We start from the raw sequence: 267,146 nt of genomic DNA on the forward strand, positions 1-267,146 counted from the left end.
AATGAGAATTGATTCTTTTTTTACCATCAATTCAAGTTCCTATAAAGTTATACCATATTTAATGTGATGGTATTTTAGAAAAATAGCAATCTAAATTTACTTTTCCAACAAAGTTAACTACTTTTTCTTAAACTGTGTGAAAAAAGAAACAGGACTATCAAAGTGGGACGGAGGGAGTACTACATATTGGCTAGGAGATCAATATAATCAGGACATCAAGTCCATGTATCAAAAGAAAAAGAAAAAAGGGAAAATCGTTCAAAACGTCCATCATATTTTATAAAATAATTTTTTTCGTGTCTCATTTTTTAAAGTGTAATTTTACGTCTCTTAAAAGTTCACATTGGTCAAATTTGATCCCTACCTAAATTTTCGACTAATTTTTGGTCGAAATTTTATTATGTGGATTGTATGTAATCATTTTTTAGGGACAAAATTATCAAATCAAAACTTATATAATCTAATCTATAGTTCTTTATATTTCACAAAATGAATTATTTCGTCCCTCATATTTCACAAAATGAGTTTTTTCATCCCTCATTGACCATTTGTGCGAATAGTTATTTTCAAATCCATGTATATATCTATTTGATTTCACTTGAACAGTATGAATAGCATGTAATATATCTCTATTTGATTTCAACTAAATAGACTAATTGTAGTTGTACACATATTATTTAATAGATATATACATTGGTTTAAATCTAACAATTTTGTTTTAAACATATATATATATATATATATATATATGTATATTTGATTTCACTATGTGAATCTATTTAATATTTGTAACATTTTCTTTTTTGGTAATAATTCATTTACTGAGTTGTGTAGTAAGGCTATCTAAATGAACAGTACGTTCAGACGAAATTAAATAGAGATATATTACATACTATTCATATTGTTTAGGTGAAATCAAATAAATATATATAAGTTAAAAAAGTTATTTGTACACATGATCAATAAAGGATAAAAAAATTTTATTTTGTAAAATATGAGAGATGACAAAATTCATTTTGTAAAAATGTGAGGAACAAAAAAATTCATTTTATAAAATGTGAGAGAAAAAAATTCATTTTGTAAAATGTGAAGGACTATAGATTGAATTATGTAAAATTTGATTTAACAATTTTGCCCTTAAAAAATGATTATGTGCAAGGCACGTGGTCGATTCCAAAAAAAAAAAAAACTAGTCGGAAACCTAAATAATGACCAAATTTGACCAATGTGAATTTGTAAGAGATGTAAAAGTACATTTTTAAAAATGAGGAATGAAAAAAATCATTTTACAAAATATGAGAGATGTTTTGAACGATTTTTCCAAACAAAAATAATTCAAAACATCCTTACATTTCGTCAAATGAATTTTTCACTCTTCACTTTAAAAATAGTAATTTTACATCCCTTACATTCCATTTTAGATTTTCAACTATTTTTTTTTCTTTTGAATCTACTACGTTACTTATACATAGTTTTTTTTTTTGGAGAAAATTGTTAGATTTCATTTTTAATTAAGTAAATGAACCGATCTAGTCGAATCTTAGCTGAACTATATTTGTTTTTCCCTAAAAAAAAATGAGATTTTATACAATCCATATTCATTTTTGCTCCTTAAAATGTTGGATCTAATCTTTTATGTACATAAAGATGATTGTATATGGGTCACGTTATGATTTCAAACTAAAAAATCAATACATATTTTTTTAAAGTCTTGGGTGTATTTTTTGAAGTATAAATCTAATGCCCGTGACACTTTTATAAATTTTAAGACTTTTATTGAGTGACAAAGTAGCTGTCAGAATAAAATTTTGAGAACAGACAGGGGTCGGGAAATATTTGGTTTATGATGATTTTCTTGAAAAAAATGGGATACAACATCAATTGATTATTAAATACACTCCATAAACAAAATGGGGTGGCAGAGAAGAAGAATATGACAATTATGAATCTAGCGAGGTATATGTTGAAGTTGAAAAATATGTCAAAATCTTTTTGGGTAGAAGTAGAAGCAGTTCCTTGTGCAATTTATTTTTTAAACAGGTGTCCCACTAAAAGTATTCTTGAAAAAACTCTTGAAAAAATTTGGAGTCGTAGAAGGCCATTTGTTGAACCTATAAGAATTTTTGGGATATAAAAGAGTTGAAAGCCTCCACACAGGGCGGATTTAAAGGGGGCACTGGGGGCATGGGCCCGCTACTCCTTTAAATTCCTATAATACTTCTATAATTTTGACATAATTTTAAAAGTGTCCCCCAGAATTTTTTTTAGAAAAATCATGAAAGAATAGGTCACAAAATTTATATCATTCACCCTACTCCTCTGATCGCCATATCAATCATATTAGCCATTTCTTTTGGTCCCCACTCTCAAGTTCCATTTACACTCCCTAAGATTCATTTACTCCTTTGGTCCCCCATTTCTCTTCACAACAGATGGCCCCTCTTCTTCCATATCCAACTAACAACTCTTTTTATTTATCACTTCATTCAATTATCATTAATCATTTACTTCCTTTGTTCCCACTCCCCAACATACGAGAGCCCATTTTTCTTCCACAACCAAAACTTGTTACTCTTTCTTGATCACTTCATCCGATTTAGAGATTGACCAGAATCAATTGATATTCTGGAACTTGGGTCCACCACTGATTTGCAGTTCTTTTCACCAACTTTAAGAGGCCATCAAAATCAGGTTCTAAACAATTATTTCTTATTATTATTATTTAAATTTGTTTGCAAATATATTTCTAGAGTATGAGACTATTACTGTTTTAAAGAAATTTGAAAATTGATTAGTTAATGTAATAACTAATAAATGGGTTATTTGATAAATGTTCTACCATGTGAAATGGTGAATTTATGGATTTATAATTTATTATTTATTTTCCTTGATTAGTTTCTTATATTGGAGTTAATGTAATGACGAAATAGAATGGAAGACACTTGGATGAATGATTGTTTAGTTACTTATGTTGAGAAAAATATACTTCATGAAATTGAAAATGAGAAAGTTGTAAACCGTTATCAAAATATGAAAACTCATCGTGAACAATTGTAAATAGTTTAGTTTGTTTTTGAAATAAAATTATTATTACATTAATAATTTTGAGTTTACCTTTATGTTTTTCATGGAATATACATATCATTTGTACTTGTTGGTAATTTTTTTTTACTTAAAAATTAGAAAAAGAGTAGATAAAAAATTTTAATATTATTTTTACCCCCACTAAGATTTTTTTCTAACTCCGCCACTGCCTCCACATTATTATTTTTTGTCTGTATGTAAACAAAAAGACTGCAGCCTCATTTGATTAATAGTTGAAGAAATTTCTTTGCCTTTATATCATTTTTTTACTGTTCCTGTGAATTTATGTATGTTTATTTGTTTGGATCCATTAGTCACATTATGATTTCAGCTTAAAAAATTGTGAAAAGCTTAGATTGAGACTAAATTTTGTTAATTTGGATTTATGAGAAACGTAAAATTGATATTGTAAAAGTGAAAGATGAAAAAATTTATTTGATAAAATGTGAGAATCATTTGATAAAAATTGTTTTTGACACATGGGATATGTTCACAGTTAGCTAGCTACCTCATATCTTTTTTTTTTTTTTTGATAATAGCTACCTCATATCTTTGTTCATATGAATCAAATTCTGAATTGAATACAATACCGCAGATGTCACATCACACATGGAACCCAAAAAAGTACAAGCCTTTGGAATAATTTTCGGTGATTTGGAGGGCCTAGGGCCCATTACACAGTAACTAAATGGGGGTTGACGTTGTAAAGGTTTAACATGTTTTCACTTTTGCCCTTTGTTACCGTATAGTAGCAGTATAAGATAATTCCTTCAACTTTTCTCCACGGCCCTTTACGCTTTAGGACGGCCTCATCCATACAGATCATATCCTTCCCAATTTACCAGTTCATTGACCATTACTCAACCCTCAAAAGAAAAATAAATAAATTCAGAAGTCACATTGCACCTGGCCCTACCACGAACCCCACACATCCCACTTGTACGAACACGATTGGCCTTCTTTTTAGATCTAAATTGGCTCACCCCTAAGTTTTGTCAAACGACGTCATCCCTTAGACGCCCAACAGAATAAAAAGACTCTCCTGATTCCGTCAGATTCTCCCGCAAGAAGTGGTCAAGAGCAGAAGAGCCAGGCCTCTCCACGACTCCCAAAACCTTTTCCTCTTCGAAATCTCTTCCTCCCCTTCCTTCCTTCATTCCTCTTTTCCCATCTGCATCGTACATGCACTAATGTGTAATAAACAAAAGTAAAAGAAGAATTCATTCTTGAAATAACAGGAAGAAGAATGGTAGGAAGAACGGGCTCGTTTAGGCAGAGTTTTGCTGAGAAAAGAGAAAGGGAGAGGCTTTTATCATCACATAGGTCAGGAGATTTTTCGGAGCTGCCTCGATTCTCACGTTCTTGGGATGATGAGGCTGAGGAACGGTTTGGTTGTGGATGTTGTTCGTCAATGAAAGACAAGTTCCTGGAGTTATGGAAAAAATTGATGAGTGTGGCTATCAGGGCATGGGACACGGGAAAAGCCGACCCCAGAGTGGTTGTATTCTCTGCAAAGATGGGATTGGCTATGATGCTTATATCTTTGTTGATTTTCTTGAAGCAGCCAGCTGCCATGAAAGATCTTACCAGATACTCTGTTTGGGCTATTTTAACCGTTGTTGTTGTCTTTGAGTTCAGTATAGGTACGAATGCTTTTCAGACATTCTCTGTTCAGTTTTTTTTTTAAATCTTTATTTTTTAAAAATTTCTTTGAATTTTTGTGGGGTTTTTCTGGGATTTTTTTTTTTTTTTTTTTTTTTATGTTTAGACTATGTTTGTTGCCATGGTTGCTACAGAGATACCTAGAGAAGTGTCGGTGGGGAAGGCCTTAATTTTCAGTGTTCTGTGAGGTTTATTATCATGGTTGTGAGGACTTCAGTGGAAGGTGTGAAAGATATCTTTTCAGATGATGAAGTTTGACAGCAGCGAGGAGTTTGGAATCTGTAGGCTCTTAAAATATGGTGGAAATCAGCCAAGAGTGTAATTTTAGTGATCATTTTGAATTCATGGCCTAAAGAATTCCAGCAATTTATTGTTGTCTAAGTTGTGGGGGAAGAAGTAAGAAACACTTGCGTTCAAATTATATTTTGATTTAGAAAGTCTCGAGGCATTTAGGCATGTATAAGTTGCTATAATATGGAGTAACAGTTACTTATCATTCTCTAGTATCCGTAAGCTAAGCAAATCCAAGAGTTAAGAGTGCGCGGTGGTGACAGTCTGGTTTAGAGTTGGTTGAGTTACTTCATTTTATGTGCTCTTGAGGAACCGCCACGCTAATTCTGAATAGCATCTAACAATATAAATTCCACCTTGTCATGAATCTTGGTATTCTACATCATAAAATTTTTCCTTTCTCAGCCTTTTCGATCTCCTGATTGTTGGGTTGATGAATTTTCTTTGTTTTCCTTTTATTGCAGGAGCCACTCTGAGCAAAGGATTTAATCGTGGATTAGGGACACTGTCAGCAGGAGGGCTGGCCCTTGCAATGGGAGAATTGTCCAAACTGGCCGGAGAATGGGAAGAAGTTACTGTAATCTTTGGGATATTAATCACAGGTCTGATATTCGGGTCAGTGTTCCAACCTAGTGTAACGTTGCTTTCCTTTTGGTTTATAACTGAACTGATTATGATGTTCTTGTTGTGTTTAGGTTTTTGCATCACCTATGCAAAGTTCTATCCCACAATGAAGCCCTATGAATATGGATTTCGAGTATTCCTGATAACATATTGTTTTGTAATGGTGTCTGGGTATCGGACGAAAAATTTCATAGATACAGCAGTCACCCGGTTTGTGCTCATTGCTTTAGGTGCCAGTGTTTCTTTGGCAGTGAATATATGTATTCATCCCATCTGGGCTGGTGAGGATCTTCACAATTTGGTTGCCAAAAATTTCACTAGTGTTGCTAATTCCTTGGAAGGTTAGCTGATTTTGCAAATTACATCCATTACTTCTTCAGGTTTTGTTATGTATTCTGTATGACTGCATGCTAAGGTTGCTTTGCAAAACATCCTTTTAGGTTGCATCAGTGGATACCTTAACTGCGTTGAATATGAAAGGGTCCCTTCAAAAATTCTTACTTACCAAGCATCGGATGATCCAGTGTACAGTGGATACAGATCAGCCATGGAATCCACGAGCCAGGAGGATGCTCTGGCAAGCTTTCTTTTTGTTGACCTACATGGGTTGATTACCTGCAAGATAAATTAGTTTATTTTTCTGACTTAAAAATGTTATGGTTTTAGGTGAGTTTTGCCGTCTGGGAGCCACCTCATGGTCGTTACAAAATGTTCAACTATCCATGGCGAAACTATGTGAAAGTCAGTGGTGCTTTAAGGCATTGTGCATTCATGGTCATGGCATTACATGGATGTGTACTTTCAGAGATACAGGTAATGTTATGCTTACATATCTTCAGCGCTGTTCTAATTTATGCATGTGTTGGATGATTTTTTCTAGTGTAACACAAGTGGCTTTGATGATTTCTATAGTAATTTCACTTGCCTCCAACAAAAAGATATTTCAGACGTTCTGTCATAGACAGATTTTGACCAAAAAGTAAACCTCATCTAATGCCCCCCTCGCTATCAAGTTTTCTTTTATCTTCTAAATCAAGTGCCAAACATTATGCTTTCTGGCAGTCTGATTTGAACTGACATAATTTCTATATTTGCGTGGGTGAAATATATCAGAGAAACATGTGTAACCTTTAATCACCCCAAGTTATATTATGACCGTGGTAAGCAATCATAATTGTCTGACCATATTGTGTCACTTTTCCGTTACATTAGTTGATAAATTTACAATCTTTTTTAATGCTAAAGAGTGCACAACTTAAGATTTTATTGTCTTGTTTCTAGGCTCCTGCCGAAAGAAGACAGGTGTTTCGCAATGAACTCCAGAGGGTTAGTACAGCCAGTGCAAAAGTGTTGCGGGAGCTTGGCCAGAAGGTGAAAAATATGGAGAAACTGGGTTCACATGATATGCTGTATGAGGTGCATGAGGCTGCGGAAGAGTTGCAGAAAAAGGTCGATCGAAAATCTTACCTCCTTGTCAATTCAGAAAGCTGGGAAATCGGAAAACCTGAGGGAATAAAGGTTCCACAGGAATCTCTGGATATGACTGATGATGGAAACTATTTAAATGGAAATAATAACTTCCATGAAACAGCTATTGACATAAGAGCACTTCATCTCTCGAAAAGTTGGGATGACAGGAATTTTAACGCAAATGTTAACTTCAACCCTCCTGCAGCAGTTACATCAGAGAATGAAACTGAGAAACAGAAGTCACGGCCTATAGCTGTGTTGCCTGAAGCAAATCAAATACCTGAAAATGATGAATCAAAGACGTACGAAAGTGCCAGTGCCTTGTCTTTAGCAACATTTGCGTCTCTTCTCATTGAATTCGTAGCTAGGCTTCAAAATCTTGTTGACTCATTTGAAGAGTTAAGCGAGAAAGCAAAGTTCAGGGAGCCTGTCAACTCGTCAGAAGCAGCAGCTGAAGAAGTGGGCTTATGGACCAGATTATGCAGATGTTTGTAGCGCTCAAACAGAGATGCAATGAATTGAACTGCGACTATTACAGTCAATAACAAATCATAGTAAACACCACCATATAGCAACATTTGAGTAGAGGCTAGCATCCTTTGAAAACAACAATATGTTGATGCCTTATATAGAGTAGTTGGTAGAATTTCATAGTGCCTACCATTGTGGTGAAATGGAACTGACCAACCGGGAACTGGATCTTGGTTTGAAGAAATGTGGTAGCACTGAAGGAAATTTGTCTAGTAAAAAGCTTCATTTTGAATCCTTTTACCTTCGTTCTTCTTTAGCTTTTCTTTTCAGAAGCTCCATTCTAAGTTCTCACAATGAAATATGGTCCGAGTTATTTGCTTTGTGGAATATTAGCCCTACATTTACAAAAGCAAATCCTACGAGTCCTTGCTTGCAGAACTATGCTTAAAGAACTGATCAGTTTATTTGAGAGGGAAAGTGGGCACAAATGATTTAATCTTCATCCTGCTTTGGTTAATGGCTCAAAATTTTCTATGCTAAAATTAGGAGAATGTGGAAGGAGATTATTATGTCTTAAAAGATGCATAAACTCAATTGTGGATGCCAAGAAAAAATGACCAGCCACAAAGAATGTATTCATAAGAACGATCGCAACTGCACGTCAGTGTATTTGTCTTCCTTGCTCAACCTTGTTTTCGATTGTGATTTTTTGGGGGAAAAATTTTACGTTTTTGTGAATATATTTTTTAATTACCTTTTTATTTCATATACGTCAAATCGTTATATTACATTTTTCTAAAAAAAATTTTTAAAAATAATAATCCAAACGGAGCGAAAAAATAGCAATTCTAAAAAACGTTACAATACATCATTTCACCTTAGGGCAGAAATGATGAGCTTTTGTGATGTCAAATGGCTATGGAAGGAGATGTAGTCACACCTCACGGACAAGCTATTTTTGTAGTCTTGTGTTTTTGATAATAACCAGTTAATTTTGATATGTGACAATTTGAGACAAAAGGCTCTTTGATTGATGCAAATGTAGGATATATTTGACTTACAAGACAAATGGTAGATTTTTTTTTTTCCCAAACGATAACAGAAGACAACTTGTAGATTATTGACCGTCTAAAACAATTGACATGCGAAGCTTTCTGTGCTGTTTGGATACAAGACTTTCCGGAAACAACTGACATTTCCCATGTTGTATGGATTGGAATTTTGTTTTCTTTTACGACAAAGAATGAACAAGTCATTTATGCTCGAAAGTCAAAAATATAATGGGGATAGCGGAAACAGTCTAAGGACTATTAAAAAGTGCACTGGAAAACATTTTATTAAAGAAGACCATTTATTCAAATAAAAAATACTTTTTACTTTCAAGAAATTTCATGGTAAGTTTTCAAGTCTTCTTGTGTTGAAGACCAAAGGAATAAAGTTGACTCGAATTTTCAAGTGCAGCCTGTTCTGAACTCTGATCTCATGCTTTTATTGTTACTTTTTTTTTATTCACTTTTTAATATTTTAAAGCTAAAAATAAGTTAAATTCAGATGCTGCTAAATAACTGCCTTTTGAATTTTAACTTACAATTTTTTGCAAAAAAATCGGAAAAATATGAAGACAGGTTAATTAATATAAAATTACTATTAATCAAATTATTAACGGATTGAATTTTTTTTTTTTTTTTTTGGGATAGCAACAGAGTCTCCTTTTCAAACAAAAACAAAGAAAAGGAAAGGAAAAACCGCGAAATACCTGACAGAGGCAAACACGCCCTAAGCACTTCTCAGTAAAATTCTTCATTTCTTCAGCCCCAATTGTGTTCCAGAAAAGTTCAAAACTCACAAAAATTAGAAAATTTTGAGCCTTCAAATTTCAATTTTGACTTTTCACGTTTCCCATAAACCCTAATTCATTTCTTCCAAAGTCGAAACTTTGATCTAATCTCGTTAACAATTTGTGCATTTCCAACACAGAAGTGGAATTGGAATTGGAATCAGAATTACCATGGCGATGATCGACGAGCCATTGTATCCAATTGCGGTATTAATCGACGAATTGAAGAACGAAGACATTCAGCTCCGGTTAAACTCGATCCGCCGACTCTCGACGATTGCGCGTGCCCTCGGAGAGGAGAGGACGCGGAAAGAGTTGATTCCGTTTCTCAGCGAGAATAATGACGATGACGACGAGGTGTTGCTGGCCATGGCGGAAGAATTAGGAGTTTTTGTACCCTACGTTGGCGGTGTGGAGCATGCTAATGTGTTGCTTCCGCCTCTGGAAGGGCTTTGTAGCGTTGAAGAGACATGTGTCAGGGATAAAGCTGTGGAATCTTTGTGTCGAATTGGATCTCAAATGAGGGAAGCTGATTTGCTCGAGTTTTTTATTCCTCTCGTGAAGGTAAGCTCCGATCAAGTATCTCTTTTTTATCAAAAGAGGAAAAAAAAAAAGGATAGATTTGGATTCTTCCTATTTGTTGCTCGCGAAATTTGAGCTAGGAGGAATTGTGCTTGGAAAAGTTAATGTTAGCACCATAAGATTTAAAAAGCTGCAAATTTGGTTGATAGGCATAGATTCTGAATGTGATTTGGCTGGGTAAATGTGATTTGTTGTTTGACAGATTAATATGATGCACTGCAAATTGAAGGTAGGAAATAGAAAGTGAGGTGTATAGTATCAGCTGATTTTGCAAGCATCACGGCTTAATTTGGACTCATTTGAGTGTTAATGAAATACATATTTCTTTGATATGTGCATTAAAATGTTCCGTTGTCCTTCAGTTTAGTATTTTGGTTGGTTTGCAAGTGCTAGTTAATGAGCATTTATTTCCTACATGCATGAAAAGTTGCCATGTATCTGGTAATTTAATGCATTTAGCATCTGGAGATGGTGCATACAAAATCTTTAACACATGACCGGTTTACAATTATAACTTGGACAGATATCAGCAATGGCGTTTTAGATCATGTTATTCGTGTGCTGGGGGAGACATAGAAGAGATTATATTAGATTTATTCTCAGGTTCATAGAGAGATGTTGGAGTGAGCGTTACTTGGAGTGTTTGAAATGTGAAGTACTGCATTCGAGATTCTTCTCACTTGTATAAGTTCGGGATGTTATGTACGGATACATTACCATTTCTTTGCTGCATAGAATGTACACTTGATGGATCATGTTTAACATAGCTTCGAATGAACGAAACTGATATAGTGCCACTTGAACTGTTTTAACTTGACTCATTTACATTTTCTAACTAGAATTGAAGTTAAAATTTACTTCAATGAACGTTATGCTATATTGGGTATTTATCTTTGGGTGTAAGCTGATATGAAAGCTATTGCACTGTCCTCTGCCCACTGCCCACTGATAAGCATGGATAGTAGGTGCTGAAATGTGTTTATTTAGTATTTGAATATGAATAATGGTTTCTTGGCTACCAATTAGTCATGGTTATCTCTCCCTCAATATTAGAAGTTACTTAATAAAATTGGATGATGATACTGATAGGTTTATTTGAGTAGGCAATCTACTTCAGATTGTGTAGTTCTGTGGATGGATATCGGTTATAATACTTTCATATTTTGCTTACCGTTAGACTGTGTGATGACAAACTGGGTAATCGATAATATAGTTTTACTTACGAGGAAAAAAATTAACTAAAGCATAGATTCTGGAAAATTTAGTTATTTTGGAGCTTCTGATGACCAAAAAATGCAAACTGAGGTAATCTCATGGTTTGATGTGTTAAAGCATTTGCTTCCTTGAAACTTGGTGCAGAGTGAACAGTAGTCTGTTCTTATCCTCTTAGTGCCTGCTGAGTTTTCAGAGACTTGCAGTTGTGGATGTCGTGAACGTTGGATGGCACACCTGTTTTCTGCATGTGTCATGTGAAATTGTTCGGCATTTTGCTTTTACACGTTTTTGTTGCCATGTAGCATCCGCTAAATAAAGCTTATTTGAGTTTTCCTTTTAGTTTTACCACACAGTATGTAGCTTCTCTGTTGCTTGAATTTCTTTATTTTTATTTTCTTTGTTATACTTTTACCATGTAGTCATATTAACTTATATGTATGAAAAATTTGAGCATATGTAATCAAAATGATATATGATATACCTTTGCTGATATAATTCCGCATATAGAGACTAGCTGCAGGTGAGTGGTTTACAGCTCGAGTTTCTTCTTGTGGATTGTTCCATATTGCTTATCCCTCAGCCTCAGAGACATTGAGAAATGAATTAAGGACTATATACAGTCAGTTGTGTCAAGATGACATGCCCATGGTGAGGAGAGCAGCTGCAACAAATCTAGGAAAGTTTGCTGCTACCGTTGAACCAGCTCATTTGAAGACTGACATAATGTCAATGTTTGAGGATCTGACTCAAGATGGTATTTTTTTATCTACAACTTTTCTATCAGATAGATGCTAATTTGATTGTGACACACTTGCCATTTAACAATAAAATTTGTTTCTTTGGTTTAGTTGTATGTGCCGCTTTTCCTTCTCTCTTTTCTTTGCTCTTATCGTTATTTGAAGTATGACATACTCTTAAGGAAAAAATAACTGCCCATCAAATCCTATGCCGGTGTAACATGCTTCAGTAATCTGACTTTGATTTTTATCTTAACAAAAAGTTTATACAGTTGGAGCCATGTTTGACTTTGTATTTGAAAGTGACCGCCAATAGTTGATATTTGGACGTAAATACAATGAGTACCCTATGTCTGGCCCTTTTCAATGTTTACCATTAGTTTGGAGGTCTAATGGATCAATGAATTTGTTGGCTAATATACTGATATACTCTTAAGGTAATGCAGTCATTGTGCCTGTGGTTGCTTATTGGACCATTCTCGCTATGAATAAAATATCAGTGTAAACAAATAAATCTGTTCTTTACCGAATATTACCCAGCTAAGAAGGTCATTTTTTCTATTTCAGATCAAGATTCTGTGCGATTATTGGCTGTTGAAGATTGTGCAGCTCTTGGGAAGCACCTGGAGCCTCAAGATTGTGTGGCACATATTCTTCCGGTTATAGTTAATTTCTCACAGGTAGGTCCAGTTTTAAATATATATTATACAAAAAGCCTTTGCTAGTCTAAGCTTGCTTATAGTGTTTTATTAGGTCCTTACCTTATGGATGTTTATCCATACTATTTTAGTTTTTGGGTGGCTTTGAAATGTGTTATTTACTTTCAGTGAAATTTGACAAGTTTCTAAAGTTATTCACTTTTGCCTTAAGTTGGTACTAAGTATATCAATTCCTGGTTACTGTTTTTATTGCTAATGAAATTTTGTTCATTTTCTTTCCTACTCATCTTTGGTGGTAATAGTTGTTTTTAATGTGATTGGATCTTTGTAGTAGCATTTTTTATAGTATCACAACCTATTATTGGATTTGTTCTAATTGATTTTCTAGCTACTTCAATAACAGGACAAGTCTTGGCGAGTTCGTTACATGGTTGCCAACCAACTCTATGAGCTCTGCGAAGCAGTGGGGCCAGAGGCCACAAGGTAGAAGTTGCTTACATTAGCCATTATACAAATCGTTAAAACATTGTTGCTGTATTCTCTATCTTGCAGTTAAGTGATATGGTTTTTTTATTCTTGCTCATCTGTGATCTCTGTTATTGTTAAGAACGGATTTGGTTCCTGCATATGTTCGGTTACTTCGTGACAATGAGGCTGAAGTTCGCATAGCTGCTGCTGGAAAAGTAACAAAATTCTGCCGAATATTAAGCCCTGAGCTTGCAGTTCAGCATGTCTTACCCTGTGTGAAGGTATAGAAGTTACTGGAATTCTAATTTTGCTTTCCCTCCATTTCTGTGCTGCTGTTAAATTTTTTGGCTGGACTATGTAGCTTTTTATAGCAATTTATTTCTGTATCTAAAGACTGGAGAATGAGCAATTAACTTTTTCTTTTGTTTGCAGGAATTATCTTCGGACTCATCCCAGCATGTTCGTTCTGCTTTGGCCTCAGTCATAATGGGAATGGCTCCTGTTTTAGGAAAGGTAGAATTTGTTTTCGCTCTAAAATGTTTGCATCGTTTTGGTTTCCTGTGTTGCTATTGTTAGCTTGAAAGTTCCAATTTTTTAGGGCTAATCCAAAACGTTTGCATGTTTATGTGTTTGGTAATTTATATTCTTATCACATGATTAATAAATTTATTTACAATACATTATTGCCTTTCTGGGATGAAAATTTGTTAAGAGTTTCTGATTTCCAGTGCAACTTTTAAAATCATCTTGATCAGTTCATATCAATTAATACTTTCAGTTTCAATTATTGTTGTTTAAACGACTCTATTCAAGTCTTATTTTATCCTTGTGTGTAACTATTTTAACGAAAATGGTGATTCCTGGAAGTCATCGATGCTTATTTAGTTGGCTTCTCACAACGAGTTTGTCAAGGGACTCTCTTTGCTTATCAAGATATGACCATATGTGATACTAGTTGAGCCTCATAGATCCTTAAAGTTCCATTTTAGCGCTGTGGACAATCAAACTGTTTACGTACCTTGTCGGTTTATCTTCCTGAGCACTCAAGGATTGTGGAAAAGTATCTAATCCTGCCAGTGTTTCTAGTTTTTGTTTATCCTGTATCTCCTGTGGATAGCTTGTTCATAATATGCACTAGATGTTCGACAATCCACAAATTTGTTTGTAATGATTACTGTTACAATTTTCTTCAAGTAAACTTTTTGACTGTATTTAATTTCTCTTCGCACTTACCCTTCAATATGTGTCTTCTCTCTTTTGATTGTTTCAGGATGCAACTATAGAGCAGCTTCTGCCTATATTTCTTTCACTTCTGAAGGATGAGTTCCCTGATGTTCGACTAAACATTATTAGCAAGCTTGATCAAGTGAACCAGGTCTAGTTGCTTGCTTACAATTATTATCTGTTTATATCTTTTGCTGCAAGTCCTTCCCAAGTTTCGCGTTTCTAGTTCTTGTCCTTGACGAGTTCAATTTCAATTAGAAGTGCATATTGCCTAATGATGCAGGTTATTGGAATAGATCTGCTTTCCCAGTCCCTCCTACCAGCTATTGTTGAGCTTGCCGAAGATAGACATTGGAGAGTTCGACTTGCAATTATCGAGTACATACCTTTATTGGCTAGTCAGTTGGGTGTTGGCTTTTTTGATGATAAGCTTGGTGCACTGTGCATGCAATGGTTGAAAGACAAGGTGTGTAGAGTTCTTTTTTGCCAGTGAGAATGTTAATGGGAAGAGTTGCTGGTGTAAAGATCTATAGCTTTGAGTATTTCTTGCATTTGTATTGTTCTTTGTCAATGTTTCTGAAAATTTTGAGTACTTTGTGAGGACCCTTCCTGTCGTATTTTGCCATCCCTGGATCAAATAAAGGGTTAGTTTAGCTATTGCTATAGACAGTTATCTTCTTGTTTGCCAACTTTTATTTTATTTTTGACAACGGATTGGGGACTCCTAGGTACATTTACAGTGTGGGAAGTGATGTATACTAAAGAAAATGTGACTTCAGAGTAAAATTTTTCTTGTTAGTAGAAGTGACAACTACTCTGCAATCTGCTACGGCACATTTACCCTACATGGTAGGATTGCACATTTAGTTTCTATAGTTGGCTTATTAGAAGCCTGTAGAATCTTGAATTATTTTGTCACTTAATGCAACTTCAAAGGCATCATTTAGGCACATTAGTGCAAGCACTACCTTTTCTATTATAACCAACAGAGATAGGCTGCCTATTTCCTGCTTCAGGGTTAGTTGATTGTTCAGCACAGTACATAATTTTAGCTCTTTACATTAGGTGATGCTATATGAGCATTAGTTCTGGATTTGCAATGATTCTGTCCATAGGTTTTCCTAAGCTTCCCCTGCATGAACCTCAAAAACTCTACAACCTGGGCTGTAAATTAAAAGTGGCATTTGGATCTTCTCTGTTCATGTAGTGTATGGGAGGCTTATTGTTGTGAAGTTCTCACTCATTAATGATTTGCTGTTAATACTTCATAGGTTTTCTCAATTCGAGATGCAGCAGCAACTAATGTGAAGCGCCTTGCTGAAGAATTTGGTCCAGAATGGGCAATGCAGCACATTATTCCACAGGTTGCTTTTATGATATTTTTGCATATTCATTTCTTGATGAAGTTGCACAGAGCTTGATATCTTGTATATTTCGAAAGGAGGCAAAAGCTGCTAGTAAGCTCGTTGTCTCTCTGTGTGCGCGTTCACGTGTGTGTGTGTGTGTGCTTTTTTTTTTTTCTGGAAACTATGCACAGTTTAAGCACAACATATTCAGGGTACATCTTTGTGCGATAGAGCATCTGAATAGATATGAAGCCTAGTTATTTGAGTATTCACTATCTGCTGTTATTTATGAAAGCTTTTTCCTGTTTCTTCTTTTTTTTTTGGTGGACTTTCCCACAAGTATTACTTATTAACTTGGCTGTTTTGGATCAGGTTTTGGATATGATTAATGACCCACATTACCTTTACCGAATGACCATTCTTCATGCCATTTCGCTTCTTGCTCCTGTAATGGGTTCTGAAGTTACATGCTCTAAGCTCCTACCTGTGATTGTGGAAACAGCAAAGGACAGGTCAGTTTTCAAATTATCATTCTTGGTTAGGGACAGTACGCACTTTCCTGTCAATCTTCTCAGAAGTGATCACATATCAGGGTTCCAAATATCAAGTTCAATGTTGCAAAGGTGTTGCAGTCTCTTGTTCCAATAGTTGATCAGCCGGTACGTAGTTTTTCTTCTTCTGTAGTTAATTTAAGTGATTCCAGAACGTTCAGTGGCCTTCTTGCTATGAAATTTTGAGTATATTACTTTGTTTATTGTATATCCAAAGGAAAGCGCTTTGGAAAGAGACGTCTTGATGATGTTGTTATGCTGAAATTGGGGTTTCCTGTAATGCTTTGGAAAGTTTGAGAGTCTTCATTTGTCTGCTTTTCCGTTCATAGAGCAGCTTTTTGTATCACTAATACTAATTCTTTTGCTATCTTTGCACTGAACCGAGGCTTGAATTTGCCAAATTCAGACAGGAAACATCACATTAATGCTTGTTGCACTTGGTGACTCCCATCTAATTGTGAATGCTTAAACGCAGGTTGTAGAGAAGACAATCCGACCATGTCTGGTTGAGTTAAGTGAAGACCCAGATGTTGACGTGAGGTATTTCGCCAACCAAGGACTACAGGCAATCGAACAGGTTATGATGTCGAGTTAAAGCAACATGGCCAGGTTCCATTTTTTGTCACCCTAGTGCTGTGATTAGTTTGTTAGATATGGGATTGTATTTGAATTTCAAGATTTAGCGGGTTTCTTTTTTATTTTTATAGGCAGCAGTTTCCAAATAGTCTGTTGTGGTTTGATGTAATCTTTTTGTTTTTCCTTTCCTTGGATCTTGAATCTCTCCTCTTTAGCTACTTTTGATGATTTTGTCACATATGAGTTTTGTGGTGGAGGATATACCGATCACTTATTAAATGATATAGACGGAGTTAATTTTGCAGCCTAGTGTGTGAAGTGCGTATGTGATTTTTGAGGGGGGCAAATCCTGGGGTAATAGTCGGTGGGGTTTTATGCAATTAACCCGAAGTGCTATACATCCCCCATCCCCGTCGGAAAAGAGAGATCGGGTGTTATTATTAGTGAAATTCGGTCAGGAGAATTTTTCTTTTAGTGGGAACTATTAGACCTCCTCTTAGCTCCTAGTGTGTTATTTTTAGTATGGCAGAAGCAAGAAATTAGACATTAATTGCGACTGTTGTTGGATTGACAGCCTTCATTTCTAACTTCCTTGAACACGGTTTAGGAGCTACGGGTGCGAGATTTGGAGTTATAAATATTTTATGAGTTCATGAGTTTATTCGGTTGGGCGATTGGGTTTAAGTTCGAGCAAATCGAGGAGGTTGGACTTAGAGCTTGAATTCTAAAATCTTGTGAATTAAGGGTTTGAAAGCTAACTTGAATTTGAATTTGAATTTAAAAATTTAGAATAATTTAATTATATTTCTTTGTTTTTTAAAATTCATACATGATTTAGAATAAATTTATTAATTATATTTCTTTGTTTTAGAATATAGACAGTACTAATTTTATTTATATTTGTCTTTTTGAGAAAAATACAAGATATATATATATATATACCCCTACATTTAATAATATCTAATGTATTTATACATTTGTCTATATTTAGAATTAACTTGAGCTCAAAAGCTTGAATCTCAAAACCACACATTGTCGTTCAGGAAACTAATAATTGTAAATTCGTACTTGAAGAAAAAGAAGAATGAATTGTTTGTGCGCTCGATTATATAACCATCTACTTTGTCCCTATCGACAAAGGAAGGGACAAAGTTTTTCTGCCTTTGTATCGGAGAGAAATTGCAATGTGCATAAAAAGTTGGAATACTTAATTCAACCCCATTTTCTCTGTTGAAGGCACATAGGCAAAAGTTTTCCATCCAAGGCACATTTTAGTTTCTAAAATTTGAAAATACCGGTTTCCTAATTTAATTTAGACATATATAGATTCTTTGAATGTTTTAGAGAGATAATTTTGTTCAAACTCTCCAAATTTGAAATACCTAGCTTTCTTACGTAAATCATATTTGTTTGAGATAGTAGATTTGAACTAGTTTTAAATTGATTAAACACAACTTGAGAACATATTGTATCAAATAATTTGGTTCCATCTTTTGATAAAAACATCCTCGGACCATGATTTTGAGTTTCACGATTCCAGTCAAATTTACTGCACAGGCAAAAAAAAATTTGATTGCTCGAGGTTCTTCTTCACCAATAACGAAGGCGCAGGTTAGCTGATAAAATTCATCCACAACAAGAGGTTCCACTCTTGTAGGTGGAGATGGAAGAAACCCTAGTTCTTAAACAGAAATTTCATCATCTCTCCTAGTGAACTTAGAAGTGTGTATGAATATAAAACACATGGCGTGATACTATTAAATCATTGTAGCACGTTTTGTGATGTAATGTATAAATTACTGTAGCATTTTTTATGATGTGATATATATCAGATAAAAAGATGGCTCGAATTATAAAAAAGTGAATTGAAAAAAATGTTTATGATACAAACAAAAAATTCTTTTGAAAACACACACACAGAATATATATATATATATATATATTAAAATATGAGTAAAAGTTTCCATATTTTACCTTACAGAGGCAATCTCTATTTCATGCTATCCAGGATGCCCACCACCTCTCTTGCGCTGATACATTACACCCTGGTGAGGTTAACGTTAACACCTAAACATTCTCCTACCTCCTCATATAAGACTGACTACACATTGCTCAACAACATTGCATACAAACAAATTAAGGGAATGGGATGCTGCTATACAGTGGTAAAGATTCAGCAAAAATTGACAAAAAGAGTCATGATTATTAAACACAAGCTCCATGCTCAGACACCTGCTCTCTACATATCTCTGCAAAAGAAAAAGGAAAATCAAAATCTACTTGAGACAACAATGCAAAAAATTTTGAAAGGAAACAATAGAAATGAACTAGGGATCATACCTCAAGAAAATGGTAGTCTTTCAAATCTTTTTGGCCTGGAACAATCTGACTTTATCCACCCAATTTTCTGATTCACATTGTCATATACAAACAATTGACCGCGTAAGGAGATATCTGCATAGACCAAGAAAGAATTTCATTTGTTGACAGAATAAAGGGATAAGAGACAACAAACAAGAAAATTGAATGATTTTAAGCAGAGAATAAAGAGCCCTTTACTAACTAACTCAGACTTTCAATTGCCTTACTAGGAGTCCTACCCCCATTCCAACTGAAAACAAAAATAGACAGATATGCCAGCTTAGAACAAAAGGCTTTAGTATTTGACATCGCCCCTTACTAACTAACTCAGACTTTCAATTGCCTTACTAGAAGTCCTCCCTGCATTACAACTGAAAACAAAAATAGACAGATATGCCAACTTAGACAAACAGGCTTTAGTATTTGACATTCTGTAGGTTCCAGTTTCAATGACTGTGGTCGTAGGTCATTCAGTCATTGTAACAAATAAATCAAACCAATATTAGAAACCAAAGCCATCCTTTTTCCTGTCCAAGAATTATCCCCAGTTTCTATTCTTCAAATCTAGCTTCAGGCTAACCTCAGTTGTAGAGAACAAAATTACCATAAGAGCTTATGTACGAATGAAACTTACCTCCAAGTATTAGAGAAGATCCATGCTGTACCTCACTTCCATCAAGAATACCCAAGCATATGTTACCTTTGTTCTACAACGGAAATTTGCTTATATTTCATTAAATGTCATCTAGAGAGAAAACAGGACAACAAAATTTGATTTGAAGCCCTTACATTTATGACCAAGTAACCTTCTGGAGGAATCTGAAGTTTTGTGGATTTAATCCACCACTTGCTTCGAAAATGAAGGCCTAGAGGTTTGACAATATGTCTTATATCTGCCACAGAGCTGTAAGAAAAGATTAACAAAGAGTATGTAGCATCTTCGTGAATGTGAATCATCCTACAGGTACCCCTAATATGCCCAATAAACCACACGTTTCCCTATTAGTCATGTCCACAGCTGAAAAATGTATTGGTCTTCTTATGTACATACGAATTCCACAGGAACTTTTTAATCATGCTCATGCTAGTTTAAACAAACGGACATCTAAACCAAGAATATTATCCAAATGTGATTATATACACTTTCTTCACTTTTGATGAAAAGTAAAGAAATGACAAATAGCATACAAAAACTTGTAACATAGTAACATGCAGATTGCAGCATTCTGTGCCTGAAGTAAGACCAAATCCTTTTCTATTGCTATTTGTATTTATCCTACATGCAGGAGAAAAGCAGATATAGTAGATCAGCTATAAAGGCTGAAAATACTTCATCACTACCCATACCCTAGCCCCATGCTTCAGTTCAAGCTTCAATGGGTTCCATCTAGTTATATTTCTAGTTTTCCATCTTTACACCAGTGCAATTTCTAAATATTTTACCTATTTGAGTCTATCCATTAAGCCATAAATGTCAACAGTGGTAAGCAATAGAAGAAAATTTGGGATGGATGACCCCTTCTCTTGCTGTCAATGAGGAAGAGCTAAATTGATAGGTGGCATCCATTTTGCTTGCCATCTTCACCACAGTAAAAATTCTTCACAACAATAAATTCCATTTTCAAATAATACCTCTGATAAGGAATCCATGATAAATTCAGCCCAGAACAATTACTTTTCTGCTACCATACCTTACTGGGAACTTAATGTGCCAACAAACGGGTAATGTATTATCTGATGCATCCTGGATGAGGCTTTCACCAAAAGTACCTTCAAGCTACAATAAAGAAATTTGTTACAAAACAGCTATAGTAACATGCAGAGAGCAAGCTTACATGAATCAATTTTCATGCAACTTACTTCGGCAACTAATTCATTGTATGCTCGTTTTGGGAAGTATGTATACGAACTACCACTGTCAAAAAGTACAACTTCATCATTGATACCACCTGAGCTAAGCCCTTTGCCTCCATAGGTAATTTTTGTCAGTGCTGTGTGATAAGAAGTTCTGAACATGAAAAGGCAAGTATTAGGATAGAATAAAAAAATGCCTCTTAAGAATTATGAAGAATCAAGAAGCTGAAATGTAAAAATAATCATTACAAAACTCTAAGGGCACTTAAGAGGTAATTTGTCAAACCAATGTTATGTTTATGTCAACCCATGTTTCCATTATCCCAGGTTAACGGGATTTACCTTTGTGATTCCTCTTCTTCCATCTATCAACAATCACGTTCCCCATTGTCATTGACAAACAATGTGTTTTCTCTTCATTTGTTATCTTGCTTAATGTTCTGCTTCTTTTAGTTTCACAATTGATAAACCAAAAACGGGAGAAAATATATCAGAAAAAGTCCTAATGTACATCCAGTGACATGGTGAGATCGAGAGATATGAAACATGTGGTTGCAAAGACCTGATTGCATATATGACTCAAAGTTTTAACTTTCTCATGTTCAATCAATCAGAAAGCATTCATTTGTCAAAGACAATGTAACTTTGCGAACAATCGAGAGTTCAACTGAGATCATACTGCAAATTTTTTGTTCATTATTATGCTTTTAATGGACTCTTTACTTCGCCTCTCCTTTTCCTCTTCTCACTGATACAACTAGACCTGCTATTGCTCAAACCCCTAAACCCTAATTGTAAATTCCTGTGCATCTATAATGGTGACCAATCCTAGCAACTATGTCTTGAGTCCAAAATCAAGACCCAAAAAATATAACCAAAATAAATATATAAATAAAATGATTGGTACTTCTGAGATCTTATACTTACATAAAAGGGATATTAAGCATTGGCACCCATGCTATCTGCTGGTATGGCACAAAGTCATTGCCCAGGAACATATATCCACCACCACCAGCTTCAGCAGCAAGGCAATGTGCTACTACATTTCTTACATTACCCTGGTTAGCCAACTGGGAAGGAAGGCTGATTTTCCCCCTGCTAAGTCCTATGATTCCATCTGTCTTTATGAGTGAGTTCAGAAGCAAGCCTTGCTGATCATAAGCACAGCTGAGAAACATAATACAAATACACCATTATAAAATAAGTACATAAGTTTAAAAGTCAAAGAGTGATGCGAGAAAAATTTTACCCAAACACAAAATTTGAGCTGACAATGGATCCATTTGAATTCCTCATGTGAAACTTATCCCTGGCAAGAACACCTATAGAGGAGCTATGATCAGCATATTCTATTTCATAATCACATTGATGACAAGTTGCACAGTTGGTTCGTTGATTGATTTGAACTTCAGCACAGTATGAGTCATCTGAACGGATGATTGTGTTTGCTGCGGGCTTGTAAAATGGATGTGCTCCCTGGAAAAATCATCATAATCACCATCCTATGAATTTAGTCCCAAGTTTTGACAAAAATCAGATTTTCCACCGCCCTCAGGAGGTTACTGATTTGAAACTAAGATGCTATTGAACTGCAACTTCAATTCCCCCCCTCCCCCCCGCCCCACACCAATGCCACAAAAACATCCCCTGATGAAAGATGCAAAGACGCTAAGAAAATTATCTCAACCAAATTAAGCAGTATATTGAGCATCACCTTTGCACAACTGGTACATGGAGCATCACACTGAATCCACGTCAGGTCACTGCCTGTATCCATATCTAGAAAATAGGGCCTTGGGGGAGTCCCCACAAGTACATATGTGTAGTATAACCTGTACAAATAAACCTAAGTCACTGACATCTGACACACAAACTTGCCAAGCACATGGGGTTATAAACAAAGTACTGAGATATCTTCCGACAGCGGGAGAAGCCACATGCACATTAACAATATTGAACTCATAGCAGTCATCCTAAAAATTCAGCAACTCACTTAGTTACTTAAACATCAATTATCATTCCCCTATATTTACTAAAGAACTTTATCCTATTAAATAATCAAGTATTGTCAGTTGCAATTGTTCAGGACAATAGGAAAAGGTAAGTAACTATTCATGTGCAGAAAGAGTGCAACAATGTGGAGAATTTCACCAACGTGTTTATCTGCTAAAACTAATAACTCAGATCCCAGAATCCAAGAGCTTCTCTTGACAGTATAATTGCTTTTATATGCATATGCCACAGGGGCTGCAATGATAAGACTAAGGCCTTCACCCAGACAAAAAAAAAACGACAAAAGTTATTTATGGACAAACATGTCCTAGTAGACTAATGGCACTCAACACATTAAAAGCACATGTAAGCATAAGAAGCTAGTTTCAAATTGAGAATAAAATCTATCTTAAACTCCACGCTTTACTAGTAACACCAATTGCATTTAACAAATACACACACCTCCTTGACTCCTTGAGCAAGGTATACAATAATATCATTCAACATGTAAATCTTCGGGGAACCTATAAAAGGAGGAAAAAAACTAATTCTTGGGGAGTTATTTACAAACAATAAGTACCTTAAATTGACTTGTGGTAATGTTTTCTTTATTGGCTTGCATCCATTATGACAACTTGCCTCAATCAAATCTCTTAATTCTAGTAAGCATCAATACCAACGAAAGTTAATCTAAGGTGGTCAACCAGCTCCCCTTCCATAATTCTCGAGTCACTGACAAGGTAGCCTAGCCAACTGTATGTTTGATCTCCAATCTCTAATTTGTCTAACGTAAATGTCCTTCAACTATGTGACCAGATAAGCAAGACAGACTTAAGGACCTTAACACCAAAAACTTCATAATAACAAAATCAGAAATCACCTTAAAGAGCATCAGATGTGCGTACACATTATGCACTCGATAAGATAATCTCATACAAAATAGAATGAAGAAGGAACATATCTAGTGGAATTAAGCTTTCAGTAGAAAAAGAATGTTACCCATCCGGATAAATGTTGCCCTTGAGAGGCAAAACAGCAGTCGAATCAATCTTAGACTCAGCAATCATAGATTTTAGAGACTTTCTTTGACTCAAACCATCACTCAATCTTATTTTACCAATCTTGGAATTCGATCCAACAAATCTCCCAAGCTTAATCTCAAATTCTCCCTGCAAACTACCACCAATTCCCCCCTTAGGAAACAAAGGGAATATAATAGTGTTTGACTTCTGATCGTCATCTATTTCACGTAATTCGTAAAGGGTCTCTTGAGAGAAAGAAACCCAATAAGATAAAGCAATCAAAGACATAAATACAAGCCCAAAAAGTGGTATTGGAATATAAAAGAGAAATCTTTTCAATGAAAAAGGTATCTGAGCATGAGTGCTCTGGCTGTCCTCTTGTGATTGTGAAGGCTGTGATGGCGGCTCTATTTGGTTTTGGTGGTGGTTCGATGGTGGTTGAAATTGTGATTCATCAGTCAGTGTAAAAGCAGTTATAGTTTTGCCTAAAGATGGATTATCTGCAGGAGGTAGTGTGATTATAACAATCCCTTTCAGTCGTGGAGACTCCTCGGTCTCTTCCATACTTTTTTCCTGTGTTTTTTTGGAAGAAGAAGTATATTAGGACTTGTAGGAGAGTGAAAACTGCAGAGAAGATGATAGGATGAAGAAGACCGAGGGAAGGAAGAGGCTTCTGGCTATGAATCTACTCTTCCATATCCCCGAAGGCCGAAGCGTGACGAGGACTCTAAGTAAAGTCTTCTGCTTTCTTTAGTAATGTGCAGAGTAACTTGACAGTCTTTTTCTAAACTAATACCAGTAGTGTTCCAGTCAACTGGGATAATGGTTTACCAAGTCAAAACTTGCAGAGTCGGTAATGATACAGGGAAGGGTGTCTTCATGGTTTTGTACTTTTTAGAATTTGGCTTTATTAGCAATGTCATATATTAGTAGCTTTGATGAGGTTCGTTTATACATGTAATTTTAGCGTGTATTTGGATTGTAATTTTTTTTTGAAAATATTACATGTTTTGTGAATATATTTAACAATTACTATTTATCTTATATATATCAAATCGTTATAAAAATTTTTTTATAAAAAATATAGAAAAATGCAATCTAAACAAAACCATTAATTTATGTTAGATTAAAAATATTTGAAAAATACGGTGATGAAAAACATAAATAATTTTTTTTGTGGAAAATTTCAATCCAAACAAGACTGTACGTATTTCTCCCAAATGGTTATTTATTAATTATGTCTAACCTATTAAAAAAAAAAGAGAGAAGCCTATTGTTCTAAAGGCCTATTGTGGAGGTAAATATTTCTCCGAAATATTTATTTATCAATCAAAATGTTCTCTAGTTTCCTTTGTACCGTTAAGGACCATCAGCTAGTTGTTTGTCAAGATCAAATAACGAATACAACTTTTTTCGAGGGGCAAAATCGAACATTGGCCTGCATTACAGGCGCACCAGAGAAATATTCCTACGCTCAAATGGTTAAAGGACGAAAGAGGGTCCACTGCACCGAAAACGTGTTGAAGGTTCGTCAGCTACCTTAAACTCGTGGCTGCTGCGACGCTTTCTACGAATCTCCATCGATAGCTATGTCATGAAATTCTTGTTTGCAGGTCTGAGCAAAATTTTGCAAATCATTTCAATCTAAAATAGTAATATGAACGCAATAATCAGTTCAATCTCGCAAAATTTTGCAGCATAATATTCTAAATCCATCCAAAAAAAGAGAAAAAGTATTGCCGTTGAACTTGAAATGCATCTGAACTTATCACGGCATGCATAAACCCAGATCTGCTCTAAAATAACCGAAAAAAGAAAAAAACCCCAAGTTCTCCCTCATTTCCAATTGAGGGAGAGAGAAATCAGGGAGGCATTGTTAGTTTGAAATTAGGATTGAAGAAATGGCGAATCGGATCTTCGAGTACTTCGTGGTATGCGGAATTGGGCCTGAGATTCGGACTTTGGATGGAGAAAGAGGTTACCACGGGAGCGAGTTCATTTATTTGCCCTCGCTTCTCGATCAGTATCCTCCCACCGATCACACTCTCTATCCCCCTCCTCCCCCTCAGCTCCCAACTGTAAGTTTATCCATTCCCAAAATTCTTCCCGAAATTCTGCTTATTTGATTAATTTTTGGTGCAATTTTTTTCTTTTAAATATGCGCATTTGAGTGCTGTTCAAATACTTTTAAAGCATTATTACTAAATAATCAAATTGAGCAAGACAATGTAACATCGGCCATATGAATGGCGTGACATTGTAAATCTACATGGTAAGTGTGTCTGCGAAGTAAAACAAGTTTAAGAACTGGTTCATCCAGTTTAGATTCATTGTTCATGCCTTGGTTGGTAAAGTGCGCATCTTGTGTTGGAGGCGCATGAGGTGAGGTGACTTGGATGATGAGGTGCTAGTTGTGCAGCTTTTTGAAGTCTGCATAGTTGGTTATTTAAAGTTTCGTTCTTTTTGGGAAGTTCTGTTCTGGGATTCTGTCTCGTAGGACTTGGCAAATGCTTCAAGGGAGAATTTTAGTTATAGGTTTGGGTTGTTTTTTATCTACGTATTTTAAATAGATCCCAGGACTTCAGATAAGTATCTGAAAGACATAATGTGGATGTATAGACTTGGCTACACGCGAAGATTAGTAGGAGTGCCTGGAAAAACTGACAACAAATATGGGTGGATTTGAAGAAATAGCCTGTGAATGAATTCAGAGAATTGTAAATTATTGGTGACATGTATAAAAAAAATTTTAGTATCTCGAAAGAAGCATAGACAGTCTTTATTGGCTTAAGACAATATTGTGGAAACTTAGTTGAAGGAATAAGAGAGTCGATTTCTTATGATGGGAAGTTTCAATTGCAGTAATCAGAAAGTTAATGTCACCTTCTGTTGTAATTTTGAAAAAGGAGAGTGTGCAAAGAAAAAGACATGATTATGAACAGCCCTGTTGCTGAGTTTTGTTCTCATGATAGCCATGTGTTTAAGAAAATGCTTAATTTGGGCCATCACTGCTGAAAAGTTTTAAAACTTGTATACATCTAAGATGGAAAAAATATTTGGAGGAAAAAAGCTTGTGCATAACAATTAATAATGAATGTTGGTATGATTTATTAACATGTAACAACAGATCCCGAAAAGACAAGTTTAAATGTTAATGATAAGTCACTCATTCTATGCGTATTTGTATGTTTACAATGAATTTCAGTTTGAATAAGTTGTTATTGTCTGAGGCACGCATTTTTTTCCTTGACCTGTCATAATTTTTTGGTTGGTATTAGTAATTAACATGGTTTATTTGAGTTGGGATTGCATAAGAAAAGCTATGAGGCTTGCAAACAAATGCAAAGGATGAATAGAGTATTCAGAGTTTTACGTAGTGCCTGGCCTCAATGCAATGTAGATCGGGGTATTACCTGAGCCCCAAAAGGCTTGGCAGCTAAATATGCTTTGTGTTTTTCGCAACCTCTTGAGATGTAGCTTACATGAAGTATTATGTTAGCATTAAAAAATTGTAGTATTCAAAGATAAAATTGGAAGAAATTCCTTCTTAGCTACTTTAAGTATGAGAAATTGGATAACTGGGGTCAAATTGGTTTTTGGGCAATTATATTGAAGAGAGGTATCTATTGCAGAAAGTTGACTTTATCTTGAAAAGTGAAATGGAGGAATATATGCTTTTTATGCGAATTTCTGCTATTATAACTAACCAAATACAACTTTTGTGAAAATTTAAACTTCTGAGTACTGGTAATATGATTTTCATTCGTGAAACGTGAAAAGTTTGGAGATCATGTCAGTCAAAGCTATTAATTTTGTTTCCGTTGAATGGTAAATCCTTTTCAATTGGAATTTCATTTTTGATAAGACGTTTAGTCCTACTGTGATGTGAACAAGGACACTGAGGAAATGATGAGGAAGTTTGAACCATTAATTCCAAGTTATTATATTCAAAATTAGATATATTCCGCATTTGGATAAAATGATTCTGTTGCATGGCAGTGCGTTTTACCTGCTGGTGTTCAATTCCATGCATCTGGCTTTGATTCTAAAGATCCTTCAACCTTTCCGCGGAACTATCCTATTGTTTTAACTGGTAAGAAGTCTCATTCATGCCATGAGTGTTCTCCCCTACAAAAGATGAAAGGGCTGGTTTTTCACCACATTTTCACCATTTTTTTTTAAATACAATTTGTGATAATTCTTCAAGTACTAAAGTTGTTCACTATCTTTTATCTTGGATGTGATTGTTCTTGCAGAGGGAGATGGGTCTAAAATTTATGTTAGTTGCATTGCTTTCCGGGATCCTGTTTGCGAGGATATTGTTGAAGCTTATCGCGTTGCTGCAAATTCTTTTGCTGATAAATGCATCTGCCTTGTTTCTCGTTCACCTAGTTTTCATATACTACGAGATGCATTGGAGGAAATTTTTTTGCTTTGTTTCTCTTCTTCTGGAAGTAGGTATGATGCAATCATGTACTTTTTCTTGATATTTTTGCAGTTAGGATACAAAGATGTTGCTTGAATGATGAATTTAGGATCATTTGTACATAGTGCCTATTTGTGTCAATAATGTACTTTTCTGCCTTGAAAAGGTAAGGTTGATGGGCTGCTCCTGAATTTGAGGGCATTGAATGACCATTTACCTTAGCATTGATCTTAGTTTTCTGTATTTAACTAAGAAAGGCCTGTATGTTTGCATCAAAGAAATGGCCCTCCTCCCTTTGCAAGGGTTTCTCAATGACATTACTACTTAGGCAATTTTGTTGCCTCTCTGCTTCTTTTCCCCTTTCCCAAGCCCCCCTCCCACCCGGCAATGTTTTTACATGAATTTGCTTTTTCAGAGAAAATGAAAAAGCACTTTCCAATTATTACTAAAGGAAAAGTTTATCTTGAAGATCTACTGTCAAATATCAAGAGTGAGGAAAAAGTTCCAAATGTGGTTTGGTGTGCATGTTTGTTCTTCTCGTGTCAGTCAGTGTGCCCCAGCTCATTGACAAGGAAATACACTTTTTTCCTTTTGGTTCTCTCAAATGCATAGAATGATGTTGCAATTAAAAAGGAAATGTTGTTTAGGATGGTCAATGATGTCGAATATGTGCACAAACATTCATTCCTAAAGTTAATGGCTTATTCTTTATTTAGGCATTGAAAGCCCTGGTCTCATTGTCTGAGGCGCTTAATACCAAAGCTTAAGAATAGTAGTAGTATAATGTGGCAGAAGTTAAGAGATAAAGCAATAACTATAGCATTGTCTCTAGAATATCATGACATCAGTTATATTTTTGTCAATAAACACGTTTCTTTAACCTTACTAAAAATTACTGCAGTACTATGACTTTTGTTTCGGGTAGCATTTCTAAATTCACAAGTCTAGTCATTCTTAGTGGATGGTCATGAGCTTTGAAGCGAAAAGTGTGAAGTACAAGGAAGCTTGGGGATCAACTTCGAGCTCTATAACATAGAAATTCTAGCCACAGGCTGTATTTTTCAGTCATGACCCATTTTCCACTAACTGCAGAAGTGTTATTCAATAAAAGAGCAATGTTGTTGTCTAGAGTTGATAAAACCTCTCGACGATCTGATTTAATTGCATCATGTATATTTACAAGTTTGTTGGTTGTATTCCAGTAAAAATAACCGATAAATATTATTGTTTTGGTTCTTTCCTTCTCGTGATAATAGTCTATGATTCCATTCCTTTCCAATAAAGGAGGATCGTTTCCCTTTTATTTCTTCTAATGCATTTAATGAGCTGAATTCTGCAACAATTTCAGCAAGCCATTATGGGATGTTATAGCATATCTGGTCTCCAGTGTACCTTTGCCTACTCCTGGAAAGGATCGAGTTCTGTTTGCAATTGAGGATAGCCTCCTTGCAGTTGAGGTTCCACCAAAGGATGGGCTTCCTCATGCTGATGTATGTGTTAGTCTGTTGTTCAACTTTAGTTTCCGGCTACTTTTGCTTGTTTTTTTATTTAGAATTTTAAAGTTGTCATGTTTTTGATAATCACAGCCTGTTGCTTGATGCCAGATATCATTTCAACCCTTGATCCAGTGTCTTGATGTTGACAATTTTATCAAATTATTTACAGCTGTGTTGCTTGAGAGGAGGATTTTACTTCGATCAAACAAGTAATTCTTTGTGATTTAGTTGTTGGAATTAGTTCAGTTGATAACTAATGGACTGAATATAGTCAAGTCTTTATTCTTCATCATTTAGTGGGATTTTAATTGCCATCGTCCTCATTCCCCTCCCCGCCAGTGCGCTAAAAAATTGAAAATTTGAATGAACATTTCTAAGTTATATCCTTTCACTTTACTGATGCAGGTATTCTCTTCTAACTCTGGTTTCGGAGGCTATATGCCATCTTATTTATCCATTTCGTTGGCAGGTAATTTTTGCAAAAAGCAACATAGTTTCACTCATTAGAGAAATCAATTGTAGGCCTAAGATACAAATTGCACAATTTGAATTGCTCATTCCATCCTTTTGATTTCCTGACCGACTAACATTAAATTGTTTTGCTGTTTCTTTTTTGTGCTGAAGCATGTCTACATTCCATTGCTTTTCTTCAGTGGAGTCGATTATATTGATGCTCCTACGCCGTATATGATGGGTCTTCATTCTGGTGTTGATACTTTTGGGCTAACAATGGATGGCGTAAGTTCTATACTTGAATTGTTAACAATAAGAATTTTAAACTACTCTCCGTCCTTGTTCTCCTTTTTATCTTTACCATTTGTTGCAACTGTTAATGGGTCTGTGAATAGGTGGATCTAGAGAAGGGTAAGTTTTGGAAGTGGCTAATCTTTTTTAGTGCATGCTTTTGGAGGATCTGAAAAGCTATTCTTTCTTTCACCTGATTTTTTACTTTGTGTTTTAATTAGGCTTGCTGTTCTCATCTACTTCCAGAAATTTGAAGTTTTTTAACTCTGATCTTTTTCACATTTTGATGTCGTAGGTAGTTGTTGTAGACCTTGAGCACAATTGCATTACCACATCTGAGGATATTCCTCCCATACCAGAGCCAGAATATAGCTCTTTGCGGGGGGACATAACGAAATTGTTGCATCCGAATGTTGTTGGCATAGACCAAATGAAGGCCACTCTAAGTAACTGCAAGGAGGAGTTTCTTAGAGGTAGTAGCAAGCCATGGGGAGAAGATCATGACCTTCAACTGAGGTGATTTTTGAAAGCCAACTGCAAGCTTTTATGAAATACGAATTGATTTCCTGGGGCTGACAGTTTTTTTTTTTTTTTTTTAATGTTTTAGCCTTGGTATTTTGGTTGCTGTACTTTTCCTTCTCTTTTTTGCATCTTCAGATCTAGTTCTTTTATGATCTTCGATTGCAACTTGCTGTTTGAAATCTTTTTCTTTTCCTGATATTTTCTTGATAATTAATGATCCAATTTATGGTAGTAAAACAACGATTGATCCAGCATTAGGGTTTAGGTTGTTTCAATCTGAACTAATGAGCAATTGAGTTTAAGGACTCAGAAGGTGTATGTTCAATGGGTTGTGGTTCTTATCCATCACTTTATCCTTTTTATTGAGTTTTCTTGCATAAGCATTTCTTTGTGAATGTTGTGCTTATTTATTTACTCAATTTCCAAATCTCTGCTCACATCCATATTGTGTAGCAAACTGTTCTGTGGATATGTTTCAAAATAAATTGGTCTCTTTTCTTATTTGCAGGATTATATTTCTAAAGTTCTTCGCATCAATATTAGGTGGCTACCGCAACTTTATAGTATGAAACTTTTACCTTGTGTAGGTACTTGATTTAGATTTACATTTAGCATTGTGACTAATAACCTTTTGCTGCACCCTTCTTAATCAGGAAAGTACCACAACTCTTGTCTTCAACACTCAGGCTTTCTTGAAGAAGCGTTCCCGGTCAACAAACCAGCCGCCAGATCCGATGGTAATCCAGAACGTTCTTGACTTTCAATAAGATAATTTTAGTGGTTGTGGTCTATTTGGAATCCTATATCTTTGCAAATTTGCTCTGTTATAAAGTCAGGTTTTTCAGCTTCAATTGAGAGAAACAGTACGCACTTTGCAGAATCATGAGAGAGTTTTGCTTGTTAAAGTGAACTCAACTCGTTTATGGACTAAAATGTTTTTCTATTGGTTTGTTTAACAGATCTCCCAATTTTTAGATTCTCAAGGGTTCTTAGATTATCTGGGGAGAGGCATAGGGTTTGAAGAAAGCAATATTAATTTGCTTGATAAGTTACAAGATGCAATTGGGAGGGGTCAAAGTCCTCTCTCAATCCTTCCATCTATTATGGGAGAGCCTGAGATTGTAACTATATCTGACTATCGTGCAGGATCATCAGGTATTTTTTTGTGTAATTAATTACTGGGATCTTACCACTGCGTTATGAGTTTGAAAATACCAAAAGAGTAATTCATGCTGGATATATTATTTGAAACTCTGGTTATCAGGCTCGGATGCCAAATACTGTTATGATAGATTCCCTTCAAACATCTTAAGCGAAGAAGAGGAAGTAAAGAGAAAACAGATTCTAGCTACTGCAAGTGGGGCCCTTGAGTACTCTGGAAAGCATGCTCCTGGGTAGTTTCATCTGACAAATTAATGTTATTTACTGATATTAACATGATTGTGCAGATGCTTTTTTATTTCATTATTTTGTTTTCCTTCTTTTTTCAGCTCACCTTCAATCTTTGCTGGTCAAGATTCTAAGGCTGAAAGTCTCAGTCCAAGGGAGAGGGCAGTAAGTGTTCTAAACTGATGCTTCCGGTTCATAAGTGACAAGGCTATCCCTTGTCTTAAAGATACCAAAAATATTCTGTCTTACAGGCTGAAAGAGAGCGCATGGTTTTGGACATCAAAGTCAAGTTGCAGGTAAACTGGTTTTCTTTTTATAACCTTTATTCTACCAGAATTTTCACTTTGTAGCACCTTTTGGCTGTACCATGTGATTATAGCCTTTTTTCCGAAGACATTTGGAAAAAGGAATTCTGAATTAAATAATAATAATCCCGTTTCCTTTCCCTTTTCTGGAACAGTAGATTCTGGTGGAAAGAATTTCCCAAGGAAACTGTTAGTTCTTGATTTTTCGAACTTAGTACAAGATGGAATTTACATTCTGGAATAAATAAGTTTTGGTTACCTTTTCTGTTCATTGGTGTTCTGATGGAAATTGAATATTAGCAAAGTAACAAGTTCCTTGAAAATGAAAATCTCTGTTAAATTTTGAAAATTTTAATAAAACAAAAATGCTTGTCTCGGTTGGCAAGAATTGCCTTAAAGAGGACATTCAAGTAATTTCACAATACAGTGCTGTTCAACTCTTTTTCCTTTATTTGAGCTGGTATATATTTCTATTACTGGTTTTTCTTGATGCATGGTTTCCATTTGTATTTTCTTTCTACATCAGGTCAAAATTCATCCTTTTGGTTTTATTTAAAAATGTTCGTAGTTAGAAGTTATCGGGTTTAAGTAATCCTGCTTTGTTAGCAATAGTTCTGGAACAAATTGAGCTATTCTGCCTGCAGTTACCAGCTTCTTTAACTAGTTGCAGTGCTTTCATGTTTTTATTTATGTTTGTCAGTGCTTTCATGTTTTTATTTATATTTATGTTTTTATTTATTTATGTTTTTATTTAACTAGTTGCACATGTTACTTTACCATGTTTGTCAATCAGATGTGCACTAGAAATCAGTTAATGCAAAAAGATAGAAGCTGTTAGCTTTTAAAGTTGTTTCATGGATTTAACATGATTGTAAAATATGTATACGTATGTGGTTATTTGTTTCAATTATCTTTCCAGGCATGAGTTCAGGAAACGCCAAAGAAATGGGAATGGTTTAACATTTTCTTTAGAAAGGGTTGTTACTCTTACATATGCAAACTATTTCTCATGGCCTCATTGATGAATAGGATATAGTTTTACTGAAGATCAGGGTAATTGTATTTTTGCTATACAGAAGTTTCTTCTTTTGTTAAAAAGTCTTTAGCTGAACATGTTTGGCTTTTTTAGCCTAAAAGTTCTGTAGTGGTCTTATTTCAAACTTTAACCTGGAAAATTTTCTTTGCAACTAGGGGTTATGGCTACGTCTTCTCAAACTGGGAAGCACTGATGATCCACTTTCATCATTTGAATATGGAACAATCCTTGGTATGTTTTTAAGCATTTATATTTTTTTTGGGGGAGGGGTGGATTTGTCAGATATCATTTTCTTTGTTCGTGTAGTTTTAAATGTATGAAAGCCATCTTTGATTTTTCTGGTTTATCTTTATAATCCTCTCAGCTTTGATCGAGTCGGATGCTGAGGGCATTGGTGGTAGTGGCTTTGTTGAATGTATAAGGGAGCACATTCACTCGGTTTGTGGTGCAACTAGGAGAGATTGATTGAATGGTATTCTGCAAGTCTCGTGGAACTCACTTTTATCTGGTTTTTGCGCAGGGGTGGACCTGTCAATTGACTGAGGAGCAGTTTATTGCCGTGAAGGAACTGGTGTGTTTAGCTTCATGCTATTGATCTGATAGCCAAGAGCTTAGTGAGAAATAATGTCTTAGCGGTTATGATTTGATTTACTTACCAAAACACTTGGTTAATTAAGAGTTATTGCTGCTTTTATATACTTCCCAAGTTCAGACTTCAGAGATGTCTTTTATCTTTCAAAGTTTTGATTCTCTACTCCCCTTTCATTTTGAGTGTTTTTGAACTTCAAAATTTATTATGATTAGGGGTAGAGCCCATCAGTCCTTTTCTTTAGTGCAATTAATGATTCAGAACTCTCATCAACCATGATAACTAGAGGACTATTTTCTAGAGCTCCCCAAATTACAGAAAACTCTTATAGGGCAAAGCTTTCATGAGAAGACTAACAAATTATAGGTCAACGTGGCATCTTTGGATAAGATTTCTTACCGTGAGTTATTTTGCAAAATTTCAGCTCAAAACAGCAATTACTCGTGCTACTTCTCGGAATGACATGGCTACCATCAGAGATGCCCTTGAAGTTTCAGCTGAAATATACAAGAAGGATGTGAACAATGTTTCGGACTATGTCCAGCGACATCTTCGTTCTCTTCCTGTGTGGGACGATTTACGGTAAGTATGACACCGTCTCACATTCTTTTTTAATAGGGTTAGTGTAAAAGCTAGGTAAGTACACTTTAATATATGAGATCGTGTATATTTGTCATGTAGCCTTTTTTTCCATCCTATATGATTATGACTTGTAAGTGCATTGTCTATCGTTCGTAGGCATGTTTCCACTTACACATACACGTTGATAATATTTTTTTTAAAACGAAGGAATGACTGTTTGTTTATGCATTCTTTAATTTTCATCAATTGTTGGAAAAAGACCAAGGATTTCCAGGCAAATTGGCTTGCAAATCCAAATACATAACAAACATATGTGAGATGCCTTGGCATGATCTGTGGAGATCTGATTCTATGATATGTTAGAGTAGGTTGATTTGCTGATGTATATACACATATAAATTCCATGGTCATTAATTTTATTCCTGTGACCTCATTCTTGTTGCAGCTTTAAAACTCAGGAAAAGTGATGTAACTTTGTCCAAAGCTAATACCACTCTCAGACAAAATGAACCATTACTATCCAAGTTTTACAGTTCTTTTAGTCAATTGTTCTGCCAAATTTTAACTTTCTCTTTGTGGTTATATTTCAGTTTCTGGGAAGGGTATTTTGACTATCTGTTGGACCGCTTCTCCAGCAAGTAAGAAGTCTTGCCAATACCTCCCTCCCCCCCCCTTCTCTCTCTCTCTCTCTGTTGTAGGTTTGCATTAATGATAGTGCGTATAGCTGCTTCATTGTGGTCATTCTATCTGCTTCTTGTGTTGTTGGTTCTCATGGGCTACCGGAAACACTTTACATGTGCTTTAATGTTTTAATGTGTTTTCCTTTTACACTTTCTCATGAAATGCTTCCTTTTGATGCACTTGGCAGCTCACTCCATGCATGTGACATTGTGGTGTGTTTTTTATTTGCTTCTGGCATTTTTTAGAATGTTACTACCCAGACAATTTTGGTTGAGCCTACACCAGATGGTCCAGCTGCCTTTTCTTTTCGTCTAATCTTGTCATTCTACATGCTTGTGCTTCTTCTGGGTTGACAAGTATTGCAGTATAACGTCTCAATCTCCTAGATATAATGCTGTAACTATGTTATTACTCATCAATATAATAAATATTACTAACAACTCGAAATCTCTGGGTTGCAAATTAATTTGATACCTATTGGAAAATCAATCTTGATCACCTGTGTAACGCTTGCCTGTAATGTTTTAATTGCCTTTCCCCAGCAGATCTGCGAAAAGGAGAAAAGATCAAAATTTGATACCAGTTAGCATTATTAATGGGCTATTATATTACCGAATGGTTAATTAAATAAGCTTTTTCTGTTAACTTGAGCTTTTAGATGAGTTGTTACTTAAGTGTGTGGGTTGTTTTCCTCCCAAGTTCGACCTTCTGCTCATTATCATGTCCTCATTGCTGCTTCATATAAAACTTCAAGTTCTGAAACTCTATCCTTTGTATCACTGAATGTTTAACCTCATTAATTACTTGAGAGTTGCAAGTCTCTTTTTAGGTCGCTTTTTGAAAGAGGATTAGTTATAAAAAGTTCTAATTTTAAATTTCTAATATTGATTTGTCAGATCTGCGAATTATGCAACCCTGGTGACAACTCAGCTAATCGTTATGGCTACACACATGGTACCTTTTTTGCTTTACCTCATTTTTTAATTCATACCTACCTGAAGCCCAAAAAATGACATCAAAAAGGAAAAAAAGGGAAAAACTAAGAAAAGAAAATCTTTTGTGCAAAATGCTTGAGCTCCAAGTCATCTTCTCTTATCGTTGAAGGCTGGGCTAGGACTTGCTGACACTGATGCTTGGTCTTTGATTGAAACAATTGCCGGGAAGAACAACATCGGTTATAAACACATGGTGAGTTATGCTTACTCTCTCTCTCTTTGATTCCTATTTTTAGCATGTTTTCAATTTTTGCATCTTTAAGATCTTTCTGGATCTTTATGTCCTTCCGAATCTTTCTTGTAAAATTGATAATTGTTTGACTGCTAAATTTGTTCCTTTTTCTCATTTCACCAGATAAAACTTAGGGGATTTCTGGCTCATATTCGGCAAATATGTATTGGTTATTGGGGAATCTATTCTAGCAAGTCCCAGGCAGTGCCATTGTATGGATTGGCTTCTCCACGCCCTGATGCTGCTAGTGAAGTTGAGCAACCAGCTGAGGCATCTGGTGTTGGACGAAGCTGGGTCCAAAGCATGTTTAGCAGGGACACCACATTGAGAGCCAACTCGTTTAGCCGTGTTCGCAAGTGGACTTCTGATACTGGTAATATAGGTCTATAGATCTCTTTGGCAATACCTTCCAAGTTTGCTGTTTCATGATTATATTATTCATATGTGAATGTAGGAGTAAGTGAGAATGGTAAGCAAGAACCATCTGCTGCTGGGCAAAAGAAAATACAGACTAGTGTTCGCACTCTTAGAGGTCATACAGGAGTGGTCACTGCTTTGCATTGTGTAACAAGTAGAGAAGTATGGGACCTAATTGGTGACCGTGAAGATGCAGGTTTCTTTATCAGTGGTAGCACAGACTGCACGGTGATGATCACATGGCTTCCTTTTTAAGATATTTTGGATGAGCATCATTAACATTGGTTAACATTTTTAACTTCAAATTTCTTTGGTATCTTTTCTGCCAGTTTGTGGGGAGGGGGAAGGGATGGGGGAGGGGGAAGGGATGGGGGAGGGGGGGGCCAGTGGTGGGTGGCAGAAGTGGGGTACTGGTGGTGGGTGATGGGGGAAGTGGTAATTTGGGCGTTTTGGACAAACACCAATTGTTCATAAGACTTCTACACTAAGCTAAAGTTTTAGACAGACCCCCTAAAAACTTGTTTGCCAAGCATGCCCTTGAGTCTATGTTCTGTGAGGTCTCATGGCCTTGGACAAATATCATATGCTACTACTTAGTACTTGCATGTTAAGCTGGAATTGTTGATCCTCTTAAGTTTTAGCCATAGATTGGATATTTGGAGAAAGATTAAGGATTGGGCCTGGATCTTGGATGAAGTAGAAAAAATGAGTGGGCGAATATATATGTATATTTGTGTGTATATATCTACACACACACACACACATATCTAAAGTCTCCTTTGGATAAGATGTTATGTGTGCAATCTTACTCCGGCAGTTTGAGTTCCATGTAATCAATAGTATTCCTCTTTTTCAAATGATGCAGATTAAGATCTGGGATCCAAGTCTTCGTGGTTCTGAACTTAGAGCAACTTTAAAGGGGCATACTAGGTATTTTATATGACATTATATTTCTTCCCAAAAAGCTCTCTTTTGTTAACTGATGTTTTTGATCTCCTGTAATGCTGATGGTCTACATTGTAGTTAATTGCTTGTTTCTTTGCCAGTGCCACTTCATGGCTAACATTTGATATGTTTGCTTTCTGTTTGTGCAGAACAGTTAGGGCAATAAATTCTGATAGAGGAAAGGTTGTATCTGGATCTGATGATCAGACTGTTCTTGTATGGGATAAGCAGACTACTCAGCTTCTTGAAGAGCTAAAGGGCCATGATGCACAGGTTCGGTTAGAGCATTGTATCTCAGCTTCTATGTCTTGCATCTTTAGCCAGTTTTGTGTTTGTAGTTCCAAGTTCCAACTGTGAGGAATTCAACCAATGTCCAGGAGAAACAACTACTTCTCTGTGCTTGTGAACGTTTGTAAAGATTTTTTTTTTGTTGGGGGGGGGGGACCGTACAACTAAACATTGGGTGTGGAAAACAGTTGGCTCTTATAATTCTGGAACTCAATTCAACTAAGGCTCTAGCTGTTGAATGTTGTAGTAGATTAGTAAATTAACCATGAGAAGAATCTTTTTCTTTCACATGAAGTTTCAGTTAAAGAGTGTGTGCTGACGGCCAAGGGAGCCAAGCAGATTAAGGTGGTAAAGAAATAATAATTTGCCTTTATAGTAGGTGACATAGTGATATTATGTGCGGATTGTAGGGAGTTACTATTTGACAGGGATGCCAATCGTGCTGGTGTACAAAACGAAGTGTTAGAATCTGGAAGACTAACAACATAAATGTGAACTCTGGTTGACATCATGAGTATGGCTTGTTACTACAATTCTTTTTTCTTGATACCTGCAATTCAAAAGAAAACAAAGTTTTTGATTTTTTAGGTTTGCCTCTGACAAATTGAACTGGGAAAAGAAAGATAGACTCTGATTTATTGTTTCAGCTTTTACATTTTCATGTAAATTTGGAGTTGAACATTGGACTTCTGCCTTATCTGATGTAAATTTAAGTATCAGCATTTGTGCCTGGTTGAATTTATTAGTTATTTGTGCATGGGAACAGAAACTCTCACCAACCTTGTAGTGCTAGGTGCTTCATGGTTGGGGTTTACCTGGATCTTGAGAATTATGGTGCCAACATAAACCTAGACATAATTCAAATGTAAAACAGGAACAAATTTTGTTCGATACTTTGTTTTAGTGAAAGGCGATTGTATTGTGATATCTTCGGGAAAACTAGTGTAGCTAAATATTAATTACAATTTTGTTTAGCTTTTGGATAATTCAGTAAATGCGACTGAAAATGTGCTGTATCAAATGATATTTATTGGAGTATATACCTTGCCTATTTACCCTGCTTCAAAAATTCACTCTTCTTAGGATTGTGAACCTCCTTTCCTGAGTTATAAACATTCCGTATGTTATTCCCTTTTCATTGGATGTTTTTCAAGCTTACACCCCTTGTCCATTTCTTGCTGGCAGGTCAGCTATGTGCGAATGCTGTCAGGTGAACGTGTCCTTACTGCTGCCCATGATGGGACTGTAAAAATGTGGGATGTAAGAACAGATACCTGTGTTGCTACAGTGGGTCGTTGCTCTAGTGCTGTTCTTTGTGTTGAATATGATGACTCTACTGGGATCTTAGCTGCCGGTGGCAGAGATTCGTATGTCTTTGATGGATTTTGAGTTTGGTATAGTTGTATGCCTTTGAAATGGACCTTATTCTGTGTTTTTTCTTTGGCATTGAAGGGTCACAAATATTTGGGACATACGAGCCGGAAGGCAGATGCACAAGCTTTTAGGGCACACAAGTTGGATTAGGTGGGTAATGGTTTCAAATTCTTTCATACTCCTTGGTGTATATGGCTATGAAGGTACTGTCAACAGGAGGCTTAATGTACAGGTCAATTAGAATGGTTGGAGATGCTGTAATTACTGGGAGTGATGATTGGACAGCACGGATGTGGTCTGTTTCTCGAGGAACATGTGATGCTGTTCTAGCTTGCCATGGAGGTCCAATCCTCTGTGTAGAGTATTCAATCTCAGATAAAGGCATAATAACAGGTTTGAAATCATCCTTCTTGGTGTTTGTTTTTCTTTACTTTACCATTCTATTACATTCTGAAATGCCTAAATTTTCAGGCTCAACTGATGGACTGCTGCGCTTCTGGGAAAATGATAATGGTGAGAATAAAAATCTTTCAGCTTAAATTCGAAAGAAACCCTTCTTTCAGAAGCATTTAACACTTTTCTATGACAAACTTACCCTCCATGTCCTCCCCGTTGGACTTGTGAAAATAATCTAACGAATAGCTTACTTGTTTGTTAATCATGCAAGTGAATTTCCTTTACTTAATCTCTTTAGGTATACTTGTGTACAATTTTGTAAGATAAAATTACATACATTGGACAGTTGAGACTTGATGATCACATAAACTGTGTACTTTTGGCACGAGAAACAGCATGAGCATTTTTCTACTGTTTAAGTTTCCAATAATACTTTATAAGACAAACAGGATTCATCTTGTGTGACAGGGAATCACTTCTAAGACCTTTTGCAGATTCTGAATATTGGGTAATTAGCTAAGTTTGAAATACCGAAAGGTTTTCCCCATCCCTGGATCTTTAAGGTCTGGCATAAGACAAATATGACAGTGGGCAATCAGCCCCTGATATTCATGCTCAGATCCATGCAATACTTTCACTATAAAATTGGTTTTATATTCTGTGTTTTTTCTTTTGCCATTAAATCTTTTTTTTTTTTTTTTTACATGAACTCAATTTATGTGGTTTAATCTATAATTTGGCTGTATGTTTTTGCATACACACAATTTGAATTTCATTTGGAGATGGTACAGAATATCTAATATAAATTTTTATAATTTTGACTCTAATGAATGTGCATATTTCCCCTTCGATTGTCCAGAATGTTGCTGCTTGTTCTTGTATATTAGGACTAATACCAATAGCACTAGTGGTGTTACTTATGACTGTGTGGAAAAATTTCTCATTTCCATAGGCATGCATTGCATTCTGGAGGTGCCTTTTTCAGATGTTTTGTTATATGGTCATGTTGGTTGGATTATGTTGGGAGGGGGACTGTTCTCTGAGGGTGTATTTTGGGCAGACACGTACACATTTTTAATTCTCCCATCGTTGAACACCTATCTAAAACTATTTTGCCTGATCATACTTTTTAGGTGGTCTTAAATGTACAAAGAATGTTACTGTCCATACTTCTTCAATATTGTCTATAAATGCTGGGGAACACTGGCTTGGAGTGGGGGCAGCTGATAATTCAATGTCACTCTTTCATCGGCCTCAAGAGAGACTTGGTGGTTTCTCTAGCACAGGTGCAAAGATAGCTGGGTGGCAGCTTTACAGAACCCCACAGAAAACGGTTGCAATGGTTTGTTCTTAATCTCAAAAGTAGCTTTTCTTCCTTTTTTTTTTTTCAAATATTGCCTAAGGTGTCGGAGCTTCTTTATGGTTGTTTTTTCTTCTTTGTGGTCATTCGTGATCAGAGAATCTCTTTTCATGTTTTCAGGTAAGATGTGTTTCTTCAGATCTTGAAAGGAAAAGGATTTGTAGTGGTGGGCGAAATGGGTTGCTTAGGTTGTGGGATGCTACCATCAACATATAAAAGCTTAGTATTTGCCTCTGATTCTTCTGTGTTGTAAGTTCGATGTGCATAAAATTTTGTACAAAGGAACTAGATCACATTCAACTAATAGATTGATTTGTTGATGTTAGATAGTAGTTGTGCGTGACTCACTCAATTTGGATAATGATTGACTTTGTATTGCACTATAATGCAAACATATTTTGCTTATGCGCCAGTAGGAGAGCTCGTTATTATTGGTTTAGTGCACAATTTGTACTGGGTATGGATGTGGTAAGTTGGTAGCCGTCATAAGCATGGATCTTTTTTTGTTGTGAGTGGATCCTCAGAGACTTCAAAAGATTTCATGCTGTAAACTACTAAAACAAAAAATCCAGTTGAATACATAAACATCAACTCTATATTGACGCCCTTGCTGCTGTTGATTAATGGATCACATGGGATAGTTTGAAGCCCTTGCTGCTGTTTGATTATTCCCAGTTTGACTGACTGACTCACTACTTTGTTATTATCTATTTTTCATTCAAAAACCTCACTGCATATGGCCAATTCCACAATTGAGTAATTCTAAGCCAGCTCCTTGCATCACCACTCGAAACTAAACGTCAGAGCTTTTATTGCTATGATAAGATGTTGCAATACGAAATGCATAATGGGTTTTTGCACCAGAAGCCGGTTTCTCTGAACTCACAGAATATGCATTCTAACCAGAATGGGAATCCGTTACCAGCATTGATGGCAATGTAGTGTTGTTAGTGTCACTAAAATATATAGTGCTGGACCTTTTTGGTTGAGTTCATGGTCCGTCATACAAAGTAGGAGAACCTTATGGTTTATCTTTCTCTTTTGTGTGCATAAGTTTAAGGCTGCTTCCTGGTGGGTGCATAATATGAACAGATCAATTTTGATGACTAATCATGCGCAGACTGATCACTAATCACTTGTACAGTTGGCTTTGTTCGAAACAAGTAGACCTATTTCTTTTAATTTTTTTTCCCAATTAATTGTTAATTTCTATGGGTTGTCGATGAATGACAGACTTCAAATCAAATAGAAAAGGATTTGACTTAGAAGACTTCGGCCATGGTTGATTCCATCCAAAGCTCAGCCCTACTAATCTACACCATCATTCGATCCAATTGACTAACCAACAACGACTATGAAGCTGGAAATCTGTAGACCGCATCATTGATTATGCTGGCAAGTTTTATTATATAGTCAATGACCAACTATTGGACTATCACCTATAAGAAATTCTACAATTGAGAGAGAGTTATTTGAATTTTACTTCCTTGCAAGCTCAGCCATATTTGTTTAAAATGGTCTCTAGACACAATCTTCAAAATCCTAAATCTTCAAAATCCATTCTTTTAAGAAAGTAGGCTTGTTTTACATTTATCGTAAAAGCCAGAAGCAAGTAGTACATTCATTTTGCTTCGTCCCATAATGGCACCTTATAAGCAATACAACTGGCATAAAGAAATTGAGATAAAGAAATCAATATTTCACACAAAAGACAAAAGAAAAGGGAAAAAAGAAGAAGGAGAAGAAGAAGAAATTATTCATTGTATCCTTTGAAATCTGAGACTTGAAAACTTGATTTAGCCCATCATGGTCTGCTTCGCTGGAGGCGTCATAGCTGCTTGCTGCGCCATCTGCTGACTTTTTGCCACATTTCCTAGCCAGCCTAACAAGTGCGTTAACCAAGTTAATTAATTTATATGTTTAAGTATTCGTCTCAACTTGCTAAAAGAATTTAATTTGTATGTACTTAAAAACAGTTAATTCATTTCATAAGGTTGCATATTCTTGCTTGCCTGCATATGACTTGATTGAGTATCGTTCAAGTACCCAAATGGTTAAAAATTGAGATTTCCAGAAAACCATGTTGGACATATAGTAAATAACTAATCTAAACTAGACAAATGCAAAGACCTTGAGGCGTGAAGATACAATCCTTATTGAATAGGTATATAGGTAGTTAACCATTTAATAGGTGTGCCTGTCAAATGTAACTGTCATTAACCACTCTAATTAATTATCTAAAATAAATATTTTAGACAATTAATGAACACCCTACCCTAATCAGAAAGCCTCAAGGTCTAAGGTGTTCTCTTTCAACGTGGGACAATCAACTTCATCTTTCTCGTTACAAGCTATTACCAACAAACCAGAGTCTATAACTTGATTTTAGGCCATTGAAAGATTGAAACTTTTGATGTTGATGACTTACCAATAGAAGGATCAAGATTTCTTTCTTTAAGCTCCCTGTATTCTTGACAAAGGGCACACCATTCACAAAAGCAGTGAATCATCCAGTCAGGTGCGGGTGCTTCCATTAGCCCATATCGATTCCTGAGCTTTGTTCTGTAGGTGCATGACAATAAGCATGGCATGGCTATGAAGCAGGCAATCAAGCCGTATAGCATTCCACTGGTACCACAAGCTGAAAATGATGTACCCAACATACATGAATATATTTTACGAGACATCTGTCTAAAGGATAAAAATTTACTACACCAATATAATACACACTTGAGGGCTTATATGCATGTGACACATACAATACTTTGACTTCAAAATCAAACTTCATATACATTGTGTTGTACATCCAACCAGCCAGTGTATATAGTGTTGGTGTTGGTGGAGGAAAAATTACTCCATATTTAAATCGATCCACGAAATAATTCAACGTAGCATTATTACTAAGCTATGAATGTGGAGAGTATATACACAGATGAAAATTGGTATACTCACAGGTTTGGCCAGAGTCGACAATCTCAGCTATTTGCCCGAATGTCACGCAAGGAAAGCAGGCTGTTATAAGAGCTGAAAGGCAAATATTTCACTCATTAGTTCCTTCTCTTCAACATCAGTTTCATGATTTTTGAGACATGCACTCTTGAACAAATTAAGTACTGCTTGGAAAAAGAAAAGAATAGCATAAATACGCGTCTTGAAACAATATGAATTAAAGAAATGCCAAGATGGTCCATCTTCATGCATGTTTTCAATATTATGGATTTTTTTTCTTCTAATTTTATACTTTTTGAAAGAGGTAATATCAACTAGAGAAGGGTTAATGGTTGAAGTTACCATTTCTGTTCTCCTTAGCAATATGATATATATTCCAAAAAGGACTCGACTTACTTAAAAAAAGAAAGAAATCCATAAGATTGGATTAATTTCAAATTTAACAACCTGTCCATTTCCTAGCTTTTACACATTTAACATATGAATTTTAATTCACCTGTAACATTAAAAAAAAAAAAGCAATTTTGGCTCAACCAATATTGAAGATTTTATGCCACTCTACTTCAAATGCCCGGGGAAAGGGAGAAAGAGATTAAATACCATTTGTTGGATCATCCATGCACGCGAACAAGGCTGTCTTCCAAGGCTGAGTAGGAAGAACTTGAGCCACTGGAAAGCCAGTCATAGGGGTATTATTGATGACCTGAGCATGGGGATGAACTAATGGAGAATTCGGCATCGCCTGATATATTGGAACCTGTCCACCTACACCCATTGCTGGCTGAGAAAAGGTTGCAGCTTGTGGAAATTGCGCCATGTTTGGTTGTTGAAATGCACTCTGTTGCGGAGGAAATGCCTGTGGCTTACCTTGAGGTGGAGGAAAAGCTTGCGGTTGTTGACCCTGAGATGGAGGAAATGCTTGCGGTTGATGACCTTGAGCTGGTGGAAATGCTTGTGGCTGATGATCTTGAGGTGGAGGAAAGGCCTGCGGTTGATGACCCTGAGACGGAGGAAATGCTTCTGGTTGATGATCTTGAGATGGAGGGAAGGCTTGAGGTTTGCCTTGAGGTGGAGGAAAGGCTTGGGTTTGATCTTGAGTTGGAGGAAATGCTTGTGGTTGATGACCAGTTGGAGATGACCTCATTTGGGTGTTTTGCGGTGGGAATGCCATTGGTCCTCTTGATGGCGTTGGATGGGATTGTGCATGTTGGTTTTGCTGGCCGGCAATTTCTTCTTTCTGGGGTTGCTCATGTTCATAATTTTCCTGATGAATTTCATCATTGGATGTTTCAAATGGAGGAGGTGCATCATCAATGGTTTCAGGACTCTGAGTTGCAGGCTGAAAATGATATTCTTGAGGCTGTTGGGGTTGTCCTCCTCGCTGAGAAGGGCCTGAATTTACATCTGGACGTCCCATAATTAGCTCTACGGACGCTCTCTTTCCTTAGGCAGAGAAAGAGGTTTTAAAGGTGGTGGAGAAGCTTGAAGTATAGCTTGATTAGTAGATATTCTTGCTAGTTCTTGATAGCTAATGCTAAGTCGCTCCAGTAAAGGACCTAGTGTGAATGTTGAATTGTTGCTAGTCTGTCATAAATTAAGAAGAATTAAAGCAATATATTCTTTTCTGCACTATTGCTTTGGCAACGGGAAGAAATTACAATCATGGTTCAAACTCTCGGCCGAAACCGAGATTGACTTGGCAGAATCGTCGCCAAAACGGACCCTCCGATGTAGATTTTCTTTTGCTGATTTTTTAATTTTTTTTATTTAGCATATTTTTTAATATTATTCACAAATTTTAGAATATTACATGCTTCAAAATTTACATCTCACTGAGATCGAGACCGATATGTTGAGAACGATGTAGAGCCGTCCGAGTTGCGACCGCAACTTTGAACAATAATTACAATGGAGGAAAAGAAGTTGGTGGGAAGGGGAATTATCTTTTGATTTTTAAATTAGAGTTATTTGTTGTTACTTAAAAGTCAACTAATTAACAAGTGGCTAATAGAAATGGAGCTGGACGAGCTCTTATAGTACAAGGGCTTAACAAGTTGCCAGCCCGTCGTCTACTTAAATGATGATTAATATGTCGTGTGAACTAGTTGTATATTTTTTGTGGATAATCTCAGAGTAGACTTGCTTATTGATGACTAATAGTTGCATTTTATCGGTGTAGTTGCCGATCAAGGGACGACTTTGACTGACTTAAAATTAACGTACAAGAAGGGTTGACGTTGACTTGGGCCGGGGTTGATTCCATTCCATTCCATTCCATTCCCATGTGCCAAACACGTTTTTAAGTTCTAACTTCTTCTTGACTTTTGGTACTATTGTTACTGTGTATCCCATGAGTAGAGCAAGCATTTTCTTTGGTCCAATCATCATATGGTTGGCCAAGAGAACGAAAAGAAGATACAGAAATGAATTTGGAGTTAATCAAGCGAAAAGATATTAACGATCCTTCATACCTGATTTTTAAAAATGAGTTTCGTAACGAGGGATGCTTATGAATGTACTTAAATCATACCTAATTTATCATATGCGTATATATATATATTTACAATTATTACTCGATCTTATATTTATATGCTTTCTATAGTTGATTTTACATTTTCAAAAAATTAAAACTTGAAAAACATTTTAACGAGCCTTCAGCGTATGCCTTTTTGGACAAATCCTTTCAAAAATTATGAATCAATCGTTCCTGGTTCTGATTTGGTGCCCAGCAGTTATTCTGGGCATTCCTTCAAAAGAATATCTGGGCATTCCTAAAATTCTGTCGCAAGGCCCAAAGACAAAGTACGTTGTACCAACACGGATCCTCAGTCAGTTCCAATTTTCCAGTACCACTTCTATATCTATGTAAGTGTCCTGTTTATTTAATTTATCATGTGTTATTTATATAAATTTTTTTTACCATTACGTGATAAGTGAGATTGACACTGAATTTCACATCGAGTAGTGCCGTAGAGGATCCCAACTGCGTTGCACCTGCTGCTTTGCCAACGGTTACTTTTGACTTTTGAGGTAAGCTGTGAAGATAGCGTCTTTTTATCTGGCAAAGAAAGTGGCTACAATCAAGGGATCGTCTTCGCTATATTTTCACTCGCTCCATCCAATCATGAATCATCCATGTTCTTCCACGCAGCTTCCAGCTTAGTGACAACCCTTACCTCTTCAGTTCTTCTGCCTCGTTTCATGCTCCTGTATATCGCGCAGAAGCAACCGAAAGACTTTTTTTTTTTTTTTTTTTTTTTTGTATCACCCTCTTTTTTATTGGAACTTGGGATGCAGTTTAGTTCTTTCTTTTTTATTTTTTGGCAACCAAACCAAAAATGAAGTTCCTATGCTCTGTAATCTTTCTGTATCTATACAAGATGTAGCAAGTTATAAAAAATTAATCAAAATATTTTTCCTTAAATTCTTTAATTGGTTGCCAAGTAAAAACCTATATATACCCAGGTGCATTTTCATTCCATGGTTCTGTTATGATAGATTCTTGCATGTTTCTTTCACTTACTTTTACTCACCGAAATCTGGTGTAAGGTTCAATCAGGGCCTACATGTATAGACGACTCAAAGACTACTATTGCTCTTGCAACTTCAAATTGTGGAGAGAAGAAATTTTGCAAGCACCCTGAATCATGAACTTTCAGGACTGAAAAACTAGTAGTGTTATTTAGCCGGAAAAAACTAAATGTATCTAATTCTCAGGCTTCCTTTATCATTTATATCTTGGTAATGGTGCAAATTTGTATAATCTCTTTGGCCGATTGACCCCAAAAATGTTCCATTGACCAAGAAAATATGTTACCCATTTATGTTCATTGGACTTGTTCAAACTCAACTTGGTTATGGTAGACAACCAATATCATCCATGCAAATTGATTAGTGAACTCCACAATGATATGGAAGAATAAAATGACAGGACAATCAATCTCTCTTACTTTAGAAACAAAAAAAAAAAGAAAGATCATCTCTCAAGCACGATCTACCATTCTTAATTGTATTTGCATATCACATGAACCTCCACCAGTCCAAGATTAACGTTCTAATCAGTTCAAAACGTTGATGTTTGAGCTTAGCTGCTGTTTATATAAGAGCCTTCTCTTACTTGCCCTTGTGATCAACACTCGTAATTAATGTCCCTTCATATTTTTGGTTAAGGGCTCTTTTAACCTTCGTCTCAACTCAGCCTAATTCTCTATAGTTCCCTTGGGAATCAAACAAGTGCGAGAAATGTCTGCGAATAACATTGAGAGCAATGGAAAATCCGCCGTGAACATGGGGCAGCAACCAGCGCAGGCAGCTCCGGTGGCTGCTGTATTTAGTGCAGCCGGGCCGTGGTCAACTGGTTTATGTGGTTGCTTTGAAGAGACCTCCAATTGTAAGCACAATCATCAATATTCCCTCGAAGATACAAGTTCTAAACCTACAATACAATATATTTGTGAGCTTCAAATGTTGTTTAACCGTTGTATGATTTGTTCGTAGGCTGCGTGACCTGTTGCTGTCCCTGCATCACTTTCGGTAGGAATGTCGAAATAATTGACCAGGGAACCACATGTAAGTTCTTGAACATCCCTAGAGTTTATTTATCATCTCACTTTTTTGTAAAAATCAATGAGATTGAAAGATTTAACTATGAGTAAATCTTATATACACTGAAAATGTATACACTATAACCGTTGAATCCATGACATGTGTGTAAAAGTTGGAGTTTAAATTCAAATTTTGTATATTTGTTACTCATCCAGTGCCGACAGTGTATACACTGACACTATCAGTATAAGAAAGATTAGTTCTTTTAACTGTTAACAACACATTATTCAGAGGTATTAATTTCTGGATGTAATTTAGCCATATATAGGATAGGGTAACATTTCCCGATTGTACTATTATTGATCAGTTTTCTGATCTCTATTTTTACTTACGACGTGCCCGTGGGGGCTTAATGACGGGCAGCCTGTGCTCAAGCTGGGATCATATACTACTGCCTGGCGCATGTTGGGTGCGCATCATGTTACTCATGCACCTATCGTTCCAAACTAAGGGCTTACTTCAATCTCTCCGAAGACCCTTGTAACGATTGCCTTGTTCACTGCTTCTGCCTCCCTTGTGCTGTCTGCCAAGAGTATAGAGAGCTCAAGAATCGCGGCCTCGACCCCTCCCACGGTATACAACCCATACCTCATCATCCTTACCACACTATCTAGTCTCTGATATTATAGACTGAATTAACAATTGAATTATACATTCTTCAGATTAAAGTCCAACCTGTATATATGATCAAGATTGTCTTTCGTTCGATCATAACACTCCTATAGCTGTTTTTTTTTTCTTTCTTGGTTTAAATCCTTCGATATTTTGTGGCTGGATTATGTTCCGACTAATTTAGAATCGAGCACTATCCTACATTTTTTCAGGAATGAATCTCCCGACATTATTTTTTTTCATATAAAAGTATACGGAGCGATTTCTTTATGTAATTTAGTACTTATATGTTGTTGATTAACAAATATGAAGGATGGATAGCAAATGTTGAGAGATGGAACCAACTGGCGGTCAGGACAACTGCGCCCCCAACTTTTGAAGCCGGGATGTATCGTTAGCCAGCTTTCAGGCCTTCGAGCACGGGATCCTTCTGCTTTTTAATTTGAATATTACTAGTATGATTAATGTACCATCAAGGATTCTAGCAATTGCATTAACACGATTGCTTTCTCGTTCATTACTAGTTTGTGTTTTGACTGTGCTTTGATTGTATTTATATCCATTTGTTTATCAAGAAAAAGAAGAAAAAAAAAATATTATATTGAAGTATGTTCGCTTTAATTAGTATCAACAAATCTCAGTCCAAATTCTTTTGCTTGCATGATCTTTAGTTTACTCACTTTGAGTAAGGAATACCCTAAAGATTATGGCTTTGTTGTCTAAATTTTCTTGAAATTCATCTCACTTTAGTTCTTAAACTTCAACTCTGTACACTACTTTACTAAGCATATATAAAATCCATCACATGCATTTTAATCTTAAAATTTGAGGATATCTTGATTAGTGTAAATGGGATTATGAAATTATATTTGAAAATAAAAATTGTGACAGCCCCACCTTCCCCTAAGGCGAACCAAAGAGGTTAGCGGACTGTCTGCCCAACTCTCGCCAGGACTAACGGTGCAGTTTAGAGCGATCTATTTCGTTCTGGAACTTATAAACGCGCGTAAACAAGGCAAAAGGGCAAAATAACCCAAAATAAAAAAAAATGAAATTCGGAGTCGGTCATGAATAGTAACCAACCCGTCAGAACGCAACCAAATAACGAACAAACATTCACATCTTGAACTTTAGCAAATACAATCCAAAGTGACATACAAAAGTTGTCAAAAGTGAATATATACACGGTTTGCCAAATTGAAAGTGAAAACGGCCCTAAAGATACATTTAGGGTTTCACTTCATATACCATACAAAAAAAATATACATCTAGTTCATTCGGCAACCATCTATCAAGATTCATTCCAAAAAGAGTCATATTCCTGTAAGGAAAACAAAAGAAACGGTGTGAGCTAATTGCCCAGTGAGATACTATCACTTACGCAACCATGTGCACATAAGCATCAAACTTTCATTCAATATAGTAAAATAAGCAAAGGCACACGTCAAATATGGTGATAAAATGATACAGATGGCTCTCAAGAGCACTTTTCCTCATTTGCATTTCTTGATCGGACGTCATTGACTCTCCGTCAATGTTCAAAAATAACCAACCATAGACCCCACTTTACTTCCATTCCTTCCACCTAACATTCTCCAACCGGGCCCGAAATCCAAACACTTGCATTGTGGTATTACTCGAGTAAACCGGAATCGAGAGTCTCTCATACTACAAGATTCCATATAACATTACCCCAAGGCACATTAATTGGCACGACCAATCCCTCGCCGGCTCGATTCAATCAATTACCAATGGGGTTGAGCTCAAGGATAACAATTGTAGTCGTTGGAGACTCGTCCAAACGACACCAAGTCATGTATTTCATTTCATATAACATTTCATATAACATTCCAATAACTTTCCAACAACATGCGAAACAATAAGTGAAAGTGATAAAGTACACTCTCACTTCAATCAATTAACATTCAACATCTCAAGTTCAAGTATCAAAGTCATATAATAACACACAAGTGAGTAGTATACTGACCAAACTCGCAAATGTGGTTTCATGCACTTCCGTCAAAAGAACGTTGTGCACCACGGTCACGTCCTAAAACATGCAAACAAATACAATGAGACTCGATAATGAGTCATAAACCAAGGCCAAACATGACCACAATAGGGTTCCATAAGCATATACAAACATTAAAGGAAACCAGAAATTTTGGAAATGTAACTAGCTTTGGCCCTGAAAAAAAAAACAGTTTTTGTTCTCATTTTGCGGTAATGGCACCAATTTCACTACGATTATCGGATGAGGTTGCAAGACCCACCATTTCGAAGCTAAAAGACAGGGCTACAACATCACAGAAGGTCACTCAACCCAGTTTTGAGTGCAAACAGGTCAAAAATGCAAGATACTACATCAAAAACGTAAAACAGATTCACCAAAACGCATTCTAGCGGAAACATCATAACTCAGGCTCTACAAGTCCAAATCCAGAAATTCCAAAACCAGCTGAAAGCTAAGAAATAGGGCTAAATTTCATCAGAAGGCCTCAACAACCAATTCGGAAGCAATTCCAGCCAAAACAACCAATTACAGGCGCAATTCTTACATTCGGGTAAAACCAGAACAGCAATAGTAATGTCGACTTTTCTCATTCTACACTACTCCGATTGACCTGAAATTTTGTAGGCACCTCTAAAATGTCATTCCCTACAACTTTCATGTCTTAAGCCAAGGCCAATTCGGCCTCTAACTAGGCGCTAAAAATTCAGGCAGAATTGAAGGGTATGAAACCCTAGTCTTCCAAATTTCCCTCCAAACCAAAAAGTGCTTGCAATTAACAATCATTTACACCTACTAGCCTCATTTTAGGCCATTGTCAATCATCATACAAGGCCACACCATCAAATTCATATATAAACAGAAAAATCACCAATAAATAGAAAACTTCTCCACTTCATCCAAAATCAAGAAATAAACCACAAAATTCAACATTTTAACTACCACTAAGCACAAATTAAGCTTCATTAGGTGAAGGAGAAGGTTCATTCACTACTCACCTAGTAAAACAAGAGAGGGAGAGTTGCTTGTCACCTTAGCTTCCCCAAACACTTCACCAAACAACTCACTAACACCTAATGAAGAGGTTTTATGGAGTAGAAACAAGTTTAAGTGATTGTTTTGGAGGATTTGAGCTAGATGGAAGCTAAAAACTTGAAGAGTTTTCTTGTTTTTGGAGCTTGAAGAGGTTGGCCAGGGAAGAGAAGAAAATGGTGAATTTTTGGTATTTTTTTTGATTTATTTGGTCAAATAGTAAAAAGGTGAATAGTTGTGGACAACTCAATCCAATCACATGGTGACACTTGTCACCTCATTTAAAGCATCTCTATCCTTTTGTTCCCTCTCACATCAATCACATCTCAACCTCTACTTATCTCTTAACACCCGATAAATTTCACCCAGTATCCGGAACTTAACCTAATTGGTCGAATTTTTCCGAACTTTTCGCACTAGCGGGTCCTACGTCCAATATATATCTTTAATTTTTCCAAAACTATCCAATACTAGAAAAATCATCTAAAAACTATATTTACTCATAAAATTCACCGAGAAAATTTTTCCTAAGCCAGAAAATGCAGAAAACATGCCATTAAGAGGGAAAACCCTAGGAAAAATATTAGGAAGAATTTACGGGTTCTCACAAAAATAGTAGATGATGCCATATTACGTATTTTAATCATACACAAAAAAACTGAAAATAAATTTACAATTTACATTTTGGTTCATCATTACGCTATTAACGTTGAGTCTTTTCGTGCCTATTCAAATGCAAAATCTAACAACTAAACTGGATTAAAAAAAAAATGAAGGCGACAAAATTTAAATATTAAACGAGATGAGAAATTCTTTAGCTAAATGAGAAAAATTGGGTGGAAAAAACATTTTCCCATTTAGACCCATCTGTTTTTGGCTAAACCCCAATGCATTTCCATTTCATTTAAGCCAGCTAGTGCAACTCAATCAATTGGGCAACAATGTGAAAATGCAGAAATACAAAGGCAACATTACATAAGTTTTAGAAAGCGAAAAGAAATCAAGAAAGTTGTCATCAAGATGGAGAAATGCAAAGACACTATTTTTCAAAGGCTGAGAAAGAGGGAAGCAAGGAGTCTGACGGTGAATAAAGATACATTGCCTGCCTTTGATCAATTTTAAGGCAAAAAAGAACAAAAATCCTTCACCCCCCTCATCAATTGATATTGGATTCTCAAAGGCCTTTTTAATTCTACTAATTAAACTCATGGGGGGATTTAAACCTTATATCTCAATGCTTAAACCACAACGATGAAGGACTCAAAGTGAAAGCAAATTAGAATATGAACATTTTTTTTATTGAGGAAAAAAATTATTGCAAAAGTATTTATAATTCACAAAAAAGCAAAAAAAAAAAAAAAAGTTGGATAAATTGGAACCGGAGCAACAGGAAGCCCATCCACCTTGTGGTTGGCCCAATCTCGCTTTCCCCGCCACGAAGGTCCAGTTCCTCTCTTGCCGGTTAGCAAAGAAGAAGATTAATTCTGAAGAAACAAAACTCACCATCTCATTTATATCATCAAAACTCGAGATCTTAATAACCAGAGCAATCAAACAGATTTCTGCTCTTCAAACTAAATCTGCTTAATTCTTCTTCAAATATTTACTCTCTCCAATTGAAGACTCAAAATTTCACGCAAAATCCTTATATTATACACTGAAAAAGGGGAAAAAAAAAAATCATCCCTGGAAAATCTAATTATACAGAGAGAGTCAGATATTAATTGGAGCAAACAGCTTAGCTTTGAGGCCGATCAGCAATGGAAACCACGCAAGGTGGAACGGAGAGAGAGAAATCCAACTCGGCTTCTTCGGCTCCCGTTCCTGCTGTCGCCAGCTTCTGGAAAGGTACAACATTCTAATGCAGGAGTACTTTATAATCCTCTTTTCTTAGCAGCTCTTGTTTTTAGTTAAATGCAATTACTTGTATGGTTGATTTAATCAGAATTTTGGGATATCATTTTTTTAGTGAATTTTGTTATCATTCACTGAGTTTTAAGATTTATGTGAGAGTTCGAGAACAGATTGGTAATGTTAGTTAAATCCTGTAGTTTTTCTTATTAGTATAAGTTCTATTCAAACCTGGGGGATTTTTCAGTTAGAGATTTAACTCCTAGGTATAAGTTTGAAATGATTGAGTATCATTGGAAATTGGACAAGTTAGCGGAGGCGAATCAAGCTAGTATCAACAGTGCCTTGATAAAGGAGCAAGCGTGTGCTGCATTATTAGCTAGTATTTGGTTTGAGCCGTGTGTAAGTTTTGTGTTTTGTGTTTCTGGATCTAGTTCAGTGAGCAAAGTATGTGGCATGTGTCTGCTATGTTGGGTAATATCTCTCCGCATTATTAGTTTCAGAAGCTGATGAAGTGTCGCCAGGAGGAACTTAGTAATGGGTTAGTCTTTTATGCCCTAAGAGTGTGAAAATTTGTGTTAAATCTCCTGTTAAATGTGACATACATGTATACCATCCCATGTAAAATAATCTTTACATTTTTGGTGTATGAAAGATTTGTGCTTTAACTTAGTTTTGCTCTAATTAGTAGGAATTTAATTAGAGAATATGGAAATATTTGCAAGAATTTTGTTAAACATGCCTAGCCACTTTTTTTTACCTTACAACCTAATGAGGTAGTATTGGACAATATGTTCTGCTTCATTGGTGTTGCTATTTTCTTGCCTCACCTGATATGTCATATTTTGCTATTTCAGACACTCCATGGTTAATGTATGAATGAAAAAAATGTTTCTAGTTCCTTGCATGTGAAATGGCAGAGTTAAAAAGATTTGGATGTTTGTATTTGAATTTGAAGTAAAGATTCACTTTTATGGATCTGTATTGGCTGGGTTGGTTGGAAAAACTATACACTTATAAATCATTTAATCATGCAGATTTTGATCTGGAGAAAGAACGAGCCATTCTGGATGAACAAGGGCTTAGGATTGCTGAGAATCAGGAGAACAGTCAGAAAAATCGTCGAAAGCTTGCTGAGAGTACTAGAGGTATTATACTTGCCAGGTCACTATTGTAGTCCCTGATGTTCAGTTTTAACTTATGTGAATGGTAGGAGCATCCTTTCTCCTATTGCTTGATCGGTGTAAATTGTTGGTGCTGCTAATATATCTTTTTTGATGACCTTTTCTGAAATTCTCTTCATATACTGTTGACAGACTTCAAGAAAGCTTCAAATGAAGAAAAGTTGAGTTTGTTTAACTCTTTACTCAAGGGATATCAAGAAGAAGTTGATAATCTTACCAAGAGGGCGAAATTTGGAGAAAATTCATTTCTTAACATTTATCAGAAGCTTTATGAAGCACCAGATCCTTATCCAGTTCTTGCTTCAATAGCAGTAAGTACAAGTTGTCTGTTCACTTTTCCTTGTTTGTCTTTTTCCTTGAGATTTTGTGAAGTATCATTCTGCTTTCCCATGTAGCTGAAGTCCATTTGTCTTTGAAGTTGAGTGCAGAAGATACTTAATCGTCTCTCAACATGGAAAAGAACGTAGAATTTGAAATTAAAATCAGTTTGTCAAATTTGTCTGCCTTGCGGATAATGAGAGACGGAATAACGATCTCATGATTATGTTGCATAAAATTCATGCTTCATATCTTATTATTTTTCTTACTTCGCTGGCTTCCCTATGACAGAGTCATAGATAAGCCGCCAAAATAACAGTTGGATTTACAGTGCAAGAAATTTAACTCCCGATAACTACTACACCTTTTCAACAGCTGTTATGGAAATCATATGGACATCGTAGAGTGCATGAAATACCTGAATATCCTCACAGAAGGCTTCGTGAAAGATGTGATTTTTGAAAGCTTTCTTTGCTGCAAGATTAGTAACTTTTGAACACTTATCCAATCAATATGGAAGTTTACTAGTAAAAGGACTAAAATTAGCTTCCTAATTAACTTCTAGAAGTTGGGATACAAGCTTTGTACACCAAAGCTCCGCTGCATACTTTAACAAAGTTAAGCTGTTCTTCCTTTTAGCTAATTAGAATCATGTACCATGAAAGTTCTATTTCATCTCAATGTATGTTATTTGTATTATAAGCACCAGGAAACAAAAGCTACTGCATACTATATCCTTCATAGAATTGATGAGGTCTTTGCATGACTGGAACCGATGGAACTGATGAGCTTGTGTCATAACCTAGCAGTCTTAAAAGACTCATTTCCTAATGGATTAGTGATTGTTGTGATCATTCTGCAGGAGAAAGACTCAAAGCTGTCTGAACTAGAATCTGAGAACCGAAAGATGAAGGTTGAGCTTGAGGAATTCCGCACAGAGGCAACTCATCTGAAAAACCAACAGGCAACCATACGAAGACTTGAAGAGCGGACCCGCCAGTTAGAACAACAGGTTGGAATCTTTTTATATAATGTGGCATATGTTCCATTTTATGCTTTTTGCAGCAAAACGTGCATTGGTCTGTTTTAGGTTTTTTATTATTGAGCAATTGGTATTGTAAATTGAGGTTGACAAATCAGACTCTTCCTCCTCTTTTTGCAATTTACTTTTATGTTCCTTTCTTCAGTCCATCTTTTGACTTCTTTCTGTGGACTTTCTACTTTTTGTGATACGATCTAGGATTGCTCTAAGTCGATATAATTATGGGTGGAAAATCCTATTATACTTAGTTGTTCATACAGTGGTAGTTTTTTCTTCTTGTCACAAATATCTAGTAAGCAATTGAAGTGTCTGGAGGAGAGCTTTCTAGAGTAAACCAGTTCAATTTCTACTTGTGATACTTTTTGACTGCGTCCAGGATTTTCTTTTATCTTTCACAGCATTCAATATCTCCCTGTACGGTTAGCTTCCATATTTATTTTAATCTACAGTAAAGTCCTTTTTCATTATTCCTGTGATCAAGACTTGATACATAAGCTCCTGACTAATAGAGGATCTATGCTAGTGGATAATATGGCAGGTTTTTACACTTCATCACGGGGTGTATAGTCTAGTTTAATTTGGCTTTTGTGTGTGTGTGTGTGTGTGTTTTTTTGGTACCTAATATAGATGTTTTTGTTCTGATCATCTTTTTCTGCTGTAAATTTAGATGGAAGAAAAAGTAAAAGAAATCGTGGAGATTAAGCAACGTAGTTTGGCAGAAGAGAATCAAAAAACTATGGAGGTTTTGAAGGAAAGGTATTATCATCCTATAGAATCGCAAGCAGCTAGTGTATTAATGCAGTTGCTGATGTTAGTTTTTATGTCATGTCAAGGGAGTGTATTCCCCCCCCCCCCCAACCAAAAAAACAAAAAAAAAAAAGTTATTACTGCTTTATCCCTTGATGCAGGGAGCGGATGTTGCAAGATCAATTACGCCAAGCCCAAGACAGTGTCTCTACCATGCAAAAGTTGCATGAACTTGCACAGAGCCAGTTGTTTGAAGTTCGTGCACAATCAGGTTTTACTGGCCTGTCACAATTCATTAATCAAATGTAACAGAATGAGAGATGAAAGTTGGAAGATTGTTTTGGAAAATCCGTGAATATACTGTACCTAATGTTGAAGATTGTCCATTTCAGAGGAAGAGAGAGCAGCAAAACAATCAGAAGTCAATCTCTTGATGGACGAAGTTGAACGTGCACAATCACGGCTTCTTAGTCTTGAGAGGGAGAAGGTGTGTGACAGGATCCCCTCTTTGTTTTGAAAAAGATAAGACATCCTTTTATGTTAGTTTCAGCCACTAATATGGCATGTGTGTTTGGTTGGAGATTGTTCTTTTATCAAAATTTGGGTCAGTCTGGGCTTGTTTGAAGATTGACCACAGTTATCATCAGTTATTCATTTTCTGTTCATAGTAGGGGAATGGTGTAAAATGTTTTGTGATGCCATATTACACCATATATCATTATAGTAATTGAACCCACATTTATCCCATATAAATTCCCTGAAGAACAGTAGAAAATCAATAACATGACCGAGGATCCTCATGAATGTATCCAGAGTTACTTGCTGTGGTTACCATACTTGGTCCTTCATATTTGACACTGTTATAGCTGTTTCCTTACCACTCATCTTCCAGTTCGTTAGGAAGTTATCTTAGTCAGAGAGCTGATATGGTCTTGAAAGGGGTTTACTCAGCTGGCATTACATATTCTCAGCTTTGTAGTCATCTGACGGAATTCTTATGTTCCTGCAATTTAAATTGGTCAGTTTACATTCTCTTATACTGGAATTTGCTGCAGGGATTGTTACAGTCACAGTTACAAACATCAAATGAAGATAATGAGCAGAAGAAAAGGTGAATAGTTTTCCTTAAAGTATCTTTCTTTTGTTTTTTTGAGAATTATGTAATTCTTTTTATGTTATTAATGCGGGCCTTCCAATGATGTATAACTACTGTGTCAGAGAACTGGAATTGTTCTTCCTTTCTATTTTTTGATTTGAAGATTATCTGAGTACAGAAAAACAGACATAAATTATTTTGCTAATCAGGGAAGATTTGTTAGGTTTCAATACTGTCTCATCCTTGTTGTACTTACAGAGATTTATGTGCAAGTTGGATTATAACAAAAGCTTCCATTTATCAAAGTCACAGAATGCATACTGATTATTTTTTTTGTTAAAGAGGTGATTGCCAGAGAAATGTGGAAATGGAGCAAAAGTGTTGTTAAGAATATAAGCTTGAATTATGCCACGATGCATAATTTTGTAGGTGTAAAACTTGATGTTAGTTAGGCCATAGTCAGACTGGAACGCACTGGTTGAGTAAGGACTTTAAAGTACCTATCAGTTGTGAAAATATTTAACATTCTCTTATTTTTGAAGTGCTTGGTGAAGATATATTGCTTCCCTACTGAATCCATACCTCTATGTTGTTGAGTAAACAATTGTTCCACTAAGACCTGGTCTAATATCGTCTTTTGCCTCTTTGCAGTGACAGCCTGGACGTCCATAGCATGCTTGAGAATTCTCTTAGTGCCAAGGAAAAGATAATCTCTGAATTAAATATGGAACTTCACAACCTTGAAACCACGTTAGCAAATGAGCGAGAGCAGCACATAAATGAAATGAAGAGATTGAATACTAAGCTTAATGAGAAGGTATGCCTGTTTTTCTTGACCCATCCCATCCCTGGGGCTATCCAATAATGTTTCCTTATGTGGTCTTGTTCCTGACTGAAATTTTGAAGTTTTTGATGATATACAGGACTGCAATTGTCAAGTAACCAAATAAGTTACAGATAGTTCCTTAATTTGAGGTCTAGTAGCTGATGTAATATTTGCTTCCATGAATTCTTTAAGAGATAAAAGAGGACATGATTTCTGCATCCTCCTTTGGCTTGATTATAACTAATTGGTCTAGAAAAGGATTAACTCTGTTAATGATGAATTTGAGTGTGCTCTAATGCATGGAAGAAATATATTTCTTGTACTTATGGAAGATTTGGAAGGGTACTATAACTTTCCCTTGGAAAAATATGATGAGAAATTTTATAATGCTAGTTCTATGACATACTATAAGTACACTTTTGCTTTTGGCAAGAATTTTCCTTTTAGAAGGGATGGGAGGTTGGAAGCTGGAAAGCCCCTAGGGAATGAGGCGTGGCAAGCAAGATTTGATCCCCTTCTTAAGATGGGGGAATCAAATCCATACCCTTTGGGTTATACCTAGTTCTTTGTTGGCCAGACTTATTATCAACTATGGGAACAAATATAATAGAAGTGGTTGGAGTTTTTTTTCTTTCTTTCTTTTTTTTTTCAAATTTTTAATGAGGATTGGTTTTCTTTTCATGTTTTTTGAGCTGGAAGTTGAAGAAATTGTATCACCGTCCTCTGTGAGAAACTGAGATCCAAGATTCAATAATTTAGCCTGGTCTTAATAGAATTCAAGGTTGTCATACACAATCTTAGATCTGTCCTTATTGCTATATATGCTCTTATCCCCGCACAGATTATTGTTCCTTGTCTTTAACTGTTTCATTTCCTTCTAAATAGTTTCTAATTGGTTCTGTGCCATAAAAGTTTTAGACTTAGGCCTTGTTGACCTATATTTGTCAAAATTTTCAAATTGGAGTCCTGTGATAGTTCTTCTATTTTTTCTGCACTCTAACCACCTTAGTGTTATAATTATGTTGGTATTAATTTTTGTATATCTTCCTTGCCTTCATACATCTTTTCTCTTTTGAACCTAAGGAAACTATTTTGGAGGAGATGAAAAAGGAGCTTCAGGCAAGGCCAACAGAAAAGTTAGTTGATGACTTGCGGAAAAAGGTCAAAATCTTGCAGGTACCTCACTCACTCTTACAACTCTATGTCATCCCTTCAGGAACATTTTCAATTGAAAGACAGGCAGGAAAGGATAGGGTAGAGAACTCTTAAAATAGAAGGAAGGAATACGAGTAAATTGAGCATGACATAGTCGACGTGCTTTGATTTTCTCGTCTTGCTCCACTGCTTCATGTAAGCAATTGAAATTTGGATAATAAGGCATTGACCCTATCAAAGACTGGACATTTTTGTCAACGTCAGTATGAATGATTTTCAGATTTTCCTTTAACTTGCTTCCAAAAAGTTCTAATTTGGAAATGATGATTAATAACTTGTTTTCAGAAAAATGAAATGACTGTTAGATCTGAGTGCAGCATGTTGTGTTAGTTTTTATGGCGTTTGACATCACTTGGAAGATTTAAAGGCATCAATGGTCCAACTATGTTCTCTGACTCTCTCCATCAGTTTCTTTGTCCATCTTAGCTCTCATGATTACAACTGAGGTTGTTGCTTGATAAATTCTTTCATTCATTTATCAACAATTTCATTTTAAATTTAAGGCTGTGGGCTATAATTCTATTGAGGCTGAAGATTGGGAAGTAGCTACCACTGGAGAAGAGATGAGCAAACTCGAGTCGCTTCTGCTTGACAAGAACCGGAAAATGGAGCACGAACTTACTCAGTTGAAGGTATGAAGTTCCAAAATGGATGATATTGAAATTTTTAATGGTCCCAGTATCTTTTTAATTGCTAAACATCATTGTGATCTATATGTGCTTGCACTTGAACAAAAGAAAACTTATCAGAGAATGACTTCTATCTTTTACCTATTAACTGTCAGGTCAAGCTTTCAGAAAAGACATCTTTGTTGGAAGCAGCTGAAGCCGAGAGAGAAGAATTAACTGCAAAGGTCAATGAACAACAACGGCTAATACAGAAATTAGAGGATGATATACTAAAGGTTAGGGCAAATTTTTACTGAAATAAGTGAATATTGATGGTATGGTTAATATAAACAGGACTTTACGTGCTGTCGTATGTTGTATCAGAAGCCTCTTGTTTTTGGCATAAAATCATGGTTTTTTTTGTGTACTAAGCAGAATCTCACAAAATTTAAACTTGTTTGGTTGGTTTGCATATTGGGGAATAAAATACCATGACTTTGACATTTTTAATCACGTCCTATCTAAATTTTATTTCTCTTACATATAATGCAGGGTTATGGTTCAAAAGATACAAAAGGAACTTTATTTGAAGATTGGGATCTATCGGAATCTGGAGGGTCACAACCATCTGAGGTTATATTTATACCTCTTTTATCAATTTCTCCGTTAATTTTCATCCCTGCAAAATAAAATAGAAAGTATTACTGAGGGAAAGTATGTTGTGCAATTCTCTAAACTGCGCAGTATAGATGGATTATAAGTACATTTTTCCTGCTTCCTGTATGAAGTTCTCGCTAATAAAGCTAGTTCAAAATAGTCTTTTCTACAGGTGCAGTGAGTTTGGCATTTATTTGATTCATCTGGCATGCATTAATACTTGTTAAACTTTTAAAAATGGCTAAGTGGCTAGCATTAAGCCTATCCCTGACAATTTGTAAAATTGCATGAAGTACATCAGTGCCAGCAGTGGCTAGTCAACCTGCAATTTATCTGAATGGTTCCAATTATTGGTCCCACTTCCTCAGGGAAAAAGTAAATATCATCTCTTCAGATTCTTTGGCAGAACAAACTCAACTGATACACCCAGATGTTGATTGTTTTATTCTTTGTTAATTTAACAATTTATTCATCTCAACCGTTCTGCTTCTGGGCGTTTGAATATGACAATTTTCAGTAATTTAACTCTGTCTAACAGAACACGGAACAAAGACATGTTTCCTCAGATCAAGATCAAAGTTCGATGCTTAAGGTGATCTGCAATCAACGAGACCGTTTCCGGGCACGCTTGAGAGAGACTGAAGAGGTTGCTTAGTTGCTTCTCTTTGTATTTCAACTCCTATATTTTACCACCTTTATCTTTTAGCAAGCAGTGTAATTTGTTCACGTTTGCATATCCTCTGGTCTCCTAAACTTTTGACATTTGCAGGAAATAAGACAGCTGAAGGAGAAGATAGGGATGCTAAATGCTGAACTTGAGAAAACAAAAGCAGATAATGTTAAACTCTATGGGAAAATTCGTTATGTTCAGGATTATAATTCTGAAAAAGTAATTTCAAGAGGATCAAAGAAGGTGCTTTATTGCAACTCGTCTATCTATATACCTTGCTTCTAGTCTTATAAAAAAAAATCTAAAATAACATGAAATTCGCAGTATGCCGAGGATTTAGAAAGTGGTTTCAGCTCTGATGTGGAATCGAAGTATAAGAAGATATATGAAGACGATATAAATCCTTTTGCAGCATTCTCAAAGAAGGTTTTTTGACTTCTCTCTTTTCCTTGGTTCATAGATATATATATATATGTATGTATATACCGTCTTATCTATTTGCAATGGAGGATAATGTTGTGTTTGGAGCTTAGCTTTGATTTCCTTTCAAGTCTAGAATCAAAGAGGGAAAAGGTCTTCTTTTTGTGTTTTGTTCAGCAGTTCTATAGCAGGATTTCGTCTTTAGAAGTTGGGTTCGTAAACAGTGTCACTTTTAACTTGCTTATGTCCTGTTTTGCAGTTGTGATATTTATATTTATATTTTATTTCTGAAACTTCGTCAAACTATTCAACCGTACATCTTCACAGAAAAAAATGTGTCAATATGGCCTTTCGCAATGTGTTAATTCTATTCTCCTAATTTGCTTCTGTTTTCCTTGTCACAAATCATTTACCTAGTTTCTTTTCTTCTCTTCTCTCTGTTGTTTCCTTTTAAAGGAAAGAGATCAAAGGTACAAGGAACTGGGCTTAAGGGATAAAATTACTCTTAGCAGTGGACGGTTTCTTCTCGGTAACAAGTATGCTTCGATGGTCCTTTTCTGTTTTTTAAATGTAAATAAAATATGCTAAATGCTCTAAAATGGTCCCTTGCATTTAGAAATTTCAGGTGCAATGCAAATCCTTTCCAGTTCAGTTGCTGTATATTTTGGCCTTTGATTATCTTATTTGCATCTAACCATAGATCTTGCTTAATGTAATTGTTGGACCACTGGCAGGCCAGGGGATGGTGCTCCTCGCTTTTAGGTCCAGGGTTTGAATCTTGGGCCTGGTAGTTGGGGGTTGGGAGGGTGTGGAGAGGGGTTGAAAAAAAGAAAGAAAGAAGTAATTGTTTATATTCACAACTTCTTTGGGTCAAATCAGCACATTGGCAAATGCAGCTAAAAGTTCCTTGGCGTTGATGGAGGCTTAGACTAAAATATTTTCTCGGCAATGAATATTGCATTTGAGTCTAGGACTTTTTACTACAACCTAAAGTCTATGTCCAAAGAGGCTCTGTTACTGTATCGTGTCTGTGACCGCCTAAAGCCAGCCTGACCATTTTGAATAGCTGGCTATAATAAGTACATAACCCGAGTAATGGTTACTGCTAATTGTTTCATAAACAGGCTATTTTCTTTCTGATTTACCTTCTCTTTTTTGGGTGCTAGGCTAGCACATACAAATCCTTCATCCTCTAGTCAACCATTTTAATTATTCACACTGATAATGCTAAAGGGCAACAATTGAATGCCTTGCAGATATGCTCGAACCTTTGCATTCTTCTATACAATAGGATTGCACGTTTTAGTCTTCACTTGTCTGTATAGGATGTCAGCATATAGCCACCTGAGGTAATTGTTCTCCATCCGGTTCTGATTTCTTTCTCCTTTGCTGAATATCATTATTCTTCATAATCCCGATGGTTGGTTATTAACTGTCCGTCGTCTCCTATGTTTATGCAGCAATGGTCCTGAGGAATCACTGCTTGGAGATAAAAACATAAATCTGCCTCACGCTTTATAGTCCTTTTTGATACTTGTTCTCGATTCTCTTATTGCCTGTTGGATGGTTCTTTTTGTTAAAAAAATTCAATTGTAGACATAGAAAGCTGGTTGATGTAAGTATTTTTAAACGGTGTAAATAGGGATACCGAGACGGCACTTTTATTCTCCCGCATTGGGTAAGAGTACATTTTCCCCTTTCCAGTCCCAGGTCTTTCATTTTGCTCCATTGAGTGATTAGCTTAAAGTTCATCATGGAGATACAGTGTGTATGATGAGTCCATCAAGAACTAATAACACTCATGTCGAGTGCTTAGGAACAAACACCCAGAATTTAATGGTCACAAAGTCGATGAGGTTTAAAAAAAAAAAAAAACCCTTAAACAAGCGATTAATATCCTAAATACATTTTACTTCATTCGACCACTTTCACTTGATCTGTTTATTAACTTAATGAAATTTGCGTACCGTAAAATTTTCTCATTTATCTGCGAGCATAGAGGGCATCACAAAATTCCATGTTCTCATGCGTGTGCATTAGAATCCAATGTAATGGCACAAAATAAAATCTTTATCGCAGTAATAGGACACTTAATGTCAAGAAACATACGCATGAAACCGGAGATCAAACAAAAAGCAGTCAATTGTTAGTCTAAATGTGTGTGAAATGCACAATTGATCTAGGAAGTAGTACAAGAGAAACAGCCAAGCCAACACATTCAGTTGATTACCATGGTTACAGATTTCCCGTAGCAAGAGCATTACAAACTGAACTTTACAAGATTTATTTACCAGAACTCGTATTTATATCGACCGAAATTGGAGTGAAGACCGCGACATTAAGGACTCAAAAAGGTGTAAAATGGTTTATGCTGGAATAAAGAGGAGAGAGCAGCTCAAATTTAAGCACTAAAGACAGGTCCTCGAATGGAAATTTGGGACTTGAAGCGTAACCATCCTTACTAGAAGATTAGCTAACTTTCGAGCCTCATCACAACGAAGTCGTTGTAGTATAGTGGTGAGTATACCCGCCTGTCACGCGGGTGACCCGGGTTCGATCCCCGGCAACGGCGTTATCTTTTATCTTTTAATTTTTTTTGCTTTATTGGATTTGTGCCAAAACGGCGTCGTGATGCTTAATTTGAGTTTGAGGTCAAGCAATCCATAATTCTTCTGTACAAAATGTTCTGGTAACAGCAGCAAAGGCTGTCCTCTGCCTTCCTCCGCTTAGCCGGTGGCGGCGTTGGCAGCGCTTCCATTCGCCCAAGAGATTGCCATTTTCAGCTTACTTTTCATAAATAATTAGAAAATTTCCTAAACCAAATTTGGCCCCAGTTTTGTTTATGCCTGCTTAGTTAAACTTTGTGATAATGAGAGTATCTGCTGCATTTTCTACCACCTCCGCAGCCGCCGCTCTCCGCCTCCTCTTCTCCTCTTGTGACCACCCTAAAACCCTTATCCCATTTTATTCTTGGACAAGGCATCCTTCTACTCTTACCCAATTTACCCCAAGATTAAGAATGGTGCATAATACTCATAATAATGACCTATCCCCTTCCTCAGTCTCCGCCGCAGCCTCTTTTTCCTCTTCTGCAGCAGCGTCAGCGTCAGCCGCGGCGCCTACTGATAAGCCGAAAACTCAGACCTGGCTTATCGTAGGGCTCGGTAACCCGGGGAAGCGGTACAATGGGACCCGCCATAACGTCCGTACTTTCTCCTCCCTTCTTCTTCATAGTCGTTTAAAGTAATTTTATTGGAAAATCTTGATTAATAAAAGTTTTTTTATTGATAGGTGGGTTTTGAGATGGTGGATTATATTGCTCAAGCAGAGGGCATTTCAATGGGTAGTATTTCCTTCAAGGCCCTGTTTGGAAAAGGTTTATTTTTTTTTGTTCTTTTACTTTTGCTACTGTTGACGCTTGAATCTTGAGGTAGATGTTGAATGGACATTTTGTTGAGGTTAAAAAAAAGGAAAGATTTAAACTTTGTTGATTTCTGGGACATTTTTTCCCCTTTTTTGGGTAATGGATAATTGTTGAAGTTGTATTGAATTTCCATTGTAGGTCAAATTGCAAACGTGCCTGTGATGCTAGCTAAACCACAGACTTTCATGAATGCAAGTGGTGAGTCTGTAAGTTTGTTTCCTCTGCTCTCACAATTTTTCTTTGCTATGCACTGCATGATGCTAACTAATGTCTGTAGCAATGGTTAACTTGTTTCTTGTTCCTCGACTCTGTAATAGGTTGGGGCAATTGCTTCGTATTATAGGATCCCATTGGCGCAAGTCCTAGTGGTAATTATGTGTATTTTGATTAAAAGCCAATTAATAACTTTCTTTCAATCTGCTTTAAAAAAAAAAGAGAAAAAAAAAAGTTCCTTCCAATCTTGGTTGGCTTAAGAGCCTAAAGATTTTATGCTTTGTAGATTTTTGATGATATGGATCTTCCATTTGCAAAGCTGCGGTTACTGCCAAAGGGTGGTCATGGAGGGCATAACGGGTACATACCAGTCGGAACATTAGCTTTTGTATTGCTTCCATTCAACATCTACTGGTTTTTATCCCATTGCGTCTTCCCCCTGCTGTAAAGTTAAATTATGATTTAACAATGGCAAAATTGATATAATTATACTGTTTAAGCAAGTGCATAGACATATATGTAGGCAGATATCTAAATTACCAATTCAGGGAAATTTAGTGAGTTAAAACTCTTAGTAGACCAATAAATGCAATCATGCATCTAAGCAAAAGGATCTGATGTTGACTTAGAAATGCTTGTCACTGCTAAAGATTTTAGTTATGTTGTGGATTGGAGATTAGCTCTGATAATTGTTTCTTGAAAGACGGAGAGCAGATAACTTTCTGCAATGTGACAAAGCTCTCTTGGTTCTCTGCCAATTTTTTTTTTTTTATTTGTAAGCAACATTAGATGATTAATGCTGAACAAAATCTGTCTTCTTTATATGGATATTAAGCCCTTCTTGTGCTTTTATAAGGAAGACAGACTAAAAGAATTTGGGTTATGATGACATAATGTCACTCATAATCCATTAAGGTTTATGTAAGTTTTCTGTAAAAGCTTTAAAAATTATGTACTTCGTGTCTTTGGCTAACTGAAGATCTCAATTCACTAGTGGTCTGCCAATGGTTGCCAAGAGCAAGGGCCATCTAAAAATGACACCTTCGTTTCTCAAGCATATCGACAAGTTTTGTCTCAAAAGAATATATTTTTCTGGTTTTGCAAAGGAAGATTGATGTCATTTTCTTTTCAGGATGAAGAATATTATTAATCACTTTAAAGGTAGCCGGGACTTTCCTCGTCTAAGGATTGGTACATCCTGAACTCATTTTGCTTTCTTGTGAAAGTGTCTCTTCAGGTCCTTGTCATTTACCAATTTCATGAAATACATGTAGGCATTGGCCGGCCCCCCGGGAAAATGGATCCCATGAATTTCGTTATGCGCCCATTCACCAAACAAGAACGTGAAGAGGTAATATTCAAGTTTAATACACTGTTGAACGTCATATAATCAAGGGATAATGGTTAATCAAAAGAAGGGAGTTATAGTGAAGATTATGTAAGAGGTTAACAATTGCTTGTTCCCTTTCTCCAGTTGAATTTTACGTTTCAGACTGGCTTAGAAGCAGTGCGAATTCTTTTGCTCGAGGGAATCAATAGAAGTGCTACTTTTGTTAATAGTGCCAAGTCATTGGAACAGCTTCAGTAACTAGCTGGTTTCCTACGTTCTTTTTTGAAGTGGTAACAACGTCATGCAAGTTTGCAAGTGGAGGAAGCTCTGGAAAGTGCAGAAATCCAGCTAGTATGGAACTTTGTTGGAGAACTATAATAGAAGGCTATTCGAGACCCAAAGGCGATTTCTTGTTCTTTTCCCTTTAATATCATTCTTACATCTTAATTCCTTGAGGGAGTATGTATACGTTGGTTAAATGACAATTGATCTTACAGCTATCTTACTTTTTGGTCTCATTGATGTAGTTTAGCTTCTGTTGGTTCTAAATGATTCAGGAATTCCCGCCTTCTGACTTAGCAGCAAACCCTCAAAGTTGAAATTCAGCAAAAAATTGTTTGGACAAATAATAATTAACTTAGCCCCTAACTTACACTAAAAGAGACCTCCTACTTACACTTAAAAAAAAAAGGGAAAGAAAAAGCCTTAACCACTAACCAAATTTAGAAAGCAAACTGTATGTCTAAAATATTATATGGATTGGCCTTTTTTTAAAAACTAGTTTTTCAAATACAATGCTACAATAATACACAATAATTTAAAAAATATCTTATTCATACAATATATCAAATATTTCAAAAAATTTTTACTATAAAAATTTTTCATATACACTATTACAGTAAAATTTTTTAAAGTACTCTTCAAAAACAACTAATCCAAACGGAGCGATAGGTTTTTCTAAGAGATGCTCAATAAATGCTCGTTAATATACTTAAATTTTATCCAATCCATCATTTATATACACACCGTTGATTGTTACCTTCCTTATATTTATGTACTTTTTAAATTAATTTTACATTTTCAAAAATCTAAAACATGAAGTACATTTTATAGCGTAGCGTGTCCAATGAACACCTATTAGACAGACCAAACATTCCATTAGATAAACTAAAATTTTATTAGCGATATTAAGAATATTCGCTGATGTAGACTTACTTTTAAAATCGCCCTGATAAACTAATATAATTTCATTGTGAAATATTAAGAAATTAAACCATAACCATATACTCCCCTCTGTCCCACTTTGATAGTTTTAATTTTTTTCACACAATTTAGTTAACTTTATGGAAATAGTAAATCTAGCCTACTATTTTTTTAATATACCCTCACATTAATATTAGTAGTATAACCAACCATTATATCTTTACATTAATTACAATAACAATATTGATGAAAAGTTACACCATTCAAGGCAATGAATCAGTGCAATTAATGAATAAGATAGGTTATATCACTAATAATAAAATACATCAAATAATGGTAAAAGGAAAAAAAAAGGCCTTGGAAAAAGAGAATTTGAAAAGTTAAACTTGTATTACCTTACAAAAAATTCATTGAACTCGGCCATCTTGGACTCTTCAAATTGGAATTGTTTCATATTTTAACCAATCATCATTTTGGTTTTATTTATCGATCCGAGAGCGGAGGGATGGTAGAAGCAGCCATCTTTGGACACTTCGAAGTGCAACAATGCATAAACGTATTATCAAAAAAAAAAAAAACAATGCATAAACGTCATCCCACATCGAAACACATAGCAGAAGGCAGGGCTTGCGTGAGATATTAAGTAAGCGGGGTGGCAACGTTGAAACATACTTACCTGGACGGGGTCAATGGGCGATCAACAAGGCCCATGGCCTAGGTTGGTGACCTCCATTGCACTCGGGAGGGGTGCCCGCCTAAGGTCAGCCCAAGTTGGTTGAGCCTACGTCATAATTTGTGATAGTGGGGGCCTGCGTTCGCGCGGCCCCTGCCCAATATTAGTCTCTCAAATCTTTTTTTTTTTTTTTTCTTGTTGGTTTTAGAGACTTGGTCTGTCAAATCTTATTATACAATTAGTACGTCTTTGGCCTAGTGCCTCTAGTATTTTATTATTTGAAATCCCTAATTAAATTAGCTGTGTGTCAGGCTCTAATACCTTCAAATGTTATTTAAGCAAATTAAAAGAAAGCAGCTTGTGTTAGTTTGGGAGGTTAACAATTGAAATACTTCCTCTAATTTGATTCCAGTATCTGGTTTTCTATTAACAAAATTATGAATTTTATGTCAATTTTCTTTTAACCCTGACCTTAAACAAATGATGAGAATAAAGTATGAGCATGCAACATAATGGGCAGCTTCACAGATATAAAATCCAAGGTCAGTTCTTCTGTCACTGTAAACGAGTCGAGTCGAACTGAATTCAAGATTTAACTCGAGCAGTTCAATTCGTTTGCAATCCCAATCTTGCTTCTAATTCAATTAAATACTAGTAGTACATCTCAAGGTCATTTGGCACCATAGAGTAATAAAAGCTGCCTGCCTTGTCCATATGATTTCACCGGGGCAAAACAATATCAAACAATGATAAATGATCAAGAACCCATACGACATCATCTTAATCGAAGAAAATGACACCTGGACTGAAAAATATATGGTTGAAATACATACTACAATACTCAATATGTCCAGCACAGTATTCAAGTATGTGCTCTCATGGGTTGGCATCACCAAAAGGAAAGCAGCATTCAGGTACCAATTTGTGCTCATCTGAAGCAAGTCTAGAGTACAAACCTCTGTTGCGAGGCATCATATTTCCATTTGAAAGTAATCCTGGAAGTCCTGCAGCGAGAACTTGAGGCTTGATCCTTTGAATTTTCAACTGCTTCAGATGTGCCCACCTCGCAACGGATTAGCTGGTTTTCTGGATCTGCGTTACTGCTAAGTCCCTCCAGCTTTTCCAATGCCAACTGAGGTAAGACAATGACCAAAACGGGTACATTTTGGATAAAATTCCTAGACAGTCAACCAGTAGTGTATAAAATCTTTAAGATAAGAAAACCTGACCTTGCTCAGTTTGTCATGAATTATCATTCCCTGAACAAGAATTAACATCTATGTTAAGAAGAATACTTTGGAAAGAACGAGAAGTCTGGCAATTATAGACCCCAAAAAAAAAAAATGAATGTACTAAATAATGGACAGAAAACCAGACCTCAATTTGCAGCTCATCGGTAATCTTGTTCTGCACAAGAATCAAAACAGAAATGTAAGCATGGAGAAGAGAGAAGAGGGGAGCCTATAATTCCAACATTTTAACGTTTAGAGAAAATCAAACAAAAAAAAAAAAATGCAGTTTGTTATCTCCAATTCATTTCAGAGATCCATTTCAGAGAAAGAATAGTTATATATGAAGGGGAGAAACAGAAAGATATCCAAAGAACCGTAACTAAGTGGTTAGAAAAGAAATGTAGTACCTGATGCTCAGGATAGACGATCAGCTTCAAATCTTCCCAATGCTTCAGCTTCTTAACAAAAGCCTTCAATGTCAAAAGCCACTCAACAGAGTGTGCTCCAAACACAAAGCTGAAGTGAACTTGGAGATGATGTGAGGCACTGATTGGAAGAAAAGGCTCGTCACAATTAACGCATTCCAATAACTCCAAGTTTGGAGCATCTATTTGAGCAAATGACAGGTTACTGCAGTCTTTAAAGACCAGCCTCTTAAGAGTCTGGCTCGAAATCTTGAACTTCCCATAGCTCATGCAGTCATGTAATTCTAATGTCTCAATGAACGGAAGCTGAGATAATACGGTTGATAAGACATCGATGCATGCGCTACTCTTTCCATTAAATATCACTTCCTTCAAGGCTGGATTACAAGTTGCCCAATCAATACTTTTAGGCCAGCCACTTTGGGGTGCACCAAAATAGAATTTCTGCAGATTAGCCGCATCCATTCTGATAATGTCAACAATAGCACAGTTCACACACTCAAAATACTCCAGTCGAGGTAAATTTGGGATAGAGAGGAGCTTGTCTATTTTGCAGGACCACATTTTCACACACTCAATCACGGGACATCCGCAGAGAAACCTTTCAAATAAAGATCTACCCACAAAACAAGAGTCACGGAAAGAAAGCCTCTGTAGCTGGGGAAGTTTAATCTCCAAACTACTCTCAAAAGCACAATAACTCAAGCTCAACACTTTTAAACAGCTAGCAAGTACAAGAAATTGAGGAACACTGTAATAAGACTGAGCAGAGCGACCGCTACTGCCATTATAAGAAGACCGAGCAGAGAGACCTCTAATGCGATTATAATGAGACCAAGCAGAGTGAGCACTAGTGCGATTTAAAGTGTCAACGCAAAGAAGAAGATCTTTAATTTTCTTCTTCAATACAAGAGAAATCCATCCATCTAGTCTTGGAGCCAACAGATTTATATCAGGGAAGTCTATATGTAGATCAACTCTGAGTACATTAGACTCCATTTCGAGGCATTCTCGAACGGATTCTTCTATCATAAACAGGAAATCGAGATGTTCGCGTTCAACTTGTTGACTAAACCTTTCATCAGGAAGACCATGTCCGAATAAATCTTCCGAATCCGACTTTTCGTAAGTAAAATGCAAGGTAATGTAGGAATAAATGGCGGAGATGCAATACCAAGCCTTGGACAGGATAGAGCTGCGAGCAACATCTCGAGCAGATAGAAACGAGCAAATATGATGGATCATCGATTCAGGCAACCGGGAGAAGTTGCCAAGGCTCACATCATCCAGAGTTGTTCTTGTTTGCACCTCGTTTCCTATCAAAAACCACCAAAAATGATATATACATTTTTCAACAATTAATACTAGGTCCAAGAAATAGGGTCACGTTTTAAGATTTCACAAGGTTCCTAGCGAGTACCTGATTCCATGATGGACAGATATCAATAGAAACTTCAGCCACTCAAACCTCCTGCATCAGTAAGAATAACTTTAAGATATAATTATAAGTGAAAAAAAATATGAATTAATTTTATACACATTAACAGTATATATACTATCCCGTTTCAATGTATGCTGTATATGCAAAACTTAGATTTTAAATTGAAATTAAGATTAGTTATCATGCATCAACGCCTGATAGTGTCAATGTATATATATAAAAAAAAAAAAAAAAACAGTTCAACAAATAGATACTAATAAAAAAGTGATTTAACATTTAATATGGAGAGAAAATTTCATATAGGAAAAAAAAAATAGTGCCTTATCAATAAATCGTGTAAACTATAAATTAATATTGTGCAAGCATGTTATTTCATTTCATGCGTTCCGTCCAATATATGTTTCGGAAGTTAATAAAAAGTTATTTGATTACATCCTTTAGTTATTTTGACTGAAAAAAGAAAAGAAATTTAAAAAACAAAAATTAATTCTGTCCTTCATTTTGCGACAAACACCAAGGCCTCCGTTAACGGTTATTTGGAAAAAAAAAAAAAACCGGTTCCGCGAGGGCAAAGCTGGCATATTAACAAGTTTAAACCAACGACTTTCTTTCCCGCGAGTTTTCTTAGGAACGACAAACTAAAATTGTCAACGACTTTCATTCCCGCGTTTTCTTAGGAACGGCAAAATAAATTAGTATTGTTTTTTTCTATATAGAAGGATTTCTTCTTCTCCAGTGATACTCCCAGTTCCCAAACTGACACAACAACTCCTATTGGAGCATTTAGAGATCATAGCATAATGACAAGAAAAAAAAAAAATTGGAGGAAAAAAAAAATTAAAGACATGGAAAGAGCAAAATTTGGCTTTGGCATGTGGTTGAAGAATGAATGAGAGGAAGTGTTTATCAAAATCATGATCCTAGGAGAAAAGGGTTGGGGTTTTTGAGGCAGGGGGTTGTTCTTTTTGTGGGGCAGGAACAATTAATCTTAAATCAAACTTGAACATAAAAAACAGATGCAGAAATATAGAAAAAGAACACAAGAAAAGAAAAAGAACACAAGAAACTACTACTTGTAACAATTTGAAACAGATTTAGAGTAATTCTAACACATGCAAGTTCGCCAATTATGAAACTTGCAGTTTGTTGGATCAAAGGAATTTAAAGAAATAATCCAAGAATTTTGTGATCCAAATTACACAAATATGTTGGAAATATCAATTCTAATGCTATAAACTTAAGATTGAATCGAACCATACATTAAATTACATGCATGTTGAAGCTTCTATGATCAGCTTCTCTCAAATGCTTCTATGATCAATTCTAATGCAAGTTCCCATTGGAATTGTTTATGGATTAATTTCTGTAATTAAAAACAAGTTTTCCAATCCGAATCAAGATGATCAACATATAGTTAGCTGCAAACTATGTTATGACCTTAGGTTGCATTTGGTCATGCATTAATTTCTGTAATAAAAGCCAAAAGTTTTCTAAATCCAGATGAAGAAGAGAATACCTGCAAGAACTGATGTGGTGACCAGAGGAAGCGGTGGATGGCCCAAGAGAGGAGGTGTGAATTGTCTTTCTGATCAGATGGGAGAAATTAGAGGAGGAGAGAATATGCAGTGAGAGTGAAAGCTTTAGAAATATACTTGAAAGTTTACAAATTACATTCTGAATTTGATTGATTGATCACGACAACTTTTTATTTCTTTGGCAAAAATCTGAGAGGGGTGAAGAGCAGCAGAAATTGAAGAAAAATTGTGCTCACTTTTTCTTTGTATTTCAGGGTGTAAAAGGTTGATGGCTTTGGACTTTTCTTTCACCATGCAGTAATGCACAGCCAACTTTGTTTAAAGTCCTATCTAGAAACTTTAACGGTTACTTGCTGCAAATATTTTTTTGAGTCCTGATTTCTAGTTTTCTTCTTTTGTTTCCCTTTTCTTTTTTTGGTCACCTATTCTTTTTCCTTATAAATTAGAAATGGCTTGTGCACAAAAAAATTTCTTGGTCCACTAATATATATATATATATATATATATATTTTACATTTTCACGTAAATTGCTTCTTTAGAAGAAAGCCATGCCCAAAGAACTAAAAAGGTCATTGTGTAGATGTTTGTGTGATTTGTGAGTGCTTTTATCTGGTGGTGTTTGATGGTTACTCTAGTCAGATTATGCTGAGAGTCAAATTAGTTTCATGAAGATAAAGGAAAAGCAAACTCTTGAAAAAGACAATTTAACCATTGAAACTATCTGTATCCAATTTAATCTGCGTATATCGATATACCCTCTTTAGAACTATATAATTTGTATCCAATCTAATCTGTGTATATCGATATACCCTCTTTAACCATTGAAACCATTTGTATTTCAATCCAATCTGTGTATATCTATATAGTTTCTCCTCTTTTCAAGTGATACCATTATTTGGCTCTTAGTTTTTTGTTATTTCCATGGTACCCTCACTTCTCATATCCAAGTTCATATGTTTTAATTGGGATAATAATTACTAAAATGAAGCTGTCCTCTTCTAAAGTTCGTTGCACCATATTATAAGACAAAAATGAAAAAGGAGAAAGAAAAAAGGCCATTGCAATGAGACATCTTAAGACACTTAAAGATAGATTTCAAAAAATCCTATGATCCCTTTTGGGTATCATTTCTTTAGTTTGTATCTCTCATTAAATAAAATAATTTAAATATTAAATATTTAACCATGCTTAATTTAATGGTCTATAACACTTTTGTCATCATCCAACGGGAAATTTCACTTGTGAGTGTGATACCCAAAAGACACCGTAGAATCTCCATAAAATTGCAACTCATTTATATTTATTGATTATTAATTTGATTTTTTTTATTCAAAACGTAACAATACTTGTTACTAGCTAGGAGTTAGGACCTTGGAAAAAAAAAAAAAAAAAGCTAGGAGTTAGGACCCACAATAAAGAATAGAATGACAAAAGCAGTGACAAGGCATTATCCCACATCGGAACACACAAGAGACGGCAAACCTTGTAACGCATACTTAAATATTTATGGAAGCTACTTGGAAACATACTTACCTGGACGGGGTCAATGGGCGATCAAGAAGGCCCATAGCCTAGGTTGGTGACCTCCATTGCACTTGGGAGGGGTGCCCGCCTAAGGTCAGCCCAAGTTGGTTGAGCCTACGTCATAATTTGTTATAGTGGGGGCCTACGTTCGCGCGGCCCCTGTCCAATTCTTAATTCTAAAACATTTTCTTGTAACTGTGTGGGGGCTTTGAGGCTCTTAATTGCCGGATGCTCCCTCCTAAAATATCCTTCTATTAAATGGAGTATGACTAATACATTAAATAGAGTGATTAATTAGCTTTACAATAAATGAATTACATTAAATGGAGTATAACTACTTAGCATTACAATAAATAAATTAGGTTATATTCAATAATAACCGACAGTAAATAAGGGCATCCTCGAGAAATTACAAATTAACTACATATATATTCATAATTGGAAAGTGGACTACAATTTAAGATAGATGAAGAAGGAAAACAAGTTTATAAAACAAGTCTGGGGCATTTTAGAGAAATTACAAATTAAATATGTCAACATTTTTCAATTGAAGATTGGATTATAATTTGAGATGGTTGTAAAAAAAAAAAAATTTTCTGTCAAAATGGCACGGAGGGAGTATAAATATCAATTTCTTGTTGGAAGAAATTATGCGAGTTTCAATGTCGGACTCGGAGAGCACACATAGAAGGCAGCTTTAACAAGAAAAAACCAATGTCAATATTCTATTTTGTCATCATCAATTATTCAATCAAGTAACAATCTATATGCCATAACTTATTCACTATGATTTCATCAAGGCAATGATATATTAAATAAAAAAAATCAAAATATGCTGGTAATGTAAAGACCTTTGTTTCTTTGCATGGTAGAGTTAAAGTTTAGGAATAATCAAATCCCCTTCTGATGCTTACTGGAGATCCCAAAGAAATACCGGGGAATGCATGTGGTACCTTTTTAACACTCGGATCACGTAATGATGAGACAGAACATGGTAAAGGTTTGAAATCCATCGGTCCTTAATACAAACTACAAGAAACGCAGGTCCCATTCAAATTGAATAGCTACAAATGTAGAAATAATCACGCCCATGATATCCATCCCTAATAAAGGTCTCAGCGGCTCTGGTGGATTCTCAAATCTTTCATTTAAGTTATGAAGGAATTGGTGGATGGAATCACGACTAAGATGAAGAAGGCACTGTTCTTAAATGAAGTGGATATGCATCGTAGTCCATCATTTGGTCCAGTTCCAGCCTTCCAAGTTCCAATTCAATTAGTAGGCAATCAGGCATCCAGCATTAATCAATCCAACTCCAAAATAAAATAGGATCAAAAGGCATTCGAACTCAGAATTAACTTAATTCATACTTACCTCTAAAACATGTCAATCGATTGAATCTTATCCAGATCCAACGCATTTGGATAGGATCTGGATTTAATTTTTCAAACTTAGAGCTCACCCAAAGTCAAATTCTATTTATAGGTAAGAAAGTCATGGATTTGGATTGGGTCTAATATTATGTGATTTAGATCTAAATCAGATTTTACCTAGAGCCATACACACACACACACACATATATATATATAATAATAATAATAATAATCAAATATCTTATGGCTATTGGATCGAATATAGGAAGAATTCATAACTATTAGATTAAATAATATGCTCTTAATCTAAGAAAACACCATCTAATCTCACCTATCTATTGCGCGCCTCTCGCCTTTGACTCCCACTCTATCTCATTTCAACTTATTGAATGTTAATTTTATTATTTAAAGATGGCATTTATGTTATTTTTGAACTGTATATATTTTTAAAATATTTTTGCTTTAGTTCTTTACTGTATGTTTAGAAAAATACCTACAGATACCCATTAGATACCTAAACCCATGAGGATTTGGGTTCCAATTTATTTTTCAAACCTATAAGGATTTCAAAATTTGGGTTTGAGTGTAACTAAATTTAATATGTTTGGATTTGGATCAAAGGGATCCAATCCAAGTCCTACCTATTGACATGTCTATCCCCCTCCTTGTGTTTGAACTGACATAATGGCATAATATCTTGAACTTTTTTGACTAATTTTCTGACCTTTGATTACGTAAAAGTGGCCAATATTTTGTGAACGAAGACCCGATTTAGCCAGGCTCGTCTACTCCGGCAAATTGAATATCCATTGAAAATCAATAGCATATGATAGCAAAAGGGAAATCAACTGGAAAGCAAGTCGATGGAAAGGGATACAAGTTTACAATAGCCAGCCATGCAAGTTGCCACCCAAGCAAATGACGAGAATGGTTCCAAAATGATCAAGAATCCATGTAACATCTCATCATAACACAAGAAAACGACTCCTAAACCGAAAACCACATGGTATGGTTGCATCAGAACTTTCACCTATTGTGGTAGCTATGGACTGCGGTCTTGTTTTGAATAAGCTAAATAGAGATCAAAATATACAGTGTAATCCTCGAGAAACAGACATTGTGATGTAGGCCAGAGCCAGTGTCTGTTACATTCTTGTTCGGTCTATTAAGCTATAGTGATTATCCAATCAACAATTACTTTTTGTGTCGATGGAACATGCATGAAAAAGTTGCAGAAAAGAATCAGTAACATGGGAAGTCGCCATCGCTTATACAAGGGAGACAGAATCCACATATTTTCTTCCCTTCAATCCTCAGTTTTCAGTAGCGTCCAAAGTTTCTTCACGTGATCGTTAGAAATTTGTTCCAAGGATTGATGAGAGCAGCGTTACCTGTTACGTACGTTTGAAAGTTCTAAGCTTACACTTTTTTTTTGGAAGAACTTTGATGATTTAGTCTTTATTACACCCACAGTTCATGTTTTAGGGTAATTAATGTATACATGAGATCGATTCACTAGTGTACAATTTATCAGTATATCAAAAATTAGTACAATTATCATTTGCACAAAATTGTAGCTATCACAAATCTTCCACAGTTTAAAACCCTTAATTTTTTGAAATAATTAAACACACATCGACACTAAATATTGTGCATTGTCGTGCTGACATTCCCTTGCTAATTTGATAAAAATAAGGACTCGATCTGAGCTCTTTAACGTTTTGAATATCACTCTTAATCTGTTATAATATAAATGTACAATTCATATAAATAATAGAATCCAAGTTATTTGAGATTCTAGTTTTATCAGTATTAAATCCTAATTGCATTTTAATTCCGATCGAGAAACAGCTATATATAGCCTTAGCATTGATCCGGGCTGACACCAATTAGTTTCTTGGCCAAATCATAACTGATGCGCGTCTCTTGCTGCTGTATATTACCAATGATGGAAATTGAGTCTGAAGGAGCGAAAGCGAAGCAGAACTTGCCCCTGGAATCAACTGGGATTAGGCAATTTTTCGGCTTCAATGACCACGTTTTCCCACCAGAAAAATGAAACGACACAGTTGGAACCTCCACTTCATCAGGGATGGAGGACAAATCATAACATGTATCAAACAGAGAATAACCACTCGTGGGATGTAGGTTCTTAGCATGCTTAGCAAAAGTGTCACGCAGGGACTCGTATGCCCGAGTCACTAGTCGAGTCACTACTGTTCCCGAGTCAACCATAACTCCCCCGGTTCCGTCACTTCCAACCTGAAAAACTGAGGGTTGAATCGGCAATTTTTCTCCTGCAACACTAATTCCCACGAGATCTACATAAAAGTATATATCGAATTTCGGGTTATAAACCATTGGAATAATGATTGAGCCACTAGGTGGAACTGAGTTGAACTCGAGAGTTGAAGATGAATGGGAGTCCATGTCCACGAGACAATACGAAAATGACGTCGCTTTAATTTGTGAAGGAAATGACAGCGATCCAACTCCTAACCCGATTAAACCGGCTGATCCAGAAAATAACCCCTCATTATCATGCCCGCATCCGACAGCAACATTGCTAACTGAACCGGACCTCCCAAATGTCACCGTTTCCGTGCCAAAGTCCCCGGACGTAAATGACCCATCCCCATAGGACACGTAATAATGACACGCGTCATCAGTGCAACCGTTGATTTTAAGGGAATTACACTGCCGGGAAGAGCATGATAGGGTATTAAAAGTGGATGATCCGGACGGGTTAAAAATCGGGTCGGACTGTTGGTAACAAGAGTCACAAGGCTGGCACTGGAGCCAGCTAACGTCGCTTCCAGTATCTATTGACATGAAGAATTCTTTAACGGGTCGGCCCAGCCCGACCCTGGCTAAGTACTCAAAGGTTCCCTGGCTTTCCCCTGAGGTTACTGGGGATTGCAGGTCCTCGGGTTGGATGAGCCTTTGATGAACGGTTTGAGAAATAGGGAGTTGAAGCTTGTAGTTGATGGACTTGACTCGAGCTGAGTCGTAGGCTAGTCGGGATACTGTGAGTGCAGAATAGTTTTGGTGGTGGGGTTTCACCACAGAAATGCGTGGATGGAGAGAAACTGAGAACACGGATGAATTAGCAGCGGAGGCGGCGGCGGTAATGGTGGGGGACGGAGGAGTCGCTTTTGAGAAGAGTTGAAGAGTTTTATGAATGGAGGCAGCCACGTTAAGGACTTGAAAGTGTTGGTTTTCTTCTTGTTCTTGAGGAAGCGAATAAACAAGAGACGAGTGGCAGATGGAGAAGAGGATTAAAATGAAGAAGAGGAAGAAGAACAAGGCATTGAAAGTGGAGGGTGTTTTAGTTGGAGCCATTTGGGGGGGGGGGTAGTTTTCTGGTTTCCTTGGGACAGAATGCACAGGAGGGAAGCAATGAGAAATGGACTTGCTTTATAGGCAACTAGACATGCATGTATGATAATTCACAATATGCAAGTAAAGCACAAGAATAGTAAGGCACTGGCCTCTGGAACAAAACAAATTATTGCATGGCTCCTGTAAAATTTCTATCCTGATAGCGGTAGTAGTAAAATTCTTGTATGATATGTCAAAATATCCTTTATAAACAGACATAAGCGACAGATGCAAAAGATTCACATGCAGCAGACATCCAACCTAAAAGTAACCTGATTAGGGGCAATCAGGGACCAAAGTTGGTGGGGTACAAAGCAAAATTTGGAATGGTGCCTCATCTAAGGTCTAGACAAAACCTAAATGAATTACAGCCCATGCCACAACTTGTGTGTTATTAGGCGCCAACTTAGAGCTGATTGTGAAGGTCCAACTACTTGAGTTGATGGTGCCGTAGCACAATAACTGTTAGGATGGACAAAATATATGACAAGTATTTGTACTTATGGAGCAAAGCATGCCTTACTGCAGCTAATCCCCAAAATGTTAAACCTGTTTCTTTCTTTTCAGCCATCAATACCAACACATACCACTTTGAAATGAAGAATTGTATGTGCTTATATCTAAATAGTTGATACAAGTCAAATATGAAACATCAAAAAAAAAAAAAAATAGTATGTACCAATCCAGAAAACTTAAATACACAAGTTAAAGATGAAACATCAAAACAAGCTGAAAAATGAAGTTCAATCCCAGAAATTCTAAGCCAAAGTTTTGGACTACAGTATAAACCTTTGTTGGGAAGCATCATACTTCCACAAGAATGTTATTTTAGAAGCCTTGCTGCCAGGACTCGAGCGTTTCACATTAAAGACTTCTGCGCCTGGATCCGGTGGATAGTCAACTGCTTCAGAAGTATCCAGTTCGCAACTGATTAGCCTCTGGTCTTTGCCCGGACTATTGCTAAGTTCCCTGGCCTTTTCTAGTACAAACTGACATACAGGTAAGAAAATGATCAGCAAAGGAAGGTTAGTACACAGGTCGAGCTAATCCGAGTAAATATGCGACGCAATGAAACAAAATTTTTTTTTAATGTGTACAAAAGTTATTTAATTTGCATGCTACAAATCATACGTCCACATGATTGCAGTTTGAATGCATCGATAAAGAGGGCATCACTAATCTAAATTTATATATTAAAAGGTAAGAACAGCTTACCTTACTCAGTCTGTCATGAATAGCCATGTCCTGCACAAGAATAATTCCATTAGGTTAGGAAGTATAGTTTGAAACGAAAAATTAACGAGGAGATTATATATTCAAAAGAATATTTAATGAACTAGATGATGGATAGAAGACCAAACCTTGATTGGCAGCTCATCCGTAATCTTCATCTGCAAAAGAATTGAAACTCAGAAACCCATGCATAGAGAAGAGAGAAAAGGGAGGGGGGTACATAATTTCAAGATTTTTACGTCCATTGTCGAATGGCATCACATATAACTCTCAAATCAAGTAAAGCAACAAAAACATATTCACGGAACCTTAGATAAGTTGTTAAGAAAGAAGTGCAGTACCTGATGTTCAGGATAGGCGATCAGTTTCAAATCTTCCCAATGCTCTAACGTCCTGTGAAAATACTTCAATCGCAAAAGCCACTCAATTGAATGTCCTCTAAAGAACAAACTAAAGTTAATCTGAAGTTTGTTCGAGGCATTGCAAGGAAGAAAAGGTTTATCGCAGTTGCTGAATTCAAGCAACTCTAACTTTGGAGCATCAAGTTGAGTAGCTGACATGTGACTGCAATCTCTAAAGATCAATCTCTTGAGATTTTGGTTTGAGATCTTGAAACCCGCATAACTTTTGCAGCCACGTATATCCAATGTTTCAAGAAAGAGAAGCTGAGATATTGGTGTCTCTAACATATCTATGTCAGCGGCACCATTCGCATATATCTTCAACTCCTTCAGTGCTGTAGCACAAGCTGTCCAGTCAATGGTCAATGGCCAAAGTTCTTTGACTTCTTTCAATGTCGCAAATGAGAAAGTACGAAGCTTAGCTGCATTGATTTGAATAATGTCAACCATATCACAGAACAAACACTCAAAATCCTTCAATTCAGGTAAGTTCGGGACAGAGAGAAGTTTGTCCATCCAACTGCAGTATGATATCTTCACATACTCAACCAGTGGGCATCCAAGGAGAAACCTTTCCAATAGAGACTTATCATCAAAGCAGGAATGACATAATGAAAGGCTCTGCAGTTGGGGAAGTTTGATGTCCAAACAAGTTGCAAATCTACAACCACTCAGGCCCAAAATTTTTAGCCACCTAGCTTCAACAACAAATTGAGGTATAGCATAATGGAGCCTTTGACGATTTGAAAAAGCGTTAACGCGATGACCAACATCTTTACCACTGGTGAAGCAGTCAATGCGAAGAACAAGCTCTGGCACAGTCCTCATCATTGCATAATCAATCCATAGATCCAATCTTGGAGCCAGTGAGCCCATCTTAGGGAAGTCAATATACAATTGGAATCTCTGTATATTTAAGTTTTCTATAAAGCGCCGTCTGATGAATTTTCCTGCCATTGACAGGAAATGGCCTTTTCTGCTGCCACTGCCAGTACAGTCAAACGTTGGACAAGGAACCTCTGCACCACGTTCTTGAACCCATCCTACTCCTTTTTCTTCTTGTTCTTCGACCTGGTCCGACGTAGTGCAGATAAAATGGTAGACAACAAATGAATAAAGGGTCCAAATACGATACCAGGACTTGGACAGGATGGAGGTGCAGGCAACATCTCGGGTGGGTAAAAACGAATAGATGTGATGAATGATCGAATCAGACAGCCGGGAGAAGTGATTAAGGTTCGCATCCTTCCGAGTAGTCTTAGGTTGCACCTCGTTTCCTGTCAATGACCAACAAAATGAAATTAATGATATTTCATTAGTAGTCCATGTCAAAGGGTACTGATTGAAGAACTTAGTGAATTCGTAAAGACTACCTGGTTCCATGATAGACAAATATCAAAAGAAACCTTAGTAATACTTCCTGCATTAGTAAGAATTACGTTAGAATAAGATCTTCAAAATTCAAGTTTAGACATCTCTTTTTTTTTCTTCAAACAAAAAAAGCAAAATTGAAATTAAAGCGAGAAAAGTGTTCTAAAAAAAAAAAATTATCCACATCTAGTCGGAATAGTAGTGTAGAATGGCGGCGCAATCACGACTTGGATGATCATGTAAACTTCAAAAGTATCTATACTATATATTATATATAAAGGGAGAGCATTGAATTTGCAGTGGAATTTTTTTTTTGTTTGGGTCACTTTTTAGATTTTTAACTTTTTACAATCATTGAATTATAACTTTACCATCTAATCACATATTACCAACCAATGTAATCACTAATTTTCACCCATAACCATTTGCAAATATGTAACCACCAAATTAATTAAAATTTCATTCAAAAAATTTTTAAAAGGTCAAAGTTTTTTTTTTTTGTTCATGAAAATTTTATACTAAATTCTTTCATATAAAAAATGATTGTTCCTAAATTACATACTTCGGGTGGGCCCTTATCACTAGTCATTTTTCAAGAAAGTAAACTAATTTTTTACAATTATTCATGATCATTCAAAAATGAGAAAAACTGCATCATTAGATGTCAATCTATACCGCTGTTCATTTGTTGAGTTTGTTAATTGTTCGTTACCCCTTCCCATCTAATCAAAATTCATCTATTTGGGAATTCTAGTGATAGAGAACAAATTCAAGTTCCTTTCGTTAGTTTGGCAGTGAAAAGAAAAGAAGAAGTTACTCGATTTTCCCTTTATTTTGTTGCATCATATTCCAATAGTTCCGCAAGGGCAAAGTTGGGAAATTCGCAAGTTTAAACTAACGATCTTTTTTCCCGCATTTTTCAAAGGCTCGACAAAAATAAACAAATAAATTATTTATTCTCTGATGACAAAGGATCTTTAGAAATCCCTCCATTTCTCCTCTTCAATTCTTCTGCAGTGAAACTCCCAAAACAACGACAACATTTAGACCAGGGCAGGTACAGTTACGGATTACAGCATGATGACAGGGGAAAAAATGGAGGAGGCAAAAAAATGGAACAAGTCAAACTTGGCTTAAAAAAAAAGTGTTTGAATAATGAAACAGGAGTCTTAATTTAGCAAAACCATGATCCTCTGCCAGGATGATCAACATAACAGATGAAGATAAATAGATTCTATAAGAAATCATGTGCAGAAACAATCACAAACAGATGAAGATAAATAGATCCTATGAAAAAAATCATGCGCAGAAATGTATTTCAAGCAGTGGGAATTGGATTTCAATCAAAATCCAATTAGGATTTTGTCATAGAAGTCTGTAATCCCTAAACAATCAAGATCAATTCCTAAAAATCAATTCTAATCTTACCACATGGGGATGGCATGCAGGCAACCTAAGTACAATCGAGGTGGAATCTCAAAAATCAAGAAATTCAACTGCTTCATTTCAATAAAACTGAGACATTTGCTCCAATTCAATGTCAGACTGGGTATTTTTTTTTTCTTTGTGATTAATCTCTTTCCTTAAGAAAAATTTCCATGTAGAAGAGGATGAATACCTGCAAACTTATGACCAGCGAGCGGCTGCGGGGGGTTGGGCTCAGGGAGATGTGAATTGTTTGGGAATGGGAGAAAGAGTAAATGGTGCATGAGTGGATCCCTTAAATACACTTGGAAGTCAAGACCAAATTTAATTACTCATGCTATTTTCATTTTTTTTCTCTAACATGAAATAAGTTAACAGTGGACGAAATTGATGAAAAATAGTTCTAACTCGTGATTTGTATTCAGAGATCCCGCAAAAATGCCAGCATAGGCTCACAAATGTGTTACAGTGTGAAAATTTTGAAGTCCTATTTTCAGACTTTAAACGGCTACTTCCCGACAAATTGTTTTTTTTTTTTTAAATAACGAGTCATATTAGATCACTTGATAGTCAAAAATTCTTTATCCGTTTAATGAATTTTTTTTATTTTGACATTTGGCCTTGTCACTTTCATGTAAATTGCTTGTTGACTGTAAGCAATGATTAAAACTCTTAATTATGTTTGAATTCTAAATTGTAATCCTGGCTTTTCATTTTTTTTTCTTCAAAAGAAAAAAAAATGCATAAGTTTTTTTTTTTTTTTTTGGGCATAAGCTATCTTTTGTTCACTTGTAAATGAGAGGGTTACAATGTTACATGATGAATATTGCTTTTGGGGCCTTTTTGGATTTGAGGTTTTGGGTGACAATCTTTGACCCTCCATTGAGCTTGCCATGCTGTCTTTATTGGAGGCCAACAACAATCAGATTTTGATGAGTAACATCTATTCTTTTTCACCATATTACACTTGCCCACCATTTTCCCATTTTTTATTTTAAAACAGAGATGGATTTTTGGCATAAATTTTTCTTGGGTGTTTTCTCCATGCACATACGTTGTAGATTAAAAAAAAAATGCTTGTGGTTAGTTGAGGGGAGCTGAAAATTTGACGAGTGGGACTATCAGAGGCCGTTTGGATTGCTATTTTTGGGAGTTTTGTTAAAAAAATATACTATAGTGATTAGAAAATACGTGAGGTAAAAATGTGATTAGAAAATATGTTCATGAAAAACGTAAAATTTTTCTGGAGAAAAATGCCTTTTACAGGCTGTTCCCTTTCCCTTGGAGTTCTGAACCTGCCTTCAAATGTAATGGTGGCCTCCTTTTGGTTCATACTTTGTCTCTCATTTTCTTTTGTCAAAATTGCTGAACAGCTTAGAGTTCTAGAGAAATTTATTCCAACTGGAAGAAAATTACTTGGGTTTTGACGAAAAGGACAATGGAAGGTAACAAAAAATCTACAAGCTTGTATATGCTGCATCCCAGGTTTATTTCGACAAAACGCAGGTTGAGTTACATTCGACTGTTCTTCCTAGGTTTATGCAATTAAGCCGAATAATCATTTTCTCTACATTATTTTGCATTAAGCTGAAGCTGTAATAGCATAATAGTCAGCAGGCACTCACAAGTTCATGAGTATCCTGGTTAGACTTTGAAAGTTTAAAGTTATATTTCGAAACGTTAACGGCTACTATCAAATTGATTTTTCTTGCTCTTTTCGAGTTTTTTAAAAAAAAGTTTTACTTTTTTGGTTAATAACTAAAAATTCTTGACCCGTTCAATGAATTTTTATGTTTTTGCCTTTTCAATTTCATGTAAATTGCATGCTGAATTGAAGGAATGCTCAGAGGATCTAATAGTGTTTGAATCCCTAATTCTTATTCTAGTTTCAGTTTTTCTCAAAGTTCATAATAATTATATCCCTTGTTTTTGTGTGACGGTATATACGTGTGGAGAAAGAGTGTTTATTTTTTGCGGCTTTTGTTGTTGCTGAAACTCTAATTTCAACTTAATATGATTTGTCTATTAATGCTCCTCCTGAGTGCATAACATGAACACATAATGTCTAAAAAGATCCAACAACACACTAATTATATAATTGCAAGTGCCTTTATCTGGTGGCATTGGATTTAGAATTGAATTTTTGTTGGACGTTACTTAGTTTTTTGCGGAATTAATTAGCGTCGTTGTTAGTCTAATTTTCATGCAAACACGTTCAAATCCTGTTAGAGTTGGATTCAACGTTCAAAAGGACAGCGAAGCAATTGAAATCATATCTAAAAAGAAAAGTGCATCACAAGGACAGCAATGCATGGATTTAGATTCAAAGAACGATCTGACTTCATCATGCTATGGCTAAGAGTTACTAGCGCCATTTGTTCCTTAGTTTCCCACATAAAATCTGAAAGCTGAAGTATGAATTCATTAAATTATTGAATTGTTAAATATTAAATTTAATATATTTGAGTGCATATTACATTCAGTGATAAGTGAATAACCTATCACTTAATTTTGAAAACAAATTTTGCCTAAAAAATTCAATGTCATTTAATTAATTCAGATGTTTAATTTGTTATTATCAAACGGTTTGAATATGTTAAGATCTGAATCCATGAAATTTAAGTGCTAAATTGGATTATCAAATAGGAACTGCCTAGAGATTATAACTGAAGTCATTCCCATTTTACTATAAACAGGAATGGTTACCACCAATCTTATAAGCGCTTCCAAGTAAGGGTGCAAACAAGTCGAATTGAATCGAGTCGAGCCTCCAATTAATTTTATAAAACTCAAATTCGAGCTCGACGAGTTCAAAATATCAAACTTGAGCTCGAGCTTAAAAAATATATAAAATAATAATTTTTTTATTTTTTAAAAAAATAATTATTTTATTTTTAAAAATAAATAAAATAATAATTTTTTAACAAATAATAAAATATTAGAAATATATATGTAATTTTACTATTAAAATAAAAAATAAAAAATATATATATAATCGAGTTCGCGAGCCAACGAGCTTAATATTTTTGAACTCGAGCTCGAGTTTGAGTCAACGTACTCGAGCCTCTCGCGAGCGAATTGACCGAGTTTAAGTTGAACTCGTATTAGAGCCACTCACAATCGGTTCGCGAGCGACTCGATTCACGAACAGCCCTACTTCCAAGCACCTAAAGATAGTCCCTCTTTAATCATCATCAGTCATCAAGTTATCAGTAGTACAATTCTATAGATTAATCTTTTACAAAAGAAAAAAGAAAAGTTAAATCATCAGTGTATTGCAGAACATACATTTAATAGTACAACACACCAATGCAGTAAATCATGCGATACTACTCGAGCCTATAATGTCACGCTGTGTTTGTAGACATTATACTTCCAGTTTAATATAACTGTGGCAATCTCGAAACGAGCAGTTGAGTGTGCTTGTATGAAGTATTCTGTGGCAGGATCACTTGGATGCTTTGCATCTTTAGACAAAATCACCTCAAAACCAACTAATTTGTGGAGCAAAGTTGAGTCTTTTCTAAGATCCTTCATCTTCTGTGACAATATCTGAGATGCACGTAAGGCAAATACATTACCAAACTGAAGCAAAAGCAATTGGCAAATTTGCATATAAGCAACACCAAAGGGTAATGCAAGCTGACGTACCTCAATCACTTTGGTGCTACAGTACATGGCAAATAACGATTTAGGGCACACTGACGGAAACAATTCATCCACAAGATCTTTGTAGCTCTTCGATGATATGCATATACATTTCGGACGCATTAAATGGCAGAGAGAAGAAAAGCGGATCTCACTCAGTTTTTCGTGAATAATCATGTTCTGCAGAAGCATTAAGAGTTAAACATGTCAAGAATAAATAAGAGAAACAATCCAGAAAAAATGCATAAATTGGATAACAAATAGGGTATCATATGCATCAAAAAATAAGCTCCGCCTCGATTTTCACTGCATATTCCAGATTAATTTATTCAATTGCCTTCTTACACAAATAGGAAGGCCAATTAACACATACAAGATACCAATTTGTTTGTTTTACATGAGTTTCTCTTATTAGGAATATGAAACCTACGAGCTTCATAAAATTTAATGGACGGTAGGTTAAGTTCCCATTTTCCATTTTTTCTGTATTTCGATGAAATTCTCCAACGAATTTCTCAATAATTCTGCAGTTGAACGCACTTGTAACGCTGCCTAACATAATTCTGAAGGAGTATTAATTGTTTCCAGGAGTCAGCCTACTGATGCAAGATGACCACAATGGTCCCTACTTAAAAATTGCCTTTAAGGAACTAAGCATCAAGTTGAAAAATCGAGATCAAAGACAATAAACTAGGAATAATTTAATGTTTCAAAAAGGACACATTTGTCTGAAGTTCAAGTCTAAGAATGTTAAAGGTGAATAACATACTTTTCTCATCTGTACAGATGGATTCAAGGCAATTAGAAAGTACATAGCAGTATGTATTCATCTTTTTTCTTTTGCATCCCAGAGAGACTCAAATACTACCAAACTGGTATAACATATCTGTTATGCAGAGATCCATGCAGGAACATGTGACTGGAGGTATCTGATCTCCAGAAACCTATGAAAATAAGCTCCAAAAATGAAAATGCAATATGCCCTTAAAAGCATAGCTGTGCACATGCACTTCTTCATTCTCAAGAAGTCAATAGCATTCTAAGGAAAGAAGAGGATAAAACTACTAAAGATCACAAAAGCTGAATAGGAATAGAAAAGAGTGTACCTTAGAACGATGATAGACGATAAACTTGAGATCCTGAAAAAATCTTAACTTCGACAAAAATTGATTCAGTTTAACCACCCAATCAACCGTTTTTCCACTAAGGGAAAATCTTAAGTGTATCTTGATATCATCTGAGGCTTTGATGGGAATAAAAGGATTGTCACAGTTGCAGCATTCAAAACACTCTAAATTTGGAGTGTCAATTTCAGCACCTGAAAAGTGACGACAATCTCTAAAGGCCAGTCTCTTAAGCCTTTGGCTTGAAATTCTGATACTCCCCAACCCATGGCAACTTCGAAACTCTAAGACTTCAAGGGCCTGGATTTGAAATGTCAGCGCCTGGTGCCAAAAGTTAGCTGTGTCACCTGCCCCACTGAGTTTCAACTCCTTCAGTGCTTTGCAAGTAGCCAGGTTAATACTTCTGGGCCAGTTTCCCAAGGATGGTGCAAACGAAAAAGTATGAAGATCAGACACATCCATCTGAACATTATCAATCCCATCACAGTACAGGAACTCAAAATACTTCAAGTGAGATAAACTTGAAACTGAGAGAAGTGTGTCCATCCATTTACAAAATGACACTTTCACATACTCTATCACGGGACACCCAGAGAGAATTTGGTGAAATAAAAACTTGTCAGTGAAACAAGAATGAGATAAAGAAAGCTTCTGTAGATGTGGAAGTTTGATATCCAATCCACTCTCAAATCTACAGCCACATAAGCTTAAAACTTTTAGCGAGCTAGCAAGCAAAACCGATTGCGGAACGCTATAAAAATATCTATCTGAGCCCGACAAACTATCAATACAAACAGCAAGTTCTGGAGCAGTCCTGTCTACTGCTATACCAATCCATTGGTCCATATTAGGCGTCAACAACTCCATATCAGGGAAGTCAATATACAATTGAAATCTTTGTATGCAAAAATCTAGTTGCAAGCGCCGACAGATGGAATTTCCAGCAAGAATCAAGAAATCATGTTTTCGCTTTTTTATATGCACGTCACAAAGAAATTGCTGTCGTTCTGTGACTGAATTATCATAGAAAAAGTGGAATACAAGATAAGGATAAGTGGACCAGGTGCGATTCCAAGTCTTTGACAATATTGCAGTAGAGGTAACATCTCTGGCACGCAGATAAGATAAAATGTGATGAATCACGGAATCAGGCAACCGTGAGATGAAGTCCAAAGGGGCAATCTCCAAACCAGATCTCTCCTGCTCACGTTCCTCTATTATTAACCAACAAAAGCGTACATTGACCAGTTAGAACTCAAATTTCATCATTCACTCATTTACAAACTAATTCCAACTCAAATATGCTGGATAATTAAAACAGAACTAATTAGAACTCAAACGTTCATCATTCATTCATAATTATACACTAATATGAACTGAAACGTGCTGGATTATCAAAGTTATGCGCTAATTTTAAACTCAAACAGTTCCTTATTTATTGACGATCATACACAAATTCGAACTCCAACGTGCTGATTCACTACAATTATATGCTAATCAAAATCAAAAGTCTTCATCCATTCATGATTATAAAGTAATCAGACTAAATGGTGTAGGATTATAACAATTAAGCAAATGAAGCATTTACAGAAAGAAAGTTCACAAAGAGTACCTGATTCCATGAAGGGCAACCCGGCAAAGACCTTGAATCCCGAAGGCGAAACTGATTATATCAGTAAATGTTATAAAGTTAGCGAGGAAATCAATTTAAATTAAGCAGGCCATAAGAAGATTGCAAATTCCAGCTGACTTTGCGAATTAAAATGTTGAGCAGAAAATAAAGCATGATCAAAAGGATAACCAAAAGTACCTGAAAATAATTAATAGCCTCTGTAATTTAGCCCCAATTCCCGGAACATGTAGACGACGGCAGCGAGAGAATAGAGACGCTAGATAGCGTGAAGCTGTGAATATACGCAGTTAAGTGGCAGGCTGCTAGTTTCTTTCATTAGTTTTCCTTAACAAAATATTTTTGGCTCTGTTTGGATTGACTATTTTGAGAATATTTTTGAAATATTTTACTACAACCGTGTATCTAAAAAATTGTTACGATAAATTTTTTTTGTAATGTTTTTGAGGGAGTTTGAAATATATTCTAAGATACCTTTTAAAATTAAAATATTTTTAAGATGCCTTTTAAAAATTAATACTATCACTCACAACTACCAATACCACCTCCACCCACCATCGCCACCACCCACTCCTTTCTCCTTTCTTTTCTCTTTCCCTCTTCCCCCTTCCCTCCCTCCCTCAATCTAGCCGTGACCAAAGGCTGCGATCTGGTCGCAGCCAGAAAGTTGTGACCTTCTAACAGCGACTAGATTGCAGCCTCTAGTCGCAACCTATGTTTTCAGAAATCGAACCGGGTATTGACTCGATCAAATTCAGGGGTCAGGGGTCAATGGGTTCAATCGGGTTCAATAGGCGTTGAACCGGATGACGTCATAAATAAAAATTATTTAAAAATTAAATATTATATGTAAAATACCTAATAACATGTTAATATTAATAAAGGTATATTCATATATATTTGATGTTTTAAATATATTTAATAAGAAAATACAAAAAAATTAGAACAATCAAGTAACAAATTATATTATTTAATGAGCATTAACAAGTTTAGAATTAGAATTATGGACTTTAATTGAAAAATAATACCAAACTTTAAGAAAATATTGATAAAGTATGAAATATTTGAAATATTTTAATAATTTTTAACAATCTAGGGATCAAAACATAATGTTGAAAAAGTTTTATTTTTTTTTTAAATGTTAATTGAACCAAAAAATCCGGTTTTTTCCCGGTCAAACCCGATTTTTTACCGGATTTTTACTTACCCGATTTTTAAGCATAACTTGGACAGGACACTTGACCGGTTCCCGGTTCGATCGATCGAACCGGCCAGTCCGGTCCGAGTTTTAAAACACATGCACTCGCAACCAGACGCCTTGATCTGGTCTCGAGAAATTGAGGAAGGAAGAAATGGGAGGGGTGGCGGGAAAGGAGAGGGGAAGAGGAAGTGGGAAGGGAGAAGGGGTGGAGGAACAGGGAGAGAGAGAAGAAAGGAGGAGGGAGGGAATAAGGGTAGTGGTGGTGGGCAGGGATGGTGGCGGTAGTGGGCAGAGATGGTGGCGGTGGTGGGTAGTGGTGATGGGTGGAAAATGTTATATAATTTATTTTTTAAAATTTTTTGTGTATATTTTTGAGTTATTTTTTATATATTATATGGATGAAATGTTTTTGAATTATTTTTATTTGTCTATTATTCTGGCATTATATTTAATAACCTCTTTTGAAAAATAGATTTTTGGATTTTTAGTAGAAAAAATATACTATATTAATTTGATGTATGTGAGATAAAAATAAGTATTTGAAAAATATGATCATGAAAAATATAAAAAAAAATTCTGCAAAAAAACTTCAAGGAATTTCTGTAAAAAAAAAAATCCAAAATCCTAATTTTTTTGACTTTTGTTTTTAGAAAAGGAAAAAGTGAAATGAGTTGTACGAAAGCCAAAAAGCAATTAAATTGATAACTTCTTTTCATATGAATATATGATGTTAAGTATTTTATTTACTCACAAAAACTATAATTTTGGTTTAAGAAAAGCAATACCTAATAAAATTGTAAAATGAGAACGGTAACAAAGATTATAGGGCCTGTTTGGAAGTCTAGTTTTTTAGCAAGTTTGTATTATACTAAATTTTTAACAACTTTTGCTACAGGAACCCCAAAAACTTATCAAAATTTTTAACCTACACACTTAAAATATCTAAAACAAAAAAAAAAATCCCTTCCCCTTTTCTTCTTCTTCCTCCCCCACCACCACCTCCATCGCCGGCCACCACCTCCGCCGTCGGTTCCGGCGCCGATCACCTCTTCTGGTGCCGGTCTTCTTTTTTTTTTTTTCCTTTTTCCCTCTCCCCCTCTTCCTCCCCTGCCATCCTCCCCTCTATCTTTTTTTTTCTCCCTGCGTCTCCCCTACTCCTCCCCCACCACCCTTCCTCTTCCCCTCTGGACGATCTGGTCGCGAGACCAGATCGCACCGGGGGAGGGGTGAGGGTGGCGGGGGAAGGGGCGAAGAGGGGGAGAAGGAAACTTGCCTAAAAAAAAAATCATTTCGCTGCTTCATCTGCCGGCAAGAGCAAGGAGAGGAGAGGGAGAGGGAAAATGTGAAAAAAGAAAGAAATCAGGCATAGTGAGAAGCGGGAAGGGGCAGAGGGGGTGGCGCGGGGAGGGGAGGAAAGGGATGGTGGGCAGAGGGGGTGGCGAGGGAGGGAGTGGGAGGGGTGATGGGCCAAGGGGAGTGGCGGGCAGAGGGGGAAGGAAAGGGATGGTAGGCAGAGGGCAGTAGTGGGGGCAAGGGGAGGAAAAGGGTGGCAGGGGAGGGAGAGGGAGGGGGGAGAGGAGAAAAAAAAAGTTTGTATGTGTTTGCAGAGGCAGTTTTGGAAGAGGGACCAGGAGAGGGGGAAGGGAGGAAGGAAAGAAAGAAAGAAAAAGAAAAAAGAAAAAGAAAGAAAGAAAAAGGAAAAGATTTCAAAAAAAAATTTTCATCTTACAAAAGTTTTTTTACAACTTCTCTAGTGATCTACAATAAAGTTTTGTATAAACACCCAAAAAACTCACCTTCCAAACAGACCCATAGTCTAAAGTACTCGTTTGATAGACTAGAGCAATTTGGCGTTTCATTGGTACGCTTCAAATTAGGGATGTCAACGGGGCGGGGTTGGGCCGGAGGACCCCTCTCCCATCCCCCGCCCCACTGCCTACAAACTCCCCCCGTCCCCACCCCATCCCCCGTCCCACGCTCCCCCCGTCCCGTCCTGTTTCCCCCGCGGGGCTAATAAAAATTTGTTATATAATTTTATTATGATTAAATTTTAGCAAATAATCAAGTACTAAAATATCAACACATCATCAAATTATTATTCATTGTAATTTTACAATTGAAACTTATAAAAACAATCAAACAAAAATTATTTGAATACAATCCAACATGATGAAATAAATATAACTAAAGTAATCAAGTTTTCACTTTTGGCACAAATACAATCACTAAATCATTATTGTACTTGTGCTTTTTTTAAGAAAAAAATGTTATTGTATTAAGTGTAATTAGGGATTTAGTATAAATGTATTAGTAAATTTAGTATAACCAATTAATAATTCGTATTAGTACACATATATAATTATTAGTATAATTAATAATATCAATTATATTATATATACTAATAGACATCATATAATACATATAACTAATAATATTATTATCATAAGTTTGTAACTAATTAAATTATATATTATATATAATTATATACATATATTTTATATATTTATTTTTTTAAAGCGGGTGGCGGGGTGGGGGATGGGGCGGGGATACACTCCCCCGCCCCGTTTCTAAGCGGGGGGGGGAGGGGAAATTCTCCCCACCGGCCCACCCCCCTTCCCAACCCCCTCCCCATTAGCCCCCATGGGGCGGGTGCCCGTAACCCACCCTCATTGCCATCCCTACTTCAAATGCACACTATCAAGCAGGTATCCGGACGCTTGGCTATGCAACTTGAACAATCATCACATGTAGAGCTGACTTTATTCTAGTATTTTATATGAAAATATGTACTCAATTAGCTTGAAGTGAATTAAATCATGATTGTCAGCATTTTAAACTTTTGATTGTGAAGGCCTTAATTGTTTGACAACTCCCATGATTATTTTGGCTAAACTACTCAAGTCGCCTCGTTATACTTTAAAAAAAAATCTCAATTCAATCTTTAACACTAAGAAGTGACTTGATTTAATCCCTTGGAAATAACTCATGTCATTTTTATATTGAATTAGTAGACAAAAGATTTAATCGTGCATTTCCAATATAACGGGGTCTATGTGTTATACTAACGATATATTGTTGTCATCGTCAGATCAGACTATGTGCTAAGTTTTTGAATTCCAATTCTTTCAGCCAAGGTGATGTCCAAACAACAAAAAATTCTTAAAGGCTTGACAGTGGCCATCAGCCTTTAAGACTTGGTGGGGTGGAAAACAAGGGTTCAAACCTTACCTTTCACGAATTGTCAGATTAAAATGTGAATTTGCTTCAAAAAATCTAGGCAGGTGCGTAGTGTACTTGTTTGGTCTGATGGTGGTTCAACGTGAATTTACTTCAAAATATTCAGGCGGGTGCGTAGTGCACCCATTTGGTCCGATAATAGTTCAGTTCCCTCCGAATTACCCCTGGATCTCCTTAGATCCACCCCTTCCCAAGTGTAGGATAGATTAGGATATACTACAGTTGTTGTCTCCAGAAAAAAAAAATAAAATATCTTAAAAGACATCTAATAAAGAGATTACCAAGTACCCATGTTATTGTTTAAACAATATTAGAAGTATGTTTTCATAAACAGCATTTTATTTGGGTTGAAATCAAATCAACACATATATGCTTTTTAACATTGATTTGGTCTGAAACCAAACATCTTGTTGGCAAGGTCGTAAGTAACCTGAAACCCCTGCTGCTGCGTGTTGCCGATTATTGAGACACTTTGAGAAGTGGTCTTAAAAGCCAAACAGAACGTGCCGCCGGAACCAGCACGAAACAGGTAATTTTGAGGTTTCAGCGGCAACGTCTTGCCTCCGAAGAACTGAAACGATATCATTGGGAAGCCATCTCTGGTGGGCATAGAGGATAGATCATAACAAGTGTCGAGATCACCGACCGCACCGGCGGGAGGCAAGTTTTTAGCGTACTTAACAAAGGTGTCTCGGACCGAGTTATATACCTGAGCTGGCAACGCCGATATGGTGGTACCCGAGTCAACGATGATCCCCCCACGCCTATCTTCTCCTATTTGATAATCCGATGCAGGAATGGGCATTTGTTCTCCATTAATAGTGATCCCCGTGAGTTCCACGTAGTAATAAATCTCAGATTTTAGGTTCATAATCAAAGGAATGAGGATTGAGTCACCGGGTGGAGCTGAGTTAAACTCAAGAGTTGAGGACGAGCTGGAGTCCAAATCCACGAGGTAGTAGGAGAAAGACTTCGCTTGAATTTGAGAAGGAATGCCTACTGCAGTGCCCCCAAGGCCAAGTATGCCAGCTGCCTTGCCAAATCGGCCTTGATTCTCATGCCCGCACCCGATAGCCACTTTCTGGACCGAACCCGAACTCCCGAACGACACCGTTTCAGTGGCAAATTCTCCAATACTGGCGGAATTATCCCAGTACAACGCTTCATAGATGCAAGCTTTGTTTCGGCCGCACTTGTAATTCGGGCTCAAGGAGGTGCACTGCTGCGATGTGCAGGATAAAGGGCTGTAAGATGAGGATCCGGTGGGTCGAAGATTGGATCGGGTTGGGCGTAGCATGAATCGCAGGGTAGGTGTGGTGGGCTCCAGGAGCACATCGGTCAGGTCCACACACACGTCGGTCCGGCCCAAGAGCTCGGACAGGAGGAGCTGGGCTAGGGCGCCATGTCGGCTCACAGGTCCATACGAGCGCCGCCCCTCAAGCTGATGGGCCTGATGGGCCGCGAGGTCCGCGCCTTCAAGACCATGTCATGGAGCCCTAGGAGCCGTTTTCCTCCCCTGTAAGGACTCCTTGTCCTACCAGGAAACTACCACCTTGCGTTCTATAAATACCATGCCAAGAAGAAACATAAGGTACGCTATTCATAGTGCAATCTCTACTCTTTTTACTTACGAGCTCGTTCTGACTTGATCGTCGGAGTTGCTCCAGGGGACTTAGCCCCACAGCTCGTTCACGTGCAGGTCAGACGTCCAAACAGCTCGTCCTGCCGAACCCAGCTCAGTTCGGATCTTCACTTCGGCAGTCGCATCAATTGGCGCCGTCTGTGGGAAACGTTTTCTTCTCTTTTTTCGCGAACAACATGCCGAAGACTAGGTCTCAGAGGAATGTGGATGGTACTGAGGGGGGCGCTCAGGGCGGCCCCCAACCAGTTCACCAGGAAGCCAACACAGGGGAGGCAAGGGTCGAGCTCTCGCAGATCTCGCCGGAACAACTGGTGCAGTCGGTGGCCGCGAACTTGCCTACCTTTGAGGCTATTGTGACGTACCTGAAGGGACAATCTGGACAATCCGGTGCGGTGAAGGGACAATCTGGAGTCCCTCCCAGTGCGGAGCGTCGGGTGCGAAAAACGGGCAGAACAGGGAGTTCGGAATCTCGATCTGGAAGCCCCAGGTCGAAGAGGGCGCGGAGGGAGATTACACGCGAGCAGGTCCAGGTGCCAGAGCCCTCTCACAAGAATTCCCGAACTAGCCATCCGGAGCCCGTTCTGAGGCCTTCTCGGATGGAGATCCCTCACAGGAAGGAGGATTACCAGGTCCAGGATGAACTGGACCTCCTGCTGGATCCGGAGGCGGATAGGTACACTGCCTCTCCCTTCATACCTGATATCGAGGATTACCCTCTGCCTGCCAAGTTCAAAATACCATCCATGAAGTCCTACGACGCGACCACTGATCCGGAGGATCACTTGTTCGCGTTCCTGACTCAGATGCGCCTTCAGACAGCTGCTGATGCGGTCAGGTGCAAGACCTTTCCGATGTTCTTGGAAGGAAAGGCCCGACAATGGTTTCAGGGCCTGCCTCCTAGGTCAGTTCGGTCGTTCAGCCAGCTCGCGCGGCTGTTCGCGGCCCAGTTCGTTTCCTCCCGCGCTTATTCCAAAACCACGGCTCATCTGATGACTGTTCATCAGGGGCCCGAGGAGTCATTGCGTGAGTATATGGTACGGTTTAACAACGAATCCCTTCAGGTGCGGGACCGAGATGACAAGGTGGTGATGGCTGCCTTCGTCAACGGGTTGCGCAAGCAGAAGTTGTATACGGAATTCGTAGAAAGACCTCCCAAGTCCGTCCGGGAGATGCTAGATCGAGCCCACGAGAAGGCGAACGCCGAGGAGGCCAACCGTCTGAAGGGCGCCCAGGAAAGGTTGCGGGATGACAAGCGGAGGAAGGGTGCCGACCCGGGAGAGTCACGGCCAGGTCAGGACCGAAAGGGCGTATCCGAGCGCTTACCTCGGAGCCGACCTTGGGAGAAGGAAAAGTCCTGGACTTCGCTCACCGCGCCCAGGGCTCGGGTTCTGGCCGTGATGGAACAGCAAGGGATTTCTCGTCCTCCTCGGCCGCTGGGGGGCGACAAGACCCAGCGAGATCAAGGTTTGTATTGTGCTTACCACAGTTATGTCGGACACGATACTGAGGACTGTCGACACCTTAAGAAGGAGATCGAAAAACTGATACGAAGAGGTCATCTCGGACAGTTCGTCCGTGACGGGCGAACGGACCAGAAGCCGGGAGGGTACAAGCGAGATCGGACGGCCAGTTCGCACGACCGACCTCGAGGTCCTAGTGATCGTACTCCGGAGCAGGGGGTTCAGAACCTAGCTGGAGTAATCAACACTATTGCAGGGGGACCTGCTGGAGGAGATAGCCACACGGCTCGACAAAATAACCGACCTCCCCCTAGCGGAGAAAGCTCGAGCAAACGTTTGAAGATGTACGAGAAAATCATCTACGGGCCAGAGGACGCGGTACCCTTAGCCTATAATAATCATGAGGCGATCGTGGTAGAAGTTATCACGTGCAACTATAAGGTAAAGAAGGTGTACATCGATAATGGGAGTGCCATCGATGTGCTGTATTACAAAACCTTCAAGGAATTGCAGCTAGAAGACAAGCAGCTCATCCCAGTTCGGACCCCCTTGATAGGTTTTGCAGGGCCGCCGGTTAGACCAGAGGGAATGATAACCCTCATGGTCACGGTAGGGGAGTCACCGAAGTGCCGAACTATCCCGGTGAATTTCGCGGTAGTGAAGGAGCCGTCTTCTTACAATATGATACTAGGGCGATCAACCCTCAACGCTCTCCGAGCTGTCTGCTCGACCCTACACCTTAGCATGAAATTCCCGACGCCTGAGGGGGTGGCCGAGGTGTTGGGGGACCCGGAGGTAGCTCGAGCCTGTTACATTGCAACCCTCAAAGGTAAAGAGAAACTGGTGGCCCAAATGACCTGTCTGGAGCCCTGGGAGCCTGCTGAAAAGGAGGAAAGGTTGGAGACGGATGAGAGTCTGATCGAATTGTCGATCTACCCCGAGCGAACTGATCGCGTGGTAAAAACCGGAGCTGGTCTGAGCGAGCTGACACGGAGAGCTCTGGAGTCTTTGCTGGAGGAATATGCCGAGATTTTCGCATGGAGTGCTGACGACATGCCCGGAGTCCCTCCCGAGCTGACAGTTCACAAGTTGCACGTTGACCCAAACATCCGGCTAGTGAAGCAAAAGAAGAGGAACTTCGCTCCTGAGCGCAACGAGGTCGTCAAGGAAGAGGTAGGAAAGTTGTTGGAGGCCAAAATTGTGAAGGAGATCTACTATCCGACCTGGCTGGCCAACCCTGTGCTGATCAAAAAGGAGGACAGGGCCTGGAGGATGTGCGTAGATTTCACCGACCTGAACAAGGCCTGTCCGAAGGATTGTTACCCCCTCCCTCGCATCGACCAGCTAGTCGACTCGACCACTGGATACGAGATCTTCTGCTTTCTGGATGCCTTCAAGGGGTATCACCAGATAGCTCTGGACGAGGCCGACCAGGAGAAGACTGCCTTCATCACCGAATACGGTACGTATTGTTATATCACTATGCCATTTGGATTAAAAAATGCAGGCGCGACCTATCAACGGCTGGTCAACAAGCTGTTTAAAAACCAGATCGGCCGAAATATGGAGGTGTACGTAGATGACATGCTGGTGAAAAGCCGAACTCAGGAGCAGTTCATCAACGACCTAAGAGAAATCTTTGACGTCCTGCGGAGCTCGCGGATGCGGCTGAACCCCAAGAAGTGCACCTTCGGGGTTAGGTCGGGCAAGTTCCTGGGGTACATGATATCCAAGGACGGGGTAAGAGCTAATCCCGACAAGGTGAAAGCTATCATGGACATGGCTCCTCCCCGAAACGTAAAAGAGGTCCAGCGGCTAGCTGGCAGGATGGCGGCCCTGAACAGGTTCCTGTCGAAGTCAGCCGTTCGGGGTTCCCCCTTCTTCAGGGCCCTGCGAAGAGGTCCCCAGTTCGAATGGACTCCCGAGTGCCAGCGCGCGTTTGACGAACTCAAAACCCACATCGCACGCTTGCCAGCTTTGACTTCTCCCGCACAAGGAGAAGTCTTATTCATCTATCTAGCAGTTGGGGAGGAGGCGATCAGTGCGGTACTAGTTCGGGAAGAAGGTAAAATCCAAAAACCCATATACTATGTCAGTCGAGCTTTGCAGGGGGCGGAGCAAAGGTACACCTCAATTGAGCGGTATATTCTAGCATTGGTGCACGCGACCCGGAAGCTCAGGTCGTACTTGCAAACTCACCCCGTGCTGGTCATGACCGACCAACCTCTCAAGCAAATTCTCTCAAAGCCTGAGGCATCAGGAAGAATGGTAAGGTGGGCCGTGGAGCTGTCTGCATACGATCTCAGCTACCAACCCCGCACGGCCATTAAGGCTCAAGCATTGGCGGAGTTCATAGCCGAAGGAATCTCCTTTGGGCAAGAGCAGTTGCAAGCCGAGCTAACCAGCGGCGCAGTCAAGGCTGTGCAGGCCAGAGGAACTGTCGAGGTCGCGCAGGCCGCCGAGACCAAGTCGACCCAAGACGTAGCTGAGGCCAAGCAGGTCGGAGAAGCTGCCGAGGTCGTGAAAGGCACTCAGACTTCCATGGCTGAACAGACCATAGGCGCAGTCGAGGCCAAGCAGGCCGAGGGACCCACCGGGGTCGGACAGGCCGCAAAGGAAGCCAAGGCCGAACAGGTTAAAGAGGCTGTTGAGGCTGAACAGGCCACAAAGGAAGCCAAGGCCGAACAGGTCAAAGAGGCTGTCGAGGCTGAACAGGCCACGGGCCAGGCCGATCAGACCATCCCGACCTGGACACTGTTCGTGGATGGATCTTCAAGCAAGGACGGATGCGGAGCGGGACTTTTCCTGACCAGCCCCTTGGGGGATGAGTTGGCCTACGCCCTGAGATTCGATTTCAGAGCCTCCAACAATGAGTCCGAATATGAGACTCTGATCGCGGGGATGATGATAGCCCGGAAGCTGGGGGCTGAGTCAATAGAAGTCTACAGCGACTCACAGCTGATAGTCAACCAGGTCGGGGGAAGTTACGAAGTTAAAGAGGAGCCCTTGAGGAGGTACGTTGCCAAAGTACGGGAGCTGGAAGCTCAGTTCAAATTTTTCACGCTCAAGCAGGTGCCGCGAAGCCAAAATAAGAGGGCGGATGCACTGTCCAAACTAGCCTCCACCTCGGTCGGCACGTTGAACAAAGAGGTCTTGGTTGAGGTCGTTCGAAGTCGGGCGTATGACCAGGTAGATGCGGCGGTCATCCAAGTAATAAGCTCGTGGATGGATCCCATCGTGCGATACCTAGCTAATGGGGAGCTCCCTCCAAACCGGGTGGAGGCACGTAGGGTCCTCCTCAAGTCGCAGGTGTACGAGCTCTCGAATGGGGTGCTCTACAAGAAATCCTACTTACGTCCGTGGCTGCGGTGCATTACTCCAGAGGAGGGAAACTACATCCTGCGTGAGCTGCATGAGGGAATCTGCGGAAACCACGTCGGTCCAAGAGTTTTGGCCAAGAAAGGAATGCTGTTTGGGTATTACTGGCCTACCATCTTCGTGGACTCCGCCGAACTGGTAGCTCGGTGTAGGTCCTGCCAGCTGCATGCGCCGATCCATCACGCCCCGACTCAAGAGATGATCCCTCTCCAGAGTCCTTGGCCTTTCTTTCAATGGGGAATTGACCTGCTGGGCCTTTTTCCCCGAGCTCCTGGGGGTTACGAGCACGTGGTGGTAGCGGTAGATTACTTCACCAAGTGGGTGGAGGCCGAGCCACTTACCACCGTTAGCAGCAGGTCGATACAGAAGTTCCTTTGGAAAAACATCGTCTGCCGATTTGGTATACCCCGTGCCCTGGTATCGGACAACGGGCGCCAGTTCGCTGACAGCGCCCTCCAAGGTTGGTGCTCGGAGCTCGGAATCCGTCAGCACTTCACCTCGGTAGGTCACCCTCAAGCCAACTGGCAGGTCGAAAATGTCAACAGGACCATCCTGCACGGTTTGAAGACACGGATGGAGTTCGCCCGAACTGGGTGGCTGGACGAGCTGCCTACCATACTGTGGGCTTACCGAACTACGCCCCGAACCGCTACCCAGGAGACTCCCTTTGCTCTAACCTATGGAGTAGAGGCGGTGATTCCTGCGGAGATAGGTGTCCCTTCGGGCAGGGTTCAGAACTTCATAGCTCGGGACAATGAGGATGAACTGCGCCTTAACCTGGATCTGCTGGAGGGAAGAAGAGAGGAGGCGGCCATACGCATGGCTAAGTACAAAGGGCAGATCGCGCGGCACTACAATGCCTGGGTGAGGCCTCTCTCCTTCAAGCCGGGAGACCTAGTCTTGCGGAAAAATAGCGTGAGCCGACTTCAGGGCACGGGCAAGCTGGGCCCGAATTGGGAGGGTCCCTATGTGGTGAAAGAAGCAGACCGAGCTGGATATTGCAGGTTAGCTCACCTCAGCGGGGAAGAGGTCCCGCGTACCTGGCATAACTCCAATTTGAGGATCTTCCGGTAGGAAGACAGCTCGCGCATTACCAGTTCATTCCAAGGTCGAGATCTTTCGTTATTATTTGATGTACTTGGCTAATAAGTTACTTTGTCTTAGAAAGTAAGCTCCTTTAGGTCGACATAGGGCCGAACTGATGTACTCTGCGATGATCTTTGCAAATAAGACTAAGTATGAAACAAAGGAATGGCTTCTTCATTTCATTAAATAAACTTTACAAGAAGGTGCCCGGCTCATACAAAAGGAATTAAATAAAGACGGAGCTGAGCTCATACAAAACGAGCTGTCTACTGACAGTTCGGGTTCCAGGACCCTACTCTAGTTCTCGCCCTCTTCCTCCTCTTGCTCAGACTCGGGGGTGGTCACTGGCAGTAGAGGGTCAGCAACCAGGTCGGCCAGCCTCCGCCCATGCGTGTAGCCCTCCACCAGGCGATCGAGCTGTTCCACGGCCAGAGGATTGTAGCTGGGGAACTTGCTCAAGTCAAACCCAGGCAGACCCAGCCTTTGCACTTCATCCAGGGCTTGAGAATACCCGTGATGCAGGACGGGAGTATTCAGGATGGCCAGGTCGCCCCTAAAATCCTCCGACCTGAGGAAGGCCCGCACGCCCTCTTGGGCTCCCTCAGTCCTAGCCGCCTCGACCTGGGTAGACAGCTCGGCGCTTCTCTTCTGCTCCTCGTTCAGCTGAGAGGTCAGATCGGAGTTCTTCTTTAGCTCCAGTTCGAAGTTGGAATGGGCTTGGGCGAGCTGCTTCCTCAGACCTTCAGCTTCGGCCACAGCTGCTTCGTTTTGGCTGAGCAGTCTCTCGTTGGCCGCCCTCGTCTCGCTCATCAGGGGGAGGAGGCTCTCGTAGCGCTTGGCCAGTTCGGCCCCAACCAAGTGCACCTGGGCTGCGCCTGTATAGTAGTAGTCGAGAAGGTCGGATGCCTCCATGGCCTTAACCAAGCTGAGGTCCCTTGGAAGGATGGCCCCATGAGCAAGCTCCCTGGCCACCTCGGGGAATTGAGCTCGGTCGTTTAGGGAGAGCTTCCACTGGGGACAGAAGTGCATGGGATGTTGGTGCGTGATCAGCCGCGTTTGCGGGTCGAACAGCAAGGTGGAGCTCTGGCGCTGCCACAAGTTGGGAGGAGCGTCAGCACGGGCTTGCTCCTCGGCGGTATTCACGCCGTAGTGGCCGCCTTGACCAGGTTCGGGCGTCGACTCCTGAACTGGGGAGGAGGTCGCCTCTACTCTAGCCCTCTTTGCAGTTGTCTTCTTCTTCTTCTTCTTCCCCGCATCGACAGCCTTGGCGGATTGAGCAGGAGCCGGCTGGGGCGTCGGACCTGGTGCCGAACTGGTTGGAAGGGCTGAGGAAGGCTGGGTGGTGGCGCCTGGATTGCTGGCTCCTCCGATGGTTAGGAGAGAAGAAAACCTCTTCACTGCAGGAAAACCGGACCAGAAGGTCAGGAGATGCATAAATAAAAAAAGAAGAAGAAGAAAGAACAGGAAGGCCAGGTCGTTTACAGGAGGTCAGCTCGTCTGGTGAGAGCGGCCTATTCTCTGGCGAGGGATCTGAGGGGTTAGCTCGGATCAACCCCGCCGCCCAAAGCAGGGCACTGCTGAACTCTTTCACCTCCAGCTTTTCGTCTGAGCTGAGTAGGCGGCTGAGCTCGGCTACAGGACCGGGTCTGGAAGTGGATCCGAAACCTGAGTCTCCGCCCTCCAGGTCAGAGGGGGAAAGCCCAGGTTCTTTACAAAGAAGAAGTAACGCTTCCAGTCTTTGATAGAGGAAGGTGCCCCCGTGAACAGCTCGCGGGTGGGGGTTTTCGCTCCACTTCGGCGGGCAAAATAGAATCACCCAGGCACCTTCCCGCTAACCTTCATCTGGAAGAAGGCTTGGAACAGGTCATGAGAGAAAGGGATTTCCAGTGCTCGGCAGAGAATGAAAAAGCCTATGATGGAGCGAACTCCATTGGGGATGACCTGAGTTATACGGATACCCCAGAAGGTGAGAATGAAGAAGAAGAAGTTGGGAATAGGCAGGCGAAGACCAGCCATCAGCTGGTCCCTGTAAATCGCCACGAAGCCGGGGGGAGGTCGCCAGGCGACCTCCCCTGGTTGGGCAGCCCTAGGTTCGAACTGGGATGGAATTTCATATTTCTCGGCCAGCCCGTCAACATCTTTCTGTCCCAGGGCTGGGGGAATAGTGTCGACCTCTCCAAAGTCGCCACTAGGTCCTCCCGAGGTCCCTACGGCCATCTGAGTTGGAGCCGCCTGTTCTGCAGCCCCAACCAGAGGCTGGGCAGTTTGTTCGGCTGGGCTCATTATTTGGACGGGGGATTGGATGGGAGGAGACGTGGACACTGACCCAGAGAAAGTGGAAGGAGAAGAGCTTAAAGGGTCGGGAGAGGGGCTATCTAGGAGTATGGGGCTAGCTGCTCTGTGCCTAGGGGCCGAACTGGTGACGTCAGAACTATCAGAGCTATAAGAAGACATAAAAAGGAAAAGGAAACTTACTGATGGAAGGAGATCGGATGAAAAGCTGATCTAGGGAGGGCGCGAACTGGCTCTGGGCTCCTAAGGAAGGTCGACCCGATGTGTTCTGAAAGAAAAAAGTGTGGAGTAGCGAGCTAAGGGTGAAAGGAGCGAACTGATAGAGTGAAGAAGGAGGAGTGAAAATGACGCCCAGGAGTCCTATTTATAGGCAATTTTACGGGGCGGGAAACTGAAGAGACGTGCATTTATTTGAGCCGATTATGGGGAACCGTTCCTGACCGTTGCAGCTGGCAGGCGTGATGATCGAGATGATGGACGCGAACCGACGCGGCGGTTGCGTGCTCCACTTACGGACGAGGGCCCCACACCGAGCTGCCACGACGCACGATCGAGATGATTGACATGAACCGACGCGACGGTTGCGTGCGCTACTTACAGGCGTGGACCCCACACTGAACCGACACGATGCCAAGAAGACGGCTAGACTCACGCGCACGTTCGATGACTCTAGACTAAAGGGGGGGCTAGTGTGGTGGGCTCCAGGAGCACATCGGTCAGGTCCACACACACGTCGGTCCGGCCCAAGAGCTCGGACAGGAGGAGCTGGACTAGGGCGCCATGTCGGCTCACAGGTCCATACGAGCGCCGCCCCTCAAGCTGATGGGCCTGATGGGCCGCGAGGTCCGCGCCTTCAAGACCATGTCATGGAGCCCTAGGAGCCGTTTTCCTCCCCTGTAGGGACTCCTTGTCCTACCAGGAAACTACCACCTTGCGTTCTATAAATACCAGGCCAAGAAGAAACATAAGGTACGCTATTCATAGTGCAATCTCTACTCTTTTTACTTACGAGCTCGTTCTGACTTGATCGTCGGAGTTGCTCCAGGGGACTTAGCCCCACAGCTCGTTCACGTGCAGGTCAGACGTCCAAACAGCTCGTCCTGCCGAACCCAGCTCAGTTCGGATCTTCACTTCGGCAGTCGCATCAAAGGTGTCTCGGACCTGGTGTCTCGGATCTTCACTTCGGATCTTCACTTCGGCTCAGCTCAGTTTTTAGCGTACTTAACAAAGGTGTCTCGGACCGAGTTATATACCTGAGCTGGCAACGCCGATATGGTGGTACCCGAGTCAACGATGATCCCCCCACGCCTATCTTCTCCTATTTGATAATCCGATGCAGGAATGGGCATTTGTTCTCCATTAATAGTGATCCCCGTGAGTTCCACGTAGTAATAAATCTCAGATTTTAGGTTCATAATCAAAGGAATGAGGATTGAGTCACCGGGTGGAGCTGAGTTAAACTCAAGAGTTGAGGACGAGCTGGAGTCCAAATCCACGAGGTAGTAGGAGAAAGACTTCGCTTGAATTTGAGAAGGAATGCCTACTGCAGTGCCCCCAAGGCCAAGTATGCCAGCTGCCTTGCCAAATCGGCCTTGATTCTCATGCCCGCACCCGATAGCCACTTTCTGGACCGAACCCGAACTCCCGAACGACACCGTTTCAGTGGCAAATTCTCCAATACTGACGGAATTATCCCAGTACAACGCTTCATAGATGCAAGCTTTGTTTCGGCCGCACTTGTAATTCGGGCTCAAGGAGGTGCACTGCTGCGATGTGCAGGATAAAGGGCTGTAAGATGAGGATCCGGTGGGTCGAAGATTGGATTGGGTTGGGCGTAGCATGAATCGCAGGGTAGGCATTGGAGCCAGTTGATTTGGCTACCCGTATCCGCTATCAGGTAGTATTCTTTCACGGGTTGGCCCACTCCGACGCGAGCTACGTACCCTCCGCCAGATGGAGTCAGCGGAGCTTCGAGGTCCTCCGGTTGGACTTGGATGTCGGGTTTGACGTCATGAGGGCGGTTGAAGGCGGAGAGAGCCCGCTCAATGTTGGAGTTGATGAGCTCGGCTCGGGCACGGTCACTTGCGAGCCGGGAGAGTACGAGGTCGGAGTAGCTGTCGTATGGCGGCTTTATGACGGATGAATGAGGATGCAGGGAGAGGGACAAAACGGAGGAGGTGGAGGTGGGCTGAGTTTCTTCTGTTGACAAGAGTCGAAGTCTCTTGAAAACTGAAGCAGACACCACTTGAGGTGAAAAAGGACTGAGGGTGAAGGAGAAGAAGAAGAAGATGATGATGAAGATGTTAATGGAAGGAAATGGGCTTGGAGCTTTTCGAGCCATGTAAATGTTTGTGGTTTTTGCCGCAGCAGACAACAAACAAAGAAGACAAGTGATGAGAAGTTTGGGAGATGAGCATGGGTTTATTATATACACGTACGTCGATCTGCATGCAGGGCATCAGTAGCGTATTACTATTATTTATTAAAGGTACATATCACAAAGGTCCAGGGGCGGATTTAAAGGGGGGCACTGGGGGCACGGTCCCCCACTGCCCCCTTAAATTCCTATAATACTCTTATAATTTTGACATAATTTTAGTGGTGTCTCTAGAATTTTTTTTAAAAAAAATATAAAAGAATGGGTCATAAATTTTATATCATTCACTTTCCTCCTTTAAGGACCAAATACCAATTATATCAGTAATTACTTTTGGTCCCCACTCCCCAAGTTCCCTTTACTCCTGTGGTCCCCTATTTCACTTCACAACCCACGACTCCTCTTCTTCTGCACCCAACTAACTACTCTTTCTTTTTATTACTTCATCCAATCATCATTAATCATTTACTTCCTTTGTCCCCCACTCTCCAATTTTTCTTTGCTCTTCTGGCTCTTAGTTGTCCCCACTGAAAATGGTCTCTCCCATCAAATAGTCCAATCCTGGTTTTCCTGTCATGAAAATGGTGTTGTTGACTTCTTCACGCAGTCACGCAGTGTTCCATTAAAGGAGTAAGCTTTTTGAAAACCAGGACCTGCTTTCTTCAGTTCAACTGCAAGAAACCAGTCCTTGAAGCTGACTTCTTTCCAATTAAATAACGTGATACGGGGCACAAAGGAAGTAAAGGGACCTAGTCCGCCACTGATTTGCAACTCTTTTCACCAATTTTGGGAGACCATCAAAATTAGGTTCTAAACAATTACTTCTTGTTATTATTTTAAATTTGTTTGCAAATATATTTCTAGAGCATGAGACTATTACTATTTTAGAGAAATTTGAAAATTGATTAGTTAATGTAATAACTAATAAATGGGTTATTTGATAAATATTTTAACTTGTGAAATGGTGATTTTATAGATTTATAATTTATAATTTATTTTCCTTGATTAGTTTCTTATTTGGAGTTAATGTAATGATGAATAGAGGGCCATTTGACATATATTTTAACTTTTAAATTATTCTTGTATGGATCCTTTTGTCTAATTAAATTGATTAGGTTCATATATTGTGATTAATGATTTGATATAGTAATAAATAAATAAGTTGTGATTTGATATAGTAATGATATGTTGTGATTAATGATTTAATAAATAACTTTAACTTGTAAAATAGTTCTTGGATAGATTATTAGATTTTATTGTACATTTAATATTTTAATTGGATTAGTATCTTATATATTGATTTTGATTTCTTTAGCTATGGAGAGATATTTCAAGAGGAAATCAATGGAAAAAGAGTCATCTAATAAAGAAGAAGCCAAGGATAATGAAAGTGCAAAAAATGACAATAAAAGAAGTTACTTGGAAATTAACTTAGATGAATTACCTGCGGATCCAGCCCAAAGAAAAAAAATTGGGGATTATCATCCAAACCTTCAAGATGAAATTCGGAGATATTGCTTACAAAAGGGACCATGTCAACCTCATGAGCATGTTTTTCCACAAAGAAAGATAGGAAAAAAGATGCGTCGATTTGTTCGGGGCTGGTTTGATGATTACAAGAATTGGTTAGAATATAGTATTGAAAAAGATGCCGCTTATTGCTTATGTTGTTATCTATATAGACCAGATGTGGGTGAACAATCTGGTGGTGATAGTTTCATTAAGGAAGGATTCACAAATTGGAAAAAAAAAGGATAGATTTGATGTTCATGTTGGTGGTCCTAATAGTGCACACAATCTGAGTTGGAGTAAATGTCAAAGTTTATTAAATCAAAATCAGCATATCGAAGTGGCATTTTTTAAGCAATCACAGAAAATGAAGGCTGAGTATCGGACTCGTTTATTAGCCTCAATAGATTGTGCTAGATTTCTCCTACATCAAGGTTTGGCTTTTCGTGGTCATGATGAATCTGATACCTCTGAAAATCAGGGAAATTTTCTTGAACTTTTGCACTTCCTTACGGGTCATAATGATGATATAAAGAAGGTTGTTCTTGAAAATGCCCCTAAAAATCTCAAACTCATTGCTCCAGATATTCAAAAGGATATTTCAAATGTTTTGGCGAGTGAGACTACAATCATTATTGTAAATGACATTGGACATGGATTGTTTGCTATTTTATGTGATGAATCTCGTGATGCATCAACAAAGGAGTAATTAGCAGTTGTTATCCGTTACATGGATTCACATGGATATGTGATTGAGCGTTTTCTTGGTATTCTACATGTAAGAGATACTACTGCTCTTTCACTTAAGAAAGCAATTGATGATTTATTTTCAAAGCATGGTTTGAGCATATCACAAATCCGTGGTCAAGGTTATGATGGTGCTAGTAACATGCGAGGTGAATATAATGGTTTAAAAACTTTGATCATGAAGGAAAATGGTTCTGCATATTATATTCATTGTTTTGCACATCAGCTGCAATTCTCACTTGTAAGGGTTGCAAAGAAACATGTCCAAGTCTCTTCTATGTATAATACATTGTCTACCTTAGTGCATGTTCTTGAAGGTTCATCTAAAAGACAAGAAATTCTTAGAGAACAACGCCTTAAGAAAGTCGTTGATGATCTAATGACTGGAGATCTTGTGAGTGGTCGGGGCTTAAATCAAGAAACTAGCCTTCAAAGAGCTTGTGATACACGTTGGGGTTCACATTTTGGCTCGTTATTAAAGTTGGTTCTTATGTATGATTCTGTAATAGATGTTCTTTTGATAATTGAAAATGATGGCCTGGTGGAGCAAAGAGGTCAAGCATATGCACTTCTTAATTCTTTGCAATCTTTTGAATTTGCATTTATTTTACACTTGATGAAGAAAATCATGGGAATAACGAATGTACTATCTGAAGCATTACAAAGGAAGGATCAAGATATTGTGAATGCTATGGGTCTGGTCAAAGTTTCTAAGCAACAGTTACAAGCTACTAGGGAAGATGGATGGGATTTTTTACTTGATGAAGTTTGTTTGTTTTGTGAAAAACATGAGATCATCATTCCGAAAATGGATGAAATGTTCATTACTAGTGGGAGATCTCAAAGAAAAGTTCAGTAAATTGCAAACCTTCACCACTATCGAGTTGAGCTATTTTGTGCTGTCATAGATTTACAACTCCAAGAACTCAACAATCGTTTCAATGAAATCAATATGGAGTTGCTTTTGTGTATGGCATGCTTGAACCCAAGTGATTCCTTTGCAGCATTTAATAAGAAAAAGTTGATTCGTCTTGCAGAACATTATCCTTGTGAGTTTTCTAAGTTGGATATTCTTGCACTTGACACTGAATTGGATACTTATATTAATGACTTGAAATCAGCTAAGGAATTTCTCGATTTAAGAAAAATCCCTGATCTAGCTCAAAGGTTGGTGGAGACTAAGAGAGATATTGTGTATCCATTAGTTTATATGCTCTTAAAGTTGGCTTTGATTTTGCCTGTTGCTACAGCTACAGTAGAAAGAGCTTTTTCAGCTATGAATATAGTGAAGAATCGGTTACGAAATAGAATGGGAGACACTTGCATAAATGATTGTTTAGTTACTTATATTGAGAAAAATATACTTCGTGAAGTTGAAAATGAGAAAGTTGTAAATCGTTATCAAAATATGAAAACTCGTCGTGAACAATTGTAAATAGTTTAGTTTGTTTTTGAAATAAAATTATTATTACATTAATAATTTTGAGTTTGTCTTTTTATGTTTTTCATGGAATATACATATCATTTGTACTTGTTAGTGAATTTATTTATTTTTTGCTCAAAAAATTAAAAAAAAAAGAGTAGATAAAAAATTTTAGTGTTATTTTTGCTCCCACTGAGATTTTTTTCTGGCTCCGGCACTGCAAAGGTCCATATCATTTAATTTCCATAGAAAAGTAAAAGTTTGGTACCTTAACATACACAATTAATCACCAGTCCTTCAAATCAAGATATGTACAATGTGTAAGTGAGAATGTACAACTGATATTCCTAGTCTACTCTACGAGTATCGTTACCGTATGAAAGAAAAGGAAAGAACGAGAAGATTTTAACAACCTTTAGTAGGCTTTTTTTTTTAATCGACATTTTGAGTTCTGGGAGGGAAGACTTTTTAGAGTCTTGCAGGAGTCCGTCTAAAGGGTATTTGGAAAATTCGACTGTCTAATAATCGAATACAATGGTGGTTCTTTCTTTCCTTTTTTTTCCTTTTTTTTTTTTTGAATATTTGGTACATAGAGGTTCCAACTTTTACAAGGAGAAAGAAAAATAGGAGAGTTTAAGGGTCAAGACCTTACGGTCAGTCACCTAAAAGCATCCGTGCCAATTGAGTTGAGTTTTGGGAACAAAATTTTGGCCTTTCCATTATAGCAGGATACAACTAAATGCCCGGATTAATTAACTCAATTTCCATAAATTTAAAAAAAAAGAGTAAGAAATTGGTACCTCTGATCAATTCCAAGGGTAGATATATAATATAATTATTAGTCCTTCAAATGGAGACGAGTGTCAGTAGACTTAAAAGGAGTCCATGATATTGATAGTTGGTCTTTTGGTCACAATAATTATTTCGAGATGTTTGATTCTTACTACCCGCCACCACTACTACCCGCCACCACCACCCACTCCTTCCTCCTTTCTCTTCCCCCTCTCTCTTCCCTTTCCCTCCCCCCGCCCCCCTTAATCTGGCCGCAACCAAAGGCTGCGATCTGGTCGCGGCCAGAAAGTCTGGTAGCGACTAGATTGCGGCCTCTAGTCACAACTAGAGACCTTGATCTGGTCTTTGGCAGATTGAGGGAGGAAGAAAATGGAGGGGGGGTATTGGTGGTAGGCGGGGATGGTGGTGGGTGGTGGGTGGTGGTGGCGGGTAGTAGTGGTGATACGTGGAAAATGTTATATAATTCAATTTAAAAAAATTTTTTGTGTGTATTTGTGAATTATTTTTTATATATTGTATGGATATGATGTTTTTGAGTTGTTTTTATTTGTGTATTATTCTAACATTGTATTTGAAAATTTTATTTTTGAAAAATAGATTTTTGGATTTTTTGGTAGAAAAATATACTATATCAATTTGATGTATGTGAGATAAAAATAAGTGTTTGAAAATATGATCATGAAAAATATAAAAAAAATTCTGCAGAAAAACTTCAAGGAATTTCTCGAGAAAAAGAAATCCAAAATCCTAATTTTTTTTTCCTTTTGTTTTTAGAAAAGGAAAAAGTGCAAGCCAAAAAGCAATAAAATGGATAACTTCTTTTCATATGAATATATGATGTTAAGTACTTTATTTACTCATAAAACCCATATTTTGGTTTAAGAAAAGCAATACCTAATGAAATTGTAAAATGAGAACGGTAACAAAGATTATAGTCTAAAGTACTCGTTTGATAGGCTAGTGCAATTTGGCGTTTCACTTGTACGCTTCAAATGCACATTATCAATCAGGCATCCGGACGCTTGGCTATGCAACTTGAACAATCATCACATGTAGAACTGACTTTATTCTAGTATTTTATAGGAAAATATGTACTCAATTAGCCTGAAGTGAATTAAATCATGATTGTCAGCATTTTAAACTTTTGATGGTGAAGGCCTTAATTGCTTGACAACTCCCATGATTATTATGGCTAAACTACTCAAGTTGCCTCGTTATACTTCCAAAAAAAAAAAAAATCTCAATTCAATCTTAACACTAAGAAGTGACTTGATTTAATCCCTTGGAAATAACTCATGTCATTTTTATGTTGAATTAGTAGCCAAAAGATTTAATCGTGTATTTTCAATAGAACGGGGTGTATGTGTTATATCAACGATATATTGTTGATGATCAGACTATATGAATTCCAATTCTTTCAGCAAAGGTGATATCCAAACAACAAAATTTCTTCAAAGACATCTAATAAAGAGATTACCAAGCACCCATGTTATTGTTTAAGCAATATTAGTATGTTTTCATAAACAGCATTTTATTTGGGTTGAAATCAAATCAACACCTATATGCATTTCATAAACAGCATTTTATGAGGGATGAATGAGGATGTAGGGAGAGGGACAAAACGGAGGAGGTGGAGGTGGGCTGAGTTTCTTCTGTTGAGAAGAGTCGAAGTCTCTTGAAAACCGAAGCAGATACCGCTTGAGATGAAAAAGGACTGAGGGTGAAGAAGAGGAAGGAGAGGATGATGAAGATGTTAACGGAAGGAAATGGGCTTGGAGCTGTTCGAGCCATGTAAATGTTTGTGGTTTTTGCCGCAGCAGACAACAAACAAAGAAGAGAAGTGCTGAGAAGTTTGGGAGATGAGCATGGGTTTATTATATACACGTACGTCGATCTGCAAGCAGGGCATCAGTAGCGTGTTACTATTATTTATTAAAGGTCCATATCAAAAAAAAAAAAAATTTTTTGATAACAAAGGTCCATATCAATTTAATTTCCATAGAAAAGTAAAAGTTTGGTACCTTAACATACAAGAAGGAGAGTACATACACAATTAATCACCAGTCCTTCAAATCAAAGATATGTACAATGTGTAAGTGAGAATGTACAACTGATATTCCTAGTCTACGAGCAGGGGCGGAGCCAGAAAAAATTCTTAGTGGGGCAAAGCAACACTAAAATTTTTTACCTACTATTTTTCTAGTTTTTTAAACAAAAAAAAAATTCACCAACAAGTACAAATGATGCATATATTCCATGAAAAACATAAAAAGACAAATTCAAAATTATTAATGTAATAATAATTTTATTTCAAAAATAAATTAAACTATTTACAATTGCTCACTGCGAGTTTTTATATTTTGATAACTAATTTGGTTGTGGAAGTAAGAATGGCTCTCGGTTGTGGAGGGAAAATGGGGGACTAGTGGAGGGAAGGGAAATTGGAAAGTGGGGACAAAGGAAGTGAATGATATGATTGGATGAATTGATCAAGAGAAAGAGTAACTAGCTGCTTGGTTGTGGAAGGTAGTGGCTCTCGGTTGTGGGGGGAAAATGGGGGACCAGATGAGGGAAGGGAAATTGAGGGATAGGGTCCAAAGAAAGTGAATGATATGATTGGTACTTGCTAGTTAAAATGAAAATGATTTTTTTTAGCTTATTTCAAATGAAATTTGTGCCCCAGGTATCATTTTAGAATTTTAGTTTATGAACTAATTTAAAAAAATCACGTAATTCTTTCATATTCTTCTAAAAAAAAAACTGTAGGGGTACATTTAAAATTATATTAAAATTGTACAAGTATTATAGGAATTTAAGAGAGACAGTGGGGTCCCGTTGCCCCCAGTGCCCCCATCAAATTGGAATTTACGGTGGAAACAAGGTAGATGCGCCGACGGCAGCTGGTGTTTCATTTTCATGATGCAGACTGGGGAAATTTTGGAGCATTATGCATCCATGCCATTAGATATATAGTGGGCTTGATGTTATACAATGCAAATTTTCTTAAAAAAAAAACTTTAAATCAAAATAAATCTTGACCTATCAATTATTGATTTAAGCTATCAAAACATTGGCATGTAACATGCAAATAATCGTTGCTCATAGGGCATCATTCCTTTCCGTCTCACACGCAGATTAGTCCATTGGTGGTTCTTTCTTTCCTTTTTTTTTTTTTTTTTTGAATATTTGGTACATAGAGGTTCCAACTTTTACAAGGAGAAGGAAAAATAGGAGAGTTTAAGGGTCAAGACCTTACGGTCAGTCACCTAAAAGCATCCGTGCCAATTGAGTTGAGTTTTGGGAACAAAATTTTGGCCTTTCCATTATAGCAGGATACAACTAAATGCCCGGATTAATTAACTCAATTTCCATAAATTTAAAAAAAAAGAGTAAGAAATTGGTACCTCTGATCAATTCCAAGGGTAGATATATAATATAATTATTAGTCCTTCAAATGGAGACGAGTGTCAGTAGACTTAAAAGGAGTCCATGATATTGATAGTTGGTCTTTTGGTCACAATAATTATTTCGAGATGTTTGATTCTTCGTAATGTGGAATAACTTTCCTCCAGACATTCTAAAGAAACATGATGGAACAAGTTGCTGTTTGTGAGGTCGTATTAATCCTGGTGGGAACCTCTCTTGCGCAAGGATTTTTGGGTAATGAATTGATCTTTCCACAAAAACAAGTATTTTTATGTTTTCCTTCATTTGTGTTCAATTCAATTCTCTATAATATATATTAATAGTACTATTTATCTAGAGGGGGCACCTTCATGAATGGACTATCTCTAGAGGTTCTCCTTCACATTTGACGCGCAGATTACGCCATTAGGCAATTCGGGCGACTGAGCGGTCAACACAAGGCGACATCAAAACAGTTGCGCATTTGGCCCACCAGTACTATGCAACCAATCAAACTACTCCGGTCTTGATTTATTTTCTTCAGTTTCCATTTCATCTACTTCTCCACTGAACCTCTAGAGAAAGCTCAGTCGTTAACTTTGCTTGTCTGTTCAAACGTCTAACATCAAAATTAGAATTTAAATCAAAACCTTAAAGTGGGAACAAAGTGCCATCTTTTAAAAACAAAAAAAAAACTAATACATCGAAACGTAAAATTGATATAATAGATGGGAGAAATTTCTTCGAAACTCCAAAATGTGATTCTCGAGTAGATTAATGCAAGTCTTATAAATTGATTACATTTTCAATCAATTCAATTTCAGGGTAAACATGCAACATGCCCAAGTATAGCTCTGCCCTGGTTTTCACGGTACAACCACTTTTTCGTTCTCAAAGAAGTCATTAGCATACTAAAGAAAGAAAAGGACCTAAAAGGAAAAAGAAAAGGATCTAATTATACTAAGAATCACAAAAGTTAGTTTGGTTGAGAAAAGGAAGTAGTACTTTAGAACAAACAAAGGTAGACGATGAGATCCTCAAAATATCATAACTATGAAAACATTTAGTATATATTTATATATATGAAGAACAACATTTATTTGGGTTGAAATCAACTATATATACATATAAATATATATATATATATATATATATATATTCTAGTAGTAGCACTAGAGGGAGGGAGTGCTCTAACATTTATTGGCAAGGTCGTAAGTGACCCGCATCCCTTGCTGCTGTATATTCCCAAGAAGAAATCCAAAATCCTAATTTTTTTTTCCTTTTGTTTTTAGAAAAGGAAAAATGAAAGCCAAAAAGCAATAAAATGGATAACTTCTTTTCATATGAATATATGGTGTTAAGTACTTTATTTACTCATAAAACCCATATTTTGGTTTAAAAAGAAAAGCAATACCTAATGAAATTGTAAAATGAGAACGGTAACAAAGATTATAGTCTAAAGTACTCGTTTGATAGGCTAGTGTAATTTGCCGTTTCACTTGTACGCTTCAAATGCACATTATCAATCAGGTATCAGGACGCTTGGCTATGCAACTTGAACAATCATCACATGTAGAACTGACTTTATTCTAGTATCCTATAGGAAAATATGTACTCAATTAGCCTGAAGTGAATTAAATCATGATTGTCAGCATTTTAAACTTTTGATTGCGAAGGCCTTAATTGCTTGACAACGCCCATGATTACTATGGCTAAACTACTCAGGTTGCCTCTTTTTATACTTCCAAAAAAAAAAAATTTATCTCAATTCAATCTTTAACACTAAGAAGTGACTTGATTTAATCCCTTGGAAATAACTCATGTCATTTTTATGTTGAATGAGTAGCCAAAAGATTGAATCGTGTATTTCCAATAGAACGGGGTGTATGTGTTATATCAACGATATATTGTTGATGATCAGACTATATGAATTCCAATTCTTTCAGCAAAGGTGATATCCAAACAACAAAATTTCTTCAAAGACATATAATAAAGAGATTACCAAGTACCCATGTTATTGTTTAAGCAATAAACAGCATTTTATTTGGGTTGAAATCAATTCAACACCTATATGCTTTTTAACATTTATTTGGGCTGAAACCATACATCTTGTTGGCAAGGTCGTAAGTAACCCGAAACCCCTGCTGCTGCGTGTTGCCAATTACTGAGCGAGGTTGAGAAGTGGTCTGGAAAGCCAAACAGAACGTGCCGTCGGAATCAGCACGAAACAGGTAATTTTGAGGTTTCAGCGGCAGCGTCTTGCCCCCGGAGAACTGAAACGACATCATTGGGAAGCCATCTCTGGTAGGCGTAGAGGATAGATCATAACAAGTGTCGAGACCACCGATCCCAGCGGCGGGAGGCAACTTTTTAGCGTACTTAACAAAGGTGTCGCGGACCGAGTTATATACCTGAGCTGGCAACGCTGTGATGGTGGTACCCAAGTCGACGATGATTCCCCCACGCCCATCTTCGCCTATTTGATAAGCCGATGCAGGAATGGGCACTTGTTCTCCATTAATGGTGATCCCCGTGAGTTCCACGTAGTAATAAATCTCAGATTTTGGGTTCATAATCAAAGGAACGAGGATTGAGTCACCAGGTGGAGCTGAGTTAAACTCGAGAGTCGAGGACGACCTGGAGTCCAAATCCACGAGGCAGTAGGAGAAAGACTTCGCCTGAATTTGAGAAGGAAAGCCTACTGCAGTGCCCCCAAGGCCGAGTATGCCAGCTGCCTTGCCAAATTGGCCTTGATTCGCGTGCCCGCACCCGATAGCCACTTTCTGAACCGAACCCGAACTCCCGAACGACACCGTTTCAGTGGCAAATTCTCCAATACTGATGGAATTATCCCCGTACAACGCTCCGTAGATGCAAGTGTTGTTTCGGCCGCACTGGTAATTCTGGCGGCTCAAGGCGGTGCACTGCTGCGATGTGCAGGATAAAGGGCTGTAAGACGAGGATCCGGATGGGTCGAATATCGGGTCGGTTTGGGCGTAGCACTGACCGCAGGGCAGGCATTGGAGCCAGTTGATTTGGCTGCCCGTATCCGCTATCAGGTAGTATTCTTTCACGGGTTGGCCCACTCCGACCCGAGCCACGTACCCTCCGCCAGACGGAGTCAGCGGAGCTTCGAGGTCCTCCGGTTGGACTTGGACGTCGGGTTTGACGTCATGAGGGCGGTTGAAAGCGGAGAGAGCCCGCTCAATGTTGGAGTTGATGAGCTTGGCTCGGGCCCGGTCACCTGCGAGCCGGGAGAGTACGAGGTCGGAGTAGCTGTCGTATGGCGGCTTTATGACGGATGAATGAGGATGCAGGGAGAGGGACAAAACGGAGGAGGTGGGCTGAGTTACTTCTGTTGAGAAGAGTCGAAGTCTCTTGAAAACTGAAGCAGATACCGCTTGAGGTGAAAAAGGACTGAGGGTGAAGGAGAAGAAGAAGAAGAGGATGTTAATGGAAGGAAATGGGCTTTGAGCTTTTCGAGCCATGTTTGTGGTTTTGGAGCAGAAGAGAAGATGGAAGAGAAGTGATGAGAAGTTTGGAACGAGCAAGGGTTTATATACACGTACGTCGATCTGCACGTAGGGCATGTGGTTAATTAAGACAAGGCTGCATTCACATTTTATTTATTTATTTTTTTGTTGAGGATAAGTTCAAATTGAATTACGGTAGAAAACGATGATCAGACACAACCAGACGCTTCTTCCCTGAAGAAATGAAGAGAAAATTAAAGTAGTAGCAGTTGCTTAACGATAGTACGTAGTAATTCAGATGCTTCGTATATATGGAGAAGCAGTCTGAAAAAATGGCCCCTCACAAATATCACCATATTAACCATCCTCTTTTAACTTTTTAAGAGCGAAGACTTAGAGGAGCGTAGACATGATAGTTGGTCCTTCTGGTGGGCATTGGTCACAATAATTATCTTAATTATGGCATTGAATATGATGGAAAATTGGAATTGCAGTGGCTAGGGAACAAGAAGGCTTTGAAGGTAGATGGACGAACGGCAACAGACAACTCAGTTTGATCTTTGATGAAGAGCAAATATATATTGGCTCGGCTGCAGGGTTATACCTAATTAGAAATAATTAGGGTTAATATAAAAAAAAAAAAAACCCACAGAAAATTGCTATCTGCCAATCACACTGATTACTGTGACTTCCTTGTTTCCGATAGTCATGCCTTCGTTATCTATAGTTAAATGGTGGGTGCTATGGATTAATATATATATATATATATATATGCAAGTAATAATTTTTCGTAAAGAAATGTTTAAGGGTTTTACGTAAAAACCCTTAAAAAAAAAAAGAAATCTTCAAAGGTTTTACATGCAAATTCTTTCCCCAAGAGTTGTGGAACACAAGGAATTACGTGGCTCTCTAAACTCACCACTTGGGATCCTCGGTGACATGTTTTTTATGCCAACCCAATGTCACCAATAGTGTTACGCCAAGTGTCTTGTTATTAATTACACTTTAATTTTCTAATAATTCAACTTGGCTTGATTTAACACAAATATAAATAATAACAAGACACTTGGCGCAATACTATTGGTGGCATTGAATTGGCATAGAAAACATGTCACCGATGATCCCAAGTGTAAACTCACACGGTCCGCAATTTTACCTGCATGGTCCAGGTCCATCTCTAAGAAGAAGAGACAGTACAATTGTAATTTTTTTTTTTGTATAATATAATGAATGCGATGGCCCTTTCTTTGAACAGAGAAAAATTCTGCAAATACCGTAGACGTTCATCTTGACATATAAGCCATACTTGAAATCAAAGTAATATCCCATGCATCAGAGCTTACTAGCTAGTATTATTGATTTGAACAATAAAATCAAGGGAGTGGAGTGTAAAATTCAGATAATCGTTTTTCATGCCATGCAGATTAGGCCATTAGGCGAGTAAGCGGTCAACGGTAATCAAAACAGTTGCACATTTACAATTTAGTCCACTCGTCAACCAATCAGACCATTTCTTCTTCTTCTCCATTTGATTTAACCTAGAGAAAGTCTAGTCGTCATTCGTTAATGCTCTTTCTAGTTTAAATGTCTTAACAGGATTGAATTAAAACATAAAATGAAACGAAATTCTCCCTTTTGCTTTTCTTTTCTTCTCTTCTTTTTTTTTTTTTAAAATTTGGGGATAATTTCATTCAATGAAAATTGCACTAATAGCAGTAAATAACATCAAAATGTGCAAGGAATGCAACAGACAGAAGGAATTTTCTTCTATTTCGAAGAATTAAGACAATCCAAATTGTGATTCTCAAATAGACTAATGCAAGTTTCATAAACTGATTAGAATTTTGAATTATTAGCTCTATTTGCTAGTAAGAAAAAAAAACACCTAGACCAAAGCAATAGAAGAGAAAGAACGAAAGGCCAACTAGAAAATTACTATCAAGTTAAAGTTGTAAATTTCCGTTGATATTATCAAATATTATCAAGTTTCATTAAACTAAGGTTGTACACTTCCGTTATTTCTATTGGCCGATTATCAAAGTGGCGATGTCAAAGACAATATCAATCAGGCTGTCGGTCTAACTTATTTCATTTAACGATTTGTTTTATGTGTTGAATCATTCTGCAAGCAAAGCCAATGGCGACTAGTCGATCAATCAGACATCCAAAGAAGTTAACCTTCTTTGCAAGCTGATGCGACTGCCAAGAACCAGATCCGAACTGAGCTGTATCGAGCCGAGCTGATCAGGCGCAAGCGACCTAGAAGTGGAAACCGAGCTAATGCACCTACAAAGAAAGATCAAGTGCGGGACTGGTGTCCCCGGAATAACTCCGACGGCCAAGTTAGTCAAGCTTGTCCACGGAGTAATAGTAGAGAATACTTGTGTATGCGTACCTTGTATTGTCCCTAGGCATGGTTTATATAGGGCAGAGTGGGTTGTAGTTTCCTTGTGGAAGTCAGAATCCCCGTAGGGTTCGGAGTCTTCTTAGGGTTTCGTGCGGCGGCTCCTACAAGTTCGGAGGCGGCGGCCCATAGGCCCATCTCAGGGATCGACAAGTAAGGCCGAGCTAGCATCCACATGCCGAGCTAGCGCCTGCGAGTCGTGAGGTCTCCACCGTCGACCTGACGCGCACAACCTGCTGAGCTGACACGTGTCACGTGCAGATTTGCCCCACTACACTAGCCCCCTTGAGTCTAGAGTCACTGATGAGTCACGTGGGTCTGGACCAAACTTCGAAGCGTCACGTCGGCTTCGTGCGGGACCCACGATCCCACGATCACGTACCTCCTCCGAAAAACTGCCACGTCCGCCGTCGTAACCGTCACTTCAAGGGTCACGTCCGTCATGATGGAGGTTTGTCAGCTCAAGCGTCTTCCAAGGTAACCGCCCCCTTGCAATAAGTTCGAATTTCTTTCTCAGGACTCTTCGGCTTCCCGCCCAGGGAGCCTATAAATAGGCCCCACCAAACGTCACTTTCAAGCCTCCCCTCTCATTTTCTCTTCTCCTCCAGTCTTCTTCAGCTCGCTCCGCATTCCGTGAGGTCGTCCGAGAGTAGGATTACCTTCTAAGCACATCCCAGCTCTTCTCCTTTATCCACCAGTAAGTCCTCCTTTTCCTTTTATGTCGTCTTCCTCCACACACTCAGACCTTACCAGCTCAGCACCTAGGCGTAGGATTACCCGACCTGCACTCATAGAAATACCTTCCTCCAGCTCCTCTTCTTCCAGCTCGTCTGATTCTGAATACCTTCCTCCCCCTGCCCCACCTCTTGCTATAGCCATGGACCAACCTGGCCCATCTGCTCAGCCCGGGGCTGGAGCTGCTGTCCCAGGGATTCCTCTGGAGGTAGTTCCAGCTCGCTCTAGGGCAGGACCCCCTAGGGGGCCAGACATCGACTTTGGAGAAGTCGAAATTATTCCCCCCCTTCTCGACCAGGGAGACGTAGATGAGCTAGTGGAGAGGTATGACATCCTTCCCCAGTTCGAGGCTAGGGCAGCCCGGCCAGGGGAGTATGCTTGCCTACCTCCCCCTGGGTTTGTAGCTATCTACAGGGATCAGCTCGTGGCTGGTCTTCGCCTTCCCATTCCCTACTTTCTTTATGACATCCTAACCTTCTGGGGCATTTGAATCACCCAGGTCGTTCCCAACGCCATTCGGTCCATCCTCGGCTTCTTTATTTTGTGTCGAGCTCTTGAAATCCCTTATTCTCTGGACCTATTTAGGTCTTTCTTTCAGATGAAGGTAAGCGGCCCAGTTCATGGTTGGTTCTACTTCGCTCGCAGGAGCGGAGGGGAACTCCCTACCCGCGAGCTGTTCACTCATATGCCTTCTTCCATCAAGGGCTGGAAAGCCCAGTTCTTTTTTGTGAAGAATACTGGGTTTCCTCCCCTAACTTGGAGGGAGGATACCCAGGTGACCGATCCAATCCCTTCTCCCCTGCCCGAGGCCGAGCTAGACCGCTTGGTCAGCTCGGAAGCTCAACTGAAGGTGAAGGAATTTAACAATGCCCAACTCTGGTCGGCGGGGCTAATCCGAGCAGAGGTGAACGACCCTGCCCCCGATCTCCGACCTATCACCCCCGAGGAGCTGACAGCTTGTAATTTTCTCGACTTCCTCCTTTTCATGAGTCCACACCATCCTAACTGACTAAGTGTTTCTGTCCTGCAGTGAAGAGGTTTTCCCAGCTGCTGAACATTGGCGGAATTGGTAGCGCGAGCACGCCAACTCCTGCGCCTTCCACAGCGCCGAGCAGCACGGTGCCTCCACCTCCACCTGTGTCCACTCCCCAAATTGCCGCTCAGTCTTCACTGGGGGAGGGATCAAAGAAGAAAAGAAAGAAGTCCACGGCCAAGAAGGCCAGGACAGAGGCGGCTTCCCCCCAGTCCCAGGAGGAGCCCTCTACTGCCATTGCCTCTCATTACGGGGTGAGCTCCGCCGAGCAGCAGGCCTCGTCACAATCTCCCCCTGCTATGTGGCGTATGAGGAATGTAATTCCCATGAAGCCCCCTACCGAACTGGGCTCACACCCACACCCCCTCCATTTCTGCCCGAAGTGGGGGCTGTCGGTGAACGACCGAGCTCAGTTCCCTGAAGTGGCGAAGGAGCTCGTCAAGGGCGCTGTACTCCCCCGCGATCACCACTTCATCCAACTTGCCACCAATGCTGAGCTGCTAGAGCACTTCTACCTCAGCACCACCCAGGTAGCTTCTTAACTAGCACTTTCTTTGGCACCCTTTCGAGTTTTGCTGCCTACTTATCCTGTAACTAATATGCAGCTCAATGTTACGGGGGCCGAGCTGGCTCAGCGATATGAGAACATGGGGGTCAACCTGTCCCAGGTTGACGCTGCCAAAGAGAAGCTGTCCAGCCAGCTCGAGGCTGCAGAGACCGAGCTGGAGACCCTAAAGAAGCAACTTGCAGATGCCAACTCCTCCTGCGAACTGGAAAAGAAGAAAGCGGCCGAACTGGCTGCGACTTTGGAGGCAGAGCAGAAAAAATCTGCCGAGCTGGTGGAGGCGGCAAGGGAAGAGGGGCGTCAGCAGGGCGTCCAGGAGTTCAAGAAATCTGAACGCGGACGACCTCACGGAATGCGGAGCGAGCTGGAGAAGACTGGAGGAGAAGAGAAAATGAGAGGGGAGGCTTGAAAGTGACGTTTGGTGGGGCCTATTTATAGGCTCCCTGGGCGGGAAGCCGAAGAGTCCTGAGGAAGAAATTCAAACTTATTGCAAGGGGGCGGTTACCTTGGAAGACGCTTGAGCTGACAAACCTCCATCATAAAGGACGTGACCCTTGAAATGACAGTTACGAAGGCGGACGTGGCAGTTTTTCGGAGGAGGTACGTGATCGTGGGATCGTGGGTCCCGCACGAAGCCGACGTGATGCTTCGAAGTTTGGTCTAAACCCACGTGACTCATCAGTGACTCTAGACTCAAGGGGGCTAGTGTGGTGGGGCAAATCTGCACGTGACACGTGTCAGCTCGGCAGGTTGTGCGCGTCAGGTCGACGGTGGAGACCTCACGACTCGTAGGCGCTAGCTCGGCATGTGGATGCCAGCTCGGCCTTACCTGTCGATCCCTGAGATGGGCCTATGGGCCGCCGCCTCCGAACTTGTAGGACCCGCCGCACGAAACCCTAAGAAGACTCCGAACCCTACGGGGATTCTGACTTCCACAAGGAAACTACAACCCACTCTACCCTATATAAACCATGCCTAGGGACAATACAAGGTACGCATACACAAGTATTCTCTACTATTACTCTGTGGACAAGCCTGACTAACTTGACCGTCGGAGTTATCCCAGGGACGCCAGTCCCGCCCCTGACCTTTCCTCGCAGGTACATCAGCTCGGCTCCCTCTCTCAGGCTAGCTGCGCCTGACCAGCTCGGTTCGCTACAGCCCAGCTCGGATCTGGTTTTGGCAGTCACATCACAAGCATTTTTGTGGAAAATGAAACAGCGAATGGAATGGAATGGTTGTACAATTCCCTCCTTGCCAAGTAATTGATTTCCTGATAGTTCCCCCAAAACGATGTCGACTATCAACGAAGTACATCATATATACCGTGTTTACTAATCGAAAGAACGATTATTTTTCTTATCTAATGTATATCTGATCATGTATAGATGCATGACTCATGTACGTTTTAAATTTTATATCTATAACATGTATTTAAATTCGTTAATATATACGTACGCTGTCAGTGTACAAAATATATTTATTAAAACAAAATTTTTATAAATTTCTCAAGTTCATTATCATGTTTTCATGACTAAGTTAACCGATGAAAAAAGGCACTCAATTGACGGAACTTTTAATAAGAAAAGCACTATGAACATGTAAGGCAGAAATCAACGATATGGATATTAAAGCATTGAAATGGAGGAATCTTCATCGATCATATCAGAAACCGAATTATATTAGACTAACTTTGTACCGGTGTTACTTGACATTCCGACGAGTGGAGATGGAAAATAATGTGAACGTCCAGCCAAATAATTTGGTGGGGATAACAAACTGATGCGATGTCCAAACCTGGCAAAAAGCATTGGACCTCTATTGTCCTTGTCGCCCCAACAATTTCAAAATTGAGTTTTGTCTGTTACAAATTAGTTTACACGATTCTTATTACATTTAGTGTAAATTTATCCCATAATCGCTTGTCCTAGGTTACTAAAGACTTATTCTTGATTGATTACTTTAGCTATATATTTATGGATTCTGACGTTAGATAATCAATTTTTTTGATATTTTTGTTTATTTTAATTATACAAATTTTTTATTTTTAATATTAAAAAACTAAATTTCATAATCAATCAAAAAAATAAATTTTACTAATATTCTCATTATTCTCTATAGTCTTTTTTTTTTAAATCTTAATCTGATTTTGTAAAATCTGAAACCAAGCAGTATTAGTATGAATTTACTAATATTTTGGTTCCAATTTCTTCGGATGTCCTCTCGAAGGAAGGGACAGTATTTTGGTTCAAATCAAATATATTCTCGTACTAGCAATAAGAGACGGTGCTCATGGTCTTAACATTGATTCGGACTAAAACCAATCAACTTATTGGTAAGGTCGTAAGTGACCCGCATCCCTTGCTGCTGTCTGTTCCCAATTATTGACACCCGTTCCGAAGACACCCGTTCCGAACTGCCGGTGAAAGCCAAACAGTGCTTGCCACTGGTATCAACACGAATCAAATAATTTGCAGGCCTCAGCGACAGTGTTTTGCCCCCATGGAATTCAAACGACATCGTTGGATAGCCATCTGTGGGTTCAGATGATAGATCATAGCAAGTGTCAAGTTTAACTGGACCATAGTCGAACCCGCTCGCGGGAGGCAAGGCTCGAGCGTACTTAACAAACGTATCGCGGACCGAGTTATAGACCTGAGTTGGGAACTCAGTTATCGCGGTGCCCGAGTCAACTAAGATTCCCCCGCGTCCATCTTCGCCTATTTGGTAATCTGATGCCGGGATGGATACTTTTTCTCCATTAATAGTGACCCCCGTGAGTTCCACGTAATAATAAGCCTCAATTCTTGGGTTAATTATCAAGGGAACGAGGACTGAGTCACCAGGTGGAGCTGAGTTAAATTCAAGACTCGAGGACGAGTTCGAGTCCATATCCACAAGGCAGTAGGAGAACGACGTCGCTCTAATTTGAGACGGGAAGCCTACAGGAGTGCCCCCAAGACCAAGTATCCCAGCTGCCCCGCCAAACCCGCCCTGGTTCGTATGCCCGCACCCGATGGCTACTTTGTCAACAGAGCCCGAACTTCCAAACGACACCGTTTCGGTGGCGAATTCGCCCATGCTACTGAAGTTATCTCCGTACGACGCTTTATACGTACACGGGTCAGCTTTGCAATTTTGGTTTTTTTCCAGGGAGGTACACTCCTGCGATGCACAGGATAAAGGACTAAAAGATGAAGACCCGGATGGGTCAAAGATCGGGTCGGATTGTTCGTAGCATGGATCGCAGGGCAGGCATTGGAGCCAGGTGATTTGGCTACCCGTATCCGCTATCAGGTGGAATTCTTTCACGGGTTGGCCCACTCCGATCCGAGCTAAGTACCCTCCCTCAGAATGAGTCAGTGGAGTTTTGAGGTCCTCCGGCTGGACTTGTACGTCCGGTTTAACAGCATGACGGCGGTTGAAGGTGGAGACAGCCCGTTCGATGTTGGAGTTGATGAGCTTGGCTCGGGCTCGGTCACTCGCGAGTCGGGAGAGTACCAGGTCAGAGTAGTTGTCGTATGGCAGCTTTATGATGGAGGAATGAGGATGTAGGGAGAGTGACAAGACGGAGGAGGTTGAGCTAGGCTGAGCTTCTTCTGTTGAGAAGAGTTGAAGCCTCTTAAAAGCTGAAGCAGAGACAACTTGAGGTGAAAAAGGACTGAGGGTGAAGGAGAAGAAGAAGAAGAAGAGGATGATGAAGATGTTAATGGAAGGAAATGGCCTTTGAGCTTTTCGAGCCATGTACATGTTTGTGGTTTTGGTGATGAGAAGTTTGGGAGATGAAGTTGCGTCCACATTGTTTTGGTTTAGGATACAACTAACGGATCCGGATAAGTTCAAATGTTCGATCACAGTAGAAAACTTTGGTCTTTCTTTATTATATATTTTTTGTTTCCAGTATGACTCTGTTCTACCCCAATTTTATTTTTTATTGTATTATTATTATTTTTTTCACAAAAATTATATTTTAATTCTTTTTTATTTCTCACGTTCAAATAACCACTGACACATACAAATGTTTTTCAAGATAGATGGGCCAAATGAGACTGAACTACCATCATAGAATAGCCCAATTAAGTTGGGAAAATCTAACGGGAATTGAACTGCCATCAGATTAGACGGGTATACCATGCAGTCGTATGAATTTAGAACAAATCTCATATAAAGACACGTTGATGGGAGATAAGATTTGAAACCTTAACCTCCCATCGCACGATTAATGTGATGGCCAACTCAATATGACTGCAGGGTCACTGTGACTTCTTTTTCCTGTAATCACGGCTTTGTTATCTAAAGTTAAATATGATTGCTAATAATTTTTCGTAAAGCATTCTTTAAGGGCTTTACATGCAAATTCTTTCCCTAAAGAGGTGCGGGCACAAGGATGTGGCTCTTTAAGCTCACAAGTTCAGCCATTTGGACCAGGTCCATATAAAAAGTTTCCTGTGCAATATTCGAGAGGCTTTTGTATAACATAACCAAAGTTTTCCTTTTATATGTAAGGAATTTAGAATTTCTTTTTTTTTTCCTTTTATATACAAGCTCTGGCTGTTTATAGAGTTTTTGACCAAAGATTGTTATTCATAAAAGTTTTGAAATTAAAAAAATTTTGAGAAAAAGAAACGAAAAAAATGCTGTTTGTAGAGTTGTAATCTTCGTGGGAACGCCTTGGCCTAGGATCATTTGTTTCTCTTATTAGGAATATGAAACTTATGAGATTCATAAAATTTAATGGACGGTAGGTTAGGTTCCCATTTTCCGCTTTTTTCTGTATTTTGATGAAATTCTCCAGCAAAGTTCTCAATAATTCTGCAGTTGAACACACTTGTAACGCTGCCTAACATAATTCTGCAGGAGTATTAATTGTTTCCAGGAGTCAGCCTACTGATGCAAGATGACCACAATGGTCCCTATTTAAAAATTGCCTTCAAGGAACTAAGCATCAAGTTGAAAAATCGAGATCAAAGACAATAAAATAGGAATAATCTAATGTTTCAAAAAGACACATTTCTCTGAAGTTCAAGTCTAAGAAAGTAAAAGGTGAATAACATACTTTTCTCATCTGTACAGATGGATTCAAGGCAATTAGAAAGTACATAGCAGTATGCATTCATCCTTTTTCTTTTGCATCCAAGAGAGACTCAAATACTACCAAACTGGTATAACATATCTGTTATGCAGAGATCCATGCAGGAACATGTGACTGGAGGTATCTGATCCCCAGAAACCTATGAAAATAGGCTCCAAAAATGAAAATGCAATATGCGCTTAAAAGCATAGCTGTGCACATGCACTTCTTCATTCTCAAGAAGTCAATAGCATTCTAAGGAAAGAAGAGGATAAAACTACTAAAGATCACCAAAGCTGAATAGGAATAGAAAAGAGTGTACCTTAGAATGATGATAGACGATAAACTTGAGATCCTGAAAAAATCTTAACTCGACAAAAATTGATTCGGTTTAACCACCCAATCAACCGTTTTTCCACTAAGGGAAAATCTTAAGTGTATCTTGATATCATCAGAGGCTTTGATGGGAATGAAAGGATTGTCACAGTTGCAGCATTAAAAAAACTCTAAATTTGGAGTGTCAATTTCAGCACCTGAAAAGTGCGACAATCTCTAAAGGCCAGTCTCTGAAGCCTTTGGCTTGAAATTCTGATACTCCCCAACCCATGGCAACTTCGAAACTCTAAGGCTTCAAGGGCCTGGATTTGAAATGTCAGCGCCTGGTGCCCAAAGTTAGTTGTGTCACCTGCCCCACTGAGTTTCAACTCCTTCAGTGCTTTGCAAGTAGCCAGGTTAACACTTCTGGGCCAGTTTCCCAAGGATGGTGCAAACGAAAAAGTATGAAGATCAGACACATCTATCTGAACAGTATCAATCCCATCACAGTACAGGAACTCAAAATACTTCAAGTGAGATAAACTTGAAACTGAGAGAAGTGTGTCCATCCATTTACAAAATGACACTTTCACATACTCTATCACGGGGCACCCAGAGAGAATTTGGTGAAATAAAAACTTGTCGGTGAAACAAGAATGAGATAAAGAAAACTTCTGTAGATGTGGAAGTTTGATATCCAATCCACTCTCAAATCTACAACCACATAAGCTTAAAACTTTTAGCGAGCTAGCGAGCAAAACCGATTGCGGAACGCTAAAAATGTCTATCTGAGCCCGACAAACTATCAATGCAAACAGCAAGTTCTGGAGCAGTCCTGTCTACTGCTATACCAATCCATTGGTCCATATTAGGCATCAACAACTCCATATCAGGGAAGTCAATATACAATTGAAATCTTTGTACGCAAAAATCTAGTTGCAAGCGCCGACAAATGGAATTTCCAGCAAGAATCAAGAAATCATGTTTTCGCTTTTTTATATGCAAGTCACCAAGAACTTGCTCTTGTTCTGTGACTGAATTATCATAGAAAAAGTGGAATACAAGATAAGGATAAGTGGACCAGGTGCGATTCCAAGTCTTTGACAATATTGCAGTAGAGGTAACATCTCTGGCACGCAGATAAGATAAAATGTGATGAATCACGGAATCAGGCAACCGCGAGATGAAGTCCAAAGGGGCAATCTCCAAACCAGATCTCTCCTGCTCACATTCCTCTATTATTAACCAACAAAAGCGTTCATTGACCAGTTAGAACTCAAATTTCATCTGTCACTCATTTACGAACTAATTCCAACTCCAATATGCTTGATAATCAAAACAGAACCAATTAGAACTCAAACGTTCATTATTCATTCATAATTATACACTAATATGAACTGAAACGTGCTGGATTATCAAAGTTATGCGCTAATTTGAAACTCAAACAGTTCCTTATTTATTGACGACCATACACAAATTCGAACTCCAACGTGCTGATTCACTACAATTATATGCTAATCAAAATCAAAAGTCTTCATCCATTCATGATTATAAAGTAATCAGACTAAATGGTGCAGGATTATTACAATTAAGCAACTGAAGCATTTATAGAAAGAAAGTTTACAAAGAGTACCTGATTCCATGAAGGGCAAGCCGGCAAAGACTTTGAATCCCGAAGGCGAACCTGATTATATCAGTAAATGTTATAAAGTTAGCGAGGAAATCTATTTAAATTAAGCAAGCCATAAGAAGATTGCAAATTCCAGCTGACTTTGTGAATTATAATGTTGAGCAGAAAATAAAGCATGATCATAAGGATGACCAAAAGTACCTGAAAATAATTAATAGCCTCTGTAATTTAGCCCCAATTCCCGGAACATGTAGACGACGGGAGCGACGGTCAATTAAGATTAGCCACATATTGTGGCAAGTACGAGGGAGGAAGGGGTAAGGGGTAAGGGGAGATGGTCAACTAAGACCAGCCACATATTGTGACAAGTATGAGGGAGGCAGGGGTAGAACCCCTGACCTCCAACATCACCAAAGAGGGTGATGACTACTGGACCAAATGGCCAGTGGCGAGAATAGAGATACTACATAGCATGAAACTGTGAATACACGTAGTTGGGTAGTAGACTACTAGTTTCTTTCATTAGTTTTCCTTGACAAAATATTTTTGGCTCCGTTTGAATTAATTACTTTTTTTTTATATTTTTAAAACATTTTACTGCAACAGTGTATATGAAAAATTTTGATTGTAAATTTTTTTGTGATATTTTTGAATAAATTTTTAAAATATATTTTGGAGTACCTTTTAAAATTAAAATATTTTTAAAGTACTTCTTAAAAATTAATACTATCACCCACAACCACAAATAACCACCAACACCACCTCCACCACCCACTCCTTCCTCCTTTCTCTTCCCCCTCTCTCTTCCCTTTCCCTGCCCCCACCCCCCTTAATCTGGCAGCAACCAAAGGCTGCGATCTGGTCGCGGCCAGAAAGTCTAGTATCGACTAGATTGCGGCCTCTAGTCACAACTAGAGACCTTGATCTGGTCTTTGGCAGATTGAGGGAGGAAGAAATGAGAGGGGGGTATTGGTGGTAGGCGGGGATGGTGGTGGGTGGTGGTGGCGAGTAGTGGTGGTGATAGGTGGAAAATGTTATATAATTCAATTTTAAAAATTTTTTTGTGTATATTTGTGAATTATTTTTTATATATTGTATGGATGAGATGTTTTTGAGTTGTTTTTATTTGTGTATTATTCTAGCATTGTATTTGAAAATTTTGTTTTTGAAAAATAGATTTTTGGATTTTTTAGTAGAAAAATATACTATATCAATTTGATGTATGTGAGATAAAAATAAGTGTTTGAAAAATATGATCATAAAAAATATTAAAAAAAATTTCTGCAGAAAAACTTCAAGGAATTTCTAGAGAAAAAGAAATCCAAAATCCTAATTTTTTTCCTTTTGTTTTTAGAAAAGGAAAAAGTGCAAGCCAAAAAGCAATAAAATGGATAACTTCTTTTCATATGAATATATGATGTTAAGTACTTTATGTACTCATAAAACCCATATTTTGGTTTAAGAAAAGCAATACCTAATGAAATTGTAAAATGAGAACGGTAACAAAGATTATAGTCTAAAGTACTCGTTTGATAGGCTAGTGCAATTTGGCGTTTCACTTGTACGCTTCAAATGCACATCATCAATCAGGTATCCGGACGCTTGGCTATGCAACTTGAACAATCATCACATGTAGAACTGAGGGGGCGCTTGGTTCAAATTTAGGAATTGGAATTGTAATTGGAATCATAGACTCTGGTTTTGAAATTAAAACTTTTCATTCCAATATCTTGCTTGGTTCACACATTGGAATTAGCATTATTCCAATTCCTGACGCTTGGTTTGATGAGTGTTTCGGAATTAAATGCAATTAAATTCCAAATTTACCCCTGATATAACAATTCTTCTAAAACAAAAGAATTACACATACGACAAATTAACATTTTCATAATTGTAACTACAATAGTTATTAACTTTTTAATAAAACATAAGAAAATCATAAATAATAAAAAAATTAATACCATAAAATAAATATAGTAGCTGCATTAACAAGGAGTAAATTTCCAAAAAAAAAGAGTTTTTAAACAATCACCCAAAAGGTGACGATTTTTGAGTCTCTTTCCAAAGGGCGAAAAATGCATCCAAGGAATGTGTTCTTCCAAATATGTTTTGGAAATTTGTTTAAATATGAAAAATTGGTTAAATAGCCCATAAGATACCAGCTCTTTATAGGAAACTGGCAGGTTTTGTACCAGTTTTATGGGAAAAATTGATTAAATAGTGCCCAAAGAAAAACTAGTATGTTTTGTATTTAACATAAATTAAATATGTGAAAGATAAAAAAAAAAAATTGCCCATAAGATACCAGCTCTTTAAGGGAAACTGGCAGATTTTGTAGTATGTTTTGTACCAACTCTTTATGGAAAACATACCAACTCTTTATGGAAAAAATTGATTAAATAGCGCCCAAAGGAAAACTAGTATGCTTTGTATTTAACATAAATTAAATATGTGAAAGTTAAAAAAAAAAAGAAATTACTCATAAGATACCAGCTCTTTATGGGAAATTAGCAGGTTTTGTATTTAATACGCTATTTAACCAATTTTTTTTTATTTAAACAAATTTACGAAAATTAAAATAACGTATTTGAAAGTTGTATTTTTATTTGGAAGAACGCATTTCTTGAATGTGTTTTTCATCCTTTGGGAAGAGACTCAAAAATTGCCAGCCTTTAGGAAGTTAGTTTAAAAACTCTTTCTTTTTGGAAATTTACTCCATTAACAAGTCGTTTGTGGTTCCTACATTAGATAATGATATGAAATAGATCACTCCTTACATATATGAACAAAAGAAGGAGACTCAAATCACAAAAGCTAACCATACCAAATACAAATCAATTGTCTAATCCAGTCGAGAGTGCCACTCAATGTCCACAATCTCCAAAAGACTAATCATATAACCATCTAACAATCATCATATCAAAAAGAAATTGCCATCAAATCATCACTTTCCAGCTAACAATAATTTTACTTCAGCGAGTAGATGGAGGATAAAGGAGGTTAATTACATATTATCGTTTCATTTCTGCAGGAAGATTGTAGAACACATGAAGCTTGGAAATCTGCTCCGAAAGTATGTCGGCTGCATTCATTACATCTCCACTCGGTAAAGCAAGTTTCATTAACTCAGCAACAACTTGATCTCTTCTATCGGAGACCAATTGCTCACGTTTATCCTCATTTGACATGGCTGCTGCCATAGTTGTGAAATTAGCTTGAATTCTCTCCACGAAATCTCCAAATTTGCTGGTGAGAAGTTGCAATGATGCATCAAGATCACCCCTTGTTGTTGATGCAGATTTCATTTTTTTTGACACATTTGCAATGGGAAGGGATTGTTTCTTTTGTTTCTTGGAATTTCTTGTGCTTGTTGAGTTTGGTTGAGTTGATTGCTCCATGGAATTTACTTCATCTTCTTCTACCTTATCATTATCCGAGTTTGACATAACATCAAGCCCTTCATCTCCTTCCTCCAAATTTTGGACATCTTCCATATCTTGGACAGCTTGTGCAAAATCTTCAGCAACATTTCCAGTGGCTCTGTCTCTTCCATATACAATTTCAAGATCTCCTAAATATGGAAATTTGACATCCCAAAGGCCCTTTGCATCCTTATGAGTCTAGAGATAGAATAGAAAGATAAATGATAATCTTAATAAAATGTTGAAAAAGAACATATCAGAATGTAAAAAGTAATCAATTTCTTACCTTGCACCAATCATCATACCACTGTTTTTCACAAGAAATCTTTTTCTCAGCATCATTCCAACTACAACCACTTTCTTTGCACATTTCAACAATTGCATGGAACCTATTTTTCAGTCACTTAACTTTTGATTCAATATGTGGGCTGACTTGTTTGGTAAAAGTAGGTTGCTTACGCAAGATAATTTTAAGTAATTTGCTCATATAATTATTTTTAAATCCTCCATCTGATTTTCACATTGGATCACAAGCCAACTCTTGCAATGATTCTATGAGCACTTTTACCTCTTCACCAGTCCAAAAACATTTATTTTCCCTCTTCCACGTACAATTTCATCATTCTCCATCCTATCATTTAGAAGTCAACCCATATATATCAATTAATTTTGATACACAATAGCATATAACTGAAATTTATAATATAACAAAACACATAAAAGAACATACAATTAAAAGTCAATCCAAATTTAAAAGAACATACATCAAGTGTCAATCTAATTCACAAATCCACTACAAGAGTACATCAAATGTCAATCCAAATTTAATGAGTCTAAGAGCTAAACATCCATTCATAGCTAAATACTAAGTCCAGCCCTCCAATTGTCAAACATTTCATGCGCTAAATTATTTCTAAAATTTGCCCATTGATCACTTGGCAAAATGGTGGATATGTACTCTACTTCTTCATCACTGTCTTCATCTTCACTTTCATTTTCTTCACTTTGTAGTAATTCTTGTGGATCAAAAGTCATGAACTTCCTTATCAAGTTGTGCAGCAGACAACATGCCATAATTATTCGCACTTGTGTTTGAATTGGAAAAAATGAAGGGGATGCTAGAATCTTCCACCTTCCTTTTAGCAATCCAAAACATCTTTTTATGATATTTCTAGCTTTAGAATGTTTCATGTGAAATATTCCTCTAGTCTTTGTGGTCGATAACCATTGAATTTATTAAGGTGATATCTTTGCCCTCGATAAGGGGCAAGAAATCCATCAGCATTACAATATCCAGCATCCACCAAGTAATAACAACCTTCAGAATTCAATCATGTACAAATTAATACTAGACTACCTTATTTTCGAAAAAAAATTGATTGAATGGTATTGAATACTGCAATATATGTTTACCTTGTGGGACTCTAAGACCATTTGGTCTAGAGATAGCATTTCGAAGCACACGACCATCATGTGCCGAATCTTCCCAACCAGGCAAGACATAGATAAATTGCATATTAGGAGAACAAATCCCTAATACATTCGTTGCAATACTTCCTTTTCTCGTTTGGTATCTTGATTTTTGTTCGGTGGGTGGTGTCACATCTATTAATGTCCCATTTAAGGCACCTAAACAATTCTATTTTAACAAAAATAAAAAATATAAATGAGTTAAAATGTCTATATTGGATAGTTTAGATGAAAACATACATTTTATTAAATGATTGTATTTTAATGTTTGAATTACCTTAAAACATTTCCATCTCTCATCTGTGCAATCTTCGGTAATAGGCTCAGGCTTCTTAAGTAATATAGTATGCAATTTCAAAACTGCTAGGAGGCAAAGATTAAATTGACGACTCACCGTTTCTCTACTTCTCTAAAATAAACCACAAATTGTTCTACTTTTCTTGTGGTGAGCCAAAACATATACAAACATGGCAACAATTTCTTCTATTGACATGTTTCTTGTAGCTTTCAAACCTCCAGTGTCTCTAATCATTTCACATAATATCCCAAATGTTCGTCTATCCATACGAAGTTCGCTAATACAATAAGCATCACTCTCCCTAGTCAAATTGAATAAGTGTTGCATGCGCTCAGTGACTTTTTCTTCTTTTGATTTTATTTGGCGTCTTCTACTTTTGAGATGAATGAATATTAACTGGTACCACATCATAAACAGTGCAATAACAACCATTATCATTCCTGATAAAATCTGGCTTTGCCCTCGATATTTTCTGCGTCTTCTGTTTTCAATAGGCAAATGTGGCATCTTTGTCTACATAACAATATGACAACCAAACGTAAGTATTCACCAAACTAGATTACGGCATCAAAATCTTCAAATGCATTAAACATCAATTGATCTTATTAAAAGGGCCTAGACATGCATCATACATCCGTAAACACAATGATGTATAGATATAAATAAGCATAAACAAACGAAATTGATGGTTGAAACTTGAAATCCTAATGTACGAATAACTATGAAACTGAAAGCTATTCAAGCAGACAATTTTACAAACAGGTACAGGGCATGTAGAAACCCACCCAAACTATACCAGTATTCACGGATCAAATAACCAAAAGATCAAGAATTGATTGACCTCCATTGAATGCATAATCCAAGAAAACACATTAAAAAAATAAAAATGACAAATCTAGTGACATTAACATTTATCTCACCAAAAAAAAGAACAAAATAATGTATTTGTTGAAGTAGGTGAATTAAAATACATGTATTACAACAAAATACATGGATTAAAAACATGTATTATTCTTACCAATAATCGTGTATTTGTTGCGGAAATAATTTCTTATTGGATTTTGTGACAAAAGAATATGAATTCATGGAAGGAAGACTTTTTTGCAAAACTGACAGATTGTGTAGCGTGAGTGGAATAAAAGTGAGAAGGTGATGGGTCCAGAGCATAGCATTTTGGTCCAGTTAGTGTTATTGTATCAGATTCCCTTCTTTTCTTCTTTATTTTCAGTTACCCAGTGAGTAGCCTGAAAAAAACAGAGAAGAAGAAAGAGAAAAGCTTGCATACGAAAAGAAAATTGAAGAGGCAAGGGAATTTGTAATCCACTGACCTGGGATCAAGGAATTCACCCTAGTAGAAGACTCTTCAACTCTAGAATTCGTTGTCCAAGGAGAGTCGAAAGCCACTGATCATTATGGTTGTCCAATCGGTGAAGTAGAAGCGGTAGAAAATCTGATGAAGAAGAAGAACAGAAGGTGCGGAGTGTAATGAAAAAAAAAAGAGGGTAGGTTCGTCATAAATGTTTTTGCTCGGGAATGAGTTGGGGGTTTTGTCCAAAACCTCCCAATTTACTCAGGAATGGTGAAAGTCCGATTTTTTAGAAATGATTCCAGAAATTGCATTCCAATAGACTTAACCCAAGTAACAAATAAGGGGTTCATTCCATTATTTGATTCCCAAACCTTTTAACCAAGCAGCCCCTGACTTTATTCTAGTATTTTATAGGAAAATATGTACTCAATTAGCCTGAAGTGAATTAAATCATGATTGTCAGCATTTTAAACTTTTGATGGTGAAGGCCTTAATTGCTTGACAACTCCCATGATTATTATGGCTAAACTACTCAAGTTGCCTCGTTATACTTCAAAAAAAAAATTCTCAATTCAACCTTTAACACTAAGAAGTGACTTGATTTAATCCCTTGGAAATAACTCATGTCATTTTTATGTTGAATTAGTAGCCAAAAGATTTAATCGTGTATTTGCAATATAACGGGGTCTATGTGTTATATTAACGATATATTGTTGATGATGAGACTATATGAATTCCAATTCTTTCAGCAAAGGTGATATCCAAACAACAAAATTTCTTCAAAGACATCTAATAAAGAGATTACCAAGTACCCATGTTATTGTTTAAGCAATATTAGTATGTTTTCATAAACAGCATTTTATTTGGGTTGAAATCAAATCAACACCTATATGCATTTCATAAACAGCATTTTATGAGGGATGAATGAGGATGTAGGGAGAGGGACAAAACGGAGGAGGTGGAGGTGGGCTGAGTTTCTTCTGTTGAGAAGAGTCGAAGTCTCTTGAAAACCGAAGCAGATACCGCTTGAGATGAAAAAGGACTGAGGGTGAAGAAGAGGAAGAAGAGGATGATGAAGATGTTAACGGAAGGAAATGGGCTTGCAGCTTTTCGAGCCATGTAAATGTTTGTGGTTTTTGCCGCAGCAGACAACAAACAAAGAAGAGAAGTGATGAGAAGTTTGGGAGATGAGCATGGGTTTATTATATACACGTACGTTGATCTGCACGCAGGGCATCAGTAGCGTGTTACTATTATTTATTGAAGGTCCATATCAAAAAAAAAATTTTGATAACAAAGGTCCATATCAATTTAATTTCCATAGAAAAGTAAAAGTTTGGTACCTTAACATACAAGAAAGAGAGTACATACACAATTAATCGCCAGTCCTTCAAATCAAGATATGTACAATGTGTAAGTGAGAATGTACAACTGATATTCCTAGTCTACGAGCAGGGGCGGAGCCAGAAAAAATTCTTAGTAGGGGCAAAGCAACACTAAAATTTTTTACCTACTCTTTTTCTAGTTTTTTAAGCAAAAAAAAAAAAAATCACCAACAAGTACAAATGATACATATATTCCATGAAAAATATAAAAAGACAAATTCAAAATTATTAATGTAATAATAATTTTATTTCAAAAATAAATTACACTATTTACAATTGCTCACTGCGAGTTTTTATATTTTGATAACTAATTTGGTTATAGAAGTAAGAATGGCTCTCGGTTGTGGAGGGAAAATAGGGGACCAGTGGAAGGAAGGGAAATTGGGAAGTGGGGACAAAGGAAGTGAATGATATGATTGGATGAATTGATCAAGAGAAAGAGTAGCTAGCTGCTTGGTTGTGGAAGGTAGTGGCTCTCGGTTGTGGGGAGAAAATGGGGGACCAGATGAGGGAAGGGAAATTGGGGAGTAGGGCCCAAAGAAAGTGAATGATATTATTGGTACTTGCTAATTAAAATGAAAAGGCTTTTTTTAGCTTATTTCAAATGGAATTTGTGCCCCACGTATCTTTTTAGAATTTTAGTTTATGAAGTAATTTAAAAAATCACGTAATTCTTTCACATTCTTTCTAAAAAAACTCTGGGGGCACATTTAAAATTATATTAAAATTGTACAAATATTATAAGAATTTAAGGGGGGCAGTGGGGGCCCGTTGCTCCCAGTGCCCCCACCTTAAGGCTTCCTTTAGATGGAGAGAAAAGGATAGAAAAGAAAGTGACTAGAGAGACAGCCGTACCATTTCCTTCATTTGGGAGTTTTAACATGGACAGGAGAGAAGGGAAACAAACGGATAGGACCCCCTCCAATTGGTGAAAATTTTTCCGCCCAAAAGTGGGAAGAAAAGGACGGAAACTTGTTGGGCGGCAAAAGGTATTTTTAATATGACATTTTTTGTCCTTTAAAAGCTGATACAAAAATTTATTATTCCCAATATATCCTAAAGTTCATTAGTAAAACCACCAATTCATCTTTTTCTCAGCTCTTACTTTCAATACTTCCAACGAGATTCACCTGACTTTCTTCCGTTCAACACCCACAATTCAATAACAGGTATTTTTTTGACTCAATCTCTTCTTTCTTTCTTTCTTTGCTCAATCTTCTTTAGAAAATTATGGAAAAAGCATTTTTTGTGTAGATTGTTATTGTTTATATTCTAAATTTTTTTGTTCATTTTCTGTCATAAAATTCTTGTCTGCGGGAAATCTTGATCTTTATATTATTGATTTGTGATTATATCTTGCATTGTTATGGTACATGTAAGTTTCAGTGGTGATACATGAATATGAAATTTAAATGCATACATTTTGTTTGTTTATTTGCCCGTGTAAGCTTCAAAGTGTAAAATGATCAACACAGAGTCCATAAACAATATGTTAGCCTTTTTTATTGTAATAATGCATGTTTCTTTGAAATGATTACAAAGATAGTAATACTAGAAGTATTGTTTTGAATGGAGGCTGATGTACAAAAACAAAATTAGAGATCTCCTTATTCATCATCCCCAAGAGGTTTCATGCTTGTCCCTGCTCAAGTTACGATCCTGGGTATATAATAAGCCTTAAATTACCTTAAAAACAGTCCAACGTAAGGATTGGTAATAGCAGAGTTTAAAACTGTCGAAGCTTCTGCAAGTCTGGCCATGTAAACTTTGTCTTTAGATAGGTACAAAAATTCGGAATTCAATTATCTCAAACCCACAGAGTTCGACAAACTTGACACATTCTTTAAATTTTCATACATTGCTCTGTTATTACAAATAAATTAATCAAGTATACAATATAGTAGGTAAAAAAAAAACTTTGAATCCTACATTATTAGTAGATACTCACGGTGCAAAAAAAAAAAGTTTCACAAGAATTGAGGGCTATAATAGTCATACAAATTATGTACGTGCAAAATCCCAAGGGAACATACATCTTCAAAGGCACCACATTGCTTTTCTTGATATTGGTTCTTGACATGCAGCCAAACCAGAGTCTATGACATGCAGCCAAACCATACTCAACCAATTTATAGTGGTGAAATACAATCACAAATTGTGCTTGCTTGTTGTATATTACATAATTTTCTCATGGAGTTTGATCCTGACTTGGAGTACATTAATGAAGTGGATGAGGAATTGGCACGTCAATCTCCATCGGAGGAAGAAAGTGGTGATATAAGTGCTGAAAAAGATCATGCTCAAGGAGAGAGTTTAAGGAATGAAATAGCAATGCAAATGTTTTGAAGATGATTCCAATTACCCACTGGTCATTTCATGTTTTGAAAATATGTAGATCATTGGGTGTATTTTTGTTTAGAAATTGATAGAATTGCTTTGTATCAGGAGTAAATGCTCATGTGAATTCGGAAATCTGAATGCAACAGGAAACCTAGTTGCATTCCATGTAAACCTGGTTTATGTATATTTTGAGTTCACTTGGTTGCATGGCATTTTATTTACTTGGGTTGCATTCCACGTATATCTTGTTTATGTATTTTATGGTACCATGCACCTCCTTGCTTAATTATTTGTTGTTTTCACCAATCTTTGCTTTAGAAAGCAAACAGACTGGCTAACATATATATGGCTGAAACCTGAGTTTATCACTAATGTTTCAGCTTAGCAAGTGGTAAACCTGAGTTTCAACTTAGCAAACTAAAGCTAAAAATAATAGACAGTTGAGCAGCTGTTAAAGCTAAATAAGATCTCATCAGGATGGCACTCTACTTTTACATCACTGCTTCCTTCTTCTTCAGCCTGCAGTCTTTTCTTGTTAAGAATTATTACTCTTTGGGTTCAAGGATATTTCCCAAAGAAATTAAAGGTTTTAGATTTATTGTGTGTGAGTAGGTTTATGTAAAAATCGCCGCATTTCAGCTTCCAATTCATTCTTACAACAATGTGAGTACAAGATTTGGGTGAAACTTGAACCAATAGAGGTAATTACCGTGAATTAGAGTGGAGGATACATTTATGAGGGAGTCTCCAACGGACAGCTGAAAAGTGAAGGAGAGGTAAACGGATTAAATGATTCAAAGTAAAATGCTCATAAATAGCAAATAGTTTGTTCATCTAATGGAAGAAACTCGTAAAGAGCTGGTATGTTATGAACAATTTTTTTTTTTTACTTTCAAATACTTCATTTATATTAAATACAAAACATGCTAGTTTTTCTTTCGTAAAAATATTTGTGTAACGGCTTTTGAATTTTGTTTGCAAATATTTATGTATTTAACATAAATTAAATGATTCAGAATAAAATGCCCATAAAAACTTGGGTACTCCGTTCTTATAATGGAGGAAAGCCATAAAGAACTAGTATTTTATTGAAAAACGAGTTTATTTTTAGTTTATCCGATAAATAAATTTGTTAGTAATATTTTTTACATTAAAAACGGGTTTATTTCTAGTCTTGGTTAGTAATCGTCAGTCTTATTCATCAAAATGGTATTGGAATGATTTTTCTTTTAAAAAAAAAGATCAAATGATGAAAACTTTCAATATTAAATGCCAGACGTCATGCTTGTCAGTGCATTAACTATCAACAAATAAAATTTTATAAACATTAGGATGGATCAAGTGGTGAAGAAGTGAAGATTGAGATAATCTAATAATTAGTAGTAAACTTGAGTTTCAGCTTAGCAAAAACACTAGCTGAAACATGTACAATGGCATTTCCGGTCAATATCAAAATCATATGTCAAGAATACCTAAAAGATACTACAACGACTTGAGGCGATTTACATGCATGCAAGAGAATCGAAGTCCAGTAAGAAATTTGTTGTATTATTCACCTTGTGGGAATGCATATGCAATTGTTTTAGAAATTTGTTTTGTCCAAATATTCTATTTATGGGAACAAGAAAGCTAATTTTTGGACTTTGATTTACAAATAGAAAGGGCAAATATGTAAAGTTGTATTCTCATAAAATCCTTTCTTTCCATATCTCTCCAACTCTCAAATAAGAGAAAGATATTTCTTTTCTTTTTTTTCATTAAGCTCCCAAACGAAATATGCATCTTTTCCCTTCTCTTCCTTTCTTTCCTAAGCTATCTTTTCTTTTCTTTTCTCTTCCTTCATAAACTCCCAAACTAAGCCTAAATCCGCCCCGGTCCACGAGTGTCGTTACCGTATGAAAGAAAGGGAAAGAACGAGAAGATTTTAACAAACTTTAGTAGGCTTTTAATCGAAATTTTGAGTTCTGGGAGGGAAGACTTTTTAGAGTCTTGCAGGCATCCGCTGCATCGCGATAGTTGGCCTTTCTGATACAGGCATATCAAAAAGGAATCAAATTGGAATTTACGGTGGAAACAAGGTAGATGCGCCAACGGCAGCTGGTGTTTCATTTTCATGATGCAAACTGGGGAAATGTTGGAGCATTATGCATCCATGCCATTAGATATATAGTGGGCTTGATGTTATACAATGCAAATTTTCTTAAAAAAAAACTTTAAATCAAAATAAATCTTGACCTATCAATTATTGATTTAAGCTATCAAAACATTGGCATGTAACATGCAAATAAGCGTTGCTCATAGGGCATCATTCCTTTCCGTCTCACACGCAGATTAGTCCATTGGTGGTTCTTTCTTTCCTTTTTTTTTTTTTTTTTTTGAATATTTGGTACATAGAGGCTCCAACTTTTACAAGGAGAAGGAAAAATAGGAGAGTTTAAGGGTCAAGACCTTACGGTCAGTCACCTAAAAGCATCCGTGCCAATTGAGTTGAGTTTTGGGAACAAAATTTTGGCCTTTCCATTATAGCAGGATACAACTAAATGCCCGGATTAATTAACTCAATTTCCATAAATTTAAAAAAAAAGAGTAAGAAATTGGTACCTCTGATCAATTCCAAGGGTAGATATATAATATAATTATTAGTCCTTCAAATGGAGACGAGTGTCAGTAGACTTAAAAGGAGTCCATGATATTGATAGTTGGTCTTTTGGTCACAATAATTATTTCGAGATGTTTGATTCTTCGTAATGTGGAATAACTTTCCTCCAGACATTCTAAAGAAACATGATGGAACAAGTTGCTGTTTGTGAGGTCGTATTAATCCTGGTGGGAACGTCTCTTGCGCAAGGATTTTTGGGTAATGAATTGATCTTTCAAGAAAAACGCTACTATTTACAAAAACAAGTATTTTTATGTTTTTCTTCATTTGTGTTCAATTCAATTCTCTATAATGTATATTAATAGTACTATTTATCTAGAGGGAGCACCTTCATGAATGGACTATCTCTAGAGGTTCTCCTTCACATTTGACGCGCAGATTACGCCATTAGGCAATTCGGGCGGCTGAGCGGTCAACACAAGGCAACATCAAAACGTAAAACAGATGTAATAGATGGGAGAAATTTCTTTGAAACTCCAAAATGTGATTGTCGAGTAGATTAATGCGAGTCTTATGAATTGATTACATTTTCAATCAATTCAATCTCCGGATAAACATGCATGCTATGCCCAAATATAGCTCTGTCCTGGTTTTCACGGTACAAGCACTTCTTCATTCTCAAAGAAGTTATTAGCATACTAAAGAAAGAAAAGGACCTAAAAGGAAAAAAAGAAGAAGAAAAGGATCTAATTATACTAAGAATCACAAAAGTTAGGGGGTGCTTGGTTCATGCTCCGGAATTGAAATTGGATACGGAATGAAATATAAAAAAATCAGTATGGGTATAAGCTCCTGATATCATTGAAATAACTACTGCTTGGTACAATTTTTAGTGGAATAGGTATCAAAATTATTATTGCATTTTTGCCCTATCTTTTTCTTTGTTGGCTTGCAAACAGATATAAGGAACTTTTTTTTTTCAAGAAAATATGCGATATCCAATATTAAAGAACAACATATAGTAGAATTTGTAGATTCACATACCAATTGAGGTTCAATGACAAATTAGAACAGCCAAAATTGTTCAAAATACAAAGCAAATAACAACTTGGGATCCGTTTATCTCTAACGGCAGCTTGCTTAACAAAATCCACTAGCAAGGAGGCAACGACCTTTTCCTTCAACAATACTTATTAATGAATCCAATCTCCTTAGCATTGCTGCAAAAGCATTGTCTGCAGCACATCAGGCCATACTTTCTGATAATACCATAAGAGTTTCCACACACACGGCAGGTGCGAGAGCCACAGCCGTGGTTCTTAGGATGAGAATTCCAGATGTTGGAGTGTCCCATCTCGATATCGTCTTCCTCTCTATCAAGCTTTCAGCGGCTGCTAATTTCTGCCAAAGCCAACCCTAATTACTGAAGGCGGAGGAGGCAGATTTAAGGAACTTTGTGTGGGGTGGCACCAGACTCAAGCCGGTGGGGTTTCTTTCTCAAGTTGAAGTTGAATCCCTTGAGATTGCGGCTGTAAATTCGGACACTGATTTAAACTCAGGGGTGAGGTTGTGCAGGAGGAGGAGATGAGTGGTGGGAGTTGATGGAGGAAGACTAGAGGGAGGATGACTGAACGAGGATGAAGGGGTAAGTGGATAAAAAAAATGTTTTATTAAATTTATCTTGGAATCAAATATAGAAATTAACAAAACCCACCAATTTACTCGGGAATGGAGAGTTGACAACTTTTTAGAATTCATTCCAAAATCTTCAATCTCATACCTATTATCCAAGCACTTAAAATGGACATCATTCCAAATTCCAAATCCCATACCCTCAAACCAAGCACCCTTTAGTTTGGTTGAGAAAAGAAAGTAGTACTTTAGAACAAAGGTAGACGATGAGATCCTCGAAATAACATAATTATGAAAACATTTACTATATATATATATATATATGAAGAACAACATTTATTTGGGTTGAAATCAACTATATATACATACATATATATATATATATACATATATATATATATATATATATTCTAGTAGTAGCACTAGAGGGAGGGAGTGCTCTAACATTGATTCGGACTAAAACCAATCATCTTATTGGCAAGGTCGTAAGTGACCCGCATCCCTTGCTGCTGTATATTCCCAAGTAGTGACGCGCCTTCCGAAGTGCTGGCAAAAGCCAAACAGTGCTTGCCACTGGTATCAACACGAAACAAGTAATTTGCAGGCCTCAACGGCAGCGTTTTGCCCCCAGAGAAATCAAGCGACATCGTTGGATAGCCGTCTGTGGGGTTTGAGGATAGATCATAGCAAGCGTCCAATTTAAATATGCCTTCAGCGTACCCGCTCGTGGGAGGCAAGGCTTGAGCGTACTTAACAAACGTATCACGGACCGAGTTATAAACCTCATCTGGCAACAGAGTTATGGTGGTGCCCGAGTCAACTACAATTCCCCCGCGTCCGTCTTGGCCTATTTGGTAAGCTGATGCCGGAATGGGTACTTGTTCTCCATTAATGGTAATCCCCGTGAGCTCCACGTAGTAAAAAATCCCACTTGGATTAAAAATCAAAGGAACGAGGACTGAGTCACCAGGTGGAGCTGAGTTAAACTCAAGGGTCGAGGACTTGCCCGAGTCCATATCCACAAGACAGTAGGAGAAGGACGTGGCTTGAATTTTAGAAGGAAAGCTTACAGGAGTGCCCCCAAGACCAAGTATCCCAGACGCCCCCACGCTTTGATTTGTATGGGCGCACCCGATGGCTACTTTGTCAACCGAACCTGAACTTCCAAACGACACCGTTTCAGTGGCGAATTCTCCCACGACGCTGGATCCCTCTAAGTAGCCCGCTCTAAACATACACGGGTCAGCAGTGCAATTTCGGTTTTCGCCCAGGGAGGCACATTCCTGGGATGCGCAGGATAAAAGACTATAAGATGAAGACCCAGATGGGTCAAAGACCGAACCGGACACGCTAGAACATCCATCGCAGGGTAGGCATTGGAGCCAGTTGATTTGGCTACCCGTATCCGCTACCAGGAGGAATTCTTTTACTGGTTGGCCCACTCCGACCTGAGCTAAGTACGCTCCTCCAAATGGAGTCAGCGTAGTTTCCAGGTCCTCCGGTTGGACTTGGGCGTCCGGTTTAACGTCATGAGGGCGGTTGAAGGTGGAGAGAGCCCGCTCAATTTTGGAGTTGATGAGCTTGGCTCGGGCTCGGTCACTCGCCAGTCGGGAGCGTACGAGGTCGGAGTAGTTGTTGTTTGGCGGCTTTATGATGGATGAATAAGGATGTAGGGAGAGGGACAAAACGGAGGAGGTCGAGGTGGGCTGAGCTTTTTCTGTTGAGAAGAGCTGAAGTCTTTTGAAAACTGAAGCAGAGACTGCTTGAGGTGAAAAGGGACTGAGGGGGAAGAAGAAGAAGAAGAGGATGATGAAGATGTTAATGGAAGGAAATGGCCTTTGAGCTTCTCGAGCCATGTTTGTGGGTTTGGAGCAGAAGAGAAGTGATGAGAAGTTTGGAACGAGCAAGGGTTTATATACACGTCGATCTGCATGGAGGGCATGTGGTTAATTAATTTAAGACATGGCTGCATTCACATTTTACAAAGGGTACATATACATTTACTAGTCCTTCAAACGAAGACATGTTCGGAGAATGTAGAATAACTGATATTCCTTGTTACGAGACAAGAGTCTAGAAGAAGAATGAAGAGACCTTTTTTTTTTCAAAAAAAAAATTCTTTGAAGCTTAATAAGGAATTTTTATTCATGTTAAATCCGCGAGAACAGCATCAGACACCAACAGACCCTTCTTCCCTGAAGAAATGAAGAGAAAATTAAACAAGTAATAATGGTGGGTGCTATGGGTTAATATATGCAAGTAATAATTTTTCGTAAAGAAATCATCAAGGGTTTTACGTTAAAAAAAAATCTTCAAAGGTTTTACATGCAACGGATCTTCTGTCCCACACTCTATACCACTTTCTATCTTACTTTGTATTATATTGTCATTTCTCTTACATAAACATCATGTTTTAGTTCTTTTTTATTTTCTTAAAATCCAATAACTATTAATTGAGTAATACACAAAATTTAACAAACTCAAAAAATCAAAATGCATAAAAAAAATGAGATTTTTATGAATTTTTTGCTGTATTTTTTAATTTTCTATTATATATTGCTTTTTTGAACTGTTATATTTATTTTTATTCAATTAATAGCTATTGAATTTTAAAGAAACAAAAAAAAACTAAAATATGATGTTTATGTAGGAGAAATAGTAATATAATAAAAAGTGAGATAGAAAGTGACAAAGATTACCAGACAGAAGATCTGTTGCGGATTTTACATGCAAATTCTTTCCCCAAGAGTTGTGGAACACAAGGAATTATGTGGCTCTCTAAACTCACACGGTCCACAATTTTACCTGCGTGGTCCGGGTCCATCTCTAAGAAGAAGAGACAGTACAATTGGAATTTTTTTTGTATAATGAATGCGATGGCACTTTCTTTGAACAGAGAAAAATCCTGCAAAGAGGCCAATCACCAAATACCGTAGACGTTCATCTTGACACATAAACCATACTTGAAATCAAAGTTGAAAATTCAGATAATCGTGTTTCATGCAGAAACTCCCTTTCGGTATCGCATGCATATTAGGCGACTAATTAGCTGTCAACGGTACGCAACATCAAAACAGCTGATGTGGGACAGAAGATCCGTTACGTACACAACATCAAAACAGCTGCACTTTTACCATTCGTCAACCAATCAGACCATTTCGTCTTCTTGTCCATTTGATTTAACCTAGAGAAACTCTAGTCGTCATTCGTTAATGCTCTTTCTAGTTGTTTAAATAAAGAAGAAACTTTAAATTTTTGGTACACAAAAAAAAAAAGAACAAATGGCCTTAATTTGAACTCATTTATCAAAAACTTTAATTGTCTAGTCGCCAAATCTGTAAATGTATAATTGCTTCTACATATTTGTCCCTAGCCTAAACTTTTTAGAACTTTAAAAACAAATTGTATTGTACACTGAAACAGTTACATGTCCTAAATTAGAGTTGCCAATGAAAGATGGCCAACATTCTAGTTTTCATAGGATATTACACTTTTCTATGGTTTTCAATTAATGAGAACCACGAGCCCAACATTATGGAATAGGGGTTGTATCAAGGCACCGCACCAGAGGGCTCATTGCAATTGGATAGAATATTCTGATGCAGACTCGTTCGACCAGTCTGCAGGTAAAGCCTATTGACTCAGTGGCGACTAGTCGATCAATCAGACAAACCAAAGAAGTTAACCTTCTTTGATACCCATTAATCAGAGCCCACAAAGACCAGGACTTTTTTCTTGCCAATTTTCGGTAAGGCAAAAACAAAGCATTAAAGCTGGAAACAAAAAAAGAAAATTTCCCCTTTTATAGTTTTATTAGGTCAAGCCAGGAGCAGGACTAGAAGAAAGAAAATGTGTTTCTTCCATTAATTCTTCGCAACGTAATTCTTCCTTTTATGTGTACACTAATTCTTCACCAGATCGGCAGACCTTACGAGTTCCAGCTCGATCGTGCAACGAGCGCAACTGATAAATCATTACAGCGAAAACGGAGAGGATTTGTCTTGTACGTATACCTCAATTGACATGACCGAATATGTGTGGGAAAAGCTAGCTCAAGGATTAATCCAGCAAAAACAATCAAGACTCAACATAACTTACTATCAAATTAAAATGAAGACAGCAGGGCTGAATCCAATCGGCCTTGTATTATTTTGCAAGCATTCATGTGGAAAATGAAACAGCCAATGGAATGGAATGGTCGTACAACTCCCTCCTTGCCAGAACTTTATTCATTCTATATCTATCGACGAAATACATCATATATACCCTGTTTACTAATCGAAAGAACGATTATTTTTCCTATCTAATGTGTATCTGATCATGTATAGACGCATGACTCATGTACGTTTTAAATTTTATATCTATAACATGTATTTAAATTCGTTAATATATGCATACGCTGTCAGTGTACAAAATATATTTATTAAAACAAAATCTTTTAATTTATAAATTTCTCAAGTTCATTATCATGTTTTCATGACTAAGTTAACCGATGAAAAAAGGCACTCAATTGACGGAACTTTTCAACATAAGTAGATAACGTCCCAACAGAATTCAGCCAAAACTTTCGTCGTCCTCTCACGTGCCCGGCGTGTGGATTAGAAGCATTCAGTCCTTCGCGCCTTGCGCGTTAGCTTCCCACCTGGCCTCGTTGCCAGTGTCCCATGTGCTTCTGCTGCATTCTCTCTTCCCGCTGCCTTCTCTCTGCAGCTTCTCTCTCTCTCTTTCTTCTGTCATTCTTTTTCCTCTTTTCTCTTTCTCTTCTTCTTTCCACAACAATGTTGCTCTGTCCTCTCAATTTCTCTCTCCTTTCCTCTAGGGTTACGTACATCCTCATACTTTGTCCATTCGCTCCTCCTCCTCCTCCGTCGACACACTGTCTCCCTCTCCTCTATCGGCTCCTTTTCTACCCAGCATCAGAGGTCCGCTTTCTTCCACTGGCCCTGGGATTCCCCTTTCGCCTCCTTCTGCTTCAAGTTCAGCCTCGCTGTTCCCTTTTTTTTTTTTAATACCATTTCTCCTCCACCGCCACACCTTCTTCCTCTCATTTATCTCTCAGCCTTTGGGAGGCCTTTCAATTCCATAGCAAGATCCTCGCCATCATCGGCATCTCTCACTGCCTTTCCTCCCTAGATCTCCAAACCCTCCGGACCCAGACCCTCGCCCTTTATAGGCTCGGCTCCTCCAGATCTCCAGACCATCCTTGCTTGGAGGAAACAGAGAAAGAGAACAATTAAAGCATCTTCCTTTTCCCTTTTTCCTAACCCTAAGCTGACCCGCCTTTCATCCCCGCCGCTCTTCTCACACTTCCTCTCCCTTTCCTGCCCTTTCTTCTCCCTATCCCATCTTACTACGTATAGTTTACTTCTTTATTCACCGGCACCCGAATTCGAGTATAATCCTCCTTTGCCGTCCAAAACAACCTGTGGGAAGTTGGATAAAGGTTTGCCTTTTTTTTTTCCTCAATCGGTTTTTCATACTCTGTTGTCTTATCTTACGAGGTAATGGGTCTGGATTTGAAGCAGGTGCATCAACGATTGTAAGATTTTTCTTGGTTGGGTCTTGTCATCAGATGCGTAAAAGGAGAGATGGGGTTTAGTAGCTGTTTCAGTGCATTTGGTTCTTGCAAGGGACAAATAAAGCACATGTGCCATGAGGTAAGAACCAAGAATATTTCAATTTTTAGTTTAGGCTTGAATGGAGGTTTTTCTCAATTATTGCTAAATTTGAGCATGGTGATAATTTTGTTGATTGGATTTAACAGTTTACGAATAAGTAATTGAACCTGAATTTATGTTTCCCGATTTCCAATTTTCAACTCTAGATATTCCCTAGGCAATCACAACCTTCAAGCTTCTCATCATAACTATGCGTCCTTAGGAAACATCTGTTTTTTCTAACTTGATAAGTGGAGTCGATCCATGTATTCTTAAGGTAGCTATGTTACCCAGTTTAGAGTTGTTTGGTTCAGAAAAAGCTCCAAAGTCAGGTTTCAATTTGAGCTTAATCTAAGCGGGACATAAGTGCCTTTAGCGGCTCACAACTTAGATAACAGTTTCAGTTCAAAGATATAAGAACCTGAATTTTTTTTGTGAGATTTATACTGCATATTTTAGGATGGGTGTTATGGTTTCATCTGAATAGTGCATATACTAATCTACAACTCTTTTCCATGATTTTGTATATGATCACTTCTGATTCTCTGGTTTTCTATCTGCTTCTGCATGGTTAGAGCTTGCTACCAGCAATGTTAGGCTATTCTCATACAACTCTTTGAGGTCAGCAACATGACACTTTCTCTCCTCAAACTAGAATAGGAGGCGGCAGTTTTGGAGTAGTATACAGGATATGATCAATCTTAGTTTGTGTGTCTGCATAAGTTTTACTTTTATGGCAACTTTGATTCGGAGAGTAATATAGAGGAGAGGAATGAGGAACTAAGCTATTATGGTACCTTACCAATATCATTCTTATGTTCGGTCCTCCTCAATTTGTTAGCTCTTCATAGAGGCTCTTATCCAGTTTTTTGTACTTTTACCTTCTTGCATCTCACCTTAAAATTACTTGTTAGAGAATGAAACATGGTGCAATGATATTGACATGTGTGTAATTCCTTATGAGCTGGTGGATTAAAACTTCTGTTGGCTATTGAATAAGATGAGTAAATTTCTTATATCAAGAATTCAACAAGAATGAAACAGGCAGACCTTGATAATTGTCTACTATATGATGGTTTATATGTGTAGATATGCATTCAAGTGTCATCGAAAATCTGGAGCTGGAAGGGACATTGTCTACCCCATTGAATTCAATTGCATTTCATCTTATATAAGTGGTGCATATACATTTATCCACAATAAAGAGATTATTGTTCAGCAGTCATTCATTGGAAGTTGGATTGTATGGCCTCTTTTTTTTTTTTTCAAGTTTTGTTAAGAAAGAAAATCAATGCTAAGATATTTCACTAGTGGAGCTGGATCTATTACAATTTTCTATTGATTGAATATCTTTAGCCTCTTCTTGTAATCTATCTCAAAACTGATTTAAATATGCAGCTATGGTACATTTGCTACTGGGGGTTGTGATGGTTATGTTAGTGTGTGGGATGGAAACAACAAAAAAAGGCTGTATCAGGTACTTTTTCCACACTGAATTTGAAATGTCTTCAACTTCATGCTGACAATGCTCACTTTAGTACAAACATTTATGTTTTTCTTTCTTTTCTTCAGTCTCATTCAACTTACAGTACTCAAAATACCCAGCAAGCCATGTTGAAGACGTTGAGGGAAAATAAGGACCGATTTGACTTAGTAATTAGGGATGTTCATATGCCTGACATGGATGGCTATAAGCTTTTGGAGCTTGTTGGACTTGAAATGGACCTTCCTGTCATGAGTAAGCAAACAAACTTTCTCTTCTATGTCATTCGAGAATGTTATGATTACTCCTTTCTGGAATGCATTTGGGAACAGGAAGCATGTCATTTACTTATCTGCATTATTTTGGCATTATTTGCTCAAATGCGTGAAGTAAGAACGTTTTACTATTTTGTCTTTCAAAATATATGCATATTGAGCATTTGGACATTATGTTATAGAAACCCTTTGATCATTCCATATGAATTTCTAATACTTCCTTGAATTCTGCCAGTGTTATCAGCAAACAGTGATCCCAAGCTTGTAATAAAAGGGGTCATGCATGGTGCATGTGACTTTGGTGAAACTTGTTCGAATTAAGGAGCTGAGGAATATTTGGCAACATGTTATCAGGAAAAAGAAGTTTGATACCAAGAAACAAGGCAAGTCTACTTATGAAGACAAGGCTGTTCAGGGAAATAGAGATGTCTGTCACGGGCATCAGAATACAGGTAACAGAGATCAGAATGGGAAACTTAATAAAAAGAGGAAGGATGAAGAAGATGAGAGTGAAGATGACGGACATGATCATGAAGATCCAGCAACACAGATCTAGCCTAACTTTGTTATTTTGTTACTGGTATGGTTTCTTTTGGGCCTTATGCATCAAGAATTGCATGTTAATTATTCTATTCATGTATCTTCTATGGTCCTGTTCCACAACATCATGACATTGTTACTTTATATTGCATTATCTTGAAAGCAAGCTAATCTTTGCTTCCACAAATTTTACCTACAGGTTGATAATATGATTATTAGGAAGAGGATTCATGTTCGCGTAGAGCATGTTCAGCCTTCTCGATGCAATGAGGAAATCAAGCATAGAACAGAAAAAATGATGAATTGAAGGCTGCAGCAAAGGCAAGAGGTGAGGTCAACAACACTAAGAGGCAACCTGAAGGCCCCAAACCAGGTTTCATGGTAGAAGGTGCAACTTTGGAGACTGTAACTCCAATTCCATATAATGTGGTCGATCTCAAAGGGGGTTACTAAGTTTGTACTGTGCTGGAGTTCTCTCTGTTTGTTTATCGCTTAAACAATTGAAGACTAGAAAATCTGTTTTTCCTCTCATAGCCTTCAAATTAGTGCGGATTTGGTATTTTTGTAATATTAGTAGAGGCATTGGCCATTGAGTTTTGTGTTTAATGAAAGTAATGTTGGCAAAATGATGATGTGGTACCTGTTTCCACCAATTTTTGTTTACGTGCAATGTCAATTTTGTTGCCCGCCTTGAGTGTGTGTTTTCTACGCGGGATATGTCGTAGCTTCTGTGGAAACAAAGTTCTTTATACATACACTCAGAAGCGTTGTTGTCGTCTTTATAGAGTATTTTCAGAAACAAAGTTCTTTATACAAATGTGGATGGTGTATAATCTCCACAAGAATGAGTTAATTGAATGGCTGCCTGGGTTTTCTACTAGGAAAGATGAAGGTAAGTGTGGTAGGGAGACCAAAGAAATGGCTATGATGTCGTACATGAGACGTAGATACAATTTATTGTCATTTCTCTGCAAATGGTTTTCATATGCAAAACAAAGTATGGAACAGACATAACTCCATAGACTACCGGTTTAACTCCATAGACTACCTGTTTAAGGATCCATTCCTTTCAGATTTTACTAATAATTCGCATACTTTTTCTGCATAAATTACAATTTTTATTACTTCATATATTTTATTTTGCATTGTATACAAAAGTGGATAGGGCATTTTACATTTCTATCGCGCGAAGCGCGTTTATGCCTCCTAGTAGTAAGAAAAGCATTATGAACATGTAAGGTAGAAATCAACGATATGGATATTAAAGCATTGAAATGGAGGAATCTTCATCGATCATATCAGAAAACGAATTATATGAGCCGTGTTTAGACTAACTTTGTACCGGTATTACTTGACATTCCGACAAGTGGTCATGGAAAGGAATGTGAACGTCGAGCCAAATAATCTGGTGGTTAGGGTTGCAAACGAGTCGAGTCGAGTCGAATTTTGGATTAATCGAGTCGAGTCTCGACTAAATTTTACCAAATTCGAACTCGAGCTCGAGCTTGACAAGCCGGCAATTTAAAGCTCGAGCTCGACTCAACTCGATTCGAGTCGAACTCAAAAAAAAAATAAAAAATAATTATTTTATTTTTTAAAAAATAAATAAAATAATATTTTTTTAATAAATAATAAAATATTAAGGATATATATGTAATTTTACTATTAAAAGAAGAAAATAAAAATATATATATACTTAAAATAAAAAATAAAAAATAAAAAATATTATATATATATACACTCGAGCTCGAACTCGCAAGTCTAACGAGCTTAATATTTTGAGTTCGAGTTCAAGCTCGATTTCGACTCGAGCCGCTCGCGAACGGCTTGATTTGTTTGCAGCCTTAGGTGGGGATAACAAACTGATAATCTGGTGGGGATAACAAACTGATGCCACGTCCAAACCTGCCAAAAGCATTGCACCTCTATTATAGTATTATCCTTGTCGCCCCAACAATTTCGGAGACCAGGCATCTCAAAGTTGAGTTTTGTCTCTTACAAATTAGTTTACACGATTCTTATTACATTTAGTGTAAATTCGTCCCATAATGACTTGTCCTAGGTCACTAAAGACTTATTCTTGATTGATTACTTTAGCTATATATTTATGGATTCTGACGTTAGATAATCAGTTTTTGTGATTTTTTTTATTTTAATTATACAAATTTTATTTTTTATTAAAAAAACTAAAATTCATAATCAATCAAAAAAATAAATTTTACTAATATTCTCATTATTCTCTATCGTCATTTTTTTAATCTTAAATCTGATTTTGTAATATCTGAAACGAAGCAGCATTAGTATGAATTTAATATTTTGGTTCCAATATCTTCGAATGTCCTCTTGAAGGAAGGGACAGTATTTTGGTTCAAATCAAATATATTCTCGTACTGGCAATAAGAGACGGTGCTCTTAGTCTTAACATTGATTCGGACTAAAACCAATCAACTTATTGGTAAGGTCGTAAGTGACCCGCATCCCTTGCTGCTGTATGTTCCCAATTATTGACACGCGTTCCGTAGTGCCGGTAAAAGCCAAACAATGCTTGCCTCTGGTATCAACACGAACCAAATAATTTGCAGGCCTCAGCGACAGCGTTTTGCCCCCGTGGAATTCAAACGACATCGTTGGATAGCCATCTTTGTGCTCAGATGATAGATCATAGCAAGTGTCAAATTTAACAAGACCATCGTCGAACCCACTCATGGGAGGCAAGGCTCGAGCGTACTTAACAAACGTATCGCGGAACGAGTTATAAACCTGAGTTGGGAACTCAGTTATCGTGGTGCCCGAGTCAATTATGATTCCCCCACCTCCATCTTGGTCTATTTGATAATCTGATGGCGGAATGGATACTTTTTCTCCATTAATAGTGACCCCCGTGAGTTCCACGTAATAATAAACCTGAATTATTGGGTTAATTATCAAGGGAACGAAGACTGAGTCCCCGGGTGGAGCTGAGTTAAACTCAAGACTCGAGGACGAGTTCGAGTCCATATCCACAAGGCAGTAGGAGAACGACGTGGCTCTAATTTGAGAAGGAAAGCCTACAGGGGTGCCCCCAAGGCCAAGTATCCCAGCTGCCCCACCAAACCCGCCCTGATTCGCATGCCCGCACCCGATGGCTACCTTATCAGCCGAACCCGAACCTCGAAACGACACCGTTTCGGTGGCGAATTCTCCCGTAGTACTGGAGTTATCTCCGTAGGACGCTTCATACGTACACGGGTCGGCTTTGCAATTTTGGTTCGTGCCCAGGGAGGTACACTCCTGCGATGCACAGGATAAAGGACCATAAGATGAAGACCCGAATGGGTCAAAGAACGGGTCGGATTGGTTAAAGCATGCATCGCAGGGCAGGCATTGGAGCCAGGTGATTTGGCTACCCGTATCGGCTATGAGGTGGAATTCTTTCACGGGTTGACCCACTCCGATCCAAGCTAAGTACCCTCCCTCAGAATGAGTCAGTGGAGCTTCGAGGTCCTCCGGCTGGACTTGTACGTCCCATTTAACAGCATGAGGGTGGTTGAAGCTAGAGACAGCCCGTTCGATGTTGGAGTTGATCAGAGGCGGAGGGAAGGGGGGGCCAGGGGGGGCAACCGCCCCCTCTCCAATTGTTAAAAAAAAAATTCTAAGTAAAAAAATTTTTATTATATTGTTTTGCCCCCCAAATATTGATAAAAATTTTCACTTTGCCCCCCCTCCAATTGTTATAAAAAAAATTCTAAGTAAAATAATTTTTATTATATTGTTTGCCCCCCCCAGAATATTGATAAAAAATTTCACTTTGCCCCCTCTCAAGGACTCAAACAATAATATTTTAAAGTTATTTGGACCAAGTCCAAATAACAGAGACTCGCCCCCCCTAATTGCAATTCCTAACTCCGCCACTGGAGTTGATGACCTTGGCTCGGGCTCGGTCACTCGCGAGTCGGGAGAGTACGAGGTCGGAGTAGTTGTCGTATGGCGGCTTTATGATGGAGGAATGAGGATGTAGGGAGAGTGACAAGACGGAGGAGGTTGAGCTAGGCTGAGTTTTTTCTGTTGAGAAGAGTTGAAGCCTCTTGAAAACTGAAGCAGAGACAACTTGAGGTGAAAAAGGACTGAGGGTTAAGGAGAAGAAGGAGAGGATGATGAAGATGTTAACGGAAGGAAATGGCCTTTGACCTTCTCGAGCCATGTTTGTGGTTTTGGTGATGAGAAGTTTGGGAGATGAGCATGGGTTTATATGCACGTCGATCTGCATGGAGGGGTTGGTAAGATGAAGTTGCGTTCACATTCTTTTGTTTTAGGACACAACTAACGGATCCGGATAAGTTCAAATGTTCGATTACAGTAGAAAACTTTGGTTTTTCTTTATTACATTTTTTGTTTCCAATATGATTCTGTTCTACCCTATTCCATTTTTTATTATATTATTATTTTTTCTTCACAAAAATTATATGTTAATTCTTTTTAATTTTCTTACTATCAAATAACAACTAACTGACGCATACAAATGGTTTTCGAGGGTGTGGCAAGTGTGTGGCTCGACTGCAGGGTTACTGTGACTTCTTTTTTCCTGTAATCACGCCTTTGTTATCTAAAGTTAAGTGGGGCTGTGGATTAATGCAATTGCTAATAATTTTTCATAAAGCAATATTCTTTAAGGGCTTTGCATGCAAATTTTGTCCCTAAAGAGGTGCGGGACACAAGATGCGGCTCTTTAAGCTCACAAGCTCAGGCATATGGACCAGGTCCATATAAAAAAGTTTCCTGTGCAATATTCGAGAGGCTTTTCTATAACATAACCAAAGTTTTCCTTTTATAAATAAGGAATTTGGAATTTCATTTTTTTTTCCTTTTATATACAAGCTCGGGCTGTTTATAGAGTTTTTGACCAAAAGATTGTTATTCATAAAAGTTTTGAAATTGAAAAAACAGTTTGAGAAAAAGAAACGAAAAAACGCTGAGTTTGTTTGGATAAGAGTTTATTTGGATGATTTATTTGAGATATTTACTGTAGCACTTTTTATGATGTGATGTATGTGAGATAAAAAAGTGATTGGAAAGATAAAAAGGTGATTGGGATTTGTGAGAATAAATTTTGCAAATCAAATTATCTTTGTCCAAACAAACTCGCTGTTTCGTGGGAACTTCTTGCCCGAGGATCATTTATGCTTGCTGCAAAGATAATTTGGTTGATGACTTGATTTTTCAAGAAAAACTATTCACACAATAAAAAGTGCGTGCGATTATGCACAACTAGTGACAAAAGGAGAAGCCCATGCACGAGATTTAGGGCCTGTTTGGAACCTAAGTTTTTTGGGAGTTTGTCTAAAACTTTACTGTAGTGCACTGTAGAAGTTTTTGAAAAAATTTTGTAGAAGTTTTTGTAAGGTGAAAAACTTTTTTGTAGAAGTTTTTGTAAGATAAAAATTTTGTAAAAATTTTTGTAGGGTGAATTTTTTTTTTCCTTTTCTTTTTTTTCTTTCTTTCTTTTTTTCTCTCTCTTTCTTTTTTTTTCCCTTTTTCTTTTCTTTCCTCTCTTTCTTTTTCTTCTTCTTCCTTCCCCCTTCCGCCACCCCTCTCCTCCCTTTCCCCTTCTCCTCTTCTCTGCATTTCCCCCGCCAGCCCCCTTCCCCCTCCTCTCTGTACGCCATCCTCTCTGCCCCGCCACCCCCTCCCCCCGCCCGCCCTTCCCCCGCTGCCAGTCCCTCTGCCCCTTCCCCCGCCAGTCCCTCTCCCTTTCCCCCTCCCCTCTGCCCTACCACCCCCTCCCCTCGCCAGCCCTTCCCCCGCTGCCAATCCCTCTGCCCCTTCCCCATCCCCTCTGCCCCGCCACCCCCTCCCCCTGCCAGCCCTTTCCCCGCTGCCACGCCACCCCCTTCCCCTACTGCCGCGCCACCCCGTCTACCCCTTCCCTCTCCCCTCTGCATGCCACCCCCTCTGCCCCGCCACCCCCTTCCCCCGCCAGCCCTTTCCCCGCTAGCCCCTCTGTCCTGCCTCTTCCCCTTCCCCTGTGCCCCTTCCCTCGCTGCCCGGCCACCCCCTCCCCCCACCACCTCCCTGCCCCTTCCCCCTCCCATCTGCACGCCACCCCCTCTGCCCCGCCACCCCCCTCCAGTTTCCCCCTCCCTTGTTTCCCTTCCCATTTCCCGTTTCCCGCCACCCCCCTTCCTTGTTCCCCCATTTCCCCGTCAGCCATAGCGTAGGAAAGTAACTACTGCTGCTGCATAGTTCTGGGCTGTTTGGCTAGGGAGGGGAGGGGGAGAGGGGAGCGAAGGAGAGAGGAAGGGAGAAAGGAAGGAAAAAAAATTTTGGGAACGCTGACGCCGAAATAGGTGGCCGGCGCTAGAAACGGCGGCGGAGGTGGTGGCCGGCGATGAAAGTATGGTGGATGGGGTGGGGGAGAAAGAAGAAGAAAGATAGAAGTTTTTTTGTGTATTAGATATTTTGAAGTGTGTGGGTTAAAAAATTTGATAAATTTTTTTGGATTCCTGTAGCTAAAGTTGTTAAAAAATTTGTAGCTAAAAAACTTGGGCAAAAAACTCACTTCCAAACAGGCCCTTAGTTGCACTGCCATTTTTCCAGGCTAAGGAATAACTTGTAGGATTCTAGACCAAGCTAGCTAGGATTAATTAGGACTAGAAGAAATTGTTTCTTCCATAAATTCTATGCAAAGAGCTCTCTATACTAAGAAAATTATCTTTCTAGTTCGATAGTTGGGGGGTTATGGAGGTTTTGATGGGTATAATTCTCCTTGATGAGCAACTGACAAATTATGACGAATATAATGGAGAGGTTTTCTTCTTGTAGATATACCTAAATTGACACGACCGAGTATGTGTGGTTCATTTTGCTAGAAAAGGTAACTCAAGTATTAAATCAACAAAAACAATCAAGACTTAACATAACTCGCCAAATACTTGGATAGACTTGGTCCACCCACAAGATTATAGACCATGTGACCATAAACATCGCTATATCACTTCTTTGTGGAAGATTGTAAAGCAAAAGGGTAACATGATTTATTTATGTTTACAAGGCCTATTTTCAAGTGGTGGATGGGGTCTATGCAAGTCTTTGATAATTTACTTTAAATTAAAATGAAGACAGCAAGCTCTTGAGCTATCAACAATGTTTAGGGACATGGAGTCCTACGAAATGCCAAGGCAAGTATTTGGATAAATCTGATCTACTAACAAGGTTGTACACCATGCGACCATAAACATCTCCACTTACCAATGCCTAAAAAACTTTGCCAAATAGCAAATTGGCAATGCCTAAAAAATTTGTTTGGGCTGAAACCAATCAGCCTTGCTATGTTACATGCAAGTAGTGTTTTGCTAGCAATTATCTGGGGCCCGAAACAACGAGCCCAACTATAAAATCTTTCATAAAATTTCTTCTTCAAGTCATAGTGACTAACAAACTGTTTCAATTGCAATTTTTTCTAGTTTGTAAAAAAAAAAATATATATATATATATATATATATATATTGCAATGATTCGACGTAAATGAGATACAAAATATAAAAAATTATGTTCACAAGAAACGTAAAAATATTTTAGAATAAAGTCGAAATCCAAACAAGGCCAAATTTTTTTTTTTTTTTTTGAAGGAAAGGCCAAAGTTAACTGATAAAAAGAACTCGATTGATGGAACTTTTAATAAGAAAAGCATTATGAGCATGATTGGCTGAGATTGACAATAACGGTACTCTAGCATCTATCTACCCATCAATAATCAGAGAGCAATATTCATCATCAAATCAGAAAAGAATGATTTGACCGTGCTTGCACTAACTTTGTACCGGTACTTCTTGACATTCCGACAAGTGGACTTGAAAAAGTAACGTGAACTTCGGGCCAAGTCATCTGAAGGCGATAACGAACTGACGCGATGTCCAAACCAAAAGCGTTGGTCCGCCATGATCCCTGGTGCCCCAACATTTGTCATCTTTCCTTAGTGGTGGATATTTCGATTGGCAAATGTTCAATTTGGAATGCCATAATAATCCAAGGGAGTTTATTATCTTTGAAAATTTCCCAAGATTACGATAAATTTAATATCATTCTACCACAATACTTTTATTTATTTATTTATTTTCGGCATGTTATAGAACAGAGTGTCCTAACTTGGTGAATGCAAACTCCGAAGATTGAGGATAATTTCTGCAGCAAAAATGATCGCGCAAAGGGTTGTAAGAAGTTGGTAAGCTAACAGTATAATTGGATTTTCTTTGATATATATATATATATATGTGTGTGTGTGTGTGTGTGTGTTGATTGTTTTATAGACAAATAAAAAGAAAAGGAGAAACAAACTTTTTCTTTCAACGTTTCTGTAAGTACAATTTTTTCTCCATCGATAATAATTATGATAAAGTGAAAGAAATAAAATAAGTACAAATTTCAGAATCATGAAAGACAAGCTTACATGATGTGCATCACGAAAAGCAAGCTTGCATTTTCATATAAAACAACTTCCATCCATGATGTGCATCTCACATTGTAGATTTTAACGTGTGAAACTTTGACTTGCGACTTTCAATTGCATTTTCTCTTTTTCCAACCCTTGTGTAGTAGAAGAACAAAGGCACTGCATGATTTATCCTCGATATAACGTGCATGCATTTGTCAATCATCATCTTGATGGTTGATAATCTTGATTTCCTTTACTAATCAGATATTTACGGAAGTTAAACAAAGACAATCAAATATACATATTCTTATTTTTTTTTCTCTCTTTTGTATTTTTTCTTTCCCCTTTTCCCTCCTTTGTTTTCTCTATCTCTTTCTTCTTTCTTTACTTCTTTCGCTTTTCCACAAGAAGTCTCATCTCATTGATTGAATCTAAAAAAAAAGAAATTGTAGAGATCTATCTCCACTTCGAATGATCACAAATATTCATACCCCTTCCTCAAGACACCATTTTTTGAGCCTTCAATTCTTTTGCTTTTTTTACTTCCTATCCTAGCTTTTCATTTTATTCTCAAGAAACCATCACAAGATAATTTTGTGACCTAATAAATGATCATTAATTGCAATTTACAACTCATGGCATCGTACGAAAAGATCGAAACGTGGATTTTGGGGAGAAGGGAATTAGGCAGTGGAATGGTGGAGAAGTTATCTAGTGATACAAATGGCAATAAATGGTCATCAATAAGATGAGGTAACTATGTGACGGGTTTGTGCTCCTTAGATAAAATGAACTTTTTAGTTGAGATGCAGGGAGGAGAAAAGAAAGAAAAAACCAAAAAAAAAAAAACAAATAAAGAAGGGGAAAAAAGGAAAATCAAAAATCAAAATAACAAAAGGTTGATTTTGTCCATTAGAGGGTGAAATGATAAAAATAAAAGTTTAGGGACAAAATGAAAAGCGAGATATGCCTTAAGGGATTAATTGTAATTAATCCAAATATTAAATTTTTTAGGTTTCACAATCAAGTTGGACCCAGTTGCATGAGTGGTGGGCAGCAAATCACTGAAGCACCCCAATCCCGAAGAAAGAAAATTGACAGCGGAATCTTCTCTCTCTCTCTCTCTCTCTCTCTATATATATATATATATATATATATATCTTTGTGTTAAGTGAGATGGGATGGAATGCTCAGAAAATGATAATCAATCAGAGGAAAATAGCCGAAAAATCTCAACGTTCTTTGTCAATTCCATTTAGGGAAGCTAACGCCTAGTACAAGGAGTTTTTTTACGTATCAGTAGTACTAAGTGTACTTTGACTACTTTCATTAATTTCAGAGGAACATGCGACCTTCTTGCCGCTCTTCCTGATCCACTAAATTAAGCCCAGAGGAACAAAGAAGTACGTGACCTATTTAATTTTTTTTTTATTTCCCCCTTTGGAAATAAATGGCTGGTGGCTCAGATTTGAAACTGACAATCTTTTCTTTTCTTTTTCTTTTTTATTTTTTTTTTGGGTTCGGAAGCAAAAGACTATAATGCAACCTAGCTTAGAGTTTTTTTTTTTTTTTGTCATAAAACAAGTCTTTAATTTTCTCATTCTTCCTTTCTCGATCTGCTGAAGAAGCTCTAGTGAGATTATTACTACCCATAAAGCCATAAACATTTACTTTATTCTTTTCAAATTTAGTCTCTATCGACCCCATCTAGTCTGCATAATAGTTTCATTCTTTTAAGGGAAGTATAGGAATTTATGTGATTCGAAAAAAAAAACAGAGAGAGAGAGAGAGAAGAAAAGGAGTGATCAAGGAATCAAGCTCTTGCATCAAAATAATGCACTCCCAGAACAACAAAGAAAGCAGGTCCTACTAGTACGTACTGGGCATCATTTAATTGGTTAATGCTTCAAAATCATTTTATTGGTTTTGAAATAGTGGAGTGGGATTTAGGGGATGCATCCCCAATAATTCAATCTCTAAGTTTTAGGTCCCATTACTTCACTAAAAATACACTAGTAGTAGTGACAGCAACGAAGAAAGGGACAGACATTAGAAAAGAACAGAAATAGGGCGTAGATAAATGGGCATCCATCCACCTTCGGTGATAACAACACTTGCACATGCACAGATTTGCAGGTTGATAAATAAGCAATATGACAATAGCCTCTCTCTCTCTCTCTCTCAGCCAAGAAAGCATTTTCATAACCTGCAAATTCTTATTCTTAATCAGTCAACTCCCTTTATCCTGTCTCTATGTGTAATTCTATGATAGATTCAAATGATTTTTCATATACTGAGAAATGTTCTGCAGATTAATAACCAATCAAGATTTGCCAGTCAGTAAAGAAAATATGCTCTTCTCCCTTTCTGTTCTGTTAATCACAGCTCACTAGATTCTGTTGCAGACAAATTCTGCAACCAAGCATACGAAGCCTCCGGTACCAAGTTCGCACCACTTTTTCAAGTCATTTCGTTCTTTCCTTTTCTTTCTTTTCCCTGCTTTAAAGTGAGGTAACCATACCAACTAATCAATGGAGTTGGTCCAATTAATGGTCAGGAAAGGGCTCTTAGAGTTTTTCCTGCTGTCTCTCTGGTTCAGAGTTTGAATCTTGTGTACGTGGCAATAGAGGTGGAGAGACTATTGTTTTCTTGGCGCCATTCTGGGCGATCAAAAGTTCTGGGATATGATCAAGAAAGAAAGGTGACACAGACAAAAAGAGTATATTGAATCATTTGCCTTCCACTACAAAGCTATAGTACTAAACAGGTACCTTTGAGAACAATGATTATAGTATATGTTAAAGGAGTATTGGAGAATAATAACGACATCCACATACTCACCAATCCTGCTGCAGATTTTAAACATCATAGGAATGCTATTATTAGGTAATGCATCGCTATCAATTCACGTGAACTCTCCCTCACAAAAAACACAAATACAAACATCTCGAAAGAAAAGCTGAATGCATGAATGCAATTCATTGTACCAAGTTGCTGTGGCGTACACAATAATACAATATTGTGTACAAAAATCTATATATATATATATATGGTTATCAGAAGTCCTTGTCTTCTTTTTCCATCACTGTCCTGTGTCCATATTAGAGATTAGCAAAGCAAAAGTTGTAGGCCTGGTGGTCACCACCAGTCTTGGTAGAGACCCTTGATCTCCCACTAACTACCACTTTATGTGACAGACTGACTTAATTAGCTTTCTTCGATGAGATCTCGGACTCACGTTGAGTCCCTCTCCCTTTCCTCTAAATTAGGTTATAAAAATTTTACCGTTTTAAAAAAAAAAACAATGACACAATCACACTAGTCTTGGATGTGTCATAGAATCTATTACAAGGATGGAGAATTATAATAATAATAATAATGGCACAATCGCAAAGTTGAGGGAAAGCTTTATTATTATTTTTTCTTCCATTTTGATTCTTTTGCTTAAGAGGTCCGAAATCTCAACAGTACATCAGTAATTTTTATGAGCACGAGGGAAAAGAGATTTTTCAAGTAGCATGAAGATTAAGGTAAGCTTAGGCCAAAACAAGTGAATGGTGTAAATGTTGGGAATCTATTCTCTTGCGTATTCTTTCTCTAATTTAAACAACAAAAGCAATTTCTCTTCTGCAATCAAATTTTGTGCATTTCCAAATCAAGCAACTACCACTGAGGCGAGGAACTACAAAATTTATAACTTGCAGTATTAATTTCATAGGTGGAAATGGTGGGACCATTTCCATCCACCACAGGTCCATCAACATTTACACACAATTAATGTCCACCCATACTAACAATTAAAGTATGTATACTCCTCCTCACTCCTCACAGTTTCCAACTTTAATTCTGGAAAGCTTTTTCTTTTTTTTTTTTTTTTTTTTTTTTTGGGTAAACCTTAAATCTGCAATTACCAGCTTATAATTACGATTGAAATTTAAACACTAAATATTTGCACCAAATGTACTACTAACATTTATTGGGGCTAAAACCAAACTGCCTGTTAGCCAGGTCGAAACTGACACGTGTCCCTTGCTGCTGCACATTACCGATAATGGACAGTGAACTCGTCGGAGCAAATGCCAAACAAAATTTCCCCCGCCCATCAACCGGCACCAAGTAATTACTCGGCTTCAATGACAGCCTCTTCCCACTCGCAAACAAAAAAGACACCGTTGGAACCCTCACCGAACCGCCGACTGATGAAAAATCATAACACGTGTCGAACAAAGAGAACCCACTGGACGAAGGCAAATCTGATGCGTACTTCTTAAACGCATCGCGCAGCGCGTTATACGCCTGTGTATTCAACCGAGTCACAGCCGTTCCCGAGTCAACTATAACTCCTCCGCGCCCATTTCCGTCCACCTGGAAAACCGACGCCGGAATCGATAGAGTCTCGCCGCCGACATTTATCCCGACCATGTCCAGGTAATAAAATAGATCCAGTTTGGGGTTTCTAACCATCGAAGCAAAGACTGAGTCACCGGGTGGGGCTGAGTTAAAATCCAGAGTCGAAGACGAGCTGGAGTCGCGGTTCACTAAACAGTAAGAAAACGACGTCGCTCTCAGTCGGCCAGGCAATGATAAAGGGGCTCGAGCCAGTCCAACTAAGCCAGCCGCACCAACAAACAAGCCCACATTATCATGCCCGCATCCGATGGGTACGTCACTAACCGAACCCGAGTTCCCAAACGACACCGTATCAGTAGCTAAATCCCCCATCGTGTAGGACCCATCCCCGTAATTAATCTGATAAATACACTTCCCATCACTACACCCTGAAATCTGGAGCTGCGAGCATTCCTGTGCGGAGCAAGAAACGGTTCGGTAAGTCGATGACGAACTCGGGTCGAACATCGGGTCGGTTTGTTGGTAGCAGTCGGCGCAGGGCTGGCATTGGAGCCAGCTGAGGTCGCTTCCGGTGTCGATAACCATGTAGTATGATCTGCCTGGTCGACCCACGCCCATACGGGCAAAGTACTCTCCGCTTCCCTGACTTACCCCGGAAGTTAACGGCGTCTCCAGGTCCTCCGGTTGGACGGCGGTCGGAACCGGTTTGAGGTCCGCTTGGGTGTAGCCGGAGAGAGCGAACTCGAGCTTGGAGTTGAGAGAGTTAACTTGGGCCGAGTCACGGGCGATACGGGCGCGCGTGAGGGAAGAATAATCTTTGTGCTGCGGTTTTTTCACGGAAGCCCTTGGGTGCAGTGAAAATGAGAGAACCGAAGAGTTATGTTGTGCGGTGGCAGTGATGGTAGGCTTAGCTTCTTCTTCCTGCTGGGCTTGTGGGGTTTGAGTGAAAACTTGATGGGTTTTTTGGATAACGGCTGAAACATCAAAAATTTGGTAGCTGTTGTGTTGATGATCACGAATGGAATTCGAAACAGAGGTAAAGGAAAGCAAGAGAGCGAGAACTAAGAAGAAGGAGAGAATGGGGCTTGGAGTTTGAGCCATGTAGTCGTCGTTGTTGTGTTCTTGATAGGTTCAGAGGAGTGAGTTAAAGTGAGAGCTGGGAATGGGGCTTAAGTAAAGGACGTAAGGCAAAGGAGGGGCAGGGAAAGGACGGGGGAAGGGTTGGGGGGTCCTCAGGTCAGGGTTGTTTCCTGTTGAGGATGAGAACAAGAGGAGCATTTAAAGTTTGAAAGAAGCATGAAACCCGCTCTCTAAAGTTAATCCTCTTGACATTTTCCTTTTTCTTTTCTTTTTCAGGAGTTTGGGTATTGGTGGCAATGCATGGATTGGGCTTGGTTAACGCAATGGATTAATTTTCATTCATTTTTCGACCTTGATTATAGTAGTATTTTAGCTTTCGAGTTTGGATGTTTGATTAGGAAATCAACTTGTTGATTTTAAAGTGTGGCTAGTACGTCCAGTAACAGATCCGAGATCTAACTGTTTGGATAGGATATTATTTGAAACATTATTTAGCATAATTACTGTAATATTGTTTGTGATGTGATGTATGTGGGATAAAAAGGTGATTGAAAATATAAAAAGATGTGTTGAAAAATATGTTTATGATGAAAGCAAAATATTATTATTTGAGATAATTTCACTATCCACCGGACAAACCATTTGTTAATGAAGCCTCGTGCAAAGCTTGTCTTCTTGTTCTTTCGTGATTTCTTGTGAATCCCTTCTTGTTGTTTGCCTGGTTTTTTATTTGTGCTGCAGAGAAACTCCAGAGTCGAAACTCCTGTTGTTTTATTCACATTCTTTCTTTTTGAGCTATTCACAATCTTTCTACTTGATGCTTTTATCTTTTTTCTTGTCGGTTGAGTGCAAAGATGGTTGGTGCAAGTGATCTCTCTTCCCTCTGTCTATCTTTACTTAGATTTTTAAATTTTTAGTATGTTTCTTGTTAACACGAAAATTATTAATAGGTCTTTCAACCTTGTTAACACCTTGCAATTCCTAACTAAAAAATACATCGGCCAAGTGTTCAAAAGTTAAGAGATTAACTGGTTTTGTTATGTCAACAAAATGGTTCACAAGAGAAGGGCAATACTGAAATGAAATTATATTCTCTATCTACAAATGAGTTTTTTTTAATAATATATTTGAAATGGGTTGGCAATGTTACAAAAAAGTTAAAAATAAGGAAGGCAAGTGATTTTTTAAAGTTTAAAGGTGCTAAGTGAAATTGCCACAAACCTCAAGGGAGATTTCTGAAATTATTCCTGTAAAAAAATTACGTCTGGGCAAGGTTAACCTTGCATTTGCCGAGACCAATAAGTACTGAATTTAGTGAGATCTCCAGATGCCTGAAGGATGGACTATCATTGGCAATCGGCAAATAATGCAGTATGGCAGGGCAGTTGCTGCGAAGTAAATTGAAACGAAGGGAAAACCTTATACGCAGTAATGCAGGCAAGAATGTCATTATCCGTATGAACAATATAATCCAAAAAAGAAAAAGCCAAAAAGAGTTAATCCATTTTATATTTTTTCTGGAGAAAAAATATTAACCTAAGAGATTATTGCCAAGTCATCACATATATATATATCCTAAGACGTATAAAAAAGGGGAGTTGGCTGATATCTCATAAGAAGTGATGGTCCCGTGTGGGCACCATCAGTAGGTGGTTAATTATGGAATTTCACCTTGATGTTTGGGTGTTAGACAGATACGATGGTGTTGTTAGCTTACGTGGAAGCAATTAGGAGTTTCTGAAGTTGCATGTCTTGTACACTATAGTAAACAGCTTTTGCTAATGTACGAACTACCAAAATGTATGCACATATATTATAAACTATTGCCTTCCGTGAATTCACATAAAAGCTCCAAGTTTCGAGTTAATTTTCCTCAATCCTTGGCATTTGAACCTCTAATGCTATGCTTAAACCTGATATTTTTTTTTATCTGTTTAATAGTTGCATGAAATAATATACATGATTAAACTCATCTTTTTGCATTAAAGTAAAACTTTAGCATAGAAAAGTTACTCCTTTGAATATTTTACTAATGAATTAAAAAAAACTAGATCTTATCGTTAGTGACATGTATAAATTAAACTTATATATCTCAGTTTTCCCAAAAAAAAAAAGACTTATAGTCTTTAAAACAGCTCCTGAAATACAATAATTTAGTCTCATAAACTGTCCTATTTAATGTCTAACTATTTGTATTGTCAAATTTTTCTTTTCAATCTTCCATTGATTTCTCAACTATGAGATTGCATCTCCCAGATGATTGCAACTTACAAACTGTAATGTATTAGAAGTAAGTGTCTTGCACTCAAATAAATCCTCCAATTTATGAATACTTGGATAGTAAATTACCTGCCAAAATAAGAAAATTCCAAATTAGCTGTCTGCTGATTCCCTCTTCCTATTTGGTTTCCTAATGAATCAGTTTTGTTGAGCCAATAGATGCTATTCAAATACCATTTAAATTATTCTTAGTGACCACGTCCAATACCTTAATTGTCTAGGTTTTAATTAAGTATCGTTAAGCAAAATTGTTTTTTCAAAAATTATTACTCCTCAGAAATTTATTTGGATTTTCTCTGATTATTTTACAAGCATCACTAATCGATAAATACTCTTCCATTCTTTATAGCCACAAATTTTTTTTTTTTATGACTTTCATCTGGGCAACATCATGCATCGCATGATGCCCCAACAAACTAGTATATATATATATATATATATATATATATATATATATATGTATGTATGTATGTATATTTTGGGGAAGATGTTGCATTTTTTCCTGTTTCTCTTGCAACACTTGCCTATCTAAGGAAGAGCCACGTATTCTTATATGTCATGCTCCGATCATAATCAAGAAAGTGATTATTCATATCAACAATAGAATCTAAAAAAAAATGAAAAAGAGTTAATTCTCTTTATATTTTTCTTCAAAAAAATATTAACCTAACATATTATTATCAAGCCATGTCCTCGTGTGCGTGTGTGTATATATTTTTTTGGGAAGATGTTGCATTTTTTATGTTCCTCTTACAACACTTACCTATCTAAAGGAAGAGCCACATGTTCTTATTTGTCCAGCTTCGACCATAGCCAAGAAAGGGATTATATTATTTAAAATAATTATTGTAGCATTTTTTGTGATGTGATGTATGTGAGATAAAAAGATGATTGGAAATATAAAAAGGTGGGTTGAAAAATGTGTTTATGATACAAGCAATTTGAGATATTTTTGCTATCCAAACACTCCCATATAATCCGAAAAAAGAAAAAACAAAAAAAAAGTTAGTTCTTTTTTTCGTTTATTATCCAACCATGTCCTTGCATTATATATATATATATATATATATATATATATATATATGTTGCATTTTTTCTGTTCCTCTTTACCACACTTGCCAATCTAAGGAAGAGCCACGTGTTCTTGTTTGTCCAGCTTTGACCAGAGCCAAGAATGCTCAAAACCAATTTTAAAGCAGTAGAAGACGGAAGAGGTTTTAACTACTAAGAATATTGACTTGCATTGGAAATAAAATGACAGCTGCTTAGATGTTGGAATCAGAGCATGACCATTAGTACATTTTTAGTTGTTGGGGGAAATAGCTTTTAGCTTTCCAAGGCTGCACTTGCACCAAATCATTTCAGACTTTTACTCCCTCCGTCCCATTTTGATAGTCCTATATTCCTTTTTCATCTGTCCCAAAGTGTAATCCACTTTCCAATTGAAGAATGTAATTGTATTTTAATTTTTCTAAAATACCCTTATTCAATGTAAGTAATTATTACTATAAACCTACCCCATTTAATAAGAGTTATTCTTTTTTTACCATCAATTCAAATTCCCATAAAGTTGCACCATATTTAATATGAGGGTATTTTAGAAAAATAGCAATCTAAATTTACTTTTCCAACAAAGTTAACTACTTTTTCTTAAACTGTGTGAAAAAAGAAACAGGACTATCAAAGTGGGACGGAGGGAGTATTAAATTTAACACGCAGAAATTTAATCCCTCTTTCACTAAGTAATCCTGGAAGACAGCAACAAATCACCCCAAGTTTTAAAATGTCTGCGAGCGTAAAATTCTTCATGGTCACTTAGATAGCACGTCAATAATGTTGCTACACGAGCCCCAAACGGAGGATATTATAATCCCCACTAGGTAACATAATTATACAACATTAGCAACGATCCGCGAGAGGTACAGTATATATATAGTACATTGTTTGGGCGCCTATAGAGCAGGATATTAAAACCGAGCAACCCATACCGTCAGCAAACTAATCAAAGTGAAGTCAGCTCCATGAATTTCTGTCTAATGTGATAATTGTCCGCACCAGTCAAGTACTTTTACGGGCATTTTCTTTGAACATAAGAAGCTCCATGTTCCTCGAACCTGTTAATCAAGAGACAAAACGGATTGAATATGGGGAGAAAAAAGGAGAAAAGTTGAATATTGAAAGGTGGAGTGGATGTCAAAGCTTACTCAGACTTTGAAAACCACATTTGCTGAAAGGATCCAAGCGACGCCAATATACTCCCACCTATCCAAACACTGAATGCGACGAGTTAGTCAACGCGTAGGATGCTAACATGAATGCAAAGAAATATCCTCTTCAAGTTCAATCATAAAACAGAAGCAATTTGGTCTAAACATGCAGCTTTGGAGGAAGCACTGAGGCAAGGAATACAGGAATGAAACAAAAGCATATCTGCCAGTTACCAACATGATTTACCCTCTCGATATGGCGAATTCCTAAGTGACACGTAACATCAATGCTGTAACCTAATGGCTTTTCTATTGAGCCGCCTCCCAAAGAGATGCCGATTTATATAACAATTCCCAATGTTCAACCTGAAAATTTGGTTCTAGAAGAAATGAAAATAACATGGGAAGGAAAGGACAACAGCAATCTACATCCACCCATCTACAAATGCAGAAGATAGAACACATTGATTTCCATTTTTCATTTTTTTTAAAAAAAATTTTTTCCCATCAAGCAAGTTAGTCTACCTGAATCTCCTTTCTGTTGCATTTCCACTTGCCAAAACTTTCACTCTAGCAGCTTGAGGAGATTCCTGCAAACGGTAGACCCAGACATAAGAAAAATCTCAAGCATTAACTAAAACCACTGGACAAACTTGAATCATCACGTTGCAATAAGCTGTGCATTCTCTCAACATTAAGCATTTGATGTCAGAAATAACTAGATAGCCACATATCTGATCTTTTCTTCCTTCCCTTTCTTTCATCTTTTCCTTCATCACACAACTTTGGGCTTCTGAGTTTCCTTTTTATTTTCCCTCTCCTCTTTTGGGGAGAGTACCAGAACAAGGACTTCTTTTTCTTTTAAATACAGAAATCTGACTGAAAAAAACCTACCTCTAGCAAGTCTTTCTCCAGCCGTTCCTTTAACTGTTGCATGGATGCAGTGCCACCAGCAAGCTGTGTAAGGTTGAAATCAAATCAGATACTATATGATCCACTCTTCTAAGTACAAGATATGTTTCCTAAAGACAACACAAAAGGTAACTATGCAAATACAATGATCTGGGGGACAGAACATAAACTGGAGTGGAAGACATCATCTTTTAAGAGTCATTGAGCTAAAACAAGCTTAAAAAGAAGTTAGCAAAACCTAAATATAACAGCAGGAATCCTTGATGTGCATCTGCACTGAAAAAAGGACAAAAAATAATATCCCGCTACTATAGGAATATCATCAGAGTGAAAAAGTAGGAATTAAGTAAGATGTCTGAGTTCGTGGAGAGAGGCAAATTTATTGGGACGCAGCCAATTATGCATAAATACTATGAAGAGAATATATGGGAAGCTGGAAATCCAAGGAAAAAGGGGAACAGCTGCAATGAAGCACTACATACAAGGTTTACCTCACTAAAATTGCAGAGATTTTTGATAACCAACAGGGGAAAAAATAATTTATTGTCGACAGAAAAAAAAAGTCTAGATAACAGCCTTATACATTTTGGTGTAATTAAGGTACTTATTCACATTGAAGGGTTGAAAATTTACCAGTATACTGCTGAAGAGTTCTCTCCTAATATCCACATCACACTTATTTATGCTCTCCAAGACCTGAAGAATTTTAGAAGGATATATTGTAAAAGTAAAAAGAGAATAATGGTAGCTAGATCCCCAGCTCATGGATAAAAGTGCAAAATGACAGGAATTACCATTTGTGGCAGGCCACAAACAGAAGGAGCAGTCTCGGCAAAATTCTCCATACCAGGAATAGTCTGACAGATTAGATCATGTCAATAAATGGAATTTCAAATCAAACCAAAAGCAATCAAGAGAATTCAAAATGCATCATTTGTCAAAAAAACTCATCAGCATCATTTGTCAAAATGCATCATTTGTTTCTCTAGTTATTTGATAATTTGAACCAAGACAGTATATTAGTTAATCTAAACTCATCAGCATAAAGGTCTCTAAAAGTAGCCCATGCAATGAGGCGTATGTTTAGGCAATTCCGGTCAGTGCTAAACAAGTCTAATATAGCAGCAAACCTCATCGCTTCTTGTCTTTATAAGCAAGATTTATTGGACAATGAATGTTCCAACAAATGATGAGAAAGACCTCTTAAAGGCTAGAGCAGGAAACTGCCACAAGCACTTACTTATTCTTTGCTACATGTGCATTTTCAGACCATCTTTATTTTCCAATGGCAATTAATAAAGTCCTAAAAGCCTGGCCAAGAAAAGGATATCCATGTTGAGCCAAAAAATTTGAGCTATGATTCTCCAACCGTGCACGGTTTAAGAGATCTGCATACTTAAGAATATGACGCTTGAATTTCAAAGCAGAGAAGAAAGGTAAAAGTTTAACTTGCATATGTCACGACAAGCTCCACATGTTCTGAGAACATGAAAATAACTAAATCCAATTGGAAGAACATTTGAGGTTGAAAAATATAAAATTACAAATCTAGCTATAAGCTTCAACTCTTAGGGAGGAGAATTGGTCAAACAAATTTATAATTTTTGTTCAAGGATTAGATTATCTTAGTAACCTCGTGCTGTGCAATATACATAAGCCCAGGATACTCTGCTACTTTCATGTGATGTAGATACTTAAACTATTTGTCAAGTCAGTGAAAGACAAACATGATGAAAATCATAGGGGACAAGGGACAGTCGAGAGGTAAAGCATAATGCAAAGAAAAATGCATTTTTTTCTTTCAATCTGGGATACATGTATGCTATACTTCCCCCTTGAGCAAAAGCACAAAAATCTCATAATACTAAGCTCAAAATAATAGCACGTAAAAAAAAAATACTCCAAAAGGCTTGCAGATTATGTAAACCTGAAGAGTCAAATTTGTACATCATGATTATAAATGGAAAAGCGGCATAGGAAAAAGTTTCAAAACCACCTGAGCCAAGGATGGGTTGAAAAGAATATCAGGTGTCTTGAATCTGTCGGCTCCAATTTCTATTGTCCTGGATTAATAAACAATGAACTTAGATGAGAAGGAAGTGCCAGTAAGAAAATAGAAATACAGAGAAAGCTATGAGATACAGTAAGACCTAGATTATCAATGGCCTTATTATATATCACCCCAGGTAAATCATGAAAAAGTTAATGGGACAAGAACAACTCATTAAGATGTATCACTTACAGATTCTAAAAATGTCTATATCCTGTAAAAAACTTTCAAGCTAGAAACAAGGCTTTAATAACAAAACTTACTGTCCATCAGGAAGCTCGTAAGATGTCATTGGTATGTTCGAGTATGAACTATCTGCAAAGAATAAAAAACCAAGATTATTTGCAAGTGCTTTTGTTATTGCACTACAATTAACATGATGAAACCACTATAAATAGGAGCACATCTTACATGATCAACTAATTATAAAGCATTAGCCAGATTCCTGAACAAAGATAGGAAGGAAGTTGGCAGTGGGTCTGCTGGATTAAATAATAAAGTAAAAGATTATGGCATGTGCTAAAGAGAAGCATTAGCCTTTTTGTTGGATCATGACGACTTGTAATACAGTAATGTTAAAGATTGCTCTATCCCTACGCAATTTTCACAAGTGATATTATTGGTAGATGCCCTTGTTCATGTACACTTTCTAAGTACTCAGACTTGGCTCTTACTGTGTACAGGGACTCCCCTGAAAAATAGTATGCACACTTTCTATACTCTTCTATCCTAGGTTATATTTATTCCCAATAATGAGTCAATAAATGCAAGATCAAATGAAGTTTAAACAATGCACCAAAGCAGTACTAACCATCATATGGAGTATCAGGAGCTCGACATACACATTCTTTGATATCACTAGCAATTACTCTCTGTTAAAAGAAAGCCACATTCAGTAGCAGAAGAAAAAAGGGTACAAGTACAGAATAAATGTAGATTTTGGTCAGTCAGTAACCTGGCAATAGAGTTTGTAACTCTCAGTTGTATTTGGAAAATCAAGATCTACTGTCTGTAAGACTCAATGAACAATCCATACAATGTAATAAGAACCACAAGCATGGTAATCAGTAAAATCAGTACAATATTAAGCCTTCAGAGAAAAGAAAGTAGAAATTAATTACATTAGCTTCAGTTTACAACCTTGTTTAGTATTTACTTTAACAGCTTTGCCTATGACATACACAAGTATTTAAAATAGTAAATATCTGTAATCACTTGATTCCACACTGGAAATGTCAAAAATATAACCAGTAAGCTTTTCCATTGTTTAAGCTTTTAAGAAGACTTGCTATTTAACATCATAAGCATAGGTTAAAGGTACAGCCACCTCATGCTTGCACTCCATACACCTGTTAAAACTCAAATAAAAGCCACATTTGTGGAGCTTTTAGAGAAAAAAATAAAGCAGATCGTTCTCTGGAGACCAGATTAGCATTTCGCAAGGCTGTACAATGAAATAAAGACATTGTAAGACAACATTTAGTAAGGCTTGAGGAGGAGTTCATTGTGATGATCACTTCAAAGAAAGGGGAAGATAAAGCACGTAAAGCAACATTATTGTTAATTTTAAGTACAGACTATCAACTTATTTAGTTATCTACTGCAGAAGGTGGAAGAAGAAATTTCCAAACAATTTCTCCAGAAGCAGAATAATGTCTACAATTGTGGTAGTGATATAGAGGTAAAATGTTAAAAAACATTCATAATATAACAGGAAAAATCACCTGAAATTCTCCAGGCCGCATTTCCTTTCTTCTGAATGCGTAGCGAGGTTTTATCTGAAATGAAAATAGGAGAACCAAGAGATTGTACAAGGATAGAATAGTCAGATAATCATGATCAGATATTTAAGAGCATATAGTATTATTCATTCAGTGAAAGAACTCACAGTAAGGCCTTTGCTTTCCAAACTTTTCATCAAGCAATCAGTAAGGAATTCTCCGCCAATAGGAGATGTTGCCACAGCCTATGCAACAAAATAGAAACTTAGAAAATATCTCTAAAAGACGAAGAAAACTATAAACTGGGCTATCTTTACAAGAATTGGGAAGGTGTAAATTAGAAAGGAATACTCCATCCAAATAAATGCTCATATTAATTGTTTGCAATAATCTAATGAATTTAGATATCCAGATGTATACTTCATCCAGTATAACCATTGGACATCCACTAGAAACAAATTGAAAGCAGACAAGCCTTGCAAACAGTGTAGGTAAGGCTTTACAGGTTTATTCAAACAGCAGAAACATATGAATGTGTACGTCTTATGCCAACTAGCACGCAAGATATGCAACTATTGCTACGTGAATCACACAATTTCAATTCTTCAGACTTTGCCTACAAACAACCCCCCAAAAATGAACTTCAATTCTCCACTTTTTACTGACCACTAGTTCTTTGACAACAATATATCTCATCTCAGAGCTCCACCTGTATTAATGCTATTTCACCTTTGGAACTCAGAAATCAAACCATGTACTGCAATAAAGCTTTAAGCATCAGAAAAACTATATTTGTTGCAATACCATTGGGATCCTTCACATTTGCAATGGTTACTATGTGCATATCAATCAACAGTACAACTAGACAACAACCGAGTAAATCACCAAGTTGTGGTAATTTTGAAGAAGATTTCTCAAATAGTGAGAGTTCTGAAGCAACGCATTCACTGAATGCGTCTTTTAAACAACAAATTCAATAAATGTATTCTTCCAGGGAAAAAATGCATAAACAAATAAAAGAGCGTATTATGCGAATGCATCTTTTAAGGAAACAACACATTCACTAAGTACGTTTTTCACCCTTTGGGAAGAGGTTTGAAAAACACCATCTTTTGGGAATTAATTTTAAAACATCACACCTTTTGGGAATTTCCTAGACAACAACTGGACAACAGAATATGAAACTCAGGACAAAAAGGTTTTAGTCAATTAAAAATCCAAGTTATTCCATAAGAAGTAGCTCAAAAAAAAGCTACAAAAGACATGGATTAACACATTAACAAAGTTAAAAGAAGATCACTGGAGTTGGGTGTACAATGATCTCACTACCAAAAACCTCCAACATAGTAAGGTCAAAGTCAGTGCTAGTATCCATCTGCAGTTTCTACATAGATCAAGAGGAGTACCTTTTGAAGTACATATCCATCATGTACAGGAGCGACTGTAGTTGATCCTCGCCACTGAATCAATTAGCACAACCAATAAGTGCCCATTTTAATCAAGGTCAAATAAGCATAAAATTTAATTGATCGACAAGAAAAATCAGGAAAAAAGCAACTTCATTATGGTAGAAAACAGAATATGATCCAGCACAGTAGTAAAGAGAAAAGAAAACACAAGATTGAGGGATTGTTCTTTTGTTTTCCGCAAAACACTCTAAAGACTACAAATGCATGAAAAAACTTAAAGTAAGAAATTATTCCTCAGAAGTTTTACAGAGCTAGGATTGAGTTGCATGCTGAAATTACCATGGGACTGTTTTTCTGGTTTTTGTTCTTCCCCAGCAAACATTTGACTGAGAAAGTGAAGGTTCACATCTTATTCTTTTCAAGCAAACTCTGCATGACGCTTCTCAAAATGATCCTAAATACTAGACAAGAATGATTTATAGATCAAGAGGTTGTGCTTGTCGAAGACAATTTCTAACAAAACCACCTGAGATACCACTACTTGTCACACCAATATCTGATGTCTGCAACTTTTTACGAACTCCAGGAGTCATAGAAAAGGACGAGAATAAGGTGAAAGAAGTATGCATGCAAAATATAGAAGCAACATCTTGGAAATGGGTAAACAAATTTAACTTGGAATATAGTAGGATAGTGCGGTAATCACACAAACTAGAATTTAAAATACTGCATTGAATGGACAGTAAAAGTAATTGGCATGCATAAGAAAACTCTTACCTATCAACAACTAAAGAGGTTGCACGTCCAGATGCAAAGGCCGTAAGAACCTGGCATTTGAAAATTGCAGTGAATAACTAGCAAAACACAGACAAAATGATTTTTTAAAAGCATATGAAGGGAAACCAGGCATTTGAAAATAGCAGCCAATAATTAGCAAAACATAGACAAATTTATTTCTTGGAAGTTTATGAAGGGAAACACTGGCTGTAGCATACTTCATCATAGATTGACATAAATAGTTACAAGTACCAGTTGGAAACTGAATAGAGGAACTCACCGCATTTTTAGCCAAGAACAATGCAGGAACCTGGTACTTTTCAAACATAATCTCTGCTGACCTGTCAGATACCTAGTCAGTTTCTTTAGTGCCGGAGATTAGACAGAACTTTTCCAAAAGCTAACTCATAGAAGCAACACAGGGACACCAAATAATCTAAAATCACTTTAAAAAAAAACACAAAACATTGTATTGCATACAAGAACATGGAAAAAGGACTGGCAAAAGGGGATAATTCAGCAGATCTACTTAGGTGCTACGAGCCCAAGGAGAAGAGCATTTTTGTTTAGACAGCCACATGGAATACCACCATCTCCTTTCTTATGTCTCTCAAAATAATGGGAAATGGAAGAAAAGTACTTACATCTCAAATGACTGAAATCTCAAATGACTGAAATCTCAAAAGAAGAGAGACAAAAATAACCAGAGCTTACCTTGCAAAGACAGACTTATCCACCCATACCCCCCAAAATTATATGAGAAAAATTTAACTTATAAATCAAGCATCACCACTATATTAGAAAATTACTAACACTAATCTTTTGGAGCAAGAAGCAAAAGGACCTTCCAGGTCACATGTATGAGAGATGTCATGCAAGTAATAAAACATATAGGCATTTAAAGGACTAAAGAAGGATCCATAACGGGATTCTGAATTTTTGATTATCATCTCACTTTTCTCTCTGTTGTTGAGAATTAGCACATGGCTCAGCAAGCAGCATGGGATGCTCTTTAGGATCAATCAAGAGGCATTCCCTACAAATGACAAAGCAAGTGATAGTATGAATTATGAATTATAGTATTCATTGAATGGTAGAGATGGCTGTACCATTCAAAAACAATGCGGAGATGCACAATTAAGAGAAAAAAGGAAAAACACATTTTTCCACAAGCAGTGCATGACAATGGAAAGGATGGGATGTATTTATCCATAGCTGAAGACAATACACCAGCACATAAAAGCTCCCCTTTTCTCCTGTCTTCTAGTAAATCTAAATGAATTCTAGAATACGAAAACAATTATTCCACTAAAGTGGTATCAGTCTGACGATGAGAAGAAGTACAAGATTAGTTACATATATTATCTAGGACCTCCAAGATGAGAATCAAAATATTAAAGATTTGAACAGAGCTGGATGTGTTGAAATTATTTAAGTTGAATTGGCTATTACTCCCCGCCAATATGCTATTCATAAATTTTCCCTATTGCTAAGGTCTGATCCATTTAGTAAGCAAACCATTGTTGCATCCCTTGTAACTACTAAGCAGGTGATGCAGCACAGAGATTCCATATGCTTAGAATACAATTTGAACCAAATGAATACGCAAATTTGATTACTTGAAGGCATGATCCCATATGCTTTCAACAATTTCCCAATCAGCAACTATCCCATCCTTAATTGGAGATAGGACCTGAGAAAATAGAATATCACAAGCTCAATAAGAAAAGAGGTTGAACGTGCAAGCCAAAACCTATCTAAAAGATGTTCTTCTGACTGACCTCCACGTGATCCCGGCGGAATCCCAAGGCTTGGGATCCTACGTATAACTTTCGCTTAGCCTTGGATTTAGAATCTGGAACAGATCCAGAATTCTTGTCTGGATTATCCGGCTCATCAACTTCCATTTGATCAATTGATCCAATAACCTTATACAATACAAATCTTATGTCAGCTGTTTACTGTGCATCCATTAGACGCTACATTCACCAGTATGTTTTAGAAGCATCAGTTATCCTGTATTTAATCTCCATCAAGCTTCACATTCACGATAAAGAAAAGTCTTCATTAAGATTCTAGAACCAATGTAACAACCTGATAAATGATCAAATAGTTGATGCATCATTTTACCAAAACAAGACCCTTTTCCTTCAAAGACCCCTCGTGTAGCAATATGGTGAATATCAGAAAAGTGACGTCCATAATTCTGCCATATGTTCGACATTTAAACCTTCAATCTTTAGTATAGATCCCCTTGCAATCTATAGCAAGTTGGCACTTCAATTTTCCTTCCATGCATAAAATCCATTTTATTCAACTGCCTTGTCAAAAAAAATCTCCTTAAAGAGCCAAAAGAAAGTAAATTGAAGAAAAATTAGCACTATCCACAATGGCAAAAGTAAAACAACACAACAACTTAATCCCCCTGTATATGTTCACAATCAACTTCTTAGGTTGGTCTGTCCTATGGTTAGTTCTTTTTTCTTAAACTGTAGGTTCAGTTCCTTGTAACCATGATTCCACGTTCCAACCTTTAAAATCTCCCAGTGTAAGATGTTCACATCCAACAAACGAGGACCAAAAGAAAAAGAAGAACGACGACTATCAAAATCAAACTTTAATGGTTACATTAAGAAGAAACTCGAATGAGATTAACATAAATCAGGTGCAAAAGAAGGTAAAACAAAAAATTCAAACTTGGAGAAAAATTCAGCTCCAGAATAGTAAAATTCTAGCCACATTGCAAAATCATGATAATAAATGCAGTAAATTCGCGAATATATTGAGCTGAAATAGACTACTAGCAATGGCTTACCGAAGGAAAGACGGCTTTCGGAGCATCTTCGCCGGCATAACCAGCTTTGCAAGTGTGTGAGCCTAAGTCCACCACTATAGCTGATACCTCATCTTTTTTTTTATATACATAGCAGAGAAAAACGCACGTAAATAAAACAAATTTAAACCGGTACATAGTGAAGTCAGTGCTAGCGAGTGCCTGAGCCTGTAAGTGTGTGTTCTACGTGAGTGAGAAAGATAGAACGATACTACCTCCGCCGTACATTGTTGCAGGGCTAAATTGGGCGGAGTTCCGATTTGATTGGGGAGTTTGGTCTTTGGTTTCTTTGCTTTCCGAGCTTCGTACTCTACTGCGAGGGGGGCTTTGGTTGGGGTTTTGAAAATAATCAGGCAGTAGAACAATAGCGAGTCTTCTACTCTTCTTTCGGCTGGTCGGATCAGTAACGGGTCGGGTCGGGTGTGTTTAATTTTGAAGATTTTTTTAGTGGCAAAGAATTGGGTGATGAATTCCTTTTTTTTTTTACCCATAAAGAGAATTTTTTTTCCCAAAAGTAAAAAAGTTTTTGGGTTACCTATTAGTATTTTAACTATAAGCAACAAAATAACAATTATATGAGTATGACCCCATTAATATGGTATTGATAGAATGGCCTCATTCTTCTTACATAGTGTCTTCTTTTCCTTCTCTCCTAAACTCCCAAACCAAGCCATACTTTACTCTCTCCTTTTGGGCTGGGATAAAATTAAATGGGATAATTGCAGAAACCTCTCCTAAGGTTTCTGACATTTGCACTGACCTTCTCTGTGGTTTGAAAAATTATACTGATCTCCCTTGATGTTACTAATCCTTTACAAATTTAGTCCAAATGATTAAAATATTATTTTAGGAAGTGAAATTAGAATTTTGTACCAGATTTGCCCTTTGTGCTACATATCTAATGAATGACAAAGTACTATAAATCAATTAACAATTAATAAATTTTAAGGAGTATAATTTATGGGCAAACACGCATTACTCATTTAAAGTACCAACTCTTTACCAGTATTTTATTTTCAAATATTTAATTTATGATAAATATATCAATATTTGTAAGTAACATTCAAAAATTGTTATAGTAATATTCTTGCAAAAAGAAAATCAATAGGTTATTTATTTAATATAAATTAAATATTATTTTAAAAAAATAAATGACCCATAAAGTATTAATTTTTTATGACTTTTATCCATTACACGAGTAAAGTATTCGCTCTTTATGTGCATTTTATTCTGAATCATTTAATTAATGTTAAATACATAAATGTTTGTAACTAAAATTGAAAAAGTGTTATATTAATATTTTTATGAAAGAGAGATTGGTAGGTTTTGTATTTAACAAAAATTAAATATTTGAAAGTAAATACAGGTCTGTATTTGAGCATAAATATTTGTATTAAATTAAATGTTAAAGGTACTTTAAATAGTTACCGGCTCTTTATAGACAAACACGCATTACTCATTTAAAATATCGGTTTTTTACGGATATTTTACTTTCAAACATTTAATTTATGATAAATATATCAATGTTTGTTAGTAAAATTCAAAAAGTGTTACAGTAATATTCTTGAAAAAAGGAAATCGATAAGTTATTTATTTAATATAAATTAAATATTTTTTTAAAAAAATGACCCATAAAGTATTAATTTTTTATGGTTTTCATCCATTACACGAGTAAAGTATTAGCTCTTTATGGGTATTTTATTCTGAATCATTTAATTTATGTTAAATACATAAATGTTTGCAACTAAAATTGAAAAAGTGTTATATTAATATTTTTATGAAAGAGAGATTGGTAGTTTTTATATTTAACAAAAATTAAATATTTGAAAATAAATACAAATATGTATTTGAGTGTAAATATTTGTATTAAATTAAATGTTTGAAAGTAAAATACCCATAAAGAGCCGATACTTTAAATAGATAATGCATATTTGCCTATAAACTATATTCCTTAAAGTTTATTAATTTGTAATATTTTGTCATTCATTGGACATGTAATACAAAGGACAAATTTGGTAAAAAATTCTAATTACATTCCCTAAAACAATATTTTAATCGTTTGGACTAAATTTGCAAAGGATTAGTAACCTCAGGAAGGTCAGTATAATTTTTCAAATCACAGAGGAGGTCAATGCAAATGTCAGAAACCTCAAGGGAGGTTTCTGCAATTATCCCAAATTAAATTTTGGGAGTAAATCTTTGAGATCCAAGAATAACAAGTTGGAGAAAACTGCCATATAGAGAATTGGGCTTCAATTTTCACATCTCCACTAAAGTACGTTTGCTGACCCAAAAAAACGAAACTTTGTAGACGGACCAAATGAGCCAGCTAACGATGAATTTAGAAAATACATAATCATAATATATATATATATTCGTGTGCATGCCTCATTCAGAACCAAATACTCATATATAACCCCCAGCAAATGGCCAATAAGGGAGGTGATCATAGATTATTCATACAGAGAGGAGATTAAGATAGGGTAGCTGGTATATTGGCACTGATACCCTCATCTTGGTCTACAGATTCAAAGTCCTAGTGCATGTCGACTGATTGAGATGCTAGCTTTCAAGCTTCTATATACATGTGCAAGTCCTAGTAATGCAGATCCATTACAACTCCCCAAAGTAATGAAATCTGATATGTTCAACAACCTCCACTGGCAGGTTCAATTGAGCTCAGGAGGCCGTTGCCTCTCAGCTGCATGCAGTGGTCTTCTGCGTCTACTTGACCACAGATTATCACCACCGACAAGCCATTGTAATGTGCCTCTTGCATGATATTCACGGCATTGTCCAGAGTCATCCCAGGTATGACTTTCATTAGCACTTGCACAACATACTCCCTCTTGTTGTAATTGTCATTGTGCAGTAGCACCCGGTAAGGCGGAGACGTTTTCCTTGATTTCCTGGAAAACAAAGTGGAGTAATCTTCATACAACATATCCCTAATTGTTTATAGAATCTGCCAATTTCAACTATCATGCACCACTTTCAAAATGAAAGGCATCATCCAATTCATTCAGGTTTTTGGTGGCTTTACTTTTCCGTCCCTTTTATTTGTTCTTTTTCTGTCTCTGTTTGATGGGAGAAGGGGGAGGTGGGAGGGACATTTTAGCAATAGGTATCCACAAGAATGAAAAAAACAACAAGCATCGCATGGCAGGAAATGATAAGAGGTTCTTCAAGCTGTTCTCTTCTTTCCAGACATTTTATGGTTACACTTCAGCAGAAAAATAAATATATCACTGGTTAGCTCTTACTCTGTCAATCATACATAAAATTTCGACAATTTCTTGTTGACAATATGCCTTGCTTAAAAGTTGCCAATGCTAAATATTTTTAAAAGCCAGTCGTCTCGGAAAAAAATCTTTAAAAGTGCCATTTCAGATCAGTTTCTTTCAGCTTGAAGCTAGTTGTAGAGAATAGAAAGCAAAGGAGAACACCTCAAAATAGATTTGGACCAACAAAAACTATAATGAACTTTCACTAAAGCAAATAAGCCACTACAGCTTAGAGCGTCATCTCCCCCCAAGTTGTTCAGTCAATGAAGAGCAAGCAAGTCTCACCACCACATCTTTGATTTTTTATGCTGTAGTTCTTTTAGTCCAGCTCTAAACAGCTGAAAGTGCTACCAGATGTGCACTGTATGGTATGAATAGCAAGAAGAATGCCAAATTATATAAGCCCAATAAAAATTCCAAACTACTCAGGTCTGAAAGCTCCACCACACTGTCAAAAACCCTCAGCTCTATGTAAGTGTCAGACGTCTTGTTCTTTAGTCCTATCCCATATAGTATACAACTGTTCAACTCACTGTATATATATATATATATATATTTTATCCAAGTTAATATAAAACATTAAAGAGAGAGAGAGAGAGAGCTAAAGAGGACCTCGGAAACACAAGATACAACTATGTTGTGGAAAAGTCAAAGTAGTAGTATGGAATAAAGAGAGAAACAAAAATTATGTTCTTCTGCAAAAGAAAAAAACAGCCACAACATTGCCGAACCATGGAAAAAAGTTACAAGTTTAAACTACCAGACCTCAAGTCAAATTCTGATTCACGACCAGGAGCTGTTCTCTCTATGACAGGCTTATCCAACACCCCAGCGCCTTTCCCAGCTCCTGCAATTGGCATTGTCATAAAGTTGCTCCTGCTTCTCCATTGTTTTTGAAGAGAATATTTATCTCCTGTGGACCATAATACTATCAGCATGCATATAAAAAGTTAACCACCAATAGCATAAATGCCCAGTGATTGGGAACTGATAATAGGGATGCCGCTGAGGTTGTTTATTAGCTAGAGAAAAGAAAAAATATTTGAACCAAAATTACAAGATGGAATGTGGACAGGGGGCCAGAATATTATCCTAAAACATAGCAGGGTATCCAAAGGTTTGCAAGCCACAAAGAACACTACAAAGGAAACAAGCGCAAGTACACAGAATTACACAGAATACGTAAGCTTACATTTTAATAAATTCCAAGAATAGCAGCAAGCTAAAACCACAAACAGAAAAAGAAGGATGTCATTTCACAAAAGAAAGGCCTATTTTAACAGATGTTCAGAAGTCATGCGACAGATAACTTTTCTCCTTTCCATAGCCTAGATTCAGTGAGATATCTATATTCTCACGAGTAACCATAGCCGCTCTGATCGAGATTCAAAGCTTCAGCTTGACATAGATTCGGTCTGATTCTTTCCAATTCCCATATTTGCAACCACACGGAAAAAATTACCATCTCACTATACCTACACACAATACTATTTCAACTTATAACATCTGAATTGTGATACAATAAAATCACTAAACAATTGCATGCTCAAGTAATTTCTTTTTAATCAGCAAATTCAATAACATTAGCAGTACAGATTATATTAGTTTATCTCCAATAAACCTATATCCCAAATCTAAGTATTGAAGTTATCATCTGAAAAATCCTTCTCCAATAGCACTTACCTAACAAAACAAAGCAAATTCCACATTCATCATGCAAATTACCGGGCTTCTACAGCTTAATTCGTTTGACACTATTAGTTCCCATTTACCAAGAATTGCCACAAACCAACATCACATCCCTGTTGCTACATGTTCTAAAATCAAAAGAAATTTCAGTTCAGCCAGCAATTTATTTCTTATGGGTTGTAACCCCAATAACAGGATGAATAAAACGAAGAAGAAAGAAGATGGAGCTTGGATACCGGGTTTGGGCTGGAGTAACGGGTTGGGGGAGAGAGCAACTCGACTGCAGATGGTGGTCTCCATTAATGGGCCTCTGTCTGTAGCCTCGTCGTCCTACACCACACACACACACACACACACACGCAGTCGCAGTGTATTATTGTTCTTCAGTCAGGTGCCAACAAAATTTCTGCTCCACTTCTAAAATATTTGGTGGCTCCGGGCTCGTGTTAATTTTGGACACAATTATTTCCTGATTTTCCTTTGGTTTTATCTATTTACAGGGGATAAATGCTAGGGGTAAACGATGTCGCAATGTGTGAAATTCTAGGAGGAAGGTAAAATTACTGGAAGCCCCTTCAGTAACCTATAAAGTTAAGGGCAAAAAATCCCACCGATTATTAAACTATTGACGGAATCATATTTTGGTCATCAAACTATTTTTTGTCAATAATTGACCACTAAACAATTTAATCCGTTAATTCATGATCATTTTATCATTAATTACTCTTAAATTCTGAAATTAGCATTACACGTGGCAATGTTGGGGGCAATTTTATCCAATAATTTTTTTTGATCAAGGGTTGAGAGCAGTTGTCACGAGAAGCCACGTGTAAAAAAAGAAGCCACAAGAATTACCCAAACCCCCTTTACATGTAACAAAAGTTACAAAACCACCTACCACAACTAAACAAAACTCAACAGGTAAATTAACCCAAAAATTTGTCAGAAGCAGAAAAAGAAGACGTGAACAATTTTTTGCTGAAACAGAACAAAATCCCTGAAATCGCTACTTCCTAATGTCCTTGACCTTGTACCATCCCTTCTTGCATGAATCTCCAACAATCTTCACCCCTTCCTGGAAAAGGATCTTCAATTCCTTGGCCCTTTCCTTCACTTTATGCTCAAAAGCTCCCCATTTCTTGAAAAACAAGAGCAGAGAAGAGAAACAGAGGCAGGCAAAAGAGTTTCTACATTGAGCAGGTGGGCTTATGAAAAGTGCGTGAACAGCTGCTCACTGTCCAGCAATTTACTGACCCTACAACTCAACTCCTCTGTTTATTCGTAAATAACAACTGTGTGTATGCTTGAGACCTCGTTGCCAGGTAGCTGGCACAATAGCCGCGATTTCAGAAAGATGCTCCCTTTCCTTGCCAATGTTATTATTATCCTCCGGGTGTCCCTCCCGTTTAATTTGATTAAAGTGGGGCTCGATTTTGCGGCACGCCGAAGCAGCCTTGGCTACGTTGCTAGGCGGGAGTGGAGTTTGGGGGACGTCTGCTCCGGCTGCAGCAACCGGCAGTCCTCTGGTTGAACGGTTAGTCCTGGTGGAAGGATGTGAAGTAGTTTCGGATTCATCTTCTTGGGTGGAGGTGGTGGCGGTTCCTCTGGCAGCGGTGCGAGGAACGCTGAGGGATGCGACTTGGGGTTTGGCTGGCGACTCGGTGGAAGATGCCGAAGGTCCAGCAACTCCTCTATTGTTCTGAAATTAGCCGTATCGGACTTTTGGGGTCAGTAAATTGCTGGATAAAATTGTCCCGGACATTGCTACGTGTAATGCTAATTTTAGAACTTAAGAATAATTAACGATGAAACGTGTAATGCTAATTTTAGAACTTAAGAGTAATTAACGGCAAAATGGTTACGGTTAACGGATTAAATTGTTTAATGATCAATTATTAATAAAAAATAATTTGATGGTTAAAATATGATCCCGTCAATAATTTAATAATTGTTGAAGTTTTTTGCCCTAAAGTTCATGTACTCCCCCAATTAGTACTATCCATTATTAGCAATTAAAATGGGGCGAGGCACACTTTATGTTTTTTTTCGTAATGATAATATTTTTATAATTTAATCTATCATATTTTACAGAGCAAAGAGCTTAAAAAAAATTATGTAAAGGACAAACAGGTATATAGATCTGACTAAAAGAGAGAAGTGTTATAACATTTTTTTTAAATTTTTTTCACTACGGATAAACACACGCTTTATGTGTCTGCATACTTTATGAAAAAAGATAAATAATGAAACGACTTTATGTCAAAGCAACTATTGATGTGGGAAGAGGACAATGTGATAACAAAGCAATTGTTATCATTTCGCTCTTAATGATAATGGTAAATTTAAGTAAATTTGATAATTCAAAATAATAACATATTTTGTTAACGCTAAACCGTGCTCATGCTTTATGTATAAAAATAGATATAATGATGAACACCGTAACCCACTCAAGCTGGTTTGATTTGATGTTGATTCGTTGTGTATAGTAAAAGATTCAGTTTCAAATCTTGATTTTGTAAATTTGATTAATGAATATAAATTTATTATTGAATAACTTTCTTATATACTCTCAGTGTATAATATTGCTTATATTAATAGATTTAGATTATGTTACATAACATAAATTTAAATTTGAAATTTAAATCATGCATATGTAGCATACATTTAAAGTTACTAGTATAAAAAAAATTATTATACTATCAGTGCATAAAATGGTAATTATTTATTATTTGTTGTCTTATGCTCAATTACATATATATTTTTTCAATTATATAAAAGATTGTTTCAACTCTATCTTGCAGTTGGTGCCAATTTCTCAATTCCGTTGTAATGGAATTGAATAAGGAATTATCAAATTAAGAAAGAACAAGATGGAGAAATAGAGAGGAAAGAGAAATAAATCAGTATTACAAGAACAGAAAAAGAGAGAAACTTTACCAATATTGAGATCATGTACAAACGTTAGGTCATTTATACTAAGATAGATTATAGGGATAATTTCATAAACCTTCCCTGTGGTTTCTGACAATTTCATTGAACTCCTCTGAAATTTGAAAAATTACACATATCTCCCTTGATTTGATAGTTTTAGTAACAAAATTTTCAAATAATATTGATTTGGTCAAATTTTTAAATGAATATCCAAAAATGCCCTTATGTAGTGAGTTTTAATTTATTTTCCTATACAATTATAAGATTATCTAGTATAATTATAAGGAAAATGTGTCAAAATTTTCATGTCCATACCTACTACTTGATAAACAACTATAATAATAAATTTATCTCTATGATAGGATACTTTTGATGGTATTTTATTATAGATTTAGATTTATACGATAGAAAAGAAAATGTCAAAATAATGGATTTAGAGTTGAATTTTTTGAGTAGTGGGATTATCATAATTTAGTAGTGGTTTTGGGTCATTTCTGTTTGATTTATTGTTAATTTTAATATCAGAAAATAGAAAACAAAGATTAGCAAAAAAACATTGGATTACGTATAAAGTTAACTCATAAAAAAAATCACTAGTTCAACATTTTGTTACAATAGAAACTAAAGATAATAGTAGTAGTTCTACAGTTTTATTGGCAAAAAAATTAAAATAAAAAGGAATAAGAAGGAAAAATAATGAAAAATAATAATTTTAAAAGTCATTCTAAATAAATATAAGCATACCAAACAAGGGTTCATTAAAATATTTAAGGGTAGTATTATCATTTTAAATGACAAGAGAGATATATGTAATTTTAAAAACCTCGAAGGAGCTAAATGAAATTGTTAAAAATCTCAAGGGAGGTTTCTGAAATTATCCCTAGGTTATAATATATCGATCATTGTTAACAAAGTAATGGAAGCTTCAACCAAACATAGAACACTGCTGCTTATGAGTTATGACACTACTAATGACGGGCACAAAAGGCACAAGAAAATCTTAAAATGATACTACCACTACTAGTACCAATCAAGAAACTGCAAGATGAAGTTGAAGCAGTAAGACTAGCATTAATCAAGGCAAAAGAGCAGCAATGGCAGAAAATTAGAGTTAGTTCTGGAAACAAACAGCTCATCTTCATGATTAGAGCAAGGACGGTGAAAGACATTAGAATGTCTACATTGATGGAAGATACTGATAACTTAGCTAGTTTGTTTCAATTGTACTCCTTTTGTGTGAGAAATATGGATAGTATGGATCTATATAAAAGCATTAGAGAACATGCAGTAGGCATATTAATAGATGAGAAAATGAATTTTTTTATTCTTTAAGTGTCGAGGTACACTTATGTAAAGATAATTGAACTCTACTGTAAAATTTTGATATATTAATAAAAGCTTCTATCATTTTCAAAAAAAAAAAAAAAATTCCAGTACCAATCAAGCGAGACATTGGGTTCGATTTAGAAAGGCCAGACAAAGGTTTACTTTCGGGACGGGGCCATACTAAGGTTTTTGTTGATATTTGTGTAACGGATTGCTCAAATGCGTACATACATTACTTAGGATTAGACTAGTCTACAAGGGCGTTGCACTTTGGCCCCTAATCCCCAACTCCCAGCAACGCCTTCAACTAACTTTGGCGCTCAGATTCACCACCTCCACACGAACTCAATCCTACTACGTTACTGTGCAATATAGTACCTATCTCTACTGCTCGCTCTCCAAAGTCCAAAGTTACCTCCTGCACCTGGGCTCCTACCCCTACTACTTTCAATCAATGGGCTGCTGCCTTAGAGCGGCGCCATCTTCCTCCTTCTTACTTGCGTGCATCAAGGGCCCAGCAAACTCCAAGTCATCATCCTACAGCCGGAGATGGTACAACCCCGTCCGCCGAAAGTCATCCCTGCTGATCCCTGATACTGACCGCCAGTGGGTTACAGCAGACAATAATAGAACTCATCTTCTATCTGAAGGTTCATTTTCCTTTTTGTTTCATATGGGGTTGCGAAGTTAACTAGAAAATCAATTCTTGATGGTTGATATTTTCTTGGAACTGAATGAAGTTTTTAAATTTTTGCTGCAGAGAGATTTACCGTTGTGTCGTATAATATATTGGGTGATAGAAATGCCTTCAAGCATTGGGATTTGTACAGAAATGTTCCGTCAATTTACCTGAAATGGGACTATCGCAAAAGGGTTATATGCGAAGAGCTCATTGGTTTGAACCCTGATATCATTTGTTTACAAGTAAAGTTTTGTGCTTTCCTTTTTGTTTTTATATTTGGAACAAACAAGGGATAACTAAAGCTCAAACTGAAACTTATTTGTTGCAATTGGTGTAAAAATTTAGGAGGTGGACAAATATTTTGATGTCTTAAACCTCATGGAGAAAGCTGGGTACCTTGGTTCTTATAAGGTGAAAGCTCTTTTTTCTTTCCTGAATTCTTCTTCTTTTATTGAATATTTTCATTGGGAATTTGATATTGGTTGGATGATTTTTTATGTCCTTTTTTTTTTTTTTTTTTTTGCATAGAGGCGGACTGGAGATTATGCTGATGGTTGCGCAATGTTTTGGAAAGCGGATAAGTAAATATTTATGCTATTTGTCTTGTTTGTTACGTATGCTAAGATGATTCGCAAATTTGTATAATTGATACTGATGCTCTAGTTTGGTTTGTTCGATGCTTTTTTAGGTTCCAATTGATGGAGGGAGAGAGCATTGAGTTTAAGCAGTATGGGCTCCGAGATAATGTTGCTCAAGTCTCTGTATTTGAGGTAACGCACTAACATCGAGATATTTGATGGTTTTACAGCTTTTATCTAGAGCATATATGCGTTCCTATGTAGTGACTTGTAGTTCTGCGTTAGTTGGTTCAGTTTTCAGTAGCTGATTTAAAAACTCAGTTGTCATGTGGATGAGATGAACATTGTGAGCTGGAGATGATAAATATCCTTGTTTCTAACGAATTCTATATTTATGTAGTCTAAAGGATAAATCTTGCCAACACAAGCACACAGTTGATAATGTCCTAAACGGTAGGGGCAAATGTAGGAAGATCTCCAAAAAGGCTGGTATATTAGGCCCTTGGTACTGCAACTTCTGATTCTAGAAGAGTAATTTTGATTTGGTTTCTTGTACATAATCAAATATGTACATTGACTTGTGTTTGTCACCAATGTTGTCCCAATGGTCTCCTCCTGTCTGTGATTTGATTCAATGTTTTTGCTAATACTGGGTCCCGTACTGAGCAAAACTATATGTTATGGTAATCTTAGGGTGCATTTTGAAGTTTTTATCTCTTTTTCAATAAGTAGAAAGAATTCAAAATTGCTTATCAAGAGGAATACATTAAGTTAATGAATAGAACGAGACTGTTCATATCAAAACTCGTGTCAAGCAAAGGCTAAAGCTCAACTAAATGAACTTTTCTTTCCTACAGATGCTAGATGATGAATTTTGTGCTTGTAACAGCACAACCAGATCAGTTTCTTCTTTTTGTTTTTTCTTCTAAGTTTTGCTAGATATTTCACTAGTGCAGCCTGCTGTTGGTAATTAGAGTAGGAAAAAAGGTAGACTCTTTTTATACAACGGCAAAAAATCTCTTTTATCATGAAGTTGGAAACCCAACGTTTGGTCTTTCAAATGATGATTACAGTAGAAAGAGTTATTTCCCTTTGATTTCCCTTCAGTTATTTAAGATTCCACTTGTGTTTCTAGTTTGCATGGAAGAAATGGGTGTTTTGTAGATTTTAGCTTGTTTAATGAAGTCCTACTATGCAAGGCATTGGATGAAGGAGTGCTGTAGAACTTGATTGCTGTTACTATTATGCAAGTTGACAAGGTTCCTGAAAAGTTATACGGCATATGCAATTGTCTAGTTGCAATTATTTTTCATTCTCAACTAGCCTGTCAATTTCCTGGTCTTACCTCTTCTAATACAGGTAGATGCGCAAAGCTAAATCAAGGAGAATACTTGTTGGGAACATTCATGTGCTCTACAATCCAAGGCGAGGGGATGTAAAACTTGGTCAAGTGAGTTTAGCCTTATAGCATACTGAGAGTTCATAATTACTCCATTATCCTTGATCCTTTTATGTGCATCTCTTGAGTTAGAAAAAAGTTAAAAAGTAATCAAACATCACTTAATTGTTGTGAGCAATAATTCGCTATTTCTTTTATACCTATGGCTTCTTGTAAAGTTGTTTTGATGCCTAGATGTGCTTTTTTCCTGTATTATCCTGTTCTTCAGATTCGTTTTCTTTTATCAAGGGCATCCATCCTCTCCAAGAAGTGGGGAAACACACCAGTTGTGCTCGCTGGTGATTATAATAGCACTCCCCAGGTTTGGAGCACAAAATCCATCATGCATGTTTTGTATCATCTCTTTGGAGCCACTAACTGATGATCTTGACTTGTACTTCTTGACAGAGTGCAATCTACACATTCTTCTCGTCATCTGAGGTAAAATTGTGGAGTCCAATTTCTGCGTTTCAATACAGAACTTATGTACTGGATAGTTGCTTTATAAGTAGTGTTTATTTCCTGCTGCAGTTGAACATCATGCTACATGACAGAGGAGACTTGTCTGGTCAGAAAAATTGCCGTCCAACTCAAGCTCTTGGCATTAGACGAGAACAGGGTTCTCTCTTTTTATGGATGGACAGGTAATTCAAAATTTTTTTTTCTGTTATCTCACGTAATGGTACATAAAATTTCATGATTTCCATTCCATTACTTAAGTTTCAACAAGCTACTTGAACCTGCCTTGGCATATTATGGAGTTGCAGAGTCATTATGATCTGACACTTAAAGAAACAGCCTTTCTTTTGCACCTCTTGATAATAGTCTAAGATAATCTTTTATATATTTTTCTTTTTTATTTATTTGTCATAACTGATCAAAGCTGACAATTATGCAAAGCAACACTAGTTAGCTGGAGAGCAGAGAGAGAAATTTTATCAAATATGTACTGGAATCCTAGAATAAAGCTTGAACAAAAGGAAAGGATTCATCATGTCTAGGACAGAATAGGACTACTGAAATATCTCTTTTTCATCTCTTGAAAATGGCTATTTGATGCCTTTGTATAAGTTACCTATGAAGGAAGGAAAGAGGGGAGGAAGATGAATTTGTGGAAGCATATTCATGCTGTCACTTTCCTGTGTCAACATAATCATAGATAAGATACCCGAATTTGGACTGTTTAGGCGACGGCAGTTCTCCATGTCTCAGTAACTCTTGTTTCTTTATGTTCACGGAGGTCTAAGGCTTCTTTTGTGGTTGTAGTTTGATAAATGCTTACATCTTGTTTCGTTTGGTGATACATTTGGAACCTATATGAAGAGAAAGGAAGAATGTCACGTTACAGCTCTCTAACTTTCCAGATATCTGTGTTTATCCTTAAATGCCAATCATCTCAGATTCTTGCACAGTAGCTGGACAAATGAAGAGATCAAAAGTGCAACTGGAGGCACTGATAGCCGTGTTGTTAGAAATCCGTTGAAGCTCAGGAGCTCCTATGCCATGGTGAAGGTACGGGTTTCTATTGCATGAAGAGAGTTTTTCCACCTTTGCTTTGGATCACTCCACCTATGCACGAGTCTGCTACTTTATAGGGTTCTGCAGAAACACGAAGCTCCAATGGTGAACCTTTGGCCACATCATACCACTCAAAATTTCTTGGAACAGTTGACTATTTGTGGTATGTAAAGGTCTTTACTTTTACCTGTGATTCTGTTTTTCTAGTCAATGGCAGCAATAATTTGTCGAACATCTTTCTGTTGGTTTATGTAGGTTCTCTGATGGTATTGTACCCACCAAAGTCATGGATACTTTACCAATCAATGTCCTCAAGAACATAGGTGGGCTTCCATGCCAGGTAAAGAGAACTCTTCAGCTCTATATAAGAACCTTGAGAATGAAGTACGTCTAGTCTTCAGAAATCAACCGAGTCAATGGGTTTTACTTCTTGTCCAATAAAAATATGGTAGAATTGGGCATTGTTTACCAAGACATATGGCAGAAATTTGGTACTTGACGATAATTTTTATGTATTCTGCAGAAATTTGGTAGTGATCACCTGCCCTTGGCTTCTGAATTCGCTTTCATTCAAGGTTCGAAAGATGAAAATGAGACCAGCAATTTTCTGATATCATAAGTTGTCCAGCCACAGCCAGCCAACGTATCATTTGCAGCCAGCTGCTATATCCTCAGTTCAGGAATTTTCATCTTTGAGTGTATCAATTTTAGTTTGCAGCCAGCTGCTACATCCTCAGTTCCGGAATTTTCATCTTTGAGTATATCAATTTTAGGAGACATTCAGGTAAACTGGGCAGTCCTAAACATGCAAAGAGAACATTATATATATGCAAAGAAGAACCCAAATATGTCCCTTTATTCGGTGGGGTGCTGTTCATCCGTTCATGTAGCAGTAATTCAACCAAGTACTAAAGTAAAAATGTGTGGATGCTCCTTCTAGATGGAAGAAAAAGAAAAGTCCGCACTTTTTTCTGACCAACGACGGCTTTTGTGCGCCGTGTTTTGAAGTAACTCTTAATTCAACAATCAAATACCGTGTAGTCAGTGCTTCGTCCGCCTCTTTTATCGTTCCAGCGCTTCCGTGCTCTCTCTCTTCTTCTTGTTTTTTTTTTTTTTTTTTTTAAATAGAAAGAAGAAAAAGAAATAAAAAAAAAATCTCTAGTCTCTATCCTGTTTGGTCAATGTCACTGTCACTGTCACCGACTGCGAGGAACCACCACGCGGGAAAATGCCGACCATAAAAGTAGACGACTTCGTGTTTTTTATCCTCGGCAGAATGTAGCCTAAGTGCCAAGTATGTAGAAGATTCCGCCGGATTTGGGCCGCTTGAATTTGAATGCAGACTCTTCAATCCACAATCGGGTCAAGGAAAAAGATATGAAGAATTATTTCTAAAAAAGATATATTACAGTTAGAGTAAAATTTAGAGTAAATGTGTATATATTGTCAGTGTTTGATTTATAATTTTTTAACTATTTTTTATAAAATAATTTTATATCCTTAGCTATAATGTTTAGGAATAGTTATGTTGAAAATATATATTTAAATAGTTAAAATAAAAAATAGTCATGGATAGTTATAAGTAGTTAAAATAAAAATAGTTTTTATAATGGTAAAAATGAAAATTCATAAAATAATGATAAATGTTAATACTAATGTTAATTTTAAATTCCTTCCTCAAACTTTGTATATAATATAATATAGATAAATGTGTAAAAATTAAATTTTAAATTTAAATTTTACATAATTATCATTATCATGATTAAATACTACCCCTGAATCTTCTAGCAAAATCATTTAAGGTGTCCCAAGCTTGATTTTTTTAACCACTGCTATCATTTCTTCAACCAACTATTGTTTAATTACATATTTAATTTTTAGTTCCTAGTACAGCGAAAAAAAGGCCCTCAACTTTTCATGTGTTATAGTTTAAAAAGAAATTTTTTATCAAAAATATTTCTACGTTTTTCGTAAACATAATTTTCAATCATTATTTTATCTCACATGTATTAAATCGCGATAATATATTTTTTATAAAACTTTTAAAAAATTACAATCCAAACATTGTCTTAATATCTCAAATTACAGGTTTATTTGGATAGAGTATTATTTGAAATAATTATTTTAGCATTTTTTGTGATGTGATGTATGTGAGATAAAAGGTTATTGAAAATATAAAAAATGTGTTAAAAAATGTGTTTATGATACAAGCGAAGGACAGCTGATTATTTTTTCAAATATATTTGCTTACATCATCATTACAATTTTCAATACATCTTTTTATTTTCTTAATTATCTTTTTATCTCACGTACATCACATAGTAAAAAATGCTACAATAAAAATATCTCAAATACTAACTTATAATCCATTGGATAATTTTACTATTCAAACAAACCAATCTGGAAAAATCATCGTTCTCGAATTTCGTCCGTCCCATTCTGTTTCGTCTTTGTTTACCTGTTACGGTGGGGACGGACGGAACACTTGGGACAGGTGATTGATGCATCCAAATGAGCAGTGGCTAAAAGATCCAAAAAGAAAGGGATAATTTCAGATACCTCCCCTGAGGTTTCTGACAGTTTCACTCCCCTCCCCTGTCGTTTCTGAAATTCCACAAACCTCCCCTAAAACTAAATAGGCAATGTCAAAATAGACCCAATTTAAAAATGAAAACAATAAAAAATCAGTAGCTGGAGAGAGAAACAAGTGTATACCACAAATGCCCTCATTATCTTGGGTTAGAAAGCTAATCTGATGTGAAGAAAAAGGAGGGAATTCAAGAAGAATGAAACTTGAGGGGATGTAAGTGAGACCAATGCATTCATTGAGGTGTGAACGTCAGTAGTGAACAAAATGGAAGGCAACGGCTCTTTCTGGCAGTCAGTTCATCTTCCTTCTTTGTACGTCTCTTCTTGGGCTTGGCACTGGATGAATTGTGTTCAACTGAATCCTTTCCATTTGTTCCTTCTGAGTCATAATTTAAAGATTTAGTCATTCCATCCACCTTAACTTCAACTTCATCACCAATATGCTTATTAGCTATCTCAATGTCTAAAAATGAAAATCTCCTGAAATTGCATAAAAACCTGTTGATTGAACCAGAAAGTTGTCTTCTTTGGGATGCAAACAATCAAGAGCAGTAACAAGGAGTTCAGAGAGTATTTCAGCCGAAGACGCCTTAATATCCTTCACTTTGCCAAGCATAACAGAGCAATTAGTAGATCTATGTGGCCCAGCTTTCCACGATTTCTTATCACCATTTGATTGTCCTACTCCTCCACCCCATAAGGAAGAAGCGCAGCAGACACAATCCTTCCTTCTTCATTCAAAATATTATATGTTGATGCAGCATTTCTCTGCAATATGAGGAAAATAAGAAACTAGAAAAACTTATGCCAGGCCAACACAAGTGCAGAAGAGAAGCAAAAATCGACAAAAAATGCTTCACCAAAATTTGCCGTCTAAGAATAAACTACTGCCGGTTCAAGTAGATTGAGATACACAAAAGGCTAAGTCATCAAGGTATGAGCCAAATCTCTATGTCCACAGACAGCACTGCTATGCATGTTACAGATATTAAGACATCAAGGAAGCACAAAACTCATACTGGAAGGTACTGTAGAACGCAAGCAAAACATCCAGATAGAATCTTGTTAAAAGATGTAGATATAAACACATGAAATCTGGAAGGGTGCTGGTTGTATGAATGAACGTTTGAAGAAATTCATGAGTTATAATGAGTTTGCATTAAGCCTGATTGTATAATCTTTATCAATCATTAATTAAATCCATCTGCATTTACTATGAAACCAGAACAAGTTTACAAACAGTAATTTACCATCTGTAAGAAAACCAAAGCAGTACACTTACCGAATCAATTGCTTCAAGTTTCATGCCCATAGACCGAATAAATTGCCGAAGGTCAGGACTTACTGGCTGGATATGCCTCCCACAACCAAGAATTAATATTCCTGATATCATCAGCAGATATAGAAATTAACAACTGAATGAAAAAAGCTTATGGCAAAAAAGTGATTCACTGAAACTAATTTACTACTACTACTTCAATAGGATCACATCTGTCGACAGGTTCACCAAATCTGTCAAAAGCTGCGCACAAGACACTAGTGTGTAAATCTTGTTTCCAGTTCAGAACTAGTACAAGAGCTGATCAAAGATAAAAAAAAAAAAAAAAGCTGCTCAACCCCAACATTAAAATAAATTTGTGGTTTGTAACAATGAGTGCACGCTTTGTTCAATGTCAATAGAAGGAAAGGGCTATAGGCCCAATGAAAGATTTCAGGAAAACCAAAACTAAGCCAAAAAAAAATGTCTGAGAGGCATTCCTTTGGCGAAATTCTTCAAGAAAGGCCCTGAGAGACTGAACAAACTCTGGAAAATCTATCTCCTCAAGCGCCTTGAAAACATCCTCGGCATTTATTATCTGCCTATTCGACTCCTTGCATATATCATTTGCAGCTGCGGTGAGGTAGTGGATGAAGATGCGACCACTTTCAGAGAAGGCCTGCAGGGCTTCGCGGAAAACGGAGATTCAGACTCGGCAGAGAGCTGAGAGAGCTTATCTTTCACCAGCCGCAGGACAATTGTCTTCGGCAGCTCCTCTAATTCCCTAGCCGTCGATTCCGTCACCGTCGTCACTTCACCATTCTCCTTCGCTTTCTCTTTCTCTTTCTCTTTTTCCACCATTCCTACATAAACGTATTACACACGTGCTCTCTGTTACTCTAATTTATTGTTAATTACATTAATTGTGTTTATAACTAACTTAACTAAATTTTTTGAGATAATCACGAAATATTAGCAAACTTGTGAGGGTATTTAAGTCTTTTCGACACCAATGATGTAAGAAATGGGACCTACTAATCTGACAAGGGAGGTTTGTGGAATTTCAGAAACCACAGGGGAGGGGAGTGAAACTGTCAGAAACCTCAGGGGAGGTATCTGAAATTATCCCAAAAAGAAATACAACAACCACCGACAGAAGATTCCAATTTAAAGGCCGATACGTTTTCCCAAAGGAGTGAAGAACAAGCCGGGCAGACAGATATAATCGAATACTTGTGAATCATCGCCACCTCACCACCACACCATCATCCACAGTGCACCACCTTCACCCATAAGTCCATAACGAATCCCCACGTGGACTGCCAAAATATTTTTTAAAAAAAGAACTGCTAATTACTATGACTTTATGACACTGACAAGAAACTGCAGCGGTTGCCGCGCATGTGTGTATTTCGTCCGACTCCCGACAGGAATTGCTTCTGCACCACGTTTCAAAAATATTCACGAAGAAATATAGGAATTGCTTATTCCTTTTTTGAGAAAAAAAAAATTGGATGCGGTTGTTGTGATTTATTTCCCCTTGGATTTCGATGCGAGTTTTTTGAATGTTGTCGAGGTTAATTTAACCTAATTCAAGATTGGGAATTAATTGATAATAGTTAGGTGAAAATTTAAGAGACGATGCCGATTCAACGATTGGTTGACAACGTCCTCGCTGTTACCAAAGAGTGAGTGCTGCCCATTTCTTTCTTTCGCTCTTTACTTCTAATAGGTAGACATGTATACTTAGTTATATTTCTGTTTCGTTTACTCTTGTTTTTTATTTTTGAGCTAATGTTTTTTTGTTTTCTTGATTGAGTTATTTCTGGAAGAGTTTATTAGCCACCGTATTTCGGCTTGATTTTGACTATTGGTTGATATCTGTCGTTAATGGAGCCGTGATTATTTTACTGCATTAATTTTGATATTTTAAGTATTGATTTTTGTGTTTTTCAGTATTTTTCCTGCCTGAAGATGTGATTAGTGAAGTGGAAAAAATGATTTGTACTGTTTCTGTATGCTTTTAGCTTATTTGATTGTGGATTACTTGGAAAATGGTAAGTATATATATATTTTTGGTGTGTGGATTGTTCCGGAAAAAAATTAGAAGCAAGTCTCTTGAGCTCGATTTTGTGTAAGTAGGAAGAAAGGAAAGGTCTTTACACATTGATTATGTAAGATTGGATATGTTGGATGTATTTAGAATTTGGGCGAGGGGTGAGGGTTTAGGGATTTTATGTGATGAATTTAATGCTATCAAAAATTGGCGGCGAAGGTTTTGTAGGATTACCATGAGTATGCGATGTAGTGACAGAGTTATTGGGAACTATGAACTGATGTATCCAGTGGCAAAGAGATATGAGAATTCTGTTGCTGGCTTATGGTGGTATAAGCAAGGAGAAAGGTTGAGTTTCTTATGCAGCAAAGTGCATGATGCCTTGGCTCAGGTGAGGGCTAGGTTAGATAGTTGAAAGTAAAGTTGGAGAAAAAAGGTCAGTTAAAGGTAACAAACAGTATGTATGATTTAGATTGTAGTTACTAGTTACCATGTGACTCAGATGACATGTAAAAAGGAAGAGCAGAAGAAGTGGGCTCATATGGGTTTTTTTTCTGGTTTCAGGTTGACGCGTGAAAACGCTTCTGACTTCTCTTTTGTATATCATTGTCATAGAAGGAACTAGAAAATTTAGTTAGAGGGGGCGAGCTTTGAACTTTGAAAAATGATCTAGTGCTTTTGCTGACCTCGAATAGGTATAGTGTACATCGTCTTGAGCAGGGAAACATTAACATAAAGCCCTTAAGTATGTATGAAAAGCTGAAACCTGAAAGTTCCCTGCACTTTTTAATCCAGCATCAGATGCTCTTCCATCTGCCTCTACTAGTTGCTAGGGATCCAGTTAGTGCAGGACCTTTTCTAGTGAAACTAGTTTCATTTGATAATTTTTTCCCCAATAACCTCTTTTACTTGTGTTTCGCTAGGATGACTTTGTTTTGGGCAGCTCTATAAGACATGTCTGCCATGATCTTTATAAGTGGCTTATAAAGATCCTTTGGTTACTTAATTAAGCATTATGATCTTGTGTAAACAACAGCGCATTTACATTTTTTCTGTTGGTATTTTTATTTGGTCAGGTCAGTGAAGACCTTTACTTATGAGTCAGTGAACAATATAGTGAGGCTGATAAATGAAGTGTCAGCACTTCTGCTGGCTATTCTACCTGGGCAGGCTTCTATTCTGGAAGGTATTCATGGTTGGGAACTCAGGCCAACTTTTCGTGCGCCTAAGCTCCCACGTTGGATGGAAGAGTAAGTTCTGATCCGTCAGATTAGTTTCTTAAGTCTCTTGTTTTTTCGCTTTGTTATTTCATATGTGATATGCCTTGCAAAAGTTAGCTGTGTACTTTATATCATGCTCCTACATAGACCTGTTAACAAATTAAGATGGAATTTTTTTTCTTTTTTTTGTTCAGAGGATTCTTTTGCTCTTAGGTTGAAAGATATTTTTTCTCTTCTTTTCTATTATTTTTCATAGGGCCCATCTTCATTCTGAACTTGAAAACTTCTATGAACTGGCAATAGCATGACTGGAAGGAGGACCTTGAGTGCACTGAAAAAGAAAAAGTTGGACAAACGTTTAGTACTTCTTATACTTTACATGTTAGTGATAGTGCTGGAATGTATAAGCTTTGGAACCGTACTATTATAGTGGAAATCAGGCAATAATTTACTTACAGTGCTAATGTTTCTGTCATATCTGCTTCTTATGTACTAAGAAATTCTCGTTTGGGTAGTATAGTGGCATTGCTAAACTTTATCCATGGTTATTCTTTCAATGAGTACTTTTGAATCTAATTGTCACTTTTGTAAGTTCTAAATGTCCTGCCACTTAGCTTGCCCAAAATAAAAATAAAAAAATCTTGCTACTTGTCTTTCTGCTGCATTTAAACGTTTCTAATTTTTTATTCCTGAACTGCTCTTGCAGTTTGGATGCTTTAAATATTGGAGGATAAAGATTTGATGATTAAAATGCTTAGTTGTCATGTTTTTTAGAAAATCATTTAATTGTTGTTTTTTCTCATTGTTAATTGCTGTGTCCCCCCCCCCCCCCCCGGCGCCCCGGGGGGGTTTTAACTGCTCATGTGAAGAACCTTGCTGTTGATGTTGTTGGAGATCTTAACTTTTGACTTTTACCCCCCCCCCCCCCCCCCCCAAAAAAAATTTTTGATTTTTTTTTTATCTTCTTGATGATTCAGGGGTGCGTCATCTTTTAATCAGTTTATCCACAATCTTTCTATGGATTCTGATACAACTTCAAGCTTAGATAATTCGTCAGATGAAGAATATTATGAAGACATTCCAGGATCTCCACTATCTCAAAGTTCTCGTACCTCTAGAGCAAGCAGTTTCAGAAAGCATGATAGGCATCAGATGACTTGGATCAGGTGCCTATTCATGTATTTTCTGCTCCCTTTGAAATTTTTTTTTGGGGGACCATTTTGGCTCTTTAGTCTGTCTTCTCATGGGAGTAATAGTGCACCAAGTACCCCAAGAAATCATCGACCCTCTCATTTGCATTCTCCTAGGAGACTCCAGACACTCAAGGACCATTTTATTCAACGTGCAACTGATCGAAGGCGTGGAGTTGTTGAGGTTCAATCCTACTAGCTTTGCTATTTCTCCCTATTCTTTACTTTGTGAAAATGGGAAATTAGTGTTGTCAGCAATTACAGGACTATGTTTATTTACCTTGGTCAGGGAGATCTATAGTTCTTCAATATAAACTCATAAAAACATTTTCCTAATGCTTCTCATCAAAATTTGTAAGAATGACTACAAAGAAAAACAGCTTAAATCTGCCATGAGATAGTTTGAGCATGTTATTCTTCTCCTTCTTGATTAACCTTTATGGACATAGCTATTGATATGCCAACATGTTCTTATAGGATCTCCATCTTGCATTTGAAATCTCCATAGAGGCTATATTCGATATTTTCCACAAGGCAGCACGTTGTCTTCTTGCACCATTTGACACTCTTAGAGGAGTTATCGGATGGTTTTATTTTCAAAATACTGGTTCTGGAGATTGTGTTTCTCAAGGTGGCTCAGTTCAAACTGCAACTCTCGCAGACAATGATCCTACTCCGACAGAAAGGAAGACAACTTTTGATCATTCCCTTAATACAGATGCTCGGACATGTCAAGATGTAATCACTGAGCTTGGGTAAGAATAATACAGATTACTCCATTCTGGTGCTTTTTTTTAATCTCCATTTGTATGAAAATTAACTGCTCAATGTACTATCCTCGTGATCATGTATACCTTATAGCCATATGTGTCTGTTTGTTTCTCTTCTTAGGGAAATGCAGAGTTTAAAAGTTGTATTGAAAGAAAAAAGTTGCATTAAAGAAAATCATTGCTTCTGTTGTCATAACCAATAAAAGAAACTCTCTTCTGCTTGTATTTGTAGATAAAGCTCTGTAAACTTCTCCTCTCTATTATCCTGTAAAAAGCTTGAACTTTTTTATGAAGATTGTGCTTTGATTGTGTGCATGCATTACTTCATGTTGAATGATTTATGAGCCTGCTCCTGGTGCCAAAAATTAAACTTAAGAATTTTTTCTCTCATATAAGATTAAAAATGATTAGTAACTGAAGCCATGATCTAAAGTGTTGCAAAATTTGTGCACTCAAACATCAAACTCTGTTGTTATTATCATCACATAATCGATTACACTTGTTCCTCCTTATCTTTATTGTTGCTTCTTGTACTGCTTTCATATGTTGTGAGTTTCTTTCTTGGACATCTGTCTTGGTTATGGCTTTATGGCAAGGAAGTAAAGCTGAGATTGTTAATAGTAGATAAGCATGGTGCATCTTGTTATGAGGCTATAACGGCACTAAGTTTTTGGATTGCTCTTTATGAGAATGTGCAAGTGATCTGATTTCTTATATGCTTATTGGTATATCCAATACTTAGTAGCTCCGTCATTAGTTTAGAGTTTCAGGAACCAAAAGGTTATTTTATCTTTTTTTGTCTTTTGCTTTTATTGAGAACATATTACTTATTGTCATAGTGAAGATTAAATCCTCTTCATTATCTTTGTTTTTAAAAGTATGACGTGCCACCCAAGAAGCCTATAATACTCTTTAAGTGAACTGAGACCTGAGAGGGGTCAGGAATGCCTTAAGAGTGGTGCCTTAATTTACTAGAATTGAGCTCTCTAGAAGCCAACTCTCATGTCGTGTTTGCTTTCCATTCTTCTTCTGATTGTCATTTGCTTCTTTTCTGTGACAGCTATCCTTATGAGGCTATTCATGTGGTCACTGCTGATGGATATGTTCTTCTTCTGGAAAGAATTCCAAGGTTCTGATTTTTCTCTCTTCAGCACTAGATATTTTTTTTCTTAGATTCTGGTTTATGGACTCATGTTTGCAATCATTTGGTGCAGACGAGATGCTCGCAAGGTTGTTTATCTGCAGCATGGCATATTTGATTCTTCAATGGGGTGAGTCTTATATATAGTCAGGTTCATGTTGTTGAAGAGTTTTCTTGCTGATGAAAAATCTCTCTGTACTAGTTTAATTTAGCAATCAGTTTTGTTCACGTAGAAACATCTAGATGAGTTTTGGTAGTTTGAGTTTTATCCATGATTGTATGTGTTATTAATTGAGGAGTGTATGATAGAAATGTCTCAAATCTAATTATAAATGCTTCCCTGTACTTTCATGTAAACAAAGTTGTATAATATCTTCCTTGCGGTTTCAATTGGAAAAAAGTTTTTCTTGTCTTGCTTTGTCAAAATTAGACCTTCTGCTCAAAATTGCAAAAGATGTATTTTGAATGAGTCTGTGAAGCAATGACTAATTTGCCAAACTCTTGTTAGTTAGACGAGGTTGTATGAAGTAGGGAAGTTGTTGACATAGGATTTTAAGGAAGTGCCTAAGTCATGTTTTTAAGAGATATGGATGAAAGATGCTTGGTGAATCCTCCCACTCCAAGTGGCACATGCTCTCTCTCTCTCTCTCTGGTTGAGCAGTTTGTAGTTCTTTTGTTCGAGTTGGTCTTTAAACCACTATTTCCCTTTGCAGTTGGGTGTCCAATGGTGTTGTTGGTTCTCCAGCTTTTGCAGCCTTTGATCAAGGTTTGCCCTGTTTACTTTTACTTATGGACTTGTATCTTCCAAATCTCCCGTCAATATTGATTAATTTAGCTCATTTATTGTGGCAATAATATTGATATCATCACTTGTCAGGATATGATGTTTTCCTAGGGAACCTTCGTGGATTGGTTTCCAGAGGGCATGAAAACAGAAGTATCTCTTCACGACAGTAAGTGGCTCATTTAGATTATATTCATTCATCTGGGACCCTGATGTGCATTAAAATTACAATTACATTAACAAAGAAAGAGCTAGTGTTGAATCTTTTCCACTTCGTGCAAAATTTCAAGCAGATATATGGTACTTGAATCAGAGACTGCCCTTTCATTATTTGAATTACTAAACATTTGCAGGTACTGGACTTTCTCCATCAATGAGCATGGTACAGAAGATATTCCTGCGATGATAGAGAAAATTAATGAGATTAAAGTTTCTGAACTGAAGTGTATCCAATCGGATCAGGAGGGAGGGACAAATAACATTCAGCCTTACAAACTATGTGCAATTTGTCACAGCCTGGGAGGAGCTGCCATATTGACGTACGTAATAACACAAAGGATTAAAGAGAAGCCCCACAGACTTTCAAGGTTGATCCTATTATCACCAGCTGGCTTCCATCATGATTCCACCGTGGTGTTCACATTGATGGAATACCTATTCCTCGTGTTGGCCCCGATACTGGCCCCGTTAGTTCCAGCCTTTTACATACCTACTTGGTTTTTCCGCATGCTTCTGAACAAGTTGGCTAGGGATTTTCATAATTTACCTGCAGTTGGTGGATTGGTTCAAACACTCATAAGTTATGTGGTGGGCGGGGACAGTTCAAATTGGGTGGGAGTACTGGGCTTACCACACTACAATATGAATGACATGCCAGGTGTCTCATTCCGAGTGGCACTTCATTTGGCACAGATGAAGCGGGCAAAGAAATTTAAAATGTTTGATTATGGGAGTGCTGCTGCCAACATGGAGGTATATGGTTCCCCTGAACCATTGGATTTGGGGGAGTATTACAGCTTAATCGATGTTCCCGTTGACCTAGTTGCTGGCCGGAAGGACAGAGTAATTCGGCCTTCAATGATAAAAATGCATTATAGGTTGATGAAAGATTCAGAAGTGGAGGTATCATACAGTGAGTTTGAGTATGCCCATTTGGATTTCACATATTCTCACCGTGAAGAGCTCTTAGCCTATGTAATGTCTCGACTGTTGTTAGTTGGACCTTCTTCCAAGCAGTTAAATGGGCAAAAATCTTTGAAACCGAAGAAGAAAGATGGAATGAAGGAATTGCAAGTTAATTAAAAATTGCAGTACCAGCCTGATGCTGACATTTTGGTGTCTGAGCGTCAGGGCGTCTTGTATGTTGTATCATGAGTTTTGTTTTGCCTAGAGAAGATCCTCGGAAGACTGGAATTAATTATAGTAGGACGCCGTGCATACCAGTTGAAATCTCTCTCATGTCTATTTTGTTGGTGGGGGAGTGGAACTGTTTGTTGTATCGAACGAGTATTAAAAGTTAATGCAGCGTACTTAGATGGAAGAAATTAAACGATTGTAATGCCATAGGGAAGACCATTTCGGTGTTAATTTTGAATTTTGTAATTGTCGCATATTTAGTAATTGGAGCAGTAGGTTTTTATTGTTTTGGTCAGTGCTTGACATAGTTGTTCTCTTAAACCATCCGCTTGAGCTGGAAGGATCATAAAAGGAGGGTAGCAATAAGGGGTTTCGGTGAGCCAAACTGCACACAGTAACTTGCGAGCAGCTTGGTCAAACACTCGAACTAAATTTAAGATTGAGTTCGAGCTAGTCACACGGAGTATAATGAGTTGAGTTCAAACATTAATATTTATTATTTATATATTATATATTTTAATTATGAAATGACTATTATGGATTCATATTTTAATAAATTTATATGAAACAATGCTCAATAAAACTCGATCTCGAACTCAAGCTCAAATAGCTCAAGTTTGACAAGGGTTTGCAATTTATTCAAACTTATATGAGTCGATCTCGAGTTTAATTTTCATTACGTCGAGTTCGAGTTTAATGTCATGTACTCATTTGAGTTCGATCTCGAGCTCGAGTAGCACTAATAGTGATCGACTTCAAGTTCGATTATGGTGCTATTCGAACTTGACTCAGTTCGATAGGACCCTTAGTAGTAATGGTCAGGTCATGTAATTATTGTATTCGTGTTAGAAAATCTCATTCATTAGATTTTCATGTTGTATCATAACTTGTGCTATTAACAGGTTGATCCAACTTAACCCGTGTAATTCATCAAATGTTTTATACAATTAAAATAGTTTTCATATGATGTATTATTTTGTCAAATCAACCTAGTAATCTATGCTAGAAATAGTCTAGTATTTTAATCACTTATTTTAACTCATTTGATCATACAATCGATTCAACATTGCTCTTGTTAAAATATATGATAATTTTTTTGAAATATATAGTCAATACAAACTTTAAAATTTCAAAACATTCAAAAAAAATAAATAATGAAACTTTCTAGACATAATTTAAGTTACAAATTCGGCCCCATTTGGATAACCTTTTTTTTTTTTTTTGAAAAATGTCATCATTTTTTGTGAATATTTCTTCTACACATTTGTAATCATCTTTTATCTCACATTTATCTCAAATATATCACATCAGTACTAAAGTACTTTTTCTCCAAAAACTCTCTAGAAAAATGCATCCAATTAATCTTTTAGAAATATAGTCACATAGTTCCATATATAAGATATAAAACCCGTGAGTTTTTAAAACATCTAATTGAAATCTTCAAACCGAATTTGATTGTTGTTAGTTTTTACTAAATATTCAAAATGGCCTCCATAGTGTTTAATTATTATTATTAAGTAAGCACTTTATCGGGCTACTAGATCAACCCGTGGATTGACCCAACCTATCTTATTGACATTTATGTCACCAATAGGTTGATCCAATAATGACCTATTAAAATTTAGATTGTGTTAAAATTTGTTAATTTTGGGTTGTATTCAAGTCATGTTGTCGTGTATATCAGAAATTGCTAAGTTGAGATTTAGAAAGTTCTGTTATGTTGTTTTGATTTCGAGTTAAAAAACCCTCCCCTACCCAATATCTTTTCTATGTCCGCATCACACAACAATATTTGTTTTAACTCATAATTTGTTTTAAGAAGAGAAATCAAAACCTCTAAAAATTATAAAAGATAACAAGTGGTTGTAACAGTCGATTTGCCTCATTGTTAATTGTCTTTCTTCAACACGTTAAGTTGGAAAGTGCAATTATTATCTTTCCATCTTTAAAGGTGAAAATTTTTGGTATGACATGATAATCCGACTCGAATACGATTTGAAATTGATAGGTTTAATATAATTTGAACAAAAATGAATCATTCTTCAGTCGATCTATTAACGACACAAATGTAAATGAATCGGGTTGGGTCAACCCATAAGTTGGCACGCTAACTTGATAATAATTAAACATTACTAGATAGGTCCTCATTTTTTATAAGGTATTGTCTGAGTATGTATGGAAGTACTGGATTTTATGTATGTTGAAAATTCGGGCCTGAATGGATTAGGTTTTTTTGAAAATGTTGTTTAAATAGTATACTATAGTATTATATATCAAAAACTTGATACTATAGATGCAATTTGATATGTTTTAAATTTTTAAATTTGTTGGAGTATTTTTAAAAATTTGTTAAAGATTTTGTAAGGTTCAAGTGAAAACTAAGAGAAAGGGTGAATAAGGTTGATCACAAAAAACAAAACAAGTTTTCACTCAATAAGAGCACTCCAACTAATTGCACAAATTCACAATTATAAAACAAATGTAGAATAATAAAAATTGCACAATTAAGTAACAAAATAAAAGAAAGTGATAGAAATTCAAATCAAAACTTTCATATTTCTTCCAAACTTGAAGTCGACTCCAATCTAATAGCCTCTTCAATTGATGGTGTTGTTAACCACCTTGTACATAAGAATGATCATTCTTTGTTCACCCTAAACACTCTTTAGTTGAATTAAAGAGTTCTATAACTTTCCTAGTTAACTCTCACTATATTATAATTATTAGGATAAAAAATAAAAAAGCCATTGTGGTAAACCTAATATACAGAAAAGTCCCCCATGATTTTAAAATATACAACACGACCCCTCATGCTTTGAAATAAATTGTAAAGGTGACGGAATCTGTTAAATTTAACGGAAATGGATAAAATGACCAAAATGCCCTGATATAATTAAGCAAAAGACAGCTCAAAAAAATCATTTATTTTATTCTCTAAATAGAGAGAATTGAGGGTTAAGGGGTAGAATAGGTATATTTGATAAAAATTAGGCATAAAATTTTTTTTTTTTTAGGTTCCAATAAATCATTTCCGTTAAATTTAACGTATTCCGTCACCTTTACAATTTAATGTATTCCGTCACCTTTACGATTTCCGTTAAAAGAAGCCCTCATCCTCTCCCTTCTTCCGAACACCACCACCTACTGCTAGCAACCTCTATGCCTCTATCCCCTCCTCCCTCTACCCCACCTCGCCCAACCCCTCAAAAACACCTAATCCATATGGATGTTTTTTGTTTTAGCAATCTTCATTAAAGGTTCTATAAACTCCAATCATTCTACATTCCAGATCTTAAGATTGTTGCAATGTACTATAATCCTACAACATAGAAGACAAAAGCAATTTCCAAACCAGAGACGGAAGACGCAGGAAAGAGTGTAGCTCTTCTACTTTCTCCAGTGTCTGCCCGAGGAATTGAGAGATATTACCAAACAGAAATGAAGAGCGAATAAACATGTAATAATCTCTCCCTCTTTCTCTGAAGACAGACGATGCCTACCCCTAGAATAGCCTCAATCCAGGTCGATCGCAGAGCTTTCTTCCGTCCGGGCCAACATTTTCCTTGATGCCGAAGTACATCATGTTTACAAAAGAAAGCCAAAACCCATTCAGAATCTATAAAACGATATCTAGCAGAATTCCCACAACTTTGTTGGATGGAAGTTAATTTACAACAAATGCAAGTCATGTGCTTAATAAAGGACAACGTTCAAAAAGGAAATTCATTCCAAATATACTCCTATTAATAAGAAAATTTAATGCAATAAGGTTTTGTTCCTAATACAAAATCTCGATCTGGGTATTCCATACGCTCAACAATGTTAAATGGCATTCATGACATTGTATTAACTTTTTTTTTTTTCTTTTTTATGACAACGGTCGTGATGGAAAGCAAACAAACCTAATTTCATTCCAAATCAAAGTCTATTCCAAATTCATGTTATGAACTACATAAAATACCTCGATGATGTTGTTATAATGGCATCCTTGTTTTGCAACATTAACATGATTAATTATTCCATGACAAAAGTAGTATTGGAAAGAAAAAAAAAACGCTATACATATATACACACAGAGCAGCGTAGTCAAGACATTTGTTGAGGGGGTTGTAATAATAATAAAATAAAAAATTCTATGATCCTTTTGGGAAATTATTCCCTTAATATCTGTCTCCTAGTGATAATAGCGGTTCAAATTTTAAATGATTAAAGTTGATGTAGTCTAAGGACACAAAACCATTTTCTAGTGGTGCAACCAACATTAAAATTTACCCAACTCAGAAACTCAAATAAAATGATATCACTACTATTAGCTAAAGTGAACATTCCACAGTAATACCATTAACGCAGCACAACTTTCTTTTTCTTAAGATAACTTGCAACTTCAAAACAACAAAAAAGTCTCCTAGTTGTGGTTATATATCTAATATATAAACATAGAATATGTTTGCCTCATTTGTAAGCAACACTCAGCATTAAGAGGCAACACTTCGCACTTGATCAATTTTCATCCGCCAGCGACACATCAAACAGCACTTGGGGCTCAAGCTTCGTCAGTTATGTCGTCTACGTCTAGCATCCCTGAATCAAAAGCAAGTTAGATACCCAACCACGGTCACGCTGCAAGCCATTAATTCCAGGAGTTCGAAACAACTAGATTAGAATAACATGGAAAATATTGTTGGAAGTTAAGAAGAAGAAAGAAGCGCAACAACAATAAATCAGTAAGCATAGAACATCTACTATGGCCATCTAGTAAGGGGCTGCTTGGTTCATGTATAGGACCAGAAATGGAATCCAAGTCAAATTACCTATGGAATCATTGCAATAACAATTGTTTTGGTTACCATATTTTCCGGAGTAGGAATCAAACTAGATTTCCTTTTTTTTTTAACAATTTGTTTTCCCTTTCCTAGGAGTGTAAATGAGTCTAATCAACATATTGTTGGAAGTTAATCAAGAGTTAGAATAACATGGAAAATATTGTTGGAAGTTAAGAAGAAGAAGAAAGAAGCGCAACAACAATAAATCAGTAAGCATAGAACATCTACTACGGCCGTCTAGTAAGGGGCCGCTTGGTTCATGTATAGGAACAGAAGTGGAATCCAAATCAAATTACCTATGGAATCATTGCAATAACAATTGTTTTGGTTACCATATTTTCCGGAGTGGGAATCAAACTAGATTTTCTTTTTTTTTTTTTTAACAATTTGTTTTCCCTTTCCTAGGAGTGTAAATGAGTCTAATCAACTCGAACACCCAAGCATTCAAGCTTGTTTGATTATTTGAACGAGTTTGAAATTTTGTTCAAACTTGGTTTTTTTGTCTGCTGAACCAAGTTTGAATGAGCTTTTTGTCGAGCTTGAATATTATCAAACACAAAATGCTGTTCAAACTTGACTCGACTAATTGGCGAACTAAGCTTGATCGAGCTCTTACCAAGCCAAGCTTGATTCAAATATCGAGTAGTTTAGTTCATCTTTTAGCCCTGCCTTTTCCTTCTTGCGTTGTTATTAAGATACCGTTGCCTATCACCTCTAAGGGTAGCACTAAACCACCTATCCACCTCTAAGGGTAGCACATCAAATGACATACATTGCCATAAGAAGCATAACAATGCCAAGCAACACTCTAAAAAGGTAAACAAAATAGTACAAGTTAAGGGGCACTAGTCCAGATTTTTCTGGTTTTCTCATATGCATGAAAAAATACCTTATTTTATCAATCATCTCCAGCTGCGCTTCATATTTTATTCTGTGCCATCAAGAAAAGCATCATTAGAACTATCACCATTACCATGTGTCCATTACATAATTGTCCAGAGCTTAAAAATACATGCTAACTCCAAAGGTAAAAAGAAGGAAAAAGAAACTGAAAAAGATATATAATCATAGCTCTTCAATCTGATGCAATGTAATGCCCTAACAAAGAAACAAATTTATCACTGCCACAACCATCCTCTTGCGTATACATACATAAAAGAAAAACGTCCACATGACTATCGCTCATCTCTCTTTGTTCAAAGCTGAAAAAGAAAGCGTTGGACAGCAGGTACCACAGCATACAGAATGGGCTTTTCCTAGTTCACATTTTAGTTCACCAAGTTTTACATGAAAAAGGACATCCCAAATTCCAAAAACAAAATTCAACACCAATGCATATGTTGTATTTATTTACGAGGAAATTCAAAAATGTTTCCAAATGCTTCTATCTTTTCGGATCCTCAATGATGAACAAACTTCTATTTCATACACACAGGAGTAGGAAAAGAAACTAATAGCAAGAAATGCAAGATCTGGAATTCAAGAGTCTGCTTTGATAGAACACCTGGGAAACAAAGTGTGGACCAGGGTATGGTTTGTAGGCTGTAACTATAGCACCAGGGGGGTTGGGAAAATAGCGCAAGCCAAGCCGGGCAAGGAGTGTTTGGCCAAAAGACGGCGTTGGATTGACTCCACAGAATCCCCACCTATTAGCTCATCCGGTTGATAGGGATCGACTCCATAGAATCCCCACCTATTCGACCTGCTTATAAATGCCACTGTGCTTACTTTGGTGACAACTTCTTTTGGGTCTGGATCGCCATCAACCCTTACGATGACACTCCTTTGACCGGGAACTTCTTTGTTTGCGGCTTTGTTCAAGGTAGCTTTTGCAAGTTCAGTCTTCTCTTGCATTCCTTTCTCAAATTTGTATCCTCCCTCCCGTCTAACCGCTGGCAATGGCATTTGGGATTAAGGGCTGCCTTCTGGTGGCAAGTTCAAAAGGTCTCTTTCCTGTTGCCTCGCTCCTCTAGATGTTATAAGCAAATTGGGCAGTGCTTACTAGACAAGACTGTGGGGATTCTCTCTCCTTCTCTATTATAAATAAGGGTATTTTAGGTATTCGACCTGTTGCCGGTAACTCAACCAGTTCAGAAGGTAATTTTCATTTTAGTTATGAAGTTTAGGGTGTTTATGTGGAAGTTTCTAAACAATAGGGGATAAGGTATTTTTTCGCGAAACCACAAGAGGGTTTCTTGTATTTTACCCTAAAGAGTTCTATAACTTTCCTAGTTAACTCTTACTCTATTATAATTATTACCAACTAACCAAGAGCTACTATACAAATGAGGCTCACTTTCACAAAGTTTTAGTTCTCTTCTTAAGAAATATAACAAATCCAACTTTCTGCAAACCTATACAATAATCAAAATATTTTTCTATCCAAAAATCACTCTAAAAAGTTTGTATTTTGTGTAGGTAAAAATCTCTTTTCTTCTCATGCTTGAGAGTATTTATATGTGGGGAAATTTTATCCCAAAACTCTCTTCAACGATCAAGAAACTAGTTGTTGAAAAACTAGCCATTGGAGTTGCCGGACGCTCAATTCTACGTGTCGAACGTTCGATCCAATTGCTCTACGTCCGATAGTAAACAGAAGGTTCAAGTTTCAACTGTTTTTGTATCGGATGTCCGATATGAGGGATAAGTGCTCAATCGAAATATCCGATGTATATTCGCTAATTGTCGGACGTCTAATACTGTGTTGAGCGTTCGATTCTTGCGTTCTACAGGCAATATTGCTTTTTAATTTTTTATTTATTTTTCTGCTTTTTTTCATCTTGCAAGATACTTGTCCCTAATCATTTTTTATATAAAAATATTAGTTCAAATTATCATTTTGTTACGTTATCATCAAAATTAATGATTAATCAACCTAAATCTTCAAATTTCTACTCACTACTAGGGCTGCAAACGAATCGAGCCGCTCGCGAGCCGCTCGAGTCAAGCTCGAGTCGAGCTCGAGATTAATCGAGCTCGAGTCAAACTCGAGCTCGAACTCGAGCTCAGAATATTAAGCTCGTTAGCTCGCGAGCCGGCTCGCGAGTTTGAGTATATATATTTATATATATTTTTTATTTTTATTTAATAATAAAATTACGTATATTATATATAAATATATTTTAATTTTTTATTTTCATAGTGAAATTACGTATATATCCTTAATATTTTATTATTTATTCAGAAAAAATATTATTTTTTTTTATTTTTTTAAAAATAAAATATTTTTTTTTAATTTTTTTCGAGCTCGAGCTCGGCTCGACTTGATTCGAGTCGAGCTCGAGCTCGAAAATTGCCAGCTCGTCGAGCTCGAGCTCGAGCTCGAGCTTGGTAAAATTTAGTCGAGGCTCGGCTCGATTAGCTCAAAACTCGACTCGACTCGGCTCGTTTGCAGCCCTACTCGCTACCATACCACCTGCCACCCTTCCTTTTTTCCCTCCTCCTCTCTCTTCCCTCCCTCTTCCTTGTTCGTTCTCTTCTTTTTCTTCTAACTTTCCTCCTCCTCTCTCTCCTCTCATCTCCTTTTCCCTTCCTTCCCTTTCCCCTTCTTCGCACCCTTCATTCGTTACTATAGATTTACTGGTAGCAACCTAGTTGCGAGCCACTACCAGATCTAGTCGATAGGTGATGTTTAAAACTTTGAAGTTTAAAGAGACCCTGAAAAAACATACCACGTTATCCAAGTTTTTTCACAAATAAATCTACAGTAGAGTTTTTTTTTTTTCAAACAATGCCCCAACTGTAAAATTTTTATTTTATTTTTGGCTCGTGTACTTTGGGCCTAAATACAGCGCAAAAATTCTTATCCATCTTTATATCATCTTGTAAGTTACCAACCAAAACCGGCCCAAATTTACCACTCTTACCACTACCAAGAGGCCCGGCCTTCGGGTTTTCACATTTCAACAATCAGCAACGAGAAAGCCAGCAGTGAGAATATACGAGAAAAACAGACAAAGAAGTGAAGAAGAGTCATGAGATCAGCGAGATGGGGCTATTTTAGAATCATCACAGGCACCATTATTGGTGGCATTTTTGGCTTCTATGTTATGCACCTTGCTGAACTCAAGTACAAGGTTTTGTTGAACCTCCGAAACCTTCTTTTTTTTTTTTTTTAATTGTTTATGTTATTTAAAGTTTTTAAAGTCATGTTGAACAATGTCAATTCTGTTCTTTGTTTACTCTCTCTCTTTTGGGTTAATCAGGAGATGTGGAATGAAAGACTGAAGAAGTATGAGGAAGAGCTGAATAGGAAGAAAATTGCAGAGCAATCCAATGAATTTCAAGAATCCCTATAGCATTGTTCTGCTGGATGTAATAAAAATGTGATCTTTTAGTTTTCTTTTGTCTTTGTTTTATCCTTTTCCTTTTGGAACAGAAAAAGATGGTTTTGATGTTGTCCTGTGGAAGATTATTTCACCAGCTCTAAATTAGCTAGTTTGGAAGACATGTTTGATATGTGTAGTTTCTCACCTTTGATATCTGCGTTATTTCATGGAAGTTTTTCTGAATGACAAAGCTTTTGGTGTATGTTTTCTGGGTTCTGATCTTATCCTTGTTTTGGCCCGTTCTTGATTGGGGTCAAGAATTTTTCTGAGGGCTATTCAAGTACCAGTAATAAGGCATGTCGGGATTCGTGAATTGTGCTTAGCATATAAAGATCAGAACGTTCTTTTTGACACTCGTGTTCTTTGGCAAATAAAGAAGTGAATTCTTTACATTTGCAGTAGCACGGCTATAGGTGCTTTTATTAGTGTAAAATTGATAGTAAGACATCTGTAATTACATGGGATCTTGAAAGCAAGGTTGGGGAATTCAAATGGTTCAATTATATAATAGCGATTTTATAATTCGGCTGACCATGTGTTGGGAACAAAGTTTCTGCTTTTGAATTGTTATCTCATTGTTATTGGTTGATGTTCGCGTAAACAATTTGAAGTTTCACACAATTGATGGATGGTGCATCCTTCTAATTTCTGTTCTTGTTGCTGCTTGATATGTTACCTTGAGCACATCATTTTAGAGGTGACCTTTATAGCCTTTCGATGCATTTCTCAAGAAGGCTTAGAAACTACCTTTGGCTCATCTGTCTATGATATTGACAAGCTATGGAGTTCATTGGATAGTGTTCTTCATGCTAAATTTGTACCTCAACTTAAGATTATACAGCTAATGACTTTTTTATCAAGTCGCTATCTATGTGTTGACTTAAACTTGGGAGGTCTTAGTATTCACGCTCCTATTGCTTACAGCACAAGTGGAAGGAAGTTTTGTGCAACACAAGTCAGTGCATGTAGAATTACACTTAACACTGTATCAATGACCTGATAGAACTTCTCTGCTCATGACCTCGTTGGAAAGTGATAGGATGACAATATTTTTCAGTTCAAATATATTCGGTTAATTTGTTGAGAAATCATTTTGCTTTAAGAATCCTTGTATTTCTTCATGTATACTTTTAACTTCTAATTTGCATTTGTTAAAACTTTGCAGATGTTGGAGTCCTGTTCCCGTTTGGTGAAAGCCTCGCATTATGCTTCTCATTGTAGAAAGACATTTTTGCCTTCTTTCTAGAAATGATTGCTCTGTAGCTGGTCAGTTGTAGATTGTGATTTCTTTTTATCTGAAACTTGGTTGATGTTTTGAAAGCAACCCTCACTCGCAATTTTACCCTTGTCTGGTGTAGACCTTGATGCTATTTGTAAGCCTGGGCGGCCACAGTTATATGTACATCAAGTTCATATCTTGATGGTATTTTTGAACACAGTTGCTCCTTTTGCCGAAGAAACGAGTACTTCTTGATTCAATGTTTCTGTTTCTATGTTGCTTTAGTGGTGGAATTAAAAGGTTATGTTACTTGCGTGTTCTTTTTAAACTGCTTGTTTTAGACGAAAGTTGGCCTGTAGTCCATCTGAAATTTTATTACATGGCTTTGTGTTTAGGGCTTAATATCTGCTTCTACTTGAGAGGATATTTATTGCTAATTTCATGAACAAGTTCTCATTACGAAGCTCATAGCAATGACTTGCTTGGGATCTTAGTTTGCTGATAAAAATGAATTAATTAGTCTTCAATCACGTTTCAAATAGCAGTGTCATTTATTGATTAAATGGTCAAGTGTCTCTTGAATTCACAGAGGATCATTAATCTGAAGATCATTATTCATATGATTCATACCCCCTTTACCGTTTAGGGGAAGGTTGAAGCTGCATGTTCATGTTCAAATGTGCACCCTGGCAACTTCAACTTTTTCAACTGGCTCCAGTGGGATGATTTTTGTTTCTTTTTCGAGTTAAAACTTTGCTTAATTTTAATACAGAAAAAAGGGATTTTGACGAATGCAGCCTCCAATTCAAGCTGGTCTCGTCATTTCCCTAGCAGCAGCAGCACTATAGTAAAGCTCATATATGATATATCCCCAACAGCAATGCAAATACGAGGGGGCTTCAATATTTGGGAACTGATGAAGAAATGTTTTAAAGGATTGTGTGGAAAAGAAAGATGAAGGCAGAGCGAGTGGTTTATACTGAAAAACTAGACTCTTACCAGTTCTACTCATTTATCCTTTTTTCTAGACAGCTATTGATAATATCTTTATGATTGTTGAATCCGCCCAATAATTCTTCTTTACCCAAGTACACTGAACATACAAGTTATACCTAGATTGATACACTCCTAAGTTATGTTCATCGTGATGAGTTTAACATAGCCAGGTTAGATCAGTACCAGTCTATTGCAGGGTGTTAGAATTTAGCTTCTTTGAAAAGAACTAAAAAAAAAAAAGCTCATTTAATGGCATAGGTATAATCGAGATCATCAGTGCTACGTATTACTGTGGCTTAGAAATCAAACGTGAATTTGGTTTAAAACATGTTTTATTCCAGCTTTCCCCTTTGTTGTTAAATCCCATTACTTTGAGGAGAAAATATTTCATTCTTTGAAAGCGGACCGTAATAGCCTTAAAGTATTACTCTTTGTCTTTGATATAATATGCATTGTAGCACAACAAACTTCGCAACAAGTGATCAAAATGGCATAGATGCATTCATGGTAGTCCTTCTACGGAGAGGTTTCCTCATCAGTAACAAAATTTTCTGGGGTTTAGTAGATAACAACGAATTCCAAGTCCAAATTGTGCAGAAAAGAAGAACAAAAGGAGTTTTCTTTTCTTTTTTTTTTTGAAGAGGGGGGTCGTTGGATGGGAAGTTGCATTTTTAGGAAGCAGTGAGGTTGCAGGCCTACTGGGGTGCTTCTTCCCACCGCAAAGGCCAGTGGGTTCTCTTCGGTTTCAGAAATGTTGCACTTGAAGGAAATTGAAAAGCCAGAGAAAGATGAGGCTGCCTGCTCAAAAAAAACGAAACGCTTCAAATGAGGCCCAATCAATATCTATTTAATGCTGCATTTATGTTCTTAAAGCATTAAAAACTTCTGTTATTCCGTCCATTCTGTTTGACTGAAGAAGTTGGTGAACTGTGAACATTGCATCTGACGAGCCCAGGATTTGACAAGGAATTGAAGCGAGTAAAATGTGATTTGTTGTCAAGGTATCCTCCATTTTCTATCTGCTCGTTTATCTCCCAAGTGTCAAGGTAGTTGCTTCCAGTGCAGAAACAAATTTTCTTTTGCTCATAAAGCTGTAATATTTGGTTATGGCTCTTGGAGTTGCAGTACGCTAACTTACGGATGATGGCATTCTTATATAAAATGTTCTTTCTTTCTTGGTCTGGGGGACCTGTTTGATTAGTTAATGGCAATACACATGTTAAGGAGAATAGAGAGTGAGTATTTCTTTGGCGAAGGAAAGATATGGTGACCATTCTCCATCCTTGTTGTTCAATATCATCTCATGTCTTTTCAGTGATTTGGTAGCAAGCTTTTGGCTCCCTTTTCATCTCATGTCTTTGTATCCTATGCTTAAGTGCAGTTTTTAGGTATTAGAGGGATGAGAAATTGTGCCTTTCAACACACCAGCATGATGCCAATGGTGGTTGCATGTTTATTAGAGCTCCACCATTTCAAAATTTTAACTTTTGGTGGTATTTTTTTGGCTTAATCTTTTGCATCTGAAGAAATAAGATTTGCTTTCTTCCGTTGAATGCTAACTCAATCTAATTTTTTGCTCATTTGTGTATCTACTTGGATCTTAGGATTGTAAATTTTCTCTTTTGCATGTTTAGTTTCCAAATGTACAGAAGCATTCCAACAATTTTTCACTAGTGCAGGAGGGAGCCTCAATTTTTGGTTAACTAACCGTATACTAATGTGTTTTATGATGATAGACAGCAATGGATGTTTTTATTTTTCCATAGACAGAAGAAGTAACACACACAATTAGGTTAAAAACACTCAGGAGTCATCGTCAAATCGGACTCTAAAGTCAGTCTAAGGGGGACTCACAAACCAACACCATCCAACTAATTGATGACAGGAGGTGCGGTTGAAGACCTTAAACCCAGAATAACTAAGGTAGTACATACTAAGGTATGTTAAGTTTGTCTTTTAGTACAATTGGTGCAATTAATATATTTCTTTTCCAAGAAATTAGTACATACTAAGGTATGTTAAGTTTGTCTAGAGTACTTGGTCGGTCTAGTGGCTAAAATTGAGCATTTCGAATTTAAAAGTTTTGGGCTCTCATCTTTTCTCTCCACATTTAGAAAAAAACAAAATTTAAAAAAAAGTATGCATTAAGTTTGTGTACATGATGATCAAAAAAAAAAAAAAAAGTTTCAATAGTTTTAAAGATCACAAAAGGGTAGTTCACCTAATGAATCTTTGACTATTTTAATCCTTTAATCAACAGTTTCAAAGAAAACACAACACTATGGTAATCACCAGTCAAATGTAAAAGAGCAACTTTGTAGTATTAAATATACTAGTGCATAAATCCTTCCTTCGAAATGGAAGGTCGATGCACATAAGATATCCGTTTTTCATCTTTGTTTTCTAACATCTTCTTTCTAGATCTTTTCCCCTGCATCCTTGTCATTGTTGCATTATATGTATTCACCATAAGCTTTCACTAGTATATTTTACAACAAAAAAAAAAAAAAAAAATTTATTTGGGAAAAAAAGATTAACATTTTATTAATTTATTTAACCCCCAAAACTTTAAGCTACCAAAATAACAATAACATTATCATTTCTTGATTGATAATTATGCTTTTCCATTTACTGCAATTCAAAGTGTAAATTGACAATCAAACGTGTTTGAGTGTACTTTTTTCTTTAGATCGCAACATGCACGTATTTTGACAATTAAATAATCAATTAGTCTATTTTATCTAAACCATAACATTTACAAGTTCATTCTTTTTTTTCTTTTTTTTTTTGCATCATTGGACACATTAAAGACATTGATACAAAAGACGTGGAATAAATTAATCAAATAGTCTATTTTATCTAAACCACAACATTTACAAGTTGATTCTTTTTTTTTTTTTTTGGCATCATTAGACACATTAAAGCCGTTTGTTTCGATTGGCCTGATTTCAAATAAAAAAATTTACTTTACAAATTTTAATCACCTTTTTATCTCACATACATCACATCACAAAAAATGCTACATTAATTATTTCAAATAAATTATTCAAATAAACTCTTATCCAAACTTGCATTATATCATTCCCGTTCTTCTTCTTTTTTTTTTTTTTAAAATTACTGTAGTATCTTTCCCTTCGATCCAAACGGTTCCTCAAATTTGGACTTCAACTTAGGTAGATCAATTGAGCAAACTCCCAAGTCCTAACCTACCAAGCCACACAACCGACGATGGCTAATAGACAAGAACTGTGAGAGAAAATATGTACTAATTCGAATATTCAAACAGAAAATGATTTCTATATATTACCCGCCCGAATCGAATCGAATAATATATAATTGTGTGTTAGGCACATTTAAGAAGTGAAAACACGAAAAAAAGCGCGGGAAGAGAGCAATGGAGGATTCAGGGGCGATTCTCTGTCAGATCTCCTCTCTCAAGGACATGCTCGATCATGTACGCCAATTATACATGCATGCATGTATGTATGTCCACAAGTTATTTAGTATTTATTATTATTTGTTCTAATTTGGTCTTCAAATTTTAGGTGAACGAAGAAATCGAGAAGAATATTCAGATCACCAGAGACATCGAATCGGAGATCGTCAAGTGCGGAGAAATCGAGACCGCTTTAATTGCTCGAGAGCTCGAATTGATGAGAACGGCGTACATGTTACAGCTCGAAATCCACGGCCTGAAGATTGTCACAGGTGCAAACTACTTAACCAAAAAAAAAAAAATCAGTAGAGTAGAGTAGCTTATATTAATTATTTTTCGGCATATGGAAACATTAAATTCAGGTATTTTGCTTAATTTTCTGTTCAAATAGTAGACTTATATTGCCCGAATTAACTCCAAAATTACAGATAATTGGGAAAAAATTCTTTTTTTGACACCTATAGTTTTTAGGAGAATGATGCACTGTTTCATCCGTGTTGTGTTTCCCAGATGATTCGACAAGCTCAGTGAAAGTATTGGAAAATGAGATATGCTGTCTCAGAATGAAGAAAAACGAGATAAAGAGAAGAATGAACAGCAAGCGGTAATACTCTGAAAGTGTCTGCCTGGAAAACAAGTAGAAGTTGGCGTACATCAGAAATTAGGTTCTTTGTTTGCTTTACTGTGTTTTTTTTAACTAATCTGGAACTTTCAAAATAGTCGCATATCCTGATTTTGTATAGCTATGTTGCCAAAAACAAGTCCAAACTTCTTTTTACTTTTGCCCCCTTATACCGTTTTCTGTAGGAAATCATTTTTCTGATAGCAGGTATGGGATTCACTGTTTAGATTTCTATGGGTTGTCAAGTTGTGTGAAATGGCTATTTGAATCCTATGTAGAATTCCGTTGTCTGTCAAAGTGCAATTTTGTTTGCTTGCTGCAGTTCTAATGGTCTATACTTCTAACACCAAGTTGCGGACTGCCCTGTCAAGACTTTTTCTGTTTGTGTACAGGGAACAATTCATGGTTGTATGCCTAGATTTTCAGGAAGAAATCAGCAAGCGAGAAAATGATAGAGCTTCGGTATTGCTGGAGGAGAAACAAGTGCTAGAAAATGAAATTGATGATTTGAATAAGAAGAATAATGCTCTGAAAAACTCAATGATGGCATTCATGGAAGATATAGTTGAAGATCTTCAGGGTTCTATATCTGGTAATGCTAGTTTTTTCTTTCTTTCTTTTTGTGCTACACGTTTTTATTCCTTTTCTTTCTTTTTTTAATCTGTTGATAGTTTTTCTTAAACACAATAAGCTGGAAGTAAGGTTTACAAACCCTTGCCTGATATGGCCTTCTTTGAACTTGTTAATTGCCAAATTCTGCTTCCACAATGAAGCTGGTGAATCTTCTATAAATTCTGTAACTATCATTGGTGCTGTTTAGGCTTGTTCGTCACCTCACACTTATTCTTGTGTTGCAATTTGTGGTGAGATGCAGCTTTACAAGTTGAGATTCAGGCTAGAAACTTTGAGAATGACAAAATGCTCAAGGATATTGAGGAGTTAAAAGCAACTCTGCTCTCAGCAATTTCTTTTGGGTCTTGATCTATGGTAATTTCTTCTTGATATGTGGAGACAGTTAATCTTTCATTGACATTATTGGTTTGGCTCCATTTCTTCACCTCTGCCCTATGTCTTTCCTCTACTTCATCAGTAAAAAGGTAAAATCCTTATCATGTACCACGATGGCTCAACTCCTTATCAGCTGAATTTTCCTGAATTGAAAGTTGTTTATCAAAACCATGAGATGTATATATCTGTTTGACCATCTATCAGTAGTTTTTCAGTATATACTATGAAGAGGAAAGAAAATGTGTTTAGTTCTTAAAGTATTTCGGGATAAAATAATCTTAACTGTCATTTGGAAAGTTGAGGGCTAAACTTTATTTAGATTTTGAGCGCAAATATAGGCCATCTTCTGAATCTGTACAAGGTGGAAATGCTGTAGAGTTTTCATTCTTTTTGGTTAGATATGCACTTTGCTTTATTAACAGCTATGGTGCTTATTCTAACTTGAATTAAGCTGTGGTATTTTTGCTTATGTTAAATAGTCTTCTCACTATCTTTTCCGTTTGCCAGCTTAAAAAAAAATACAGTACGTGCACAATCTGAATGCTAAACTTTGATCAGTTTACAAATAAGTTCAAAATCACACATTTTTTTTTATCAGTTCTAAAATCCTTGGCTATGATCTGAAATATTTCAAAGCTCTTTTTAGTTGTAATTGCTTGCACCTTTATTTTTTTATCAGTTCTAAAATCCTTGGCTACTATCTGGAATATTTCAAACCTCTCCTTAGTTGTAATTGCTTATTCTACAAGGTTTTACAAACCTTATAATTTCACTTCTGTTATCCCCCTCTACATGCTGCAGCTGCGAAAAGTGAATGTGGAGGAGCTGACTTTTACATGCTTGAATCTTGTCCTCCTGATCATGAACCTGTTGTATGAGGCCACAAATTTTATGGTTGCACGTACAAGCCCCATGCTGAAACAGTGCATGCTGAGAGGAATTCTAGTTTTGTGAAATTTGGTGCTCAGCTCAACTTTTAGTTAGCAGCCAAGGTAAACTGACACAATTCCTTTTTCTGGCAAGAGGGAAAAAGAAAAGATGCAACCGCTCCGAGTTTATTGTGTTTTGTCTCCTTGGAACTGAGCATTTCAATTTGCCTTTCATCCATTAAAAAATGTTCACTCATGAACCATGGCTTGAAGTTTGATAGGAGGAGGAAATGTTTAGGTTCGTAGACAGGGAAAGGTTCGTAGAAAAAATGTTCACTCATGAACCATGGCGTGAAATAAACGGGCAGTTGTATAAGCGCATAATGAAGGAAGATTGTCTGCCATATTAAAGACAGGGACCATGTATTGTCTTGCAATAATCATGCGCTTTTCGATCCTTTGGGGCCGTACGCTTTTGGTATTCCCGGATAATTGCATGTAGGGAAGTGCAGACTCAGCATGGGACCTGTATTTCCATCATGTAGCTGGTAAAAAGTGAAAATTTAGCACTGCCGTGAAGAATGTTTAAGCTTCGTAATTGGTGAGTGATTGGATCAGTAATTAAGCATTTGAGATGCCTAGCTCAATTTACGCATCAGCATACAGTTGTAAGTACCTTTCCCAGAGTTAAAAATTGCAAATAATAAAATTCAAAAGGAAAATTGTAGGTGGGCTTTTGAGGGCAAGTCACTTGTTCAGTTGTTTCAGAGTAACTCTTGCCGCTTTGTTTACCAAGTTGTTTCATAAAATGTTCAGTTCTTGTGTGTGTAAATTTGGTCAGGCAGATTGAATCTATGTATTATTAGTCTATACAGGATCAGCTTTACGACTTTCAATCAATGAAGAAGGGGGAAGAACTTGAAAAAAAAAAAAGGTTAATTACATTTTCCTCCTCTAAGGTTTGACCATATTATCAATCAATCCCTGTAATTTGTTCAAATAACTGTCGCACCCTTTGAATGATCAAACATTTAACAAAAACCCCTTTAATGCCGAAATGCCCTTTTTGAGACCATATTGCATTAAAAAAGGAACATATTTTTATTTATTAACCTTCAAGTAATCCAAAAAAATCATCAAAAAGTTTTTGCTTATTATTTTATAAAAATCATATCTTTGTTTTCATAAATAGTTTTGAATCAATAATTATCTTAAATCTTAAAAATGAATATTAAAAATTAGATAAATTGAAAGAAAAATAAAAAAGAAGTGATTATTTTAAATCCTCAAGTATGGTTCGAATTTGTGGTTCAAGGCATGTTTTCCTCAATTTGAACCATACTTCAGGAATTAAAATAATTTCTTCTTTTTTTATTTTTCTTTCAATTTATCTAATTTTAATATTCATTTTTAAGATTTAAAATAATTATTGATTCAAAACTATTTATGGAAGCAAAGATATGGTTTTTATAAAATAATAAGCAAAAATTTTTTCCTATTTTTTTGGATTGCTTCATGGTTAATAAAATAAAAATATGTTCTTTTTTTAATGTAACATGGCCTCAATAAGGGCATTTTCGGCATTAAGGGAGTTTTTGTTAAATGTTTGATCATTCAAAGGGTGAGACCATTATTTAGACAAATTATAGGGATTGATTGGTAATATGATCAAACCTCAGGAGAGGTAAATGTAATTAACCCAAAAAAAAATGTGGGTCTAGTAAACGAGTGGATGTTGGGCCCAAAGTGAATTTATCCTCTATAAGAGGGGCATTGTGATCTTCCTTGATGTTCAATTGTAGATTGACGCACTCCATCTTTTCTTCTTTAGAATTTCAATTATAAAGTGCAGAATTGCTCTATTATATTTATATACAGTGCCTAGAGGAAGAACTTTGCGGGTGAAAAGTATCTGAAGATGAACAGTGCTTCAGTCAATGGAAGTTCTTGTAAGAAAAGATGTCGATGTAAAGTTGTAGGAGAGTATCTCAAAGAGCAAAGAAGTAGGCTTATCATAATGGGAAGATGTATTGTGTTGCTTCTCTTCTGGCAGGATTACTTGGAGTGGCTGCTTGCAACTCCGCTCCTCCATTTCCGGTGCTATTTTGAATTTTTCTTGATTTTTATTCATCTGACAATCCAACAAGAATTGATTTATTTATTTTTTTTAATGTTCACAATTCTTTTCGACTCACGATCCTTTCAGTACCTGATGCTCATTATTAGTGAAGTAATAGTTAATCTCATTATGCCATCAATTCTTGTTTCATCTGCAGAAGATGAATGCCTGATTCTCCCCCCCTTCCCTCGTAAATCGAGTTTGTTCTATTAAACCTTACTTGTTTATGGAACAAATTAATTTTGGAATGGTTTCTAAGATTGAAAATGGAAACAATGAACTAGAATATTAAAATACGCTAAAAACACTTAATCCATACCGAGCCAAAGTAATATTTCAGCACATTCCTGTTTCTGCTGTTCTTGCCTGTTGGAAGGACGTAGTTGCAAACTGGAGAAGGATACCTTTAACTAGGCAAAATTGGGATTTCGGTGGATGTGTTCCTTGCTTGCTGATGATTTTGTTGGGAACATATTGTGTAACAACACTAATGCTAGCTGCTGATGTAATTGGAACGAGTACATTCCTTTGAATGCACCGTCGTTGCTGATCAATGAAATTCTCAATGTAAAGGAATCTTAAATTAGCAGTGAATGGCTTTCAGAATAAAACACAAACATTTTTTGTGTTATTTGAGAGATCCAAAATGAAATGACTCAAAAAATTTACTCGCTCATCAGTCTTTAGTTGCATGCTATTAATTTTATTTTGCTTTTAATAGCCTATTTGAACAATATGAACAGCTGATTTAAATCTCAAGCACAAAAAATCTTGACGGGTTTACTTCTCTAGTCTTTAATTCTATTCAGTTCAATCGTGCTAGCCATCCTAGTGTCATTTTATGGGCCGTATATGTTGCAATTTTACAAACACAAGTACATTAGACACTGCTCCGCGTGAATGGTCCAGCGGTAGCACCTCCCATAGGTGACTAATAGGTCTCGAGTTTGAGTCTTTGCTCCGCTGGGTTCCTTCGCGCACTTAATGTATTTGGATCGGATTGGGGCGCCGAACCCAGGCCGCAAGGAATTAATCGGGTCCCGTAAGGATTGATCCATTAATCGGGTCCCGTAAGAATTGATCCGGATACCCCTGTATCGACAAAAAAAAAAAAAAAAAATACATTAGACACTGGGCTAACAGCCTGTTAGGCTGTTGAGAGTACATTAGACACTGGGCTAACAGCCTGTTAGGCTGTTGGTCTAAAGCCTTGGTGGGGTGAAAGCTTAAGGGTTCAACCTTTGCTTACCACCATATACTTGTCACTTAATTGTAACTAGAGCTGTAAACGAATCGAATCGAATCGAGTATCTCATGTTTGAGCTCTGTTCCATTCGTTAAGCAAAATCGAATCGAATATACCTGTCACTTAATTGTAACTAGAGTTGTAAACGAATCGAATCAAATCGAGTATCTTATGTTTGAGCTCTGTTTCGTGTTCGTTCGTTAATTTTCGAATTCCAAACCTGTATTCGTGTTCGGTTCGCTAAGCAAAATTCATGTTTGAATTCGAGTTTGTGTTCGACTCGTTTAACATAAACGAGCCATTCGCAAACATGCTCGAAATACTCGAATCCAAATTATTTTAAGCCTTGAATATGCCATACAAATCATTAATCATTCTAAAAAATAATTAAAGTACTAAGTGACTAAATTCTATTATTCATTAATTATATAACTAACATTAACATAAAAATAACAAATAAAACCCTCCAAATATAAAAGTCTAGCCATAAAATTAACTCTAAAATTTGTCAAATAATAATTATGTCCATTTCGCAAACGTTCGTTAAAACTCGCGAACATGCTAGTGTTTGTTCAATTATTAATCGAACAAAAAAATTCATTTGAACTTGACTCGTTTAAGGTTTTGAACAAGTCTTTCACGAACACAAATTCTATTTATTTTTCATTTTTTTGTTCTTATTTTAGAGGCTTGCCATAAAGCCAAACATTCTAATCATGTGATAAAGTAAGATAAAGCCAAACATTCTAAACATTTTAAGTAAGATAAAGTACACAGTAAATTATTTGTAAAAAAAAAATGTACATAGTAAGTATGCGTGTCCATTCTCCAAAAGAGTTAGTAATTTTTTTCCGAAAGTTAATTTAGTTAGTTAATATTCTTTTTTTACCATTTTTATGAGGCTTTCCCGTAGCCCGAGCCCAGGAGCCCTAAAACCTCTCACACCCGACCTCTATCGCTGCAATCCAAGGCCATCGCTCGGCCCCCCGACCACCATCCACCGCCGTGGCTCTTCTCCTTCCGGCCGACGCGATTTTAACATTGACAGGAGAACTTAAAGAAGCTCATTCAGCTCTCTGCCTTCCATCAAGACCATGCAGTTCGCTATCTGAGGTAACTTTTCTTTGCCTTTAAAATTTAATTTTTTTACTTATTTCTTTTTACTGTTCGTACATATTTGTATATATATCTGCATTTTTTCTCACATAGTCGGGACGTTATTTTTAGGTATTATATTGGATATTTGGATTGTTATTGTGGTCTATTTCGGTTTTTTTCTTTGGTTATTGGTGCTACTTTAGGAGTGGGATTGAGATTGTCAAAGTATCTAGCTTTTAATTTTTAAAGGTTCGATTTTTATGCCTTAAAAATTGCTAGTAAATCTATAAAAACAATGGAGTAAAATTGGTATAAGGATTAAAAGTTCACATTGCAAGGAGGAGAAATGTACACAAGCTTAGTTTTGAAATAGTACTCCTTTTGGTTGAGCATAGAATATCTTTCCGATGCAGTGATTTTATCTTCCCAATCAAGGTTAAGAACAGATCTTTTCTGGACAATGTATATTCATGGATTTGATGAAGTAGATTTTTGGACATGTAGGCTTTATTGTCTAGGTTCTGAATATGATAACTTGTGACTTGTTCTTTGTCCAATAGCATATGCTGTAAAATGCAAAGACCAACTTTTTCCTCTAAGTTTATCCTGGTTCTTTGTAGACCAGGACCAGACGGAGATCAATCACATTGCAATGGTCACCCCATACTGGTTGATAATTCACATTGTAATTGTTGTTGTCATCAACAAGATAGGACCACAGTTTCAAATTGAAGATTTGCAGGCGTAGAAATAGTCATCTAAGAACAGCATTTTGAAATTATTGGGAAAATGAACTTCATATTCTAAAATTTTACTATACTATTAACTGCAAAGACATCCTTTTTCGTCCTGGTTTCCCTTGTTTCTGTTGGTGTACTTCTTCTTGTCTTTTATTATTGCTTTTAGTCTGTGTGATTTTACTCTAAACAGCCTGTTTATGGGTGTGTGGTTGCAAAAGTATTACATACAGCTAAAGGATTCGTTGAGTTGACGCCAGGAAATTGTGAAATATTGGCTTTAATTCAGTTGAGTTGGGTTGAATTTTAGTATTTAATTACTGTAGAACTTCTATCTTGATATCCTTCACATTTGATGATGTACACATACTGGTGGTTTTTTCTCTTTGATGTCAGTTTTTTTGGTTAAATTTGGTTGATTGTTCCCCAGAAAACTTCAACTTTTACAGTGTTGAAATGTGTGCAATTGGGGTTAATTTCTTTCTATTTGGTTCAACTTGTACGGTTTCAAGAGCTTTTTTATGTTGACTAATTTTCTTTGTGGAACTTGTTATCAATGTCGTTTACTTGAGCAGAAAGGTGTTTAATGGGGATTTTGGATTCATGGGAATGTAGACAGGAAACACTTTTGTCGACATTATGGCTATGTGAATTTAGACCTTTCTAAGCCCCAGCACTGAGGGAACGTTGTTCTGGACTCTACTCGACATGGCTTGTTCTGTATTATCTGGGTGTTTCGTAGGAGAAAAAAAAAGAAGAAACTTGTTTTTGTTTTGTCTATGCAATAGTTGGTTGCTTCAATTGGATCATATGGATGTTTCCTCTTCCCCTTATCAATCTTCATTTTATTTGTATTGTTTTTAGTTATGTGCCTTTTTATTTAGCTTTTTGGATCTCTCTAACTGATGGCTATCTTCTCGTGAAGAAATGTTATTGGTGGATAAGTGCCATATAAACTCTGAACACAAGATGGTCTCGGATACTCTGCAAATTAATCATCATCTAACAAATGGAGAAGCTGAGAACAATCTTCACAAACAAAGCGAAAAGGCTCTATGTCAACCCCTGAATGGAAGTTTAGGAGAGGTTAGTTCTTTGGGATTTGGTGCTAATCGTACCCATACAGATGAAGAATCTGTGGACATCTCGGAAGTCACTACAAGAGATTCAGCAGCTACTTCCAATTCCAACTCCCATCTAGATGTAATACCTGTATGTGAAACAGTGGGACTCTACCTTCACAAGTTCTCTTCAAAGTCGATTTATGTTCTCGTTGCTTGCTTAATCAACTCATCTGGTTTTTCTGATAATTTTTTCTTTATGTGATCTACTGCAGAAAACTGGAAAAAGGCAGAATGATATGACTTTGGAAGACATTTATAATAAAGAGTATAATTTTGACGATGATGATGATGATAGTGACTGGGATCCGTTGGAGAAGAACATCGAAGTTTTAAAATGGTTTTGTGTCAACTGTACAATGGTTAACTTTGATGATGTCGTACACTGTGATGTATGCTTCAGTTGCTAACATTGTTAAACATGTTTTCATCCTTATTCCCATTTCTATTTCTTTGAGAAATGTATATGTGTTAATGTTTTCTCAAGTTTGGGTTCAAAGTAGCTTCTGCTTTTGATTCGACGTGGCATTTTCTGTGCAGGTATGTGGAGAACATAGAGAATCTGGAATTCTTAGGCATGGGTTTCATGCCTCTCCGTTTTTGCCTGAGCAAAGTCTTGATCCAAATGGATCAGAATTAATTGAAAGTTCCAAAGGTTATTCTCTGGATCTTGTGCTTGATGTTTATTTCTATCCTTAACCTCCTGAGTAGTTTAGGATTTTCTATTACCTTGTCTTGATAATTTGTGTTCTTGTGAGTTAAATATGGGTTTTATGACCTTGTTTTTGTTATCTCACTACATATACTAATATTTGCAATAGCATTCCTACTTTGCTAATAGGATTTGATGATTGTCTTGTTTTAGCATAAGAGTTACATTAATTTCACAAATTTCTTGTCAATATAGGATCACGTTCACAGAATGTTGCTCCAAACAACTCCACTGTAGTAGGATTTGATGAGAGGATGCTGCTGCATGCAGAAGTACAGTTCAATTACCTTGCAATCATTTTGATATTTATGCTTTTTTTTTTAAATTTGAAAAATAACTTTATGCCTTTTCATTCCTTTTCCTCTTACCTTGTATAACCTTCAAGAACTTGTTTATTCTCCAGTCTAAGGATCATGTCAGTGGATGTGACGTAAAGTTTCTCTCCCAACTGTATGCTCTTTTTGCGGTGTCTGACATTTATGTTTGTTTCTTTCTTTCTTTATTTGAAAGGTTGAAATGAAGTCTCATCCGCATCCAGAAAGACCAGATCGTCTTCGGGCTATTGCTGCCAGCCTTGATACTGCAGGTTCATAAATTTCGTAATACAAATTGTTGAATGTTTTATTGTTGAAAATGTGGAATTTGCTCAAATCTTCACTGATTTGGAGTACTGAATTTTACAATTCATGTTAGTTCTCTCAATAAAGTTCCATTATTTTAGGTATATTTCCTGGAAGATGTTATCCAATTTTAGCCAGAGAGATTACACGAGAGGAACTTCTAATGGTAATACATTTAGACAAAACTCCCTGTGTCATTTTTGCTATTACATGGGTTTTTCTTTGGGGGAAATTCCTCATACATCCCCTGTGGTTAAGCTTTATAAGATACACCCCTTGTGGTTCAAAAATGTGCAATTACAACCCTTGTGCTTTGAATTTAGGTGAAAACTTATAGAAATGGAGTTGACTAACGGAAATTTCACATACGCACTCCAATAGTGCAACCGGTTACTTGATTCTGATTATGTGAGGACTTAATAATATTTTTTTTCAACAAATACCTCCAAATCAACGTTTGCAATCTATAAAAAACTTTAAATTATCACTATTGGAAATGTTCACTTGGTGCATTTTCAAAAGAAAAATCTTACTGAGGTTTGATATTACTAGAAACAAGTAATCATTTGCAATATAGGATTGTGTATGGTTAAGTTTTAACTAGTAGAGTCCATTTCATTTTGTTTTCCACTTAAATCCAAAGCACAAGGGGTGTAAGTGGACATTTTTAAACCACAAGGAGTGTATCTTAAAAATCGCTTAACTACAGGGGGTGTATGTGGAATTTACCCCCCTTTTTTTCTTTTTTGGCCCATGGAAGAATCAAGCCAAATATTTGGAATTTGATGGTCATGGCCAATCCATGAACTTTGGTTAAAATCTTAGTGGAAGGTTACCTATGAACTGGCATTCTGATAACAGCAGTTGCCTGTGTCTGTAGTTGCATAATCTTGAACATTAAAAGCGAGGGAAATAATAACTTTTTTCATTTAATTTTTTTAAAATTTTCTTTAACGGTATTATAGTTGCTAATTTTGTCCCTTTTGGAGATTTTAGATCCACTCTCCAGAGAACATTGAGGCTGTGGAGCTCACAAGCCGTATGCTTGCTAGGTTTGTTGATTTTTTTTTTGAAGTTCTTCTCTTCTTTCCCTGATGTACTTCTCTCTTCTTTCTTGTATGCATTCAACCATGGGCTGGTTCACGTCTATATTAAGCCTGAGTGGGTTTATGAAGGTGTTGCATTTTCACTTTCTTTTACTGGGTTGGACCTTGCAGTTACTTCACTCCTGATACATATGCAAACGAACATTCAGCTCGTGCTGCCAGGCTAGCAGCAGGTTTATGTGCTGATCTGGCTTCTACTATATTCTCAGGGCGTGCAAAAAATGGTTTTGCTCTGGTAAGGACATCTAGCATTTATTGGGAATGTTTTACGAACTTAACAAATCTGACAGGAAAATATTATGAGCACACACACACACACACTCTCTCTCTCTCTCTCTCAATCTCTCTCATGATAACAGGTTCGGCCTCCTGGTCATCATGCTGGTGTGAAACAGGCAATGGGGTTCTGCCTTCACAATAATGCAGCAATTGCTGCATCAGCAGCCCAAGCTGCAGGAGCTAAGAAGGTCTTAATTGTTGACTGGGTAAGGGCAGTTGTATTTGAATTCATACTGCACTGTTGAACTATTAATAAGCCTTGAATGGTCATTACTGCAGTTCTGTCATAAATTGGAAATACAATTGCTATGATTTACTGAACCCTCATTCTCTTTTGTATCACACAGGATGTACATCATGGAAATGGCACTCAAGAGATATTTGATCAGAGCAAATCGGTCAGTCCTCCTTGGATTACACGAGATTCTACACTTTTTTATGCTTCATGTTGAGGCCAGATAAAGTTTCAAAATTATTATTTATGGACTCCATCTGGCATCTTACTCCATTTTGTATTTGTTGCCTTATTTTATTGGGTTTTGATAATTGGTTTTCATGGGTTTGAGGCCTAAAAGGGAAGCTTACTCGTTTCTTATTTGATGGATGTTTGAGGTCCTAAGGCTTTTACTCTCTATGTAGGTTTTGTATGTGTCCCTGCATAGACACGAGGGTGGAAAGTTCTATCCTGGCACTGGAGCTGCTGATGAGGTATTTGATTCCCTGTGTGTTTGGTTTTGTCTCTCATTCGCCATTTGCAGTGATTGTTGAATTGCCAGTAATTGTATGAAATAAATACCCTCTTTTGTAGGTTGGTACCATGGGTGCAGAAGGATATTGTGTCAATATTCCTTGGAGTCGCCGGGGAGTTGGCGATAAAGACTATATTTATGCATTTCAACATATTGTGATTCCTATAGGTTGATAACCTGATTCTTTGTCTCTCACCTTAAAATAGACCGTATATGGCATAGTAATGTAACTCTTAAGAAGTTTTTATTTGCATTTTTTATCAATTGGTTAGTGGACTAGGAATTCTTGATCAAGATGATTAAAACTTGAAATTATACTGCCTAGCAGCTTTTCTGAGACAGTTGTCTCTATGTTCTTACCATTACAGCATAAATTAGGTGGATATTTGTTCCAGTAAGCTTCTCTTTAGATTTGATAAGGGTTCAAGGAACCATTTCACTTTAGTTAGCATCTGTTTATATGTTATTTTCATTAACCACACTCGTACAAAAGTAAAATGTCCAGAGAAGTTAATATATTGTACCATGTTTTGGGTGTCTAATGCCAATTAGGATTATGTTGAATTGTGAATCAAAGTTTTTCTGAACTTGTTTTTGCCTCCACTTCTTTCCTTGGCTTCTCTTTGGTTTGGCTCATTGTTGCCACATTATGCAATTGGGATGTAATTGTACGTTTTCCTCTTCTTATCAGTTTGCACACATTTATCTTGTTGTACATTTTATTCATTTTTTTTGCCATTATTAACTTCCTTAAATCGTCTAATATTCCCTGAAATACACTTTATTGCAGCCTCTGAGTTTGCCCCAGATTTTACTATCATTTCTGCAGGATTTGATGCTGCAAGGGGTGATCCCCTTGGATGTTGTGATGTAAGAAATATTCTCTTGGTAAAATTATCTGTTTTGTTTTACCCTTCATAATCAATTATGTTTTTTGGCTACTGCAACAATAGATATTTGCTGATTGGTGGGCCACATTAAAATTTGCTATTAGTCCATTCTCTACCAAATCTTATCTGTTCAGAATCATCAAAATAGCAGGGATACTCCTATATGCTAAATTAGCACGCATTTAAGCTGGCCGGTCAAGCTCTGAGAATATAAGAAACTGGCGGTGTTTAAAATAAGATGAAAAAGTGTCTCACAGTGATAGCGTTTCAATTGAGATCATCTTTCTGTGCATTAGCTTCAAGCTGATAGCTTTGATCTTTGTATCATATTTTAGATATTGAAGTTTAGTTGAACTGGTTGCTTTTCTCTGTAGACAAATTTTGTTGAATAAGGCAAGTTGTATAGGAGACCTTCACTCTTTTGCTGAAACTACTCTACGTTGCCTCCCCTATTTTTGGGACAGCTCAAACTTGTTAATCATTTTCCCATCTTCCCCTGTGTTTCATTTCTCCTAAAAATAGGTGGCTTCAGAATCATTCATCTTAATCAGGAATTTTGTTTGTTGTTTGACCTGCTAAAAGTTGCTGAAATTTGGCATATGATGTTGCTGCAAAGTTTTTTCATTGAGACAAAAAGATGAAGGTTCTTCTGTCTCTCACTTTCTTTATACTAAGCTCAATGGAGATTCCTGCTATGTTATGATACTTCCCTAAATCCTCCTTCCACATAAGTTTTATTTTACCATTTCTGGAAAAGGAAAGAATTCATAATTTATGTATGTTTAATATTTTTATGCCAAATACTCTAATTGAGAGTGGTGGTGCAAAAGCTTGGTGCTTGATTGCCTTTTTGATTTTGCATATGCTACTATAATACATGCTGCAATTATAGTCGAGGAATCCAAGAAAGGATAGGATATTGCCTCTGTAAGCTAAGATTCATCATTTCACTGGATTGTATTGTTTCATCTTCTTAGGTGACTCCTGCTGGCTTTGCACAGATGACAGAAATGCTGACTGCTCTTTCTGGTGGAAAGTTACTTGTTATCCTCGAGGGCGGGTTGGTTTTTAGACGTTCATGGGTTCATGTCATTTTTTTCACGTATTTGAATGTCATGATTGATCTTGAACACTTGTAACTTTTACAGCTATAATCTTCGTTCAATATCATCCTCTGCTACTGCAGTTATTAAGGTAAATTATCTTATTGTTGGTACTGGTTCAACTCCGTTAATCGTTATGCTTTTAACTTTGCTGCTGGATATGATCCCACATTCTACTTTTGGTATCATCCATCTACACTTTAACTGGGTGTTTGGAGTTGTCTTTGTAGATACATGTCAGGTTGGAGAAATTAACACCTAGGTACATCATGCTGGAATAGCATTGAATGTACAGTTTTCAGGCAAATAATTTATCATTATCATCTAGGTTATTAATGACACCAAGAAAAAGATGTAGTTCGTGCTTGTATTTGTTTAATTTTATATGCGAGCTCATTTGTCTGATAGTGGTGAACAAGATGGTTTGACCATTGAGCTTTCAGCTTCAGCTGTGGAAATATTCTTCCCAGATATTTTTCTTAAATTTTCTAATACGTTACTTGCTTCCTGTTTTGAGTGTCTTTAGTTTCTTCAAACTTGGTTGCAGGTCTTGCTTGGTGAAAGTCCAGCGTGCAACTTGGATGATATTGTTCCTTCCAAGTCTGGGTTGCGAACCATTTTTGAAGTTTTAAAAATTCAGACAAAATATTGGCCTGCACTAGAGTCAACCTTTTCCAAATTGCAGTTACGATGGGGAATTTATGCTTTTCAGGACACAGGTTAGTGTGTTTGTTGCCTGAGATCTTGGAACAGCCTTCCGGTTTTAGATCTGTTTTCATGTGTGGTTGTATTCTTGCACTTTTCTTTTGGGATACATTGGTTCTAATGTTAAGTAATTTAAAACCAATATAAGAGAAGGTGGATAATTAGAGCATTCGGGCATGGAATAGGGAATTAGGATCTCAGTGGCTTGCAATGTGTCCTCTTCACAGGGTGAAGTCTTCTTTTTGATCAATATCAATGTATCTGTTGTCCCCCTGGTTCTCTTCTACATGTTATAGTGGTACTATTGGTCCTGCTACAAAGACACTTCTACCAAATGATCCAAGGTGCACGTGCATAAAAGCAGTAATAGAGAGATGACACGTCTAATTCTGCTAAACTATTTGTACCCAAAAAAAAAAAAAATCGTTTAGTATATGATCAACAGTAAAAACTGAGAAAGGGAGAGAGATGCTGCTAATGAAAAAATACCTGTTCTTTTCTCCAGTGAAATAATTAAATGACAGAGATTGGTGCAAGGATATATTTTGAAACAAGGTCTAGTTGTGAATCAGATTCGTGTATCTAAGACAATGACTTGCTGGTATTCAATCTTGTGTTTTGAGTGGATGTTTGGTCCGTCATTTCAATGGCTTGTCCTTGGCATTTTTCACAGGGAAGCAGGTAAAAAGGAGACGAAAGGCAGTGGTGCCTGTTTGGTGGAGATGGGGGCGAAAGAGGTTATTCTATCGTGTGCTGTCCAAGCAGCTTCAATTTAAAGTGAAATAGGTGCCAAGTGTACATGTGTTTCTTAGTCTGACCTGTCTTTGTAACTTCTTCAGTACCTAAATTAGGGTTGTGCAGTTTTGTGGAAATGGATTCCTAGTAATGCGAATTATGTTGAGTTTTACCTCTCTCTCTATCTCGCTCCTACATACGTACTTGCTCTAATCTGTCTCACATATCAACCTTTATGACAATGCCATTTGGTAGCTTATTAGATCGGCAGATTTCTATTCCTTTCTACTAATGCAGGCAAATTCAGACTGCTTATGTTCAAATAATTCATCTCAAATATTTTGATAGCAAAAGAAGTCAGTGTTGTAACAATGTAATTTATTGAAGTTTACTAGCTATCGAGCATGAAAGCTCAGTTGTCAAAGATCTTCGTGAATTGCAGAACTGGTATCGCTCATTATGCCACTAATTTTCTTTATCTTTCTTCTGTGGGACATTAGTATTTTGAGGCTTTTTTCCCCTCTAATTTACGAATTAGGTGTAAGAAAAAGCTGCATTAGATTTTTGGGTAGAAGGTTTCTGGCTTCTTGTTGGAAGATGCGAATGGGCATAGGCCAGCATGGTGTCGATGTGCATTTTCTTGGGTTTGGGAAGTTTTATTTCAGGTCTTAGGATTTTGCTGCACCTGGATCCTCGAGTCAACTAACAAACTTCTCTAGTATGTCGAAGAGAAAAAATTTAAAAGCTGTTTGAGAGGAAAGGGGAGTGTGTCGGTGACCATTCTAAACATGATTAGAGCAAGTGCACATGCATTAGGGAAGTAGCAGACTCGGAAGAAAGTTCTGAGAGAGACAATTTGAAAGTTGAATTCAAGCTCTCTATATGGCGAAAATGATGCCTTAAGAGAGAGAGAGAGAGAGAGAGACCATTTCAAGTTTGACTTAAAGCCAGAGAGAGAGAGGGAGAGAGAATATCCCAGACCCACCCAGGGGCAAGCACTGGAGAAGTAAGAGAACGACACTGGTCTTTTTTTTACTTTCCTGCTTTTTTGGTCTCTGGTTTACAAGTTGCTTTTCTCTTTATCTTGAAGAATCAAACATTGCAACATGCTTAAGACGTGGAGTGCAGAATGATTAGATTTAATAGAATCTTTAATAAAGATGGCTAAGATAAAAAAAACGATCACCACATAAATGTTTTTGAGTCCAGTATGTCCAGACAAGGAATGCGGGCATTAGTTTGCCGAACACAATCTCCTTGTGCCAGTGTCGTACAAATTATGGCTCACAAGACCAAATATGCATTTCCACCGTCCATTAAAAAGTGATGCAGAAACAGTAGAATTACTCCTTTTGCTGAAGCCACAAACCAAATATGCGAGGAACTTTGCTATTGATGCATTGGCTGAGGCGGTGCCATTGGATATGCAACATAAGGGGGATGATGTCCATGAGGAAGCATTACTGCTGATGCAAAGTGACCAGGAGCAGCAGCAGCCAGATGACCTACTGGTGGTGCACCATGTACCCCTAATCCATGCATACTTTGTTGCCCCCGCGCGTCGTTGCTGGTCCCAGAGCAAATCTCGCATTACAGTCGTGTCAGAGCGAATCTTGTGTTGTCTTTACGTAAATTCTTACTTCTGTTAGAAAATGTCAGAAAGATGAGTTGGGGTCCAAATGATGTTATGATTTTGACAACGTAAAGGAGTGGAATGGAAGAAGCTGTGTGTCATGTTTGACGAGAACAACCTCTGAAGTTTGTAGAATTAAATGTCATATTAGAGAGAGGGTGACCTTTAGAAACTGCGCACGATTGATGAGGTGGACAGTTTTGACTATCACTAGATTTTGCAAGGACATTTTTGACTATGACCGGATACACAAACCTTATAAGCGGGAGACTGCGAGACCCACCCTACATCTAATTTGAGAAGAAGAAATGGCATGAATATAAGTCTCTGTCCAGTCCATAAGCTATTAAGTATTTTGAACCTTGATTCGGCTACAAAGTTGGGCCAACTTGTGGACTCGAAGCAGTACACATTAACCTTAGAGTTCTTGCCATAAAAAGGACAGCGACCAAAACATCCATTTTCGATCCATACAAAAGGACTCAATATTACCTTGTTTTACATGGCCAAAGTAACAACCAGCATAATAACACTACCATATTTTACACCAAAATAATAGCCAAGAAAGATCTCTGTGTTTAGATTTCTATCAAAAGAAGAACCACATTTAAGTCATCAAAATGAAAGGCTTTCCACGTATCATCTTTCTACATCAAACAATTGACAACAAATTAAGCATTCCGGTTTGAATAATCAAAGGGGCTGGATTTGGATTTGTTATCTTGATCCAAATTTTTTTTTTTTGCAACAACAGTTGGAGCGTAACTTTTCCCTCAAGTTTTGATGTGCAACAGTTGTAGCAGCTGTTGCTTTAGCGGCAACGAGTGGTTTGGTTCGATGTTGGCTACAGGCTGCCAATTGAATACGAGTTAACATCAACTCATCTGAAGTAAAAATTATGGCAAATTTATACAACTAGATTCATGAATATTACTTGAGAAAGTACTAAATTCTTCAAGACAGAACGTTTCCTTACTTTAAACTTTTGATTTGGATGTACTAGCGTAATTAACAGTCTTTTGTTTAGTCACTGTTTGCTGCTGAGGTAGCGCTAAAGTTGCCCGCTGAGAAATCGTACGTGGCTGTAGATGTGCTGATTCTTGAACGTCTGGTTGTTTAGGTGCGTATGATAAGAGAAATAGAAGTTGTTCAATGCAGTAAATATCAATAATGAATTTAGTTGGTAAATAAATCAAATAAGAGTAAAATTTGGAGTTTGAATGAATTGGATGCTTGCGAGTTCTTGAATTATGATTTAGTTGAAAGTATGTCTTGCAATGTACAGCAAGCCCCGATGTCTGACTCTTTTTTTTATTTATTTTTTTTATATATTTAAGTTACAATCAACTTCTATAAATTTTCGATGTTTACAAGAACTACATCCAATTAGTTGCTTGTTTTGTATTTCTCAACAGAAACACACTCAATTAATGGAAAATTTTCACCATATGCACTCTAATAGTTTGATTCATGACATGTGTATACACTGACAGTGTATACACTATCACCGTTCGATTCATGACATGTGTGCAATAGTTGAATTTTAAATTTCAATTTTATATAGTTATCATTCATTCAATGCTAATAGTGTATACACTGTCAGTGTAAAAAAAATTAATTCTTTAAAAATACTCCCAAATGAATCTTCCGTATATATAAAAATGTTTAAAATAGATTCACTTGAAAAGCATATACAATATGACAATCACCTAAACAAATATAGAAACAAATTTGAATGCATAATTACTTAATGTTTAAAAGCAAATATCGAATAAACAAAGACCTAGTAGTAATTTTATTTATCATTTTTATTGCTATGTGTATGGTTAGGAAATGTCAATGGACCTCTCTTTTCGTTATTAGAAGAATTCCGGTGAACCTTTCGATTGTGGGAAATTAACAAAAGTACCCTTATTCTTAATTAAGTCATGACTTACTAATTTTTGTAAGATAGTAATCAAAATTAAAAAAAAAGTACGAGCATTTAGTCCTCTCAAATGAGTAAAAGTTTCAAGAATAGTATCGCTAAAAAAATAACAGAGTGCCACTAATTTTTTTTATTTTTATTTTGGTCTTATTATTTGTCATTCTGTTAATGAATGATTAATTATAAGCTCTGTATCTATGTAATTTGAATACTAGGCGAAGTGTGTTTTCCGTGTGGCTTATATATATATATATGTGTGTGTGTGTGTGTGTGTGTGTGTGTGTGTGTGTGTGTGTATTCTGGTTATTATTACCTCAAAAAATTAAGCGTGAAAAAGAATAAATTCAAGTACATTAAAAATGTTATACAATTAATAATAGTAAAAGATGGAAGTTACTGGTGGTGGTCACAGGAAAGAAAAGAGAACAAGAAAAAAAAAAACAAAATAGAACAAATCCCCATGCTCCTCTTCACTTCTTAATTTCCATCCCCTTATTATTAGGAAAAAAAAAGGTAAAGAAAAGTAATAAAAAAATTAATTAATATGTAAGAGACACTTTTATTTATGCTAAAATATTGGACTGGACACTTCTACCTTAAAACATCAAACAGGGGTAAAGTGTCAACAAACAAAGTTTAGGCGTAAAAGTGCAAAAACCAAAAATGTGCCTATGGTACTACAGGGTTACAAGTATGTGGTTTGGTGCCCTAACTATGGGCCTGTTTGGAACCTGAGTTTTTTGGGAGTTTGTCTAAAATTTTATTGTAGTACACTGTAGAAGTTTTTGAAAAAATTTGTGTAGAAATTTTGTAAGGTGAAAATTTTTTTTGTAGAAATTTTTGTAATGTGAAAAATTTTGTAGAAGTTTTTAAGGGGAAAAACTTTTTTTTTCTTTTTTTTTTTCTTTCCTCTCTTCTTCTTCTTCTTCTTCTTCTTCTTCTTCTTCTTCCTTCCCTCTCCCCCTTCCCCGTTACCAGCCCCCCTCCCCGCAGCAACGCAACACCCCCTACCCCTCCCCCTCTCTCTGCCGTCACCCTCCCTCTCCCCTTCCCCTGCCATTCCTCTTCTCCCTTCCCCGCCACCCCTTTCCTCTACTCTCCCCGCCACCCGCCACCCCTTTTCCTCTCCCGTCTCCTCTGCCCATCACCCCTTCTCCGCCCTTCTTCTCCCTCTGCCCCGCCAACCCCTTCTGCCCGCCATCCCTTTTTCTCCTCCCCTCACCCATTCCCGTCACCCTCAACAGCCCTGTCGCCCTCCCTTAGCTGCGATCTAGTTGCGCGACCAGATCGCAACCCCCCTCCCCTCCACTTTTGCGATCTAGTCACGGGACTAGATCTGGTCGCGGGAGGGGGAGGGTTGCGAGGGACACACAAAAAAAAAGAGGAAGGTAGTCAAATCGGGTAAAGGGGGAGAATGGCAGGGAGAGGGAAAAAGGGAAAAAAAAAAAAGGAAATGGCGCCGGAGGTGGTGGACCGGGTTGGGATGGTGGAGGAAGAAGGAAGCCAAAGGGAAGGGAATTTTTTTTATGTGTGTTTTGTGTATTGGGTTAGGATGGTGGAGGAATTTGTGTGTGTTTTGTGTATTTTGAAGTGTGTAGGTAAAAAACTTTGAAAAGTTTTTTGAGTCCCTGTAGCAAAAGTTGTTAAAAAACTTATAGGTAAAAAACTTGCCCAAAAAACTAGTTTCCAAATAGGCCTTATATATTGAAATTGTAGATCCCTAAGAGAAGAGCGAGTGGGCGAGAAAATCAGAGTAGATTATAGGGCAGGGTTTGGATTTTGGGACAACAACAATGACTATGGATCAAACAGAACTCAATTGGTTTTTCAGTGCTCTGCCCTATTTTTTTGTTTTCAGAAATTGTTAGTATGCGAAAGACTCGATTTTGCTTCTGCATTATTTGTAAATAAGCATAGAAGAATTGAAAACTTCTGTGTGAGGGCGCTCTCTTCTTCTATATCATTTAGCTTATACTAGGTGGCTGCTACTGCTGTTGTTGTTAGAGCATCTCTAACCCCGTGGAATAAGCGGTGTAATGTCAAAGTTGGTTACACGGCCACCATTACTCGCATCATCAGAATGATGCGTGTAATAGGTGGGCCACCCCATTAAAAAATTTAGTCATTGGAAAATTTTTACTCAGCAAACTAGCTGTTTAACGTTCATTTTTTGCAATTGTGGAGTCCATTTGCAACGTTCATTTTTTCAAGCAGCCATGACTTAATTTTCTATATAAACACACAATATACTCTTTTTTTTTTACATATCCCACCATTCTACTCTATTATTTCTTTTACTCTCTCACTCATATTCCTTAACCTTTGTGCACAATTTTTTAAAATTTCAATATTTTGTGATTATGGATGAAAAATTTAGTAGTTTTACAAATATGTTAAATGCTCCAACTATAGAAAATTCATCATCCTCACAAAATCAAAACCCCCAAAATTTTCCAAATTACACATTTTCTGGTATTCCTACAAATGTGCAAAATTACACATTTCTCCTAAATTTATCCACTTCCAGTCATCCATCAAATTTCCAAAATCTACCAAATTTTTAATATCCAATTCCCATGTATCTTCCACCTACATATTTTTAAAAATTACTTTATTTATTTATGGGATATGAGTTATGCATTATTAAAATAAATATTTGATTTAATTGTGGACCCATACTATTACACCTTGTGGAGTGTAATCCATTGTGAGTGAAAGTGTAATAAAAGAGAAGAAAGTGAAAGTGAAAGTAGTTTTTATGTTACAACTGAAGTAGACTTCAAGCAAAAGAAGCAATCGGGCGCTTAACTATACCAGCTACATTTACAACTACATTCACACCAAATTCAAGAGCTACATTTACTACTATCTTCGCACCAGCTATGAACAAAAGCTTATCCTCCAATTCAAGCAAACAAATCCAGCTGCTTTTCTAAAGGTCAAGAAATTTAACACCAATAGTTTATAATCAACCATGCACATAGAATCTAGTTACAAACCAACAAATTTAACAGCCAGAGGGAATTGACAAGCAGCAAGAAAACAGCAGTACAACAAACAAAATACAATCCAGGCAAAAGTAGAGCAAGGAGTTCACCTTGCGAAAGCCTGCAAAAGTACCAAAACTAAGCTTTCATCAATATTTCTTACAATCATAACTGAGCAAAAACGAGCAACCTCAATTATTTATGTTAAATACAACCCTTAATTATAAAGGGACTAACATGAAGAGCAGAATAAGCAAATTGTGTCTCGTGACAAGAAAATAACATTGTAGCAAAGAAAATTTGATCAAGGCGGAAATGGAGTGAAGGGCTCACCCTGCAAAACCACCAAAACGCAAGAAATAAAGCGAAGAGTTCACCTTGCAAAATTAGGGAACTGAAGCTTTCAATTGAAAAAGGAAGTTGCTTTTGAGATGGCTTGCACAGAAGATTAGTGAGGCAAAAGAGTGAAGAATTCACATTGCAAAGCCGCTAAACCCAAGCCTTCAATTGAAGAAAGAAACAAATCCAATATGCTGCTTTTGAGATGGCTTGCTAACAAGATTACCTAGGCAAGAGAGTTTTGTGCGGCTCCCACAGACCGATTTGCACACATCCCACTGCCCACTCACCAGTAGAGTTGAAGCAACGACAATTACAAACAAGATGGACTGTCTTAGTTGGAGAAACCAAACACGCACCTGAAGCACAAATACAAAAGCTACCAAAGTTATCCATAATTACCGGATAACCGGTCCATGGCACTGTAGCAATTCCAACTCACACTTTTAGTATAGTAATCATATGTTTTGTATAACACTGACATTTTTTCATTCTAGCAGCTTTGTATCAAGAGGCTAACTAAATTGACTCCAATTTCTAGTACAAACAGGAAAAAAATGCACATCATCATCTTTCATTTATTGCATGACGAACTGCAAACGCTTTATTCCTTTCTAATGCTAGCACTAATAATTTTATAGAACCACTGAAAGGCTTAATCAGGTTTTGGAAATTGCTGAACAACTGAAAGAGGTTGTCATGCTCACTTTGTGTCTATGAATTATCCATTTAAGAGCCCTGTGCTATAAGTTGAACCCCATTTTTTAGTTCTAATAACAGCCTTCGGAACTATATCTCAACTTTCTGAATTTATCATTTTGATTTTTATCGGTTGATCACTTTTGTTGGTAAATGCATTGACAGAGGTGGATCTTAATGAAAATTTTTTCAAGGCACTTCTTTGCGTTCAAGAAATCCAGGCTAAAAGAATGTTAATACCTATGTCCAAGGTGATGAATACCTATGTCCAATAGTTTGTATATGCACTGCCATCCAAGTGGACATAGTTTTTTCTGAGTGAGTTGGCCATTTGATTCGGCATTATTTCCAAGCAAAGTATCTGTATCCTAAGAGTACCTTGGCTTCTACAAATCTGGTAATAGGGTCAATATGTGCATGGGCCTAGCTGATTGTGAATATAATGTTGCTTTCTTATAATCATTGAGTTCAATTAGTTTTTTGGTTTGGGAAAACGTTGGTTTACAAGTCTCTATGATTGAAACTTGAGACCTGATATAAGCCACTATAACATTAGTGTTGTTCCCTTGCATGGTTTGCTTCATTATTTCTTGTTTCTTTTAGAGTTACCAGTGTCATAGAATGCAATATCTGTAAATGATAAAAAGATAAATATTGGTTTCTATTAGATTTTTCTTCTTCGTTTATTTATTTGTGTATTTTTGTATCTATTCCTAACTATTGTATAAGAAGCACTTTTAAGTAAAGTGTAAAATCAAAATCGCTACTAAACCCTAGGTAAAGTTATAGGGCAAAAGAAATGACTAAATCCAAACTTCTATGCGTTCTGGATAGATTGAAAAAGGCATCACTCTCCTTTTTCGACCTGTGCTTTCCATTCCGACAATCCAAAGCATTCCCAGAAAATCCAAATGTGGATCGTCAAAGCAAAAACTAGGTAGATTGACGATCGTAGCTCCGCGGAACCTTCTCTAAGTCAGTGTAATTTTTGTTCCCTTTTGTTTCATTTTTGTTTATGATCTTGCCTACTGCAAATTTAAGGAGGTAAAAAGACAATTTTCTATCGATCATGTCAAATTTCAATCTGTCCCCACCTTATTCCCAAACGAATGCCCACGCCAACCCAATTTCACCCCTATCTCTGCCACTAATTCAACCCCAACCCCAACCCCAACCCCAACCTTACCATGATTTAGGCTTTTCAAATCGACAAACCCCAACCTATCAACAGTATCTATTACATAATTCGCCCCAACTAATCTTAACAAACATACAAACATATGAAAAAAATACACATGCATTAACAAATATATTGTTTCTTATTCATTATACACTCTGATATGTTGTATAATACATCTTATTTATTATTGTCAAATGTATATCATCTCATGCATAAGTTGCAAAATGGATGATGATATTTGGATGTTTTGTGTTTTATGGAGTGAAACACATATTTTCTACCAATAATGTGTGACAACAATATCTACTAATTTAGACAATACATAACAAATACTTATTTATACACATGTAAGGTGGTTGATATTAAATTGAAATATTCTAAAAAAAATACAATTATTTGTATGTTTTTGATATTTATTGTATTAACTTTTATCATGTATTATAAAATATAGAACATAATGTAGTTGTATCAATTGAAGACTATAAGTCACAAATGCAGAACAGATTCCTATTTAACTCTAAAAATAGAAAATAAGGGACCACTTCCTATTATAGCTTAAAAACTTTATTTATTCAATTGGCCTTAATTTAATAATATACAATTTATTTTAATTTTTTGACAGTTGTAATGATGATTTCTAAACCACTATAAATAATATGGTCTTTGACAAGTAAGTTATGATATTTGTTTGGCATTTATTTATAGATCTATTAAAAATTGATTAAAAAGGAAAATGATGACAGATCCATAAAAAAGAATAAAAATTCTACTCTTTGTCCTTTGTTCTTATAAATGCAGAATATAACCAGTTATATATGCTCTAAATAGCTTGGTAAAAAGAACCAAAAGAACTTTAGACAATGAAGAGTACAATTATGAATTAATTATTTCTTTCTTTCTTACACTAATTGACTTCCTATCTATGTTTAGGAGGAGAAATACCCATGTCTTCCTAGTTTCTGTAAATATTTAGAGTCAAACACATTCTAAAAGGCATCTTTATTCATATCACTAGGGGTTAAGTAGAGGTATTTCCTTAAACATTTTACATCTTATATAAATCTACAAGGTGGAAAGTTTATAGGGATATTATTGAACAATAGGAGGATTATGCGGTATTTTAAGGAAATTGCTATTTACGTTAAAATCATTGAATAACAAATATTTCATCCACAATCATAAATAGAAAATATCTGACTTTAACACACATACTAGCAGTAATTCAAGATGATTGCAACTGATTGAAGAGCATATGAAATGCATTCTAACATTCCTCACTTTCTTGATGGAGTAACTTGTCAACTACGTAGCTCATCGTTGGTCTTCCCCTATGAGTTAGAGAGTAACTCGAACTAGAAATTCAATAATATTTGTTCATGGCAAGGTTTGCAATTTTTGCAATCACTGTTGGTGATGTTCTTCCTTTAGTTTCAAGCATCTTATCTTTCACCCATGTAACGTGATCGACACTGGAGTAACTAGTGCTATTCTATTATGAGCTAAAGACCCATTACTAACGTGATTGCGTGGGTAATTAGTCCTATTTTATTAAAAGATTATGGCTAACAAACATTTTTTCATATATTTTATTAAATTTTTCAAAAAATTAGTTGTTAGCGCGTGATGGTGCGTGACCAGACTTGGATAGCAATTAACAAAGATCAGTCAATGGGATTAATTGTGCTTAAAAGTTGAAATACCTGGGACCACATTTATTTTCATCTAAACTTCATGAACTAAAAACCTATATTTTCAGAATCGGACCGGGTATCGACTCGGCCGAGGTCAGGGGTCAATGGGTTTGACCGGGGGTCGATAAGGGTCGAACCGGATGACATCATAAATAAAAATTATTTAAAAATTAAAATATTATATGTAAAATATCTAATAATATGTTAATATTAATAAAGGTATATTCATATATATTTGATGTTTCAAATATATTTAACAAGAAAATACAAATAAATTAGAACAATCAAGTAGCAATTTATGTTATTTAATAAATATTGACAAGTTTAAAATTAAAATTATGAATTTAATTGAAAAATAACATCAAATTTTAAGACAATATTTATAAAGTATGAAATATTTGAGGTATATTAATAAGTTTTAACAATTTAGGGGGCCAAAACATAATATTGAAAAGATTGAGTTTTTTTTTTTAAAAAAATGCCCATTGAACTGAAAAAACCGGTTTTTTCCCGGTCAAATCTGATTTTTGACCTGCTTTGACCGGGCTTTAAATTTCTGGCTTTTTACCATGACTTGGACCGGACACTTGGCCGGTTCCCGGTTCGACCGGCCGGTCTGGTCCAAGTTTCAAAACAGAGCTAAAAACTGCTCACGCCCTAAACATTTGAGATCAAAACCACAATTCTTTGTATTATTCAACAATAAGAGGATTGCTTTGTAATTTAAAGTAAATTACTATTTGCCTTAAATTCAGAAAGACAAATATTTCTTACTTTTAATATTTTGTTCACAACAGTAAGGCGGAAGCATATAAATTATATGAACATAAAATATCTAATTTTAACTCACATATTAGTCAGCAATTTAAGATGATCACAACTCATTGAAAAGTATGTGAAATGTATCCTAATATTCATCACTTTCTTGATGGAGCAACGTGTCCACCACTCGGCTCATTGTTGGTCTTGCATCTTTGTCTTCTTCTAAGCATTGGAGAGCAACTTGAACAAGAATTTCCGCCCTTGCCACATCAAATTCAGCACTTACGGCAGGGTCTACAATTTTTCCAATTGCTGTTTGTGAAGCTCTTCCATTAGCTGCGTGCATTTTCTCCTTCACCCACGTAACTAGTCTCCTTGGCTCCATTGCACTGGTGCTTTCCTCCATAGAACGGCCTTCAACTGGGCTTCTTCCGGTTAATAATTCCAGCACAACAATTCCATAACTATAAACATCAACTTTGGAGGTTATGGGAAGATTGAAAACCCATTCAGGGGCCATGTAGCCTCTAGTTCCCCTTATCCCGGAAAATGTTGATTTATTTGTCCCACCTCTATTCAATAGTTTGGACAGGCCAAAATCCGCCACCTTCGGCTGGTAATTCGAATCTAGGAGTATGTTCTGAGGCTTTACATCGCAGTGCAAAACCCACTCTAAGCACTCTTCATGCAAGTAAGAAAGTCCTTTGGCTATACCGAGAGCAATATCATACCTCTTTTTCCAATCAAGTCTGCCAGAATGCAAATTTTTTGCTAGAGAACCATGCTCCATGTACTCATAAACCAATAGCCTGTGCTTACCTTCAACACAATATCCCCATATCTCAATCAAATTCATATGGTTCAACTTGCCAATAGTACTCAACTCTGCAAGAAATTCGGCTTCTCCCTGGTTGGCTTCATTGAGACACTTTATGGCAGCAACTCGATCATCTGTCAACACGCCTTTATACACAATGCCTCCCCCTCCTCGTCCTATTTCTGCGCTGAAGTTTCTTGATGCCTTTTTCAACTCAGCAAAAGTGAATTTCCTGAATCCTGTTGCAACCTGAGTGTAACCCTGTTTTCTTGCACTAGATCCTCGTCGGGTTTTGAACAAGTAAGTGAAGAAACAGATGATCTCAAAAGCCCCAACTGCCAAAGTGCACCATAAGAATGACTTTACCCACCCATATTGACCTTTTTTCTGATATGCTCGGTTGAGTGAAACAACATCGGCTGTGCACTTTAAGTTGGTTTGTTGAAGAGGCTTTTGATCAAATGAGGTTAACATAGATTGGGGCAATCTTAGATAAATTGGAGAATCAAAACCAATTGAACGATACCCATTGAACAAATTGGTCTTAGGGAAACAATTATAGTAGCCATTATCATTATCAAATTTGAATTGAAAGCCTTTGCAACTGCAGTAGTTGAGGCATAAATTTTGACAATTATCAAGAGTGGAATTACTAAAGAAACCAATATCATAGCCATAAAATTCAACATTTTGGAGAAGAAGAAAACCTGATGCATTACTGTCATTGCATGGCAGTTGGAAATCTGGCTCGCATCCATAAGCCCAATCTTTCTGGCTTTTGATCTTGTATCCAGGTGCACAAGTGCATTTTCTTCCGGTCTCATGGGCGTAAGTGCACAAACTATTTTCTCCACATATCCCATGAACTTTGCATGGTTGCAGTGAGGATTGCCACGTAACTTTCCAATTCCGACTTGCCATATCAAGACTGTAGACCCGGAGATTGCCATCGAAATCTATGGTCAATCTTCTCTGTATGCCTGGACCATAATCAACAGTAATAAAGTCAAACTGATCTGATGACTGGAATCTCCCCCATGAATCAAGAGTGGCAACCTTACTGTTGTTATAAGTGGACCTCCCGTTGTCCCAACTACGTTTCCATGGGTCAGGCCATGAAATACCTGCTCTTTGAGGACCATCGTACAATAGACTAAGGACGTTATCATCATCAAAGTATAACTTGTAGAATCCAGAAGAATAATTCGTCAGGCTTCTGGAAGATATGAGAACAGAGTTTTGGGTGAGCGACTGCCCTGGAAGAAGCGTGTTTGTTGGGCAGTCAAAGCTTTGCCAAAGATTTCCGCCATCTATATTGCTCAGCACAAGGTTGCCATTGTCATGGAGTTGCAACTGAAGAAAAGAGTTCGATTGCGTGCTACTCGTCCAAACAGTAAACTGTCCTGCATCTGCCAGCACAAGATTGCCAGATTTGAGCAGGGAAAGCCTGGAATGTTTTCCATTAACCGGTCGGTCCCTATTGGCCATCCAGACAATGATGTAATTTCCATGATCATATAGCTCAGTAAACCATATGCTAAAGCAATACGCATTCTCGCCAACTCTGAAAAATCCCGCGGTGAAATTTCCATGCGGCTTTGAAATCAGAACGTCTTGAGAAGAAAGTGATGATCCTGTACTCAAACTATTAGTTCTTTTCAAGGATGATAAAAATGGTAATGACAGAGCTAAAACAGAAATTAAGATAGCATTAAAGAATAGACCCATTGGAGAAGTGTAATTTTGCAAGTATATGCATGCAAACATCTTGCGGACAAACATGGCAGAAAGTAGACGAATATATAGACAGTATGAGTGGTCTCTCGTAAGTCGTAAGTCGTAAGGCATGGCTTCTTGACTTCTTGTGGTTGTGGAATTACCTGTTGCAGTCGTGCAGATTGGAGGTCAAGCCACTTTGCATTGATTTTCTTCAGGAGTTTGGCAGGGCTTTGATTAGACTGGTGTAGCTGGGAATCATCGTACAAATGTACAATAGAATAGGAGGGTAAGTCATCCTTTCTAGTCAACGAGAAAGGTTAAAGACTTAAAAGTTGCATCATTTGCGTATTGACTCCGTCGAGCGAAGTTTAAACCCTTTTGATACGGAAGCTTATATACTTCACATATGTAATATATAGAACACTCGCCACTGGCCATTTGGTCCAGTGATCATCACCATAAAAGGTATGCTGGAGGTTAAGGGTTCAATTTCTGCCTCTCACAAATTTATCACAATTTGTGGCGGTCTTAATATGAAGATGGAATCTGTACTCACATCGAACCCCCTCCCCTTCCCCTTAGACTAGGCTAGATTAGGTTATAGGACATTTATCGTTGCGACAAAAAAAAAAAAAAAACAGAACACTCGCTTTCTTATTTTTGTCAATTCGTGATTTGGACTTGAAACATATTCATATCCTAGTCACCAGCTTGTCCCCCTCGGTAAGTATCCTTTCAACCAACTTCTTTTAGTGGAGTTGGCCACCACCTTTAGTGTGGGGTGGGAGGTCAAGGGTTCAACCCTTGCTCCCATCAAAAAGTTGCCACTTAATGTGGCTTTGCTCAAGATCCATGTGGGTGTTGTGCACCCGTATGGTCCGATGGTGGTTTAGTCCCCATCGGTTCTCCGTGACCCTGTTGGGTCCCTCCCCTAGTATAGGCTAGATTAGGCTTAGGAGTAGGTGTAGATGTAGATGATGACAAGTGACAAAAAAAAAAAAAAGTAAGTATCCTTTCATTTAATTGGGTGGTTCATCTCAACTTCCATGGAAGCCTCTTTAAGCTTTCTCCATCAGAACAAAAAATCTAATTGGGTAGAGGCTGAAGAGGATTGGGTTACTGGTTTCTCTACTTGTTTTAAGAAATAAAAAGAGGCAAATATTGTGTTAACCTTGGGCAGCCCAACTGCTTACGGTCCATTTATCCCCAATATCTAACTTTTGGTGATAAATTATTAACGTGATAAATTTGCATCCCCAATATCTTCTTTTTTTTTTTTCGCAAGGGAGCCGATGAGGTATCCCATTGGAGAAAGCCACTTGAATGTGGCAGACAATTCACAACAGATCTTCTGTCATACACTCCGTGTCACTCTTTATCCCACTCTTTATTATATTACTATTTCTCCTACATAAACGTCATGTTTTAGTTCTTTTTTGTTTTCTTAAAATTCAATAACTATTAATTGAGTAATACACAAAATTTAACAAATTCGAAAAATCAAAATGCATAAAAAAATGAGATTTTTTATGAATTTTCTGCTATATTTTTTAATATTCTATTATATATTGCTTTTTTGAAACTGTTGTATTTTTTTTTTACTCAATTAACAGTTATTGAATTTTAAGAAAAAAAAAAGAACTAAAATATGATATTTATGTAGGAGAAATAGTAATATAATAAAAAGTAGGACAGGAAGTGACACAAAGTATGGCACAGAAGATCCGTTGCGCAAACAATTAAGTAACAAGTATATAATAGAAGGTAAGGATTGAACCATTAATCTCTCACCCCCATCAAGACTTTAAAGTGATGAGCCCAAGAGGTTGTTGCATCCCCAATATCTACCTCATGTCCATTATCCCCTATATCTAACTCTGTCTCTGGCGGGCAATCATGGGTCCTTAATTAAGCCCTCCCTTTCTTCACTTCTAAAGAGTTCTCCTTGAATTGGAAAAAGAAAAGGACTGAATATCCATGAATCCCAGAAACCCAACTCGAGGCAACCATGAGGTCCTAATCCAGTCTCCCCTTTTTACTTGTAACGTCTAGAGTTTCTCCTTCATTCATGTTTAAAAAAAAAAAAAAAAAGAAGGAAGTTAACATCCGTTATTCTGTTTGCATCCCTCTGCAATTTTCTGTAGGTAATATCGTACATCTCAGAGTTCTAGAACTAAAATGGGATGCATCAATTTTGATTGAAAGTTATTTTGTCTCCCATAAGGAAGATTTCATGGCATTTGGCCTTCTTTCAGACCTAAAATAAAGGGGTAAAAAAATTTCATGGCCTGAAGATTGATTCACAACAGAAAATTCATAAAAAAGTAATATATACTAGAAAACAAAAAAAATGAGAAAATTCATTAAAAAAATCTCATTTTTTATGCATTTTGAATTTTTCAATTTGTTAAATTTTATGTATTACTCAGTTAATGGTTATTAGATCTTAAAGAAACAAAGAAGAGATAAAATATATTATTTATGAAGATAAAATAACAATACAATAAAAAGTGAGACAAAAAATAGCACAGAATATAGGACAAAAGATCCGTTGCGAGATTGAAGCCAATGCAATCTCATACCAAGTGTGATGATGTCCCATTGGGTATTTCATTTTTCTTCACAAAGATTTGCGTTTCAATTAAACGTCTTGGGAAAGGTAGTAGAATTAGTTTATTTGATTCAATTCTTGGGCAAAAATACTTCACATTTACGACATGTATATCGACTATAAATTCATTGAATTTCACTTAATTGAAGCATTGTGCGATTTTTTTTCCCCTTTTTTGGTGGGAGGGGATGGTTGTGTCCATGTTGCTTCATTTTTCCTTTCAATAAATATCGAGATTTGATTTGACTGATGTAATTGATGTTTTAATTTTTTCAATCGTCATTACCAAATTAAAAAATCAAGTCAACCAAAAATATACCTTTTTCATGTTGTACCCACCCTCATTTTTAATTGAATCCATCGATCCCTATTGTTGTTAAATTTTTCTCAATTTAAGAATATCAGGGTTGCACGGTGTGGTGAACAATTTCCAACCATTCATTAATAAAATTAGTTTTTTTATTTTAAAAAAAAATAGGTTTTGTCATGTGAGATGTATATGTTGCCAGAAAAGGATAAATATGCCCTCGATGAAATTAATGACTGGGTCGGGAACATGTATTGTCATACGTTGAAACGAAAACTATGTCCTCAGTTAACAATTTGTGAGCACAAAAAAAAAAAAAAAATGGTGAGCAAGTATGCTCTCATGTGCTATTTTTTAAGGGATAATTTCAGAAACCTCCCCTAAGGTTTCTGATAATTTCAAACAGCTCTCCTTACATTTTGAAAATTATACATACCTTCCCTAGACTATAGGTTTGAATTTCACTTTAATGATGTAAGACCAAAAAAGCATATGAATGCCCAATATTGCCCTCATCTAATTTTCAAAATATGAATAGTCATTAAAATCTTTTAAAAGGTAAGAATACACTTGTATACTATCAAAATTATGAGTTTTATTGCTTAGCCAATGTTCTGATGTTTTCCACCCCATGATTTTCTACATTTATCCAAACTTTCAAACTCTTATCACTTATTCTTCTTTCGAATAAATTCTTTGTCTTAGATGTCAAAATCCACTGTCGTACTTCTTACTTTCACAATCTTTACCTCTCTATAAGTTTTTTTCCATATATTGTCTACTAAACTATTAGTCATAAAACTCACAATCCTTACATTTTCCCCACTCAATGGCCAAGCCCTCAGTTGTCAAAATTCTTCTAATCTCTGCTTTCAACATTTGGGTTGGTCATGCTAAATTAGCCCACATTTTTTTCTCTAAATTGACACAATTTTATTGAAAACAAGTTTGATATCTATTAAGAGGAACCAGGCAAAACATTAAAAAGTGCAATTTTGGGTAGTAGTTTAGTTTAGTCTATCAAACTACACCTTTTTGTAATCCAGTAGCTTTTTTGTACTCAATAATACGAACCAATTGGATTATTAGTGGTGATGATTGCTCCCATCATCATCAACAACGGTAGCATGACAATAAGATTAGTGAGGTAAAGGCTTTTCATTCAATTTCAATTTATGGATAGTGATACCAACATTGTAATGAGTAGGGTGGTAGAATAAAAAAGAGGTACAAGTTTCGGATTAACTTTTAGGAGATTATAAATTCAGGAGAAATTTTGAAAAATGTTGTACGGATGGTGATGGCAAGCTGACGATAAGAAAAGAAACATCTTCCTTGATCAACATATTTAAATGATAGAAGGTTACAAGTCAATGGTCATGGCTAAATCAGTTTGGCCACTATATGTGGCCTGGTGAAGAAGAATTGTTTTCCTTTTTTATTTTCCTTTTTTTTGTTATCTTTTTCCCTTTTTTTTATCAATGGCTTGTTCGTTTGAAAAATTATGAAAGTTATTATAGCCATTGTCTATCATCAAGAGAGGTAAGTGTAATATCAAAAATCTCAAGAGAGTTCAGTGAAATTGTTAAAAACTTCAGGGGAGATTTTTGAAATTATTCCATTTTTTAATCAAAATTTTAAAAAATAACTGCTTTCATTCAGTGTTATTTTTTGTTTTAAATGCGAAAGGCACATGTCACATGGTTAGGTCATATTTAATTTGGCTACTTAAAGGGTAAACTGAACCAATTGAACAATTAGAGAGCAGAATGAGAAATCGACATTCTTGGTGAGGGTACGTTGCAATTAACCCATATTGCTGTTTCAAGTGAGTCTACCGTGTCAGAAGCAAGTGACTGCTACCATATTTCACGTATCCAATATTCCAATTGCATCCGTTTGTTTAAAAAAAAAAATATTCCAATTGCATCAGCGTATGAAAAGTCAATCACATACTGCACACGCTAATTGTTCGAAACGTTTTACCGAAATGCAGTTAATTTTTTTTTTCTTTCAACTCCTTGGAAACACCAAGAGAGAAACGTAAATCAAACCTAAATCCTAGACCAATCGTCAAAAGCCGGCAACTTTTGACGACGACCCAGGAGACTTAACCGAAATGCAGTTAATTAATGTGATAAATTTGCTTGAGGTTGTCGAAGACAACAGAAATGAAGCAGAGATTGAATGGTCGTGATTCATGAAAGAGCAAGCCATTGCGGCTGATCCACCCACTTTGTAAGACCAGCAATTTTGGCAGATCTATAATTGAATCATGTATAGGTTCTTCTAATTGGTACCTAATTGATATGCGTTATGCTTAAATCACACATAATTTGCCATGTGAATGCAGACATTAAGAATTATTATTCTATCTTGCATTTATAAATTTTTGGTATTTAATTTTTCATTTCTATATATTAATGCTTGAACTCCTCTTTTAGCTAGTGCCAAATATGGATTGATCTTGTATAAGCACAGTTACAATATAGACATATGCAAAAAAAAAAAAAAAAAAAAAAAAAAACTATTGAAAACATATTAATACTAAGTGCAACATTCTTTACCATTTTTCACCCCAAAAAAATGTTAAATAAATAAATAAGTAATCAACAAGATATTCCTGTTATAAATTTTGATTTATGCATCTATATCTTTTTTCCTATGATAAAAACATGTCGTGTTAAACAAGTTGACTAGTGCATCTAATTCCTGTGTTTGTGACATGCATAAAGTTCTCCATTCACTGCACAGAGTTTTTTGTCATCAATCACTGGACCGCTGCATCAGATTTCCCAGTCCCTAAGGGGAATGCTATATTAAATGAAGCGAATGAAACAGATTCGAGTACTTAAAAGTAGAGACAATTTCCTCAAAGGCTAGTATAGGTCCGAAAATGTTTGGTTATCCAAAGTTTTTGGAGTTTTTTGAGCCTAAAAAGCATTGAAGGATTTTTTTTTTATTTTTGGACTGTTTTGCTTTAATTTTGTCATATTGTTGTTGCTTTTTATTGATTTCAACTCAAAGTTATATTGTAAAAATCATACGGAGTGTATTGGTATAAATTTTATGATTTTTGGTGAAGGTTATAGTGATTTCAAAAAATAAAAATTGGGGTTTTTTTTTTTTTTTTTTGCATTTCAACCACTTTTGATTCATTTTTTGTAAAAACTAAGTTCAAAAACGGATTCTACACGAAAAATCGAGTGGGGTGTATTTTGATGAAATTTTGTGACCGAAAAATTTGCCAGACTGAGGCTTCAGTCCTACCGGAGTGGAAGAAGAAGAAAAAAGAAGAAGAAGAAGAAGAGGAGGAAAAAGAAAAAAAAGGAAAAAAAAAGAAAAGGAAGAAAAAAAGAAAGAAGAAGGCTTGGGCTGTTTCATTTTTTTTTGTTGGTCTTGTTTCTTAATTTTCTAGTGGGCTAGAAATTGATGTTGGGGGCTTTTTGTCCGGGCTCTTGAGGTAATTATCCACTTGGACTTGTTTTTATTTTCATGAAGATAGCCCATATTTTAATTTCTGGCCGGATGACTTCGGCCCAAGCAAATAAAAATAAATGCCCCAATGCCCTTTTTCTTGCAAAAATAAAAAAAAATGAATTTTGCACTTTAGCTCCTGATATTTGGAGTAGTTTTACTGTGGCCCAAAAAATTTTAAATTTCCTTCACCTAAGCCCTTCATTTAATTGTATTTTTTGTCCCTGAACTTTATCTTAATTAAAATTTTGACCCTTAAACTTTTGAAAATTTATATTTTTAACGCCAAATTTTTTTTTTGTAATTTAGTCCCTAGTGAATTTTGACTCTCTCTATTATATCTTTTCATCAATAGCTAATTATGTTACTTTTGAATGTATTCAGATTGTAATTTTTAGAAGTTCTTAAATTTCTTTATGTTTGATGTATTAATGTGATTTTAGTACTTTTAGTATTATTATTATTTTCAATTAAATTGGTGCCATAATTTTTTTGTTCATTTTGAGTATAAAATAGGGCAATTTGACTTCATTTAGTTACCACTTCAAAAGAGAGGTACCCCTATTATTATTTCAATATCAATTACGTGCTCTTATGTGTTTATATATTTTTATATGCTTTGTTATTTATTTGATTCAAACATTCATTCAAATTTTCTTATATTTGTTTAGTTAATTTTTATAATTATTTGGGAGGTATTTAAATATCTCAAGATATTATAGATAGGTAATATTTTTGAAAAATTATAACTAGATAGATAAATGTAATACTTAAGATAGATAGATTTATTTTATTATATTTTTCCATTTCAGATTGTAATTAGGTCCCCTATTGTAATAGATAGGATAGATAGGTTTATTTTATTATATTTCTCCATTTTAAATTGTAGTTAGACTCTCCGCTGTAATAGGTAGGTTTTGTGTGTTTGCATGGATTAAGTGTTATGTGCTTTATCCGCTTTTCTTAGGATTTTTGCATTTAAATATTATATTTATGTGTTACGTGCTACATACTCTTATGTGTTTATTTGTTTTAATTTATGCCTTATTCGTTTTACTATGTATTATTAATACATGACGTCACCACACTAGTTTAATGTTAGTTGTGATTTTTCCCTTTCGCTTACTTGCTAGTCCAACGTTAGTAAGGAATTTTAGAAATGTGTTAGTCCAACGCTAAACCCTTATATCGTTCATGTGTTAGATTCATCTTGTGTGTAACATTCATTACATTTTCACGTATAATTTTTATTTTAGAATCTTTTCTCATTTGCATGATATTTTCTATTATATTATCCTCTACCCTCCATATGTGTTAATCATATCATTTAAGATTACATCTCATTTAAGAAATCACAAAATAAGTTAGTTCATTTACTTGTTTAGATTAGGAGAATTACTCTTTACATATGGGAAATGAGTGATTATAACCTTTTAGTTTAAATACCCGGTTAATCTTTGTATAAGAAAATTATGTCACGAGTTTTGTCTCCCATACCCATTATATTGTATCCATTCTTCCATGATCACTTATATCTATATATAATTTAATTTTCTTTTCTTTTGAATTTTTTTTTTGCATACAAATGACCCTTTCAAGGGATTATTTTGGCTTTCGCAATTAATACGATTGATATCAATTAAATCTTGAATGGATATTTTGTCCCTTTTGACATTTTCTTTGAATTTAGCTTTGCATCCATATAAGAAATATCCAAACGTAACAAATTTAAGGGTTAGATTAGAGAAATTTTAATTAAACCACCCAACTAGTTCATAATAGATTGAAAGGGTGCCTTAGATTTGAGTCGATCAAACATTTGCTTTCCCTTTTTTTAATCGTGATTCCCAAACTCATTCTTTTGTGTCGAAAATGGTTTTATTTTATTTTATTTACTTTTTATTTTAAATTTTGTTAGAAAAAACATTTTTTTGGGGTGACTTGGTACACCCAAACTCAATACTGAGTGACGACTCTTATATTTCTTAAAAATCCTTTTAGACTAAATTTTAGGTCCAAACTGTCGTATTTTGTAAAGTTTCACTCTAGGTCATTTTTCACTTATTTTTAAATAAAAATCACATCTTCTGTAAATACTTATTTTCATCGCGAAAAATGGGGCGCGACGATCTCCATATTTTTCTTCGCAGCGCAAAAGAAATTGGAACGGCAGCTTGATAAGGTGGAGGACCCTGCCGCTGTAGATAAAACCTCCGAACTTGCAGATTTGACCGCAAAACCTATGCATTGGTGTTGAATTTTGTTTTTGGAATTTGGGATGTCTTTTTTTATGTAAAACTTAGTGAACTAAAATGTGAACTAGGGAAAGCCCATTCTGTATGCTGTGGTAGCTGCTGCCCTGTGCTTTCTTTTTCAGCTTTGAACAAACAGAGATGAGCGATGGTCATGTAGACGTTTTTCTTTTATGTATGTGTGTGCAAGAGGGTGGTTGTGGCAGTGATAAATTTGTTTCTTTGTTAGGGCATTACATTGTATCTGATTGAGGAGCTATGATTATATATCTTTTTCAGTTTCTTTTTCCTTCTTTTTACCATTGGAGTTAGCATGTATTTTTAAGCTCTGGACAATTATCTAATGGACACATGGTAATGGTAATAGTTCTAATGATGCTTTTCTAGATGGCACAGAATAAAATATGAAGCGTAGCTGGAGATGATTGATAAAATAAGGTATTTTTTCATGCATCTGAGAAAACCAGAAAAATCTAGACTAGTGCCCTTAACTTGTATTATTTTGTTTACCTTTTTAGAGTGTTGCTTGGCATTGTTATGCTTCTTATGGCAATGTGTGTCATTTGATATGCTACCCTTAGAGGTGCATAAGTGGTTTAGTGCTACCCTTAGAGGTGATTGGCAATAGTATCTTAATAACCACGCAAGAAGGGAAGGGCAGGGCTAAAAGATGAACTAAACTACTCGATATTTGAATCAATCTCGGCTTGGTAAGAGCTCGATCGAGCTTCGTTCGCCAATTAGTCGAGTCAAGTTTGAACAGCATTTTGTGTTTGATAATATTCAAACTCGACAAAAAACTCATTCAAACTTGGTTCGGCAAACAAAAAAACCAAGTTTGAACAAAATTTCAAACTCGTTAAAATAATGAAACAAGCTTGAATACTTGGGTGTTCTAGTTGATTAGACTCATTTACACTCCTAGGAAAGGGAAAATAATTTTGTTAAAAAAAAAGGAAATCTAGTTTGATTCCACTCCGGAAAATGTGATAACTAAAACAATTGTTATTGCAATGATTCCATAGATAATTTGATTTGGATTCCACTTCTGTTCCTAGACATGAACCAAGCAGCTCCTTACTAGACGGCCGTAATAGATATTCTAAGCTCACTGATTTATTGTTGCTGCGCTTTTTTCTCATTCTTCTTCTTTTTAACTTCCAACAACATTTTCCATGTTATTCTAATCTAGCTGTTTTGAACTCCTGGAATTAACGACTTGCAGCGTGACCATGGTTGGATATCTAACTTGCTTTTGATTCAGGGATGCTAGACGTAGACGACATAACTGATGAAGCTTGAGCCAAAGTGCTGTATGATGTGTCGCCGGCGGATGAAAATTGATTAAGTGCGAAGTGTTGCCTCTTAATGCTGAGTGTTGCTTACAAATGAGGCAAACATATTCTATGTTTATATGTTAGATATTTAACCACAACTAGGAGACTTTTTGTTGTTTTGAACTTGCAAATTATCTTAAGAAAAAGAAAGTTGTGCTGCGTTAATGATGTTACTGTGGAATGTTCACTTTAGCTAATAGTGGTGATATTACTTTATTTGCGTTTCTGAGTTGGGTAAATTTTAATGTTGGTTGCACCACTGAAAAATGGTTTTGGGTTCTCAGACTACATCAACTTTAATCATTTAAAATTTGAACCGCTATTATCACTAAGAGACAGATATTAAGGGAATAATTTTCCAAAAGGATCATAGTGTTATGAAACAACTAAAATGTGGATGTCCCTTTGTATTTCCAAGAGAATTAATTCATGATTTATGGCTACATTATGTATAGAAGTTACAATCCATAAATCTATTCATGTAGTGGAGAAATCGTTTCATAGATTTTTTCATATTCTTGTAGTAGTGAGTGTTTAATAGAATTGATGTACCTTTATTCTTGTAGTACCTATATATAAAGGTACATTGACACCCTTTGTGAGGACTTTTGTATTAGTTGAAATAATAAGATAATCACTCTCGATATTTGAATCAAGCTTGATTTGGTAAGAGCTCGATCGAGCTTAGTTCGCCAATTAGTCGAGTCAAGTTTGAACAGCATTTTGTGTTTGATAATATTCAAACTCGACAAAAAACTCATTCAAACTTGGTTCGGCAAACAAAAAAACTAAATTTGAACAAAATTTCAAACTTGTTAAAATAATCAAACAAGCTTGAATACTTGGGTGTTCCGGTTGATTAGACTCATTTACACTCCTAGGAAAGGGAAAACAAATTGTTAAAAAAAGGAAATCTAGTTTGATTCCCACTACGGAAAATGTGATAACCAAAACAATTGTTATTGCAATGATTCCATAGGTAATTTGATTTGGATTCCACTTCTGTTCCTAGACATGAACCAAGCAGCTCCTTACTAGACGGCCGTAATAGATGTTCTATGCTTACTGATTTATTGTTGTTGCGTTTTTTTCTCCTTCTTCTTCTTTTTAATTCCCAACAACATTTTTCATGTTATTCTAATCTAGCTGTTTTGAACTTCTGGAATTAATGACTTGCAGCGTGACCATGGTTGGGTATCTAACTTGCTTTTGATTCAGGGATGCTAGACGTAGACGACATAACTGATGACACTTGAGCCAAAGTGCTGTATGATGTGTCGCCGGCGGATAAAAATTGATTAAGTGCGAAGTGTTGCCTCTTAATGCTGAGTGTTGCTTACAAATGAGGCAAACATATTCTATGTTTATATGTTAGATATTTAACCACAACTAGGAGACTTTTTTGTTGTTTTGAAGTTGCAAGTTATCTTAAGAAAAAGAAAGTTGTGCTGCGTTAATGGTGTTACTGTGGAATGTTCACTTTAGCTAATAGTAGTGATATCACTTTATTTGCGTTTCTGAGTTGGGTAAATTTTAATGTTGGTTGCACCACTGAAAAATGGTTTTGGGTCCTCAGACTACATCAACTTTAATCATTTAAAATTTGAACCGCTATTATTACTAAGAGACAGATATTAAGGGAATAATTTCCCAAAAGGATCATAGTGTTATGAAACAACTAAAATGTGGATGTCCCTTTGTATTTCCAAGAGAATTAATTCATGATTTATGGCTAAGTTATGTATAGAAGTTACAATCCATAAATCTATTCATGTAGTGGAGAAATCGTTTCATAGGTTTTTTTATATTCTTGTAGTAGTGGGTGTTTAATAGAATTGATGTACCTTTAATCTTATAGTACCTATATATAGAGGTACATTGACACCCTTTGTGAGGACTTTTGTATTAGTTGGAATAATAAAATAATCACTCTCGATATTTGAATCAAGCTCGGCTTGGTAAGAGTTCGTCGAGCTTAGTTCGCCAATTAGTCGAATCAAGTTTGAACAGCATTTTGTGTTTGATAATATTCAAGCTCGACAAAAAACTCATTCAAATTTGGTTCGACAAACAAAAAAACCAAGTTTGAACAAAATTTCAAACTCGTTAAAATAATCAAACAAGCTTGAATACTTGGGTGTTCCAGTTGATTAGACTTATTTACACTCCTAGGAAAGGGAAAACAAATTGTTAAAATAAAAGGAAATCTAGTTTGATTCCCACTCCGGAAAATGTGATAACCAAAACAATTGTTATTGCAATGATTCCATAGGTAATTTGATTTTGATTCCACTTCTATTCCTAGACATGAACCAAGCAGCTCCTTACTAGACGGTTGTAATAGATGTTCTATGCTTACTGATTTATTGTTGTTGCGGTTTTTCCTCCTTCTTCTTCTTTTTAACTCCCAACAATATTTTTCATGTTATTCTAATCTAGCTGTTTTGAACTTCTGGAATTAATGACTTGCAGCGTGACCATGGTTGGGTATCTAACTTGCTTTTGATTCAGGGATGCTAGACGTAGACGACATAACTGATGAAACTTGAGCCCAAAGTGCTGTATGATATGTCGCCGGCGGATAAAAATTGATTAAGTGCGAAGTGTTGCCTCTTAATGCTGAGTGTTGCTTACAAATGAGGCAAACATATTCTATGTTTATATGTTAGATATTTAATCACAACTAGGAGACTTTTTTGTTGTTTTGAAGTTTCAAGTTATCTTAAGAAAATGAAAGTTGTGCAGCGTTAATGGTGTTACTGTGGAATGTTCACTTTAGCTAATAGTAGTGATATTACTTTATTTGCGTTTCTGAGTTGGGTAAATTTTAATGTTAGTTGCACCACTGAAAAATGGTTTTGGGTCCTTAGACTACATCAACTTTAATCATTTAAAATTTGAACCGCTATTATCACTAAGAGACAGATATTAAGGGAATAATTTTCCAAAAGGATCATAGTGTTATGAAACAACTAAAATGTGGATGTCCCTTTGTATTTCCAAGAGAATTAATTTATGATTTATGGCTACATTATGTATAGAAGTTACAATCCATAAATCTATTCATGTAGTGGAGAAATCGTTTCATAGATTTTTTCATATTCTTGTAGTAATGAGTGTTTAATAGAATTGATGTACCTTTATTCTTGTAGTACCTATATATAAAGGTACATTGACACCCTTTGTGAGGACTTTTGTATTAGTTGAAATAATAAGATAATCACTCTCGATATTTGAATCAAGCTTGATTTGGTAAGAGCTCGATCGAGCTTAGTTCGCCAATTAGTCGAGTCAAGTTTGAACAGCATTTTGTGTTTGATAATATTCAAACTCGACAAAAAACTCATTCAAACTTGGTTCGGCAAACAAAAAAACCAAATTTGAACAAAATTTCAAACTTGTTAAAATAATCAAACAAGCTTGAATACTTGGGTGTTCCGGTTGATTAGACTCATTTACACTCCTAGGAAAGGGAAAACAAATTGTTAAAAAAAGGAAATCTAGTTTGATTCCCACTACGGAAAATGTGATAACCAAAACAATTGTTATTGCAATGATTCCATAGGTAATTTGATTTGGATTCCACTTCTGTTCCTAGACATGAACCAAGCAGCTCCTTACTAGATGGCCGTAATAGATGTTCTATGCTTACTGATTTATTGTTGTTGCGTTTTTTTCTCCTTCTTCTTCTTTTTAATTCCCAACAACATTTTTCATGTTATTCTAATCTAGCTGTTTTGAACTTCTGGAATTAATGACTTGCAGCGTGACCATGGTTGGGTATCTAACTTGCTTTTGATTCAGGGATGCTAGACGTAGACGACATAACTGATGAAGCTTGAGCCCCAAGTGTTGTATGATGTGTCACCGGCGGATGAAAATTGATTAAGTGCGAAGTGTTGCCTCTTAATGCTGAGTGTTGCTTACAAATGAGGCAAATATATTCTATGTTTATATGTTAGATATTTAACCACAACTAGAAGACTTTTTTGTTGTTTTGAAGTTGCAAGTTATCTTAAGAAAAAAAAAGTTGTGCTGCGTTAATGGTGTTACTGTGGAATGTTCACTTTAGCTAATAGTAGTGCTATTACTTTATTTGCGTTTCTGAGTTGGGTAAATTTTAATGTTGGTTGCATCACTGAAAAATGGTTTTGGGTCCTTAGACTACATCGACTTTAATTATTTAAAATTTGAACCGCTATTATCACTAAGAGACAGATATTAAGGGAATAATTTCCCAAAAGGATCATAGTGTTATGAAACAACTAAAATGTGGATGTCCCTTTGTATTCCCAAAAGAATTAATTCATGATTTATGGCTACATTATGTATAGAAGTTACAATCCATAAATCTATTCATGTAGTGGAGAAATCGTTTCATAAGTTTTTTCATATTTTTGTAGTAGTGGGTGTTTAATAGAATGGATGTACCTTTAATCTTGTAGTACCTATATATAGAGGTACATTGACACCCTTTCTGAGGACTTTTGTATTAGTTGGAATAATAAAATAATCACTCTCTATTTCTTTCTCTAATATCTCCAATATTTCACTTGATATTATAATAGTTTATTTTATTCATTTTACAACACGTTATCAGCACGAGTCTCTACTTTTGAGTAAAAGGTGAAAAC

General features: G+C 37.0%; 31 protein-coding genes, 3 long non-coding RNA genes and 3 other non-coding genes across 48 annotated transcripts; 20 read left to right on the top strand and 17 right to left on the bottom strand.

Annotated features, from left to right (window-relative positions):
* Positions 1 to 4,144: 4,144 nt before the first annotated feature.
* LOC113740131 (aluminum-activated malate transporter 9-like) lies at positions 4,145 to 7,902 on the top strand. The gene is made up of 6 exons (XM_027267643.2): positions 4,145 to 4,727; positions 5,502 to 5,639; positions 5,733 to 6,002; positions 6,102 to 6,238; positions 6,328 to 6,474; positions 6,943 to 7,902. Exons 1-6 carry the CDS (start codon positions 4,331 to 4,333, stop codon positions 7,624 to 7,626), a joined length of 1,773 nt encoding a protein of 590 aa, XP_027123444.2. The 5' UTR covers positions 4,145 to 4,330; the 3' UTR covers positions 7,627 to 7,902.
* Positions 7,903 to 9,354: 1,452 nt separating this feature from the next.
* LOC113740005 (uncharacterized) lies at positions 9,355 to 17,101 on the top strand. Its single transcript, XM_072045727.1, has 12 exons — positions 9,355 to 10,003; positions 11,744 to 11,990; positions 12,541 to 12,653; positions 13,036 to 13,115; positions 13,240 to 13,381; positions 13,533 to 13,613; positions 14,371 to 14,475; positions 14,608 to 14,790; positions 15,596 to 15,688; positions 16,043 to 16,182; positions 16,263 to 16,329; positions 16,697 to 17,101. The coding sequence occupies exons 1-12, from the start codon at positions 9,611 to 9,613 to the stop codon at positions 16,814 to 16,816; spliced, it is 1,764 nt and encodes a 587-aa protein (XP_071901828.1). The 5' UTR covers positions 9,355 to 9,610; the 3' UTR covers positions 16,817 to 17,101.
* A 1,646-nt stretch (positions 17,102 to 18,747) lies between these two features.
* On the bottom strand, positions 18,748 to 24,756 carry LOC113740132 (aspartyl protease APCB1-like). Its single transcript, XM_072045728.1, has 10 exons — positions 24,004 to 24,756; positions 22,727 to 22,844; positions 22,262 to 22,488; positions 21,940 to 22,179; positions 21,019 to 21,166; positions 20,850 to 20,935; positions 19,948 to 20,062; positions 19,793 to 19,865; positions 19,138 to 19,251; positions 18,748 to 19,046 (listed from the first exon to the last, which is right to left on the bottom strand). The coding sequence occupies exons 1-9, from the start codon at positions 24,588 to 24,590 to the stop codon at positions 19,139 to 19,141; spliced, it is 1,707 nt and encodes a 568-aa protein (XP_071901829.1). The 5' UTR covers positions 24,591 to 24,756; the 3' UTR covers positions 18,748 to 19,046; position 19,138.
* Positions 24,757 to 25,703: 947 nt separating this feature from the next.
* On the top strand, positions 25,704 to 42,215 carry LOC113741740 (DENN domain and WD repeat-containing protein SCD1). Its single transcript, XM_027269348.2, has 31 exons — positions 25,704 to 26,104; positions 28,026 to 28,119; positions 28,283 to 28,484; positions 29,801 to 29,942; positions 30,057 to 30,157; positions 30,354 to 30,417; positions 30,573 to 30,686; positions 30,988 to 31,208; positions 31,723 to 31,777; positions 31,868 to 31,951; positions 32,174 to 32,369; positions 32,479 to 32,608; positions 32,705 to 32,768; positions 32,855 to 32,899; positions 34,100 to 34,175; positions 34,309 to 34,382; positions 34,465 to 34,515; positions 34,958 to 35,115; positions 35,706 to 35,753; positions 36,693 to 36,750; positions 36,901 to 36,984; positions 37,147 to 37,396; positions 37,478 to 37,668; positions 38,306 to 38,370; positions 38,535 to 38,658; positions 39,859 to 40,040; positions 40,126 to 40,197; positions 40,280 to 40,440; positions 40,519 to 40,560; positions 41,577 to 41,785; positions 41,924 to 42,215. The coding sequence occupies exons 1-31, from the start codon at positions 25,928 to 25,930 to the stop codon at positions 42,017 to 42,019; spliced, it is 3,630 nt and encodes a 1,209-aa protein (XP_027125149.2). The 5' UTR covers positions 25,704 to 25,927; the 3' UTR covers positions 42,020 to 42,215.
* Positions 42,216 to 43,336: 1,121 nt separating this feature from the next.
* On the bottom strand, positions 43,337 to 46,312 carry LOC140004890 (uncharacterized). The gene is made up of 4 exons (XM_072045044.1): positions 45,353 to 46,312; positions 44,756 to 44,827; positions 44,232 to 44,444; positions 43,337 to 43,685 (listed from the first exon to the last, which is right to left on the bottom strand). Exons 1-4 carry the CDS (start codon positions 46,167 to 46,169, stop codon positions 43,600 to 43,602), a joined length of 1,188 nt encoding a protein of 395 aa, XP_071901145.1. The 5' UTR covers positions 46,170 to 46,312; the 3' UTR covers positions 43,337 to 43,599.
* A 2,586-nt stretch (positions 46,313 to 48,898) lies between these two features.
* On the top strand, positions 48,899 to 50,536 carry LOC113739481 (protein PLANT CADMIUM RESISTANCE 7-like). Its single transcript, XM_027266701.2, has 4 exons — positions 48,899 to 49,142; positions 49,250 to 49,321; positions 49,721 to 49,930; positions 50,282 to 50,536. The coding sequence occupies exons 1-4, from the start codon at positions 48,995 to 48,997 to the stop codon at positions 50,365 to 50,367; spliced, it is 516 nt and encodes a 171-aa protein (XP_027122502.1). The 5' UTR covers positions 48,899 to 48,994; the 3' UTR covers positions 50,368 to 50,536.
* A 4,004-nt stretch (positions 50,537 to 54,540) lies between these two features.
* On the top strand, positions 54,541 to 65,349 carry LOC113739998 (protein CASP-like). The gene is made up of 19 exons (XM_027267457.2): positions 54,541 to 54,860; positions 55,901 to 56,011; positions 56,180 to 56,358; positions 57,228 to 57,377; positions 58,075 to 58,163; positions 58,316 to 58,425; positions 58,547 to 58,641; positions 59,210 to 59,265; positions 59,902 to 60,067; positions 61,160 to 61,252; positions 61,795 to 61,923; positions 62,076 to 62,195; positions 62,452 to 62,532; positions 63,095 to 63,202; positions 63,326 to 63,469; positions 63,551 to 63,652; positions 64,103 to 64,182; positions 64,903 to 64,995; positions 65,107 to 65,349. Exons 1-19 carry the CDS (start codon positions 54,773 to 54,775, stop codon positions 65,165 to 65,167), a joined length of 2,055 nt encoding a protein of 684 aa, XP_027123258.2. The 5' UTR covers positions 54,541 to 54,772; the 3' UTR covers positions 65,168 to 65,349.
* Positions 65,350 to 66,146: 797 nt separating this feature from the next.
* TRNAD-GUC (transfer RNA aspartic acid (anticodon GUC)) lies at positions 66,147 to 66,218 on the top strand. Its single transcript has one exon. It is a non-coding gene; the product is annotated as a tRNA-Asp (tRNA).
* An 86-nt stretch (positions 66,219 to 66,304) lies between these two features.
* On the top strand, positions 66,305 to 69,113 carry LOC113738648 (peptidyl-tRNA hydrolase, mitochondrial-like). 2 transcript variants are annotated; one of them, XM_072045729.1, is made up of 8 exons: positions 66,305 to 66,848; positions 66,938 to 66,989; positions 67,209 to 67,276; positions 67,388 to 67,438; positions 67,570 to 67,643; positions 68,416 to 68,474; positions 68,558 to 68,634; positions 68,758 to 69,113. In XM_072045729.1, exons 1-8 carry the CDS (start codon positions 66,516 to 66,518, stop codon positions 68,869 to 68,871), a joined length of 828 nt encoding a protein of 275 aa, XP_071901830.1. In that variant the 5' UTR covers positions 66,305 to 66,515; the 3' UTR covers positions 68,872 to 69,113. The 2 variants fall into 2 exon arrangements, with proteins under 2 accessions (XP_071901830.1, XP_027121691.1); XM_027265890.2 differs by having other exon boundaries at positions 66,306 to 66,848; positions 66,938 to 67,022.
* A 1,371-nt stretch (positions 69,114 to 70,484) lies between these two features.
* On the top strand, positions 70,485 to 70,646 carry LOC113740466 (U1 spliceosomal RNA). The gene has a single exon (XR_003460466.1). It is a non-coding gene; the product is annotated as a U1 spliceosomal RNA (small nuclear RNA).
* Positions 70,647 to 71,099: 453 nt separating this feature from the next.
* LOC113739522 (uncharacterized) lies at positions 71,100 to 75,466 on the bottom strand. The gene is made up of 6 exons (XM_072045730.1): positions 75,104 to 75,466; positions 73,567 to 73,617; positions 72,129 to 73,462; positions 71,867 to 71,896; positions 71,719 to 71,748; positions 71,100 to 71,621 (listed from the first exon to the last, which is right to left on the bottom strand). The coding sequence occupies exons 2-6, from the start codon at positions 73,574 to 73,576 to the stop codon at positions 71,433 to 71,435; spliced, it is 1,593 nt and encodes a 530-aa protein (XP_071901831.1). The 5' UTR covers positions 73,577 to 73,617; positions 75,104 to 75,466; the 3' UTR covers positions 71,100 to 71,432.
* Positions 75,467 to 76,647: 1,181 nt separating this feature from the next.
* Positions 76,648 to 76,809, top strand: LOC113743103 (U1 spliceosomal RNA). The gene has a single exon (XR_003460989.2). It is a non-coding gene; the product is annotated as a U1 spliceosomal RNA (small nuclear RNA).
* A 2,915-nt stretch (positions 76,810 to 79,724) lies between these two features.
* On the bottom strand, positions 79,725 to 81,406 carry LOC140005199 (protein ASPARTIC PROTEASE IN GUARD CELL 1-like). The gene has a single exon (XM_072045731.1). It carries the CDS (start codon positions 81,359 to 81,361, stop codon positions 79,883 to 79,885), a length of 1,479 nt encoding a protein of 492 aa, XP_071901832.1. The 5' UTR covers positions 81,362 to 81,406; the 3' UTR covers positions 79,725 to 79,882.
* Positions 81,407 to 88,987: 7,581 nt separating this feature from the next.
* Positions 88,988 to 92,562, bottom strand: LOC113739714 (uncharacterized). Its single transcript, XM_027267024.2, has 5 exons — positions 92,413 to 92,562; positions 92,215 to 92,265; positions 90,585 to 91,816; positions 89,482 to 89,658; positions 88,988 to 89,382 (listed from the first exon to the last, which is right to left on the bottom strand). The coding sequence occupies exons 2-5, from the start codon at positions 92,222 to 92,224 to the stop codon at positions 89,170 to 89,172; spliced, it is 1,632 nt and encodes a 543-aa protein (XP_027122825.2). The 5' UTR covers positions 92,225 to 92,265; positions 92,413 to 92,562; the 3' UTR covers positions 88,988 to 89,169.
* A 4,484-nt stretch (positions 92,563 to 97,046) lies between these two features.
* On the bottom strand, positions 97,047 to 97,967 carry LOC113740134 (protein ASPARTIC PROTEASE IN GUARD CELL 1-like). The gene has a single exon (XM_027267645.1). The coding sequence runs from the start codon at positions 97,965 to 97,967 to the stop codon at positions 97,047 to 97,049; it is 921 nt and encodes a 306-aa protein (XP_027123446.1).
* A 521-nt stretch (positions 97,968 to 98,488) lies between these two features.
* LOC140005041 (uncharacterized) lies at positions 98,489 to 104,224 on the top strand. Its single transcript, XM_072045115.1, has one exon. It carries the CDS (start codon positions 98,489 to 98,491, stop codon positions 104,222 to 104,224), a length of 5,736 nt encoding a protein of 1,911 aa, XP_071901216.1.
* A 6,329-nt stretch (positions 104,225 to 110,553) lies between these two features.
* On the top strand, positions 110,554 to 111,123 carry LOC140005042 (uncharacterized). Its single transcript, XM_072045116.1, has one exon. It carries the CDS (start codon positions 110,554 to 110,556, stop codon positions 111,121 to 111,123), a length of 570 nt encoding a protein of 189 aa, XP_071901217.1.
* Positions 111,124 to 111,144: 21 nt separating this feature from the next.
* On the top strand, positions 111,145 to 112,020 carry LOC140005043 (uncharacterized). The gene has a single exon (XM_072045117.1). It carries the CDS (start codon positions 111,145 to 111,147, stop codon positions 112,018 to 112,020), a length of 876 nt encoding a protein of 291 aa, XP_071901218.1.
* Positions 112,021 to 112,113: 93 nt separating this feature from the next.
* On the top strand, positions 112,114 to 112,596 carry LOC140005044 (uncharacterized). The gene has a single exon (XM_072045118.1). The coding sequence runs from the start codon at positions 112,114 to 112,116 to the stop codon at positions 112,594 to 112,596; it is 483 nt and encodes a 160-aa protein (XP_071901219.1).
* Positions 112,597 to 118,766: 6,170 nt separating this feature from the next.
* LOC113740136 (protein ASPARTIC PROTEASE IN GUARD CELL 1-like) lies at positions 118,767 to 120,309 on the bottom strand. The gene has a single exon (XM_027267647.2). The coding sequence runs from the start codon at positions 120,267 to 120,269 to the stop codon at positions 118,860 to 118,862; it is 1,410 nt and encodes a 469-aa protein (XP_027123448.2). The 5' UTR covers positions 120,270 to 120,309; the 3' UTR covers positions 118,767 to 118,859.
* A 6,923-nt stretch (positions 120,310 to 127,232) lies between these two features.
* Positions 127,233 to 128,810, bottom strand: LOC113739716 (protein ASPARTIC PROTEASE IN GUARD CELL 1-like). The gene has a single exon (XM_027267025.2). The coding sequence runs from the start codon at positions 128,739 to 128,741 to the stop codon at positions 127,290 to 127,292; it is 1,452 nt and encodes a 483-aa protein (XP_027122826.1). The 5' UTR covers positions 128,742 to 128,810; the 3' UTR covers positions 127,233 to 127,289.
* Positions 128,811 to 129,941: 1,131 nt separating this feature from the next.
* Positions 129,942 to 132,423, bottom strand: LOC113739717 (F-box/LRR-repeat protein At3g26922-like). Of its 4 annotated transcripts, XR_011812958.1 has the most exons (4): positions 132,209 to 132,423; positions 132,011 to 132,061; positions 130,385 to 131,612; positions 129,942 to 130,222 (listed from the first exon to the last, which is right to left on the bottom strand). XR_011812958.1 is itself a non-coding variant. In XM_072045733.1 (3 exons), the coding sequence occupies exons 1-3, from the start codon at positions 132,295 to 132,297 to the stop codon at positions 130,569 to 130,571; spliced, it is 375 nt and encodes a 124-aa protein (XP_071901834.1). In that variant the 5' UTR covers positions 132,298 to 132,423; the 3' UTR covers positions 129,942 to 130,568. The 4 variants fall into 4 exon arrangements, 2 of the variants coding, with proteins under 2 accessions (XP_071901834.1, XP_027122827.1); XR_003460303.2 differs by having other exon boundaries at positions 129,942 to 131,598; XM_072045733.1 differs by having other exon boundaries at positions 129,942 to 130,803.
* An 8,536-nt stretch (positions 132,424 to 140,959) lies between these two features.
* Positions 140,960 to 142,466, top strand: LOC140004891 (uncharacterized). Its single transcript, XR_011812709.1, has 2 exons — positions 140,960 to 141,060; positions 142,119 to 142,466. It is a non-coding gene; the product is annotated as an uncharacterized lncRNA (long non-coding RNA).
* Positions 142,467 to 145,849: 3,383 nt separating this feature from the next.
* On the bottom strand, positions 145,850 to 146,654 carry LOC113738398 (small ribosomal subunit protein uS14-like). The gene has a single exon (XM_027265583.2). The coding sequence runs from the start codon at positions 146,182 to 146,184 to the stop codon at positions 146,011 to 146,013; it is 174 nt and encodes a 57-aa protein (XP_027121384.1). The 5' UTR covers positions 146,185 to 146,654; the 3' UTR covers positions 145,850 to 146,010.
* A 507-nt stretch (positions 146,655 to 147,161) lies between these two features.
* Positions 147,162 to 148,318, bottom strand: LOC140005045 (protein ASPARTIC PROTEASE IN GUARD CELL 1-like). The gene is made up of 2 exons (XM_072045119.1): positions 147,222 to 148,318; positions 147,162 to 147,171 (listed from the first exon to the last, which is right to left on the bottom strand). Exons 1-2 carry the CDS (start codon positions 148,316 to 148,318, stop codon positions 147,162 to 147,164), a joined length of 1,107 nt encoding a protein of 368 aa, XP_071901220.1.
* A 2,820-nt stretch (positions 148,319 to 151,138) lies between these two features.
* LOC113738800 (two-component response regulator ARR10-like) lies at positions 151,139 to 155,043 on the top strand. Of its 3 annotated transcripts, none has more exons than XM_027266069.2 (6): positions 151,139 to 151,905; positions 151,988 to 152,119; positions 153,518 to 153,596; positions 153,692 to 153,857; positions 154,232 to 154,457; positions 154,617 to 155,043. In XM_027266069.2, the coding sequence occupies exons 2-6, from the start codon at positions 152,115 to 152,117 to the stop codon at positions 154,627 to 154,629; spliced, it is 489 nt and encodes a 162-aa protein (XP_027121870.1). In that variant the 5' UTR covers positions 151,139 to 151,905; positions 151,988 to 152,114; the 3' UTR covers positions 154,630 to 155,043. The 3 variants fall into 3 exon arrangements, with proteins under 3 accessions (XP_027121870.1, XP_071901836.1, XP_071901837.1); XM_072045735.1 differs by having other exon boundaries at positions 152,035 to 152,119; XM_072045736.1 differs by lacking the exon at positions 154,617 to 155,043 and having other exon boundaries at positions 151,142 to 151,905; positions 154,113 to 154,384.
* A 1,792-nt stretch (positions 155,044 to 156,835) lies between these two features.
* LOC140005046 (protein ASPARTIC PROTEASE IN GUARD CELL 1-like) lies at positions 156,836 to 158,597 on the bottom strand. The gene is made up of 2 exons (XM_072045120.1): positions 158,361 to 158,597; positions 156,836 to 157,687 (listed from the first exon to the last, which is right to left on the bottom strand). The coding sequence occupies exons 1-2, from the start codon at positions 158,595 to 158,597 to the stop codon at positions 156,836 to 156,838; spliced, it is 1,089 nt and encodes a 362-aa protein (XP_071901221.1).
* A 7,910-nt stretch (positions 158,598 to 166,507) lies between these two features.
* LOC113739721 (protein ASPARTIC PROTEASE IN GUARD CELL 1-like) lies at positions 166,508 to 168,820 on the bottom strand. Its single transcript, XM_072045737.1, has one exon. It carries the CDS (start codon positions 168,273 to 168,275, stop codon positions 166,791 to 166,793), a length of 1,485 nt encoding a protein of 494 aa, XP_071901838.1. The 5' UTR covers positions 168,276 to 168,820; the 3' UTR covers positions 166,508 to 166,790.
* Positions 168,821 to 172,326: 3,506 nt separating this feature from the next.
* LOC113738668 (actin-related protein 4-like) lies at positions 172,327 to 182,797 on the bottom strand. 3 transcript variants are annotated; one of them, XM_072045740.1, is made up of 21 exons: positions 182,659 to 182,797; positions 182,426 to 182,517; positions 181,392 to 181,538; positions 181,230 to 181,303; positions 180,566 to 180,646; positions 179,891 to 179,951; positions 179,611 to 179,660; positions 179,357 to 179,370; positions 178,831 to 178,877; positions 177,592 to 177,669; positions 177,428 to 177,481; positions 176,659 to 176,712; positions 176,515 to 176,575; positions 175,967 to 176,018; positions 175,650 to 175,716; positions 174,448 to 174,510; positions 174,287 to 174,349; positions 173,636 to 173,698; positions 173,267 to 173,331; positions 172,739 to 172,807; positions 172,327 to 172,648 (listed from the first exon to the last, which is right to left on the bottom strand). In XM_072045740.1, exons 1-21 carry the CDS (start codon positions 182,669 to 182,671, stop codon positions 172,603 to 172,605), a joined length of 1,314 nt encoding a protein of 437 aa, XP_071901841.1. In that variant the 5' UTR covers positions 182,672 to 182,797; the 3' UTR covers positions 172,327 to 172,602. The 3 variants fall into 3 exon arrangements, with proteins under 3 accessions (XP_071901841.1, XP_071901839.1, XP_071901840.1); XM_072045738.1 differs by lacking the exons at positions 172,327 to 172,648; positions 172,739 to 172,807; positions 173,267 to 173,331; ... (7 more) ...; positions 177,428 to 177,481; positions 179,357 to 179,370 and having other exon boundaries at positions 178,831 to 178,884; XM_072045739.1 differs by lacking the exons at positions 172,327 to 172,648; positions 172,739 to 172,807; positions 173,267 to 173,331; ... (8 more) ...; positions 178,831 to 178,877; positions 179,357 to 179,370.
* Positions 182,798 to 184,834: 2,037 nt separating this feature from the next.
* Positions 184,835 to 187,855, bottom strand: LOC113738370 (ATP-dependent Clp protease adapter protein CLPS1, chloroplastic). The gene is made up of 3 exons (XM_027265544.2): positions 187,653 to 187,855; positions 186,493 to 186,640; positions 184,835 to 185,352 (listed from the first exon to the last, which is right to left on the bottom strand). The coding sequence occupies exons 1-3, from the start codon at positions 187,714 to 187,716 to the stop codon at positions 185,091 to 185,093; spliced, it is 474 nt and encodes a 157-aa protein (XP_027121345.1). The 5' UTR covers positions 187,717 to 187,855; the 3' UTR covers positions 184,835 to 185,090.
* Positions 187,856 to 191,991: 4,136 nt separating this feature from the next.
* Positions 191,992 to 196,747, top strand: LOC113738571 (carbon catabolite repressor protein 4 homolog 3-like). The gene is made up of 13 exons (XM_027265816.2): positions 191,992 to 192,323; positions 192,434 to 192,597; positions 192,701 to 192,766; positions 192,884 to 192,936; positions 193,044 to 193,125; positions 194,297 to 194,383; positions 194,601 to 194,693; positions 194,780 to 194,812; positions 194,903 to 195,015; positions 195,772 to 195,883; positions 195,967 to 196,052; positions 196,145 to 196,229; positions 196,413 to 196,747. The coding sequence occupies exons 1-13, from the start codon at positions 192,128 to 192,130 to the stop codon at positions 196,506 to 196,508; spliced, it is 1,266 nt and encodes a 421-aa protein (XP_027121617.2). The 5' UTR covers positions 191,992 to 192,127; the 3' UTR covers positions 196,509 to 196,747.
* Positions 196,748 to 198,979: 2,232 nt separating this feature from the next.
* Positions 198,980 to 199,891, bottom strand: LOC113739723 (uncharacterized). Its single transcript, XR_003460307.2, has 2 exons — positions 199,761 to 199,891; positions 198,980 to 199,246 (listed from the first exon to the last, which is right to left on the bottom strand). It is a non-coding gene; the product is annotated as an uncharacterized lncRNA (long non-coding RNA).
* Positions 199,892 to 200,935: 1,044 nt separating this feature from the next.
* LOC113739722 (uncharacterized) lies at positions 200,936 to 208,548 on the top strand. Of its 2 annotated transcripts, none has more exons than XM_072045741.1 (9): positions 200,936 to 201,424; positions 202,869 to 203,042; positions 203,990 to 204,386; positions 204,680 to 204,957; positions 206,033 to 206,101; positions 206,187 to 206,243; positions 206,827 to 206,879; positions 206,991 to 207,066; positions 207,251 to 208,548. In XM_072045741.1, exons 1-9 carry the CDS (start codon positions 201,378 to 201,380, stop codon positions 208,197 to 208,199), a joined length of 2,100 nt encoding a protein of 699 aa, XP_071901842.1. In that variant the 5' UTR covers positions 200,936 to 201,377; the 3' UTR covers positions 208,200 to 208,548. The 2 variants fall into 2 exon arrangements, with proteins under 2 accessions (XP_071901842.1, XP_071901843.1); XM_072045742.1 differs by having other exon boundaries at positions 201,285 to 201,424; positions 202,874 to 203,042.
* Positions 208,549 to 216,523: 7,975 nt separating this feature from the next.
* LOC113738829 (uncharacterized) lies at positions 216,524 to 218,883 on the top strand. Of its 2 annotated transcripts, none has more exons than XR_003460222.2 (3): positions 216,524 to 217,152; positions 217,282 to 217,401; positions 218,570 to 218,883. It is a non-coding gene; the product is annotated as an uncharacterized lncRNA (long non-coding RNA). The 2 variants fall into 2 exon arrangements; XR_003460223.2 differs by having other exon boundaries at positions 216,525 to 217,152; positions 217,282 to 217,390.
* Positions 218,884 to 222,825: 3,942 nt separating this feature from the next.
* Positions 222,826 to 226,300, top strand: LOC113740138 (uncharacterized). The gene is made up of 6 exons (XM_027267649.2): positions 222,826 to 223,073; positions 223,165 to 223,327; positions 223,566 to 223,659; positions 224,070 to 224,269; positions 224,552 to 224,664; positions 225,487 to 226,300. The coding sequence occupies exons 1-5, from the start codon at positions 223,014 to 223,016 to the stop codon at positions 224,656 to 224,658; spliced, it is 624 nt and encodes a 207-aa protein (XP_027123450.1). The 5' UTR covers positions 222,826 to 223,013; the 3' UTR covers positions 224,659 to 224,664; positions 225,487 to 226,300.
* Positions 226,301 to 229,892: 3,592 nt separating this feature from the next.
* Positions 229,893 to 238,952, top strand: LOC113740140 (histone deacetylase 15-like). 2 transcript variants are annotated; one of them, XM_072045744.1, is made up of 18 exons: positions 229,893 to 230,032; positions 231,680 to 231,966; positions 232,091 to 232,267; positions 232,416 to 232,530; positions 232,783 to 232,859; positions 233,098 to 233,173; positions 233,309 to 233,373; positions 234,204 to 234,259; positions 234,425 to 234,548; positions 234,673 to 234,798; positions 234,940 to 234,990; positions 235,232 to 235,300; positions 235,401 to 235,509; positions 236,132 to 236,229; positions 237,209 to 237,291; positions 237,380 to 237,425; positions 237,882 to 238,053; positions 238,713 to 238,952. In XM_072045744.1, exons 2-18 carry the CDS (start codon positions 231,682 to 231,684, stop codon positions 238,823 to 238,825), a joined length of 1,842 nt encoding a protein of 613 aa, XP_071901845.1. In that variant the 5' UTR covers positions 229,893 to 230,032; positions 231,680 to 231,681; the 3' UTR covers positions 238,826 to 238,952. The 2 variants fall into 2 exon arrangements, with proteins under 2 accessions (XP_071901845.1, XP_071901846.1); XM_072045745.1 differs by having other exon boundaries at positions 236,132 to 236,211.
* Positions 238,953 to 250,038: 11,086 nt separating this feature from the next.
* LOC113740141 (putative receptor protein kinase ZmPK1) lies at positions 250,039 to 252,537 on the bottom strand. Its single transcript, XM_072045121.1, has one exon. It carries the CDS (start codon positions 252,535 to 252,537, stop codon positions 250,138 to 250,140), a length of 2,400 nt encoding a protein of 799 aa, XP_071901222.1. The 3' UTR covers positions 250,039 to 250,137.
* Between the last annotated feature and the right edge of the window lie 14,609 nt (positions 252,538 to 267,146).

The sequence above is a fragment of the Coffea arabica genome, chromosome 4c (genome assembly GCF_036785885.1).
Source record: "Coffea arabica cultivar ET-39 chromosome 4c, Coffea Arabica ET-39 HiFi, whole genome shotgun sequence".
Taxonomy (NCBI): domain Eukaryota; kingdom Viridiplantae; phylum Streptophyta; class Magnoliopsida; order Gentianales; family Rubiaceae; genus Coffea; species Coffea arabica.

Bases quoted from the DNA above. Each gene is read 5' to 3' on its own strand.
- LOC113740131 (XM_027267643.2), top strand. From the start codon at position 4,331: ATGGTAGGAAGAACGGGCTCGTTTAGGCAGAGTTTTGCTGAGAAAAGA. The intron at 6,239-6,327 runs GCAAGCTTTCTT...TTATGGTTTTAG, and splicing joins CGAGCCAGGAGGATGCTCTG to GTGAGTTTTGCCGTCTGGGA. The intron at 6,475-6,942 runs GTAATGTTATGC...TCTTGTTTCTAG, and splicing joins GTGTACTTTCAGAGATACAG to GCTCCTGCCGAAAGAAGACA.
- LOC113740005 (XM_072045727.1), top strand. From the start codon at position 9,611: ATGGCGATGATCGACGAGCCATTGTATCCAATTGCGGTATTAATCGAC. The intron at 10,004-11,743 runs GTAAGCTCCGAT...TTCCGCATATAG, and splicing joins TTTTTATTCCTCTCGTGAAG to AGACTAGCTGCAGGTGAGTG. The intron at 11,991-12,540 runs GTATTTTTTTAT...TTTCTATTTCAG, and splicing joins TGAGGATCTGACTCAAGATG to ATCAAGATTCTGTGCGATTA.
- LOC113740132 (XM_072045728.1), bottom strand. From the start codon at position 24,590: ATGGAAGAGACCGAGGAGTCTCCACGACTGAAAGGGATTGTTATAATC. The intron at 22,845-24,003 runs GTAACATTCTTT...TTATTTGTACAG, and splicing joins GGCAACATTTATCCGGATGG to GTTATACTACACATATGTAC. The intron at 21,167-21,939 runs GTAAGTATAAGA...TTTCATGTTCAG, and splicing joins ATGCTTAATATCCCTTTTAT to AACTTCTTATCACACAGCAC.
- LOC113741740 (XM_027269348.2), top strand. From the start codon at position 25,928: ATGGCGAATCGGATCTTCGAGTACTTCGTGGTATGCGGAATTGGGCCT. The intron at 40,198-40,279 runs GTGGGTAATGGT...CTTAATGTACAG, and splicing joins GGGCACACAAGTTGGATTAG to GTCAATTAGAATGGTTGGAG. The intron at 40,441-40,518 runs GTTTGAAATCAT...CTAAATTTTCAG, and splicing joins AGATAAAGGCATAATAACAG to GCTCAACTGATGGACTGCTG.
- LOC140004890 (XM_072045044.1), bottom strand. From the start codon at position 46,169: ATGGGACGTCCAGATGTAAATTCAGGCCCTTCTCAGCGAGGAGGACAA. The intron at 44,828-45,352 runs GTATTTAATCTC...TTTGCCTTTCAG, and splicing joins CATGGATGATCCAACAAATG to CTCTTATAACAGCCTGCTTT. The intron at 44,445-44,755 runs GTGAGTATACCA...CATCATTTTCAG, and splicing joins TGTCGACTCTGGCCAAACCT to CTTGTGGTACCAGTGGAATG.
- LOC113739481 (XM_027266701.2), top strand. From the start codon at position 48,995: ATGTCTGCGAATAACATTGAGAGCAATGGAAAATCCGCCGTGAACATG. The intron at 49,322-49,720 runs GTAAGTTCTTGA...AATGACGGGCAG, and splicing joins AATTGACCAGGGAACCACAT to CCTGTGCTCAAGCTGGGATC. The intron at 49,931-50,281 runs GTATACAACCCA...ACAAATATGAAG, and splicing joins CGGCCTCGACCCCTCCCACG to GATGGATAGCAAATGTTGAG.
- LOC113739998 (XM_027267457.2), top strand. From the start codon at position 54,773: ATGGAAACCACGCAAGGTGGAACGGAGAGAGAGAAATCCAACTCGGCT. The intron at 62,196-62,451 runs GTTAGGGCAAAT...CATATAATGCAG, and splicing joins TAGAGGATGATATACTAAAG to GGTTATGGTTCAAAAGATAC. The intron at 64,183-64,902 runs GTATGCTTCGAT...AATGCCTTGCAG, and splicing joins CGGTTTCTTCTCGGTAACAA to ATATGCTCGAACCTTTGCAT.
- LOC113738648 (XM_027265890.2), top strand. From the start codon at position 66,516: ATGAGAGTATCTGCTGCATTTTCTACCACCTCCGCAGCCGCCGCTCTC. The intron at 66,849-66,937 runs GTCCGTACTTTC...TTTTATTGATAG, and splicing joins ACAATGGGACCCGCCATAAC to GTGGGTTTTGAGATGGTGGA. The intron at 67,439-67,569 runs GTAATTATGTGT...TATGCTTTGTAG, and splicing joins CATTGGCGCAAGTCCTAGTG to ATTTTTGATGATATGGATCT.
- LOC113739522 (XM_072045730.1), bottom strand. The intron at 71,749-71,866 runs GTCTGGTTTTCT...ATTCTTGTTCAG, and splicing joins CCGATGAGCTGCAAATTGAG to GGAATGATAATTCATGACAA. The intron at 71,622-71,718 runs GTCAGGTTTTCT...GTCTTACCTCAG, and splicing joins TTCATGACAAACTGAGCAAG to TTGGCATTGGAAAAGCTGGA.
- LOC140005199 (XM_072045731.1), bottom strand. From the start codon at position 81,361: ATGGCTCCAACTAAAACACCCTCCACTTTCAATGCCTTGTTCTTCTTC.
- LOC113739714 (XM_027267024.2), bottom strand. The intron at 89,659-90,584 runs GTACACTCTTTT...ATGCTTCTGCAG, and splicing joins TCGTCTATCATCGTTCTAAG to AACATGATTATTCACGAAAA. The intron at 89,383-89,481 runs GTACGTCAGCTT...CGTGCATCTCAG, and splicing joins GTAGCACCAAAGTGATTGAG to ATATTGTCACAGAAGATGAA.
- LOC113740134 (XM_027267645.1), bottom strand. From the start codon at position 97,967: ATGCTACGCCCAACCCGATCCAATCTTCGACCCACCGGATCCTCATCT.
- LOC140005041 (XM_072045115.1), top strand. From the start codon at position 98,489: ATGCCGAAGACTAGGTCTCAGAGGAATGTGGATGGTACTGAGGGGGGC.
- LOC140005042 (XM_072045116.1), top strand. From the start codon at position 110,554: ATGCCGCTTATTGCTTATGTTGTTATCTATATAGACCAGATGTGGGTG.
- LOC140005043 (XM_072045117.1), top strand. From the start codon at position 111,145: ATGGATTCACATGGATATGTGATTGAGCGTTTTCTTGGTATTCTACAT.
- LOC140005044 (XM_072045118.1), top strand. From the start codon at position 112,114: ATGGAGTTGCTTTTGTGTATGGCATGCTTGAACCCAAGTGATTCCTTT.
- LOC113740136 (XM_027267647.2), bottom strand. From the start codon at position 120,269: ATGGCTCGAAAAGCTCAAAGCCCATTTCCTTCCATTAACATCCTCTTC.
- LOC113739716 (XM_027267025.2), bottom strand. From the start codon at position 128,741: ATGTACATGGCTCGAAAAGCTCAAAGGCCATTTCCTTCCATTAACATC.
- LOC113738398 (XM_027265583.2), bottom strand. From the start codon at position 146,184: ATGGGACACTCCAACATCTGGAATTCTCATCCTAAGAACCACGGCTGT.
- LOC140005045 (XM_072045119.1), bottom strand. From the start codon at position 148,318: ATGGCTCGAGAAGCTCAAAGGCCATTTCCTTCCATTAACATCTTCATC.
- LOC113738800 (XM_027266069.2), top strand. The intron at 153,597-153,691 runs GTACTTTTTCCA...TCTTTTCTTCAG, and splicing joins ACAAAAAAAGGCTGTATCAG to TCTCATTCAACTTACAGTAC. The intron at 153,858-154,231 runs GTAAGCAAACAA...ACATGTTATCAG, and splicing joins AATGGACCTTCCTGTCATGA to GAAAAAGAAGTTTGATACCA.
- LOC140005046 (XM_072045120.1), bottom strand. From the start codon at position 158,597: ATGGCTCGAGAAGGTCAAAGGCCATTTCCTTCCGTTAACATCTTCATC. The intron at 157,688-158,360 runs GTACTCTCCCGA...TGTGCATCGCAG, and splicing joins ACGACAACTACTCCGACCTC to GAGTGTACCTCCCTGGGCAC.
- LOC113739721 (XM_072045737.1), bottom strand. From the start codon at position 168,275: ATGGCTCAAACTCCAAGCCCCATTCTCTCCTTCTTCTTAGTTCTCGCT.
- LOC113738668 (XM_072045740.1), bottom strand. The intron at 176,713-177,427 runs GTGATTTTTCCT...TGAGTCTTACAG, and splicing joins TGCGGCCTGGAGAATTTCAG to ACAGTAGATCTTGATTTTCC. The intron at 172,649-172,738 runs GTAAGCTTTGAC...CTTGATTAACAG, and splicing joins ATGTGGTTTTCAAAGTCTGA to GTTCGAGGAACATGGAGCTT.
- LOC113738370 (XM_027265544.2), bottom strand. From the start codon at position 187,716: ATGGAGACCACCATCTGCAGTCGAGTTGCTCTCTCCCCCAACCCGTTA. The intron at 186,641-187,652 runs GTATCCAAGCTC...TATGGTCCACAG, and splicing joins GTTACTCCAGCCCAAACCCG to GAGATAAATATTCTCTTCAA. The intron at 185,353-186,492 runs GTCTGGTAGTTT...TTTGTTTTCCAG, and splicing joins GAATCAGAATTTGACTTGAG to GAAATCAAGGAAAACGTCTC.
- LOC113738571 (XM_027265816.2), top strand. From the start codon at position 192,128: ATGGGCTGCTGCCTTAGAGCGGCGCCATCTTCCTCCTTCTTACTTGCG. The intron at 192,937-193,043 runs GTAAATATTTAT...ATGCTTTTTTAG, and splicing joins ATGTTTTGGAAAGCGGATAA to GTTCCAATTGATGGAGGGAG. The intron at 194,384-194,600 runs GTGAGTTTAGCC...CCTGTTCTTCAG, and splicing joins GGGATGTAAAACTTGGTCAA to ATTCGTTTTCTTTTATCAAG.
- LOC113739722 (XM_072045741.1), top strand. From the start codon at position 201,378: ATGCCGATTCAACGATTGGTTGACAACGTCCTCGCTGTTACCAAAGA. The intron at 201,425-202,868 runs GTGAGTGCTGCC...TTATTTGGTCAG, and splicing joins GTCCTCGCTGTTACCAAAGA to GTCAGTGAAGACCTTTACTT. The intron at 204,958-206,032 runs GTAAGAATAATA...TTTCTGTGACAG, and splicing joins GATGTAATCACTGAGCTTGG to CTATCCTTATGAGGCTATTC.
- LOC113740138 (XM_027267649.2), top strand. From the start codon at position 223,014: ATGGAGGATTCAGGGGCGATTCTCTGTCAGATCTCCTCTCTCAAGGAC. The intron at 223,074-223,164 runs GTACGCCAATTA...TTCAAATTTTAG, and splicing joins TCAAGGACATGCTCGATCAT to GTGAACGAAGAAATCGAGAA. The intron at 223,328-223,565 runs GTGCAAACTACT...TGTGTTTCCCAG, and splicing joins CGGCCTGAAGATTGTCACAG to ATGATTCGACAAGCTCAGTG.
- LOC113740140 (XM_072045744.1), top strand. From the start codon at position 231,682: ATGTTATTGGTGGATAAGTGCCATATAAACTCTGAACACAAGATGGTC. The intron at 235,301-235,400 runs GTATTTGATTCC...CCTCTTTTGTAG, and splicing joins GCACTGGAGCTGCTGATGAG to GTTGGTACCATGGGTGCAGA. The intron at 236,230-237,208 runs GTAAAATTATCT...TCATCTTCTTAG, and splicing joins ATGTAAGAAATATTCTCTTG to GTGACTCCTGCTGGCTTTGC.
- LOC113740141 (XM_072045121.1), bottom strand. From the start codon at position 252,537: ATGGGTCTATTCTTTAATGCTATCTTAATTTCTGTTTTAGCTCTGTCA.